Here is a 288,358-nt window from a genome sequence, read left to right as displayed (position 1 = left end):
ACTGACTGTTTCAGTTACTGAAAAAAATGCCAAACATTTGCTGGTGCCAGCTTCTTAAATGTAAGGATTTGTTGCTTTCCAAGTGTCAATTATGAAAATAAATGAAGAGTCTTTGGTTTTCTGATTGCTGGATGGACTAAAGAAGCACTGAGAAACCTGCTTTGGCCTCTGGGAAATTGTGAAGAGCATTTTTTACAATTTGTTTTGGACATTTTATAGACTTAATTATCAATCGCTTAATTGTCAAAATAAAGGGCAGATTAATCAATGATGAAAATAATTGTTAGATGTAGCCTTACATTTGACCACATACAGTATATTTGTATAACTTCACATAAAATGTGGTCTTTTTTCATCACTGTAAAACTTTGTTTTTAGACATAAGGACAACTTGTTGTGCTTCTGGAAATGTTATAAGTCATCAAAAATTGTGTGGACCTAAACGGCGGCACATTATCTCAGCATATTCACTACCTCAGGATGTTTAACAAATGTTTTTTGCATTATGTTTCTGCCACCCATGAGAAAAATTATACATGTAGTGTTGTGGTTCATGTGTGATAGGGGATCAATATTCTATGCATCGGACATTTTACTCCCCCGGTTGACCTAAGTGACGGACCTTTTAAAACAGAGAGAAACCAGCACAGCTGCCCTGCACGGCAACAAAGGGAGACCACATTATTAATTTATCTCAAAGCACAGGTCGATATGAGAGGCCTATTGCTTACATGTTTTCTTTTTTGTTGGCAGTTTGAGTTTCTTATACAGTTGCTTCAAATATCTGGTTTCTTTCTGTGACGTGATAGTTGAAGTCAAACAGCACAGAATAGTTGTGTAATGTTGTATTGTAGTAATATAAAAACAGATATTTCACCAGCATTGAAGAAAGAGAACAGCTTCTGTCTCTTTGTTTCTGTGCAGAGATGTTGAGGAGATATTTACCAAGACGATAGGGAGGGGTGGGGGCTGTAGAGAGGAGGAGAGGCATTAGAAGCGTCCACACATGAGCAATTAGTATTCCAGATCCTGATGGTTCTAAACACAAAAAGGCCTCACCAAATCCCCACGGCGGAGGTGTCAGACGGAAAATGACGAAAATCTGCTCCTTGACAGGGAGTCATTTATATTTTAGCTTCGTTCCATTATCTTAACGAATCCATCATCAGCCAATGCAATATTAACAGCAGAAAATCAACTCATTAGATCCAGGGGGATTTAATCAAGATTGCAATCATGTATGCGGTTCCTGGAGAGTTGGCTTCTTCTTTTTTTTTTCTTTTTGGTCCTTTCCACGTAATTGCCGCATCTCAGATCTTAATAAATTATTCTCGATCTGAGATTGATGCCTTTTTTTTCCCTGCCTCTCACGCCATGCACTCACTGTCTCCAACTATAATATTTACCATAAACATTATTATGTCATGGGCACACAGTTTAAAATGGCCTTTAGCTAACTCGCAGAAGTAATTGGCTTCTCCATTTCTCTCTCGTTTCCTTGCTAATTGCCCAGTGATATTGCTAACAGTTCCCTCACAAAGAAAGAAAAGGCCTTTTTTGCACAGGCTGGGATATGTTGCTAGGAGTTTTCCACCTTTATATGTGAATGTAGAAAGAATATCTTGTGTTTGATACTGCCTAACAAGACAAGCAAGCAGATGAAAGAACATTCCACTTTTGATATGTAAAACTTTATGTGAAACACCGGCTTCAGAGAGAAAATAGAAAGAGCTCAAATTTCAGGTGGGGATATTTTAGTCTTGTTTCTCAGAAAAACGCTTAGCGGAAAAAGAGCTGCAGCAGATAGATAACCACCAGAAATATGTTAGATTTCAGAGTCTCTTGTCTGGATGTTTTACCAGACGAGAGAACAAAGGCTCTGCCCTACCCTGTCACATTGTACATTTACTTGTGTATGCATTTCCGTTGATAACTAACATTTATTATTAACACCTAGTTTACTGTAACAACATATAACTAAGCTCACAATATTTGTATAAAACAAGACTTTGGAGATTACAATCACTTCAGTGTTTCAAAGAGGGAACATACAGTGTGAAAGGTAATTTCTAGTGGATTCCTATTGTGTTGGAATAATTGCAAAAATTTCTCAAAACCCCTCCCCCTCAAGTCAAAACAACAACTCAGAAACTTTGCAAAAACTTTGGTACACGACTTGCCGACTTATATAGAATCCCTTCAGACGAATAATGTTATGCTCATATTAATGTTACAACATCCTTAAAGAGTGACCTTGATAAGCTAGAAAAATTATTTATCATCATTTACTCTGATAACAAGTCAGGGTTACAATTTGAGCTATGTCCCTTCGGTATTTCTATTTTCTGCTACTTTATACTTCCACTCAACTGAATTTATTTGGTAACTTTAGTTACTAGTTATTTTAATTCAGCGTTGATAGGTTATTAGTTGTGACGTGACACTGAGTGAGACTACAGAGCGGTGACTACAGAAAGAGAAAGAATACTGCAGCTGACCCGATTTTCTGCATCATTCCAATAATCTGAAAAATGCTGAATATCTATCCATAATTAGCGATAAACATTAACTGTGCTCTTCTTAAACCACATCAGCTGGAGAGCAGCTAACTGTCCTTAGACCAGACAACCATCTCACTAACCCATTAAAAAAAATCTGTTGTTACTTTTCTCACTTGAAACGGTTACGAAATCAATGTCTGTGAACATGAACAACTTGCCTTGAAACCAGAAAACCAACACTCTTATCAAATCATCTCAGCAAATAGCCTCGAGCTGCTTCATTATCAGTAAATAAGAGACGACGTGCAAACTCAAGTGTCCCTAAATTATCAGCTTCATATCTGATGTGGAGATTCAACATGGGAAAATGTTTCATTAACTGTAAAAAAAAAACAAAATCTTTGGGATTGTGGTGTAATCATCTACTGTTGGAGACAGTTATCTACTATTTTTTTCTAACACAGCCCAAATATAGCAGATTCAGCTTTGATGTCTTACATTTATTTACCCCCATTAACTCTCACTAGCACCCACTGTACTTTGTAAGAAGCTCTTACAACAGTTTGCTGTGGCACGTGCTGGCGCCTTCGCTTCACACATTTATCAATGGGGCAGGGATAATATGGTCACCACTAAAAAGAAAAGCAATAACAAACCCCCCAAACATCATCATTGTCAATTAAGTGAAAATTGTTTAGTTATTTTGTGTGCATTTCTATCGCTTAGACATAGTATGCTCACCATATGCTGCACCTATCTCTCATTTAAGTGGCAACAGGGCTTCTTCCCCTCACAGACAGGATTAACTCCTAACGTGTTCAACATGATCCAAAAGTGTAAAAACTGTCAAAGAGACCTTTAATCTGCCGATTGAACAAAGCCTTTTGTACAAGGACTAACCTGACCTTGTCACTGTGAGTTTAACTTGCTGTCTGTTAGGCAATATAAAGCCCTAGCCAGCCCTTCTCCTCCGCTCCCTCCCTTCTAAATCGCCTTCCCTCCTTCACCACCTCCGCCTCTCTCCCTATGCACAGAATTGGGGGTGTAGCAGCTACAGCACCAAATGCTGTGTTAATCCCTGTTTCTCTGAGATGGCCCATAGTAAATCCGAGCCCTCTGTAAACCAATCTCAGAGTTTTTTATCTTGATTTATTAGATTACAAGTCCTGGGTCCCTGAGCCCATGCTACACATACTAATCCTAATCGGAATAGACAAGTATTAGCCCAGTTCAAGGGGAGCTAAACAGCAGCGGTGGCCAACTTTCAGTAAGAGGGAAACTACAAGCTTAGAGGCTTGATAGGGCTTTTTATCCGTTTTCCTTTTTTCTCCACTTACATTAGTAGAATGAGTGTGTAATTAAATACATAAATCCTGACACACAAACCCTCAAAAGGCCTAAAACCACTGAACCCCGTCCAGTTTGGCTTTCTTTTCCCTGCACAATGAAGTTACTGAGCCAAGCCCAATCATTTGTATTTTCTCAGATTTCTAACAGTGAGCAAGGCAAACATGAAAGTCCCATTGAAAACAACTGCAAGAATTAATTTTACATCTCAGTGAATTCAAGGCAGTGTTGTCAAATTATAAGCAACAGGGCTACGTAACTAATTTCCCTTGGTCCAGAGAGTGTTAAAAAAAAGCAATAAATCACTTTTCATCTATGATAATAAATCGCATATAATTAAAAAGGTGTCTCTACTCTGTTTGCCTTCTGTGGGCTAGCAGAGGCCACCAAAACGTCAGAACTGGTCACATTATTGTTACAAACCTTTAACTAAAATGAAAGGATAGTCTCCAGCATATTGTAAATTGCTGGTCTCGCACCGCTTTTAACCAGTTCAGCCAATGCGGATGGCAACTGGGTTAGGCTGGATGGAGTCCATGTGACACATGAGGCCAGGGCTGGGGAACATTAAGAAGTGTCTGCTCGTACACTAATGCTGGTGGCAGCTGTTAGTCTGCCAAAAACTGCAGCAGCAGCAGCAAGGATATCCTGAAATACTATTGAAAACCGCTAAACCTCCTCCTCGCTGATGTAAAGCTATACAGCTGCTCGGCGCCAGCACAATCACTGATCAATCTGGGAAAGTTAAAAATGGAGCCAGGATCATGGACTTATTCTTCTGCTTTTCAGCTTGGAAGGTCAGATCTCTGGATCTCAAGAGGGATGTTGAGATTTAACAGCAGAGTATTTTTTGGTGTATTTTATAAAAGTTTGCCTAGCAGCCATGGCAGACGCAGGATACACTTGTGCATTTGTGTCTGCGTACTGTAAATGTGTATGTCTGGTCATGTATTTCTGTCCCTGCATGAGTACATTTTCCTGGCATCTCCACAGCGCAGAGGTTGCCCCTGCCCGCTGCCCTCGGGGGTGACAGGGGAGCTAAGGGAGATGTGACAGCCATGTCTGCTCCCTGTATGTGTTTGTTTGCCCCTGAAAATGAGACACCGGTTTCACTCCAGCCCCCTGGGCATGTTTAGCTCTGCCTCTACCGCATCGCCTTCATCTGATACAAAGTGGAAGTCCACCCGATAATAATATGCATGTCCACTGGTGGGGTGAAAGTGGATACATGTACAGTTCAGGGCAATGAAAAAAGTTGATTGATTTACACGTTTCAAACCTAAACTGAACATTAAATAGATTGCAGAATTATTTTTCTACATGTTATTTGGTACTACAACTCATTAAACGATATATGCACGAAAATGTTGGCGAGTCATTGATATCTGCCAGTAAAGGCTTTAAAATGAAATAGCAGCTTTGGCCCAAAATGAACATTTCAGCCCATAAGTTGATGCTTGTATGCAGGTATTTTTTATCTTTTGACCGGTGCTCCAGTATATTTTATCCACTAACAGAAGAGACCTAATGTTCACTACGAATAGGTGAAAAAATATGTCTATCGGTAAAGGGATCGACAGTCGACTAGATTGAGTTGGGAAATATTGGCAAAAATCCAATATCGTCCATCCCTACATAGTACCATAAATTGAGTCAGAACAACAAAGCATATTTCGTAGTAATGTCATCATAAAAAGCCTAATACAGCATGTAAGGTATTATGAGATGAAAAAAGGAAAACTATGATCCAGTGCTTTCGTATGCCAAATAAAAGTGAGGAATGGATTTCCTTTGCTCTTGTGTTTTGTCCTTAGACCTAAGTGTCACCAAGTGTACTTTGCAAGGAATATTCATTTCCTTAGGAAGGCCTCGTCAGCCTTGTGACCCAATCCATATCCATTCTGTCCTGTCTGCCCTCTCTAGTCCCTGCCTCTTTTCTGTAAGTGGCAGATATTTCACCTGCCTATCAGTTTCCCTTTAAACGTGCTGGTATATGCAGGAAAGGCGCCCATATAGGGTCACTGAGTGTCCTCTATGAGGCCCTCTTTGAAGCTACTATCTTGCTGGCCCTACCTCCCCCCCCCTTCCTCTATCACTCAAATTACAGTGTGTAGAGGTCGCTGCTAGAAATGGGTTCAACAGAGCTGATTAACTTTGATCTAGTTTTACATATTATTGGGATGGAAAATGTACAAGACTTGGGTTGCTCACGACTTAAAAAGCGAATCATAAATTTAGGCCTCGCTAATTTATATTTACAACAGGGAAATAGTAGCCTTCGTTAATTTTTCTTCAGTGCCTGGAACCACGCCTGGAAGATGATCGTCAGTGTAGTGCATGCTCGACTAGACTGTATTTGCAAGAGTACGTCTGTGTATGCAGCCCAGAGCGAAACCCAGTTTACTACCAAATAATGGGAATCACATCATTTCCATGCAGAAATGTGCAGCGGGAAGGAAAGCAGCTGCTTCGATGTGAGGAAGGTAGGAGGAGGTTAAAAGGAGTCAATGGAGGCTAAAGAGACAGCAGGTCTACCGATGACAGAAAGAGTGGCCAGGGACTGCAGTTCAGGACTTCTGGAAACCACATCAAACAGACTATGGAGCGCTGCCAAGACGAACACACACCAACTGTTGCAAAAAAAAAGGAGGGGAGAGAGGAAGAGAGGGGAGGAGGGAGGCGAGGGGGGGCAAATGGAAAAAAGGAAGGTTTGGTAACAAAATAGAAATGTATGTTAGAGGATCCCAGGGGCTTTTTGGCCGACTGACAGAGAGTGAGACAAAGAAAAAGAGAACTGGAGGAACCAGTGCTTACAGGAAAAACCCATTGATCTCTAATATTATTGGATCCAGTCTCATCATTATTTTCTGACAACTGTCACTGATGTACCTCGGTGGATGTGCTTTCGCTCAGTTTTCCTCACCTACAGCATTTACCAGTTTCCAAGAGCGCTTCTTTAACAACCCTCCAAGAACAGGTGTGAACTTGTGAGCTGCTTCACGTCAAAAGTGGGGTATGAGCATATAAAACCAGGCAGCATATAGGAATGTAATTCAAGTTTATAATTCAGTGCTCCATAAAGACAGACAATGTGCGTACATAGGGGTTCATGATTTAATCTACTTTTATTTCATATACACATATCAAGATGATCTTTTTTCCTTTGCACACAAAAATAGTAAGTACAACATTGGCGCTAGTGATTTTTGTCTCTTGTCCAGTTTACATCATTTATAAATGTTTGGGGTTTTGGCTAGTTTGGGACTTTTGGTGGGTAAAATTTACAGGGCTGTGATTCCAGTACTTCCAGGCTCGTAATGTCCCAGTCTGGCGTAGAGCGCACCACGTAGGCCCCAAGATGGCACAAAAGTAAAGAGGCACCTCTCTACAAATGCAGAAAACCCAAATAAAAACTGGCCATTTGTTTGAGTGGGAGGCCTGCTGGGGATCAAATCATTGTTGCTGGGATACTGCTGCTGGTTGGTTGGCCTGCTCAGATGGGAGTGTCGTGTCTACTCATAATGAAACATCAGACTCTCCTCGCGAACACTCCTTGCAACACAACCTTATATTATAGTGGCTTATCAATGGGCAACAAGTAGTATTTTTGCATGCAGAGTATGCGAGTTAGAACTACGTACAGCTAGCCTTGTAGTTGTCTTAAAAGGCCTGACGATGTAAGCCAGTTGTCTTACATGAAGATTGAGGGTCTGAGTTTGACAAAAAAGTTGTAAATCAGTAAATCTATCATCTATAAAAAAATAATCTTTAGTTATAGCTCAGACTATACTTCTGCATAATGTCATTATCATGGTTATATCAGGACTGTGGTTACGTCGACCACTGCATTTGTGTTGTCTCTATGCTTGTTTCTGTACAGACAACAATAGAGCAATTCATTGTGAGCCCTCTGTTTTGGCTGAGGCTCCTACATATTTGTGCCAACTCGTACCCAGGAACAAATAGAATAATGACACAGAAAGCAAAACAAAGAATTAACTAATTTACAATGTGTTGGCCTCATATTTTGACACAATGCTATCCAAGCTAATTTGAGATTGATATGGAAAGACTGAGGTATTACAAATATTGTACATGATTTTCTTTAAAAAGAGATAAAACTTGACTTACAACAACAGTCAGTATTTTCTGCAGTGTGTCTTGAAACCCAGCCCCACAGCCTGCAGTCAGGCCCCATTCTCAGGCCTATCAGGAACCAGCCACTTGTTCAGAGGAGCACCTGACTAATACCCACTATAATGTCACTTCTATATTTGTATCCTGCTAATCTGCTCTCAGGCTCCAATCTTTTCCACTTTCTTGCAAATTTATCACTAGACTGAAAGACCGGTGCCAGATCCTAAGTGCCTCACCCTTTTAAATTAAATAGTGGCATTTGTGATAAAGCCACTAAATTCCTTATCTAACTGCCCCGAAGAGTCTTTCAAGGCAAAGTGTCACTTTTCCTAAACTGGAACACTTGTGACGCCATACACCCCACCCTATCCGACTGCCTCACACACAGGCACGCACTCACACAACCACAGACTGTCAGTTTTCTTGTCCTTTTCAAGGACAGAACCAGGTCAAAAATAGAACAAAACACAAGCGAGGCATACAAAGATTGTGTGGTTTTCATTCACAATTGAAGTTAATTTCTGTATTAGCACTTCTGTAGCTGTCTATTATATGAATAGAGAGCAATTCCAAACCATAATATCCTAATTTAAGAGAGATTTGTGGAGGAAAACTTCAATACTGTGCTTCACTACCAATTACACGTGAAGTTATTCAATTACTCAGACAGGTGATGTGTTTCGATAAGCCTGAGGCAATGACATAAGATGTCTGTGTGTCTAACACATTGTGAGCCCCGCATAATTTTACTTAATCTTCTACAGCCTAAAGTGTGTGAAACATTATTTAAAGGTTCTCCAAATACAGTCCAACAACGCTATCTTAGGTTATGCTGTCCTCTGCCTCAACTCAAAGGAACACTGTCCTGTCAATAAATTTTTTTGCTCACTTCCTTCCCATTGTGGATTCATGACCTAATAAGGTACTGTCTGAATTCTGTGGTTATTTTGAGTTTGTGTGATAATGCTCACTCTAACTTTGTCCCTCTTTAGAGATTCTAACAGGAGGCGAGCCAGGAATCTTCAGAGAATGGCAGTTTGATCAGATAAAAGAGAACGCTTATGGACTGAAATACTACCACTACTACAATTACTACCACTTCCACGAGTATTGCTCATTGTATAAGCTGTATACATACCACAATGCACTGTGCTTCAGTCTGTGTAGGACTAATTTAACAATAAATTTGATAAATGTGTTCTAACCTTTATTTACATGATGTTCATTAAAAGCAAATTTTCACATATAGTTAGAAGCACAACTAGTACTAAAACAATTGTTGTCAAACACAAACTGGAAAAAAACATACTGGGTGTGTTGATTTTTGTCATTGCCACTGCTTTTGTCTTCATGTATTCATGTGTTTTGGCCTTTTCTTCAGTTTCTAATCTGTTTTTGATATGGTGAGATGTGACTTCCTACCCCAGCGTGTTCCATTGTTTTCCTGCATTTTTAGAGGAATGAGGTTAAAACAAACTGTTCCGATGTAGAAGGTCAAACAACATTGTTATGAAACTAAGAAAATGAGACTAAAGGTAACAGCATGAGACCAACAGGGTATTCCTGTTCCCGAGCAAGGCCCCCGTAAACACCACTCTGTTGATCTATAATTAAGAGGAAAAATCTTCACTTTGGCACCGTGGGCTCCTTGCAGTGATACTTCCTCTTAATCTCAGTCTCTTGTGTTTATTTATCAGTTTTCACATTTGTACGCTGAAGGACTCCTTGATTATTTAGACAAGACACAGGAGTATTTCCTGGGCCAACAGTGTGAAATCTCTGATGCAGGGATCCAAGCAGGCAGTTTGCTTAATGCTTGACCCTTGACCTCTCCTGGGTAATAATGCCTCCATATCTATCCTCACACACGTAGCAGCACAGTACAATCACATATTCAGGAGCCTTGAGAGGTTTCACAAAGCCGTGAGAAACACTGTCGAATATACGAGGCGTGCTGGAAAAAGTTTCTGCACTGTTGGCTCTAATGTCAAGAACTCTTTGAGAACTGATCCAGCATGTTTAATTTATCAAAATATTTCATTTATACTATGAAAATATGTTGAATCCAACCTGTGAAGAAGTTTGAAACATTTATACATTTCCCATGTCCCAGTCCCTGACCTTTGTAAAATGTTTTGCCCTGACTTCCCTTCTCTTCCAAGAGAGCCAAAGGAAATCAACATTTAGCACTTTGAGCAGCGATTCCAGAGATCCAGATTGCCCTCTGCTTAACATCTCTGGCATTTTCCATTTTCTTCCGTTTTTTCCACGCATTCGCCCTCTCAGCTGTTCCTTCCTTTAGTCATACTCATTTCACACAATTCATAAAATCTGCCGCAAAGTCATGAAAGCAGCAACTGCAAGCTGAGAACTGCTTGCAAAAATAAAGGGCTCTCAGAATAGATAAATAAAATCTCTGTTATCCAGCTGCCCTCCCTAAATCACTCCCAACCCCTTCAACAAGTGGTCACAAGCCGGGGCAAAGCAGACTCTTTCAATAGCACATGACAACCACAAAAGAGGATTCTTTTAGATTCCAAAACTGATTGCTCAAGTTTTACAAGTAAAAACTGGGCTGAATTTGTATCTTTGAACATAATTACAGTATGTCCTTGTATCATCCTTCCTGTTGGTGAAGTAACCGCTCACTGCCCTGCATACATTCCTGGGAATTAAAAGAAAAACATTCTCAAAGAGGGGAAGTGGGAGGTTTTGTCAAGCTTATTTTCAGTCAATATTTCAGGACTTCAGCTTTTCTGGGAGAGGAAACAGACTGGGAGCACACATAAGCACGAAGTCAGACATTCCCCATATTTCACATATTCATCACAGTATGGGGGTTCACATGTGGAAGGAAGTTTCAATAAACCAAGAGGTTAAGCACTGTAAAAATCTGCTTGTTTTCTTTTTCATGTTTTGTTGAGTGAGACTGAATCCCACAACTACACGGCCTGCCAAAGTGATTAAGTTTTTACTGTGTTGGCACTACTGCCTCAGTTTCTGCAGAGCAGTCCCAAACACTTCATCTCTGAAGGCCCGAACATACAATCGCAGCCACAGCGCACGAGCGAGCATAAGTTGCCAGAGTTACTTAACATGTGCTGCTATGAGCCTGCCAGATTTTCAACCAGCTGCTAATATTGGAGCATTTTAGCGTATTTGGAGTTTGATCAAATAAGATCAGAACAGTCCCTGCAGTTAGTTTGAGTGGAATTCAAATGCCTTTCAAATAAGATATGAATTATGGCACAACGGAGGTGATAACATTGTTACGCTCTATTAGTCTTTCAACAAAACAAACAAGGGTAACATTTTCTTCAGGAAGGCTTCTCAAATGCAACTTATATGGCTTAAAAAGTGAGTAAACACTTTTACCAAAACATATTTCTTCTATGTAACATTGTCATCCACAAATAGCCAAAATAGTCTGCTGTTGTTAAGGTGTTTGGGACCAAGCACACAGTACATACAGAAGCCACTGTACACACAGTGGTCCCTTTGCCTTCATGCAGCTAAGAGCGCAGTGGTCAGACTCACCGAGACAATAAATCCACAGCCAGCCCAGGGATGGTCTCTGAAATCCCTACAATCAGGCTGCAGATAAATGGTATTTTGTGCTGACTGCATTGTCTCCTGCCTCTATTCTGGTAATCTAATGTGTGCAACATGCTCTTGGTCACCTTGACTTTGGTTGCCATAGTGCTCAACACAAACATATCCCCACCCAGAAATACACCAAATAAGGCTTGGGGGAAAAATCTCATAATCAGACGGCACAGAGGGAGAGGCAGATATAACCTTAAATATATTGTAAACAGGTCAAAGCTATTCCAGTGTGTACATATACGAGAGGTTACTGGTGACACACACGCGCGCAGTCTGGCTAATTAGTATACAACAATAATTGTCCTAAGCTCAGCTATTGTTGACTCAAAGAAAATGATAATTGCATGGGCATCAACAGAAAATAAATTGAAGTTCTTTAGAATAGAGAGGTCTTTCAGGACAAGTCTGTTTGTACTGAAAATGACCTTTAAACACCTTCCTCCAACACAGAGGAATCAGGCTACAAGAAGGCAGCCGTCCTGTCTAGCTGTCGACCCCGGCAGATGTGAGTTCTGAAGAGTTCAAAAGAATTCTGCATGGGGGCACCGCCATTTACATAATCCTCCAGATATATTCCCCTGCAACCTAATCAAATTATTCACAAGTCTAGCCCCTAACTATGTAGACCCCGCGATACACAGCCTTTCCATTAACCAGCCTGTGAGCCTTAATCGTATCGAACCAACCAATGTGACTTTTCCCTTTAGAATGGCCGACAGACGCGGCAAACAAAGAATGGTAGTGTCTGACACGCAAAGATTTCAGACAAACAACATCTTTCCCCCCTTGTCCACTTTGTTTGGCATTTCTTATTGTCCTGGGATTTTACTTAGTTTTGAAGAACAGAGCGCACTAAAGAGAAAGAGAATTTTATCACTGGAAGTACACAATCTTAAGACAATAGGACCCTATGTTCAAATGATGCTTTCAAGGGAAGTTGGCTGTTGAAGTAATTAGCAGAGAAGAGTCGGAGCTATTGAGAATAACTTTGAAAGACAACTGCAGATGACACAAGGGATTTCGATAATCATGGGGTTGGGTTCCCTCAGGGCCTAATCCGAAAAGAAGATAAACAAAACTGCTGATTCAAATACGATATGATTTATGCAATAACAGAATTTCCAAGCTTGAAAAATATGGCATTTTTATGTTTTGTGAAATTGCTGATGAGTAATATGTGTAATTTGCATTACATTTATTCCTAGGTTGTATTATGCAAAGGTTGTCTATTTAATTCCACTAATAAAGTTTTATTTCTGCTACTTTTTTAACATTTCTCAAGAAATTGCAAGTGCCAAGTGTTACAAATACTGCGCATAAAAGACAAACAACTTCCTTACAATAAGCATTTGATCGCACCGCCGCTTTATTTTCTGCGTCTGACTTAGCGTTGTTTGAGTCTGACAAACATCATCTCATTGTTAATCAGCCTGTTGTTGCTTTGTGTTCAATCTGCTGCCGGGGGGGGTAAAGGGTTAATGGATCAGCCAAAGTTTACATCCCATATGCGGTCAATTTTCAATGACTTCTTTTCCCACATTGAAATAAACTATTTTATGTCTCCAAATATGCAGATCATTTTGTTTAATGAAAGATGCTTGACGTCTCAGATCCAATTAATATGCAAATGCAAGTGAGGATTTATTTGTGACATTCTGTATGGGTGAGAGAAAACAAAAAGGCTTCTTAACAGTAACACTAATTGCTGTGACTGATTGTCACATATCATCATTCACTCTGAATCTTCTAAATACCAAAATTCAGATAAAATATCTCACACGCAGACATGGTTAGATGTATTTATTTTTGTTTGTTTAATAGTTTAATGTGTTGCTGTATAGTGCATCATGTCTTTTTTTTTGGCATGATGCCAGCAGTGAAACCCTCCACAGATTGTCTTGAAAGGTGGATAAAGAAATTCCATCTTTTGCTGTACTTCAATTTAACGTAAAAGAAATAGAAGAACTGCAGTTGGTTGCAGTATGTTCAAATCGTCCATCAGATATTTTCAGTGCATCATACGTTGGAATATTTAATGTATTAAATGTATGAAATTGTGTAAACACTCAGGCTACATATAGTTCCTTCTTCTGATTACCCATTACTGCTTTTTAAAACAATCCCATGAAAAGGCTGCACTCGCGTAGTTGTAATGCCCACATTAAGTGTCACATATACACATTTTATGGCTTTCACATGTCCTATCTGTATTTTAACTCATCAAAGCCAGACTAATGCAATTCATCTTCGACGTGAAAAACCTTCAATCAGTGATGTATTTATCACTGTAAAATAAAATCAATAATGTAACTCTACTATTAAAATCCTTTAATGGATGAAGCAATATACTTAGCTGTTTGCATCATCCTCAAGCTTTAATGCCCAAGGCACTATACAGAATAAGGCTTACATATCAAGAATCGTAAAGCGTGACTGACACATATTGTGACATATCACTTCAACATGCGCTATATATTGAACTGACTTAATTGTCTTAGGCAAGATTCAAAAAGAGCGATCATGGCTCCAGCGCTTCATAATGCGTAATATGTGAAAAGAATTTTCTCTACAATGCTGGAATGACAAAAACTGACACTGTGTTTAAGGTAGGTCAGTATTTAACCTTCAGTGAAAGGAATAGTCAGTGCTTCTGTCCGCACACGGCAGCACACCTACTACATTTTCCCAGTTGGACAACCTTTAGCCACTTTATATAGCATTGAGCTGAGCAATGATTTAGTGCACCCCAATCGAGAAACACTTCCGGGGCTGTAAAAACAACAATCAGCCTCTTTGGATTAAAAGGCCATATGTCCTTTAACAACAACCAAAAAAAAAAAGATGCTGACTAGCAGTAGGGTGGGCAAAATAAAATGATCCACTGACATCGTCTCTAATGCTTTTAATCTTCTTGTGATATCTTTATAGCTTTTAACCTTGCTTTGTAAGGCAGACAAATCTCCCTGCTTGGCTCAATGTTAGCTCAAAGAACAGCATTTGGATCCGGATTTGGAAGTGTCTAAGGAGTTGTTTCACCATGGATATGAAACTGTCAAGATTCTGATTTACAAAGTGTAACTGCAATATCTTTACATTACATGTTATCGACGCCAGACCTGATGGAAACTGCAAGCGCACGGTTTCCTATGAATTTACTGTGAAGTTCATCAAAGATACACTGGCTCCGTGGAAAGGCATACTTAAGTCTCCCTACTTGCTCAAAATCATTAAACAAGCAGTCGGGTTGGTAATTGGTGTTTTGACTGCAATGGCTCACAATAGTAATTTCTGCAAAACGAGTATTCACATTGACATCTGTTATATTTGCTGGATCTTGTGGTCTTGGACAGAATTTGAAACAAATTTTATTCAAAGGTTTAGTTGTTACTGGTACATACATAGAACAAAACATATAAAGAGATACGGCACTTTTTCATACCATTACAATTCATGTATAAAAACATATTTAAGATGTAAAAACATCAACAGGTACATTTCGAAAAGAATCAAAATTATCCACAAAGAAAGAAGAGTGCATGGATATAATATTATGACATGATCCTCACTTTTGATGGCTAGTGTAATTGATTAAATCAGATTGATCACCCCTGAATCTTTGGCAGTTTAGGTATGACGGGGCACAAAACATCTGACTCACATCTGGTGACAATGAAGGAAGCTTGTCAAGTTTCCAGTTTGTTAGTGTCACATGATAAGGGTTATCAATGGAGTCTGATGATTTTTAATCAATTTTCTTTTTTCTTTTTTTTTGTTTGTTTGTTTTTGTTAGTTTTTGATCCAAAATATCGAAGTGTGTAACATCAGGTTTTGTTGCATTCCAGCTTCAAAGAAGAGTCTAAGTATCAGGGTTCAGGTTTCTTACGCTTCTGAATCAGGGGAAGTAAAATTAGATACTCAGACCAACATGTCAGCAAAATGACTACTGCACAGGACATGTGCAACACTAGATAGGCCAAACACATTCATACCCAAAGCTTAACAAGACTCCACAAAGTCTTGAGCAAACGTATTGCTTGTGTCTGAATCTGTCAGTGTTTGTGTGTGTACTTGATGTCTGTTTGCATGCCGACCTAGCCTCAGATTGCTGTTTGAGGATGTAATTGCTCTGCTCCTCTCCTCCTCGGAGTGGCCCAGGATGGATCTGCGCGGGCTGTTTAGCAGTCAATGGCCGGTGCAGATTGTAAACAGATCTCCCATGAATTGCGGGTTTAGCGGTTTTGTGAGTCTCCAAACAAGGTTCTACCGATAACGCCATTCTCTCCCTGACAAAATCAGCCACTTTGCTGCAAGGGTGTGATTTGAGAGGTGCCAGTCAGCGTGATTGACAGTATTAATCCCCCACAGGAGCAAATAGGAGGCAAAAACAAACCGTGCCCTTATAGAAAACATGTCCCTGTTTAAATCCTACTTTGAGTAAATATTTCACCTATCTAACTGCACAGCCAAGAACAGCAGAGGTTATTAAGAACAAAGGCTGCATAATTGACCAAATTAATGTTTAAAAAAAGACACACTTGCTGTCTTGGCATAAATGACAACCACATCTAGGACACACACACACACACACACACACACACACACACACACACAATGCTCTATGAGAAAAAGATGACATCTTTTACATTATATACTTGCAACCAAATGTAGAGCTGTCATTGACAGACTGTACACAACTCATAATGAGAGGTATATCTATGCATACATGTAGATTTTACCTCTTATAAACATAAAGGCTGACACGGTAATTGCCAGTGATGCCATTACTTTCCATTTGCTTTCTAAATTCATCCTTGATTTGTGTGCCGCCATCCTGATTAAGACCTGAGACAGTTGCACAGCTCTGACATACAAAGCACACTGTGACTTTTAAATTAAACATTAAGCTTTTCTGGCCAGTAGGAAAGCAAGTCATCAAGCATTAAGCACACATATTAATTTTCAAAGAACAGGCGGTAATGGGAACATCTTGCAGACAGTGATGCTAACTTACCTGAAGCTGACAGGACATCCATATTTAATACAACACTTAATCAAGGCAAGGAAAAATCCCTTTTTCTAGACACCCTAAAGAAACATACACCTTTTTATACAAAATGTACAGTTTCGCTGAGTGAAATATTTGACATGATGTCACGCGCAAATCCATGTCTAAAGACATAACCACTGACAGAGTATTTCAATTTCATGGGCAACAGTGTGGTAGCTGTGATAAGGCTGATGACACAACCAAGACAAACACTGCAGATTTGTGGAAACTCTATGGTGCGATTCAGTTTCCATAGTCAGTTTGACAAGAGAAAAGTACAAAAAGAAAATTTCAACATAGAAAATTGGAATTACACACTGAAATCTTGTCCCTTTGATACTAAACTATTTGATGCTATTTGGATTGTTTCCAATTTCATAATTATATTTCAGTAATTAAAAAGAGTATCTTTACAAAAGCCAAAGTGGCGGAGGGTTATACTGCTTATAACTAATGCTATGACTGACAATATACAAACAAAATCTATTTGTTTCTGTTCATTATTCAATTAAGCCAATGATTAATTCAGTGAAACTCCAACTGAAACCCTCACAAACAGCTTTAAATTGTTTGCACTGTCTGACCAACAGCTAACACCGTAAAACCTAAACTTACTTACATTTCCTTAATTGGGAAAAACTGTAACTGTAACTGTAACAGAAAACTGTAACGGCGCAAACATTTGGTTATTTAGCGTGACTTAGCAAAATCAATAGTTGTGTTTTCTATCAATTATTCAACAAATTCTTCCACAGCTACTAAAAAATCACTATAACTGGTTTATAACAACCTACTGTAGTTAAAATGTGTGTACTGTGCTATGAAAGATTAAACAGACAATACAGCTGAAATGATACTTTCTCCATCCACAAAGCGGCCTGGGGTCACATGATGTAAATTTCATCAGCAGACTGTGTGCACAAGGGTCTACATAGACTATCCGCATGCAGCCTAAAAGTTATGGCTATGCAGGTTATAAGCACTGACCATACACATGTGAACACGTCCACCTCTACAGACACCCAATGCAGTATATACAGAACCGCATGCAAACTGTGAAACTGTGAAAACAAACTTTTATCACAATAACGATTGCTTGAGGGAAAAAAATCTGCACAATGTATCAAAGGCAACAGTATCTTTCTTCGAAAAAGCTAAAATGTTACTGTAATCTGAATGTTTGCTCATGCAGCTCATGTCCAAGAAACTTTAAGGATAGCCACCTAATGATAGAGTTATCCTTTATTAAACACATACAGTAGTTGCACAATTCTAGTGATCAGTGGGAACCCAGCTGGTACAGAAGCACGTTCTCTATCATTTATTTCTGTACAAATGATGTGAAAATGGCCCATTATGGCAAGGAACAAAGAGGATAGGCCCCATGTTAGAGCCAACCCCTCATTGATGCCCTGGTGACTCGGCCAGCCACTCTCCCAAGGCCTACTCCTTGATTAAATGCATAATCCACTACTCCCCATCCCCAATGATTTAGTGTGCCTTTAAATCAGCTTGCGCACACATAAAAACCTCAAATAAAAATCACCAAGAAAAACCATTGCACTCTAACTGTTCTATTAAAATGATACCCAGCCCAGCCTTTCTTCTCTGCAATACCGTTTATTCCACATGAATGCATATCTTCATTTTTTTCATAGGTATGCATATAAAATATTTAAAGTTTAAAATGTCACCGTTGAAACATCAAATGCAGGAGTCTCTCATTAATCAGCAAGGATGGAGGTTCTCTTTTAAGGTTATAACCCTTTGAAAGAGCAAAAATTACATTTTTGACCTTGAAGATGAGACAAACTCATAAACGTAGAAATAATTTGCAGTTTAAAGGGGAAAGAGATATCGGTTACCTCAGCCAGCAGTGCTCTGGGTTGTCGGGGGGAGACCAAACAAGTCTCATTTTCATATTTACATCCAAGCTGTTGAGATTAATTTGAAATCACATCAAGAAAAAAAAGAAACAAAACTCAGGGAAAACATCAAAAGGGGCAACTGTCAAACTTCCAAATCCATGGGGCCCTAGCTATCTCCCAACGTGTGGAACGCAGACTTTTTTCTTCCAGTTTTATTAAATGGTGCATGACATTTTCATTACTCAAGGAAATTAAATTGACTAATTTTCTTACAAGCCCTGTACGCCTGCTATTTTAGGGAGGTGCACAGAAGAGAGCAATTGTTTCAACACCTACACAAAAGAAATGCAAGCGTGGCTGTGCTCTCAGAAGAAAAGTGATTTCAAAGCCTTATACTGTAGGACATTTTGTTCTTTAACGAGGGAGTTAAGGTCTTGATCTTTTCTTAAAAGTGGCTTCTGATCCTATGCCGAAGTGCTGATTCCTGTTTATTCACACCAATACGACGGAAACATTCATACACAGGATTTACAATAAAAACCTCCTCCATTCTGCAATAGTTTGGAGCATCTGAAACTGATCATGGCAATAAGATGTTGTTCTTACATATACATTTTACCAATGATGTTTAACAGAGACAGCAGGATCTGATGAGACCGAAAGCTCATAATCCAAAAAAAGAAAGCATTTATTTAGTGACAAACTTCAAAGATTATTCAGCTTCAGTTGTGTCATTAATCTTGGGAAAACCTAAGATGACAGTCCAACATTTCTCATCCATATGCTCTTGCATATGAGTCCTAACACATACAAGTATTTCAAAAAGCATCTTGATGCACTAAAGCACAATTAGAAATATGGCCCACATGAGTAAAAAAAAAAAAAAAAAAGAGTGAGTGAGTGAAGCTTTGCTCAGATGCTGTGAGGACAACTGAGGAAAATATGGAGTCAGCCAGGACCTCGACATTGCCCCTCCTCTGGAGATGAAAAGGCTGATTACCTTCACCTCTCAGGGGTGTAAGCCACATGGCTGACAACATCATTGGAAAATAGACTACTGAGCTCCTTTGGGCCCTATAACAGCTTACATTTAATGTGGGGGGAAAATTCACACTAAAAAGGAGGTGACACCACAGCCATACTCTCATACTGTTGAATACATGATGAGGGAAACCACTTATTTTTTGTTGTTGGTTGTGCAGCAGTAATGGGTGAAAAAGGTTTAAGAAAAATAAAAAATAAATAAAAACACTGTGGGAAATGAACTGGCCGGCGTTGTGGGAGTTAAAAAGAAAAGTATGAATAACGCAGATGGCCCTCAGTTACTAATGACAACCTGCATCCCTGTTCCAAAGTGTATCTGGATGAGTTCCCTCTATAGAAAACAAAGCAATACATCACATGCTAGAGGATTTCGGTATTATTTTTGTGAAGCCGCTTTTGTTGACTTACAATTCAATTTAAAACTCCTACAGTGCACTGGAATTACCTGTGTAATGTACCTCTGATAGCCTCATTTAAAAGGACTTTTGTTTAATTCTGAACACAACAGTTGCTTCTCAGAAATGCAAAGTCAAGACAAAAAAGTTGATGAGAAAAAGTTGAAGCAAAAACGCAATCTGAACCAAATAAGTAATTATTTTTAAGTCCTCCACAGTGTATCACTGACAAATTCTGAGTGCCACTGCAAAAAAAAAAAATAGCAGTTCCAAAATGATATCCCACTAATCCTTTGATGAAAAAGCTGGAACCCTCTGTATGACCTCTGTGTTCGTCAACAGCAACCACAATTTACTGGCTGCCTGAACTCTATTTCAAAGGTTACTGAATTAACTTAAAATTACTTACAATGCCATTAAAATGCTGAGCTCTTTTGTTGTGGCTGTAAATTAATTTAAAACCTCAGCGATTTGAAATATTCTGAGACATGTCAAGCAGAGGGGGGTGAAAAGAAAGGCAGAAGTGGGGCTTTCTCAATGCCTTTGGCTTGGCACATGCTCGTCTTGAATGATGAGAAAAAGAAATTGGGCTTAACTAGAAACATATGGTATTCCACTGGAGAGGAAGCCTTCGTAAGAGGATCATGGCTGTGTAATAAACAGAGACAGGAAAAGGGCACGTGTGGCGGTTTGGGTGGATGAGGAGTTTTTCTAAGGCGAGCTTGAGCCAACGTCTTTTTTGAAAAGAAGTAGTGGTGGCTCACTGAACGTCTCTTGATCAGGGCACCGAAAGCCGAAGTAGCAACAGACACAGATAAATGAATACACACACATGCTTGCATAAAAAAAAAGAATTGGAGTGACAAAAGTAAGTTTCTCAAAATGCCATATTTCTTACTCGCCCCTTATGTTTGTAATTAACACTATAAGACTGGCTGCCTGCGTAATTTTGTAATTATAATTAGGATTTTTTTGATCTTGTCTTTATGCAGTTCTTGATATGGTCCTGGTTTCAAATGTGTCAAAGTTTAATAACTAGCAACTTCTGATAAAGCATCACACTGAGCGTTTTTTGTTACGTATATGTTGAGAAGCTTTAATCCTACAAATGATTTTGAAGTAAACAAAGTGTAAGACAGTTTCTCACATTAGATTTTCTTTGAGTATTTTCTCATAAGAATCATGAAACACTATATAACATTGTTTTTACAACAAACTTTCATAGGTGAGGCAGTAACCAGGATCATTTTTGGGCTTTTAAAAAGGCTGGTGTCTAGTTTGTATGTACTCTGCACTGGGGCATATGTCTGTGCTGTAATCATAACAACAATCTTTTACAGATTGCCCATAATTAGAAAAGCTCCTCTCCAAACCAGCTCCATGTTAAGAGCATGATTGCAGCCAAATTGAGCAGTAATTTGTACGATGTGGACGTGGGTGCTGTGTGAGGGGAGAAGTCTGATGGTTTAATGCCACTTTTATCTGGCCTGGTTAGCCCGCCTCACTCAATCTACACACACGGACCCTCGGATCAGGCTGGGAAAAGAGCTTCTGTGTTGCATCATGGTGAAACAGACATCAAGCTGATTTAAAAAAGGGGGGGAAAAGGCTGAACTGGTATACAAATTTTCTGTCCTCAGTAACCCCAGGAGACCCATCATGGATGCTAATGGAATCACTTGCCCTGCTATTATACAAAAACCTAAACATCACCTGGCTTTCTGTGTGTGAAGAACAGATGCACTCATTACTATTCCACAAAGCTTATCAAGGCCATGCTACTGAGAGGTCCAATAAAGGCTGTACTGTACCACAGACACAGCATTTATTCTCTGATGTGATGTTTAAACTTACTAATGTCTTTCTGAACCGGGATAAGAACTATGCAACTTTATTTTGACCTCTGATACAGTTAGATACCATCTTTTCACAGTGGCTCATTAGAAAAGACACTGCATAAAGATTTCTTCAAGTAATTTCTGTTTCTCAAATAATAATCAAATTTGTTTTGAGGCAAGACTAATATTTCTTTCGCACATCTCATAGGGAAACCTTTTTTTTTTAAATAAAACTATTGTCATGCATTGGCAATTCTCCTTGTGTATGTGAGCTTGTTGGGCATAAATAAATAAACCATCAGGTTAAACGGGAGGAATTTCCTGCTCTGACCTGTTTTTATGGCCTTAAAAGCTTCTCAATACCATATTTTGATGATGTTTCAGGTGGTTTTGTACATTTGCGGTTGGGCTGTACATTCCTTATGGCTGAATTAATTGGGGGCGAAATGTAACTGATGTAAAGATGTGCTTTGTGTGTTCACTTCCAGGCTAGGCTACTTAATCTGTTTACTTAAATGATGGGTCGTTACAAATACACTATGTTTTAAAAGTAGAAAGTACTCAGTGAGAACAATTTTAGACAAGTAAAAAATGTTGAGGCATCAAGATGCACTGATATTCCTTTAAATCGCATCATAGCCCTCTGAATCAGAATCGGATGAAATCATGAGGTGCCTAGAGATTCCAACTCCAATTTGTGGTGCTACCCTGCAGTTTGGCTACACAACTTTGTTATTTAGAACTTTTTCTCCTCTTAATCTGATCTAATGAGCCTGACTCTCTTTTTTTGCTGTAAGTACAATGTTCTAGCCTTTATAATCTTAAATCATCACTTTCCCTTTTAACACTTTTTCCACATCCACAGATTTTTCCCCCCAGACTTGTAGTCTTCAGCACCAACCAATGCTGGCTCAAGTGACATCACTTTTTTTTCCAGAGCGAGACTTCCTCTTGAACGAGGCTTTTGTTTCTGGTTACAAAAATGATCTTATCATTTAACAAAAAGGGCTAACATCCCGTAGGAATGTGCAATGCTGTCAGACACTTAGAATAACAACCTCAGCCTGTCAGTGACAAAAACAAGCACCTTCAGTGGACATAACTCTGATTTGCTTTAAAAGGAATACAATGAAGGCATTGCAGCCGTGCCTCAGCTGCCAGCTTTTGGGTGATTTACTGGACTGCTTCCAAAACTTTGGGTAAGAATGAATTATTTACACACCAAAACATGTTAATATAGGGCCCAGGTTAAAAAAGTCCCATTTAATCACACACATTAAATAACTTCATTCAAAACTATGAAGCTCTTAGTGAAATGTCAGCAAATAAAACTAAGAAGCCTTTAAACAGAGTGTAAAGACTGGGCAGTTGCAAGGATGTATCAGCAAAGGTATGACAGAATGTCTCTTTCACCCACCATAATTACTGCTGCCAATCCAGAGTGATTTTATAATTCCAAAATCCTGACACTTCACAAAGACTCTATAATTGCATTAGGATGGCCTTTCACACTTCAAAGGTCTATTAATTATTTTTTTCCTGGGACCTTTCCTGAAATGTATCTCTTTTTTTTCTGAAAGCCACCTCATAAGAAGATGTGGAATTTTTCATGAAAACATGAAAAATGTCCACTCGAGATGACATCTTACTCTCCTCTCTTTTCTGCCCTCAAAAACATCCCAGAATAGAGCAATGATGTGGTGCTAAATACACAGCGAAGCTTAAAGAATTTCAGAAATGGATTGAGAGAGGACAGTTTCAAGTCCAAGAGGCAGATTCAAGAGGAGCGAAGGTCAAAACAATAACTTTCAACTGCAGTATGTAACCTAACAAGCAGGAGAGAAAAACAGATTCGCTGAGCACCAGCTTTAGGTGTCTGTCACTGACAATAATCCTAATGTAAATCTACTCAAAGGTACACTTTCTTTAAAACATATAAGTTAAAGGTTGGCGGGTCGAAATTCAGTCACAGTGCTTGCCAAAGTTCTTGAAGTCATGACAAACCACTGAAGATTTTTGGCTCAGATAAGTTCCTCTGCCAAAAAAGTCTTCTCATCACCCCAGAGCATCACGACAGATCAGAACCACATTTCAGACAAACAAACAAGGTACATGCACTGCATTGGACACGTTGTCAGAGTCAGGGAGTGTATATGGGTCACAATGCACCATTGAGAAACCACAAAACAGCCAGGCAGGCAGATGAGGCAGATAGTGCTGCTTGCACCTTAGCTGTACAACTGGCTAATGGCTAGCCAACAGTGGAAACACTGCTTGCCTCGATAGTAGAAACACCAGCTGCAGGAAAACAACAATAATTTGTTTTTTTTTAATTTGTTGCTGCCACAAAAGGCATGGAGGTGATGTCACTGTGCGTGTTACAATGGGCAGTTTGAAACATTAACCAAAATGGAAAAAATACTTAAAGACAATAAACTGGCCTGGTGTGAGGGTTTCCACTGGAGAGCTCTACATTATGTAGTGTGAGACCTGTAAAACTAATTCTTTGCAAAAAGGGATGACAATTTCTCTTTCAATATGAAAAGCAATGCAGTGGTTATAGTTTTAATATCACCTGAATGTCTATACAATTAGCGGCAAGACTTCTCATGTGTCAGATATCATATTTCAAACATTACCGTCACTTATTTGCTTTGAACAAAACAAACTGAACGGTCTCATAAAATGTCTGAGATGGCAAATAAAAAACTTTATTTTGTTTTTCTAAGGCAGGTGCAACAGGTGTGAATCCTTGCCTTAAAATCAACAGATCAAACACAACAACTCAACCATATCGTAATATAATGCTGCGCGTGCAAACACAGTCTCCCGGCCCCTTACAAAGTAAACTCCATTGTTTATCTCTAGACTGAATCTGTTTGCCTCTTCGGGGTAAAAGGCTCTCCTGTCATGACTTGACTATTTCAGCTCCTGTGGCAACAGTACATAAATGTCACATCATTCACTCCGGGTCATAAATAAAAACTGAAATATTGTTTCATCTATGCTTTTGTGAACTGAGAGTAGTAGTTGAGTAATCTTCATTGACTGTCCAAATCTGTATTTTGCACATTCAGACGTGTGGTCGTATTTGTCACCAGTGTGATGCAAATTCTCTTTTCTGATTCATTTTATCCTTCAGGTGTTTATGAACAACTTACAGCACAGGATCCATTCACAGAACTGGAAGACTAATGACATCATTGTGAAATAAAGTTCGTTAGCATATTGCTTTCTAGCCAAGTGACAGCTTCAGATCTGCTCATTTAAGAAAATTGATGAGATCCACTGCCAAAATGGTGCCCTTGACAGACATTGAAATGATGGCGAGCGTTAAGTTTTATGCGATGTAGTTGACTCCAACATAACCATAACAAGCCCTGATCAACTAGTCAACCCATATGGCATACACAAAAACTGCTGGCATCTTTTTCTCCCTCATACACAAAGACACATTCAGTTTAAAATGTAGGCTCTCTTCATCCCAAAGCACGACTATTGTGGTAAAAGTTAGTTGCCCAAATACAGCCACTAATAGGGCCGCCTCCTAGGCAGCTGAAATGTTAGATAAGAAGATACCCCTTGATTCCTCTGGGCACGTCTTTGTAACCTGGCGTGTGCAATGCCGTTTTGTTCCGTCCTCCACGCGACCTCATATCCCACTGGGAGCCTTGCAGGAGCGGAGCGCCATGCCTCCCAGATGTTGCCTGGCTCAGATTGCGTTTATTTCCCCATTTCTTCTTGATTTTTGTGACTCTATTGTGGTTGAGTAGCCTACGTAGTTAATCATTTCATTATTTGTCGGTTTTAAGTGTGTTTATTGTTAATATATCGGGCTGTTTTATTTTGACAATCTGAAATGTTAAATTAATTGAAAAATAAATTTTGCACAGAAAAAAAATTATACATTACTTCATTACTATGCATCCTGCAAAGAGCTATGTTTGAAACGAAAAATTCAATTTTAAATATGTCGCCTCTTTCTTGTTGTGTTGTGTTGTGTTGTTAGGTTACAAACGAACTACATTGCATCATCACCACTTCCTTCCTATTACACTATACTATACACACTTTCCCATAAATGTATCAATCTATGAGTTGTAAAGTTAAAGTGGTTTGCAACGGAAGTCCACCTGTAAAGATGGACTGATGAGAAGATGAGTCTGTGTGTTTGACATGATGACGTTCCCAGCAGATTCTGTAATGTCATTTAGCCTCTTGTTAGCAACCACCATTATTAAGACACGTAAAGGCTTTATAATTTCAAAAATATTATATTTACTGCTGTGAAAATATTTTAAGCCTGTGTTAACCATGGACCTTATTTCAGGCATTTAACCTAAAAAACCCACTCAAAAAAAACATCGACTTTGAGACGAGGGATCCGGAAGTGCAAAAGGCTAACTTATTTTCCGGTTTTAGGACTCGTTCCTGCAGCACTCTATACTCCCAAGAAGCATCACAAACTCAACAAGAAAGCTAACAGAGAAAACACTTGTTTATTTGGTTCAAAACTTTGGCTGCCTGATTGCTTTAGATACACAAGTGCCACGCATTTAAGACTCAAGAGGAAGAGGGAGTGGCAAAACAGTATTTAGACAAACAGACAAACATGAAATATTTCTGGAAGATGCTAAAATCCCTGCAGAGCACCAAAAGCATGGGGCTTAAAGATTTACTGCAGTCCTCTTATCTGTCATTACTGACGAGTGAGAAAGAGAGGCAGACATATTCTACTTTTTGCATTTCTGTTCTGATCCCAGTCCAACTCTATTAAACATTTGTGTTTCAGAGGATGCGTCAACTTCATTTCTCAGAGCACTGCTTGGATTTGAAGAAAAAAAAAAGAAAGAGGAAAACTCTCTCAGAAATTAAGTTCTTTAAGACCATCTTTCCCCTCTTCTGTTCTTAATAAGAGATCTGTTTCTTTTTGTTGTTTTTTTCCCATAAAGCTGTGCAATGTATGAAAGCCCTGGAATGAAAGCCAGTACAATAGCATTATGGAACAAAGGCAGGAAGGAGATTGAGGGGAAAAACAGGGGGAAAATGGCATCATCTCTAAACTTAATGAAACAGCATCCTTTCATTTTTTCTAGTAATTATAATAAAGATGGAAAAACATAATAAACGTCTCCCTGCCCCCACCTGCTAACAGTAATTATAATAGACTCAACAATAAATGGTAAAGCAGCACAGAGCTGCATCTTGGGAATTCTCAGGAGTCTGTGGATTAGCTTGAAAAGCCTGAATGATTAAAATACACTAATTAAAATTTTGTGTTCCTTGGTAACTCGTCTTCCAGGGGCCCTTGTGCTGGCAAAATGGGAATAAATGCGACAAAAGCAAATAGTCTTTTGGACCTGAATAAATAAACAAGTCTAATCAACTTAGTGTTATTTGAGAGCGAGTTACATAAAAACTTCCTTGATGACCTTTCCTCACACTCGTACTTTGCATCCACCAGGACAATAGCAAGAATATTTGGACTATGTTGTTCTAATCAAGCAAGACTTGCCAGACATACCAGACAGGTTAGATGTCCTATTACACTGCTTGTGATTAGGCAGTTCAGCCTCATTGTGACTTCTAATTGTTATTTAAACAAAGTTTGACATCAGTGGACAAATGACTTTGTTAGTTGCTTTCTGTCTTAGAAAGACATTCAAGCTGCTAACTTTATGTCAAAGTATACTGAGAGCACCGCTGATACTGTCACAAGAAACTGTCTACAAAATGCAGGATATGTAACACATTATTGTTTGAGGTGATGAAATACATTGTAGATTTCAGGAGTTTCTACACAATGCCTTGTGTTTACAATAGGTGTGATCCATAAGGCAAGTGCAAGCTTGTTTTGAACTCTGAGGTGTAGTTAATCTATAGTTAAAAGATCAGACAGGGTGGGATCAAAGCACTGGAGGTTGCAGTTACAATCAAATAGCTGCCATGTAATCTACATGGGAACCAATATGACTCCTTTTGCATGTGTAAGGTAATTCTCTAAAGCAGGCGAAATTATATCAGAAGATGTTTATTTTTTAAATCAAATGTGTTTTCATCTTGTGAGGAACAGGCTTTTTAAAGACTGCCTCCATTGTGGCTCTCCCCATGGCCCCCCTCTGCAGACAGCATACACTGAATCCTCTTACATTATCCTGTCTTTCCAAATAATGTCAAACTGTTGTTTAAAGTCAGCAAGGACAATATCACGAAATGAAAAAGAATTTCCCCAGCTTACAGTAGTCTCCCTCTCTTTTGTGCCACTGTAGCACCACTGAAAATCAAAAAGGCACCAGGCAAAGAATGTATTGACCACTGATTTTGAAGAAGCCAGTGGGTGTCAAACAATATATCAACACATAGTACAAGTACACACACATACACATTAATGTAGAAAACCATTGTTCCGTCTGGCTGTAAGGGCTGCTCTCTGTAATAACAGTAAAGAAGACATCATGGTTCTGGATCTGTCAGTCAGTGAGGGCTTTGGCTGTTATGAACCCTGTCTGGTCACTGAGACTTGGCCCCTTCTTGCCAGGGCGTCAAAATAGAGCTGTGTTCAAAAACGTTGTAATCCCTGCCGGTATTACCGACGAGGCTAAAAAGATTCAAAAAGCCTGCTTACAAATTTAATTACCTTTGCAGTTAACCAGAGCTTAGCAGCCAATGACCTGATATTTCCACTGAAGACTAGCTAAGGGGGGATGGATTGGAGACGGACGCGCCGAGTGGGCCACAGAGACTGGCAAGCGTGGCAATCCAGGGCGGCTCAGAGGCATCCATTGGGCATACTCAGTGCCAGCCAGGGCAACAACAGCACACATGTGGCCCTATCTTCTGCTGGAGTGCAAATTAGATACAGTTGATTAAAATATTGAGTCATTTCACAGTCACTGTTGGGGGAATAAAAGGAGTGCAAGTACTGAAAATGTGCCGTGGTGTGTGTGAGCAGGTTTTGTATGTATGAGACAGAAACTGAGAGAGGAAAGGGAAGGCGCTCTCTTAAATTCCAACAATGCACACATTTCTCATTTATATAGATTCCCTTTGACAAATATGCCCTTTCCCAAAGGACAACTTTGAAACACCTCTACTTGCAATAGCAGAGAATTTCTCAGCAATCAATCAGTTCACAACAACATAACAAGTGCTGGGAAAAGCAGCATGCAGCGTTGTATACTTGTGTTCATGAGCAACATGTCCTGCAGGCACCCGTATAGACATGTCTTCCCCCCCACGTTCTTTTTTTTGGGGGAAAAAATTCAAGTTCATTGTTTGCCAAAAAAAGTGAATATGACTTGTGGTATAAAAACTTCTGCCTCGCTGCAATATAACAAAAGAAAATTAACACTTTGGGGTTGCCCTGGTAACCTAATTGCATCACAACACTGCACACAGGAGCCAAAGTAACTGAATTTTGATGAAAAGGCGGTGATAATTTACGGCATTGAGAAATTAGTTGCCGTGGCGACGCGTTAATTACATCTCAAATTAACAATGCAAGTGTAGTGAAATTAAATATAAATCATATTTTCTGCATAAATTACAGGGGTTGATTAGTGCGGGCGCCAGGAGAGAGAGGTTGAGATTCCAAGGGCCTGTCACATCCCCCTCCCTCCCTCCTTCTCTCTCTCCTTCTCTCTCTCCCTCTCTCTCTCTCTCCATCTTTCCCTCCTCCTATTCCTCAATGCCAGCCCCCACCCCATCCTGACTGGCTCCTTTAAAGACAGGGACTGGATTACACCAGAGGACACAACTCAACCTGAGCATGTTTGCATTTTTACAATAAATTAATCAATGCAGGGTGAGTATGGCTGGCCTGGCATATTGGTTGGATTTGCATGTTTGTGTGTTACGTGTGTCGGCAAACATTTCTGCTTTTGTCAGAACATGTGTTTCTTTGCAGGCATATGTGCACATTTGGTAGATAGGTATGTGTATATGTGGCAACTGGAATGGTGAGTTTTAGATTTGGCAGAGGGGGGATTATTGTGTGTGCGCGCGTGTGTGTGTGTGTGTGTGTGTGTGTGTGTGTGTGTTTGCTTTGGGGGGGGGGGGGGGGGGGGTTCAGTTAGGCAATTCAGCACTTTGAAGGCATTTTAAACTCCCTACACTCACATGAGAGGAACTTTCACCAACTCTGATGCATCTCTGTTAAGTGCTGCATAATGCATTTATAAGTGCCACGTAAAAATCTATTATCGGTCACACCCAGTCTTATTAACGCAATGCTCAGTGCACACTAATGATCGAATTTTAATTATTGAAATCCAAGCCTTTCAAACTTCAAAGGTATGCAAGGTGTACTGTATGTTTAGAACGAGCACATCTACAGTTTCCTCCATCTACAGTGTCAGTTTCGGATGTGCGTGTGTGTATGTCGAGGAGTATGTGCGTCTGTGGGTGTTAAACTGTTTATCTGAGGTTTGTGTAGGTCTAGGAAAGACAGAAGAAGGGAGACAGAAAGCACAGCAGAGAGGGAAAGTGAGTCTCTCCTCCCCACGATTCCTCATGTGGCCCAACTTCCCTTTAAGCATCACAAACAAGCCTCAGGAGTGATGTCAAGGAGGGAGGGAAGGAGGGTGGTGGGGGTTGGGGTGCTGAGCTGAGAGAGAAAGCTGAGCGCAAACACAACAGCAACAGGAACCAACTTGAGCCATCTAAATTATTCATACACCAGATGGATACGTTTCCCCAGGATTTCACACTAAAACGCAGCTATTCAGCTTCCCCAAGCGTTACTCTGTCTATTCAATGGACGGCGCCAGGAATCAAGATAACTATCACTTTAGCTAAATCGTTTCATGTCTGATTCATATCAACTTTGAAGAGTGGAAGCCCCTCGACACCGTGATCTCACGTTTGTTCTATTCCACAGGCACAAAGAAGGGGGAACATGTTCTCTTTCCTCTATCTTCAAAGACGTAGGCACTGTTATGACCTTGTCTGAAGGATATTATACAAATCAGAGGGTCCTTAGAGACGCGTGTCATGTATATCACTGACTACACCTCATCCGCGTGATGTGAGCTTGTAGGCAGCCCAAAGGTGCCGGGATTGAAAAAAAAACATAAGTTTATTACATTGTTAATCTACAATGGCATTTTTTGTTAATAACCGCAACATAACATCTAAAACTTGCACAATTCTTTCAAACACATTAAGTTTACTTGGAAAAGTCATTGGAAGCCACTTGTGTTTTCTGTATTTAATTCTTTTTTCCTGTGTCAATGAAAAGTCAAAGCAGTACATAGACAAATAGAGTACAAAAAGAGTCATTAAGAGTGCAAACTTTACCCTATCAGGACACCAGAACCTCAGAAAAAATGTACATATTAATGTATTTTTAAACTTCTGCTTTTTGGATTTACCATCTAAAATAAAATCATCAATGTAGATATTCATACCACTATCGGACAGAGTTTTTGTGTGTAATTTTGATTTACATGAGTCAGAGAAGAAATTGAATCATTTACAAAAGGTAACAGTGTAGTTGTTCTTACTCTTTTCCATTCATGCCTTAAGACACATTGAGGTTTACAAGACTGTTAACTCATTGCCCAAACAGCCATTGCTATAGTTTTTTACATTTAAGCGTTAATATTTCTGTAATTGTTAAGGGACAATTATGTGTGTTTATTGAACGTAAGAAAGTATTTATATGTTTTTGTGTTGTTTTACTAAAAAGGGCTGCTTTCAATCGTTTTGCTCCCTCAGCTTTAGGTTTTGTCCAAAAACTAAGTTCATTCATGTGACCATGACATAAAGCATAATAGATGGATGTTGATAGTTTAATGACTTAGCTTGCCAATGGAAGGATTATCTTTATGTACACTCCCATGAGAAAAATTCCTTCTTTCACAACACATGCTTAAATTCAGAGAAGCTGTCTTTATAACAAGTTGATGAAACTAACAGTGTCAGGATTTAATATATGAAAACAATCAAACAGCCATTCATAACAAAGATCTCTGGCCTCTGTCAGTTAGAGGTTCAGCTTTGACGTGTAACACATTTATTCAAAAACATAAATATTGTGTCCACAGTGTTTCTCCAGCCACAGCTATTAGTGGGCAGCAAACTAATCACAAATACCTGCCAACTAATCCACCCCCACAATAATTACTATGTGGCATGTGGCATTGCACTCTCCCCACCCCCCTGTCAACAAATTCAACTTTTAATGCAAACTGTCCTGCCTCATTTCATAGAAAGTAACTTCCTGTGCTGGTACAAGAAGGTTGGGATGACCTCAGTCCCTGGGGTGCTCGTCTGCCGTACTCATCCATTTGTGGATGAAGATGATGACTTTTAAAAGGACAAGACATCATTAAGAGAATAAGTAGCCTTTCCAGTGGTCTTTTTGCACCACCCCCCTTCTGGAAGTAATTCCGATGCATTTATACAGAACTGAAAGTGCTTGAGACTGGGAGGGGCTGCAGTTTAATGGTCCAATAATGTCTTAGCCAAAGCATAGTTGTCCTCCCAAGATGGTACAAAAAAGTAACACACTGAGACTGAGCAGTTTGATGATTTAAGAGGCAGTTAAGGAGGAGTGATTAAAAAAAGGATGCTCTGCAAGTGCGTATATTCAGTAAAATGCAGCTCTATATACAGTAAGGTGACGCAATATGACACTGTCCACATGAACAAATGAATTCCATCAAAATACCAGATGTCAATAGGTGATGCTGAAACCAGAGATTGTCAAATGACATTTATTTAAGTGGCATATCTTATACTGTGGATAGATATGGGTGAGAAAAGAGAAAAGGTCAATAAAAACAAGTCAGAGACCTCAGTATCAAGCTGTAAAGGATGCCTCTGTCATCTGTCCTCATTTGTCTTTCTCCTTCCTTCCCTCTCACCTTTCAGGTTACTGTCACTCGCAAAGTGCTAAAAGTCTGGCAAATACAGCAGGTCTCCAAGGCATCTCAGCATCCATCATCCCATCCTCATGCCAAAGGCAGAGGAGCTGCAGGTGTGGGCCACCCAGCACCACACAGGCCATATCAAAAAACCTGCCAAGAAATTGGCACCTATGGTCTTGAGATTTCCTATCGATGAGCCAAATAAAATATGTTTCATATGTAGTAATTTTCTCCTAAATGTCACGTAACCTACTGTATGGAAAAAGGCAAGACCTTCCCAACAAGTTTAAATAAACCCTGCAGGATAATGCTGGCTCTCCTGGGGGAACCAAAAGCTGATGGCTTTGAAACAGGAGGGAGGGTATTTTCAGCGGGGCCGCGCAGCATGAGAGATCCTGTATGTCTCACAGCTGAGCTTGTTTTATTGAAAGGTTGTTGGAAAGGCCCTGAACCCAAGACATCAGTGGTCATGTTTGTTTGGCTTAAAGAGGAGCAACATTCAAAAGCTTCACCAAAAAGAACAGGTCAAATAGTCAGAGTAGAGGAATGAAAATGAGATGGGTTAGTGCCCACAGCAGCTTGGACACATATGCAGGGAAGATTTGTCAAAATTAATAAAATGGCCTCAATATTGCTTCAATTACAGCCTTCAACAAATGTGCACGGCACAAGCATAGCTTTACTGCACTGTGCAAATAGGTGGCAAACCCAGAGCTGTTATCAGGTAATGGAGTCAGAGGAAGAGAAAGGGCCTTTGTGAACTTGACACTCCCATTAGGCCCCTACTGGAAAGTGCAGTATTTGATCAGGAGATGGGAATTGAGCAAAAATGAACTGAAACTAGATCCCACATGACTTATTTTCCTGTCGGCTTTCAGCTTTAGGTGTCACTCAGACTTAATAAAGCTCTCCGATTTTCATTTTATCACAGAAAATAGACTGAGCAAAAATAAAATCAGTCGGTTTTGCCTTAATGGAGCAAAGTAATGGCGAGGTGAAACTGACACAACACACTTTGTCCATAGTAATAATATCAAAATGAAAGCATATTCACTTCTGGAGTTTTCCAGGAATCAATTCAAACTGAATATTGGCCTTTTTCGCAGTCTTTATTTCATAATGGTTCCAACAAATACAGCACTCTGGCAATAGACTGTCACCTCGGGTGATACCAACACAGCTATTTCACCCTATAGAGTTACAGTATTCTCTAGCCCACACTGAGCCGCCTGCACCAACCTATAACTCTTATTTTATTTCCGCACTTTATACATTAGAGGTACATTACATCCATCCCAGTAGATAGGATGAGTCCACTTTTACACCCAGGTGTTACATTGCAAGGTTAGGTCATTTGGATGGCTATGACCTTTGATGGCTCTGTCTTCAATGAAAATGATCTGGTGATCTTCGCATTGACATGCACACAGATGCCCTTGTGCTGTACATTCACACTATGGTGATAAGGCCAGAGCAATTCACCCGGGAGACATTATGGAAATATTCATTTGGGAATTACGAATTCTAATTAGAGCGCAAGACCATATTTCCCAGTGTTTGGTGTGATGGGGATTGCATGGTTTGCCAGTGATGGGGCAAAAAAAGAACATTTTCCTGCATCCTTCCTGGACATTTCTTGGCAGATCATAGGGCTGGTATGTTTATGATCCGAGTCTTCTTAAGAGAATGTTTTCTTTTTTAAAGAAATAATTAGATCAAGTAAAGTGAAAGGAAAAATTCACCACCGAGTCCCAAGTGTTCTGGTACGCGATTAATTATTCTAGGGAAGACAGATGTAAAATTGTGTATGCCCATCAGCGCTAAGACTTTCTGAAGATTTATCATTCATGTAAATCATGAATAAAATATTTCCTTGTTGAGAGAAAATGCTACATCTGTTTGGTGTGTCATTTACTCCAGACTGCAAGAAGTATGCAAACAAATCTGACCTATTAAAGCCGGTTTTCGACACAGAATGGACATACAATGTGAATTTGACAAGCGGGGTGATTAGTATTTAATTGCATACAATCACTTCAGAGAGATTAAGACTTGTTTACAAGGATATATTGTTTCACTATTACAACTTTATACACTTGAATACTATCAGCAATGCTGTATAAGGTTAAAAATAACATCATAGAACTAAATTCGTTCCTTTCAATGGCAAATAAATTAACTGTATTTCATGCATATGAAGCACATGTGTGCTTCTGTTTTCCCCAGATGTATGAATAAATAAGTAAAAACAGTCAAGCGAGTGTGAGAGTGTCATGGGGATCACGAACGAGGCAATGGTGGTGGCGGAGGTCGAGCCACAAGCCACCGGGACGGTAGCGTCTCCAATCGCCCCTGGCGACCATCACGTTGCCATGCTCCGGAACAGACAGGCCTGCTCGCACAACAGATGGAACTAATGATGCGAAACAAAAGAGATCATTTCGCCGTGGTCCTCTAGGAAGCCACAAAGAGAGGCTTGGAAGTTTGAATGATGGGACCAGGGGACTTGCATAGGGTTAGATATGGAGGTGGCTCAGATGAATAGAAAAGAAAGCCTTTGATGTTTCTTACAGAAACAGCAGCACATCAAAATAGGCAAGAACAAAAAATAAGAGAAATGGTAATCAAACTTAAGTTCTGCTGAGGATCCCCACTGGAGTTGGGGTTGTCACTGGTTTAATGGACTTGGAGATTCCTGGTGTATGTACAGTTGTGTACTGGTCATCAGATCTCTGAGGTAAAATTTGCAGGGATAAAAACTATTGATCGAGACAGAACTAACTCCTCGATTCACATCCAAACGTGTTTAATTACTCTATCTACCAATTTGATAAATTACTGCAATTGTACCTAAATACCATACTTACAGTTAATTATTCACTACTATAGTTGGATCATCTCATCGTTTCACTTTGATACTTACCTTACCCCACAGAATCATTAGCTATGAAAAAGATGATCTGGGGCAAATTTATACAAGACTTTAAAATTAAAACAGTCTGGTGGGCATGGTTATAAGGCTACGTATGTGCACCACTGTTTTTTTACAGTCTTGAATAACAGTTGTAAACAAACTGCTGTGTCCTGAACTGACAAAAACAAATCAAATTTGAGCTGAGGACATTTGCATATCCTGGGGGACAGGATTAGATTTAGAGGTCATCTCTTACGCGCCAGTCCTCAGCAGACGCCAACGTAATGTTTCTATGTCAAGTACATTCAATTGCAGCATATGTGAGCCCAGTCTGTTTTTCAAGTCAGACAGCCAGAGTGAGGGAGCACAGCTCTTTAACTACACTATGTGAACTGAGAGAAGCCAAACACCTTGGGATGGGATTTAACCAGGATGGTGCGGAGTGGAGCCCAATCCATGCCCATCCACACATGGAAGGGATCACTGGGAAAAGTTCAGCCCCGACACTGACACAAACAGCGGAGCAAGGCCTGTATTAGAGTCAGGTTAGCAAAGATAACACTATCAGCCTGATCCCCATGGGTACCAAATGCTGGGCCTTGCTGGCAAATAAAGCTACAGTGTCTTGACTCCTTGGCACATTAGCTCTGATTACAATGACCTTCATTATATCAGCTACCCTTATTACAACACGTAGAAGGCGTCTCTCCCCTGGGCAAAGCACAGTGGGGGAAAGCGTAAAGGAAAGCGGTGAGATTCACAAGTAAGGCTCGGGCTGTGAAAAACAGTCCTAAGACCTGTGCTGTGATGTACAGTTAGCACCTGTGAAAACACTCATAACTGCTGACTTGTCACTTGAAGATGGTTGTGGACATCTTGTTGATTTATCTATGTTTGTTTGTTTGTTCTGGGACCATTCAGACTTACCAAAATATTAGCATTTGTTTGGAAATTTGAAAACTGTTCTTTTGATGGCAGTAATAAAGTTGTAATAGTTGTTATACAATGTTAGTAGAATAAAATAATATGTGTTATTTAGAAAAAAAAACTCCACATTGTACTGCAGCAAATATAACCTCACTATAACTTTAATGTCATTTTAATCCGTAGTTGCTTAAACTAGCATATCTAGAGAGAACCACAAATATTTTGATTTAATGATTTTTTTTCATGGATTTGATTACAAAATAACATGCTTGACTATTCAAGGATTCCATATACTATGCGCACAGATGAGTCCTGTTTAATATGTAACAATGTTGTTAACCTCAATTTCCTTCCCAGCCGGCCCCTCCACAGGCCACATTGTTAGCTTGAGCGAGCTCTTGGCAAACGTTTCCGCCGTGGTGGTAGCTCTCATTCAGTCTGACCACCCTGCAGGCAGGGGGATTCTCTCCCACAGCTCTGCTCATCCTTCCTTCAGGCCCCTGCTGCGCCTCTCACCCTCCCTCTTTGCTGGCAGGTGACTCAAAATAACAGACGTTGCCCTGAGAGAGCTGCTTCATCGCATTCACTTAGCACTGCCAACACACCCCAATACGGGATGAGCTGAACTGTGGGGGTACTGCGGACCATCCCTCCGGCCAGCAGGAGGGCGTTATGTTTGTTTTTGTACTGGGGGGGGGGGGTTGCAAATCAGCTTGTTTTGGATTAAGAACAAATCAAGAGATTTAAAGAATTAGGAGATGCAACGCAAGAGCAAGTTGAAAACAAGAGCACCTGTAGGAGGCACAGGATAACAACAAGAGAGTGACACACACAGTATCACTCCAGGCCTCTCATTCACATATTTGTCAAAGTATAGTTCCTGAGGAAGAATAGAGGACACAATAGCAATATAGCCAAGAGTGTACTTAACAGAATCAGAGTTTAAGCCATGTTGATCCCTGATGACAGTATGTTAAAAAAAAGCAAATAAAATTGTAACTTAATTATAGATTTATAATGAGCCACTGCACCACTGCCAAAAACAAGTCCCATACCAAGGCAAACAGGCACCTGTCGAATGCTCCTTGCTCGTGGGTTTTCATAGCTTAATTAATCTAGGCCTTGGGGTATCATGACTCGTGCGTGCTGCTTGTGTGCATGTTTGAGACAATTAAGTTGTTCCTCGAAACAGAGGTGCAAATTCAACATGGAGCAGAGACACCAATACTGCACATTACAAGCTACATTTTGTGTTTTTTGTGAGAGTAGAGTCAATGATCCAATAATTTGTTTCCCACAGACAGAACAGTAAATTAATAAAAATGGTGTTTTCATACAACTGAATTACACATCGCTTAGTTTGATCTCTCATTGACAAACTAGTCCAGTCACAATTTATACATTAAATGTTTTTTACCCATCACTTAGTTACCTAATGCATGTTATTTTATTCATAACAAATATTGGTATACTGTGTGCAAAGAGACACAAATGCAAGTTTAGGACTCACCTTCCTGTTGAACAATCTGCACTGAAGCTGAATCCACTGAGGAGTTATCGCCTCTGGCTGATGCTCACTCTACTGCCATCTGATTTCTGTAGATAAACATAAAACAGCTGTTTTCCATCATATGAAGTTTCTTTGAAATGACAGATTTAAAGCCCTTGATCTTGTGCGGACAATTTACTATGTTTAAAAGCAAACGTTCAGGTGCAAACAGACTGATGTAAAAAAAAAAAAAGGTTAAAGCCTGGCAGGGGAAAGCCAAGAAGTTTTCAGTCAGGTGTGACCAAGGGCACATCTCACATTTTTGGCCGCAGCTGGTTAAAGCAGAAGAAGAAAGGGGGGGCTTGTTCTATGAAGGTCAAGCAAATCAAACATGTCTTCGTTAAAGCTGCTTTTGGTGGCATTTTTTGTTTCTCAAAATTGAAACGACCGCTCCCATTAGCCCAATTCTGCCTATAAACAACTAAAGTTAAAGAAAAGCTGCAAAAATCTAATGGAATAGTGCTTCTGTATTATTTTTTTTAAATAAATAGTGGTAGTTTTTTTACTCTAAAAAATGGACGAGCTCAGTCCATGTGTTTGTATGTTTATTGAGAAATCCTAATGAATGGGTAATGACTTATTGATGAAAAATACAAAAGAAATAATTGGTGACCAGAATGAATTAGGACAAAAGTATGAAATTCTTATGACTGCTAATTACCAGTTTGAATGAGCCTGATAACTAAAGAGAAAAGTATTAAATGCAATAACTATTACTATTGCTAATTACATTTCCAATTATGTCACTAATGAGAACGGCTTAATTATCAGCATAATGGATAAATAAGAGTTTTGCTTTCTACCGTTTGTGATGGAAGTGGTGATGTGGTTACGACATCGAGGCCAAGTCATCTGACCAAACAAGATAAAACTGTAAACTCTCGCACAAATACAGTTTCCTACAATATTGATAGTGTCAAATGTTCGTACAGCAGTACAAATGAATATATTCAATCATGCTCCTTGCCCTGTGTGAAACTTAATCTGTTATCACAGTTATCATAGGGCAGTCATTGGGACTGCCTTAATTATTCAGTGCTTGCTAGTTGTGATGCAATTCTTCAACAAATAAGCCGCCATATTTTTTTTTTGCTAATATTTTTGCCTTACTTGAAATTTTTCATTAAAATACTGTTAGTGTGGAAGCTCAATTTGTTCAACTTGTTGACTTCATCACAAATCTTGGGGTGCACCAATGTAGCAAAAATGATGAGGCAAGTCAACTTATGGGTCTCATTCAAAGTAGGCCAACATGTTTCAGCAAACAAAAATATGAACTGATGAGCTATTCATTGGAAAAACAAAGCATATTTACAACATGCCAGAGACTTAAAGCAGAGCTAATGTGATACTGCAGGTTGGAAGAGAGTTTTATATTTGGAAGTTTGGCAGAGGCCCAACACAAATCTGTACTTATTGCCTGCTTTGGACAGTATTTTATCCACTGATCTGTCTTGTGCATCTGAAACTTTCAACTGGTTCGTAAACTGAAGTGCTAGAGAAACACTACAAGACACTATCACAACACCCCTTCTCACTGACTTCAAACCAGCCCACCTGGAGCCCCACACTGCGTTTCTTCGGATAGTCTCAAAATGCTGTTGGTATTTCTCGTATTCCTTTAGGGCGTTGCTCTACCTTTAGGAGAGCGGAAGTGTTGCAGAGGACCGTGTCTGAGTGCCAAGTAAAGGCACAATGGATTAGAGTCATATCTTCCACATGGCTGCTTCTAATCCTACCATCTGAGGTAAACACACGGCCAGGTGAGGCAACACGCCTGTCTGAGACACCTCTGGAACACTGAGGGATCTTCTCCTCAACACAGCACAGCTACTTACTACTTGCATGAAACTTGTTCACAGGGGATTCCAATAACTGGGACATTATTCTTTTTTTCTGATTCATATAAAAAAGGACTAACTCAGTGTATTCTTTCAAACGCTTTTCATATTAAGTGTTTTTATAAACATTTTTTGAAAGGTAATTCCAGCAAAAAGGGTGGGATTTTTCATTACCAGTCAGAGCAAAAAAAGTTTGGAAATCTGTCATTAACAGCAGAGCTGGGTGGCTGCTGTGATGAGTAATAGTTTGCTCAATACACTTTCATCCTAAAAATAGTCAGCAGTACATCCAATATCCATTGTTGGAGTTGCTACATTTCTCTGAGAAGTGCAGTACAGAAACACAACAGCAATAGCCCCAAAAAGCCCGATTTCATTCTGACAAATAGTTGTGAACATTTTGCCCTCTGCACAGATAGTCCATCCACCTGACAGGTGTGGTATATCACGATGCTGATTAAACAGCATGATTATTGCACAGGTGTGCCTGGCCAGGACACAATAAAAGGCTAACACACATTCAAACAAATTTGTGAACAAAATTAAAAAGAAATAAGCCTTTTGTTTGCTTAAAAAAATAGTCTTTGATCTTTTATTTCAACTCGTGAAAAATGGAAGCAAAAGCTAAAGCAGTGTTTATTTCTATTCAGTGTTTATACTGCATGCTTACGCTTTTCTTGCTTTACACGCAATCTGTTCTCAGATCAGAACTTGAACATCTGGTTCACCTCTTTGTATTTTTCATGTGTTCAAAAAGTGAGCAATAAGGTGATACTTCTGTGTGTGTGTGTGTGTGTGTGTGTGTGTGTGTCACTGCCAAGGAATGTTGCCAACTTCAGTTTCAAAGTCTCCCTTTCTCACCTCAGAGGCAGGACGAGAGGAAGAACAAAAAACAAACAAAACAAGACAGGAACACTCAGTGCATGTTTAAGATGGGCCTGATCTTTTTAAAATATCTACCTCATTACGCAAAAACAGGTTTTGATATGTTATGGCATGACTGTTTTTTTTCAATACATTTTTCATACATGACTTCATAGCTTCAAAAAAATGTACACACCCATGGAACAGGTCGTTGAGGTAAAAAACAAAAGCTACAGGAAGATGGGTATTTCACAAGTAAATGAGGTACAGTATGTACTTTCTGTTTATCACTCTTTCTGTGACAGGAAAGCACACATTAGTAGGCAATGCTACAAAGCAGGTAACAGGATATATTTTCAGTTTCAGTTGTTTTATGTGAAGGAGGGGGGTGAAGTTGAAAGACTATGCCAAAATGTCACAAAGAAACTAATTCAGTTCTCAATAAAGTTGTACACAACTTCATACTGAATAAATGATGTATCAATGTAGAACATAGATTAAATCAAGCTGAATGAATACATATGAAAAAATCTACTTTGTTTACAAATCAGTTTGACATGCATATTATTTCCCTGTAAAGTTAAAACAGTTGTTTTTTGCAGGTGAAAATGTCCCACAATCCCCTTAAAAAACAATGTTTAAATAAACACAAGGTACACTTAAGTACACAGTAATACTATAAACACAACCTAGAGCCAAGCCACTTCTGGAAGCTTTGTCAGAACATGTGAACGAGGGAAGGTTCTGAAAACTGCATATTTTGATTTTAGTGATAAAACAGCAATCACAGGAACTGAAATGTGTTAACTGTATAGTGACTGTGGTGAAGCCGATCAGGTGATGTTTCACTAACATTGGTTAAGTGTTACATTTTTTTTTAAAAACTTCATTAAAAACCAGTTAATTTCTCAAGAAAACTCTACTTAAGAAACAAAGTATTTGCAAAATGTTGAAAGTCTTCTATTATTGTTATAAAGAGAAAGATAAAGTGTTCCTCTGATACACAGCCTCGATAGTCAGTGGCTGTTGTGGTGGTCCGCAGAGTGGAATTTATAGTTTGAAAAGGGGTTAATCAGTATACAAAGACATACAGAAGACATGGTAAAAAGTTATGATCATTGTTTATGAAAACAAACTTAAATCCACCTAAATTAAAACAAACTTTTGTGCTCAAAGTTTTGAGAGCAATGCGAAAGCAAAGTAAGTGCATGACAGAAAGAGAAAATCTGAACCTGAATGGTGAGATTTTCTGAGGTTATGTTACCAACAGTTGCCCTTGGGCAGAGTCTGAGATAAATATACTGTACAATGTACACACCTTTGTCACGCAATGTGACTTGTGCAAAAAGGCATTCAGGTTCATCATCCCTCTTCCTATAAAAATGTCCACCTTACTTTTTTCCTGTATGATTTTTTTTTTCAGTCTTTGCTGACAGAAAAATAGCTGCGTTTGAAGATTGTTACGAATAATGATGCTGTTTATACCAGTTTTAAGTATAGCTTTCTTTCAAGATGACAAAATGGAAATTTGCATGTGTTTTCAGGGTTGTTACAATGGGGATATAGACACTTCATGTCCCTCATATTATTACTCCACATTTTACTGTTTCATTCATGCTTTTATAAATTATTTCAAAGCCTTCCAACCACTGTTGGCTTTCCTCTCTGACATAAAATCCAGCTGCCTCTTTCAGAGATTGTGTGTCTGTGTGTGCGTCTGTGTGACATGACAAAAGAAAAGAAGAATTTACTTTCTATACTCTCAGGCCATTTAGTGCAAACTAGGGCAAATTGTTTCTGTGTTAGATCTACATGTTAGTTTGTTTAAATTCCTCGGACCTCACTGACTGTGCTGTCGCCTGTTAGCTTTTGGCTGCTCACGCTACTGTGTCGGAATTTGGAGCCCAAGTTTTAATGGCTTGACTTTATGTTTCTGAGATTGTCACTGAAGTCCTAGATTATAGTGGCATTAGGATATTAGGAAACATCACTTTTCACATGGGCTGCAAAACTTCTTTGTAAAGAAGAATAGCTTGTAATTCATGTGGACAACTATTGTTTCCAATTTAGACATGGATTTAAGGTTAAAATAAAAAGAGTAACTACTAGTCTACATCTTAACAGTGATCAATCATCCTGTTCTGGGAACTCTTGTAACTGATATGAATACAAACTGACCACCACTGCTTTCTCAGTGTGGATTAAAATTTCTACAGTGACTTTTCAAGCCTACAGAGGGTGGTTATTAAAGATAGATGTGGGGTGGAGTATCACTTCAAGTGCATCTAGGTTCCCAGACAATTTCAAAATGCTATTCTTAACCTGCGTCATTGACTATCCAACAGGGAGTGTCATTTTTATATTCTGCCTCACTCCACCTGTTCCATGTTTCAATTGAGGGTATCACTATAACCACATGGCCAAGAAAACTACGTACATTCACTTGGCCAGCTTCAAATATTTGCTATTTGCCTTCCTAAGGCAAGATTTACAGAAAATGTATAAACTATACCGTCATTCCATTTGGCATCAGAATGACTCCAGATTAATCCCCTTCAAATACAAAAGATCTCATTCAACGAGTGCAATGACAGCATTCTCACACGGCTGGACAAAACAGACTTCTAGGGGAGATTTCTCCAGGGTTCATATTAGTTGCTCTAATTCCATCTTCATACAACACTGAAATATAACCATAGTCATGTTTGTTTGCCTTAGAGAGATATTTTAGGGCCGAAAGCACTGGGTATGATTAGTAGTGGTAAAGCATATAGAAGCAGTTTAGAAATTTCATCAAGTACACCCAATCAACAGATTGGGTGGTGCTTGAATTGGTGTGACTGTTGAGTCCTACCAATTTAAAGAGATTGTGTGAGTGTTGAGTGAGCACCAAGTGTGGACATGTTGATTATGTATGCTAGGAGTGGTTCAGTCTTTTATTGGAAAATTTACACCCGTGCAGTGATTTATATAAATCAGTAGTGCCCACAAAGCAGTAAAACTCTAATTGTTTCTTCCATTTTGAAAGTCTAGCGTCCATTAAGGATGCAGTGAGTAATAAAAAGGACTTTTAATCAATCCTCTCTTGTTGATGAGTTGATGTGTGAATGGGCTATCTTACCTGACATTGCTACCATATGTTGATTTCTTTTTTCTAATAGCTAACAAAGGGATAGAGGGAGCTTCTTTTCCTGTAGGTGGATGTATTTACGATATAACTTGCAAAAAATATTCTAAAGAAAGCGTAATTTATCGAATTTGTTTATGGTCTTTTGACCTGTTTTTTTATGAGTCTAAACACTTGCTGAATGAGGACATTTTCCACGCTATGCTGTAGATTAACACTTTGTAATCATTCACTGAAAAATACTTTACACAGCAATTCTGATTTTCAATCTGATCCAAACCCCAATAAATAAACCAAATGAATACACCCCTCTTGTCTTTTCAATACTAATAACTTTCATGATATGATAAAACAGTGTGCAGTGTACAGCAAGTGCAGTAACACGTCACGTTACTCCCTTTTGCCCACACTGCAGTCTCTGGAGTGACCCTTTCATTGTCAGATTAGACTGGCCGACCCTCCTCGACCGGCTGGCATGGCCACAGTAAATCCTGGAGACTGTTCATGCTAGGGACCTCGGGTAATTAATAAAATCCCCATTACATGCCTTGTGCCCGTTGTTTGCTATTTCAACACCCCATTTGTGCCACGATTACAGTCATTATCAGTCACCGCCATTAATTCTCTACCCGATGCCAGAACTGCATACTAATAAATTGGGCTCTAAAATTTTTTTACCTTTCAAGGAGTTGGTGTTGGAGCTGCGCCAGGAAGTGCCACTCCAGATTAGGAGTCATCTGGTGACTCGGAAAGAGCCCTTTCAATACAAGGCTGCTGCATCTTTGGAGATAGTTCAAATTTCCCCTTTGATTATTTTCCTTTCCCCTCTAAAATGAATCTTTATTAAGCTTAAATCCTGAATAAAATGAAATTAGCAGACTGCAAAACATTGCTTTCTTTTCTGACTCTATTCCCTTGTGTATGCATGCAAATTATAATGCTTATTTATGTAAATGAGGTGTCGTCTTTAATTAGTTTTGCTTGAGGGCATTAAAATACATGTATTCTTTCCCCAAAAATGATTTGTTTTGTTGCTCTGTTCAGTTTAAGTTCAAAATGAATGATTACGCTGACTAAAAAGGTTTATTAACTCCCTGATTTTTTTATCTTCCTCTTTTGGAGAATTATCTTCTCCTCCCACTTCCTGGGAAGAGTGTATTCTCTGTGAAATCGAAAAGCCTCTCCAGGCGTTAGTCTGAGCACTACTCTGACAAGCACTTGTTAAGGTCCCAGGTTGAAAACACATGGTAGAAATGCACTTCCACTTATCAAACCTGAAAGCTTTCCTCCTTAGCAATTCTGTCTATACATATGTGTTTGCCTACATGATTGTTTGTATGTATAATAATACGTTATTGAGCAGGAGATTGGTTCAACTGGAAAGAACATTGTGCTCCAATCATGTGTTAATTCTATTTGCATTGTGTTCATACATCACAGACATATACACTTAGAACATAACCCATCTTGAGAGCGAGAGCTGTGTTATTAATCAAATGTTAATATCAATGTAAATTCCGACAGCCTGTCAGCTACGCCGGCCCAGCTCAAAACTGAAGTGAGCATGACCTGTTAAATGACTTTCTGCCTGATTTGGGTCTTATTTTAATATTTGTTTAAAAGGATTTGCAGTGTTACAATAAATCTTCCACTATGCCCTGTTTTTATGCTTTTACTGTTGATTTACAGTCCTTTGTTGAGTGGCTATCGAACAGAAAACTGCTTTATGTCATTGTGGAAGGTGTTGGGTCAACTTCTGTTAGAAGCAGCGACCCACTGTGTCACGCAGTATTTCAAACCACTTCAGGTTGAAAGTGACCAACTGCGGCTCCGGTTATTGTTCAATATCATATCAGTATTCAGCATCCCTTCGACTGCTCAGATGAGCTGAAGTGGCAAGTTAAGATGCCCCCTCCCCAGCCTGAGAACATGATTTATGGAAAGGAAGCTAAAACCATTATAGCATTTTTATTATTATTGTTCTTTCAAGGCTAATGCAACAATAGATTTTTGCATGATTGATGCGTTACACTAAACATTAGCGGATTACATTAACTTTGCATAGAACAGCTAAATGACATAAGATTACTTATTGTTATTTTTCTTCCACATGATCATACTGTAAACACTGTACATATAGTATTTCTTGGCACATATTGATTGCTCTATACATACAGTATATACACACCAGGTAAACAGCGTACGTTTATGCCGACTGCCTGATACAGTTTTAGTTGTCTGCTTTCAACATTGCTTTTTCGTGAAGGAACTATAAACGGCTCTTTTAGAGAAACCAGAGAATACTCCGATGAAAGAAGCTGTAATCAGAAAATGTTTACTGTTTTCTCATTCGAAAATTACTCAAACTGCTTGATTGTAAAAATAGTCGGTGATTATATTAATAAATGACATCTTATTGATTAAAAGTTCAAGCTCTATATGGCAGTGCTTTAGAGATTAAACGAATGTAAGTGACTTTGATAATCTCTCATCTGCCCCCTTCATTCTGCAAATTATTAAAACTCTGGGCTCTTGTGGAAAGGAATATGGCAGCAATATGCTGATACTTCAATCAGCTGGGAGGAAATTCCACATGTAATAAGGAGGAATCACTGCTCTCTGTCTTGCAGTTCCTACCACAAGCTTCAGCTGTCAGAGCATACAGAAAGTTCTCTTTCATGGCATCTGCGATAGACAAACTCTGCAGACCACATCAAACGTCTCTCATGATTCCTCGTATATCAAGCACAGGCATGGTCCAAACCCCTACTCTGCCTTTCAAAAGGATATCTTTTAAATTCATCATTTACTATACTCCTGTCTATTTTCAGTACATCCATTTAAAAACAGGCAATACAGCCACAAAACTAATGGTCTTGTGGTGGGCTACTGCTGTACGTTTAGTAGTGTGTAAGTTCATTGAGAGAAACACAAAACATTCAAATTACTTGTATACGTTTACATGATTGGCTACTAAAGCTGATTCTGATAGATATAGTTGTAGCCATTGCACTCGAAGAGGTTATTCCTGCAAAGAAGCCACAAATACTCGTCATCAACCCCAAATAAGAAACAACGTTTAGCATCACCAATTCAGTATCCCACGTAATTTGTCTCTGTTCCCAAGTTTTGAGTTTTACAGTTGTAGTTGTGTTTTTGCAACATTACAATGTCACAGGGAAGTTGGCCTTTGAAGTAATGAAAAATTCTGAAAATGTCATCACTTCAACGATTTATCCTATTCAACATTTGTGTGAAATCTTTCCATAATAAGAATATGAAGGAGAATATGAATTCTTCAGTTGTGACCAAAAAAAATGTTTGTAAGGTCACAATGATCTTTGATCTTTGACCACCAAATTCAAGTCAGCTCATTCTTGAGTCCAAGTGGACATCTATGCCAAATGTGAGTATAATTCCCTTAAGTTGTTCATGAGTTATCATTTTCATAAAAATGGGAGAGACGACCAAAAAACATAACGCCTCTGACCACAGCCCTCAACAGCATTGAGGCATAAAAGCAGGTACGCAACTTGAAAAGAAAATTGATCCAAAGGGTTTAGATCAGAACACCCTTCAACATTATCAGTGTTTTGAGATGATTCCCGACAAGGTTTCTGCTCAGTCCTGTCTCACATCTAGTGTATCTGACTAAGACCTTGAAATTGCCGTCATTGTGGCCTGTTTTTACAAACAACTCTCCATGGTCCAACTGTCTGGAAAGCACAACATTACTGAATTGTATTGCATAAAGTCAGAAGAGATCCTCATATAGAGCTGTTCAAGTTTGCAGCAAACACTGTCCTGTAACAGTGCTAAAAGTCTGATAAGTTTATGATTGAGTCTTGAATCAAAGTCAAGCAGTGCCAAGAGAGATCTTTTATTAAAATGTTGACACACACTCTTTGGGTGCCTTTTACAGGCATTTGTGCCCATGTGTTTATCATGTCCAGGCCATACAGGCAATGATGGGCATCCAGCCAACTGATTCTTCCCCCAAAGTGCTAATTTGTGCCACTCTAGTGTGCACAGCGCTATAATTACCTGAAAACGTAAACTGGAAGCTATGCCTGACAAAGACAAGAAACTGTAATAAAATTGAGCTTTTGGTTGCTCAGTTGTGGTGAGTCTTGTAAGACATATTAATGGGATGTTTAAAGGATATGGCACTTTTCCATTTGTCTTGTGGAAAAATCTTGGGCAAAACACCTGGCGCGCTAAGTGTCTGCAGTCTGAACACTGAAGAGCAGCTAGCAGTCATGGTGTTCTTTTGTAAAGCACTGTCACATCTAAAACACTTTCTATTAACTATGCACTGCAGCTTTATACCAGACTTGTCATTTCTTGATTGCCATTATGTGGCAACTTCATAAATTACCAAAGTCAGAGTCAAGTGAATTACCTCAAACAATAAAATAGTCAGCTGTTTAAAAACATATCATTCAAATCAGTGAGCTCTTACTCCCCCGCTGTGCCATGCGGTGCTGTTTAATGCATAAAATGTGTTTTCTGCGACCGAGGACTAGGCTTCAGATGTCTTTAATACAGCTGAAAGAAGGGCTAGACGAGAATGATAAGCTTTTGAGTTATTTTATTTTAACCTACCAATGGCAGATTTTTTTTGTGCCACTAGTCAGCATATTTAGTTGCCCATTTTCATAGCTAATTTATTTCAATATGAAGGGATCTTGCACAGTAGATGGTTTAGTAGCTTACCGAGGGAAAGAGAGGCAGGTTTTGTTGAATGCTTTACATGTCACATCCTTTTAAGTTCCTTAAGTAACAAACTTCCAGACCATATTGGACTTAATTCACTGTCAAGCCATCAGAAATTCAATTGGTATTGATTAAAAACATACAAACATATGTACTGGTTGTGATCAGTGAAAGAGCAAGTGATTCCACAATATACTAAATCAGTCAAACTGTAGTGCACGTACTTTTCACCTATTTGCAGGCTTAAAAAATGTACCCAGTTCACTTCCATCTCCTGTTTTTTGGTGACAGTAGGAACACAATACGACACCCCTGATGTGTGACGCACTATAAATGTAACAATACCACAGTAAAGAGAACATTATGTACACGAGAGCTGATAAAGCATGCTGTAATGGCCCGAAGGGGCGGCTGCATTTCTCTAAAAACTGATTTTGTTTTCTGATGACACATGCCAGTGGCATACTTTTGTATGTCTTCTGCGTCTTCTGAAGAGTAGAGTATGTATGGAATGCTCATTCTTAGACAAGCCTCCACTTTACGTGCCATGTAGAATAAAAAGCCAAACTCTACAGAGTGGGCGAACCTGTTGGCCAAATTCATGTGGGTTAAAGAGCTGTGTGGCACTTCTGCACAGGAAATCATTTCTTTCTCAGATGTCATCACTGAGGACTCTTCCAACCTTTTTACTGATGTATATATATATATATATATATATATATATATATATATATATATATATATATATATATATATATATATATATATATCTATATATCTATATCTATATATATATATATCATATATATATATATATATATATATATATATATATATATATATATATATATATATATATATATATATATATATATATATATATACATATATATATATATATATATATACACATATACATAAAACCTACTTAATATAAAATCTGGACAAAATACTTCAGTCTTAATAGTTGTACAGCTACGTTTATAAGCATTTGCAACATTCTGCTTAACCAGCCACAGCTCAGGATAAAACATGACAGAAGAAAAAAAGGTGTTGCAGTTGAGAAAACTGGCCCTGCAACTCACCCGACTTCAGAAAACAGACCATTTATAAGTTGGAAAACAAAATGTTATCAAGAACACAAAACAGTTTGAACTGTTATTCACCGTAGAGAGATGTAATTACTGTATTCTATAAAAGTGTTTGTCAACAACAGTCGGTGCAGTCCAGTCAAACATAGTAAAATCATAACTAATGCAAAGATTGTGTGCGCGTTCCTCTTCCATCTACAATACATGTTAAAATGTGTAAAAATAATAATAATAATAAATAAATAATAAATAATAAATGAATAAATATGTTTTTGTTTTCATGAACATTGTATTTAATGCCATCTATTAACTTTGGCCCTTGATTCCCTCTTTGCTAACAAGCAACAGAAAATGTGAAACAAAGCGTATGGACATAACTGTTGTATGTCATTCCTCCTGGCCACAAAAAGGCAGTGCCTCAGGACTGAATGACTTATAAAAAATAAAAAGTTCATAAGGAATGCTTGCGCAATTAAAAGCAACAGAAGCTGTTTATTAGATAACTGATGCCACAACATGGGGGTGCGGCAACATTTATGAAGGTGTATGACTCAGGTAACAGCAGCACAAATGTGTAATAAAGGACGATAAAGATTCTCAGTCATGAAGGATATCTAGAAGCACTAAATCAAATGCTAATGGACTTTCTGTTTTTGACTGAAGATGTTCCTTTACCAAAACCAAAACACCAAAAATGCCCAGGCACAGGCAGAAGCCTTGAGCCTTCTAATAACAACTAACCACATCATTTCCATTCCAAGATTGATCTGAGAAGTTTCTATGGACATTTTAATATTTTAAATTACCATTAAAAATCTTCCTCATCATTCCTTCAAAAGTTTAAGATTTTAAAAATGTTGATTCTACCAATGTTTAAAACTCATTTTTATTCTGTATTCAGGATGATCTGACTTAAAGTGGAAAAGATAATCAAAGTGATATAACTTTTTTTTTTTTTTCTCGGTCTAGGTATCACATAAGCCACAAGAATTCAAGAGAAAACAAAATGCCTGTCAGGGCGAGCATATAAGAGGCAAAGGGGGGAATCTGGCATGGCCTAAGCAAAGTCATAAAAATATTTTCCCTTTTATTTAATGTTGTCCATAATTCATTGCCAGGAAAAGCTAATCAATAGCACCTTAATGAAAACTTGAGCCATATTTTATTTTGCCGCAGAGAAGTCCCAGATCAGCATTTGTTGCCTTGTATGTGCTGGTTTTCACCCTTGGGCTGTTTGACAGATGTGCATCACATTTGCAGATACCTTAAATATTTGCTCTCTTAAACCACATTTGCCTTATCAAAACACCACAGAGAAGGAGGAAATTTCTGATGATGACAGCAATGATGATCCAAAAGACGAAAAGTGATCCAAAACGTTTACATATCTCAATGTTTTGTCCCAGCTATAACCTCATATAGCAACATACTGTAAACTGTCAAACTAAGCATGTACATAAATATTGACTAACACATTTTTGATGCTTTCCACAAGTCTCATAAATATACTGTACTCCGCTGAGAGTCTAGGTTCATATTAATGTCAAATTGAGAACAGCGTGTTGAAAAGACATGCATGCATTCATTAAATATTGTATATCTCTTTCAATATGCTTGATAACCATAACCAAGTACATTTGAGGTCTCAGCAGCTATATGCCAGATGTAAATTTAAAATGAAGATGACCAAGAAACTTAAACTAATCTTAACATTGTATCTGTGGTGCATTTTTTGACAAATGGAAAATGTGTTACAACATGCCGTTATGAACGTAGAAAAATACAGCAATTTGCACCAGATTACTTGAATAGCTCAATAGAGGCATACACATGACGTCATAGTAGGCAAAAGTCACTGTGGTTACAACTACTGAGTGGCAGAAATGTGACTGAGTGGGAACATTGTTGATAATTATCAAGCACTATGATCTTAACATTCAGCTTGTGTTGTCGATGGTGAAACAACATATTGCGCTGCCCTATTGGTATCGTGACGTTGTCTGTCAAAATAATCACAATGTGTTTTTTTTTCCTTTCATAATTTTATCATATACAATGTGGAACTGTGTAATTTGAGCACAAAAATTTGAGGTACAGTGTGTTAGATCATGACAAGACGATGTACTGTGTATGTGTTTTGTATGTATACTGTATGTATATTTATTTTCTACAGAAGGAAACACACATTTAGCAGTATTCAAAAACCTCCATTGTTTACAATCAGTTGATTAGTTTTCATTCACTATATGCATTACATTATATAGTAAATTGTTATCTATGTAGCATTCCCATATCAACAACACATAGTGTATTTCCCATAAATAAACTTACAGTGCAGAATGGTGCTATAGTGTGTGACAAAACACTGAAGACTGTTTGCCCTTTTTTAATACATACTATAATACAAAAGTATTCGATGGATGATGTACCTGATAAATTAAATAAGACACGTCGATTTTATTTATATAGCACAATATCGCAAATTACAGTTTGCCTCAAGGGCCTTTAATGTATTTTCCTATTTGTGTAGCTTAACTGTCACATATAATCAAATCAAACTGGCATTTAAGCAAGAAGGTGTAAAAAACTGGTAACTGAGAACTGCTTGCAGCCTGACTGGTGAGATGCAATGCTAATTGTTTTCAGTGATCCTTGTCAACGTACAGTATGCTCTGGTTCCAGTCAACTATCTATGAACTCAGACTACAATTACAAGGGAAAAGGTCATTTTTCATGCTCTGAAAGGCATCCTAATGAACTGGTTGCCACCTATTTAACACTTCTCTCCAGTCCACTAAAACAGACTTCTCATATCCAGTGAGAACACGCTTCAGTTTGCCACTGAACAGGATGAGATGTTTTTGTTTTGCCATTTGTGTCAGGGGCAATGACTGCAAACCTTGAGGAAACTTGTTTAATGCCTGCATTCAGAGTAAACAGTTATTCATCAAAAAAATAATAATGTCTCAAAGGTCAGGCCATAAAATACAATATCTGCCCTCTTTCCATTGCCGAGTGCATTAGTTACTGTTAATGCCATGCAGAGTGTTTTGATGGCAGGGGGCTGCATACTGGGAGGAACCTGAGAGTATGGACTACTTTATGACTTAAAATGAAGAACTGATGCCATTGTCAAAACAGCAAACGATCATTTTGAAAATGGCTATCATTTTGATGATAAACGTACGCCAGACTCAAGTTTTCTTTTCCATATGGAAATGCATGAGTGTATACAGAGCTGTCCAGCGGCTACACATCGTTTGCCTGTATTTGCATTGTCAGCCGGGGGTGAGAGGGTGGAGACCTGCCAAGTGTAAGGCTCTGGGCCAGTGCCATGATGGCTGACAACTCGTGCAGGCCATGTGTGCAGCGTTGCATTTCTAACAGCCAAGATCCCAGATCAAGTAAATCCTAATCAGAGAGTTAGTATGCCTCTAATGTGAAAATTCATATTTCTACTCTGAGTGTTTCATGTTCAAAAGGGAGCACATGTCATTTGGCATGCCTTCATGAAACACTAGGGCTTCCATCAGTCACTGATTATTGCAATGAGGAATTAAAATCCCTAAACACAAAGGAACCAACACCACATTGCTTTGCTTGTCAGAATTAACTAGTGAAAGTGACCTCAGCCTATACACGCAGAAGGAGGAGGAATCATATTCAATTAGTTAAATAGAAATATTCTATCAGACATGCATTCACTGTTGATTACTAAAGATACAGATGAGCATATTCAATTTTATCAAACCCCGACCCTGTCCTGACAGCCTCTATATACATAGATATCTACTAAACTAAGATTTTTGTATACTTGGGGCGACATTGATAACCACACCATACTGCTCGGTTAAGCTTATGCCAAGCTGCAGAGGGGCTGTCTAGTTTGTCAGTGAAGACTGGCTGAGGAAGGCAGTGCTGAACTGTTAGTCTTCTCCCCCTTATGGCACGCTGTGTTTACGCCAATCCCTCAGGCCATTTGTTTGCAGCACTTCTTTGCCCCACAGCACCATGCATAATGCAGGAATGAAAATGTTAACAGTGGCAAATAAAATCGGCAAGGTGCCCCCACAAATCAGGGCAGTTTAGGAGCACATTTAATCATCCATGCATTGGGGACAACGCATACCAATTAATTGTGGCATTTCAAAGAAGATCAGGACCCCATTTTTCCAGGGCCCTTCAAGCTTCTTGTTCAGTTGCCCCATCAACTGCAGACCAACGGCGGCTGTCTCTGAGCATCTCTGTGAACACATCTCCACATTTTGGCCCAATTATGTTTATTATCTCTTTGCTCTGAAGTAGATGAGAAGAGAACTCAAGAAGAGAGTTGCGCAGAATTGCATCAACAGAGCCCACCCAGCAAAAGAAATAACAAAAAACAGGCATTGTTTGATGAGCGTCTCTCATGTATACACACAAGAAGTAATCCAGTGTAGATCTTGCATTTCTCCAGTATGCTCCAAGACAAACAAGTTACAGCACCATATGGTTGTGTCAGGAAAATAAATAATTTAGAAAAATTCATGTGCGCTGCGCAGATGAGCAACCGCAGAAATACCAACACAGGCATCCTCATACTTAACCCTTCTAATAAGAACCCTCAGCAGGAGGGCCACAAAGAGACAACCACAATATTGGGCTTTAACTGGATTGAGAACTACTTTGGAATTTCAAAGACTGGGACTGGCAACTGTCTCTGGACGTAAGGACAGGATTTTGTGCAGATACAATCTGCAGTGCCTTTCAGCGCTTCCTGAACACGAGACAGCCTAATCTAATGAACTGGGGGGCAGAATCTGCTCAGGCTTTTAGCCCAGTGCCAGCGTGCCTCTTCTCACATCTGACTGCAGTCAAAAATCCACTTGTTATTTTTATTTCCACTGTATTTTCCCTGAGGTGTACTCTGCGTGGCTTGAGTCATTATTGTTCAAGTCTTTAGAGTTGGAAAAAAATACACACACGCACACACAAGCTGGTGGCAAGGTTATAGCCAGTCAAACAAGGGGGCACTCGTATTCTGCCAACCCCAGGGAAAACTCACAGAGGGCTCCAGAGAGGGAGAACAGAGATGTGCCATGTTGCTGACATGGCAGCCATCACGTCACACTAACCAGTTAGAGTGATGTGCAAAGACAGCGCTGAGATTTGTAGAATACTGTAGTGGCTGCTTCTAACCGAAACAGAGAGAGGCTTGTGGATTACATGACCCGCAATTGACTTCTTTATAGCTAAATATCTAAAAAGGTGCATTAAGGAACAAAGGCAGCAGGACACAAAATGATAATGAACATTAAACAAACATAACCACTGAAAGATTAAGATGTCTAGAAAGCCAGACGGATGGCTTATCTTAACAATCATGTTCATCAGATCCCAGAACAAAAATATAATTATAAATAAAGAATAAAAGGAAATTCTAAATAGGGCATACTCACTAAACATAATTCTTATTAATAAAAAAATGATTTGATCACTGGCACACTGAGGACAAGTGGCAGCTTCTTACACATGCAAGGTTGGTCAGGTCTTCAGAGAATGTGTAAAAAACGTAGATGTGTAGGTTTTTTGATAGCTCTTTCTTTGCGGTGACTACATAATAAAGCCACTGAGGTAAATGCACAATCAGCATTTTTCAACATGATGGTGTTTTTTCTTTTTCGAAATTTTTGCGTCTTGTTATTTTGTGCCAAGTCATGAATTTCTGCTCTTTCCTTTTTTCCTCTTTGCGGGTGCTGGCCGACATCATTTCCGCTCTTAGAGTTAAGGGAAGAGTTAATAAAGGACATGAAGTTGAACTTAATCGTAATTGAAGTGCAATAAATTAAGAAACCACTTTAAGTCACAAAATGATAGCCTAGTCAGGAAAAAAAGTTGACTTCTGAATTTAAAAGCTGGAATGTGGCTGATGAAGGAATCTGCACATTGGCAGTGTAAAACATAAATCCTCTGGAGCACAGTCTTGTTACTCTAAATGACCCCGATTTGATGCTAAATTCCCAACCCTAACCAGCGGAAAGGTGCACCACAAACCACAAGACTGTGTCACATCTCACACTATTTTTAGACAGTTCAGCTCCTCTTTGCAGCTTGACTTTGTAATTAAAGAGATCTGAGACTTCACATCCAATCTGCAGCATTGCCAGAGAAAACTATTGATTTTCATACATCTAAAAGTAACATAACAGACAGATTTGTATTTCGATTTATATAAAATTGACACCATCGTTATCATGGATGGTAATACAGCAGCGCACAAGCTATCTGCTGATCAGTGTCACTAAATAGAGGCATTACAGTGTGACAGATAATCTAACAGGCAGTGACAGAGTTTGGTTTTGCACGAAATCTGCTTCGGCCATAAGAACAGTCAGATTTCACCATGAACCTTGAAAACTATGTAAATTAAATATGGCTTTGTGAGTTAACTACCGTTTCACCTCAGATATATATTAAAAAAAAATCTGTACGACATCAAATCAACTGAGTTCTTTGATAAACACGCTCTGCTACAGCCAGTGATATCACAAACTGTAAATAGGTACGAGAAGCCTTAAAACTTTTAAGTGCTGTTGCCATACAGCGCTCTGTCTTTCAAGGACCACAGGTACAACAATATCTGCTGCTAACATTTTCATGACTTGCGAAACTGCAGGCTTTTAACATGATGTCTTCCTCTTTAATGGGTACATCGGGACAAAGCAAGCACACAGAATAAGCAAAACAAAAAAAAGATGGCCTGAGTTGCTCCACACAGAGATAAATCACTGCCACTTTTATAGCCTCTAATAAGTTGATGCAAAGCCATTTTTCTTCCTGCCCATCGTTCAAACATTTAAGGCATATTTACAAGGAACTTGTTAAAATATTTAATAATATTTAGTGGCAATTTCGGAGCAGCCTGTCACGGTGAAATTTATTGCCTTTAAGTGTTTAAAAAGGCGATGACATGAATAACAAACTGTCAAAATTTCCAAATTTGCATAGACAGGCTATAACTCCTGATACCTTGCATTAAAAAAAGAGGTTTTTAACAAAACGAGTCATAAAAGAAGCATTCAAAGTGAGTGATGGCAAAGACTCTTCCACAAAGTCGCACCACAGAGACAGCTTCCCCCTACTACAGATGCTTCCGAGATCAAGTCAGCCAATAAAAGGACATATATCCTGCTGCTTTGACTTATTTATCCTGTGTGGATGAGCTCAAGATGGAACATCTCCTATAGGCAAGCTTAATTAATTGTGATAAAAGGGCTAATTCAGAGGCTGCACAAGAAAAGTGAGCCAAACAATAATATTCCCCACAAATCATCTCTGCCCGTCAAATATTTCCTCCATAACTTTCTAATTCAAAGTCCTTCGGACGTGAGGCTTTTGTTAAGGAACCACATGGAGCCAAACAACCTCCCACACATCTCTGCCATTCTGTCTTCACTCCCGACTAAAATCATCAGATGAAATTGCAGCTGTGCGACGTTAAACTGCCTTGTCCTTTGTTTGACTCAACAAGATGGTGGCCATGTTTGATGCTGCCTCTTCCACCAGATTCAACAGTTTTCATGATAAGACTCGGTGACCTGGGCCTGCCCTGGCTGTCCTAGTCAGAAAAGGGCCCCCGTTGACACTGATTGCAAGGCTATGAGTAGTCTCTCCCCTGTGCCCTCTCAGTGCAACTCTAATTAATAGCCAATTCATCTTCTCTGATCTGAGCCAGCACATGGAGTAATATATCGTTAGTTTGGCAAGCGAGCTATTAAAGTGTAATAACCAAGTACCAGCACTCGATTTGGAAGAGTAGCACATACTTAACCATGAAGTGGAAACAATTAATTTATTGGAGGATCTCCTGTAACCAATCATTTACTAGCACTCACACTGAGATGCAGAAGCCATCTCCTGTTGTGTGTGACACAAGTCAATGACATATTTTGGGCTCCACGCCTGAAACCTCTTGCACTATGTCCAGTTATGTAAGACTCTTCTAAGCACCACTGTCACACTTTCTACCCCACATAAAAAACCATTCACATGGCCATCTGCAACTGAGGAAGTTTATTACAAAAAGGAACCTGCTCATTTACAGTTTACCTTTTCACATTTACAAAGTATTTCCTCAAGGTGAAATACGTGCTCTAAATATCCTAACACAGTAACGACACTATGCCTTGGACCAGTTTTATGTGAATGAGATGTACCGCTGACAGGAATTATGATTCATGGTTCAACACTATAAGTCTTTATGAATATATGTCCAAAAAACACTCACAATAATCATGGGGAATTGTCATTATAGGGATAATTGTGAATTGAGATAATCTTGAGTATCCTCACAATAATGACTTGGAAAAAAGGCTAGCTCACTGACATACAGTCCTATGCTGGTTTCTTGCTTTATTTTAAATTGCCTAAGCCTGCCAACAGGAAGTCAAGGCTTGCTAATTGTAACCTCCACAAAAACTAAGTAAAGCAGATGTGTGTGAATACTACAGATTATAAACGAAAGAAAAACAGGGAGAAATGTATATATAAATATACATATATGTATATTGATAGTTATCCGTATAATGTCTTGAAACGCTATTATGGTGGACAGGGAAATCTCGACATGAAATTTCAATAATCCCATGCTTAATCTAAAGTTATCAAAAACTTAAATAGAACTGTGAAAAATGTTTAGCAAAGCAGATTCATGACATTCAACCAAACTTATTTAACTTGCTGAACGCTGATATGATCACGTGAGAAAAAGCAGCATCTTAGACATGCAATAAATCAATCAACAGAACTCAATAAAAGGCATAACTTGGTGTGGTTAAAGTTAAAGGCAAAGGGGTTAGCACATTAAGCAAAGTCAAGAAGTTGCTTGACATGAAAGTGGAGTAGGTGATTCTGGAAAAATATATTTTATTGTTGAGTCTCATTCTGGGCAAATAACAACCCAGAGTGTCTGTATTTGAAGACTATTGACCATCTTTCTCTAGAATCACCTACACCTCCAGTATCCAATCAAAGCCACCTCTGAAACAATACAATATTAATAGTTTTCTTAGTTAAGTCAATATGTAAAAATTCACAAATCATCTATAAAACTTCACCTGTTGCTGAGGGATGAAAAATGACAAACAATCTGACTGTCTGGTCCTGTACAACAATACTATTAACACAATGAACGACGGCAAATCGAAAGTAAAGAAACAGAGGGGAGGCCTGATGGCAAAACTACCAAACCAGGTAATAATTCTTATTTTTAATTCACAATTGAGAGCCTCGTAGCAGTCATATATAGAGGTGCCTTGAAATAAGACAACTACTGCATAAGGAACCGCCGTAAACACACACGTACAATAACATTTACTGTACGCAGAGATATCTAATCGTGGTCCAGAAGCGTAGCCAACATCATCAACAACAACTTTGTTGCTCACAAATAAGGAAACTGTGAAAATTAAAAAATAATACACTCTACACAGTATGATTCACACCACCAAATACAACTAATTTTATTTGTCTTATCTCAAACAATTATGGTAGACAGTTCCTTAGAAAGTCTGCTTCCTCATTCATGCACCTTAGAACAATGAAGCCTTCCCCCAAACTTTGATAATTGGAGGAAATAAATGAAAATACATAAGACTCACTCTTGTGCTTTTGGCCTGCCACTAAAGCAAAACCTTTAAAACCCATTATTCTTTTTGCAAGAACTAATGACGTTTTTTGTCTCTTCAGCTTAACACACTAATTGACAGTTTTTTTGGAGGATAGCCCAGATGGAAAAATAAGTACCCCCTTAAAGACCCAACTCCCTTGCTCATTCCCCTAGCTTTAAGTCCCTTATTAATTAAACTTTCACCAAGTCAGGATTTTTTATTAAAAAGATAAAGTCTGCTGTACCGTAAAAAAGAGCTAGCCTATTGTCTCTGAAGCTAAAATTTTATTTCTATAAATAAAAGAGACTTTTTAATACCATCATTTGCAGCAGAGGGACTGGGACCAGAGGATCCACACAGTCCAGTAATTAGAGGGAGATTTTCATCCCAACTACTCTAAAATTGGTCAGCTTTAACCAATACCCTTTGCTCCAACTGAATAAATACTCTAAGACTGTTCATTTTTGCATCATGGGATATTATTTTCTGTATGACAAACAGAGGCAGCATCATCCTGCTCAGAGAGACTGAAGTGTAAATATGTGTTTTGCCATTGCTGTGTGTCTAGCCATACATCTCAGACATCCTGGCACACTGTTGTTCAGAGGGGAAATAAAGCTACAGCCAAATATTGACTGCAGTTTTATGATCAGTCACCCACTTGATCAATCAAATCCCTCTTGTGTCATTAACTTTGCAACAATATTTGTCATTCAGCATCATAAGACAGGGACTGTGTTGTTCCAATTAGGATGCCTTCCCTTTTCTGCTGCTTTTCGCAAAAGGCTAAAAGTCTATTTTGTGCTTATTAATAAAATAATAAGATAAATATGCAGACTTGTAGATTACAGATGAGTTTTGTAAATATACAAATTAAAGACATTTTACAGCTTTCTAATGCAGCGCTATTAGAAATGGACTTTATGTTACTGCAGTTCTCAGACAGTTAAAATGCATAGTCCATACAGTTATTCATTTCATAATTGAAATATTTGGTCAAAAAAAGGCAGTTTAAAAGAGTTCATGATAATAATCCATCCTTAACCAAAATTAACATGGTTAGTCAAACTCAAAAGGTTATATTATAAAAACAGAAAAGATAATTATAATTTTGTTTCATTCAAACACTCTTTATTTGAGAAACATGTCCTATAAGAAAGTCTACAAAAAAACTTTCTTTTTTGTTTGTTTTTTTTCATCAACTTTACTGATAAATTCTTCAGTGATGAGCATCAAATACTGGAAGGCAGAGCTGCTTTGGAGCTTCATACTTCTATAAATGTATTCAGCTGCTTTCAACCACAAATCTAAAGTGAAAACAGGGAAACTGCCTTGGGGGATCATTGTAAAAGATCTCAAGGGACGTTTGTCTGGATGTGGATATCTGTACAGAAGGTGAAGGAGGTTAACATTACATCTACTCATGTGTAACCTGTAGTGTGCAGGTCGAGACCATTCTCATGTCAGCCTGTTATGATGCTGAGATGAAGGCAACCCTTAACCAGAGGACAGATACATGCAGCGTTAAGGTGCGTTAAGTTGCCAGAAAAGCAATGCATCATCCGAGGAGGATCATTATGCCCCTTCCACTGTCACTGCTGTACAGCCAGCAAATCACAGCCAATTAAGAACCCTTTAAACTTACAAGTCAAGCATCACTTGTTGTGCTGTCCATAATGGGGTTTTATGGATATGAAGCCGTTCTGATGGCTGTATTGGTCTTGTGATGAATGTTAAACTTTACAGGAAATGTGGCTTGCATAAGAATGTTGTTAAAAACTGAATAGATCACTTGGTGCATTCACTTTTCAGGGAGACTAAGTGAGAGGATAAAAGAGGCTTTGAGAGCTGCACGTTTGATCTAATTCTATCATTTCATGAGAATCACACTTTCTACTTATTCTAAGAGATAAACAATTCAGGCCCATTTCCCAAATTTTTTGTGTCAGTTTTCTGTTTTCTGCTAACGAGATGTCACTAATATGTACTGGAATGCTGTGTGAATAGACAATTTGATGGGCCACGAAGAACTTAATGATGTATACCAAATGTGGGGGGACAGCTTCTAAGCGCAGATTTTTGTAGACAAACATAGCTGTTGACAACATTTTCCACCCAGTTTGCTTTTTCTGTCAGGCTGAAAGTCTAAAATTAAGAACAAAATGTTTCCAAGGTACCCGAACTGTTAACAAATCATGTCTAATTAGCATTTTGCCTCAACTGGTCAAATTGTAAGGACACATTATGAAAAAAATGCCACTTAGCAAGAGGGAAATCATAATTAAAAGAAAAACAGAATTCCTGCATGCATGCATTTGGAGAAAACAAGTCTGACTGTGTACCTGAGTTCCTTTTAACTAATTTAAAAAAATATAAATCAAACATTGAATGTTGGCCATTTACATAAATGCAGCCTCCTATTGTGATGTGAATTTTGTTGTATTGTTCCCCCCTGCACATGGCAGCTTATTCGAGCTTAATTTGTGCCACTGTGTCTTCCTGTGAGCAGACCCCAGTCATCTTTAAACGGCTCCATTTAAAATGCAATTTGATTATCTGCCAAATTGCTACCAAGTCTTCCCTCTGCAGCTTGGGGATGGGGGGTAAAAATTTTAATTAGCATTTGTGCATAAAAGAGAGGTCTTTGTTGCATTTTGAACACGGCATCCCGGAATGACCACCACTTTCAAAGAGTCATCACCCAAACGATTTCAAACTAATAGATCCAAAGGGAGAGGAGCAGTCCTGGCACGGAGGGGTGGTGGGAATCACAGAGGTCTTCAGTGGCACTGAAAAAAAACCCACAGGACCTGGCATGTTTAAATAATCCAAAACTTTTCTTTAATCATAGTTTAGAAAATTGGCTGGGACCTTCAGCAGGAGACAGCTGCTCTGCCCCATAGCCATTTAATGAGATTCACTGAGGGTTTCCCTTAAAATATTTACGCTGTCCCATGGCACGGCAATATTGTCCTAGAATGGGGAGATAAGAGCCAAGGAGGTGTGTTCAAGTTCTCCTAATCAATTTGCTAATTACTGGAGCAGCTATAGGAGAGGAGAGAGGAGTCCCTTCTGGCAAGCTGTATTCTAATAAACGCTGAAAAATTTATTTACTCCCTTAGCCAAGAGGAATTCTGAAGTGGGATTACAGCAGAGAGCTGATTGAGACGGAGCTGTGTTGTGGCTAAGGTCGCAGTCAAAGGAGCAAGGAGAGGTCTCCAAACATAAAAGGATCTCTCAGGACCTGCACCTTTGCATCTGCTCTGGGAGCAGAGATGGCAGCCTCTTCCAGACTTGGCACAAAAAGACCTGACTGCTATAGCTACATATCAACAAATATTAATGAGACTTCTGGTTCTTGCATAATAAAACAGGCTATTGTGGGAGTTAACGCATATGTATGCAGTACACACACCTCATAACTGACTCCAAACAAAAAATAAATAAATGTGTAGGTTTACTGAGATAAGACAAGACAATCACTTTAATACTTATCATAGGGGGATATCATGAGAGCTATGGGTTGGTATCCTATTCGGAGCAGAGGGCCGGAGGCCCAGACATTATTCCAGACGTTAGGGTGTTATGTTAGAAGCTATCCTTCTGCCCTTTGGCACAGTCTGACCCTCCATCCCAACCTCTGGGACTGAGGGCAACTCTGGGCCTGTCAGAGGACACAGCCCACATCTTCTTCAGGGTTGGGAGCAAAATCTGCTCCACCTCTTCAATGCCACTTTATCTACAAGCCAGCTTCCGTCTCCTAGGCCTGTAGTCAATAGCATGTTGCCTGGATCAAGGCAGTTCAAAGGTCAGTATAAACTGCGAGCATGAGGGCATTACCAGAAGCTAATCATGAGCCACTATAGAGAAAGTACAGTGAAGTGTTGAGCAAGTTAGACCTTGGAAGTATAATGGGGCCTTTCTGGTGACCGATATCATCTGCTACCAGCAACACAACAACAATTGTTATTAATGTTATTCATTATTATGTATTCAGATGTAATAATTCTGCTCTATACTGTCTGATAGCGGTTCAGAGACTTCTTATTTTCTATTTTTGTTTAAACACCTCAATCTAACCAGTTTCTTGTATTGGGTTTGGGTACGATAGAGGGGGACCGAAAACAAAAACATTTTTCCAGACTGCATAAATTATTGCCCAAATTAAACTACTTATTATTATAAAATATCTTGCAATTTGCATTAATTACTATTGCAATACTAATAAATGACTAAATTAATACTGTGTGATTCAAACCATAAAAGTGTAAAAAGGCAATAAATTACTGAAAAAAAACCTGCCGGTTTTGTTTAACTTTGGGCTATGCTTATTTGGAGAATTTACAAACACTTTTAATCAGATAATAAGAATAACTCCCTCATGACTTTGGTGCTTGCCCTGATGATAAACACAGAAAAAAATAAAACAAAAGCACAGACTTATTAGTATTTACGGGCAATTTCCATGCCACTCTATTCATTTCTCAAATCAAAATGTTTCCCTAACTCCAGCAGTCTCTCCAGCAGTCCCTCCAGTGAAACTGAGCGCATGGATCTGAGCACAATCCCGCCGAGAATTGATGCAAAAACAAAAACACAAAAAAACCTGTTGCTGTGACATTTTGTTCCCTCTCACCTCAACGCACGCCAGTCACAATGGACCGGTGTGTGGGGGATCTGTGTTCAGATCACCATGGTGATGGCTCTCTGCCTCCCAAGGCTCCCTGGAGGGGGTTGGAGGGTTGGGTGCGGAGAGGAGGGGAGGGGGGCAGTAATGGAGCAGGTTGCCAACCAAGTCTTAACCAAAACGCAGTTATGAGATCTGTGAAGAAGAGATGTTCCTTAAAGCCATGAGAAACATGGCAATGTTTTCAGCCCAGTCAGAGTAAAGTCAAGTAAAAACTCTGGAATCAATATACAACAGCAGCTGACACCACAGCAATCAAAAGAGGTTGACATGTTGCTGTGAACGCCTTTCAGTCCTTAACCTTTAAAAGGGCAAAAAATAGAACAAAATGGTGCAGGTTCATGAGCTAAGGTCTGAGAACATCTGTCTCTGGGTAAATCATCCCTAGATGACAGAAAGGCACAGAGATGGCATTACACTGAGCAAGACAAAAGGGCACCCCCACTCTACATCATCAGCTCCAATTTCATTTGCTTATTTTACTGTTGTCCCCTTCTTGGACAATTAAGCAAACATATTCCCAAGAGGATCTACATCAGCAGGATTCAAAGGCATCAGCAATATAAAGTTGGGGACTAGGCCAGGGAACACATTTTCTCCTCGACGAATTTGGTTGGTGGGTCCCAAAATTTAAAAACTACATCTTATATTTCAGCAAACAATTTATGTAAAGATAATTACAGCCTGAACTGCTGCTACCGTTTTTTCTGAAAAAAACATTTCATCATATGACACACAAACTCTTAACTGGGATTCTGGTCAAACTAGAATCTATAAAGATGTTTAGAGAAACGTCTGGCACATAGTTGTCAGGAAACCCTATGGTACACTACACTGGTCTACCTTACAAACATTTCCCATAAGAATCACAATTCTTATCTTCTACAATTCTGAATCAATTTGCAGATTCCAAAAATCAATTTTTGTGCTCCTGAACATTATGCTGACGGAAAGAAAAACACACATAGACTCCTACCATGTGGACACAGTGCAGCACCCAGACAATGTACAGTGCGCACACGTCAGAGTTATCTAGTAGTTCCTCAATGAAGTGTTTGCGCTCAGTTTGAATTTAATAACTTCATAATTAACTTTGCCAAGAGGAGCACCAAACTCCAGCGTGAGCAAATGAGCTGGCTAAGCTGCACTCACCACAAAAAAAAAAAAAATCTTGATCGATAGTCTGTTTCATTTCAAAGACCTGTGCCTGTACACAGGGTTGGGCAATATGACGGTATATAACGTGCAAAGGTAGAAATGTATCCACCAGTAGCAATTTGTAATACCATTTTCAATACGGGAGCTATCCCTAATTGTTAGGGGGAGGCTATGTAGCATATGAGGGCTGAATTCTCCAGGGGTGCACCTATATATTAGCCAAACATGAGTTTTGTCAAATAACTGCCTTGTTATCGGCCCATTGGCCGATAACTTGACATTCACTGATGGCAGAGGCCGATGTTAATCTATTGTGTCACATCAATGTTGCATTGCTGTATTCAAATGCTATCGGCTTGTGACATCCCTGCCATCAGTTTGTAATATACTATAAATACTAAAAACTTCTTATCATTGAATGCGTAGTAGTACAGCAGGCTAAAAAGACTTTCGCTCCTACATGTGAAAGAAGGTTATAATAAAGATTTGTTTCATACATGTCTATGATCCACTTTGTGCTCAAATAAGTAAGCAGATAGTGTAATGAAGGGCTGAATGACTTTAAAAACAGTACAGTTATTTATCATAGTGTTTTATTTGTAACAACAAAAACAAAAAAAACATCTGTATTTGTATCGACTACCAGCCAAATTTTATTGAAACAATGTATATGTGTGTGTTTTTTTTCACTTATTTAGTTGTGAATCAATTTTAATATCAAAAATCAATTCTGAATCCAGCTTTAACAACAAGATTTGGACTCCTAAATCAAATCACGAGATTTGAGATAAAACAATTTTCACCTCTTTGTTCCGACTGTCTTATATACTCTGCTTGTGGGACAGGGCAGAATTTTTATCACATTTTCAACTCGACAGGGCTCTAGTATTCTATATTTTAGAAGAAAACAAAAATCTGACTCTTAATTGAGTTAATTAATTGATTAACAGAGATGCTTCTTTACTATGAGATTCACATATATCAAACATTTATTCAGTTTTACACAAGTATCATAGCTGCTTAGACTGTAATGAGTACATTTTAAAAGAAGGCTTAAAAGGTGACTGACAATGTAAAAGCAGAATCCACTGAATGTACTAATTACTGGAAGTATAAAAATCACCTGCTACTCTGACTTCACTCACTGTGGCCTAAGATTAATGTACCAGACATGTCTCACATCTGATTTGATTAATGAACAGGAATACTGTAATATAACTAACACCGTCGAATGCATCGAGTGATACGACATTGGACTTAGTACAGTATAAATACATACTGCATTGAATTTCCATTAAAGCAACATGGTTGATCAACCACTACAAGTGGCTGGCAATTTGTCAAATGAGTTAATTGGTCACCAGTTCATCCAATTCATCTTAATGCTTGTTTTTGGACCACACCCAAAGAACAGTGAATTAGGCATGCTCTGCAGCCAACAGTTACTTTGAGTACAAGACTGAATCCCTTGTGGTGAATGGTGCCAAAGTCAAAACTGCCCTATTTAGATTTTTAATCAAGCCTTGTGCTCTTCACCTGTCTATTCTTAGTCCCTCTTCTGAATTATTACTGCCTACATCAGGTCCTATGGAGAAATACAACAGTTTTTAGTCTGATGCAGAGCTGTTTACTCACTAAATGCCAGGTGGCGCAGGCACTGAAAAGCTACAGGCTGGGGGAAAGGGCCTAACCTTTATACAGTGTCTAAACGTCCTCACTTTCTCCTTGAACATCTATCCTTAACTGTGCTCCTCTGGTCGCCTCCCTGTCCCAAAGTGGCCAGCTGGGAACGGTGCGCATGTGCTGACGTCCCTACTAACCTTGGCCAGTGTAAGGATTACCATGCATTTACACTCAATGCTCCTTCTTTCCTTAAGACTTATTAAGAATGATAATGAGCTCGGAAAGGGGCAGCATGTCCCTTTCTCAACTCTGTGAAAGCTCTTCTCTGTCGTTCTCGCTGTGTTCACTTGTCTTACTCCTCTCTCTAGTCTTCCTATCTACCTTTTCTGCAGTCTCTCTCTCTCTCTCCCCAGTCCATGCCCCCCTCTCTCTCTCTCTCTCTCTCTCTCTCTGTCTCTCTCTCTCCCTTCCTTTCCCTCTCTCTTTTTCTCTCCAGCGTATTGAAAGGACCCAGGACAAATTACCAAAAAGGCCATTTTCATCTATGAACTGCAGGATTTAATCGATACTTATTTCATGCCTTCAAAATCAACCCTATATTACTGTTGTCTGTGTGATTTGTTTATTTTGCTCTGGAATATTCCTTCAGTGGAAGGGGGGAAATGCACGGGATGCAATTCACCTTGAACCTCCATTATATTGGATTTCTCTACTGGCTGATCAAGCATGCAAAAAGGACATTTCCTTAGCACTAAAATAAAAACAATAATGATGATTAAAAAAACATGTGTGCTATTTGTGCTGGTATAACAGGACGTGTTGAAGGCAGTATATTTTTACAAGGCAAAACACTATGGTTGTGGTAGTGTAAATTTGTATACAAAATCATTACGCCGAGGGCAATTGATAAAGCTCATGCGCTGGGAAACAAAAGTAATGGCTCCTGAAGCCTGTCAAATGCCGCCTGGGATTACTGACGCTTATTTGACATCAAAGACCTCAGGTCCACAGCCAAGGTCAAACAGAAGAGGAATACACATGGGTTTAATTCTACACACCCCTTGACAGATGCAGATGGGTACTTATGAGACATGAGGCATTTCACTGACTGATAGGACTGCAGGAAATAAGAACGTTGGAGGCATTGCACACTGATTAACCAATGAGATTTTCCACTAGTAGAATGAACCAGGAGCACAGCACTACAGGCAACACTTCAAGTGCCATTTTAGAGAGACACAATCAAAAGGCCTAGAGGGCCACAACATTAAACACTGAACAAAGCACACACACCAAATCATAATTAAAACAGCACAAATGAACAAATAACATCTCTGCTTTCTCAGCTCAGGGGATTTACCCAGCTGCACTTTCACCTATGGTGAAACTAAGAAAGAGGGAAGGCAGAGAGTGAGCAAAAGAGAGGTAGGGAAAGAAGGGCAGTATGTTTGACAGATGGATATTGCAGTGTCTCATCAATGCTGAAGAGAGATGAGAACCTGCACCACAAGTCTGACAGTGAAGGCTGGCTGGTGTCCAGCTGGAGATGGACCTCCGGACAGCAGACACATGTTTCAGGGATACACTCAGGGAGCACACAGGATGAAGAGCTGGAAACTGCATCATCTGATCACTTTACACCTCTCTTTGGACAGACTGTATGAAAGTTAAGGAAACAAAAACACCCCAGCAATGCACTGAGGTGAACTATTGTACCCCGTAGTGTCACCTGCTGCTGGTTATTATTTTTAGTGACCTCATGGAATAGACACGCCACTAATGTAAACTTACCTTTAGTCTGGCTAACGCTTGCTATTCAAATCACATAAAAAGGAAGCTGATTTCATGTCTAAACATGTGTTTTTAAGCTCGCCTGTTTAAGTGTCAAGTGTGTGCTTGCTTTGCATGCATGAATACATCTGCAACAGTTAGGCTGCACAGCTGCTGCATTATGAGGGTATTATGGAAAATACCTCAAAAGCACACACTGTGCGCAGAATGCATCTATTTACATTATAAAATTATTTCATCTATGACTGATTTGTATGACAAAGAAACCAAAGCACATAAAAAGGACATCAAACCTGTAAAATTGAAAGAAAAACTTTTATGTTTACCTTTTGTTGTACTAGCAGTGGCATTTTTAATATAGAAGATGGCTTTCCATGAATGATCTGTTTAACCAAAGACAGGAGAGAGGGAGAGAGAAAAAAAGGATAATTAATTACTTTTGTGAGCTATTGCACGGGAGAGACAATAAACCTGCCTGGTCGCCATGGATATGACATATTTGCTCTGAAAACAACACAATAATTAGCAAAGGAGAAAGATCCGGCGAGAATATGAGAACTCCGGGCTTAAAGTGCCAGTGATCTATTCCTGTCCTCATCTTCATCCCTGACAATAATAACAAACACAGTGGCAAGCACACAGCACAGACATCTATAAACACACAAGACATGAAACAGTGACCCTTCACAAAACCATGTTAAATTAAATCTCACATCACAGTGGTGTTCTGTAGCGATCACAGCTAACCAAACAGGCAGAATATGAACAGAGTTTTGGAACAGATTCTACAGTAGTAGGAAGTCAGAAAACCTGCCTTACAGCCACTGAGAGAAGGAACTGCAGAAAAATCAGATTTACCATAGCAAATAGCAAAGTGTGTGTGTGTGTGTGTGTGTGTGTGTGTGTGTGTGTGTGTCAGAGAGGTGTATAACCTGCCAATAGTCGACACAACACTTTGGATAAACGGTAAGGTTTTCAAAACGGTTCAATGATGGTGTAATATTTGTGATGATATTTATAAATGGCATTTTGCACAATAGCTTGTTAATTCTTTTTTTTTTTTTTTACAATAATAATAACAATTGGTAGAGATTTTTTGATGGATGCATTTAGCATGTGACACCACCACAGGCCTTATGGACCGAGTATATACAAACAAATATTTTTCAAAAGTCATTTACAATCTCTAACAGCAGAACTTCCGCATTTCAGGCTTATAATATTGATTGCATTTATAGTAGTTCCTCTATTTTCGGTAAATGATACTGAATGAGGGCTACTACCTGTTTAGTGGCAACTAAAGGAGTTTCACTAAGTTTTTCTAGTCAAAAGCCGGGGCGATGGGCGACGCACCCAAAAGTCGCTCAATTGTGTCGTGTGTTTTTTTGGTTTTGTTTTTTTTATTGCTGTTTTGGAGAAGTGTCAGTAATAACCTTTAGCCTACTGTAGGTCAGAGCTGCTGAATAAAGAATAAAACATCTCATATCATCCCTGTTTTCACGCTGTCGCGTCTGTGTTGTATATTGCGGAGACATTTCAGCTCGCCTTGACAGAGCAAAAAGTACGAACTGAGGGGGAAAGTTGCACCTATCTGTCTCAACTTTGCAACGGGACTGGCGTCTTTTCGCCTGGGGCTTCACAGCCGGTCTCCGACAGCTCTGAATTTGGCTGTTGTGTGAATTATCAAAGTTTCAGTAAAGACCGGTTCCTCTCCACGGCATTGTCAGAGGTACAGTAAGCTCCCTAACAGGCTGTGAGAGTCGCTCCGGACCTGCTGCTGTCGGCGCTGCTGCTGCCGCTGCATCGAGGCGGAGAGTCACACCGTGTTTACCGACAAGTCCTCACATCAAGTCTCTATCCTCCACTGTCATTTCTTAACTGCTTTAAACTGCTGAATGACGCCAGTTTTCAGTGTCAGCGCTGTGGCGATGGACACTTTGGTGTCGCTTTTTGCGGAGGATGATGTGTTTGGAAATGAGATGAGCATGCACAGTAGTTGAGAGAAAAAGGAAAAGTCTTACCTGTGGTACTTCGCTGTCTTTCGCTGACTTCCGACTACAGGGACGTGTGTGTTTACGCTGGGTAGCGTTGGAGCCTTCATTATTAAAGTTGCCACATTTCTTTTTTCTTCAGTTTTTCGGGTTTTATTGTAGCATTTTCTAATTTCTTACAGGGCGAGTCGCCCGGAAGATCTGCCCTGGAGACCGGCTCCAAGTGGGAAGAGGAGTCCTTAATTGAATTTCTCGGTTAGCAGGTGTTGCTTGGAAAACCTGGACTGGAGTTCAATTGTGCGTCCCCAATGAGTTGACAGCTCGTCAAAACAGTCTTTTACTAACTTTTATTTCTGAAACTGTATTGTAGGTGTATTCATTTGCTAAATTAAGCAAAGCCAGATTTTTTTTAAAATATATCACCTTTAGTCACTTGCTATGTAGATAGCTAGGAGTGTGCATAAAAACCTTTAAAATGGTTAAAACACCCCTATATTGTCGAGGTTTTAAAAATATAATATATTGTGAGAGGTGTGGACACTTGTCTCAGCGGCATTGACTAAACTTTTATCACTATGGGACAAACATGAGAGACAGCGAGATCCTCCCAGTGGCACTGGCAGGTAGTAGCATGTCCGTGGCATCTCCTGGAACCTGCTCGGCATAAAATATTAAATATAAGAACAGAATAGTACAATATGTACAATATTTTATGTTCACATTTACGCTATGGAACAGATATGAATATATATTTAGATAATATTAAGAAGTGCAAAACAAAGAGAAATTGTGCAAAACTTTGTACATTCAAATGTGTAAACAAGAAGCTGATTTTTCCCTTATAGGTTTATTTTGTATTCATCATGACTCTATGGCGGAAGTGGTTAAGTAAATAGAAAATAGCACTAAAAATTAGAACTGCTAAACAATCACCTGAAAGCAGAGTGACTGTCCTAACAACAAACATGCACCAGTGGAATCTGCCAGGAAATGTGGCCCCGCCCTTATTGGCAGCGAGTCAAGGGAGGCATTTCTGAGCTGGAGCAGGTGCCAGGAGATGCCACGGACATGCCACAGTTTGCCGCAGACTGCCAGAGACTGCCACTGTGATGCCACTACCTGCCAGTGCCACTGGGAGGATCTCGGTGCTGGTGACAAACACAGTCACAGTAATTCCTCCACCTGCCCTATGTAGCCTTCAGTAACGTGTTAGCAAATGACCGCCTCAGCTAGCTTCCAAGACATAAAGTCTAGAAAGCACTGGGTATCTTAATGTCTCCTATTTCTGACCACCGTCTAAATGTTTATTTTCTCCATAAGTCAGGCAGTTACTCTGCCGCTACTCAGCCACTACGCATTTCATGTAATGGTTGCCATGAAGCAATGCCCCGCCCCTTTTCGTGGCAGGCCTCTGTTTATTCAACAGCTGGATTGTCAGTCATCACCATCATTATGTTTCTTTCTCACAACCTGACAAAACATCACTGGGTTTTGTTTTTGTTTTTTTGGTACATACACTTGCTACCATGGTAGATCGTAAAATATGATGTATCATTTTATCCTTATAAAACTTCTTACCTGTTGTCATTGCCTAATGGGAGTTGTGAAAAAAGAATAAGAAAAGAACAATTACTATCAACTTCTCGATTACTAGTGAAAAGGCAACCAGATAAACTCCTAGACAAAAGACACACACGGCCTTACATCTTCACTGGATTATTCAGACGATATTATCATGAGTAATATTAGCACGATATCAATACTTCAGTTCTCAAATTGTGCAGGAAACCCCAAGGAATATGTTTCAACGTTTCATGTAAATAAGAAAATTCAATTGAATATATGACAAAAAACACAAAATAAATTATCTGAACAAAATAAATCAGTCATGTTTTTCAGTGGGGTAAACAAAAGTTTGACCCCCTCAACCTAATTTTTATTAGATTCTGATATAGAGTTACGCAACATACAGTTTCATCCTAAATGCATTATTTGGCAGAAAAAGTGAAAAGCAGCTGTAGGCAGCCCACTGTCCACAGATAGCTGGATACACGTTAGTCACACAAACAGTTTCATATGAACCTATTTCCCCATTTACTGTCCATAAGAAACATAACTGCAGGCATAATTCAATGGCTGTGATTTAGGGGAACGTACTACCGAAAGCATGAATATTCATGCGAGCCAAACTGCAATAATTCTGTAATAATGCCAAGTGTGTTGGATTACGTGGGGGGAGGCTCTCCTTTTAGCTCTGTTTTGGTCTCCACCAGCTCCTGGGGGAAATGTGTGTGCACCAGCCAGTCACTAACCCTGTCTGTCTGCTGCTTGGTGATGGGCATAACTGGGGTCTGGAGTGACAACGGTGAGACCGAATCAAAACAGTGAGGTTAAAAGCCGATAAAAAGAGCCGAAAGGTGCTAAAATGTTCCAAACTGAGAGGAGCTGCAACGACCAACAGTAATGATTCGCTGTGGGTTCATTATTACACTTAGTGCAGCTTTAAAAATGTAATGAACGATTTGTTATTTGCACCTATCATGATCATTTCAGTGGCATACTTGCGTATTGTTTCACTTTAAATATAAATCTAAAACAGATTGTCCTCAGAGGGGAGGACATATAACTAATATGATATAATTTCACAAGGCTTTCACTTCTTTTATGCGTGGTGGCTTCAGTTTCACAATTAGTCAACCCGTATTTACAGTGTTTTCCACAGTCCATTTAAAGTTTACCTTCCTATTGGCAGAACCCTAATGTCACCTCCCATCTTTGTTTTCCTTCTCTCTCATCTTTCCTGCCACCGACCATACATCAATAATTTACTGTAAAATATTCTGAGCATGAGACTCCTTGAAGGTATCCCAGGAGCAAAGCCCATAGGAATAACAGGGATGTGATAATGTATTTTAAACTTGAACGTTCCTTATCTAAATTCTGCAGTCTTCTGAACTATTGACAAACAGATTATTGCCAATTAGCAGTTTTGTGATGTGTCCTGTTGTACATAATAAAGAATCGAGAGGATCGATAGCAAAGTCAACTAACAAGGTAGATAGTGCTTTAATCTCTTCCATGTGTGGTTAAGGATTCAAGGCTTGTGGCCTGCTGCCTGGTATACCTCCGATACATTGAGGATATTTGTTAATTGATTTGTCATATTGTAATCACACTGCCATCCTATATAAACTTTTGCACGCCCAAAGATGTCCAGTTCACAGAAATTCTAATTTAAGCTGCAGTACTGTCTTGAATGGGTTGCATTTAACACCTGCAACTATTAGATTTGAATACATTCAGCAAGAAAAGTCTGTTTTTATAAATATTATAGGGCTTGTTCACAGTTCAGACCCACCTTTAATCATTTCTTCTCATCATAGTCACACCAATTCTTCTGCTGCTTAAAACACGGACATGTTGACTCGTGCAAAAACAGTACATTTAAAAAAGCACACCTTATGAGGCATAAATCTGCATGTCATTGTATATATTTTATGCCCAGGAACCTGGAATGTGTTATATATGCTACATTCCTAAGCGAACCCCCACGGTCACTGCAGAGGTCCAAGCATCCCATCCATCAGTGGGTTCCTCCTGATGTTGCAATACTGTGATACAGAATAATAAAGAAGTAAGAAAGACCAGAAAATCAATAGATTATTCTGCAGATCACTTGATTCAGTAATGATCCAGTCCATTTATCGCCAGCCGTTGATTCATAAGGCCTGCTCTCAAGGGCGTAACCAGCCCACCTCTGCCCTGCTGACTCCTTTGCCATTGATACTACTAATTATAAAACATTAAAAGCTAATCACAAGGCAGTCCAAGGTTAGAAAAGACATACAGTTTGGTTAAACTAAAGGGTTCATTTCATCCTGAGAGAATCAAATCTAATATATAGCTGTGCTTCACTGATGCAGTCAGATTCATACAGAAGTTTATAATAGCATTAGGTGTAATTAAATCAAAACGATATAATAGAAATATTTTGGATAAAACAGAAGGAACTGATTATACTGTTAATTAGCTCTGTTGCTCAAAGGAACGCTCCTTTTTGAGAAGTGTATATTAATACAGCCTATAAATAGACTGTATATATAGATTGGAAAATAGTCAAATTAGAAGGTCGATATCAGTTTCAGTGCAGACTGGGGGGGATAAAACTAATTGCCCAGTGTCATCAAAATAAAAAATAAAACTTGCTAGCTGTTTTATTTATGTGATTTCTCTTGTTACTATGTAAGCTTCTCACCAATAATATCAAGATAACCCCACGATGAGGACAGGATTTTTGAGATGTTGTGTGCGGTCATAACTCCCAGCACCTGTCGGTCAAGAAATAGCTCCAACACGCAACTGCTCATAAAGCCCAATGCCTCGATTTTCTATTTCTACACCTTTAAAGGGGCTCTATGTAACAAGTGGGTGGCAATTCACATGTATTTATCACTTTTATATTGGCCGTATTTGAGCTGATTGTAACATGAAGTGAAAACGGAGATTGACTGACTGTGGATTTTATTGTGAAGGACTCTAGTCAGATTTTCCTTGTCAGTCAAAGGATCTCACTTACCGTCACCTCTGTCCGATCACTCTTAACAAACATAAAGTCGTAGCATAAAGTAACATTCATTTTGAACTTGTCTGTGGTTTGCAGAAACTTACTTAGCTTTATCGGGTTTATTTTGGCGACTGGGTTGCTCCAGCACAGCACACAAGTTCCACACAGCTCTATTTAAAAAAAGAGTTTCAACATATAGCTTCTGAGTTTTTTTAGATTTTCTTTTTTTTTTCCTACTGGGGTAGCTGTTACCCCCTGCAGCTGGTCTGAACATGTCCTGGCCTGACCTTGCTGGACACCCTGTGATGAAACTGATATCGAATATGACATCTGATTTCAGATTACGCATTTACGTATATATGTCAGACTGTTCCTTTAAAAGCCTTGCCAAACATCCAGTGTGATTGATTTCCAACCAGTGTGGCTTAAGAGATGCCCAGGTGTGCTGTGAAAACTACGAGCACAAACAGATAAAGTAAATTAGTACAAGTAGAGCATTTTTAGTAGCCCAAAATGATCCGTCACTGCCACTGCTCACACTCTTGCCAGTATTTCTTTGCACAGTTTTTGACAACTGTAGCAGCAGCTCCAGAATTACAGTGGTTTGAAGTAAAAAATGTGCAATCTATCTCGCTTTCAACACCCAATTAGACAAAACAAAAGCAGAAAAAGACAGTTAGCCAAGAGCTCTGTGTGTGCTTGTCATACCCGCCCTGAATTGTAACACCCACTGCAGTGCTACCTGCAGGTTCTCAATTGACCAAAATACCTGTTTTATGTTCATCAAAACAAACTCAGGTTTCACACAGAAAGCAAGTGATACTGTGTTTTTGTCAGACACAAGAGCAGTTAAACGGGGTGGTGACATTTTGTAATGATCTAATGTGGATTTTCTTCTTTTTCACACTTTATTTCAATCTTTAATCCAATGTACGCTGTAAGCATTTTGAACGTGATCTATTTTGGTCGCAAAAGTGACAAAATAAGTGAAGAAGACATGTACCCTCCACAAGCCTCCGAAGAGCCCACTGGAAGGAGCCTTATCAAGGTTGACATATTTTCAGTCACATTGCGTGAGGGGGGCCGATGAACTGGCATTCACCTTAATTAAATAAAGACATGTACAAATGTCCTTTAGCAGGTGGCTGTCTTATGGAAGTTAACGGTGGTGGCAGCTGCCTATGTATGGTAAACAGGGAGCTTTTTGAAAAGTGATGGTGGCTGGCGAGCGAGGGAGGAGGGGAAGATTGGACAGCTGTCGCCATACCCACCTCACTGTGCTGACTTAGAGCTAATGCTCGATCAAGCCTTTGTATATATTTTTCCAGTGCATTTCAACACTGTGTACACCTAGTGTTTGAGGCCGCGCAGAGACACATTTGGTGTGACAGATGTACGTAGCACATGAGCAGCAAAGGGCAAGAGCTGAAATGCCTCGGCGAGTGAGTTAGTCTTTCTGTCAAACTTCAGGGATAAACAAGAATTCCGGGACTTCACTGAAGATGGCACAGAAGATAATTCTCTCGTACCATTATGTCTATCTCTTGACCAAATCAAACACAGAAAAAATGTTGTTTGAAGTCCTTTGTCTTTTCATTTCAGGGCAATATGTTTTCTTCATCTGAGCTATTTACATGTTTAGGCGGGGGACAATAAGAGGTAGGTGGCTACTTCCTCAATCACTTCCAACAGGAAATTGAGGTGTGGATACTTCATTAAAACCACAGTATCGCACCAATCGGAACTTTTCTTTAAACAAATCACATATTCAGAGGTAATCCAAAATACTCACTGGAAATAGGTCCATGGATTTGCTTTAAAATTCATCACACAAGCTGTATTCACATGTCCAAACTGAAAACAAAGCGGTCACCACGCCATATGGCGACGATAAGATGCCCAGGTAAAATCTAATTTTAATAAGTTCCTAATCAGCTTGGAGGGACACTGAAACAGCACAGTTAATAGAAATGTGTGGAGTCAGCAAGGTCTTTCACAGCTGTGGTCTTTAATAAGATTTGAGAGGCATACAACAACATTGCAGTCAATGTCATGTTGAGCTGCTCCCTCTGTCTGTAACTCCAGCAGAGGGAAAAAAGAACAGCAAATACGGGAGGAAAATATGGTCATCTGTTTCAAAAGAGCTGAAATCTGATCTCTGGGGGGAGAGGCATAGTCAGAGGCACCGTATAGTACATATCATCTCCCTCTGATCATTCATGCTTTCTAATTACAGAAGGTGAGGAGGGCCATAATTTTATCGTATTTGTTTTGCATCACTGCAAAAATAGAAAATGAGGGCTCGCCAAGCTGCACCAATTTACTTCATTTCGACCTTGATTAAAAGAAAATTAATTGCCACATCTCTCATTATGTTGCAGGCAGCATTTGATGACGCGAATGGAAAAACTCAAAAAAATAAGATGCAAAGGCTCAGAGGGAGTGTGCGCTCGACCTGGATGTTCAGGAGACGGCACGGTCCTCTAATGATGAAAATAAACAGGCTCGGTCGCACACAAAGCCGTCTCGGGAAAATGTCGAAGATGTTACAATACTGTAATTGAAGATTCCAGATAAAGGACATTGTGAAGCTTTGATATTTTGTGTTTTGCACACTAATTCTCCGTGTTTGTACTACAGCTAGTTTACACTAATCTATCTTGTTTTTAGATTTATTGTAAAACGATTCATGTTTAAGACAAACAAACGTGTGATTTCATTTTGTGTAACTGTTACTTTTTAAGACCTGGATAATGAAACAGCAAAAAACAGGTCATTTCATGCAGTTTGTTACAGAAATGTGCCCATTGCAAATGATCACAAACCAAACATTTAAATCCTATTTATGTCCCTGAAGCCCCTGCGGCTCCTCCCCTCGCTAAGACACCATATGTCTCAGTGGATCAACTTGAGAAGTTTTCAGTAACCATGGTGTATGATTACATGAGAATTTCTCTCAGAGAAGGCCTCCAGGAGGGGTAAAATGCTAAATGCTATTTTTGAAATGAAATTCTCCTTCATGTGGCTGCACCTGTTTCCCTGGGAGAGTAAACAGAGCAGATGCCTGATAGAGTGGGCCTGCCCCTGACACACACCTAATTCTAAAATATTTATTAGCTTTTGACACTCTTTAAAGCCACAGTCTGGGACAAAGGGTACCCTGTTCCTCTTGCACTTGTTTGACTATACTTATTCCTCTCTCCTCCTCGACCGTGCTGCTTCAGCTGCTTATCTGTGACTACGGTGACAGAGACATTAAATGCAACTAGCTCCAGTGCGCACTGGTGCTGACCTCACACGGGTCGACCTGACACAGACATCTTTCCACAGTTGGGCCCAATCACCAGGACTGAAATTACCGTTTTGCCGCAGCTGTGAGCGTGTGCATGTGAATTTTTCATGCTCTGCCGAGTATCTGTAAGTGAGCATTTAGGTAAGCATTGGTCCTTACCTGCGAGCATATGCGTGTGGGGAGGGATCATTATTTGGCATGCCTCGTCAAGCCATCATGAAGGCAATGGGGACATTTGAATAATTGATTGAAATAATGTAAAGTAATCCAGCCAGCTTTCATTCTTGGCTCACCTGGTCCCAATTCTAAGACTGTTCTCAGTTGACAGGGGACGGGGAGGGACATTTAAGGACATGGGAGTGACATGGAGGAGAACGTTTTACCCACCATTACCCGTCGTCTCCTGTTTCTCCACTGCTCCTACCAGCGATGTTGTGGTAAATAAAATGGTGTGTTAAACCCCCCCCCGACTGCAATCACCATGAGGCATGCGATCACCAATAGAAAACAAAAAGGAAGCTCTATCTGAGGTGTTCAGTGAATTCACGGCCGAGCTTCTTTTAAACTTAGTGAAGTGTTTCAGGGGTAAAATTGTTGGTAAAATGGTTTTTGGGTAGGTTCTCCACAACTATTGTACTGTTTATGCAGCAGATCCCACTTATTCTTACAGCACAACAAGCTTGAATGTAAATCTTTTAACTTTATATACATATAAAGGTGCTTTATATTCACGGAGACTAGATGGGGAATTTAAACTCATGATCGGAAAGTGTGTAAGTGACAACCTGAAGAGGTTTGAGGAGTAAAGCACATCAGTCACGCATGACGGAGCGTCTTTGTTTAGACTGTATTTGAGCAATCAGCTCCGACTCTGTCACTCTATTTGTCTCACACTGTGATAAAGTTTTATGATTGTCCATAATTATTCCCTCGAGATCTGAAGGCTCCTTCAAATTCTATTTTTCAACTTCTTGCTTACAAGCACAAGAATAACCCTAACCACAGGCACAAAAAATGAACGGACTGCTTTACAGTTGATGTTTTTAAAGAAATAAAATAATTTCGTCTGTATTTCATCACAGACAGAAAAGAGGAAGCAACCGTATCTGCTGTAACTCCTTTTGTCATTAACAGAGGAAATACTCACGCACCTGCGCGCCCCCTACACCTCGCAACCGTGCAGTTCTCTTCAATCCAACTGCAGGTTAAATATTTTTCAACAGCAGTTATTGTTTCTGTCATGCCATATCGTGTCAGATTACATGGATATGTATGAACTTTCATGTAGGAAGAGGAAGGGATGGTGGTGGCATGACAGCTAGGCAAGAGGTCTTTATGAGATGGCCAACCCAACCGCCAGAACAAATTAACAAGTTCATGTGTCTGTAAACCCCGGATCTTCTTTTTAGATTCAGTTTTCTACTTGATGTCTTAACAACATACGCTTATGGTCTGGTTTAAGCACAAAAAGCACTTGGGCAGGGTTGGAAAAAGATCATTTTTAAATGTCTTAGCTCCTCGTCAGAAATCTCCAGTGGTTCACACTTAAAATGTTGCTGTCGAACCGCAGTCACTAGCTTGGCAGCCTTCTCACCTGTACTGTGAGCAGCAACATCAACATTTGTAAACATGTTACCACTTCATATTTTTAATGAGACATCAGGGCATTTTCCAGAGATGGCAGCGAAGTGAGAAATCACTGTTAAAGATGATGTATCAACATTTGTAAGAGTGAAACCATTGGATATTTTTACCCAGACTTTGGGACATTGTACAGAGATAGCAGCAAAGTGAGAGACCGCTGTTTGCGAAGTTGTTCCAAATCTTCTGCAGTATGATATCAATGGATATTTTTCGACGGAGACATTTTCCAGACACGGCTGTGAAACAAGAGATCTCTGTTGAAGATGGCATTTCTAACGTTTGTTAGTGTGAAACCACTGAAAATCTTGTTGGGACAAAGTTGTTGGGACATTTTCCAGAGATGGCTGTAAAGCAAGAGATCGCTGTTTGAGACTTTGTTAGCGTGAAGCCACCAGAAATGTTTGATGAGATGTTGGGACATTTTCGAGCAGCAAAGCGAGAGGCTATTCAAGATGGAAATTTCAACATTCGTAGGTGTGAAACCAGTGGATATTTCTCCAGGGACATCTGGAAATATTTAAGCGGCGACTGCCGAGCGAGAAACCACTGTTCAAGATTGTAAGCATGAAACCAGTATGTATCTTTAAGGCAATGTCAGGTCGTTTTTTTGCTGTGTTTGAGGCAACAGAACCCGTTTACCACTAGACCATAAGCTCAGTGTTTTCATAACATAAAACATAAAACTGAATATAAAGAAATGTAAAGTTTCAACATATCAAATGTACATTTTTGTTGTAGCTGTAGTTTGCAGAAATGTTCATTGCCAACATTTATTCTGGCAACAGTGTCTGTTGTCTGCTCTGCATTATGGTACTAATATTGTCATATTTCATGCGCATAATTGTAATTCTTGCAAAAATGCCTCTATATTCTACATTTGAATTAAATTGAAAAATGAAAATGTTGTTAGACTGTCATTTAGTTTTTTCCTTGCCTGTTTAGACCTTGAATACTGGGATCTGTGGCAAGATTAAATAGGGGCTTACATAACCCAGACGCGACGTGTTGAAAAGAAGTTGGTCCTTCACAACTTCCCTGGCAAGCTCAGCAATCCCCCTCCAACTGAATTTTGTTGAAACACCATAGGGACAAGCTGCGTTCCTCTCAGTGTGTCATACAGAGTGCTCCTGGGTACACTCTATATCACCTGATATGGCGTTTATCCTTGAAAGCTTCATTGAATACCTCAAACTCCCCTGGCAGGGACAGAACATGACATGTCTGTCCTCACTACAGCTGCTATTGTTAAAATGGCCTCGTCGAACACTTTGTCATAATTTAGAAAGGCTGTAAAAAAGGAAAACATGTGTTTTTGGAATAACTTATCACATGCAGAGGCCAGGTCTTGTATATGTTAAGGCAGCTGAAGCAGTTTGTCCTCCACTGCTCACTTACAAAACAGCTCCCACTGAAAGTGTTCAGTTTTAGGACACAGGGGTCACACCTGTTGTGGAACTTGATAGAAGGCTTATTTATAAACTTTCTGAGCTCTAAATTCCTCCTTCAGAGAAAACGCTGACACACAAAGCGTGAGAGGAGGGGGTCAGCTGAAATGCTTGTTTATGAACACAGCAGCAACTGGAAAATCCATATAACTCTGAAATGACCAAATTAACAAGCCATCTGATCGGGGGACTTGCAGTCAGAAAAAACCCATATTCATGCAGAGGGAAAGCTAGGGGTGCCATTTATGTTGTCATTATCATGACATTATTGAGATCTACAATGCAAACAACACGTTTTTATCGGTGAACTTCAGTAATAGTTCTGTATTTTGTCTTTCTGAAGCTTTAACACTGTATGGGTCAACTATGTTTTCTGGCAGCGGTGTGCTCTCAACTGCTACCGTCATGAAAACACTCTTTAAATCACGTCACATTGTGTATTCAGACTGACCTTCAGCGAGTCTTTGCGGTAATTTGAAAAGCTAAACACTACACAAGGACAGCCTCTGTTAAACGCTACGCTTTGCTCCCAAAAAAAGGCAAAAGCCACCATCGAGTGCAAGAGGAGAGCGTCTTAATATATTGCCTAAATTTAGGTGCTGAGTTATAGCCGGAGAGATATCTGGGTGGGCTCATGTGACGTATGAAAAAGTTCTGGAAATGCTGAGTGGATTTGAAGTTTAGGGGGGAATAACATTAGGGCTGTGGGGGAGAGCGCCGAAGTGACTGACTGCATGACAGGTGCTGCTTGTGTCAGATATGCCCTTTGGAAATGTGAAAGTGGACACCATTTTTTTAGTGCTTTGCTAGAAATGAAGTGACGGGTCTAAATGATTATTCTTCACCTTGAAATTAAAATCCTGGAATTTATATTTCACTTGTCTTGATGTCATGATGACTTCAGTCAAAGGTTTTCTTATAACAAAGCAGATTAGTGCAAGTATCAGAGATGTAACTATCCAGCACAACTTCCAGAATTATGTCTTAAGTCCTTAAGCAGGAGGGCACTAATAGAAGGATCATCATATTCTGCTGAGCCCCTCTCTCCATCCCCCTCGCTGTGCCATGTAATGTAATGTTGTTCCTTTAACATTTAGCAGGGTTCAAGTCATTCTGCACTGGTCAGGAAGTTGTAGGACCAGATTGCGCACAAGTAAGCAGATACTCCACACTTTATTATAGACATCTGGGTTTAATATTAGTCGTCTCTGCCAATACCGGCAAACCTAACAGGCGAACCATGTGACAAGGCGCAACACCAGACAAATCGATGGCACAAAACAGATTGCATTGCAGAGATTCCCTTTGCTGACAGGCCACGGGATAGTTTTGGCTTTTAAAAAATAGCGACATCTTTTAAGGTGACCCCTGGAGTGCTTCTTATGAAATTACAAGAGACAGAAATCCATTTGCAACTGTGCTATAACACTGAGATTACATTGTTACTTTAGAGCCTCGGTGCAAATTAATTTGAGGTTCATTTCATGTATTATATAAATGGATGGTGGTGGGAAAATTAAATCCCTGTATTGCACATTTCTATATATTGTTTTATTTCTGCAGAGGCTGTTTTGGATCACTGTGTGTGCCATTCAATTGGCCAGCAGGGCAAGGTTCCAGCAGATTTAACTCTTTTATAGCTATGGCTGTCAACAGAGGAGAAGGACGAAAACAACCCTAGATACATCAGTCATGTAAATAAAGGACTTTAACATATACATATCTAGAAGTCAGGGGCTGATAGGTGTCACAAATATAAATAAATTAAGGCTGTAGTTGTGATAATAATTGGATTACCCTTGATTGAATCTGGTTTTTTTTCTTGAGCCACAGATTTTCCAATACTCATGTGAAGGTGACAAAATAAATTTTTCCCCCTGTACTGCAGGTGTTAAATCTGCCTTTTAAATGCACAACCCCACCTGGCAGTGAGGTTCAATGGACACTCCATATGATTTAAGATCCATGTACTCAGACTGGACTGCAGCATTGTAAAAGAAAAGTTGGATTATTGCATTACTTTGTTTGCTTTGGACTTTTATTACCAGCTGTTAATCATGTTGTAAATGTAGGTTGTCAAAATGGATATAGTTACAGTCTTTTAAAAGCACAGCACGGGAAGCTACTGTAGAGTTTGTTGCAATTTAATTACAGCTGAAAAGTGTGACAACTGTAAACAACCTCTCAGGACTGTTTTAGGCAAAGCAGTGAAAAGAAGCCGTTGATTAAAAAAGCGCACTAGAACTTTACGTCTCTTTATATTGCAGAGATACATTTCTCAGGGCTCAGTTCTGATGTCACGAGGCGTGGTGCTTATGATCATGTTAGGTTTATGTGAGGAAGATCACATTTTGCCTTATCCGGTACTGTCACCATAAAAACAGCAGGAAAACGTCCCGATGTCTCATTGCAAGAAAATTAAGTGGTTTCATGCTTATTTCTAACAGTGTTCGAAACTGTTCATGATCATGTGATCATGTTTTAGCTTACTTGTGTTGCTCACAACACGGCTGGAGATGCCCTGTTGTGAATTGAAAATTGGTTCTGTCTCCACAAACACAGCTGAAAAATGTCCCAACGTCACGTTAAAAATATCAAGTGGTTTCACATTCAAATATTGAAACAGCAACTCGAACAGTGGTCTCTTGCTTGGCACTTGTCTGAAAATTTCCCCCTGTCTCATTTAGAATATCCAGTGGTTTCACATTTACAAATGTTGAAACCTCTGGTCAAATGGTCTCTCTTTTCACTGCCATCTCTAGATAATCTAATGTCTCTTTAAAAACATCCACTGGTTTGACATTTACAAATATTGAAACAGAGTTTCGAACAGTGGTCTCTTGCTTGGCAGTAGTTTGGGAGATGTCCCCATGTTTCATTAAACAATCCAGTGTTTGCGCGTTAACAAATGTTAAAATGTCTTCTCAAACAGCGGTCTCTCTTTTCGCAGCCATCTGTAGACAATCTCCTGACATCTCATTAAAATATCCAGTGGTTTCAGGTTTACAAATATTGATGTGATTTCTCGAACAGTGATGTCTCTCAATGGCAGCAGTCTCTGGAAAATGTCCCTATGTCTCATTAAAAATATCCAGCAGTTTCACATTTACAAATGTTGAAACCTCTGGTCAAACGGTCTCTCTTTTCACTGCCATCTCTAGATAATCTAATGTCTCTTTAAAAACATCCACTGGTTTGACATTTACAAATATTGAAACAGAGTTTCGAACAGTGGTCTCTTGCTTGGCAGTAGTTTGGGAAATGTCCCCATGTTTCATTAAACAATCCAGTGTTTGCACGTTAACAAATGTTAAAATGTCTTCTCAAACAGCGGTCTCTCTTTTCGCAGCCATCTCTAGACAATCTCCTGACGTCTCATTAAAATATCCAGTGGTTTCAGGTTTACAAATATTGATGTGATTTCTCGAACAGTGATGTCTCTCAATGGCAGCAGTCTCTGGAAAATGTCCCTATGTCTCATTAAAAATATCCAGCGGTTTCACATTTACAAATGTTGAAACCTCTGGTCAAACGGTCTCTCTTTTCACTGCCATCTCTAGATAATCTAATGTCTCTTTAAAAACATCCACTGATTTGACATTTACAAATATTGAAACAGAGTTTCGATCAGTGGTCTCTTGCTTGGCAGTAGTTTGGGAAATGTCCCCATGTTTCATTAAACAATCCAGTGTTTGTGAGTTAACAAATGTTAAAATGTCTTCTCAAACAGTGGTCTCTCTTTTCGCAGCCATCTCTAGACAATCTCCTGACGTCTCATTAAAATATCCAGTGGTTTCAGGTTTACAAATATTGATGTGATTTCTCGAACAGTGATGTCTCTCAATGGCAGCAGTTTCTGGAAAATGTCCCTATGTCTCATTAAAAATATCCAGCGGTTTCACATTTACAAATGTTGAAACCTCTGGTCAAACGGTCTCTCTTTTCACTGCCATCTCTAGATAATCTAATGTCTCTTTAAAAACATCCACTGGTTTGACATTTACAAATATTGAAACAGAGTTTCGAACAGTGGTCTCTTGCTTGGCAGTAGTTTGGGAAATGTCCCCATGTTTCATTAAACAATCCAGTGTTTGCGCGTTAACAAATGTTAAAATGTCTTCTAAAACAGCGGTCTCTCTTTTCGCAGCCATCTCTAGACAATCTCCTGACGTCTCATTAAAATATCCAGTGGTTTCAGGTTTACAAATATTGATGTGATTTCTCGAACAGTGATGTCTCTCAATGGCAGCAGTCTCTGGAAAATGTCCCTATGTCTCATTAAAAATATCCAGCGGTTTCACATTTACAAATGTTGAAACCTCTGGTCAAACGGTCTCTCTTTTCACTGCCATCTCTAGATAATCTAATGTCTCTTTTAAAACATCCACTGGTTTGACATTTACAAATATTGAAACAGCATCTCAAACAGCGGTCTCTCGCTTTGCTGCCAGCTCTGGAATATCTCCCGAGATGTCCAGTGGTTGCCTGGTTCAAATGTTGAAACGTTATCTTGGACACGGTCTCTCGCTTGGCACCTGTCTGGAAAATGCCCCCACATCTCATTAAAAACATCCGTCGGTTTCACTCTTACAAATATTGGAACACTGCCTCTGCCTGGCTGGAAAATCTGCCACATATCATTAAAATTATTCAGTGGTTTCTCACTTACAAATATTGAAACAGACTGAATCCTCTTCAGATGAAAGTCTGCTCATACTCAAGTCATCTGAATGAAATACACATACAACATACAAATTTAACATATGTATGGTGCGCAGAAATGTGAAATTCCATCATTTTATAGTAGGGACAGGGTTGCCATGATGTACATATATTAAAGTGTTTTCTAAAACACAGGAAAAGCCATGTTTTTGCATATTTGAGGTTAGTTCGGGTACATTTTCCACTCTGTAATTTCATTCACTTTGAAGTTTGTTGACAAAATGGCTTTAGTTTACCTTTGCCAGACTTCTCTGAGAATTCCTGTATTTAAGCCTTCAGGCCTGAAAGAGTTACAGCTGTACAGTTACAAACTGTCTGGCTGGGCTCAGCACCCTTTCACCCAGCACCAGCCACACATATGGAAAAAGTGCATAGCGTGTCAATGGGGCAGCCCTGTCAGGGATGAATATCGGAGCATCTCCTACCCTATCTGGGGACCTTGGAGCCATGTGTCGACATGCATCGCACTGTTAGCTACATCGCCTGGTCATATTGGGGACAGGAAAGAAGTGGCGGAACAGAAGCACTCCAGATGTTCTTCATCAGTGGGCCACAGGGGAAGTCTGTTACCACAACACCTGGCTCATTCTGCTGTGAGCTCCGAGGCAGAGCGGTGATGCTCTGCCACAGTCTGGCTATCTGACTGAAAATCACACACTGCTCAAGGATAGCACCGGATCCACTGTACGCATGGACTGTGTCATGTAGGCTGCTGTATGGAAACTTCTGCAACAATCTGTTGTATTAATAATAAATGCATTTACTGTATAGGTCTGAACACACACAGACACGCAGCTTTGAAGTCATAGAAAGCCTCTCTTACGCTATATCTGCATTCACAATTACTCCAATTTGTTTAATCGAGTAACCTGTAACTTATGGAGTATATATCTTTAAAAAAAATATCAAAAGCAAACAGCCTGCATGACACTTGATGATTGATTAATGACTGATTTAATTAATGAACAAATGTCTTACAGCACCAAATCACACGGATGCAGTTTAATCCAACTTGTCATATCAATGTCCCACTAAGGTGGAAAGTTGAAAATTAACTGAGCTTCTTTCTTGAGCGTATTTTGCAGATTTGCAGCTACAGCTCTCACCGTGCGGGTGCAACATTTAGAGCTTTCATACCGAAGAATAAAGGCATTTGTTTTCATTCTAGCGGTGGCGAGCAGAGAAAGTGAAGAGGGCAGCGGCCCAGGTGAAAAACGACAGATGCCACGCTCAATAATACCAATGTTAAAATCTCCTTGACCTGCAGGTCATGAAATAACAACCCCAATTCGTTTCATATTTTCCTCGCCGGATCAATGGTGGCATAAATTTGGGGCTCAATGACAAGAATGATTTAAAAAAGATCTATAAACGATAGAATGCTATTCCCTGTGGTCACAGATGCATAACAATTTTCTGGATTGACAGGATGGATCTCCTCAAGCTCTGCTCAGGACTCGTGTGCATGTGAAACACACGCGACAATATCAAGCATGTGTGTGCATAAACACACCCTGCCCTGTTTGGTGGCTCTGCGCCTTTATCTGGGTGAGTTCAAGTACATATTGAGAAATCGATCTTCGCTGAATTTCTTAGGCTTTTCTGCTCTGATCAGCAAAGATAGGAAGGACAAATTGTTTAACATGCCTGAATAAATAATCATATCAATGCTGCACCCCCTCACCCCCTCCCCTCACTTAAATCAAATGAGTCTGACTTTCAGCACCTCCAGGGAATAAAGGAAAAGCAATAAATGTACGTGAAATGTAAATATGTATTAATGAGCCACAGAATATGTGCTGTTGTTAAAAAAAATCCAGAGAACTGCTTTATTATTATCATTGTCGTCACTTTTTGCAATTTATCTGAAAGAAGACCAAAAAGAGAGACATCTGGTCAGCTTATCAAACCCCAAAACCTGCCTGTTCCTGCCTGTGTACAGATACCAATTCCCCGCTTAGAAGACAAGATTATTGGAGTTCACGCTAATACTGTTTTGCAAAGCATAAAAGCCTCTCGCTGATAAATATTAATTTGAGCCTTCATGATGTATTTGAAAATTCCGGCTAAAATGTCACCACATGGAACATTAATGTAATATTTCAAGGCCTGAGAGCAATGCTCATATTGATTGCATTTATTTGACTCTGGGGAGGAGAAATAATTCTTCAATGTGGAGACACATCTGGTAGCCAAAGATGCGAAGCAGGGAATGAGAAAATGCAAAATAACAATAAAAAATAATAGGACTTGTATTTAAATGCATTATCCCGGCATTGTTTGGATACCAATGCCTTATTATGGAGGGAGAAAAAGACAGATGCACCCGGGTCTTTTACTGCTATCTCTGAAAGGTTTAATTTTCTATAAAGTGTTTAATACCCAACAAGAAGAAGAAGAGAGCAGCAGATCGTTTGCATTCGGCTATTTTCTCCTCCTGCAGCAGGTCCCCTGTGATGAAGCTAAACAGCTAAATGACAAGAGTCCTGGGAGAGAGAGAGGCTGCTTTTGGTGCTAACACTCCCTTTTTTTTTCCTTTGCACTGCAGGGCTGCACTTTGTGTGCGTGCGTGCGTGCAAGTGTGTGTGCATGTGTGTGTTTATCCGGTGGAATATCCAAGTTGAAGGCGTCGTCACACGAGGATCCTGTCCTTTGTTATGAACGATATTGACTCTGCAGTGTGTCGAAGGCGCCTGATTGTCTTCGTGCAAATGAAGTGAAATCTGAGAAACAGCACCTTGACCCATCGGCCCATCCGTCCCCAGCCCGGCGGACTTTATTAATTGGATAAACAATATTTGGGCGTTCGGCTCCTAAATCATGCGACTGAAGCCAGGGTGATCAAACTTGCACGCTTAAGGGAAAAATGTTATATATAATTGTATATTTTAAAAAAAAGAGAAAAAAGGAACTTTATTTGTAGTTTTAAGTATAAAATAAAAAGCACACGCCTCTGTTTAGATCGCCGAATTGTTAGGCGATCGTGTTCCTCTGTGTCAAACAAACAATAATAATAATAAACGTGTCGCAAAGTGTCCGTAAAAAAAAAAAAAAAAAATCTCCTTTTCCTCTGCGCTGATCCCAATCTTAAATAATGAGGCCGCGTTTATTAATGAAAGCAGACGGTGTTGTCGAGTGCGCAGTGTAAAAAAAGAAAGAACATTTCAGAAAAAGTTTTCTCACTTTGGAGGAGAAATCGTCTCCATCCAGCACACACACAATCACACACACACACACAATCACACACACGCGCAGAGAGAGAGAGAGAGAGCCGGTTCAAATACAACACGGCTAAAGCGCCTCCCACTGGCGCATCTCAGTACCAGAGCTCCCCTGCACGGCTCAGCACACACCTGACCAACTTCTGCTCTCATTATCAGACAAAGACAGGATGGTGGAGGCTGTGGGATCGGTGCGTTTTGGTTTGAAAGAAGAAAAAGAACACCGTAGGGATGAGACGGGGGTGACTAAAGAGCGGACAGAAGGGACAAGTGATTCTGAGCGTCCTCTTAAGTGTCACATAAGTTAAGTGCGCCACATTAAAATAAATTCTGGGGGGGGGGGGGGTGTCTGGCGGAGCGGACACGTGCCAAGGAAATCATGTTAAAAGACACGTTCTGTAAATATTTAATGAAATGTCCCTTTAATTTCATTTCATGTGAAAAATCAGCGCTCAGAAAGGTAGCCAGTATAATCTGTGACTGGTTAAATTATCCACTAAAGGCACATTTTTCTGACAGTCAGTCCTTAATGGGTGTTGAATTCAGACTTTGGTTAAAGGCCTTATCCACTAAATAAAGGCCTTATTGGCCCCGCTTGGCCACTCTGTCTGTGTGGCCCCCTGTTAACAGAGGCCTTTACCAAGAAAATCTGTTTTGCAGCGTGAGTGTCTTGTTTATCTAATTGTATTTAAACGCATTTAGGGCGCATTTCTGTTTTATTGGCGACTTTACAGTCGAGAGAGGGAGAGCTAGAGAGGAAATATGGGAGACAGATGATGTGTGAAAGGTCACATCTGAATTCAAACTGCATGGTGAGTTTGCCAAATAAGCCACCAGGACAAATTTATCCTAGTTACATCTGTGTGTCAGCAATGTGCCGCTGTGTCTGTGAGTTTATATTCCAGCCAGAGCCCAGATGATTTCACCAGAAATTCCCTCTCTTTGGTTATAGTGTGTCAATCAGCTAAATAAGCAGCAGCAGCAGGCAGGGCCTGGAGAACCGCAGGTCTACTGCAAATAAACTGCTCTCATTCTTGTCTCACTTTTCATTAAAACTTTTGAATTTGCACAGTCGCTCAGATTAAATATCTGGGGGAGGGGGGGGCCCTCCCTTCACACGTCACGCCGCCAGGAACCAGGAAGTTTTCTCAAAAATTCACAACAATAAACATCCAACCAAGGATATCCTTAATAATGGATTTACACAAAAACCCAAGACAACACCTTCAAAAAGCAAATACCTTTTATCGCCATCTGTAGCGGGCACCTGGGAAGGTGGGCTTTGTGTGTGGCAGAGTGAGGAGGGAAATCACGGTTTTGGCGCAGACAATGTGAGCATTTAAATAAGAAATGGAAATCCGAGCCCAACTGTTTACTTTATTTCACAATTCCCACACCAGTTCATGAAAGAAAAACAAAAATTGAAACAGTCAAGATTTTTTTTAGGGGGGGAAAAGACAGAAAAAAAAACTTTGAGAACAGCGGCACAATGTGGAACCCTGGGAAGGTAAAATGATATGTGATAATTATGAACGATCTCTGGTGAACTCTTCCGATCCATCTTTGTATTCACAAGTCATTTACACTTTTCTGTTTCCTGCACGGACTGCAGGTTAAATGATAAAGAATTAAATCCTCCCTCCAGTCAAAATGTGTGTTGAATGTTTGTCACCAGACGGCTGTTTTCACATTCATTGCTTCACATGTAAATTTCCTGTGCTTATTAAAAAATCTGATTTTGAGGTGTGTGTGATTTGTGAAATTACTAGTTTGGAAGCAAAATTCTGGTCCAATATTCAGTGTAGGTTACACAAGTGTGATGCAGATATTTGCAACTGATGAACTTGAACAGTAAAGTCGGAGACATTTTGCATTCAGCAGCAAACTTAAAAACATTTGCATGTTTTATATGTTTTTGAATTTTTAATGAGGGAGGAGGAATAGGTGCCATTTTAAGGATTTAAAGTGGTTATTATACCAAAAACCATGTCAGACATGTTCTGGAGTTGTTTGGTTGCTTTAAAGTTGCACTATGTAAGAATTTTATTTCAAAACAATCCAAAAAAGAGATTGTAGTTTTCATATCACCACTGGGTCCCTCTTTCCTGGGCCTGAAAGCCTCCTCCTCTGGGCTCCAAAACATCTGTTCCCCAGTGCCCCAGTCTGGACCACTGGATGTACTGCTAACTGAGCTAACTAGCCAGTGGCGGCTACGGTTAGAAGCAGTTAGTGGTTCCTCTGTGGAGATGCTGCGCCCTATTTATTTGTAGTATGAATTGAACATGAGGCCATTTCTGACATATTGCACCTTTAATACATGTTTGGAGGGGATCTTTAAATTTAACAACAACAGTCACAAAGCCAGGCTTGTCGTTCGTGAACTACGCATGACACAATACAGAAGTATGTACTGTTGGGGGCTCAGACGGGTCGGCCAGCCATCAACAGCGGCATCAGTAAAGCGGCTGCACTGTGGCAGGTGATTTAATGGTTGTCACAGCAGCAATAGACGTGTACAGAGACAGGATTCCAGTCAAAGCTAATATTTGTGATGAATCACTGTCACGCCAGAGGTAAATGTAACACTAATAGACATGGGGAGATCTACTGTTAGCTGCTTTTGCTAATGAGCATATTCTCTCAGAGAGGTGGTGTCACTTCTGCGTGCTGGTTCCATATAGTAAGGAGAGAAATGACGGGGGCTTATATTGGATTGGGTGTAATGAGAGTGTCATAGCCACACTGCTGTGAGGAGCTCAGTGGAGGAGCTCAGACGTGCAGTACAGCGAGGCCCCGCGATGTGGAGATTGTTGTTGTTGGAGTACGGTCCTTATAAATATTTATTGTAGGTTATATCTGGTTGAACTGTGTTCGACATGAAGGGCAGCACGCTGGTTACTTGAGCAGAGGAGGCTGACAGTGGTACTGGAGCAAGGTTTTGAGTCGCTGTCACTTAACTTGAGTTGATTTCTTTATCTGCACCACATTTACCTTTATATGGCTTAGTTTAGTGTATTAGACACGGATGTAGCAGTAACAAGCCCTGGATGCTTTTCAGCAAGGTGCTAAATTACGACACCTGTCCACAGGAGGCTTTTTATAAAATAATAGCTAAAAAGAAGGATGGAAAAGCACAACAAGATGAACAAAGTTCAAATCAGTTGCAAGTACACAACAATTACAAATGCAATGCAAAAGTAGGATTCCAAGTGCTGTACAGTTAGAATTACCATGACATGGATGACTGAGAACCCTCGACAACAAATGCAAATACACAAATTCAGCTCTATTTAAGAACAGACATGTGTGCGTTTGTATTGAAGTTGTTTTAGGTGCAAACATTTATGCACTTAGCTGATTCAGATTTTACATTCACTAAGAGTACTACATAAAATACTAATGTGGTCAACTTTTCAGAAATCATATTAATAAAACACTAGAAACAATGCTATTTAAAAAATATATGTGAAGGGGTAGCTCATTTGGTAGAGTGTCCTCACTGCAGGATTCAAATTCAGAACTGTGGCCCTTTACTTCATGTTGTCCCCTTTCACACCCTCCTTTCCTGTCTCCCTAATAAAGGCCAAATCAAATCAGTTTTATGGCTTGTAATAAGTAAAATATATCTACCAAAAGAACAAGTGAAACTGTCTTTAGAAAGTCACTATATAACTCTGAAATGTTACTTTCAAGGGACTTGTATCTTTTATGATGTGTAATGAGATATTTTGACCAGAAATTAGAGTAATTAGACTAGGATTCTGAGTTTTTACGGCCAACAGACATTTTTCATGCATGTCAGACATTTAAAAAATATGTATATGTGTCTGACTCAAACCATGGGTTTAAGTTTGAGCTGTGGCCCTTTCCTGTCACTCTTACACTCTCACTCTCTCCTTGACATATCTTTTAAAGAAAGGGATTTTTTTTCCACCTACAACAGCCTTCCAACATGCTGCATTAACAAATCCCCAGTTTAGAGATACAACCTCTAGTTTTGATTACCTCTGATTCAGGATTTACCTTATTGATTACAGCTACAGTAACATGGACCACACGTTAATGCATGTGGTAGGCCTATAATATAACACTTGAGACCCTTCATAGCAATTGACCTCCTTACTTTTTAAATTGTTTCCCACTGGGGTGTATTTGCTTTGGTTAAGGAATTAATGCAGAAATGGTGAGTCGATTAATCAAATTATTGGTCTGTTGACAATTGACAGCTATTTTCATAATCGATCAATAATCATGATATGTAAATTCCAGCTTCTCAAATGTTTCAGTTGAATATCACTGTAACGTGAATATCTTTGTTCACCATCACCAAATGTTCAGCCTCCTGATAGTTTATAAGCCAATTTTAGGGTGACACTGGAGTGTGTGTGTGTGTGTTGTGTGTGTGTGTGTGCGTGTGTGTGTGTGTGTGTGTGTGTGTGTGTGTGTGTGTGTGTGTGTGTGTGTGTGTGTGTGTGTGCGTGCGTGTGTGTGTGTGTGTGTCTGCAGAGAGGTTGGATTTTGTTTTTTGCTGAATGGCAAGTGTTTGGTTTCCTGTTCAGATCAGCCAGCTTTACATCAGGTGCTGTGATACTCATCGTGTGTGTGCGGAGAGTTTTCCTCATGTTGGAAGGTCACGGGGAAGTAAGAGCGACAGAGTGGCTGCAGAAGACTTTCTCAGGCAGGTGAGATGATGCTTCAGCTGACGTGTTGGTTTTTAGTTTTCCCTCCGCGGACTCAAATCCGGCCTGTCGTATACGCCGACAAAGACAGCAGCACCTACAGAAAGGATCACAGTGCTGACAGACTGCATTATTTAACATTTCACACATTCCTGTTTGTTTGTGAGTTGACAGGAAAATGTCTCAAAAAGTTGACAGCAGATTTAGATGAAGTAAGGCCCAGGGTCAAGGAGCGTGTGAGTGATTTTTGGTGCAGGAACCAGGAATTTGAAAAAAAAAAACGTTTTAATCCTTTTATGTATTTTATTTTACTTTATTATGTTCTTCTCAGCAGAGGTGGTTTTTTACCAGTGGGGGATTTTTTTGTGATATCAGATATATACAATGCTTTCCAACTCATTTTGACTGATTGCCAATGTCAATACCGATATTTGCACATTGGGTTTTTTTTTCATCAAACCTCTTCCGTGGTGGAATGAACACATCATTATGCCTACTCTTATCGTGATTTCCCGCTGGCAGTTGCAGATATGCAACATTTCTCAGAATCTACACTTTCAGTGGGCAAAAGAAGAACGGGGTGCATTGGCCACATATAAATAGGCATCCTCCTATCGATTTGTCATCAGCAGAAATGTTCATTTCAGGCCAATATTTCATTCTGGAGCCTTTTATCAGCCAATGTCGATGACGTGTTGATATCATTGTGCATCTCGACTGAGGAAAGATGTGAATTCGATTGCTGTTTTCACTCTGTTCAGTGTGGTAGATTTCATTTTCCGAACCTTTTTTAACGCTTCTTTCAAATAATAATAATTGTCCTTTCAAGGGGCCACTGAAGCACATTGGATCCAGGTGTGCATGAAAAAATTCTAACCGTTCCTTCAAATTTAGAGGATTTGTGCAGCCACAACAGGAGTGCGACTGCTTTCTGCTCGTGCTTGAGGTGACACGAATTGAGAAAAAAGAAACTCGTAAATTCTGAAGTCATTTCTCAATCTAGATTTCCACCCTTTCCAGCAGCTTTAGTTGAACCATGAAGTCAGACGGCGATCATATTTCATTTTCAGGCACCGATGCCAATGTAGATTTACAAATGCGCCTATATAAATGAGGAACCACAAAAAAGCACAAGTCACTGATCTCACAGTTACTTAGTCCCGCTGGCCGTCCACCCAGCCTTTGAACCCCATCTTGTGAACCGAGAACGCCGTCCTCCACTGGAACGAGACGTGGCAATACCACATGATATCGCTCAATCCACTGAGTATCCAAAATTACAACACGGTCTGTTGCGTTTGCGGGAGCCAAAAAAATATCCCAAAGCCCATCAAAGTCTGATGGCCTAATTTGTCTTGTTGGGGGTCTCACTCAATCCCCTGCATCCAACTAACACACCGTGCTCTTTCGCTTAGTACTCCCTCCCAACACATTCAGCCCGAGCCCTCAATTGCTTGTTTAACTTGACACATAATTACTGTGGAAATATTTGTGTATTTTGTACGAGTGCCACAGTCTGCATTGCAACCGACTGCCAAGTCCTCACAGCTCCCACTGCAGCTATCGCAGCCAGAATCCCTGATTAAAACAAGATGCTTTCATTTGGGCCAGCTTTGGAAGAAATCACTCCCAGAGATGGGCCTCTCCCTGCCAAGCCCTACTACTGCGGCAGGGTTTGCCATGTGTGGCAAAGCTGACATGCTCATTGTACCAAGAGAGGCTTTTTTTCTCTACTTTTTTTTTCTTTCTTTTTGGTTTAAACCCAAATGTGCTACTGAATCAAGCCCGCTCCATCAAAGTGGCGCTCTGAAAGACCACAGTGTAACTCAGTCAGTGCCACTCGGGTCAACATGAAACATCACCGTTAAAGCTGAGCGAGTTGTTATTAAAACCCCATGCAGTCTGAGGTCATCGCTGTAATTTTTCACACAGAACCCTTTAATTCAATACTGATTTACTAACTTTTTATGCTGAGATGAAGGCAAAATGTGGATGAAATAAGCACTTTCAAGCAAAGACGAAATGATTTGATTTTTTTCAATAAGCCAAAGTAAAGCCCTCAATGTCGCTGATGGCCCTCGGCCTCCTCTTAATGACTAAGAGTAATACAGATTTAAGGCTTTGAGTTATTGAACATTAAGTTGTATTGGGGAGTAACAAACTCTATGTAATTAAAATAGTACTTTCTTAGTAGTTCAGCTACGTTCATGTTTCCATTGTGATTCATGGAGCTAAACTGGTTTTTGCCATTTTTGTGGTTAAAGCTGTTGCATGATTACTTTCTTTTCTTTCTTTAATTTAAAGGCAGCTCTCTTTGCCTCTTTCTTTCCTTTAAGCATTTCTCTTCACTTAGCCTGTTTGGGAGAATAAATCGTCACTGGGAGCACTGGAATTAGTTGCTTTTCCTGTCCCGTCATTGCCGGCAAACAGGAGGATTGAAGAAACTGGCGTCTACGAGGTCATGAGCAGACAGGATCGCCTCTTCCTGGAGTTCTCTGTCCTGATTGGATAAAGAGGGCAGACATACCAAGAAATGTCTTTTCCCTTTTACTAAATGATTAGGACGAGGAGAGGCACGGGTAAACATTGATTAATAACAGTGACTACTGCTGGAATACAGGGCTATTTAACACTTATTTCAACGAAAATATATCACTTACAGCAGCTTTAACCGCAGAGACAACAAACCGTTTTTGGCCACATTAGGAAAGTTTTGATTTTGAACCTCAGCCCAGCAAATGGATTTGTCATTTGAATACATTGGGTTTCAATTACTCACAAGTGTTGATTACACCTCTACCTTTCTGATTGATGGACAGTGAATACAGAACCAAAGCTTGCACTTCTTGCACTTTGTCTCAAATAGTGGAGAATTGTATTTCTTGGTTTATGTATGCAGTACCTGTTGCCATATCACCAGACTACAGATCTTGTTTCCTCAGACTGCTTAATTCATCATCTACACGCACCTGTATGAAATTCAAGTAGCATAAATGGACTTAAACTCAGTTTAGTTTTACAACCTGCCCCTTCTAAAATGACAAATGACCATTTAACCTTCGGTCTGTTGTCAAATGTACACTGTTTGTACACTGATTTTTACTATTTCTAAGCAGCTTATGGGTCACATCCAGTAAGTAAAAACCTGCAGACAAAGCTTTAAAGATATTTTAGTATTTGTTTAAAGTCTGTGCCTGTTGAACATATTCACACTTTTGATTCATTGCAATTTGCCATCAAATAATATTCAAAACACACCTGATGTGTGTGATACAAGGTTATACAGAAATGCAAACCTGATTCTCCCAATAAAAGAAATAGCTGTGATTTAATTGACTATTAAAGGTTTGAACCTCCACTTGTGGCCGGTTCTGTCCACTTATTGCACCATTTTATGTGCGATTATTAATTCATAAATGTCATGAGAATACGCTGTTTATGACAGCTGTGTCCGCAGAAGGTTAAGGAGAAAAAAAAAGTTGGGCGAAGATGTCCTCTGACAGGCCGTGAAGTCACTCTCATGCGGCGGTGACTGGTGACCGAGGAGTCTGGCTGCTGTGCCGGGTCGAGCCGTCAGCTTTGACTCACCGGGAGCTCAAATCAGCAAAGTGAAGAGTCATTTTTCCCCCCCCCCCCCCCCTCCTGACACCTGTCATGCAACTTGAGATCCTAATTTGTTTGTTTGAAACTGTTCATTTGAAGCGCCGGGTGGATCTCCGCTCCAAACAGAAAAACTCACATTCAGCGGTGATGTTTCCCACTGTATCGCTGCGAAATACAGTAACACATTCTGAGCAGCAAAATAAGTAAAACGCACCACTTCAATCAATGTTGGGGGCCACTTTCATGTAAATTGGGACCTCATTCACAATATCCAAAGCAAATTATCTTCATTAGATTTCCAAAACCATGCCACTGATTTGTCAAGCTGTGAATGATAATGAAGTTGTCTGGTTAATGAAGGGCTGAAGATGCAGGCTTTCACAATCATGATCATCTTCTATATAGCCCTTATGAATATTTAAGGATCTTAATTTTGTATATAATTGCGCACCAAAGCTTGGCATCTCTATAGACTTCACAAATACAGTATGTAATGGAGGAGACAGACCTAGCTATATTTCATTAATCATTGACATTAATTAACTGGTGATAATATAGGATGTTACACTTCACGTGCGACCCGAGGGGGAACTGTGACGAAGGAACTGTGCAGAAGGTGCATTCTGTGAAATTTTTACGCGTGTAATTATTCACAGAAACATGCACTTACACTTTAAGAGTTTGCTCGTGTCGCCCGGTGTTCGTATCCTGAGGCAAAAAAAGGTAGACTTTAAATTGTTTTTTGCTCCAATGGGAGAAAAACACGAGTTTTGAACTTGCGTGACATGTTGTGTTTTGCATATGGAAAGCTGTGAATGTATTTTTAGGCAACAGCTTTCGAAATAGCATAATAAGTTTCATTTTCATTTAAGGGAAATGAATTACCTTTTGTCTGCATAACAGTACTGCAGAAGTGCACGTGTAACTCAGAGTGCAGGGTGGAAAAACAGGAAGTAAATAAGCTGGGTCGTATTGTGATCCTACCTGCTGCCTGTTCCCAGAACAGCTTTGGGAGTAAACCGGAGTGGATTTGAGTGTCATGGTGGAAATCCTCAGTCAAATAAAACAAAGTGGGGCTGCATCGATGCTCTGTCTTGTTTTATATGATGGCTTGAAATAAATGAACTTTAAATGGAACCTTGGCAGGGACGCGAGCTATTGATCGATTGAAGCAGGAGCTGAAGTTTAAGGGCACAGCTTTCCCGGGGCTGGGGCTGTAACTGGAGTAATGAAATTGATTAGGCCAAGGGAGGGTGACAAGCCAGTAGAGTCAAGCCCTTGATGTAAGGAAACAAGAGTGCCATCTAATTGGGGTGTAATATGGGTCTTTAGAGGACATTAAGCACACAAGTGGCGGAAGGGAAGCCACTCTACTGGATGGAGCCAAGATGATGTTGCACCGGTGTTATTATTTTGTAATTATTCACCCAGCTGATTGGATTATGGGAGTCAAAACTGAGAGTCCAGCCAAGGGTCAGCGTATACCCAAACCGAAGCAGCATTCAAAGCATCTTCCACTCTCTCTCTCTCTCTCTCTCTCTCTCTCTCTCTCTCTCTCTCTCTCTCTCTGCCTCCTGATATTTCTGTGAGTTCTGAGAATGTGCTGCTCAAAAGGACCAGAAAAAAATGTGTTTTCTTGTGTGGTGAAAACATTTAATCCACCGCAAAGTGTGTTTTTCTTACCAATACTTCCCTCGGATGATGCTTGGCTTTTCACTGTGTAGATTGATGAAGTGTTTGTCAACCAAAGGCTGCTTTCACAGTTCTGAGCTGAAGTTTGAAATGATCAAAATTATGGTCCAGGATTAATTCATCATTCTATTTTCTTTTTTTTTTTTTTAAAGCTTTATCTTTGTCATTTTCAATACTTGTTGATGCTGTTTCATTGTCTGTCTTCGGTTATTGTCTTGTGATGTTTTAATTCTTTGTGGTGAAGCCAAAGACAATTTTGCACATTTTGTTCAATATAAGTTCTGAACAATGCTGCAATCTCCAGGGCCGAGAAATGAAGCCAACACGGAGACGACAAAAACTGCAGTTCCCCAACTGTTTTTGTCTTCAGTTAATTTTGTTCATTTAAGGGGGTGAACCTTTATATTACTCTCACGTTTCAATTATGTTGAGGCTTAGATTTAAGCATAACTCGGGGGCGTGGCTTCTGTAAGTGACAGCTAGCTGTCTAGCCAGCTGACAGCAACCCAGCTTCATTCAGCCTGCCTCAGCTCCACACACCTTTCATCTCTTCAACAATCTTTGGATTAGCCAGAAGTCAAACGTCATCGGACACTGCCGAGATGGCAACATCTGGCGGCACCGAGCTTCATAATTGCTCTGGAGAAATCCATTTTCTTGTCCCAGAACTACATCCATGTTTTTTATGCAGTCTATGTCCCTGATGAGTTTGAACCTCTCTGTTTGCAGCCCAGTTGCTCGGACAAAACGTTTCAGCAAGCCACAGATAATTTCACATTAGTACAAATGTGTCATATCCCACTCACGTGACATGTGTATTACCTGACTTTCATATCTGGAGATGGAGGGGACGTTTTGACAGGACATAATTAGAAAAAATTAAGCAAAAGAAACATAAAGTTTTAACTTACCAGTGCTTTTGCACTTACTTTGCTGACATGTATTCTGGTGATTGTGTTGGTGCTTGATGAAAATGTCAACAGCTGCAGTAAATAAACTTCTGAAGCAAAACATTTTTTGCTGATTTATGGCTCATAATTTTTTACGGTCCTTAAAGTGTTTATTGAACTTTTTAAGGATAAACTGGGACAAATATTTGATTAAGAGAGGATTCTCACAAGTCTTGTGTCTTTAAATCAGAGCCAAATGTCAGTTTCCATGAAAAGTCACTGTGACCTCCAGCGTAAAAAAATGGAGCCAAAATTTTTGTAGGAACGTGCACAAAGTTTTGTTTTATAATCCTTCGATCAACAAAATGTCCCAAGTATTATAAAGATATATAAAGAAAGATTTACTTTTTCCATTTATTTCAGCCCTGTTTTATTAAGAAGTCTTGGACATCTTTGACCTGCACGTAGCTACAAATCAGTGCTTACTGCCCTGTCGCCGTCTTGAACTGCAGACTAACTCTGGCTGGGATCACAGGGAGTGCAGTGTCCTCCTGCCAGCAGAGGCCCTGTCCAGTACAGGGGCATTTATCTCCTGGCCTGAACTGTCTCACTCAACAGGATGGCCAGAAGTTACGGTGCATTACAAGCACTTAGCGCAGTGATATCAAGGTTCACCTCCGATTTCCAATCTCAGGCCAGAATAGTGGGCTGGGAGGCCGTCATTAAAAAGCCATTACATGCCCATATTTCATATACCAGTCTCTCCTATGTTTCAAGGTGTTAAAAGCTCAATGTATATTTCCTCTATATTTAAGCGGCAGGACAACGGAGCAGCACATAGCATCTCACTAGCAGCCATTGACCTTGGCCTAGCCAGCCTTCATTAGCTTTTAGACACTTATCAGTCATAACTGGGTTTGTCCTCTCCGCAACGTTTCCTCCTTCACTTCACTTAGGCTGGAAAATAATGGCTGAAATCCATTTATCTGCCATTTCCAACAAGTGCGTGACATTAACAAATTATCTACTTTTCCCTAAGTATGGCCAAGGTACCCTCTAAAGGATTCCTCCACTCTGCCGGCCAAGGTCAGACCTTTTTAGAAACTGACTTTTTTTTTCTTCCACCTGAGCTATTTTCTTCCCTTCCCATCTTTAAATATTCATTCTGCTTTTTGCATGCCGGGCTGAGATTTTATGAGCACTATCAGCCGTATTTCTCCAAACACACATCTTTATTTGTTTTTGATTATTTATGCTCCACTCTGACTTTATAACTCACATCCCTAGGAAAACATTGATCCAAGAGGCAAATGAATCTAATTAGGACCTCTTTCTTCTGTGCTGAATATTGACTTGTTTTGAAAGGTGCCTCTCCATTTCGAGCGAATGTCTCTGGAATGCTCCGTCCCAATCTCTTTAAGGAAAACGTCTAAATGCTGATGAGATATTTTAGTGCATAAATGCAATCCTGTACAGATCTATAGTGGCGCCTAGTCGTTCATAATGTATTACATTAATTGCAGGATGTCATCAGTGCACTAATTTCCAGCTCTCAGGAACTTAAAGGCACCAGTTGTTTTTCTTTTTTTTTATCTTATGACCTAATCTTCAATTTCTCAAGCATCCATTGTGAATGGAGAGACATGCAATCTCTGCACTTCACTCAGGGCTCCTGGGCGCAACCTGTCAATCTGGTCAACAAGGACAGTGGAGCAGGAAGTGATGATGTACCATTAGTCAAGAGTGATCTCAGCTAAGAAGAATCTTTGTTCTTGACACAGAAAACTTGTGTTCCATCTCGATCAGTGAGGAAATGGGGCCTGGCGAGGCGTGCGTCGTCTCGCATTTGTCTTGAGTCGCTGTCCCAGAGGCACCGGCGCTTGTTCACAGCATTACGCCGCCGGCTTTTGATGTAAAGCCCCTGCATTTTTTGCCTTTTCGCACAAACCCGATTCTTAAATATTCCGTCGCATTCCGTGTAGTTGATTTCTATTTAAAATGGTCATGATTATTTTATTTTGTAACATTAATGGAAGTACGCGGCGGGCGGGGGGAGGCAAGGGGGGGAGGGAAGGGGGGGGTTGGTTGTTGAGGCATTTGCAATTCATATTTCCCCCCTGCATGATTACATTAAGAGTATGTAGTGTCATATTTGATTAATGTATCGTGTTTTCCTTAAAACAGGATTAAAATATGAAAACCAACAGAAATGAAGCTATTACAAAGAATGATCAATTTTTAATAATCTACTCGGGGAGGGGGGAAAAAATGGAGTGCTGCTCAGAAATGCACAGATCAGGATTCTGCAACATTTTGTAATCAGTGTTAGGCTGCGAGAACAGGCTTTGTTTTAAGGCACAGACACAATTAACATGAAAGGCTGCCAGGCTGAGCTTTTATGGCTTTTATGTTATGAAGCTTGAATTAGAGATATTACTTACCATGGCTGCCAGGTGTACATGTTGTACCACAATGCACGGCACATTTACGTTGAACAGATTCTGCTTTTTTATTAGCATGATTTTGTCTGGAAAAACTGTCAAAAAAAACAAACGTTTTTCTCCAACTCTCTTTTCGTATTTACACATATCTTTTCAATCTCCCTATAATTTACACAAGCAATCATAAAGTTTAATGCACAGTCTTTAATTTGAACGGGTGAGCGCAAATAAAAACATAAATAACGGAGAAACGCAAGCTTAAATACTGATACTGCTGAGACTGTTGCGAAAAAGTACTTTAACTGTCAGTTTCTTACGAGCATGTAGTCCATCATCACTTGTACCTTTAGATGTGCTCTTTGTTGTGTACTCTAAAATATATTTTCAGGAAGTGTTCTCTATTAATCTCTCAAAGTGAGACATATTTCATACACAGGCAGAAAACACTGCGCCCAGTCAGATATTTAACCTTGTAGAAACAGTGCAGAAACAGCAGCTCGAGCTCCTTAGTCAACGTCAGTAGCCATTTTTGAAACAAAATGCGTGTGTACTGGAATAAATGTGGGCCTCCAATTCCACTGTCAGCCATTTAGCCTGACCATGGGTGACTGTGAATTAAAAAGAGGGGCCTTTATGTGCGACCCTGCAGCACAAAAGGCTACATCCATAACTTATAGAGACAGGGAGGCCATTAGCCGCCACTGCCGGGCCACCTTTACATAATACGGTGTGTGTGGACTAATCACTGAGCTGAGGAGTCAAACTGCTTTAAGTCCACACTGTATATACACTCTGTGCACACGAAAGGAAAACAAGGTGGGATCTCGGAATGATAGCAGGGTCATTAAATGGAAACTGTTCAGACTGGACCTTGGCATTTTAAGATTTTAATCACGACGAAACATAGAATTTCATATTTCATGGGATGAGAACATGTCAGACCTGCAATAAAAACATATTTTTGTTTGCACATTTGGTCGCATTGAAGGTGCATGTAATTTTTGTGCACAGATTTTAATCCGCTAATAGTAAATTAATTGATTTTCACAACTAAATTAACTGAATAAACAAACTGTCATCACAGTTTCATACTGTTTTACTTTGTTTACATTTGGAGGACCCTTTTAAGTAGCTTCCGCTCGAGCTTCAAACAGCGTTACGGGGAACTTATCACACTCTGAGGACAGCTTGTTTATCTAATTATGGAATTACTGCACAGTATTGCAAATAAATATGTCCAAGTTTGTATTACAACCTTATTTATTTTGTAAATGTTGTGTAAATTTATTTTTAAAAAACTACATAGTGCCTCTTTAAGTTCCTGTGCCTAAAGTTCTTCTCTGTGGTCAAACACTTATCATGCAGCTAAATAAAAGTATGAGTATAACTATAAAAGTTGTAGACGAATAAATTTTGAAAAATGGCAACACTTTGTAATACCCATCATTAACACATGGTTAGTTAATAGGTAATTAAACTAAGTTAATAGTTATTTCACTGTTAGTTAACAATGACATGTTTAGTAAGCAACAGTGAAGGTTTACAAACATCAATTGCAACTTTATAATAAACAATTCCTTAATAAATGGTTTAATTGTTTGTTGTCAGTGAGATAACTATTAACTCATGCTTAATTACCTATTAATTTACCATTCACTAATGATGAGTATTAAATGTCATAAAAACATTGTGTTCTGATGAAGTTCTGCTCGACAAAGTAGGTTTTGAAAGAAAAATGTACCATAAAATGTTCTAAAAGAAAATCGTACCTGAACAGTATTTGAATTTTCCTTCTTCAAACTCTTAAATTATGTAATTTCCCCTTAGTGATGTCACTTTGAGGAAGAGTACAGTATTTTATACATTGGTGTGGAATAAGAGACTTGTGGCTATTTCAACCAAAATATGCTTTTCTTTGAGTTGATTAAGACATTTCCTATGAGGAGGAAAGCATTTGTGCTCCTAAATCTAAAAATGTCTCAGATTCACAAAAATATGTATTGAGCGTTACCTCACATAAATTTGAGAAATGGTCATGATAAATAAAACGTTTGTTTTATTCAATTGTGTTTACTTCATGCTAATAAATACACTTGAGTTAGTGTCTTCAGCGTTTATGAAACAATAGTGACAGTTTTATACAACATAGTTTTCTCCTTTAAATGTTCTGAAGATGATTATTTCCCAACATGTCCTCATGTGTCGCAGAGGTTTTCTGTGCTGACACCACTTGGTAAAGCGTTTTCAGGAAAAAAAATCCCTCTGCTCAGCTCACGATTAAAGTCTGCTAATCCTCAGTGAACTTTTATCATGTGAGATCAATTGACCGTTTGTGTGTGAATGGAAGCCTGTTTCTCCAAACAAATCACATCCATATGCTCCTTCCAAGTGCGGGGACAAATCAAAATGTCTCTGAAAAGCCAATTATTAATGCTGAAGCAGTGCTTTTTCTGGGGGCGAGCAAAGACAACAAAGTGCGATGGAGGAACCAGAACCACATGGGCCAGCCAGGGCGATGATGCTTACAGAGGAAGTTCCAACAACAAACTATTAGCAGCTGTCAATATGGCAGAGTGTGAAGCCCATATGAGCGATGTTTTCTTTCTCTTTTTTTAAATTCAATGTGTGCTGCTGCAAGTAGGTATTTACTTGAAACGGCACTTTTAATAATTTCATCACATTACACGGATAAAAAAGAGGCAAGCGATATGACCCAAATTGTTTTGACGCAACTCATCCGGTCTCTAATCCCTCAAATAAAGTGAAACACAAGTGTCTCTGACTGTGCTTATCTGAAACAGTTAGACTCACTATAAAGTTGCTACTTGTGCAGAAATCAGGTAAATGATACCGTGTACGCTGCTTAAAAAGGATTTGCAAAACCATTTGGCCTGACTGCTCTTCATATTACCTTAATGTCTCCCAAAAGGCCAAAGCCAAGAATGAATTATTGATAGCCATCATATGGATCGCACGCTGTGGCTCCACATGCCTATTAGAGGGTTTTGTTCATTCATTTACGCTGCCTTGGACGGCTGCCTTGAACGACGCATCACTCTTCTTCTTTTACTTTTATCCATTAGCTGTTAACAATAACTGACTTTATGCAGGTTGCCGAGTTTCCAGCAAACAGTGAAAACAAAGTAACGTTGTGGGGATCATTTGCATGCTTTGTGGTGCACTTCACTGCCTCTAATTTGACCTTTGACGTCTCTGGTTAGCCGGCAGTCCATTTAGGCTTCCTCCCATTTCTGCATGGAAATTGGAAAAGGGGAGACAACACTTTCTGGTGAATGATAATTGCCAAGTTTAAAAAACAGAAATCTAATTGTGCGGCTCCCCCCAGAGACTAATATTGGACTATCTTATAAAAGGCGCGCAGTATCCCCGCCATGATTTATTGCAGAATTCCAGTCATTTTCAATACATTATAGTTTCCAAATTGTGTTTAAATTGAGTGTAGAGGAGAAAAGGCCATTAGGAGATGCAGAAATGAAGATTATATTTAAATATTCATGCACTCGGTACCTTATTATTGAATCTGTACACTAACAAAATCAATATTAAGTGCAGTTTGACATAAATTTATTTATGAATTTCGACTTTCTAAGTACTCACGTTTTTTCGCTCAAAAAAAGGATGAGTATAATGCTGTAATGATATCAAAACAGCGTGTCAGGGTGCATTAGTCTGGGAGTTTATGAACCCGCACATAAAAACTCAGGAGCGTCCCTGCGGAAGTGCTTACTAGGCAGAAATGTCGCTTTTTACAAACATCAGTCATTTTACAGGCCTGTATCACAAGGCGCTCCTCGGCTGTGGGTGATAGTTAGAGAAAGATGCAGTCATCTTGTTTGTCCTAAATGAGATCTTTGCAGTAAGCCTACTTGTATTAAGGCCTGCGAGTGGGACTGTGTAACATTTAATTAAAATGGATGTCTCTCGTTGTGCCTAACCTGTCCCCCTAACTCCTTCTTGTTTCCAGGCCATGTCTTTGTTTAGACAACAGCCCAATGTGACACTTATGACATGAGGACGCCATGGTTCAGAGGATTTTCTAGTTGCATGAGTCTTAATACAGCGGCACACCATAACATGTGATTGGCTGTCCCTCGCTGAAAGCCTCAAGGAGAATTATAAATATACTGCCAGTAATAAAATATCAATGTCCTTTCTTTTTTTTTTATATATTGTATTGTGTTACGGAGAGCGTAGGAATTGCAAAGTTTCTCATTCATATCACACATGCTCTGTGCACACGTGTTAAAATATAATGAATTTCCATACGTTTCCAAGGCAGTTTCTCATCCCTTTTGTTTTTTCTTTTTATAGAAATGTGAGCAAAGTTAAAAGGCTCTTTATTGGAGGAGCCACATCTCTGGACACAAGATGATGCCATAAAAGCAGGAAGGCATGGAAAAGCAAAACATCAATCTGAACTAAGAGGGGGGAAGCAATAAATCAGAGAATCATAGCCTTCTGCCCCGCCTTTAAAATCATTTAAACAGATTCAAAAAGCCTGATTCTGCTCGAGTCTGTCTGTAAGCACCCTTATAAAGCCTTTATGTGCCTTAGACACAGAGGATAAAAACCACAAAACCTTATTGAGAGACAGAAAAATGATGCCCTGTTCCCGGGAAGTGGATGCTTTAAACGCTAGTATCGGTATCGGGATCACAGAGCGGAGATGAGTAAGTAAGGATCAAGGAAGTCGTCCATCCAAAGCATTCCTCTAATATGTTTTACAAACCTTTTCAGGTCTCTGTTTCAGCATTGAGGTCCGCTCACGTCGAGAATTAAAGGATTTATGTGAGTTTATCAGATGCTGAGTACATCTACAAAATTACAATTTGCCTTATTTCCCTATTTAGAAACATATCAGCTGCTCTGCTTCCACTCAGTGCCAGCGGATAAAGATGTAAGTGTATATCAATCAGAGCGCAGTCATCACAAGATCTGATTCCTGAGCCACGTCATGCATCCGTATGAGATAATAATGTAAGTTTGTTTCGCCAGCCTGTAATACTGAGATAAGATAGACATTACTTTTGAATTTAGGAGAACATTTCTTTAGATCTTATATATTCGAGGCAGAAATAAGCCAACTGAAGAACAAAAGCATCAGAAGTTCATGTTTTGAGCTTGTAAGAATGATTTTAAGAACTTATATGACAATTTAAATACAAGTGTCATTATTCTTCAGGTCCAGTGCACAGGATTGAGTTGGATTTATAGAAGAACACAATTCAGAATTGAGTTTTCATTATTGTACCATCACCCAAATCTAAGAATCGCTTTGATTTTGTTACCTTAGAATTAACCTACAGAGGGAGCAGGTCCTTTTCCACGGAGTCCGCCATGTAGCACGGCCACCTTTCTACAGTAGCCCAGAATGGACAAACCAAACACTGACTTTCAAGAAGGCCTCTGAAGCCAATTTTTCCCATGAGATTACACTGTGAAAAAATCAGCTGTAAAATGTTGGATACATTTTTATTTTTTTGAAAAAACTTCTCATTTCATAATTTGATCCATTCAGTCTGATAGCATTTTGAAACTCTAGACACATTTTATCCACATTCAAGTTCGCCAGTCACTAAACAGGAAGTTAGCCAAAGTCTCAAGAGTGCACGCTCTATCAGCCCCATAAGCAGAAGATCAGGGTAAATCCAAACACAGGAAGTTAGCACCACTGAACAGTCTTCACAGGAATGAACAGCGTTCCGCATCTGTATCCAGATTTCACTTATTTGATCCACGGCTTTCAACCATGTTGCATTTTTACTCAAAGGCAGCATGAGAGGAGGGCTATTTAGTTGGTCGCAGTCTACAACTTTAAAGCTTAATGCCCCTAAATCCTACATACTGGACCTTCAAGTAACCTTTTTTCTGCTCTACTTCACCAAATCATTTTTTGTCTGTATCATTTGGTCCTGAAAATCTAACTCTCTTAAAATACGTGAAAAAAATCTGCCATTGTGGTGAGATTTGTTCGGCAAGTTTTACAGAATTAACAATCTGAAATAAAGTTCTTATTTATACTTTTACTTAAGTAACTGAAGTAAATGATCTGAATTCTTCTTCCTCCTCCACTGAAAATCATTCCTACAGGGTTTTACTGTATTAAACCTTTACGCTCTTTTGTTTTACTTGCTTACAAAGACAACAACGTATCGTTCCAACACTAATAGAATGTAATACCATAAAATACAAAGACAACACTGTGTCCCCTCAACACTAATATAGGCCATGGGAAAATATCTGCATACACTGGATATAAGTTCAGGCATGGATGGTGTCCAAGAGTTGGTGATGAATTAAAAAAACATAAAAGATAATGACCCTCCTGCTGCTGTATGTGAAAATATAAAGGATACAGGTTCAGAGATATAGTTCAGGTTAGTGTGGCTGGAAAACAGCCCGAGATTGCATCTCCTGTTTTTTTGGTGTTTATTGAAGTGACGGAGAGGGGAGGATTTATATTAGACGGGGTTGGAAACATGCATTATGTGACTCCGACTTTATACTGTACCTTCAAATGTTGTGAAATCCATGAAGACATACCGAACCTGACGGAATTTTCAGTAAGAATAAGAAAAGAGAAAAACAGTGCTAAATACTGTGAAAGCGAGCTCAGTGTGAGAAATTAAACGCTTTGACAAATTTTTTTTTTTTTTTTCCCCGGCAAATAAAATCTGATAACAAGGTAATAAATGTGTAGCTTAGCCAAAATGTGCAAATTGTTAATGAGGGGTGAACGAATACAGCTGGCAGCTTATTACCAGCCAGCTTGTAAGAAGGGAAGCTGTTTGGAGGCAAACACACGCTGTTAGCAGCCAAATTCATTCACATTTTTGCCTGAATATCATTTTGAGGTGCTCAGTGATTGAGGATAGGCATGAGTGGAAAGGTTTTTATGGCGTTGCCAGCGGAGGCAGCAAAGTTTTTCCCTTGTGCCGATGTGTCCTCTGTCTGTTTCAACCCCTCAGTTCTCTTTCATCCCTGTTCACCCAAGAAATGGAATCATAAAAACCATTCATGCTAAATGAAAAAGGGCATCATAAAGCTGCATTACACTGGAGTACACTCCTCTGCACCTTCCATCCTTATCAATATCACCCTTCGTCTCCTCATGCATCTCTCGTCACCCCTCCTTCCCCGGGCCTCTTGAAACAAAGCATAAAAGCCTGAGAAAGAGGCACAATCTGTCATTCCTGTAATATAAGATAAAAGTCTAAAAGGTAAAGGTCCCGGTTGTTTCTTCTTTCTCTGCCTCGAGCCGACAGTCTTTAAGACTCCTCTTCAGGATTAGCAGCATGAAGAACTATATATTATTTGCAGAAGAGCTTAGTGGGCAGAGTCTCGGCCTATACATATAAGTCAATTTATATTAGAATTTCCATACGTGCATTTTCTTGTTACCGTCAGTATGCAAAAATGGTACTTACTAACAAATAATGCATAATGTACTCGAGGCAGCGCATCAATAACTGCATTTGAGCCTTAAAAGAAAATGCAAGGAGGCAGAGCATAAAGATGGGCCGCGCAAGATATACAACGCATTAAACAGGAAAACGTCAAAAATATAAAGATGGCTCTTTGCTCTGGAGACAGCAAGTCATTTATCTATAAAGAGGAGGAGGAAATAAAACGCTCCCATCCCCGAGCCCCTTTTGTATTTCATTTACTAACAAAGTCAGGTTATCTGCTTACAGACAACTCTCTTCCTCCTGCCTTCTCCACCCTCCATCAGAGAGGAGGAGACTGGAAGGAAAATGTGACAGACGGAAGACATTTACATCTCTAAATATCCTTTTTCAGCCGATTTAATCGCCTGTTAAGGGAAAAACACATGATTTGCACCTGGTTTGGCCCTAAAATAGGAGGCTTTTTTTCGATTTAAGAACGGCAGCAGTAGTTACCTAAAGATCAGCAGTTTGGGGAAAGCACTCCTGAATACAAAACCTGTCAATGTACACCTCCTTCGGGCACTTTGGTACACCACATAACACATGTTCCTCTCTGCTGGCTGGCTCGGAGTGGAGAGGATGCTGTGTAGCTTTGTGGTGAGGTGTACTGTTGCTTCTGTTGCATTTTCTCCCACTGGTTTGACATTCAAGATCGCTCAATTATGTATGAACGGCAAGCAATATCCTTTACCATCAGGCCCCAATGTAACATATTTCATTTTCAAGGGCTGCAGAGCACAATCAGACCCTCTGTGTAATTACGACTTATTAAAAATGATTCCAAATTATCAGCGGATCTGTGGGCTGGTGTCTAGGTCCAAACTGAGAGCTGCTGTTGCAACGTATTACTCGCAGAATAACTTCCCATGGGTGGAGGGTCTGTCAACAAAGATCCCTGTCCTTAGATCACTGAGCACTACAAATTAATTAAAGGAAAATCACAACCATCATTGAATTTGTTCCCGTACATATAATGCGACAAGGAGCACCTATGGAAGCTTTTTGTTGCTCTTCAGAAGTGAGCCGCATTTGGGAATAGGCATTATTGGAAAGGCACCCTCAATGACTTGTTGCAACACACTTCAAGCACTTTCGTGACTACTTTTTGCTCCCTATACACAGGCTCATAATGAGAAAACACAGTTCAGAAGAGAAAAGACATCTCAAACAGCATGTTTACCCTTCACACAACATGGAGGAATTAAAAATGGATGAGCGCCCCATCCATTATTTCAACCTCCAAATGGCAAAATCTGTATAAAGCTCTGAGTATCCGTCTGGGTGAAAATAAATAAATCAAATATGCACTTCAGCGTTTCCTGCCTTTTTCTGCGTAGGATACAGTGTCGTGTTTGCAGAGGGCACATCCTGCTCTTGAAAGCATGATGAGCTTTCTAAACGTATATAAATAAACCAAGAGTTTTCAATTAGCTTTCTCATCTTTTCTGTTAATTCAAATGATTTTGTCACTTTTTCCGGGACGGCGCATATAATATTTAGGCTTCTCTCATGCTTCTCCCGGCTCCGCTCTCCCAGCTGAATTTCCCCCTATCTGAAGTATTCTAATTTGCAAACACAGTGGTGTCAGAAGTGATTTTGCTGTAAAGTCACTAATTATATGCAACATCAATGCGATGTGGGGAAAACGTTAAAAATTTAGCATCACAAGACAAATGGAAAAATGCGTGCTGAAACAAGGAAAAGCAGCACTAACATTCACAGTTTTTCAATGAATAATACATGCTTTTTTTCTCCCTGCTTCACCAGGACTCGCCCAGACCAGCTTCAGCTCCACTCTCATCTTTGCCCTAAAAAAATATATATATATATATATATACGTGTTTATGACTTTTCACATGCAGCACCGCTGTTTACATTACATCGGCTCGTTAAAGGGATTGTTGACTATATGAAGCATTGTTCTATGAGCTGATTTCATTAGCAGCCAAGTGGAGAAACAATGGCAGGGGGGAAAAAAAGACTTGAGCAAGACACGAACAATTGAAACTCATTTCTATGTGTGAACATCTGCATTTAGATTTCTTCCTCGGCATGAAAACACACATTTAAAACAAGTTTTCAGGATGAAGTGATGTTTACATGTAGTTTGGGGAAGATATTTTAATCAGCAGAGAAAGATTTTTTTTAATGACTAAACAAACTAATTAAACAAACTCTCTTCATTCTCATGACTGAATAAACAAACTGACCTTAAAGGACAACACAATTTCATGCTGTTCTACCTTGTTTATATTTGGCGGACCCCGCCACCTTTCTGTTCTGTGGACCTAATTTTCCCTCTGAAAAGGCTTGTTTATTCAATTATGAAAAAAATCATATTTCTAACTTTGCATTATTATTCATTTGGTATTGTAAATAGTAAAATAGTTTGAATTTCTTCAAGAAAACTACAGAGAGCATCTTTGTTTTTGTTTTTTTGCGTTTTCTCTTGGCAGAAAAACAATACTATAGATAATATTAACTAGCTTGTAATTACCTCACCTGTTTTGCAACAAGGCTGAACAAAAGTACCGCCGCCTGTGGTTTATTGTGGCTCCCCAGGCACTAACCAAACGGCAGCCGTGTGTACTGTATAAAGGTGGAGAGGGGGTTGATAAACTGCTGGTGCATCAAGCTGATCGCAGCTAACACGACCTGCCCTCTGAACTCTGTTAACCAAGACTGACACGGCGGGTCATTGTCGGGCCGACAAACAACTTTGCTTTATTTTGAAGGTATTTTCATGGCTCCCTTTACGCGGTAATTATATTCCAAATCATTATGTGTTGTAAAGTCTATTGACCCCTAGTAAACTTATATTTACCAAGCTGGAACAGTTAATGAAATAGTCTTTTAATTAGCACTCCTCTTAAGGGTGGAACATCTGAAAGGGGTCCCTGTTTTGTTTTGACTTTGTGGTTGACTGAAAGGTGCAGATCCACTGCTCTGAGATAAAACAGTAATATCTTAATTAAGACGTGCCGTTTAACTGTTTACAGTCAAAGTCAGCACCACTGCCTCTGTGCCAGGGGCGGCACCTGCAGTACAGGAATATTCACCGCACTATGAATCAATAAAACAATATCATAATTTCTTCTTTTGTTGTTTTGTTTTTTTTAGGGCCGGGTCGTTTTTCAAGCTTGACTGATTGAAAGTGGTCTTGGACTACTCAAGGTAACAACTGGAGGGGGGGGTGGTGGTGGTGGGGGGGTTCTTTGCTGCTTGTATAATGCAGTCTTTGGCAGGCTCTCTCTTTGTATTAGATACATTAGCACGGAAATGTGCACTAACTTAAAAATGCTCATGTGAAAAAACATGGAATGTATTAAATTAATGGTCTCTTTTGCCTCAGGGCAGTAATGAAAAGGGACCCCCAATGAGTTCATTTTTCACGGCTTTGGTTATGCATTCAACACTCTAATTGAATTTCAATGTAAGTTTTACAAAGTCTTTATTACAGTGACTCTTGATGTAAATTACATGTGATCTATCGTGGGACTTTCACCCATTAAGTAATTTAATTGTGACATGCACTTTCTACGCACCTCATGCTTTCATGCCTATTCCACCTCATCTAAATTGTCAGTTTCTTCTATTATCTGTGCTGTTTATGTGGATTGAGGAAAGTAGTCTGCGTAGACTCTCAGCAACTTCCATGAGAACAGCTCCTTAAAAGGAGTAATTGCTCATCTCCCCCATGCTAAGAAGGGGACAGCACCCGACAGCTAGAGTATACTGGAGTATACACAAGTCACAAGGATTTGCAAGACGTTCGCAGATGACTGCACAGAGCACATTTTATCTGCGAAAAGTGTATTATTAGATTTATCCTGTGAGGAGGAAAAATACAGCACTCAGACCAAGTAAAATTCATTAAGATCTCCAAATTTCTGCACACAATGAGTCATCTGCTTAACACCAAATGCATGTTTGAGCGTCCATTGAAACAGGGACAATACCTTCAATGCTTTTCTTCGTGAGCGTATTCGTCCGAGAGCTGTATTCTCAGACCTGATGTCTGAAATACAACCTGGGAGTCAGTTTTCTCTGTCTCCATCTAGTGTTTCTGCCTTGAGCCTTCCTACAACCTGAACATAAATAGAAAAACCATCACCTCCCTTTTCCTTTACCATTATAAAACAAGTCTAAAAAAAAAAAAAGAAACAAACACACGGCGACAAAACGGAAATCTTATTCATAAACTGAACGTTTCTCATCAATAGCGCGGCTGCGTGTGGGCAGACATGTGACTGTGCATGAGCTGTCTGAGATACTGAGGCCGAATTGACCTGATCATTAGAAGGGGGAAGAGGCTTGACCTGATATTTCCTCTGTTGTTTGGTCAGGAAAGGGACGTTATTGTAAAAGGGCTGTAAAGATAAATAACCCTGCCGTTTCCATGGCAAAGGCGCAAACAGTGGCCACTGAAGACAAAAGAGCTGAAGACAATAAATCCAGCACTGTCAATTTTGTTTAGTTTTCAGAGTGTTTTTGAGGGAAATATGGTTTCAAAACAAGAGGCCACGTCCATTTTTCCACAGAGAAAGGGAAATCGGATCAGTTTTTTCTGCCTTTTCTGAACAGGCATGCAGATTCATCTTCTACATTACTTTCCAAGCCACGCCATCCTGATTTGTAATAGGAATATCTGACACCATATTTTGCCTTTGGATCAGGAAACTCCTTGTACAGCTGTATACATGTTTTTATAGCCTTTGAAAGAAAGGGTATTGTCTTTAAATTCCTAAGAATACTTGGTCCAGCCCTCAATTTTAAGTGGAAAACCATCCCAGGCCCCCTTTTTTTTCCACAAGCTGAACAATCAAGACTGTACATGCACATTTGCCTCACGCTTGAGGTCAGCTGGAGTTCATCGCAATACAACAAATGCAGGTTCAAAATGTAATAAACTTTACTTAGTCATACACATGTACATTAAAGAGGAAAAGAGTTTGCCTTTTGACAGAGTCTGTTTTACAGGATGTGTGGTACTGCATAGGTGAACAAGTACAGTATAAAGTCTGTGGTGCCCCCAGAGAGAGAGTCAGAGAGCCGACTGTCATGAGGAAATGGAAGTGGCAAGGTGAGATGACTGCAAGGAAGCTGCACAGCAAGAGACCACTGTTTCAACTTTTGTAAGTGTGAAATCACTGTATACTTTTAAAGAAACATCAAAAGCTTTTCCAACCATGTTAGCTGCAAACAAAAGCTCATATTCTTTACTCCACAGCTCAGTGAGACAGCAGCTAAAAGAGAGAGCACTGTTTGAAATGGTGTTTCAACATTTGTAAGCAGTAAGCCGCTGGATATTTTTTTACGAGAGACCACTGTTAAAGACGGAATTTTATCCTTTGGAAGTGTTTGAAGAGTCATAATTTGTAAGCATGAAACCACTGAATGGGGTGAAACCATCGGACATTTCTAACAAGAGACCACTGTTTGAGATGTTGTTTCAACATTTTATCAAGAAATCAAGGGATATTTTATATAAGGGGCCACTGCTTGAGTGAGTGTTTTTTCAACAATTGTAAGGCTGAAACCACTGGATATTTTTGAGGAGAGACTACTGTTAAAACATGGCATTTTATCATTTGGAAGCTTTAAAACACTGGATATTTTTGATGAGAGACCACTGTCCAACCTGTTTTTCAACATTTGTAAGCACGAAACCACTGAATAATTTTAACAAAAGACCACTGTGCAAGACGGTGTATAAAGATTTGTAAGGGTGAAACCATTGAACATTCTTAACGAGAGACCGCTGTTTGAAATGGTGTTTCAACATTTGTAAGCATGAAACCACTGGATTTTTCCGCAAGAGACTACTGGGTGAGTGTGGGTTTTTTTTCAACAATTGCAAATGTGAAACCGCTAAATATTTTGAGCAAGAGACCACTGTTCGAGCATTTAGACAATCCTAACTTTGACAACACTGGGTATGTTTGAGATTGAGATTTCAACATCTGCAAACATAAAACCACTGGATATTTTAAATGAGACATCTGGATCTTTTCTGGCTGTGTTACCATATGTTTTTGAGTACAAATCTAGGCAAGACTGCTGCCGAGCTTGAGACCACTGTTTGAGACGATTTTTCAACATTTGTAATCATGAAACCACTAGATACATTTTTATATTTCCAGCTTTTTTTGTGGCAACAGAACAAGGTAAGCTAAAACATCGTCTTTTTAGAACCCTAATAAAGTATTTAATTCTGGCCTAACCTAACCAGACCAAAAGAACGACAGAAAACTGTTTATTGTGAAGACTACAAGTTTGAAAATAAAACAGAAAAATAAATGGAGGTGTGGAGTTACAAAGACTTGAGCTTCCAGTCACACTACTGTTACTAGCAAACCACAACTAAATCTTTAACCAAAGTGTGAGCAATCAAGCTACATTATGGGTAATAATTGCCAAGGAAGAATCTTTTAGAAAAAACTGTCCATCGTGACTCTGAGATGCTAAAGGAGTGAAATGATAAATTAGCAGAGTCATTTGTAATTCAATATGTGTTTTAAGATAACAGAAAAAAGCTTCAAGTTCAACTTTCATTTGGCACTTTCTTTTTCTGCCCTTTTTCTGTCATCGCCAGATAATCTATTCTACTGTGTAAAAGAAAAAACCCTCCACGGCTGCCCTCTCTGCCCCCGCGAACACCGCCCCATCTTCTCATCGCCAGGGGAGATGAGACTCGTCAGAAGCGAGGCGTGATGAGGAGCGGCCTTATCACTCCAATACAAGAGCAAACACAGGAGTCTTTACAGCACGTCGTCTCAGAAAGCAGCACGCGGCAAAGATTACTGCCCTTTAAGAAGCCCTAAGACACGACCAATCCCAAGTAGTGTTTTATCTTGACAGTTTGCAGCGCTTTGTTTGCCTTTTCTGTGAAGCCTGGGGATAAAAGAGCAGCCTCTGTGAGCTGTGTCTGATTAGGATCTAATTGTTAACATTCACTGTGCCTTTTTTATTATCTAGCCTGGTGTTGCTGTACATGCAGCAGGTAGAGGCCTATTCGGTGTTATGAAGGACTCTCCCCTCGCTGCTCTGGTGTGTTACTCAAGTACTAGTTAGCACTAAGGTGGCAGGAGAGGAGCCCCCAGCTCGTCGACATCAACAACAACAACAACAACAACATCAACAAACAGGAATTGATGGCGAGTGTTTATTATCTGGTTTAATTGCTCCTCATCTGGAGGATCTGACAGTTGCGGTTAATGAGAGAGGGAGAGGAGGCACGCACTGTTGGCAGCGAGCTTCATAGTGTAAGACGTGCGTGTGTGTGTGTGTTTAAAACACGTACAGCTCAACAGACACAACACTAACGTCAAACTGTTCATCGAATGATTACAAAAGGCCACGAAATCAGGAATTTCAAGTCCGACCTGAGGCCTCCTTTAACTGCAAACCTGTGAGTCAAAACCACACACACTCTGCAGTAAAGACACCTGTGAACCTGCAGACACACACATACAATCACACGCCACTACACCATATCTCACCCAAGCAAAGACAGGATATCACTGAAATCAAGCCTCTTCCTCAATTTTTCATCTGGCCTCCAGCAGCTCTGGCTCAGGTCCAACTAGGGACCTCCCTTACATTGTGTAGTGTCACGCACACAAATCGAAAAACGGTTGGACAAGGAAACCATAAAGATCGTTGGGCCTTTAAAGGATCAGTTCACCCAAAAAATGCTATTTTGGTCATAATCATCATCATCACCTGCGTGCCAAAGAAAAGCTAGGTGAAGTTTTGTAGTCCACAAAACATTTCTGGAGCTTTACAGCAAAACAGCATTGCAGCATTCTCTGGAACAATCTATGTAGATCGGGGCTTGTTTAAATATGTTTTTTTTTTAAACAATTGGAAAGAGAGACAATTTACTCTTTTTTTTAAAACTGAAAGCTTCACTGTACTTGCTAATCGAGGGGGTAAATAACATCTTTTAAAATCCGTTTTTCCTTCTTCATCTACTTCAGCTGTTTTGTTGTGAAGCTCCAGAAGTGTTTTGTGGACGATAGAACTTTACCCGAATTTCCATCGGCATTTCATTTTTGGGTGAAATTGTCCTTTGAGACTGAGGGGTGAAGGCTTTGAGGACAGGAGTGATGTTTTCTCCTCAGAGGAAAGGCGAAAACAATGAGAGAATGAGGGAAACTGAACTTCTACAGAAGATATTTGCCCCTCCACTGGATGCCAGATACACACATAAACACACATATAAAACACACACCACCACAACCACCATCAGAGGCTGGTTGTCCCATTCATAAATTTCTCCCGTTGAGAAACACGGGCATATCTTAAACAGGGCATACCCGCCCCCTTTTACTACTCCAGCTCAGCAGGCCCACATGGGAACAATTAGGGGTATACGCAAGTTTGGCGAAGGTCCGTAGCAACCAGCTGCATCTGTTTTTATTTACCTTTTGCTCCGGCGCTGGATAATGTCATGAGCACATCTGCTACTGTGCAACGCAACCGTGGTTACATGCGTGGTTGACCCATGATTCTGTAATTACCCGCCGAGCGAGATGAAGAGGCCCTGCAAACCACTCAAAGCCACACAAAGCCTTCCTCCCTCCCCCTCTTCCTCCCCTGCGTCTCTCCAGTGGCATGAAATCCCGTCTGCCTCGCCAAAACATGGTGCTGAGAGCCGGGAGCCGGAGAGCAGAGGATGCTGAAGTGGCATTTAATGACCCAAAGTTGTCCACAATAGTAATTTTGACTTCATTTCGGTGTCATTAAATCGCCAGTCAGTTAATGACACTCTCCTTCTATTACATTGGATCAAATGTGGTTATTCTCAGACGAGTTGAGATGAGATGCACTTATCAAATTTCCTGATCTGATCTGATTGCTTGTTTGCGGTCACATGGCACTAAGCTGCTCAGATTGTCGGAAGGCCTCGTTGTCTGACCACTTCGGCACTGAACAAAAAGTAGAAATGTTTCATTTTTGCAGCATCACGGTGGTTTCTGCAGGGAGATCTAATCAGGAGTCCCCGAGAGAACTTACAGTAAATGTCTCCGCAGATGGTTCCTTGTTCAAAAAATGATGTCAACCTCACACAACGGCGCCTGTCAGGCAACAGGGATTAGTCACAGGTGGTAAATTCAGTTGCAGGTGACAGTTAAGAAAAATACTTCTAGTATGATTCTGAGTCATTTCTCCAAAGCTCTTGTGTTTGTTTGAAATCCTGGAAGTCCACATTATTTCCTTTTCACAGCAAACTCAAAGCGGCCAATCAAGACAGGACTTGTTTATAATAATCATGAGTGATTATGAGCAATAACAATGAAGACCATATATGGATCACTTCACAGAAGCAGTGTGTGTGTGGGTGGGGGGTGTAGGGGGGGTTGGGTGCCACCATGCTTAGCATCTCCCAGATGTGCAAACCATATGCTCTGACTGAAATTAAAACAAAAAAGAAACAGTGAAACATGAAAGGGATTTTTAACTTTGTAAAGACAGTTAACAGTCGGTACAGATAGGGTAATGACCGACAGAGGCCACATGAAAGAGCCGGGGATGTTGGCGTGCTTTTTGCACCACTTATTCCATTTCCTGCTCATAAGTTCACTGAGCAGATGGGGACCAAAGGCACAAGGAAGTTTAGATTTTCTGCCCCACAGCCCATTGTATATGATGCATGTAACTGCGTAACACTGCGCTGTTATCATTTACAGACGCTTTGGTGCATACCAGGAGGTCACAATAACAGAGGTGAAAAAAAAGGGGGGGGGGGGGGGGGGGGGGGCGAGGGGACAAAACTGAAACATCTTCAGTCATTTTAGTCAAAAAGATCTGAGTCATATCTGCGATTCTTTATGGAATACAGTTAATAATTTCATTTTCAAAGATGTTGATTAACTATACTAGCAAAAATGACAGTCCCAAACTTCTCTTTCTGGCTAATTTTTCATTGCTCATTGCATTGCAGTTTATGATCACATTCTGTCCACATGACGAACTATGACAAAAAAAAATAAACAATAAAAAGCTAAGAAAATAAAAAACAACAAAAAAAAAAAAATGTTACTACAGCAAAAATGTGTAAGAGTGGTTAATTTGAGCATCTGCAGACAGGCTGCCGACCCATCTCGAGGGTTTGCTGAAAACACATTCAACAGTGCCCTCTCTTGCTGGTTCAGTGTACTGCAGTAAAGTGGCACCACAACAGCTCAAATGAGGTTCAGAGTCAGAAAATGAATTTATGTTTTAAACAGAAGAAGGAAAATGCATTTGTCCAGCCTCAGTCTCCACCTTAGAAGCATAAAACTCTTAAAAGTCTCAAATTCCTCACTGACAAGCAGACAGTCACTGAAACTCAGGTTTCTTTGGACGGTGGCATCGGCTGTAACAACTGCAGGCTCTTCTCTACGTCAGCCTGTTGTGCCGCTCGGATGGAGACGTGTTTATTTAACGCCTGCCTAGTCTGTGTCTGGATAATGTCCGCCCCGAGGCACCGGCTGGCAGAGGTCTGGCTGTATTTCTGCTTGTATTATCAACCTTCACAGCGCTGACTGCCCACAGCATCACCTTTAAAGACTGCAAACAGACACTGATGCAACACGCGACACCAAAAGAAGTGAATCAAAAGGCCTTACAGCATTGTGCTGTCACTACACCAAAACTGCATTTGAAGTCTAGTGTGACTTTTAAAAGACAAAACGAAGAAAATTACCTTTAATGATCATATATTTTTATCATATGTTTTTGTCAGCTTTCTATTTGCCCCACATCCACTTCAGTCCCTTCAGCTCCTCTTTATCCATTGTGTTGAATTGTTGATACTCTTGATCAGGTGGATCCGCTCTGAGGAAAGATGCCTCTGATGACTCATTGAATCCTCGCTCTGAGGAAGCATCTGTGGTTTCATTTAGAAAATCAGAAAAGCTTGTGTCGGTTGTATTAATGAAAGTAATGTTGTTGGAAGACAAATTTCCACTTTGACTCTTTGACGTCTCATCAGTGTGGAGATCAAAACTGTGAGTCTCCATTTGTGTGGGAGATGATTTAGTTGTGGAAAACTCTGCAGTCCTCTCTTTGAGTGGAGCCGTCTCGTTTAGTTTCCCTGCAGGTGCCGTGGCGCGGTCCAACGTCAGCTGTTCTGTAGTTAAATTCTCATGGTTAGAGTTTAGCGTGGACAGGACTGTGGTGTTTGGACCAGGAGAGGATGTGATGTGTGGCGCAGCGGGCCTGGCTGTAGAGGTACGAATGCATGATTTTAGTGAAGGTGACATTAGTAACATCCGAAAGCAATACTTATATTCTAACATTTTTATTTAGATATTTGATTTGATGATAATAATGTGGATTTTGTGCACAATTTAACAAACTACCTCCATAACAACACTTAAGAATTTAGTGTTGTTAACCTCCGCACTACGTCACACATTTCCGTGCAGTAACACCATAAGCTAGTACATTCTTTTGTTACTGTGCAGGATGAAGTGTGTGCAGAGTTTGACACTAGAAGGCTGTTTTCACGTTCATGTGATGAAGGGGGAAAAGCTTGTTTCATTTTACCTTCAGCCCCTGGCAGACTGCTCAAACAAATCCAAACAAAACAGTTGAGCACACTAAACAGGTCAAAGAGTTGACTTCAAATGACCTCAAGTTGAGAATGAAGTGAATATCTAGCAAGATATAGAGACACTCCTTGTACTATTGTGTTTAAAAATGGCAAGATGTGGCACTGTTTAGCTTGGTTGGTACAGAGTACAAGTACATGTACAGAGGCTTTGTCCTCGCTGTGGGGTTTGAGTCCCAGCCTGGGGTCCTTTGCTGGATGTCACTCCCACACTCTCTCATCCCGTTTCCTGTCATCTCTTGAGCTGAACTATCAATAAAGCCATATAAAGGCCAAAAAATACTTAGAAAAAAAGGGGGGGGCAAGACATCTTCAAATGTGAAATATCTTTATCTATCTATCGTTTTTTATATTTGTCGTGAGAAGACAGATCTGGTTTTGTATCTTCTCTAAAAGTAGTATGGTACAGCAGGCTGTCTGAAGAGGTGACACCACCTATAAGGTGTCAAAATTGACTGCATCTCTCAAGGTAAGCGACTGATGGTCACTTTAAGGGTTTTGGCAACAGGTGAGTGCAAATTAGGCTGGCTTAATTAGATCTAGGGGTCCATATGGTAAAAAAGGTCACATTTCAATTATTTTGATAGATATTACAATGCAATATGATTCAAGATTCCTGGGAATCACAATTTGTCTTAAAAGTAATCATTAAATATCTTAAAAACTCACAATACACATGTTCAATATGCTATTATTCATTCTAATATAGTCTTATTAATGTTAATAGTTATCTTATTAGGACTTAGACACTCAAGGCACACCAAACAAACATCTGTGTTTGTAAGAGAATGTTTGATGGATGTGCCATGACTAAATAACTAACTAAGTTCCATACGAGCTGACTTTGTGACACCACAACTAGCTTGGAAGCCAGTCTTGATCCAGTATGTAACTTACACACATACTTACAAGTGAAATGTGGAAACCTCCAGTGCACAGACACTGAGAATGGGCTCTACAGGGAAGTAGGAAACATCTTATGTCCAGCAGTTAAACTTCCGAAATGGACAAATGTTTTCATATGCGTGGATTCTGTATTTTTTTATTTTCTATTTCTTTTGTTTATTTATTTTTTTAATAATGGGATGGGGTAGATGTTATTTTAAGAATCCTAAAATACCATAACTTTTTAATGGAAAAGCCATATCAGACCCAAATAATTATTTAATTCAGAGTATTTTCAGGTGTCTGTTGGGGATGCATAACACAAAAATGTGAACATGTATATATTATTGTGACTAAGAATTGTAATTGCAAGCAAAATGTTTTTGATGGTATAGTTGATAATGAGATAAAGAATAGAGATAAAGAAGAGATAAGATAAGAAGAAAAGTCAATAATAATAGATACAAGCTGATCAAGTTACTGTTCAAATGCAAATATATTAGCATCTTAAGATTCAGTCTTGTTCTACTCTATTTTAGGTTTTAGTCTTTCACTACTTATGAATCATATGTATATTTTGTATGTAATAAAGTAGTAGCAGTAGTTTGTAGCAGCTCTTTTTGACAATTTTAACAGAAAAACATACCAATGAGACATTACATCAAATGGAAAACAAAAGAAAGACAAAAAAAGAGAAAAATTAACAAATAAAATGAATAAATGTGTATACATATGAATATGTTGTCATTTTACTTTAGTGTTATTTCTGTTGCCTTTCTTTTATTTGATCTTATTCTGTTTTCTTCTCCTGAGTCACTTTTGTCTGAACTTTTATCTCACTTTAAATTGTCAGAGAGGTGCCACATAAAGTTAAATGATTGGTTGACTGAGCAGCAAACAGAAGTGCCCGGTGTGACTACAGTAAAAGCCTCTCAATGGCTAGTGGTCAAAATATCCTCCAATAATTAATCACCACTTTAGTTTTACTGTGTTCATCAGCAACACACTCACCTGTGCATGGCAGTGTGTTCTCCATGGTCCAGTGCATTTTGTGATTTGTCTCTTTGAAGGTGAGCACAACATCCACCCTGTAGAACGGCTGCAGGAGTTGTTTGCTGTCTGCGCAGGCCTGTAAAACAAACCCGGCTTAGACATCCGACGCTGTAATGACTCCTTATAGGAAGAGTCAGCCAGTACATACATTTACTGTAAGACCTGTTGTTTCAGCACTAACCTTGGTCTGGAGTATCTGGGCTGTGGGGATGATCAGTGTCACAAACTCACTGGTCTCGTGCACAGTGAGGTCATCTGTCTGTTTGACCGACACGTTACTGACTGTCAGTGCATCGTTGTCGTGGCTGCCTCGTTTGGTCAGACCCATGTGTCGTTTGAAAATGTGCAGCACCGTCTCCTCTGCTGTGGACGTGCTCACTGAAATTTACATCAGGGATTAAATGTGTTATCAGTTGTGAGAACGCTTACTTACAATGTTGATGATTTTTAATGAAGTGGTCTTTATTTGACAAATCAAGTTATTTGCTACTTTTCAGATTAGATTAGATGGTCTGTATTGCCCATAAATTCAGGTCAGCACGATACTAATAGACACAACAATAAATAACACGACCATAAATGATTAGGTTAAGCGTTTATATCATAAAACATATGACCATCGTGTAAAATACGATTTTCATCTTCAGTGCATAATAAACGATCTAACGACCCTAACAAGGCTTTGCTCTCTCTTTAGGTCCAGTAGCTGCTGACATCATAATTCATTGTTAATAAACGCTAATAATAAGATATGTATTCATTCTAATAAAGCAACAAAAATGTTAATCAGAAGAGAAATGTCTTCATTGACTGAATTTTTAATGTCTAAACAAACTAAATAAACAAACTCTATTTGTTTTCATGACTGAATAAGATGAATATAAAAACCTTCTTGTTTATATTTAGCGGACCCCGCCATTAGCTGTCTAGCTTCAAGCCTTATTTAATTTTTGTTGAGTTTGAATTTCTTTTTAAAGTAATGTAATTTGATTACTTTTTATTACTTTTGGATTACCTCAATACCGAACATATGCAAATGACATAATACAAAAGTGTGTATTTGGTTTCGCTCAAAGCCAGAGTGTGTGCGTAGTTATGGACTGGTGTGTCATTCATTATTCCTAAATTGTATTCCTGTGAGTAATCCTCTTTTTATTGAATGTATCTATAATCTAACTACATCTGTTTTTTCTGTACCTTCACCGAAATACACTTTTATATATATATATATATATATAGTATTTATTTATCAATCATTATTATCGTTATCAAAGTAATCTCTTCTTGGCACCCACCTTTTGGACATGTGGCTTCCATACTGTAGGCATACTGACCGCTGACCAGCTTCAAGGCCAAGAATTCCCCTTCAGTTTCCATCACCTGCGTCAACCAAAGACATTGAGTATTTGCTGTAATGCTCCTGTAGATCACTAGGTGGCAGTGTGCTGCGTGAGCTGTGAGGCCTCTTACTTTGACGGGGCTCAAGACCTCCCTCCTCCTGCCTTGAACTGTGATGTCTGGTCCCCTCATGTCAGTGTTCATCTGGATCAGGCTGGCATCCTCCAGAGCTACAATGAGGTGATCGCTCAGAGACAGAGACCAATGCAACTGTAACACACAACCAAACGTGCATCAACGGACAGATTCACCTCTTCTGGTTCTATCTCTTGGCCAAACATATGCACAAAGATATTGGTTTAGATTTAAAGTGCAATCACATTTTGAAAGGCTGATTTTAGGATTGATTTCAATCAGTACCTCATTATCCCAGCTGTCATAGGGAACTGGTCTGGTCACCTACAGATGCACACAAATCTTATCAGAATAAGCAAAATACTTGGCTAAAACAATTAAAAAAAAAAAACACCTACAGTACACATGATGAAGTCAGCTGTTACCTGGATATAGTCTGGGTCGCAATGAATCTGCTCTCTGCTGAGCAGCACAGGAACCATGGGACACGTCATCAATAAAGTGCGAGGTCTGCCTCCAAATCGGTTAATCCTCCTCACCAGATTCAGTGGCAGGACATGGTAGCCATGCTGAACAATCAATGTACAACCAAGGGGTTATCACCACCAAGCTCAGCTACAAAAGTCAGTATGAATGGATAGTTCTTGAGTGATGTACCTGTTGCTGAACAAAACATCCAGTGTAGCTGACTCTAAAAATAAAGTTTTCGTCAGGGTCTTTGTGCAGTGAGAATCCACAGGCAGTCAGCTGGAGGTTTAGGTGATCCAGAGATGCAAGGTTGGCTTTTAGAAATCAAAGGGCGAATTCAGAAGACACATACTTACATATTTAATCTCAATATTGTTCCTCTTTGGTGTCATGAATAATTACCTTGGATCTGCAAGGCCCCAGACAGCCAGATTCCCAACCCTTCAATCCTCGCGCTGTGGATCCACATCTCCATGTATTCAGTAAAACATGTCACATCTCCTTCTGAAAATGCAAACGTATTCTCAAATTACGTGACTCTACCCTTAACAATTGCATACCATTAGAAAATTAAGGTTTACCTGATAATTTTGCAGTATGGGTATCAGTCCATTCTCGTTTCTGAATGGAAAACACATCCCTTAAGACTAAACCCTGTAAAACACTGTAGAACAGAGATAGAACTGAGCTTATATTTTGAAGAAAGTACTATTCAGCCTATGTACAACATTATGGTACTCACATAGTTTTAAGCAGGATGCCAAATCTTATCTTCTCCATGCCACTTCCGCTGAAACACCCACTAGCAGTCGAACCCCAGCCTATTTGTAGATGAGTGGGCAGATGTCACGGGGGAGGGAAAATAAAACAGGTGCGTTTGCTTTGACATGTGAAAGGCAAGTGACAAAAAAAACACAAAGAATGGTCACTGTCTTCAGCATGTGTGAAAAACAGGTTCTAAGTCAGTTGTAGAGAGAGCGTATTATGAATGAAAAAACAAACTGAATAAAGAAGCTGTTCTCAGAGGAAAATAAGGTCCCTAGAACAATGTTTGAAGTAAGGAAGGTGGCGGCCGGGGTCACATATAAACAAGTGAAAAAGTATGAAATTGTGTTCTCCTTTAAGCTCAATTTGTGTATTCAGTCATGTTCATTTAGTTTGTTTGGGTATACAATTCTGTTAGTGCCATTAAAATCTAACTTTTGACACAGAGTTGAATCTATACGTCTTGTTATAAGGTTGATAACAAAACCAGGTTATCTCTAAGCATTAATACAGTTTAATCTAGTAAAGGCAGGAAAGTTTATGTGGGATACAAGTCACTGCTAATATCATAACATTGTTCTGGGCTTGAAGTATCTTTGGCTACACAGACTGGCCTCTTAATACTGGTGAGTCAGGTTTTACACTTTTACAAAGATGATTTTAAACCTATTACACATATCACCATCATATTGCATCATAATATGCTTTTGTATGTTGTCTGAACATGTAAAGCCATTTTTGAACCAAAAAGCCACAAAGATAAAACAAAACATGTTTTTTCACATGACACTGATCGCAACGCGTTAAATATGTGATATTTTTCAATAGAATTTCTCAGTGCGCACCTTTTGTTTGGGCTTTTAAGGTGATTCTTTATGGTTCGAATTCAAAGGGTGAATCACAAGCTTTTAACTTTGCCCCTGACAAGTTATAAAACGCGGCAAGGTCAATACGCTTCACCACGTAGCGTTTAAACCATGTGTATAACGATTTAAAACGACAACTGGTGATCTGAAGTCAAACTATTCACTGAATGTTGTTATTTTTAACTTTGGCATCCCTACAAAAATGAACAGTGTGCCCTCCCAACCAGATGATGTCATCTCTCCAAGATCCGCAGCCATTTTGTTAGCTAGCCTGAGGTTACAGAGGTTAGCCGCGTACCGCTGCAAGTATTCACTGTGGGCTGACCATTTCGTACTTTAATTTCATCGAATAAGATACCTTGTCGATGTTGTCATTTGCGAGCAGTTTTCGCACATACGCACGTAGACAAAGGGAAGACTCGTGTTTTTGTTGACAGTAAACGCAGCGGGAAACTGGATGGTCATTCATTTTTCAAGCGGTCTGGAGTTTGCTAGCTTGTTAGCTAGCTAGCTGGCTAACTTGTTTACGCGTGCTGTCCGCGTAGAAGAACATTCAACTTAGAGTATTAATGGCCGCAAGCTATTAAATGATAGAGAGTTGTGGAGTGAGCGTTAGCCCTTCGCACAGTGTGTCTATCTGCGTTTGACTGCTATTGCATTTCAGTCGCGTCACTAAGCTAACAGAAGTAAACTTCGGCAGAGATCGACGCCGCGAACCCGTGTGCATCACAAAGGTGTTTAGTGGGAACTTGAGCTCCATCAGCTGATTCCACTTGGCCCAGAGCTCAGCCATTCGGACACCATGTCGGAGTTGTACATTCGTGTGGCTGAGGATGAAAACGAGGAGCCCATGGAAATCCCATCTGAGGACGACGGCACTGTTTTGCTGTCATCAGTAGCGGCTCAGTTTCCAGGGGCGTGCGGGCTGCGGTACAGGAACCCAGAGTCCCAGTGCATGAGGGGGGTCCGGCTTCTGGAGGGGGTCCTGCATGCACCCGAGAACGACTGGGGAAACTTGGTCTATGTTGTCAATTACCCCAAAGGTGAGGCAGGTGATTGTGTCGTTCAGATGTCCCTCTTATCTTCACTGTGTGTTATATGATCAGAAGTATGTGGTAACCTGTAAAGCTAATGCTACCTGATACAAAAGCCCTGCAATACATCCGACCTACATCAATGTTGTAATGTCAGGTTTTTCCCTTTGTTTTGTCTTTAGGTGTTGATTTAGCCTATTATTCTGTCATTATGTTCCTCCTGTAGAACACAGGAGTGTTTGTAATAGTACAGTACTCAGAATTAGTCATGAATATTGGGATATTTAAGTGTTTTTTTGTGTGACATATTTGAATATTGATTTTGTGTTTTGGGAATGTTTTTGGTCCCTAAAAATAATGCAACATATTTCACGTGACTTTTCATCCATGCACATGCATATATGCACCCATATCCCAATATCCCTAACTAATTGTGAGTAGTTGTAACTCTACAAGTTAGTAGTAAACTCACTGTTACTATCAATGTGGTCAAATTATTTAGAACATCTCTGTGTGGTGTAATGCAATTCAATAGAACCACAAACTACAGCAACTACTGATTATTGTCTTTCTGCACATTAGTTTTTGGATTCATCGTTTGGTCTATCAAATTTCAGAAAATTGTGAGAAATATCCTTCCCAGTTTCTCAAAGACCAAGGAGGTTAAATGTCTTTGTTTTGAGTCCAAAACAGGAAGAATCCATAGTGAACATGATATAAAACAGAATCAGGAGGTCTTCAACAGTATTTTATAACATATTTTTCAGGGGAAAATTACTTTACAATTAATTGATTATCAAATTAGTTACTTTTCTGGTGATTAACTAAACAATAAGTCAATTCATTGTTGCAGCCCTACTACCTACTAAGTTCCTCGTTGTATTGGACTGCCATCATTTTACTGGATGTACCTAACATATTGGCGACAGAATCTGGCTCGATAGTTCAAACTTAGAGAAGTTTTAATGTGCCATCATGCAGTGATTCTTTGACAGTTACCATACAGTCTTCCTTGTGGTGACAGTAAAGGCCCTCCGCTGCTTTAATCTGACAATGCCCCTGTGTGTAAGTCAGGGTCTGCAAAAAGAAATGTTTTTTAAGTTTGGTATGAAAGATCTCGACTGGCCTGCACAGAGCCTTGACTCAAAAACTTTCGTGATGAGCAAGGCTTTATCCTCCAACATCAATGACTGTCTTCTCTAATGGTCTCATGGCTGGACGGGAGCAAATCCCTGTAGCCGAGTAGGAAGCTGTTATAGCCACATAGTAATGCACATGATTTTGGAGGGAGACAGCGTGATGTGAATTTGATGTTGTGTTCACACACTTTTGACTATTTATTGAATCATCACCAACAAACCCTAAGGAGTTCAGAGGGTCTGTGTTCATCTGTGCCTCTTTTTCCTGATGTAGCTCAATTCTATTTATTCTTCACAGATAACAAAAGGAAGATGGAGGAAATAGACGCTGCCTCAGCTGTGAAAATAAAAAGGGGCTTTCAGAAGACATCAGATCTCATTGTCCTCGGCCTGCCGTGGAAAACAACCGAACAAGACCTTAAAGATTATTTCACTACATTTGGGGAAGTCATCATGGTGCAGGTAGTAACCTCTCGTCTAGCTCTGAATATTTCTTTGTTGTTGTGTAAATAAGGATTTCTTGTTATGTTTCTGGTTTAGTTGAATGTATTGTTCATACATTTCATCCGTGTCCACTCCAGGTCAAGAGAGATGCAAAGACTGGCAACTCAAAAGGTTTTGGGTTTGTCCGGTTCACAGACTATGAGACGCAAACCAAAGTGATCGCTCAGAGACACATGATAGATGGACGATGGTGTGACTGCAAACTTCCCAACTCAAAGGTATTTTGGGCTGGGGTATCAAACTCACAATATATTATTTTTTTTATTTTACATATTCACAATAAGTGAAATATCAAAATCGCAGGAGCGGTAAAGGTAAAATGTGTTACAGCATACTGTTATGAATTAAGAATTGTTCTGCTGACATTTTTGTTTGGTCTTGATCATAAATACTCAATTTCTTATTGAAAAAGGGAAAAAAAACTTGTTGATGTCACAAATGTTTATGTGAAGTTGGATAACTGTGTCTGAATTAATCAGAAACATTACTGAAACCTCATGTAGATTGTCTCATTTATTGCTGTGCCTCTTTGTCCTCTCAGGCGTGTCCTGATGAGCCCATGCGAAGCCGTAAAATCTTTGTTGGCCGCTGCACAGAGGACATGACAACTGATGAACTGAGGCAGTACTTCATGCAGTATGGCGAAGTCACTGATGTCTTTATCCCAAAACCTTTCCGGGCGTTTGCTTTTGTCACGTTTGCTGATGACCAGGTGAGAGTCACCATCAATAGTTTATTATTGATATTGTGATAATGAATGTAGTGATAATCTCCTCAATTCTTTTTCAGGTTGCCCAGGCCCTGTGTGGAGAGGACTTGATCATCAAGGGCGTCAGCGTGCACATCTCCAATGCTGAGCCCAAACACAATAATAGTAGGCAAATGATGGATCGTGGGCGGTTTGGGGCTGGTGGGTTCAGTCAGGGATATGGCAGTAATCGCGGAGGGCTAGGCAGTGGTAGCGGTGGGGTTAACTTTGGGGCTCTCGGCCTTAACCCGGCAATGGTGGCTGCTGCCCAGGCAGCACTGCAGAGCAGTTGGGGAATGATGGGCATGCTGGCTAACCAGCAGGGCCTGACCACGACGGCAGGCACAGCCACCACGACCCGAGACCAGACCTATAGCTCTGCCAGCACTAGTTACAGCAGCCCCAGTTCAGCTAGCCTCGGCTGGGCTGCAGGCACTAATACCGCCCCCAGCAGCGGCTTCAGCTCTGGCTTTGGCAACTCTATGGAGTCTAAATCTTCTAGTTGGGGAATGTAGATAGCTTTGGGTTGACCTTTTTTTTTGTTGCTAATAGGTTAATCTGGTAAGTATACCTACAGGGGGAACTGCTTATATCTTACGTTCCTATTATTTAAAGATACACTGCCTTTTATTTTGTTAAAGAGAAAATTTATACTTGCGTGTGACTGATTATGTAGTCATGCATTGAATGGGTGAAAAGTTTGTAAGTGGAAACTGCCACACTCCCTTGTTTTGTTTTGAGAAAATGTTACACTGTGCATGCAAGATAAATATTTATAAACATGCACGAGTATGTCGAGAGCCCCTTCAGCCACCTGTAAACTGGGCTTGATATAAGTATAGTATATGTGTATGCAGTTGATTGCATCTTTTTGTTTGTTTTTTGTTTGACGTCTTTTGGAAACGCCTTCATGAAAATCTCTTCTGCAGTTCACCAACTCTTTCCCCAATTCCCGGGAGGAAGCGCCTCATTGGCAGCAATGTTCGCCAGATCTCAGTATCAATTCCCCTCTTCCCATGTGTAAATGCTTTGTCATCAAAGAACACAGCTTCACTCTTCATATACTGTGTTAGACGGTGGGTGTTGTCTTTTTTTCCTCTCCCCTTTTTTTATGGATATAGAAATCGTGTCTGCTCTTGTTCGTTTTTTTTCGAGATCAATGAGTGGGATTGATGTTGGACCGAGTGAGAGTGAGCGAACGGGAGAGCAAGAAAGCACGTGTGAGAAGGACTGACTGTGCACATTTCTTTAAAACAGACAAATGCCTGCAAGAGTTGAGAAGAACTTGGCTTTTGTGCGAGTGTGAGAGGAAGAAGCAAGTACGAGTGTGTTCCTAATGGCCATCACAAGGACTCTTAATTGCTACTCGAGATCCCTATGGTCTCTGCTTTCACTCATCGTTTTCTATCAACTTTAATTCCTTAAAAACACAGTGAAATGTCAAGTGCTATGAGTATTTGTATTCTTTCGTAGCTTCTTCTTGCTGTCTGATTTGATGTGAATGCTTTGATGTGTCTGACTGTGTGCTTTATTTTTTCTCCTTGTTATCACCCTCTGTGTGTGAAAATGTGACTATGTGCTGAGGTCTGTCTGGGGGAAAACACTGAAAGTGTGTTGAAGTTTGCAAGTGAGCTCAGAGGTTGAAAGTTTGTGTTTGAAGTGGTTATGAATGCATTTTCTATGTTTTGTGAATCAAAGGGAAGTCTGAAATAAAACTGAATTTGACTAGGTATGATACACTCTTGACAGTGACTTTATTTTTGTCTTTACATTAATTGAACTGCCAACACTTTAATTCACATGTATAGGGACTTCGGACACGGACAGCCCAGGTTTTCGTCTGAATCCAGGTTGGAGTCAGTTACGGAGAAGCTGAAGACTTTGTTGGTGGGCCGGCACAAACCACAAACCAACAATGGAATTGCTGCGCGACTGCCTTAAATCCTGAAAAGGATCTTCGTCACCTCACTAGCAAGAAACCTCGGACCATCCCTTATTGAAATTTAGAGCGGACCGTACTAAATTGGGCTGAGGTATTTATTCATACCTACAAATGTCACAAATAGGACCAAAGTCTCACCTGCAGTTAGACACTGATCATACTTCTTTAAAAAAACAACTTGTGAAACAGAGCCTGCCTTAAATCTGAAACATGCATTTCTGTCAGTAACTGCTATATATTTTGTCCTCCATAAGTCAATGGAAGTATTCACTGGTCGGTTTCTTTTCAATGTGATCCATCAACTAGAATCAATAAGGCAGTGTGTGTTCTTGTAATTTTGTTTACTTTGACTGTAAAGTGGTTGGAATGTATAAGCTGAGTGGTTTTCAAAGGGACTTCAACGACTGAACATGCCAGCAGGAATTCACTTTTCTGTATTGAAATATTTTAGTATTGCAGTGTAAAATAAAAGTTTTGAGTTTTTCATCACCTGTTGTCTCTCTATGTAGATGAAATGTAGACTAAGTATTTCTCTGACTGGGCTCCACTTCTAGCGCTTATTACAGTTTTACCAACTACAATATTGTAATTTGAATCTCTGATTTGGTCTTTGGTCTAAAATGTGTTGATGCTTTTTGTGTCGATCCTGGCAGGTGTAATGTTTTGCCTGAGGGAGGTGCTAATGTGCCGTTTTGTAAGAAGCTGTGGGTAAGACTCCCAAGTTGTCTTTTATTTATAGACGTGTACCTAATAATAGTGGTTGTTTCCTCTGTGCTCGGGGAGATTTGCTTGCACACCAGTTGAGGACATCTGAGAATGTAAACGAAACCAGTTTATGGTAAGAACAGTCTTCCTGCAGAGACACCCTTGGGATGCCCAGTCAAAGGTTAAAGATGCTTGCAGAACATTTGCTTACAATGCAAACATGTAATCCATTCCTGCTGGATGTTATCAACCTAAGATTTAAAAAGTGTTTCAAAAAACACATCTTGAAAACTAACAAAGTAAGTCAGAAAACGTGATTTGAGTTCCTTGACCTTCTAGCAGAAGAGGTTTTCAGAATAGAGAAGTTTTTTAATCTTTGTTAATTGGAAAAAATTGGAAAATCTTTTTTTAATATGAAAAAGTAAAAAAGTAGTAATACTTCAAAACATCTGTACATTATTTTCTATTTTCAATCCTGTACTAAAGGGCCTCTGCTCTCCGTGTTTTAGATGTCTTCCTGCTCCAACACACCTGATTCATGATCAGCTCATTGAGTTCTGCTGAAGCCTTATAGGAGCCTTTCATTTGAATCTGGTTTGTCGGAGCAGCGGGCTGCAGGAACAAGACTACACCAAAATTAGACAAAACTTTGAAAATCTTGTGGTAAATTTGGTTATAACCTAATTTTTTTTATCTGAGTGGTGTAAGACAAGTCCTGTTAGTTTAATTTATTTGAAAATGAAATGTCATTTTAGTGAAAGAAAAGATTGTGCATATTTCTAAAATTATCAAAAATCTAATGGTCCTGAAAATTAATTCAAGGCTGTGACAGCCATTAAGATCACAGTTAGAACACAGACAGTGATGGGCCTCAAATGTGTCTTTTATAGCTGCTGTTTAATTGAGTCTCCCTGTTGTTAACATGGAGACACAGAGTGAACTGATGAGCTTTGTCATGTTGCTGCAAGCGGGTTGAGAAGGTCCTCCAGGAGAAGTGCTTGCAGGGTGGTCTGTCCCTGGAGGTGATGCTGTTTCTGAGGGTCCTCTCTGCCACCTTTTCACCGAGGTACTGCCGGGATCCATTTACCCAAACTAGAGCTCGGTCACATATAGGCGCATCTGCAGCAAGTTCCTCTTGTCCTGCAGTTTGTAGTGAGTCCAACAGGTTCAACTTTTGTCTTTAAACTTCACGATCAAATTGTAAATATAGAATACAAGTAGAGCAGAATCTCTAATAATACTAAAAAAACTAGATCGGTCTCAGAAACCACCAGATTAAGCATTAATTTCACTATCAACTGATGTGTTTGTTTTACAACACTTGGTTGTCATGATAGTGACAGTTTTACCGTATTCATATTTATCCTCCTATCCTGTATTTGTTATGTACTGTCCAGGTAGAGTCATCATTTAAAGGGGCACTATGTAGTTTTGTAGAAGAAATTCCCCAAATTTTTTTTACATTCTCCTGGTAATAATACACAATCAGAAATATTTATTTTTTTCATAACTGAATAAACAAGCTGTTCTCAGAGGAAAATAAGGTCCCCAGTACTGGAAGCTGGAAAGGTGGCAGGGTCCACCAAATATAAACAAAGTAAAATGGGGGAAACAAAGAGAGTTGGTCTAGGCATAAAAAGTCAATGAAGACCTTTCTCTTCTATAACTACATAGTGCACCTTTCATGATGTATATAAGTAAGGTAGTGTTATACTTAATTTTATTCTGATTTACCACAACTACAAGCAGACCACCCTTAAAAAAGCAACTCACTCGAGGATTGTTAATTTAGGATCTGTTTGAAATGAGCACAACCAGCTGTAACTAAAGCCTACTATAGACTTTCATAAACACATCAATTAGCCACGCTGTTACACTGGGGGCCACGCCCCTTCATAATGACTATCAATAGATGATCAGCCTAACATACACTGTCCTGCTGCCAGATAGACTGTGGCTGAATAGTCCCCAACAAATGCAGAATATTTGCGCCTGTTTCAGTGTATCAACGAGTTCAGTGCCCGGCTGTTTAAGAACACTTAAGCCTTTTTTTTTCTTTTCTTTTCTTTTCTTTTTTAATAAAAGTTTTTAAAAATATATCGATGGCCTATAATTTAGGTCTTTTCATTCATGCTGATCTTCACCATGTGGTCATTTAATTGGATGATGTTCCTTTCAGAAATCCAGGAAGGAGAGAGTGTTTGATCTCAATGAAATCCATTTACATCTGTTTTCCAGTCCTCCTTGTCCTCCTCCTGCTTCATTATGCATCATCATCACACTGTGTTGTCTGGTGTCGGCTTGCCGCCCGCTCGGTCTGCAGATGACTCAGCAGCTTCATCGTCCACCTGCACGGCCTCCTCAGAGCTCTAATTCAGCCTCTGCTTGACATCAGGCTTCATAAAGAATACAAGGCCTCTGTTCTGTCCTTTGGATTAATTAAGCAGGAGAGATAAAGAATAGGAACACAGACTTTCATTTTCATCAACTGGTGGAATTGATCCAAATAACAGAGTGGCCAGTATTTGGTAGATTCTCCTCTCTGAGATGAACCTCAGTCTGATAAATAAAGCAGTCTGTTTATGGCATTTGAAGTGTATTGTAGTCGAATGTGTTTATATAGTTTGTTCTGCTGTTTTCTCCCCCAGGATCAAAGCTTTGACATGAGGCGTCGAATGGGGGGGGAGGTGTCTGGAGCGTCCCAGGACGGCTGAATAGAAGACGTAAACATCAACCCGGCAATCACCGAAGCCACGGCAGCACAGGTGCACTGAGGTGAGGCTTTGTTTACTGTAAAACAGCAGGTGCAACAGCAGCTGTGACACACTAATGTCAGATACAACATCCCTCACTGACTGTGGGGGTGAGAGCAGCGCTGTGTAACTCTGCAGCTGAGAATCCCCAGAGCACAGCAGGAGGCAGAGTGCTAAATGTGTAAATGTTATTAGATTCTTATCTTGTATCTTAAAGGACAATTCACCTTTATCAATGTGAGGAAGTTATCCCAACACCACGCACAAAGACATTTATTTACCTTTCCATCCAAAATATTGTAGTTTCTTTTCTTTTTTTTGTCTTCTAACTTTTTTGGCTGGTAACTAAATAAAATGAACTTTTCGGGGGCCAATATTATTATTATTATGCCTCTGTTGGACCGCTAAGAGTAGAGAGATGACAGGACATCAGAAATGGGGACTGACATGCAACAGAGGTCTTAACCTGGGAACTTCAAGGATCACCGTCAGCACCTTAAACCATTTGCCACCAGAGCATCTCCATGCAGAAGATTTTAATTTCGACGCCTCATCACAGGTTGAACGTGTCAGTGAGTTTACAAGCATTTTACCCACACTGATTTCCTCCTCCAAACCTCTCAGGTTGTTTCATCTGAATTAAATACATGCTGACTACTAAACTATTCACCATTTAACTTGCAATAAAAGCTTAGAGTGTAGAAATGTGGGATAAAATTGCAAGTTTGTCCTGCCCTAATTTAGACAACAACTTCTGTTTCTACATTCAGAAAGAATCAAAATCAAGGTAGAAGATATTATATATGACATGTCACAGTAATCTAGTTTGATAACAGTAAATCTATAACAGGTTAAGAGAGGAGATATAGTATGAAAATAGCTTATTTGACTTCAAGGGACTTGAGATGTAAGAATATAAATAAGAAAGAATATAAACAATGTAAACACAATGTTGTCCTGTGATAATAATTATATATATATACAAAGAACCTTACAACTACATACTGTAAAACCTTTCTTTCAATAGAGTATACACACAGATCACCACAGTAGTCTAGCACTGAACCAAGCTGAGGAGTACACAGTGACACCTGGTGGCTTTGAGCAGGCAGACAGCTGATCACCGACCACAACAACACTTAATTAACAACTCTTCATCTGTTACAGACTGAACATGAGCTGATATAACAACATGCTTTATGCAATCTAATTCACACGACAAAAGGTCAGGGGGAAACTAATATCAGTCAACAGTCTCAGTCAAACAGCATCATAATGAGCATATTAGCATGGCACAGACTTTCCCTGGTAAATAAATAAATACAAAAGAAGGGAAGGGAAGATGTTGACTGTTCCTAAATATAGATCAAAGGACAACAAGATCTGCTTACTGTAGGTCATGAACCGGCCGCAGCCCAGGATTTTAGAGATACTGAGCTCCTGCCCCCCCAGCCGCCCCCACCCATACATGGAGAACATTTTGAAGACTGTAGTATAAATCTGTACATTTCTCTGCATTTTGACAGGGCCAATAAAAGCTTAGGAAATAATGTCAGTGCCAGCACGTGGAAGAAAACTGGACTCAAACTCCAACAGAAGAAGAAGAAGATAAGGGACAGATATGGCCAATTTTGACTTCAATTGATCAAACTTATTTATGTGCTAAAAAGAACGCATTAAAACAGATGCAACCCTGACTAGGACCAGGCAGGAGGATGCAGAAAGAGGACATATGGTCAGTTTAATCCTTATTTCACTAACCCTTCTTTATAGACAATGTTATTCATATTGTTACATTCTTTAAAAAAAAAAAAAAAACACGTCCCTGGCACCATTTTAAGAAATTACTACAAAAGCAGTATTAATTGCAGAGCTGCTGTACTGAATTAATGTTTTTCTTTGTGTTATTGAGTCGAACTTGTGTTCACATGACTTGAATGGTTTGCTGTTGGATTAACTGTAGTTTGTAGTTTCATTCTACTAAACTACTGTTTATAGAAACATGTGTCAGGGTGTTAGGGCCACCTGCTGGACAACCAGTGAAATGACAACATGTGAAATCGTTCAGGATCCATTTCATGATTAGAACCAGTTCTCACCAACCAAATGTATCATGCCTGATGTCAGCTGGATGTATCAAAAAAATTGTTTTACAATTTTCAGTGAAATTTAATGGGCAGTTTGAGTAAGAGGAAGTTTATTTTTAACAACAGGATTTCCTAATTTTGCGACAATTTTATGAGAAACCACAGTACATACTCTTAATGGAAAATAAAACATCTGGCACAAATTCGTCATGATTATGACCAATTTAGATAAAAGATAAAGATAGATAGATATAAAGATGTAAGTCGGGGTACAGATTAATCTTTTTTTTTTTTTACTATTTCCTATCAATTAAATGTTGAATTTATTTGTTTTTTTAGTCTTATTGAAGTTTAACACCTTATATCTTGAATAATAATAGTGTATATTGATATTCAGTGTTTTTATTAATATTAATACACCCTGAATAGCCGGGTCTCTGTCTGAGGCATTTTTAACTGAATATCTTATTTACATATCAGGCAACTTATGTCACTTGTTGCCTAATTTAGTGCTACACACAAACACATCTCAATCCTGTTTACAGCAGCTAGAGAGTAACAACCACACAAGCTAATTATAAAGGGATTGAAATCTTTATTTAGCCTAATACAGTACAGTGCAACTGTTCACCTTAATCCAGTGTTAACACAGTGAACCCTGGGCCCAACGTGACAGGTGAACCTTAGCCTGATAGCCAGCATCATATCAATAGCTTCCAGATGGAGTCAACTCTTTGCTGCTCCACCACTTGTGATAAAAGTCGATACAAGAAAACACAGAGGGTGTAGAGTTTACAACACACGTAATCTATGATTCCATTTCTTGATAAATAAAACTGCATGAACACGTCTTTGAGGGGAGAAAAAGTTGGATAAATGGAAATTGTTGTGGTGGGTGGCTCCTAAATATTCAGGCAAAGATGGAATGTGTAACATTTTGTCTCAGATCATTTCCTCTCATCTTCGTCCTGTCATCTGGTTTTGTGGTTTTCAGTGATGTGAAGATGATCTTTAAGCATTGTAGGACGAAGAGGAGACGTTTCCTCCGTGGCCCGTCCAGTTGGTGTGGATGAAATGACCGGGGTTTGACAGCAGTTCGTACGTGTGGGCTCCAAAGTAGTCCCTCTGGGCCTAAAATAACAAAACACAACGTTAACAACATCTGACACATGCACAGAGACAAATTTAATCTCCAAATAGGAATGCAACTAATTGTCTACCAACTTTAAAGACAGTTCACCCCAAAATCAAAATTGCATATTTTACCATTACTGCTATACATCTATCTATATTGTTTTGGTGTAAATTTGCTGAGGTTTGGAGATACTGATTGTAGATATGTCTGCCCTTTATTGAATACAATTAAACTATATGGCACTGCTGCTCAAGGCACCATATATTACATATAAAAAACCTCAAAAGTCATGTCTCTTTCCAGAAATCATGACCTAGTTTCTCAAGATAATCCACAGCACTTGTGAGCAGTTTCATGCAGGAAATATTCTTTTTATCGCACTACACCCGCCAACCATATCATGCCGTAGAAGGAAACGTGCATCTACTCATGGATGACAGGCTTGATAAACGCTTCCGTCTGCTAGTGATGCATGTTATTTGATAGAAAGACAAGGTTTGTGGATTATCTTGTAAACCCGGTCGTGATTTCTGCAAAGAAACATTACTGTTGAGTTTTTTTTTGACATGTAATTGTGGTGCCATCCACTTCCATTATATTCCAGAGATGGCAGACATCTCTATGGCCAATATCTCCAAAACTCAGCAAATCAAAGCAAAACAATCTAGATGAATGAACAGGACTGCAGTTATACAATGATATAAGGGGAAAGCAGCAAATCATCAAATCTAAAGACAGTTATATTTGACATTTTAATAATGTGATTAGAAATGTACAAATTGTTCCAGCTCAATATTCATATACTGAGCAGAGTCCAAACATAGATGACTAAAGGAGTAACAAAACACGCACTGTATCCTGTCGGGGTCTTAAAGCTTTTAGATCCCAACACAAACACAACAGCTCCACGTGACCTTTTTAATCTGGTACATACTCATGAGCCATATGCTCAGTGGGCTCTGCTCTGCAGCATCATTACTGTCTCACCTGGAGGAGGTTTGCTGGCAGCTTTTCATGTCTGTAACCATCATAGAAGGACAGAGCTGTGGTGAAGCAGGGCATAGGGATGCCATGCTGGACTCCAGTGCTGACTGCTCTGCGCCATGACTCCTAAACAAAGAGATTGAACAGGTTAAAAATGGTTTTGCTCATGGAGCTCTGAGTCATTTGGTGTTAATTTAGTCATGTTACCAAGAAGCCAACAACAAGAGGTCTTCACAAGGCCAATCTGTTCCTAGAAACCAAAACCTGATTTGAGCTTGGTCCAAATTATATCAGGTCGAGCAGAGTGATGTTCAATTGGACAATATCTTTAGTAACAGCTGAATCTGGGGGGACTCGCTATGAGCTTTTGTTTTTTGAGAAGATGGAAAGAGTGTAGAGAAAATGCTTTCTCTGTATTTGGTTTGACTGATTCAGGCAGGTGTTCCACATCTCCAATGACAGAAGATCTCAACTGAGAAATCAGGAAATAATCTTAGTGAATGAACCCACTGTGTCCTTTCTTGTTCAACAATACAGTGTAAAAGGAAATACCCAGACTCTTATCTGTAGAGAACTCCTTTTCCTTGTGAAAGAGGAAATAACTTGTTTTTGTGTGTATTTGTCAATTCAGGTATTGCAGGTGGGTCTTTGGACACTTCCTCCTTCCTCCTTCCTCATACCTGACAGTCCTGCACAGCATTACTGAAGAAAGTGTCCAGCAGCAGGTTCTGCAGCTCTGCGTCCCGGTCGAACGCCTCTTTGATTTTACCCAGGAAGACACTGGTTGGGAGGGGAGAGGGCAATGTTAGCCAACAGAGACAAGCTTCAGAATAATTCATCCTTTATCTGTAAAATGTATTTAACAAATACCACAACTATGTTTCCAGTCAAATAAAAACAACACCCTTCCCATAATGCACATTTTGAGTGATGGCTACACACTGCTAGTCATACAAAAAGCCGTATTTGATTTAGGTTTATGCAACGTCTGTGGCAGATTACACAAAGCCAACCGTGTGTCACAACCCTAGTTTCCTCATTCTACTGTCACAGATTTTACAGGAAGGGTGACATAATCCTCCATCTAGATTTCTCACTCCAATATTTCACAAGAGTTAATAACTTCCTTTATGTCACTATAATACATTTGTTAAAAAGCCTTTTGAAACATCTTATATCAACACAAAAACTATCCATTTTTATTCTTGTCTGTTACTAAAGCTCTGCGACACCTCCACCACCACAGTTTTCAACATCAGTGTGAAACATGCCTGATGACATTTTAGTTGCACAATGTGGCACAGAGGCGAACTTGCAATATTAGTACGTGTGAAGTTAAATGTACCTTCGGATGATGCAGCCTCCTCTCCACATCAGAGCGATGGCGCCGTAGTTGAGGGACCAGCCGAACTCTTTGGCTGCCTGCCGCAGCAGCATGAAGCCCTGCGCGTAGGAAATGATCTTGGAGGCGTAGAGGGCCTGCAGAGAAAAAAAAACAAGGAATTAATGGTTGCTGTAATAGTAACACAATTTGAAATGAGTCACTGTTAAAAAATATATGTATTCCATTAATTAATTTATTAATTACACTAATAAATTGAGCATCATCACCATCCTGAATGTAGATTTTTTTTTGAAAGACTAAATGAGTTTTGACAAGATGCATCTATTAAACTGGCAACTGACTGTGTGCTATGCTGTGTGTGCTACCTTTCTGATGTCTTCCAGGAAGGCTTCCTTGTCACCGCTGAATTTGACCCCCTGCGGCCCTGAAAGGCTGCGGCTGGCCTCAACTCTCTCATCCTTGAGTGAGGACAGGCATCTGGCAAAGACGGCCTCCCCTGAGACACAGAGGGGGAGAGAGGGAGAGTCGAGCAGACAGACAAACAGAGAGGGACAACAAGGTTAGCTCTCTGCTCACGTCACATAAATACATAGAGTCGGCTAACAATAGTTTAGATATCCCGAACCCTCTCACAACAAATGATTACATTGTTTATGCTAGCCAGTGCTGCAGCGCAGAAACACCTTGATAACATGAAGACAATCTCACACATCAGCATGACTCAGCAGTAATAACAATACTGTTGTAACAGCAGGGCTTGTCCCCATCATAAAAAAAACAAAAAAAGGTTGGGATTGCCAGTTACCACATTAACAGGTTTTCCACAACTTCTTAAAGATCAAGTCCAAAGACTTTTTCAGGACATTACAGGCACATTTCTCTCAAATTTAAGGACCCAACACAGCATAGATTGAGACACAGATCGAGGTTAGGTGCTACAATCAATCATGCATGCATGTGAGTGACCATCACACTTTCTTGAGGAAGGTGGTGTGTACAAGAGGCAGATGCAGATAGCGGTACATTTACTTGCATTAAGTAAAACAAAAAAAAGCTTTAGTTTCACAAACACAATTTGTGTCTTTAGTGACACAAATTGCACAATTTTAAGGACCAGTACAAGCCTTCATTAAACATTATAATTACTTTGCCACGGTATCAAGATGAGAGAATTTCTGTTTGGTAAGCATGACTTGCTAAAAACAGAACAGCTAGGTGGAGCAACCAAAGGGCAGAGAGACAGGCAGAAATGTGTCCAGTGAGTATATTATTATGATGAGGAATGTGCTTCCTATTCGAGGCAGAAATCCAGCCATGCACACTGTAGTGGCCTGTCAGCCTGCTCCACACAGACTGGCTCAGCTCAACACAATGAGGCCTTTTGTACTGCCTCTATCACAACATCTACAGCACTGACAGGGATGGAGCAAACAACTACTTTCTTCAAAACCATCTGAACAACAGTTATTGACCTTTGATTCAAAGTTTTTCATCTCTTTAACCTAAACCACACGCTCTTAAAAGGGTGGCGGATCATATAACACCTCCTGACCTCCATGTTGTCCCTGGCTGTTTCTGAAACAGACTATCAAACAGTCAGGGCAAAGCTCAAAGCTGCAGAGAGTTTAACAAATCCCGCTTATGTCACTTGAGATGAGCAGGCCACTAGAAAAGCCTTCAATCTTCTTAGTGGCAGCCACATATTCATCATGCCCCCTAAAAGAAGTTCACTGGCCAGGCTGTGTGTCAGCTAACAGGCAAAGCTAATCATTAGCCCAAAAACTCTGATTATGAGGCCTGCTGCACTTTAATTTGTTAAAGTCATGTTGAAATCTTAACAAGTGTGACGTAATGATGTTTGCCATGTCATCGTGGCAAACACGATTACTGAAAGGAAGCAGAGAGAAGGAAACCAGATACTTCCTCGTCTGGAGCCTCCTTTTTCCTCTTACCAATCAAAGTGACAGGTGTGCCGTACTCCAGGGCTGAAATGGCCGTCCACTTCCCTGTGCCTTTCTGTCCGGCGCTGTCGCGGATCTTGGGCAGCAGATGTGTCCCATCAGAGTCCCTGTATTTGAAGATGTTAGCCGTGATCTCGATGAGGAAGGAGTCCAGCTCTGTCTTGTTCCACTTGTCGAAGGCCTGTTTCATTGTGATGAAATATAATCAGCCACATTGTTAAGTTTTTTTCCCCCAAATTGATGGCACAAAAAATACAAATAAAGTTGATGTGTAGCTCACCTGTGCCATCTCATCGTGGTCCATACCCAGAACATCTTTCATCAGGTGATAGGCCTCACAAATCAGCTGCATGTCGCCATACTCAATGCCATTATGGACCATTTTCACAAAATGACCTGCACCCTCATCTCCCACCTGCGAAGCAAAGTCAGATTATAGATTAACGACTCAGTTCGCACACAGTTAACATTATGTACACAACACATATAAAATAATAGCACTCACCCAGTCACAACAAGGTTCTCCTGTTCCAACCTTGGCAGCGATGCTCTGGAAGATGTCTTTTATGTGTGGCCTTCAAAATAAAGCCACAAGAGTTTGAATACATTAGCTTCCACACTAAATCCTCTGATGTCCTAAGTCCCAAATATGTCCAACTGTATCATAATTGCAGGACACAGACATGCTAAAACAAATACAGACACTAGCATTTAGAGATTGTGAGGACTCACCAGGCCTCTATATGTCCTCCTGGCATGAGTGAGGGTCCATAACGTGCCCCTTCCTCTCCACCACTGACTCCACTGCCAACAAACAGCAAGCCCTTCGCTTTCAGACTCTGGCACCGCCGCTGTATGACAGAAACACATGAGTACTGAGAGAACATCCTCAATAATATACAAAGATTTACTACTACGCAGGGATTTTCTGTCACTTACTGTTGTGTCTCTGTACTCAGAGTTGCCACCATCAATGATGATATCCCCAGCTTCAAGAAGAGGAACCTGAAGAAGAAGAAGAAGAAGAAGAAGAGCTGATTTAACAAGCTGTAACTCCTTTTTTTCACAATTGATCTCATTCCATTCAGCACAAACTACCAACCAGTTTATCAATGAAGTCATCTACAGCCTGTCCGGCCTTCACCAGCAGGATGATCCTCCTGGGCTTCTTCAGCTTGGACACCATGTCCTCCAGAGACTCTGCTCCGACCACCTTGGAGCCCTTCGCCTCATTCTTCAGGAAGTCGTGCACCTTGGACACGGTTCGGTTGTAGGCGCAGACCTGTTGGAGAGGTAAGGTGATTACTGGTTGAAGGAAAGAGGAACAAGTTTTGCTGCCAAGTATTGCGGAAAGAAATAGGAGAAGGATCATCTTACCACGAAGCCATGGTCATTCATGTTCATGATGAGGTTTTGGCCCATGACAGCCAAACCAATCAGTGCAATGTCTGCTCTGTGAGGAGGAAGAGGGATAATCACATTTACTGAAGGGCTCTGCATCTGGTTACAGATTGAACACCAACAACAAGGACTTATAAAATTGTCCACTATTATTTTCATCATAAAACCTTTCATTGTATCCTTTTTATATCGTTTATGTTTCACTTAAAGGAAATGAAAGCAGGTTTAAAAGTGACACAGACGTGACACTACTTGTGATTTCAAAGCTAAGTGTCACTACCCAGAATCCATTGCAACTAAATCGTCTAACGTTATATCGTTCAATTTTCACCGTAAATGTCACATTAACTTCTACTAAACACTAACAGATAAAGCGGGTTAGCTAACAAGCTAACAATTCCGTTTAAAACCAAGTGCTCAAGAAGATTACACTCAACAAATTAGACAAAACGACAACAAAGTCTACAATAACGTAACTCATCGTATCAGCCGCTAGCCCTCCATGTTACCGACTATCTAATTAAGTAAATAAACTTATTCGGGAACTTACTCTGCCATGGTGCTCAGAGGGTACAGTAACAGTGAAGTAACAGTGATGAAATGACAGTCGAGCTCTCACACCAGTCCACTTCACTTCAGGTTTCTTCCTCGCTCGCTTATTTCACTTCCTTGTTCCCTTCCCAGCGTGACGAGGACGAGGAGACGTTCACGTACGCCCCCATGAGTATCCGCCAATCAGATGACGTGTAGTGAGCTGAAGCGATGTCGTTCGCGATGACTCATTGGTCCAGAAACCTGAGCAGAGGTATCCGTTGTCCTATTGGCTACACAGGCTGTCAGTCATGATACGTAAGTGCACACCCCCACAAGTGAATGGCTGCCGTTTATTTTAGGACGCATCGATACATAAATTAATACATTTGACATTGGTTTCAAGTAGTTACTCAAGTACCATAACATTTTAGGCTTATTTTCCATGAGCTGCTACTTTGTAAATTATGTTTCACTACATGTAAGAGCGATATAGTTTACTATTGACTACATTTTTGACAGATACCCTCTAAATTACTTATCAGATATGAATTTTACAATTTTTTTTAAATGTGAGCATATAGAATATGATGCATTGTAAAAGATTAAACCAGTGGCTTTTTGTCTTGTGATCCCTCACATTAAGCAGTTCATAGTTCCACTCTATACATACATGTTAATATGACACTTTATTAGATATGTATTTTTTGTACTTATGTAATGTATTACCAGCATATTACTTTTGATACTGAAATACATTTCAAATCAGAGACTTTTACTCAAGAACTCTTTGAATTTTCACATTTACCAAGATAATAGTTTAACATTTTTACTTTTATTAAAGTATGTCTGTGGGTTTTGTGTTGTATTGGTACTTTCAGTTACATAAAGAATCTGAATACTTCTACCACTACTGAATTTTACAAATTAGTATTTACCGGAATTATATGAATTCAATATAGCCCATGGGTTTATTGAAGAAAAGGTGTTGATTGAGACTTTCTGAAGTGCAAGAACAACAACAACAACAATAAAAACTAAAACTACTAAAATAGACTGTATAATATACAAACAAGTGCACAGTCCATCGTTGTGATTGACACTTGATTATGAGACAGGAAAAGTGAGCGACTGCCTCAAGACTACAGGACACAAAATGCCATGATTTGTGTTAAGCTTCTTGTCAACTTGTGTCTTATTAAATTGTTAGCAATTCTGAAAATATACACAGCTTATATTGCAGTATTAGCCCGGTGGCTAGAAATATTTCTATATTTCCTTATTTCTGCCCTTTAAGGTGTATAATATGTCATAAATTCTCTTCCCCAGGATTGGTCAGGAGTCGCAGTCTTCTTTCCATGCAGAATGGGATTTAACACAGATAACAAACCATGCCTGATTTCTTCCTCTAATTACTGGAAATCTGTGACAGATCACAGGAAAATTACCCTGCACTAAACCAGTTTAACGTCAGAACGTCTTTACAAGCCTGGGAGGCAGAGAGGAGGAGGAGGAGGAGGAGGAGGAGGTGGTGCTCAGGAAAAGAATCCTGATTTAAAGTAGTGTGTGTTTTTTTTTCCTTTCTGTGAAATATTAAATAGCAAATATTTGATATATTATTTAATTAAAAAGTGCCTGTAAATTTAGTTCCGGTTTCACTCTAGGAAATTGTTTAAAGAAGTACTTCGAAGTGTATTCTGCCAGCGCCTGTAAAGTTATGAGATACTAAGTCAATATTTTGACTTGCAGAGAAATGCAAAAGCATAGTTAAGTAAAAATGTTCACATTATTGGTAAGTAAATATTCTTTACATTAAAAACTGAGAAAGTATCTCATAAGCAGGACTCACTATGTTTGAATTGAGTTTCAACTTTCTGTCAGTATTTTTATTCTTGTAGTATCCTTTTATTCCTGGCAGCGACGAACTTTCGTAGACAAAAAGGAGGGACACAAACAGGAAGGACAAGGAAGTTGAAAACATGTATAAACAGGTAACGCTGGGATTTAGACTATACAAAGGAGATGACAAACAGGCGACACTTGTTCTGCTAATGCACAGTTTGCACTTTTATTGTTGCCTCATTCACTAAACAGTTCAATGGTGCAAGATTACCATACACAGAATTAGGATATCTGCATGACACATCTATGCTATACAGCGAATGGATTATAATTATTACAAATACAGTAAACATATTTACATTTTAATTCAAGCTCCATACAACACAGATATTTACAAAATAAGTATGAAAATGAAACCAGTCTGACAAATAATGTACAGTGTTAATGTCATGGTTCGGTCTTTTTTTTCTTTTGGTGTAAGATTCCAAAGGGGACGCCGTTAACTGATATTAATTGTCAGAGGGGGAAGATGGAAAATATCATGGCTAGTTTTGTTTGAAAGGCATCAACGGAAAAAAAATAAAAAAGTGTTGAGGTGAGGAAAGACACCAGCACAACAATAGTATACTGTCATTTTAGATGTCACTAGCTACTTTGTATTATATTCCCTGATATTAGACAAAATAAAATAAGTTCAAAACCACCTTCACTTTGTGAGAATTCAAGTGGCTCGCTAGCGTGAGGAGTAAATATTCTTCAAATCATAATCAGACTTCCACTCAAACCACTTTTCTACTAAAGAGGAAGCACTAATGTAACTCACCTCCCCTGAAAAGACGTAGCGAGTTACATTTCAGTTCTCTTTTAAAAGATGGAAAAACACACGTCGTCTTCATAGTACATTCAACGCTCTCCAGGTTTCGGACCAGAGAGAGGCTGCCACACCATCATTTGGTTCACTCTGAGTAGAACAACTAAACCGCACAGACTTTATTTGATCAGTTAGTTGAACCTTTTATTGATATGTGCAAAGAGCTGCAAACTAATATATACATTGCAAACAATAAATACACAATCCAAAACAATATACCTCTGCAAATGAGTCGGGTGAAAATGTTTGCTCTGACAGGTCGATACGCAACTCACACTCGTGGAGAACATTGAGTTTGATGTGAGGTACGTTGCACTTTAAAGCCTTGATCAGTGCATAGATGGATGTCTGTTTTCATCCTTATTGTTATTTTTTTTTTTCTTAACATGTGTTGGTTTGTTTAAAAGGTGCAATTATGTAGTTTTGGGTGAAGAAATTGAAAGATCTTCATTAACAGCTTTTTGTTTTGCCAAAATAAACCACGTGAACTAACTCTCTCTGTTTTACTTTGACTATGTGTAGCGGACACACAAAGTGCCCCTTTAAAGACAAAACATTTTCTCAGAACAAGCTCAGCAGGTTTTCGTTTCTCTGACCAGCAGGTTTTCTGACCTGTGGACAGTGACACTTTCAATTCAACCTTTTCTGATGCAAATGTTTTATGTCTTTACATGAGCAAACAGTTAAGACATGTCACCAACAATGCCACTAATGCTTGTAACCGGCTGCCTCTTATCTCCACCGTCCCTTTCATACGATACAACAGGCATACTGCTGGTTGGTTGGCCAGAGTATTTAATGCCCGTCTGCACTCATCACATTAGTACCATTTGTAGAGACAGGGGCACCAAAAAAGGTCAGAATTTACCCGGAGCCAAATGTAGCAGCTGTAGCATGACGTACAGAGCAAATATTTTCATAAATAAGATCAGGAATAAAACCTTTGAGTATATGTCGTCCCTTTCGTATCACATCTTTCTTTCTTGTAAATCCTTTTAGAGGAACAGCTATCCAGTGTAGCCTTGATATGTGCTCTTCTCAGTGCTCCTGAAATAATCTTGGACTGTGTGATTTGCCCTCGTCTTGCTATAGATACGTGTTAATGTGCAAAAAAATAAGGTTGAACACCAGTAACGTTGGTTAGTAATCAAGAAATAAATGCCCTTGGTTATATTTCATATAAAACTTCCCTATGGAATGATTAAAAGCATAATAGAAAAAAAACAACAATGTTAATAATAATAATAAAAAAAAGAAAAGTCAACCCAGTGAGAGTAAGATGAGTTAAGAGGTTTGAATTTAAATAGAAAATGAACACGTGTTAACCTGCGGTGCTGCTTAACAGTAAGTACTTCACTGAGGGGGAGTCATGTGGTAGACCATCATCTGTCCTGCAGGCTATGTGCTAGCAGCGTCATCCATTAACTACTGGCGTCAAGGCTAAAGCGATGCAACTTCATTCTCTTTCCTTCTCCTTCCTCACTTTTCACCATCTTTTTTTTTCTATTTTTCTTCATTATCACACGTATGTGATTTTTAAACAAACATCAGCGAATGTCGAGGTCTGAGGCTCAACACTTTTGTTTGAGGAAAAACTGCGGTAGAGCAAGAGGAGCTGAGAGGAATGTCTTAAATGAGAGTTAACTACTACACTGATCCCACAACAGACCTTGTACAAATCACGTCTGTTTTCCTCCTCATCATCATTTTTCTTGAGATGAAATAGCACAAAAATTATCCACTCCTGTAGGGACAATCCATCATCATGTTTTTCACTGCTGAGATATGAAATAATCATTTATTTTTGCATGTTTCTTCAGTTAACATGTGTTTTTGACGTTGACACAAATGCATGATCACTCACTGACTGACTGACGGCACTATTGGGGGAGTTGGAGTGGGTGTATGTACACGGGCTGAGGAGTGGGATCTTAATATCACACGGATGACAGTGTAGACCCTTGTGTCTGGCTGAGCTGGGACAAATTTCTCAGACTTTTCTTTCTAAAGGCCGTTTAGGAGACGGTGGGGGAGCTGGAGGCAGCGGCCTGATGCAAATCTCATAGAGAGAAGAAAAGCCTATGAATTCATTAGCAGCAATAGATCTTGAAGTAGCCTTGCTTTGTGTAGCACAACGTAAACCGATGTCTATTTTCCCTTCATGGTTTTTCAACTGTAGCTTATCTGATTTGTTTCTTTTTTTTTCGGTAAGCAAATCTGGTCTTCTCCTGAGGACTGCTGCAGTTATCATGCGGGCATATAAAAAAGAAAATAAAACTCTTCTCTGGAGACAAATAACACTGATAGAGACAATATTTTTTACAGATGATTGGCAAACTGAAAATTAGTGGCCTGAAAGAACAGTTTTTGAAGAATCGTGCACACACAAGTAGACTATTACAACATGCTACTTAGTTAGGGAGTTAGGGGAATGACAACAAAGCGGAACAAAAAGACCCAAACATTTTCATAAAAACAAAAACACAATAAGCGGAGGAGGAGGAGGAGGAGGAGGAGGAGGAGGAGGAGGAAGAAGGGAAGAGGAATAGAGAGGAGGGATGTGAAGTTGGCTGAGGGTTTTTGGAGGGAGAGGGAGGGGAGGCAAATTCCTCTGGAACTGAAACTTTTAGTCGCATGAAAGGAGACTTAAGCCACAAGTCTACTTACAAGAGAAAACTGTCAAGAATCACAATGATTAATAAGTGTTAACACTTGGTATGTTCAAAGGCTTTCCACAAAGACTGGAAGCCGTGGGTTCCTGCGCGCTGCTCGACTCACTCAGTTCTTTATCAGACCGCTGCGCCTCCTTGCCAGCTTAGATCTGTGGGAACAGGAGTTTTATGTTGTGATGAGTTGGAATGTCATTTCTTAAGAACGCAAAGCTGCTCTCAGTGTAATGTCCTGTGTCCATATAACATTTTTGGTTTCTGAGAAGGGCCGGGTTTTGACAAATTGCTGAACCCAGCATGGTTTTTCGGAACACTTCCACTTTTTTTGTGTGGTTGTATTTTAAAATATTTGATCTTTGCAGAAAGGCCCGGGTCTCATTACTGTCGCTCCTTTTCAGGCAACCAATCATTTATTATATTAACCCAGGGTGCATCACCTGTCGCCCTGGCAACAAAGAAAATTAAGGAGAGAGCTTGTTCTGGCCATGTCTGTGTATCCTGAGCTTTACCCTACACAAGATTAACCATAAGAGAGACAGAAAAGTAAATGCGGCTGTGTGTTGATGGTGAATGTTGTGTTTTTATCACCCCACACATTGTGAGCTTGTTGTTAACTGTGTAGTGAAACCTCTGTTAACGTTGTGTGAGTGTGAGTGAGAGTTACCTTATCGTTCCTGCTAGCAGAGGGTTAAACGCATACAGCCAGTCATTCATGTCTTTCTCGTTGTTGGCCTGGAGGAGGATTCCTCGATGTTTTGTGCACACAGCAAACGTGTTTGGAGTCTGAAAAGATAACATCACGTATTTGTCAAAGTTTCTTTGGGGTTTCTTTTTATTGCATACAGTAAACACACAAACTTTTAGGTTCCCTAAAGGAGAAATGGCATTTTTGTTGTTGTTTGTTGTCAATGAGTTGAGGCATGACACTGAACATGTGCTGTGGGTCTTGTGGATGTGCTGATAAGCCTGATGCAGTGTTGTAGTTTACAGTGTGAATGTTACTGAATATTACTTCAAACTATAGGTTTTTTTTTTGTTTTTTTTTAAAGATTTTTTCGGCATAGACACATTTATTAAGCAGTAGACAGATAGGAAATATGGGAGAGAGAGGGGGATGTGACATGCAGCAAAGGACCTCCGGCTGGAATCGAACCGGGGTCGGCTGCGTATATGGCATGCACTCTAACCACTCGACCAGCTGCGCGCCTCAAACTATAGGTTTAGATGCAGGAATGTGTTTGATGACTTGAAACTCTACCTTGAGCATGGCCTGCTGGTCTTCACTGTACTCCACCTGCGCCGTGGAGAGATTGAGGACGCCCCGCTCCACCGGGTCCTTGTCACTGTTGTAGATAAATACGTAGGGCCGGCGCACAACGACAAAGTGCTTCACCCATGAGTTGGAACGTGGCTCCATGAAGCTTAGGAAACCTTTCTTAGACACTACCGATCTGAAAAAGTAAAAAAAAAAACAACAGAGAAATCAGTTAAAAATCTTGTTATTCTGCAGAAGAAAATCAAGTTCTATTCCGCTTGAAACCACCCAGGCTTGGCTGTTCAGATCAATTCCAATAATTTCTGCTCGAATGAGAAAACAGGGCTAGTTGTTTGTGTTTCGGCTGAGAGAGGCATCTCATATTGACTTTGAGCACTCACCCTGGCCGCATTTCTTCAATATCAGGCACCAAGTTGAGGAACTCGTTCTTTCCAGCCCGCGCTAGGTAGGATGTCTCCAGAGTGGGAACCATTGGGAAGTTCTCATAGTCTGAGCAGGAGGGACTGGAGGCACGGGAGCTGTTCTCTGGGGTCCTGAGGAACAACGTACACAGAGTAAGCATCATGGTGACAACCTGAAACTGAATTCAATCAGATATTTAGACAAAATATATGAATTTATATGAAGTTTTACTTCTGGTCCAGGGAACCACAGCGGGAGTCAGACAGAGAAGGGCAGGTGGAGGAGGGAGTGAGGGTGGCGCTGCTGAAGCTTGTCACAGATGGGTCACGTCCCATTGGTGAGATGTCAGATAGCTGAGGAAAAAGAACAAGAAAGATTTGTTAAACACAGGTATAAATCCAGATTATTGGAGAGTGCACTGCTGATACGAAACTAACAATCACTTCTTACTACATCTTTACAGACTATGAACACTGAGATTTATGTTTGGGCTTTATAATGAGGGAATGTGCGATATAAAGGTAAGATATAAAGTTCACAGTATTTTTAGTTTTGTTACTCACCTTGCAGTCACTGATACTGTTGACCACTTGGTTATATTCACTGTTGAAGGTGTGTGTGAGGAGGCGCAGGCACTACAAGAAAACAAATATGAGACTGTTCAGAGCAGAAGAGGAGAGAAAGCAACAAGGCAGCAAACACTTAATCAGCACCATCAGCAACCCATAACACTGAATTTGCTCTGTCACCTTAGTAGCCAGCTCCTTCTCCCGATCCACCAGGCTCTCGATGTCAGCGGAGTCATAGCCGCTGCTCTCACTGGGCGTGATGGCGCTCTCAAACGTGGTGCTGGAGATCTGTGAGGAGATGGAGGTGGATGTGGACAGGGTGTCCGAGCTCATGCTGGGGGACAGGGACTCACTCAGGGACTTGGTGGTGGGTGCTGGTCCCACTGGAGCGGCATCGCCAAGCTTCTCCCTCAGCAGCAGCAGGTGACGGGTTTTCTCCACCTGGAGGAACGACATGGGCAGGATTAGACGGACGTTTTTAAACATTAGAAGAAACTTTTTAAAAGAAAAGACTGAAATTGCAGATGACCCACCTCATGCAGCTGCTCCATTTTCTCAAGCTCCCATTGGTGCTCTAGGATGAGACTGTCTCCTCTGGGCCTCCAGCCGGCCAGGTTCTCCTCTCCACGCACGTAAGCCACTGATGTGTCCAGGACCTTCCTCCTCCTCCGCTGCATCCCTGCTCAGGACAAAATCTCTCATTAGGACAGCGCCCTTAGAGGCGATAAACTGCTAGCTTCTCCTAAAGGAAAAGTTCACCCAGGTTTCTTTTCATTTGTTTTTATGTTTTAAAACAAGTTCCCATCTATTTCAGTTGTTTAGGAGAGGGTTGCAGCACTGTTTTGCTGTGAACCTCCCCTGACTTTTCCATCAACACGGGGTTGATTAGATCATGACAAACCTTTCATTTCTGGGTGAAATTATCCTTTAAAACAACATTTTTGATTTGCTCACCTGGGCTTCCAGTGTCGGACATCTTACACAAGCTCAGCTCATAGATGCCAGTGACCCGATTGCTGTAATGAAGAAGAGCCCATTCAATTTATGTAAACTTTGTCCATAAAACATGATCCAACTGTCGTAAAAAAATGTATTGTTAGAAGTCTCACCAGTCTGGAGTTTTGGAGTATCCGCTCCCAAAGAGGTTCCTGAGGGAACGGGGAGGGGAAATCTTTGCATCTCGGGAGTAGAAGACCATGCAGATGTCTTTGGTAATAATAGCAGGCTGGATGCAATGGTCCAGCTGTCGAGAGGAGACAGCAAGTGTGTTAGCTGTGTTGACATCACAGGGGATATAAGATCTGAGCTGAACAGCACGGGGGAGCAATGACTGACCTCCAGATACGCAGACAGGGTCATGTAGATCTTCTCTCCATATGGAGTGACTCGATTGAGCAGAAGGGAGTTGTGCAGAGAGCTGTCCCACACCGCCTCAAAGCGATAGAAAGTCCTGAAGGAGAAAACCAGAGTCTTCAGTTAATCGACTCATGTTGTTTTCTCTTCTTTAAAGTGAGTGCTTTACAAACAACAGAGTTTGTAGGATCCTTGTAAAACAGGAGCAGTGATTGAACTTTAAGGAGACACTGTGCAGTGACTGAAGTGGCCCTCACACTCATCCCTAATCATGACAAGATGTGAGGAGGCACACCGAAGTGAGAGCTCGACAATAGACATGAAGTGATCAGGAGCACCACTAGTTAACAGGAGTGTCGGGAATGTGCCAAGTGCAGCGAGCTGTGTGTGCGACAGCTGCTACGAGCCCAACGGTGGCAAGCAGAATATACGATTGATAGATTGATTGATTATAGATAATACATAAATAAAAGGAATTTATTCAGTTTGCAGCCCATTGTTTGCTATGTCTGATTATGTCTGTGCTCTAAAATGACTGCTTGTGAGGCTTTCAGCAGGGGGCGCTCTCACCCACAGACTGAGAGCCAGAACTGCCCTATTGGTGCCTCAGTGGCCTTGGTTGTTATTGACTCACACAGTGAATAACAGCTGAGAGGAAAGCATTCATTTGGAAATCGGGGTACCAAAGACGATCAACATAACATGACACAAACTAATACAAATTAAAGAGATTGCAATTGCATGGAGGATTGCCTTTATTTGTCCATAAAATAATTAAGAATAATTTTTCAGAGGCTTAAAATTGATGCAAATAAAGGCAGGCCGAATGCAACATGGCAACAAAAACAAACACAAAGTGTGAAAAACTCATTTCTATGAATCTATCAGACTAAAGAGAAGCATGAAGTTCTTTCACAGAAGGAACGTTATGTTCTCTGGTCACTGGTACCTATCAATATCCTTATCAATAGAAAGCCTGAGCGCATTCCAGCCGCAGCAGGAGAAAGAAGAGAGTGCACAGACAAAAAGAGAGAAGCACAGAGAGTCAGGCTACAGAAACAATGGTGCAAATTAACAGGAAAATTAACTGCAGTGAAAATGGAAATGGTCATGCAATGATTCCAACTTTGCTAGAAACAAAAAAATAAAGACAAGAGCACAAAAACAGATGCTGCCCGATATAATTTAATTTAAAAGTATGATATGTAGCAATAATTAAATCAAAATGATGCAGAATGTCGGCAACAAACCTTCACGTAGTACCAACAAATCAATGGATTTACACCTCGAAATGTTCTGTTAATCAAGAACAACTGGGTTTAAAATGCTCAGAGACTCAAAAGTTTTTGGCTATTTACAGATACCTGTTGGAGTTGTGGGACGACTTGATGTTCTTGGCAGAAATTATGTTGAGGGACAGGACCGCATCGGCAGCGCTATCGTCCACTTCAGCCTTGTTCCTGATGCGTCCTGGCGGGACACAGAGCGGCACATCAACATCTTGTCATCACAAGAGATCAAACAACTTCTTCTAATGGAATATAAATCCCTAATACATGATCTTGGTTACACAGCATTATGGTCACTTTGTCCCACAGCAAGACTCCAAGCACATGTCTGCTCACTCTGGATAAAAAAAAATCAGCAGCTTAAATGTGAAATGTAATTAATTCACCCATCAGCCACAGCTACAGTATAATAAGCTTAAACAAAGAGGCAGATTGAGCCGAAACTGACAACTCAGATTGAAATCAGGACTGAGAAACCAGTGCTGCCTCAGAAACTGAGCTTCCTTTGAGACAATAAAAGGTGTTGTATCACACTGTCAGGGTATCCCACTGACTCCGCTGTGTGAATGAGGAAGCAAGCATGCAGCAACACCCTGCATTTTTTCTTTTCTCTGGCGCCTGTAGAGAGGTAGAACTACTGAGGGGAGACTGCTCACCAACGACCAGCTCACGAACGTCCTTCCAGTGGAGCTCGCTTCCCTTCTCGTGGATGAGAGTCACCGTGATCCTCCGCTGGATCCCCTGTAGCAAACATGACAGGAGCTTAGGATCATTTTAGACACGGATGAGGCAAAAGTAAACATCTGAATGTTTCTTATAAAAAAAGAGTTATTATTTACTGGTTTACAAGAAAGAAAATATAACTTGACTAAGAACCGTGCAGATCTCCAGTACCTGGTGCAGGAGGTAGGTGCCATGGCAGGGCAGACCTCCACTGTGATCCACTACAGCTGGGATGTACCTGTGGAGAGGCAGAGGTCACACTTAGCCTGGATGCTTAAGACAACACATCTCAAGACAGTTTTATTGAATATTTGATGAACTGCACTCAAATTTCTACAATTTGAAAAATTGCACACAGAAGGAGGGACCCTTCTGGTTCCAACTCAAACCTTTCAAATCTTTTCATGGAGTTTGCACTTCTTACTTCTTATCATAGATATGCTGCAGAAATGCAACTCAGATTTCTGATTTGCCTGTGTTTGTGGCCATGGTTTATATTCAGTAGTTAATGAAATGTTCTGATGTCAAAAGGGAAATATTTTACTCCCCTGTTTTTACTAAACATGTAAACATGTACATCTGTAATGTTTTAAGCTATATATTTCATTGTCTTTTCACGGTTCTTTATACATTCCTTTATAGTACTGTAAACCTTTAGTTTTGAAGCCTATGAACAGCCTATGCTGTATGTGAATATAAGGTGAAAGTGTAGACACTCACTCTCCAGTCGGCTCCAGCTCGCTGATCTCAAACCAGACCAGTAGGTCGTACTTGCTGACGCACTGACCCAGGTTGGACTTTGTGATAGTGTTCAACTTGGTGGCTGGAACTAAAACACAAATGCACAAAGAATAGGAAATGGAATTTTTCTTTTTTTTCTTAAATTCATTTGGAATTCATGAAACTAACAGAGATATCAACAGTATACATTGGATTGACAAATGGAGGCTGAATATGTGATGTGAACTCACTGCTGACCCCGGACAATGTGCCTACACACATACCGTAATACCAATTTTTAATGGATATGTTTATACAGTTAATTCTTCCTGAAATAAGCTGGACACAAAACGGGCTATGACACACTGAATTCAACTTCCTGGGATTCTATGAGGAGCTAAATCAAAGATTACACCACCACTGACAGCACCCTGCTGTCGGACACACATCAGTATTACGTTCCTATTTAACAAGCTAATCTCTGAGGCACACAGCGACATTCATTGGTGTTGAAATGAACATTATTCCACATGAAAACTACCGTAATTGGCCTGCAGCTGAAGCTAAAAAGACTTAAGCCTCTGGATTGTGAGTTATGCCGTGAAAGCCAGTCAGTGTCAGTGATCTCCTATGATTACGATAAATACTCATTTCATTATTTGGTTTAAGCGTAAGCAGCAGATTTACCTGAAGGTGTCAGCTCAGGCCAGTTTGTAAGCGACATGTGGAGAGTTGGACTGAGCTGACTGGACCTAAATAGACCTGCAGCGAGGTGCAGCACACAGAAGCACTGCAGAGCTATATTGTGCTTCTGCCTGCAGTCACAGAGCACCAGAGGAGCAAAGCACAGCACCAGACTAATAATCACTACAACAAGGTGAATCTAACACCGGGGTCTGTTAGCTACTACCAACCATGGTGCCTGGGCACAATAAAGACAGGGTCACTGGGCATCGTGAGGAAGGGGAAGTGGGAAAGCTGGTCAGCCTCGTCCTCCAAACTGGCAACGGCGGAGGAGGCCAGGGCGTTGGCGTGCTCGGACAGCGTGTCCAGCACTTTGACGTTCACATAACCACTCATCAGGTAGCGGACCAACTCTATCTTACGGGTGTGGTCTGGGGTTTCAGTGTGTGATATTGTACGAACGGTGAGAAAGATTGGATGGGATGTGTGCAGGAGGAGATGTGGATGAGTGAGGACAGAGTTGGGTAAGAGGATTATGGATGGTGGGAGAATAATTAAATAAGAGACAAAAATACAAATCCAGAGGAAGCGAGAAATGAAAGAAAAGTGGAAGGAAATATGAGGCATGCTGATATAACCAGAACGAACAGAAGAAATATGCTGAAATGAGGGTGACAGGTGCAGAACATATTGCTGTTACGATGAAATCCTTACCTGGTTTAGACAGAGGCATGGGGATCGGATAGTACTTCCTTGACGGTGTTGGAGGACTGTGAAAAATAAATGGATGATTAAGTTAAATGGAAAAATTCTAACAAAATCTATCTGATGTACCAAATATGAATTATTAATGCTTTAGAAAACATTCTTTGAAGCGATCTCCACTGATGAATTTTCATATTAACTCCACCAACCTGATCAGTTCCTGGCCGTGAAGATGCAGCGGGTGTTGCTGGTAGTGGCCAAACACTTCAAACACGATGGGCTTGCTCTTGATGTACTCGATGAAGGACTCTGTGACCTCGACTGAAATCTGTTCCAACAGAGGAAAAAAGAAGGGTTGCCAAAATTAATTAACTAGAAATTATTAAAATACAGTTTGTGTGTGTGTGTGTGTGTTTTTAAGTGTGCACTCACGTTCTGGACATGGTAGAAGCCCAGAGGAGATCCTTTGCCAGTGTTTTTCAGAGGCTCAGTGGAAAAAGCCTCATCATGGCGATGCAGGAAGCTGAAGAAAAAAAAACATAAATGAGTGTCAGCGTCATATTTATATTTAAACAAGGTGAAGGTGTTTCCTCAAAATCTGCATATTCTCTCATCATACAACAGACAGCCGAATGTCATCATCAGCTTTTTGAATTTACTACTAGAACGTCTCTGCTACTACTCATAAAAGTAACCAAAAAATGACATGATTACAGTAAGTGGCTGTAATTAGTTACTTCCACCCCTGATATTTGATGCGGAACAGCTTGATTGATTTTAACAAAATTAAATCAAAAGAGGGATGAATAAAAAATTATATATATTGGTGTCAATTAAGACTTCACATATTCAAATTTAAGACCGTTTAGTGATATTGAATGTCTATTATTTATATTATATTTCATCATAATTATTTTAAGACATTTTAGGACTTTGAAGACCTGCAGACACCCTGTACAAACGTTGTTGTTCTTTTACGATTTACAATCACAAAATGTCTAATGCTATATATTAATCACCATTTCTCTGATATCTTAACAGTATGACATAAAGACGCCTCATGGGGCACATAAAACTGTACAGCTGAGTTACCGCATGCTCCAGAGTTGACTCACTTGAACTGGCAGAAGATATCTGCGTACTCCGGCAGGATGCCACTGGCCTGCAGCACCGTAACACGGAAGGTAAAGATGCTGCCAACCTCCAGCTGACCTGCCAGGTCGTCACCAAGACTCAGCTTGGTCTCTGCGACATTACCCAGCTTGAGGTCTGCAGAAAGCCACAGGGGAGGGTTAGGAGGAGCACTGAGATTCATTCAAAGTGACCTGCGATTGTGCGCAGTATCAATCTGCATATGAATTCTAAGCTCTAGACTGGTTCCTGAACATTACAGAAGCTTGTGATTTGTAGGAAAACTGTGTTCATCAAAGCCTTTGTACACATTCCTTTACAAACTAAGAAAAACCTGCACCAGCCTCATTTCCATAACTATACATTCAAAGTGCATTCAGCGGGACCATCTGCCAAGTCTGTTTCCCACTGGGAGGAGAGGTCGTAATTTACGAGTGGCGAGGTGAAGTCCTGGCAGCCGTACCCATGTCATTGATTCTGTTGAGCTCCTCTGAGGGTGTGATGACCTCTGAACTCTGACCCTGACCCTCTACGATGCGCAGCTCTTCCAGGGACAAGCCGGAGCGGGTCATAACGGTGGAGGGAAAGTCATTCTGAGTAGATAAAAGGAGAGAAGGAGGATGACATTAGCATAAAGCTGGTGGAGAGAAAATGAACAAACAAACCTCCACCTGTGTGGATGCAGGTCTATTTCATTGTTCAATATTGGATAAAACAGGAAAAGAAAAAAAACTGCAAGAAAACACAACTTCCTCTGCTGACTTCATGTTTTCACCCAAATATTACAAATCCACTCACACACTGAAGAAAAGTGTGTTTCCAAGTTTGAAATGACTTTAATCTGACTCAGGGCTTACCTTTTTGAAGTACTCATCATCAAAGGAGATCTTAGCAGTTCCCGACTGTCTAACTCCTGACCCGTAGTCTGGAGCCTCCTCGTCAGCTACAAAGAGACAAACCAGCGTCTTATCAGGACTGATCACAGACATCGCAGCTGACTAAAACTGTCAAAGCACCTAAAAAGGAACACAGAGAGATTCCAAAGTGGAATTTCTCTTCGGGGGCCCCTTCAAAATATTTTCACTCTTATATCAAAGTCAGACATATGCATTTATTTAGTGATTTGGTTTGAGTAAAACATAATAATAAAATGCCACAGCATATGGCACGAATACAAGTGGCAATAAGTATGTTTTTAAGTGCTCAGCTACACATAACAACCACATGACTCCACTATAGGTTTGACAAATATAAGATAAACAGTCACACAAACGAGTGATTAGCAGTTAAAACCCCTGCATGGGGATCCTGACAGTGTTGCTCATTAGAGAATCTCATTAATTACTCACCAGCTATAGCCTGAACCCCCACACGCAGGAAACCACGCACCTCGCCCTTCTCTGTTACTATGGCAACACGGTGCACCAGCGGCACAGGGTATAGCAGGTTGCTCAGGTACACGAAGGCTCTGAGAGGTTAGAAAAAAAAGGAGGAGAGAGGTGTGAGAAAAGCTGATTCTGGTGCAGCGTGGAAACAACCAGATAACATGCATGTGTCTCTGTAATAAAACTGACATTTTATTTATTTAATTAAACCTTTGAGAAATTGAGAAATAAACATTTTTATCTACAGATGGTTGAAACATCTTATACTGTGCACAGTGTTTAGCATATATTAATGTCAACGATAACATACAATAATATATTAGTGACAATTATGTTAAGAAACGTGGAAAAAAAAACAAACAAAGAAGAAAGAAAAAAAAACAAATTAAAAATAAAATCATAAATGCTCCAGGGATCTGAAATCAGCAGCAGCTTCAACTTTAATTTGAACTTGTATGACGGACAGGGTGATGACAGGTTGCCTGGGCTACAGCAGTAGAGGACTGGGTATATCGTGGTGTGACGGTGTTAGTCTCTCACTCACACACTCGTTGACATTTTGTTTTGGAGGACTTGATTTGTTTTGCTGCACCCACGGTGACACACTCTTTTCTCTGACTCCCCTCCCCTCCTCCTCCTCTCTGCCTCTGTTCGTGGACTCAAGGCCAAGGCGGAGGGGGGGGATCAATCTCTGAAGTCATAGTGACGGCAGTAGCTGAGTTACGGCTGTTGGTGAGTCTGGTTGGCTTAGATCTTGCATCGATCTGTCGCTTGCTCTGATTTTGGCACACACTGTTCATTAGTAAGATATGATGACGTGTGCTGTGATTTCAAATGCTGCTGTAGCTCATCATTTAATCTCGACAATGAATTTGATACAAGTAAGCGTGATTATGTGACTGTCAACTACCAGTGAGTTATATTCACTACAGTACATTCAAAGAGCAGTGTTAAAACAAACAAGGTTATAAAGCAAATGCTTTTATGTAATGAAATAAATAAAACAAAACAAAACAAGAAAATAAAACAAATGACAGACAGCTAATCGACTTGGACACAGCAGATACATGTACGTCACACACAGATGGGAGTTAATAGTCAGCGCAGTGACGGTGGTGGGGGATGAGGTATCACGCTGGGAAGATGTGGAGAGAAAAGGATGGTGGCTTTTCAATTTTTGGGAACTGAGTCTAAATTAAAAGAAACTCGTACAAAGCAGGCCTGTGAGCACAGAAGTATGACTAATCACATTAAATCCAAAACCAGTCCAATTTATCTCTGCAGAGCTGCTTTGAATACATGATCTGATTCTTAAATTATCCTTTCACCAGGGAGGGATTTACCGATAATTAATAAGCTTACAGTATGTGCACACATTTTAAAGGCGTTGGTTTGCAAGAAACCAAAATATATAATGATTAAAATTCGTAAAATTATGTCTCATATCCTGTACACTGCTGATCGTGTTTTCTCACCTGTACAGTCCCCTCCCTCGGTTTCCCTTTGCTCCACATCTTTAAATAAACTACACTAAACCAAGCCATCCTCCACCCAAAACTCCTGTCCCAGCCCGTGTGTGGAGGACGTGGAGATGGAGAACACCACCAACCTTCCCACCAGGATGAACCAGGGGGAGCGGTCGTAGAACGGGTCCTGGCCGTCGCTGAAGATGTCTGAGCCCTCCTCGGTGCCGGCATCCGAGCTGGTGTCGTCCACAAACGCCTCATCGTCGATCAAGTCGGACATCTCGCTCTGGCGCTCATCGGCTAGCTCTGTGATCTCCGAGTCGGTGGTGGAGAAGGTAGGCGAGGGCGTGCGATCAGCAAGGCGCTCGTTGACGCAACCGTGGAAGATGGGGGTGCTGAGAGTGTTGGTTGTTTGGGAACAGTGGCGAGAACCAAGGAAAGGTGACAGTAAGGTGACAGAAGAGTTAAACAGGCCACTGCAGCTTGTTAGGGATGGCTTCAATGTGACATTTTACTTTGTTTTCTACAATAAATAACATCATGTACCAATATAAAAAAGATATAAAATAAAAGTTAGAAAACAAAATTCATTGGTTAATATGGTACATGCTTATTTCTTTCTACCTAATGACATAAAAGAATCAGAAAAGTATTTTTCCCAAAACTTTGAAGCTGTAACAGAATGCAACAGAAGGAAACATTTTATAAAGAGCAGGTACGACAAGAAGCTGCCAAGTCTCGGAGCGGTTTATAGAAACCTGACTACTTGTGAAAATTGACAATGAAATGCCACTTTAAAAGGATTAACGTATAAATCTTCTAATGTTTGCTGGCTGGAAGAGGATAAAATACAAAATTCCGCAAATTTCTACTTTATCCAAATCCACTATGTTGTTGACAAGCTTTTGTATGCATGGGAGCATGGGAGGAATATTGACATGAGAATGGCAACAGACACAAGGGATACATGAAAATGACATAGTCCATGATAAGAAAAAAACACAAGTCAAAATGTGATGTGAAAAAAAACAAAACATAAATAAACAAGAGAATACTGATAAGTGACATGAAAACAAATCCAATAAACCAAATAAAATCATAAATGTAACATCGAATCATGAAAGTGACATAAACAAAAAAAAACAAAACAGATTTATGATGAGAAACAAAATAACACCACATATAAATGATAACCGAAGGTGTGAACACTGATACACGTGACTGTAATGACACAAACTTAATCGGTGCAACAAACCCATTTTAAATAAATGGATCACAAAAGCTGCAAACAAAACAACCAGCATAACAAACAGTGTAAATCATCTCTATATCCTATTCGAATACTAACATATGCAGTATTGTCTACATTTTTTCTGTAGTTGTGATACATACCTCCCCACAAGTTTGAACCAATGGAAGCGGTCGTAGAAGGGGTCATTTCCTGTCAGTGTGCCCTCCCCGTCCTCCTGGTTAGCGGAAGCCATTTCTCCAGCGCGGTCATACATCTCTCTCATCTGGTCCAGCCTCTGCCTGCAAATGACGACAGAGTGCACTCAACATTAATGAGAAGCAGAGAGCGAATATCCGGCTCACTTAACAGCTGGAAGGAAGAGATGCTGATAGAGGTAGATGTCTTATTATTATATCTTTGTCTATTTGACAACAGCCTAATTGAACGAACGGAGATCTTAACAACAATTCTCATTAATACTAGGACTAGTTTAAGATAATTACTTGAGTTTATCCAGGGACCAGTAGTGCGTGGCCCCGTTCTTCAGGTCTTGAACCTCGACGGCCACCACAGTGCGGGGGAAAGGCCTAGCGTCGTGCTCTTTCTCTGGTTCTGGTGACAGGAGTTCAGGAGGCAGTGGAGAGTAAAGCGTGTCTGTTAGCAGGACAAATTGGAACTGGACCTGGAAAAATGGGAGACGGAAGAATAGATTAAAAAAAAAAGCTAATTCAAGAAAAACAAGCATGTGAATCGGCTCTGACTTGAGGGATTCAGCCTTAAAGCTCTGAACCTTTATACATGAGATGTTGCGTCACTACCTCCTCTAGCGTGGCTCTATTTTACTGCAGCTAAATCAAGGTTGATAAGCCAAGGTTGAAAGGTTAAGCAAAGCCTCCATTTTGTGGCCTCTCTCTTCCCAGCATTCTCTGAGGGCAAAATGCTAAATCATTTAACAACATTGGACATAAAATACAGACAGAAACCTGAAGATAAATAAAATCTGAAAAACATCTTGGTGACAGACTACCCATCTCAAGTATCAATCATGAAGCGCCTCGAACTGGACAGGAATATAAATCACACTGATTGGGAAGGTGGTCCACAGCAGAGCAGTTTTGATTCATAACAAATTTAATTTCTCTATGTGTCAATGAGTCAAACCCCCCCACTTTAGATGACTTGAAGGATTGCCACCTGCATTATCTAAGACCATAGGAGTCAGGTGACCACTTAAATGAATCACAAGTCCTTTACTCTCTAAATGTTTTGTTTACCGTCCGTTTAGAAATTAATGATTTTTTCTATCAAAATATACAGAGATATACAGTATATATTTTTTACTTACTTTCTTCTTAAGCTCCACACTGATAGCATTGGCCTCCTTTAGGTAGACGGCATTTCCCCAGAGCTGGTCACGGAGGGAGGTGAACTGATGGTACCTCCACTTCCTGAAGGCCCACTGAGCCAACTCAAACTCATGCTGAGTCCACGGCACTGCAGGGAGTTGGGACATGGAGATGATGTTAACACACATGTACACACAAACACAATGTGAAGGCAAAAAAAAGGACCATACCAGTTTTACTTTTTGTTTTGGCCCAACCTCAAATCTAGTGCATTTTATTTATCGCAAGCAGTGACTGTGCAGAAAACCCTTTTGGCTGGGATGTGTTCAGGGATCCCCAACATTACAATTTACAATCAGCTACTGAAAAATGTTAGGACTCAGAAGACAAACAGAGAATAAATGAGCAAAACGTCTTCTTTCTTGTATGCGCCCAACATTAACAGCTTTATTGCACTGAGTAGTTATATTTCGACTGGACATCAAGTTACCAGGATGGAGGATATGACTCTGAATGCATAATGCAAGTTGAGTTTAGCTTTTTAAGAGTACAATTCAAGCACTTTCAACCCTAACAACAAATTTTCAGCCTTTTGAAGCCTTTACCATCACATCTTAAGTGTAACTATAAATGCAATTGCGAAACATTTTGTTTACAACATTTATTTATACCCACAGCAATCAATTTATATTGTCACTGTTGATTGTATCAGCCGTATTCATACTGATAATATTGATGATTATCTAATTCTTTCTAAACTCGATGGTAGATGACAGACAAATGTGAAGAAATCATTATATTTTTAAATACTAAAACATATTGTGGTTTCAGAGGAATACACAGAAATTCGAGCATATTCCTAATCTATAATTAACCACTATTTGGAAAGAAGGGAAATACCTGCTAGTAATTTATAGCCAATTTGAAGTTGACGGACTAAAACATGTAAAACTGTAAGTATGGTCCATAACACTTCCAAGTTAAATGGTCTTTATTATAAGTAGTGTGTTTTAATGTCAAAGAATTAGAGGACATATGACATATGGAGTATTTGGAACCTGAATGAGTAATTAGTATGGGAATATTAAACATTTGAATTAATCTGAATGAAGTTGACGTCATGTTCTTAATATTATAGAATCAGAAATACGCACATCCCAGTAGTTTAGGCTCTGGACAGGAAACGCAGAAGAAAACACACAGTGCATTTTTATATATATATTTTTTGTTTTGTTTTTCTTAAATACAGGAGGTACAGAAATAACCGCAGGACTGACTGATTTTTATAGTACACACCTTCCTCTTCCTCCTCCTCTTCCAACTCTTCTTCATCAGGCGTCTCAGCTACCAGAGAAATAGTCTCCACCTGTTTCTGAAGTTCCTGTAATTTGCTCTCGTACACCTGGACACCGACACACAAGGAAGAGACAGAACATGGAGAACTGTCCATCAGCTGGTACAAGAGATGAGCTTAGCCAGCCTTCCGCACCACATCTCAATTCAACAAAAGTTCTTGTCACTTTTCATGTTGCAGGCACCAAATTCAGAATGAGTGCCACCAAAAACATAAAGTTTACCAGTCTGAACGTTAAATGTTTTGTTTTCGTAATGTTTTTGATTGAATAGAAATTTGATTGAACATCATTTGCAAAATCACTGCATTCCGTTTTAGTCATGTTTTAACCAGTGTGCTAGTATTTTTAGGTTGTATGGTAACTGGAATCTGTGAAAATAAAATATTAGTGATCAATAATCACATGTCTGCCCTCAAAACAAAAATATAGGACATAATCCAAAACTACATAGATAAAATGTGAATTTGTTGGGTACGAATAAAGGCAAAAATGTGGATGAAAGGCAAAAAATAAAAATGTATCATAATTACTACTTTCTATGAACTATAATTAATTGGTAGCTCATTTTGAAGCCAATGCAATGAATGAAAAACTTCTGAAAGTAAACGTTATGAAACACTGTATATTCTGAGACAAAATGGCAGAGTGGAAGATGAGAGGTGCTGGCACAAGCTGAGTCATCTGTAATCCGATGAGGGGCGCCATCATCATCATCATCATCATCACCAGAGCAGGACAGGGCTGTGGTCCCGATGACCTCATCCTATTTGTTCAGTGTCTTCTGGGAGGACAATACAGCCTTTTCATTTGTCGTTAACCTCCTCCCTGCTGAATTCCTAACAACATGCTAAAAACCAAATGCTCTCCAGTCAGACAACCTTTTAAAATATGGAGGTTTTTCTGAATGTAGTGATCTGCATGGAGCTTCTATTGAAAAACAATGAGTAGTGAACAATGTAAATAGTATTTGGAGCAGTTCCAAACATTTAAACTCTCATATAAATTTGATGGCAAGTGTGATGGCTACAGTAATGTTAATGAAAAAGGTAATGTCAATAAATCCATCTCATATATGTAGTGTTAGATGATTGCAGTATAACAAATGTAAAAACATGAGTTAGATTTCTGTAGTTAATTTGAATAATAATGTGCATGACTTCATCTGTATGTACTGTGCCTATTTAAGATCTTACATTCAGCGATGGAATGTAACTAAGTACAGTTATTTAAGTACTGTAATTGAATACAATTTGGAGGTACTTGAGCTTCTTGAGCATTTCCATTTTCTGCTTTACTTCCACCCCACTACATTTTGGAGGCAAACATAGTACTTTTTAGTCCACTACATTTAATTGATAACTTAAATTTCTTTGCAGTCTGCACGTTGAATCAGAGCCAAAGAAACCCATTTGAAAATCAATTCATTTTATCTGAAATCAGATCAAATACACACACACAAAAAAAAAAAATAAATAAATACTTTCATTCAATAATTATGGAGAAAAAAAAAGATCTGATCTGATAATCGGCTAGGAAGACATTCAATTAGTTGTTGACAGACACCCGAAGGTCAGCCAAGTGAGTCGTGACTGTAATTGCCTAGCAACAAAATTCTGCCCCAGTAAGTAAAAAATGTAATCACTGAGGCTTAGAAAACTACTGTACACAGACCTCAGTACTGCAAATTTTTCGCATGACTTAAGTTGAATTCAGTAAACTAGCAGCACAAGGCCTTCTGTGTGGACGGATACTTGACAGCAGCACAATGAAGAATGATCCATCAATACACAGTATATACATACATGTAAATATGTAGAATTTAAGTTTATGAAAGTGAAACTATCTGGTACTGAATATACTTAAAACTTTCTAGACTTACTAATCTCACTAAAAGTACTATTGATATGAGTGACTTTCACTTTTACAATACTGCATAAGGATTTTAACAAGTTATCTTTCTTGGGTACAGTAACTTCTACAACACTGCTTACATTACCTTAAACCTGATCTACACAGCATCTCATATGCTCTTTCCTGTGAAGTGCGGACATGCAGGGACCTGTCCCTGAACTGGTTTGTTGGCAGTGGACAAAACAAATACCACCCATATATAACAATAACTGCATTTAGAGCATGTCATTTTATTTCAGTCATACTTTGAAAATAAACCTCCAGCAACACAGGGATTCAGTATATGCTTCTTTCTTTTTTTATCTATGAAAACATTTGTTCACATATTTACTGTATGTTTGCACAAAGTGCTTGATTAAGCAACACAACTTGGTACACAGCCACAATGCGGCACTTGATATTGCAGATTCAAAAAGCAAGACGTACAACACTCAACGGACAATTTGAATTTAGACCAATACTGGCATATATGAATATTTCAAACAAACAGACTGTACATCGTCCATCTGATGATGGATTCTTTCTAGCTTACCCAGTCGCCAGCAGCACTACCAGTGCATACGTTAAATAACATTTGTTAATTGAGCACTGATTAGGCATGAAGAAATGTAAGGTATTGCATGCAAAGATAGTCAAAGACATGAGGTGTAGGGTGGAGAGACTAGACTTGCATCTGTCATTATATCATTTGGTTTTTTGTTACAGCATAGTAAGGCAGAAGATATATGGCATAAAACACAGAAAATAATTTCATCATTCAGTTTTTGATAGTCCTTAAAGGTCTCTCCCATGCTGCGGAGTGTCACTGTTCCGCTAAAATAATTTGAAGGCCATCTGGTATTGAAATGTAATAACTAATCGCTTATATTATAGCTATGAATGCAGCAAGGAAAATGCAGATTGACAGGGAGACTTGCTGCTACATCAAATAAGCATCAGCTAAAGCACAGAAGAAAAAAAAACTGACAAAAACAACTATGTTCATGGAGCATCCCTCTGATATACCTATCCAGGTTGTGTGAATTTGTGGCGTTTGATGCAGCTTAAACGAGGCAGTCCTCAGAATCTCATTTGACATGGATACTTACCCAGAATAACATTATGCAAACACTTCAAGTCTTTGTCCTTCCTCCAACATTTTTAAGGCAAGTCTTTGGGAACCATGACAACACTCAGTTGGACATTCAGCAGAAACACGCTGAACTCTGTGCTTACTCAATGAACCACAAACCGCAAAATTTTATTTTAAGACTGAGACAGAGCTCAGTATGTGATGTGTGGTGGTATTTTGAACATCCTGGACTGGTTGTGTAGGCCTATCTCCAAACATTTCAGCATTGTGATTTTATATATGATAGGGTTAAGTAAACTCCAGGATTCAGGACAATTATTAATTCAATCATCCTGGAGAGGAATATACCAATATATAAAATGTGACTAGTTTGTAACAGATGTTTTAGAAATATATTTTTAAGTGTAGGGTAACTTGTTACTTATCATTAAAAAGGGGCAATATGTTGGAACTGGGGGCAGCATATCACCAGATTAACTTTAAACTGCTGCTAACAGTAGCTGTCTTAGCAATTTAGCTCAGTTAGCAGTTCTGATTGGGAGGTCCAGGACCAGGGTAGTGTCAGTGTTTACACCACTAGCAGAGGAGCCTTGGACCAAAATGGACTGGGGCTAGCTGGTTAGCGTGCTAACTTCAGTAGACATCTCTGGGACACAACAATTTGGAAAAATTATTACACCAAAAATGCTATCCATTCACATTCTGTTGATAATTTAAGTTAATTTGAAAGTAATTACATATTGCCCCTTTAACACTAACTGTCCTAAGTATTCAATTTATTCATGTCATTTATTCATTAATCATACAGCATATGTGACTTATAGAAGTGCAAAACACTGTAATAACAGTAAGTGGCAGTTACATATTAGAAATTAATAAAAAATAAAAAAGTTAAAAGTTTGGGATTAAGCGCTTAAGTGGCTTACTAAGAACTTGAATGACTCAGTATATCATCACCAAAAAGTTAGTTTGGTTAGGAAAGTTGTGAAGCTTTCATTGCAAATGTTAGCTGACCCGTTGTGCATGAGCACTGAATTAAAAAGGAAGAAAAAAAAACGTTTAAATGCACTGCAGGATTAATGTTGTTAGTCCATGAAAAGGCACTTTTTGAATACCACTTTCTTCGAGCACTATTTCAGTCTATTTAAAAGGCAGTCACACAGTCGAATAGTGCATCACGCTTTTCCATAATCGATCATACTGGTCTTTTGATTCCAGATCATGATTTATGAGGTACAACTCAAAGTGTAAAATTGCAAAGAGCAAAACTGATTCTTCCATCCTAACATTCAGTCACATGGTACATTAGAAGAAATAAATATAGGGTGTTTTTTCAGGTTCCTAATTTGGGCTACAACAACAAAAGTCCTAATGAAAATGACCTCAATGTGTTCACACTGTAGTGGCTAAAAACATTCAATCAATACTAAAATGGCAAAGATGTAAACTCAAATTCAACCATGAAGATAATTTTGGCAAATCAAAGCATGATTGATGAATTGTCACACATGCTAAAAAATGGTAGGCATGGCATGTCTCTTCAGAGAAAAAGAAGAAAAACAGTCCCTTTATCATCTGTTGGCTTCAATTCCTTATGACAGCTCTCCCAATGCTAGTGATGACCGTGCACACGATGCAGCAAAAACTGATAAAACGGCATATATCATAATGATGATGACGATTAAATGTCTTTTCTAAAATACATACAATACTTTTGGGTCAACCAATGACACACTGATCAAGTGCAAAAGTCTCAGTCAGTTTTAGCTGATGGCTCTGAGCTGTTGTGATCTGTAATGTGTTTGCCTACTAAAAGTATATCAAACTAGTTCCTCGTTCTACGAGTCTCTCTCAGACTGTCGTCTCTCTGCTGGCTTTTAGATTGGGAGCAGACATTTGCCTGCGCATTCGTGGAGGGGCCTGAAAGTTGATTGGATAGTTAGCATGGTCAGTGTGATGGTACTGCTGGTAGCCATTGAATCTGCCATCCGTATACATCATGCTGTTATTATAGTGGCAGGGCTGTTGTTGGTGGTGTGGCTGGGGATGTGTTGGCTGGTTCTGATTGGGGCGGGGCTGGTAGAAAGACTGTGTGTGCCTCCTGTTGCTTTCAGACTGCTGCAGTGACTCCATGGAGCCAGACGGCCGCTGGCGGTGATTAAAGGAGTTGCTGCGACCTCGTTCATGGGGCAGCTGATGTTGGTTGTTCCTAAAGTTATGTCTGTGACCCTGGCTTAAACCTTGCTCCAAGTCTTTGCTCCTGTGCTGGACTGATGGGCTTGGCAATGGGGGAGTAACTTGGATGACTGAAGCAGCCATCTGTTCTCTAAGCTGTCCTCCCTCTTCAGCCTGGCTCTCTCCCTCCTCTTCCTCTACAGCTTCTTTAGGCACCTTTAACTCAATGACCTGCTCATCTGTAATTATGATATGAGTACCAGGGCTCCATGAGTTGCGGTGCTTAGGGTTACTTTTGAAGGGGAAGCGTAGCTTGCGGTCTTCTGGGGGTATAAAGCGGTGTGGTCCGGTATTCCTGCGGAGCTGCTTGGAGATTTCTTGTTGCTGAAGGTTCTTGAGGCGTAACTGCTCTTGACGCATCCAGCGCATGTGGCCACCTCGCTTTAGGGTCGAGTCGTCTCCTGCACTTTGGCCTGTTTGAGATTCCACATCCTCTACATCAGGTTTTGTGGGAACAGGGGGTTTTGCTTCTAGAGGGCTTGGAGTTACTGCAGTGGTTGGGGAAGGGGCTACACTGGGAGGCTTTTCTTGGCTCTCTGGGGTGATGAGTGGAAGGACCTTTTCCATTTTGACCATTTTGTTCCTGAGAGCACGGATCTCCTCATCCTTCATGTTATTCTGTTTCTTCACCTCCTGCAAGATATCCTCCAGTTTATCAATGTGCACCTTAAGGTCATCCATGACAGCCCCTCCTGGTCGAGTCCCATTGGTAATGACATCCTCAATGCGCTCGTCGCCAACACCGACAGTGTCCCAAACATCCCGAGCCACCGCCCTCCACGAGTCCCGCTCGTTGGGGTCCTTCTTGCTGTAGCTTGCACAAAGCTCCTTCATCTTTACAATGGCCAGGGCTTCAATTTCCTGCCGTGTGTGGCGGAAGTCATTGAGCGCCACTTCATAACAGATTTCCTTGACCGCCTGGATCTTAAGGTCTGAGATGGTCACCCACTTGGAGTCCTTGGTGATGCGGCGCCGCTGAGGGATCTGGTACATTTTAACTGGCTCTCTTCGCTTGCCACTGCTGGGTAATCCACACTTTTTCACTATGGTTTGTAGCTTGCTGGGTGGCAGCTTTTCCCTCAAGGAAGTGATCAGCCTCCAGCTCTCTTCACAAGACCTCTTATCAGAGTCATCCCCACTATCAGAGTCTCCATCCTTGAGAAAACAACAAAGGAAACAAACCAAATGGTTCCCAAAAAAAGGAGAAATTAAAATGGGAAATCAAAGAGAGGATGATAGGATGGCTTTTTTAAAAAAGGAATGAATAAAGTATAAATATGCAACATGGGAACCTTCAACCACAAGTAAAGTTGACTTTAAATCAGAATATAATACTTCATCTCAGACAATTTTGAGATTTAGGAAATTTACCAAGGACATTAGCGAAATATTTTGCATACATCATTACTGTACAAGATGTATGGCCACATGCACTTCCCAGAATTATGCACATTCCCAGAAGTATATTCAAAATAAATACTTAAAAACAAATGAAAATCCAACAAACAGTGGCTTCCATTGACTTTCTTGTCAGATGTCATTCTCATATCTTCTCTACGAAATTGTGATATTGATCACAATATTGATATTGATTAAATTAAATTCATGTTAAAATGTTCAGTTGTAAAAAAGAAGGATTTTTACATCTCAGAGATGAGGTTATCAGCTTGTTCCCAATGTTGCATATTGATATTAAAAGTAAAGGTAAAGCATGTCTATTATGATAAGAAAAGAAATATCAATAGAGGATAGTCGCTGATTGGAGCACTTCTGTATTGTTTTGTCATATTCCTCTTCTTAATTGAAAATTTTGTGATTTTTTTTTTTTTTCAAAGACGGATCCCAACACATGCTACAGTGGCATGCATGTTGATGGATTTTTGGAGCTTTCCCCCTTTAGTCCAGAAGGTTTGAGTGGCTTTAGTATTAGCGGTGAGTTAGAAGACAGAGTGTTCTTGCAGTTGATCAGAAAGCCAGTAGAGAGAGAGAGGCAGAAGTGAGGGTAAGTGTTAATCCACTACAAGAAAGATGTTAGTCGGAAAAAAAAAAAAATGCAGTTTCTCATTTTTTGTAGACAAAGTACATTACAGATCACAACCATTTGGTACAGATGATTCAGGTCTTGTGTATGATCTATGGCTAGAATTGGACATGTTGGGAGCCTGAACGCTATGCCTGTAGCTATGCACATAAAACCACCAGAGTATGGAAGAGGTCTGTGATTCACTGATTCGACTGTAAGCATAGATAACTCTGTTGTCGAGCCGTGCCCTCAGTGTGCTACACAGGTGCCAGGTAAGGCTAGCAAACAGAGGTAGCCAAAGAAGTCAATGAGAAACCACATTGTCGCTATCTGTCAAAAAACTACAGCAGGACTTTTTTTTTGTTATCACAATGCATTGTACATGTCAGCAACTGCATTGAAGAGATGAAACTCAGGACAAAACAGAGCAAGGAAACTAGAGTAGAAACCTAATCCAAGCAAATCAACAGCCACTTCAAAGGTTGACCAGCTCAACAGCAAACACTGCAACTTAGTGCAGAACCAGTACTGAAGGAGTTAAAAGAACATGCTATTAACATGAACCATGCAAAAGCAGCATTGCAGTATTAAAATAAGGCAAAGAATATCAATACTGACAGATATTTTATCAGTTTTAAATCAATTTTGATCTTAATATCAACTTTAGCTTTAAATAGCTGTTTTGCAAGATTCAGATCGACTATAGAAGACACAAGAAAAGTGAAAACAGGGATTTGGATAGGGGAAAGCTTTACAATCTAATTCTCACTCAATTAAATAGCTACAGAAAAATCTGTTAAAACTCAAGAGGAAGGCGAGTCAAAGATCATCCTTCTCAAACCAGAAAAAACTTCCATGCAAGAAAAACAGACATGCTCTAAGACAAGTGTGATTCTCTCTCTCACACACACACGCAAAACACACACATCCAAAAAGTGTCAGAGCTCAGAGTGAGAATTAGTACTAGTCAGATTTAAAAAAAAAAAAAAAATAGCTTTCCAATTGAATTGACCATTAAACCATGCTTTAACTTTAAATTCCACTTGTGACAGATATCCTTAGGTACACTTCAAAATCTCACAAACTAGCTGAATCACTCAAGAAGCTGCCTTTAATAATAGAATCCAATACGTTTAGTTTAATTTCTATTAAACCCACTCTGCAGTTACTACCAACTTGTCTACAACTTCTAACAGACTGAGGCCATTACATTAACAAAGTGGGTTTGATTAAATTCCATCCATCAAATTCCATTTTAACTCACCAATCGCTGTTGCTCCAGAAGTTGGTCTGCTTCTTCCTTCTCTTTTTTGTACAAGATTTCCATCTCAGTGAGCCTACATTAATGAGTAAAATACATTGTGAAATACATCAAATCAGACCACTACAGGCTCTTAGAAATTAGTTTACATAGAGTTAATAGGATGGATTACACACCGTTTCTCCATCTCCTGCTTCATGTCAATGCCCTGCTTCTCCAGAAGCTCTCTCTGTGCGAAGGTCCAATCCACCGGCTCCACAGGGGTTTCAGCAGACGGCGTCTTCTCTCTTTCAGCTCGGGCCTGTTCTGGGTGGTTGAACCGGAACACGTGGTTCTTTCCCATAATGATGCGGTTACCTGAAAGAAGACGGGGCACACAGGTGGGAGAAGTAAGCATGGTTATCATGAAATTAGCATTGCTCTAGAACAATGTACATGTGACATCTCCAACTTTTGTTTTCACCATGTTTGTTTCATTTACATTGATTCGTCTATTTATTAGAAATCTGTGCCTACAGAGACAATAACAACATCACATTTACTGATTATTTACCAAAATGAGATATGTACCTGAACGAAGCTGGATTGCATCCTCCACACGCTTGCCGTTGACGTAGGTTTCTGATCTCTCGCAAGGCACCAGCATGACAATAACTTCACCAAAAAGAGACCAACCAGTCATCAGTGTCTCATTCTGAGAGGCTCATCATCATTTTTTTATTTTAATGGTAAAGGACAAATATCTCATTTAGTCTATATAGTGATTAATGACATTTAGGGCATAAGGTTTCCATTAGCAAGAGAAGATGAAATCTGAGTCTATGTTTATGCACTAATTATGCCTCAAGTTTCTGCTGATATCCAGGGGTTATAAGTAGCAGTCTTTAAATTAGACCAGGAAAAAAAACAACTCCTTTCTTCTCCATTAACTGCCAAATTAAAATTAATCCATATATTCAGCATACATCATTCTACATACCAAAGCAAACACAAGCAAACTAACTCATAAGGTTGCCTCACCATCTCCGTTGGCATTCCTCTCGCTGCGGAAGATGCAGTGCTCTTCCCTGATATGAGCGCCACTTAAAACAATGTCCTGTCGTCTTTCAGCATCAGCCTGACCCACCCTGGAACAATCACAGAAGCCATTTTGAGAGAATGAACACTACCCTGTCTTTTTATGGGCAGCCATTTTGACAAAAAGTCAGCAACAGAAGTTAAATGGAACCTTTAGACCATTATTTTTTTAAGGTAGCACTTCCAAAGCACTATATTTCCTTTTATCTGGGATTTCAACATCAATTATTGCCCTCCTGGAGCATGATTGTAACAAAATACTCAGCAGGAATCCTGTAGTCCACCGAGGGGGCCAGAAGGACAAAGAGGGGAGGACAGTAACTTTAGACAGTCTAACTTTTTGCTATCAGTGGCAGTTTCTAAAGCCAGTTTCCTCTGACTCTGAAAGTTCATCTTGCTTCACATCAAAAGAGAAGTAAATTAAATACAGAGTAGTTCCTCTGAGACCCTGCCGGCAAGAAACTTTTCCACATCGGCTGCGGCATTTCAGTGTCATCATTCAGGATTTGGTTACCTTGTAATTCCGTCTTTGATGTAGTAAAGCAGACACTCTGACATGAGAGGATCCTCATTCAGGTTAACCAGGTGTGGAGTCTACAGATGAAACATAAGATAAGGAGCGTTTAAAACGAGAACATTACTAGGGTTTTAAAATTTGGACAAAGTTTCCTATCAAATAGAGCCCAACAAGTACTGGAATTTTCTGGCTGGTTCCTCTATGAATGTTAACAAGTAAAACATTTGGATATCAATATATTGGCTGAAATACCCATTTTCTTTTTAAATGTATAGAAAATGACATTGGTGTACTGAAAGATTAAACCTAGTGGGAATTCAATAATTAGAAATTATCCCAAATATCATTTTCAGCATTATATTCTCCAAAATAAAAAATAAATGAAAAGATACATCTTTTATCATATCGGCACACAACGATACTGATATCTGTGACTGACTAATTTTGGTTGATACTATAGGCTAAACCAATATATCGGTCCGGCTCTAAAATCAAACTGCTAATGATCTGTGAGTGATACAGTATACAGTGCATATACATGGACAGAAATGATCAGACTGACACAATGCTGACACCTCTAGGGTCTGATACATCACAGTAAAGCTACAAACAATGCTAGGAGCTACTCTGCCAAAGCACCAACCTTTTTCGGGGAAAACACCCCATTAAAGTCTGTATACAGATCACAAGGCTTCTAAATGAAGCGGCAGTGAGCAGAAAAGAGAGAAAACATGAATGGAAGACAAATGAATGTGAACAAAAGGAAAAAAAAATAAAATGCATGAATTAGCAGCAGAGGAGGGGAGTCAAAACATGCCTAAAGGATTAATTTCAAAGAGGGGAATCTGAAACCACCACCGAGTGACAGCTGGCGCTGAACAGTCAGATTAAAAGATAAAAAAGCTCTTTCTATGTCACAATCAAACTAGTACATCTACTGGTCTTCATGTTGCTACTGCTACACGCCACTTCCTCTACTGGAAGATGCTGGAGAGGTACGTGGAGTTAAGGGAATGTACTATTGCATGTAATTTAATAAGCCTCATGACAGCGCTAATAGCTCTAAGCAGCTAAAGGAAATGTTTGAATAATCTACTCAGAGCCGAGTATTACATTCAAACATAACTTTAACTTCAAAGAAGCTTAAATTCAAAATCGCTGTCAAATCTTAGTCTAATATAATGATCATCTTTAAAAGGATGAGATCATACTATCAATCAGACATAGAGCAGAAAAGAGAACCATCCTATATGCCCTACACAGTTATTAATGTAAATATTTAACCAAAAGTACATTAAATGCAGAAAAAAAAACACATTGATGATGTTAAATCACTACGAAATACTTGAATAAACACAGTTACGGGGCTATATCTAGTGCAGGAAATGACTGCTACTTCAGTTAAACAAACCTTTGGGGTGGGAAAACAATCAAACTGCTCCTCAAATCTTATTTCATGGCTAAGCTGAGTATGTGAAGGAAGCACATAAAGAATGGAAAGAGGACAGAATGATAAAGTATACAGATGAGAGAAAACAGTTCTCATGGAAAAAGATAACATGGGAAACAGAAGTGTAGATGTGATGGTGGAAGAGTATGCTTCACCACCCATGGGAAATATGACACACTCCCCCGCCATCACAGTGTGCTTGTGTCTCATGTCCGTTTTACCTTTTTAGGAGAGAAGACCCCCAAAGTGCCTCCATCTTCACGGATTGCCACACCCATCTCTGCAAGCAAGGCCTCCCTGTAGTGAAGGAAAAAAGATAAAACACATAAGATGTAACACAGCATATTGGAAAGAGATACATGCTAAAACCCTGCATATTTATTCTCAGCAAAGAGCCTTTGTGTTAAGAACAGACAGAGGACAGGAAGTGATGGTGTACAACATTACAGAAAGTGATCTGTGCTATGACAACAGGCAGAGATTGGCACCAGTGAGACAGTGACATGGTTGATGACTGCAGCCACAGATGAGTGGGTAAAGGGGGAGAAAGGGTGTTTGAGAGATGTTTGTGCAGCAGAGTGTGACGACAGATAGGGGAAGGTGAAAAAGACAGAATGAGTGCAGTTGAAATAAGACAGATAGGTGAAGAAATTTAGACAGACAGCACAGTGGGGAGAAAAACAAGAGATGAAGCTACAGGGGGTTGTATCACACTGACAGGACACAGCAGAACTGAGGGAAGGGGTGGAGGCACACGTGGGACACACATACAGAGACCGGAAAGAGACAATACTGACCTCTCCATGCGGATTGCCTCCGTCTTTCGCAGTTTCTCTTCCCAGGTTTCATTGAGTTCTGCAATGATCTTTTCTGATTCCTAAACACCAAGTGAGAGAGGAAAACACAATCAGTGTAGTGCAAATTTAAGTATTAGCACTGCAGTGGTAACAGTCTTTAGCTCAGAAACAACAAACTGGATACATGAGATTCAAATTGTGGTAACAAATATGCTGTATTATATTGCAAATATGCTATATTCTTGCCAAGTCCACATCGTGCATGCTACAAGAAACATTATTCTTGTTGATTCCAACAGCCCCAGTGGATAAAAGTGGTATGAGCACCGATGCCTTGTGTTGTCACCAAGTTTTCCAGGAAGGACAATGGGGAGGTTACTGGGGAAACGGTTATGGGATTTTGTTCTGGTGCTCAGTGGAGCTATAAGGATCAAGTGGGCTAAGCAATAATAAAAACTACCAATAAGTTTGATAAATTTCATAAACTCTTCATCCAGCTACTGTGTGCATTTGTTCTGTAAATAGTGAAAGAAAGATGTATCATATTTTTAATATTGCATCTCCTTTTAAAACACAGGACACAGTGACGAGGTAATACATCTATCTTTGGCTATGTACGATTAAGTAACTGTAATAAAAAATAATGGATTTGGTTGCCAAGTAATGGTTATTTGTTGAGAAAGCTACAGTTTTCAACATCCCCAAGAGGAGCAGGGTCATGTAATGCTGTATATCAAGGCAATTCTACACTAACTTATGAGTTTCCCCTCTGTCATGTTGCTTAAAGCACTAGTAAATCAACGAGTGCAGCCACTTCACCTGTTCTTCATCTTCTAAAGCCAGTTAGGTGCATAGATATCTGAGTATCTTCCAGGTATTTGTATATTCCATGTGACATTTGTCACATTAAAGGTTAAATAACGCAGCAAAAAGTCAGCTAGCTTGGCATCAACAGAAATAATTATGTTGGGCAACACTGACACTGTGATGTTAGTTATAACAAATAAAAAAGGAGCCTTCACTGTAGTCTTTGTTTCTGGATCACTAAAATAGCCGCAACATGTTTAATGAACTCAGAATGTGAATATTATGTGCCTCACTATTTAAGCTCTGCGCCAGTAAGACACAATCTATTTTAGTCCAGTTGACTCTCTATCTGCGTTGGCACTTGACGTCACTCGATGACAGAGAGACTGGGCACCATGGTTACCATGGAAACTGCAGCTCCTCACATTCGGTTGTTGCCATCCTATGTGCTCCCTTATCAACAGAGTGAGAGGACTACTGCGAGCCTGAGAGATAGAAACTCAGAGGCCACACAAGGTCTGACGAGCTGTATGTGTTTCGTTTGAAGGCCATGTGTGGGCTAAAATTAAACAACAGCTATCTTGACATTAAATTAACTTGTAATTACTGAATAAATATTACATTTTGTAAGATCTTATTTTCCCCCCAAGGTTTACCAATCTTTTCAATGATGTTCTTTTCACAGTTTTGTAAAAATGCAACATCTGTAGTCACTGTGATACATAACTCTAAAATACTGCAGCTTTATCCAGTGAGTTTTCCTTTTCAAATATTAAATAAAAGGGACATTTTCTGATGCTAGTTAAACTCAAACAACGTTCCAATAATTGTCATTTGATTATCAATTATAGAATGCTTATATTACACAACACGCGGCCAGCTTTCAACTCTAAGGAGGGCATGTTTAAATGCCTAAAAAGTACTGAGGGTCAAAGAGGGCAGATGTCTGTGTGACGTTGATGATTGTCTACACAGCCCAAACTTTACCTTGAGTCTTTCGATAGCCTCCTCTCCTCCAGGGGTTGACATGATGCGCTCCTGGATGCTGGTGACTGACTGAAGGCCCACCTGGCTGCACAGCGAGCCAGAGGACGGAGAGGCTGTCAGGGAACCAATAGGGGCTGTGGAGAAATGGCCAGGGCGTTGGTTCTCTGAGGCTATCAAGTATCTATGCTTATTGTTCTGAATGTCTTTGAGGTCTGAGCCAACAGCAGGAGAGAAAGAAGGAGAGAGAAAAAAGAGTGCAACACAGAGAGAGGTGGGATAGGCCCAGGACAGGATAGGGGGAATAAACCATGTAAAATGGAGGAACCAAATATCAAAAAAGAGAGAGGAGAGAAAGAGATGGGGAAGAGAAAAGGACAAAGGGGAGGGGAGACCAATGTAAGACACGCATCGTACATCAAAGGGTTAAGACAGCATAATGGTCAGCTACAGGGAGCAGCAGTTTTCACTCCAGGTAGTTTAATGCTTGCAGCAGCTCTTCAACTCCCAGAGAAATGTATTACATTTCAGCTTGTAGTCTAATAGAGTTTTCAGAAGGCTGTTTTTATGTGGGCCAGATTACAGTGCAGAGCAATTAACTTTGAGCACTTAATTTCTAGTCTGTGCATTTCTGAGGAACAAGGCTGATGTTACTTTGTCTCGAACTCTTAATATGAATGAGAACACACTGTGTGAAAACTGCTATCAGCAAATCAACTACAGGATGGGAGGCTGGACGGAGAGTGCAAGGTCCAGAGGGAGGACAGATGAGAGTCGCTGACACATGCTGCCAGAGTTCAGCCCGCGATCGAGTAGTTTAATTCCACTCACACACATTCACACGCACGCGCATTCACCAAAACGGAGCCACAGCAGCCTCACTAAAGGTCAGGACCTCAAGGACCTCAAAGGTAACGTAGACTATGCCCTCAAAGAACCAAATTAGAAAAGAAACAACAAATGGCCAACCGGGTTCAACATAAAGGTCATCTTCCACTTGCCGAGTCAGGCAAGTGCGTCACAAATCTACTAAAACCAAAGTCAATTTTTCAGGCAGTTGTACATACTATTTTATGCACAATACCTAGTTAGAGTTTCACCGACATCATGTAACACAACCCAACAAAACTTCTGTTTCCAGGATGAATAAAAAAGTCTGCTTGCAATTCAGCTCATAGATGTCTTTACCCACACCACCGTTTTCACATGGAAGCCTAATTGGTACTGTAACTTTCAAAAGTGATGAAAAAGACGCAAAATTGCTTACTCTGAAACTACTTCAGTTATTATGTTTACTTATTTTTTTTACTTCTTCCCATTTACCACTTATTTACTAGATGTCCCGATGTGGCATTTCACCAGCCTTGGGCAAACAGACATTCCCTATTGTTAAAACCTGGGCCAATTAAAGTAGAATGTACATTGCAAGACACTGGCAATATGGGACCTTTCCAGCAAAAAAGGTAAAGCAAAATTTTAACTGATTATTAGTTCAAAAGTGCAGGAGGGGACAGGTACTGAGGATTTAAGAAAACACAGCAAAGGAAAAACTAACTATTCAATACAAACTATCATAACACACCAAGTTAGTTAAGTCTACAGACATAGACTTCTACTATGTAGTCACTACTTAGAAATTCAAAATCATGCACCTTTCCGTCGGAAGCTGATTCTAAGGCTTTGAGCACTGTCAGCTGCAGCAGTTTGTTAGTAACAGAAACAAAATAAAAAGCAGAAAGAGCATTGTCAAGAGAAATAGCATGAGGACGCGAGTCAAGAAAATGATGCAGGTGTGCTGGGGGTGGGAAAGACAGACGAGCTATTCTAAATATAATGTTTCTAGAAAGGGATATTCCAAAAGTAACTAATGATTCGGTTGGATTTGAGCCTGCAAATAGCTCCCTCACCCCCATCATTCTGTTAAAATAACAGACACAAGCGCAAAGCATGCTAACCTAGTGGCATGCTAACCCTTGCCAGATCAGCAGAAGCCTTGCACATCTGAGTATCCTTCTATTAAGCTTTAGCTGTTTCAGCATTTACATGCAAAGCTGGTAGCAGTTTTTATATAAAATGTTATAGGGGCATAAGCAATAGCTTATTAATAAGGCAAATAGCGATAAGACAATTCATGACTACCACACATATACACACATTTGATTCCACTTCCTGGGCAATCATCCCCCATAGGATCAACTGAGGGGAAGCAGGAAGAGATGAGAAGGATCAGAGGTCAGCATCAGTAAGAATGGGAGGAAAAGGTTACAGACATTTCTTAGTGAGCTGGATGAGAATGATAACGAGGGTGAGAAGAAACAGCATGGAATGACTTGTCATTAGGCATGATCTAAGCAGGCATTAGCAAGTAGGCAGGTTATTAATCAGTTCAGATATTAGAAGTTATTAATGGGTGTATTATGTCTCTAATTAACTCTGCTATGAGCCATTACTCTTGTGTACAGCTAATGAAGTGTAATATTTGAATGTTGCTTTAAACTGCCATTTGTGTAGTCAGTCACAGTCAGCCACAGGAGACCATATCAATTTTCATAAATGATTGTATGGTATACAACCTTAATTTTACTATAAATTTAGTGTTCTGTAGTATATATGATACACGGTACAAAACAACATACATTTCACTCTGTAAGGAGTCATAATACTTCAGTATCTTAGTTAAAAAAAAAAAAGGTTTCTATAAGCTGTTTTTAGACTTTATAGGCACAGGTACAAGGACTTGATGAAGACAAAGGTGGATGGTTGAAAGCAATGAGACAGTGAAGGAGAAAGAGGGTGTTGCCAGCTTGCGGTAGACCCTGAGAGAGAAGGGAGATGCTGCACTGCTGTTAGAGCATAAAACTCACTGTCCAGAATGTCTCCCAGGCCCTGGGCACGGAGCAGCTCCTTCAGTCGAGACACCTCATCCTTCAGGTCACGCACCAGCTTGTTGTTGGGATCCTCATTGATGACAGCATTGCATTTGATGTTCTTAGCTCGGTCGGCGTAGCTAAACATCATAAAGATAGTAGTTGAGGATCAAATCCAAACAATTAGCAGGAATCATTATGTGTGTATCTGAGCCTTGGATGGAGAGCTTACCGGAGTGTGCTGAGAGTTTCATCATAGTTGATATCTGCAGGACTTAGAGCAGCTACCATGGCTGTTCTTGAGTTTCCACCTGTTAACAGAAGATCAGTAAATGATGTAGCAATGTAGATAAAAAGGGCATCTTTCTGACACACTGAATGTAGGCCTAAACAAGACATATTAAAATTCGTTTTCCACTTGTTTTCTAAACTGGACTGCTGAAAACCAATTACGCTAATGTGAGACTTCTATCTTAATATACTACTATGTACACCCTCTCCTCCATACATGCACCAAGGAGATGGGTGTGCTTGTCTTGTTGTCCAGGTTGAAATACAGTCTGCTGACAGTGTTCTTCTTAAATTGGAAGAGAGTAATATACAGTAGCTCCAGTCATTTCCTCACCCTCACTTCGTATTATTTACAGTACATGTAAAGTTAAGTTACATTAAAAAAATTATAATTCTTTAATGCATACATTACACCTTGTTCCACCGATAAATTATGTTTATCAGGTAATATCAATGTTCGTACCAAGGTTCTCCCTCAGTAGCCATGTCAGAACAGAGTCTCTGTACGGGATGAAGTCAGTCTTCTTCTTCTTCTTGCTCTGCAGTTAAAAAAAACAAAACATTAATTCAGCAGACAGAAAACACTGACAACCGATGCAGGGCTTTCTAAAAATTAGGCATGACAGTTAATAGTGAACAGTATTATGATGCACCATGAAAAACACCTTATATTAAATGGACAAGGGGTCAAATGAGTAGCGGCCTGATTTGATTAACTTTTGCTCTGGTGACTGTGGATTTTACTGGTTCCTAAAACAACAACACATAGGTGATAAAAATGGTAGTGACAGAACACTTTAGCATTGCATATGGCAAAAGCCAGTCAAATCTGCCTCATGGAAGGGAATCGGAGGTTAGGTTAACTGTCTGAGGGTTTACCTTGCTGGTACAGTTATCCTGTGTAAGCAGGCATTACAAGGACAAGAGAAGAGAAAACAGAAGGGCAGAGATTACAGCATGCCAGGCTACAAACATTAATTCCTTGGCAAGACAGGGTCAAGTTGTAGAAGGTGGGAGAAAAGGCTGAAAAGGAGGAGAAGGAGAGACAAAAGGAAATACATTTTAAAACGAAACTCACCACTTCAGCTAAGGCAGAGATAACTTTTCCTAATGTGGTGAGAGATTTGTTGATGTTTGCTCCCTCCTGCAAGCAGAGAAATTATTATTTAAGAGCCATTAAGATAATAATAGTCAACAGTCTGTTAATGCTGGGTGTGTGTGATGGAGGGAGTCTTACCTTTAGCCTGGTACCTTTAGCTCCAGTGGAATCTGCACGTTCACTCCCTGCCAAGTCTACCAGGCTAATTTTACTGACCTGAGGAGGGAGTAATTGCATTTTATATGCATCAAGTTTAAGCATAATTTACATTTAACAGATATGAGTCTGAGAAAAGATCAGAATATCACTGAAAGAACAGTACTGACTAACAAATACAAAGTGTATAATGTTTTCAATAAACGTTGAAAGACTACTAATAAGTAAAAAAATGTGTAAGTGTAAACCATTCTACAAATTTAGAAATTACTGTCAAGTGAGATGCAGCTAGGCAGTACAATCTGATAGAGTGGCTAAATACAATGGGCATTGTGTTTACAATAACACAGCAGCCTTTGTGTCTACACAGTCAGAGGAAATGCTGAAAGTCAAATCTAAAATGGCTCTCTTTCTTTTACCTTCTCCGATCACCACCAGCTAAGAGGACCTTAGAAGACATCTTGACCAAAATGAAAAGGATCAAACTCAATAAGTAGTGTGTGTGTATGTATGTATGTATGCATGTATGTATGTATGGGAATCAAAAGTGGGCCATCTGTGTTGTCTCCTCTGACCTTTTCTGTGGAGAGGTCTGTTTCGCTGTCATGTTTCTTTTGTGTGAAGACGATGGTGAAAACAGCGTGGGACCTGCTGCTGGTCTCATTCATGTTGGTGGCAGCTACAGTTCTGTAGGGTAGCACATGTGTACATAGTCAGAAAACAAAAAAACAATATGGACGTAACAAATCCTTCCCAGCGATTTCCTTTAAAATAATTCCGTCTTATAAATGCTAAATTCATGGTCCTGGCTATTACTGCAGCTATCATCACTAGGTTCTTATGCTTATTACAGTGAATTGACTGTCAGGGATTACTTTGTGCGGCGGAGGTGGATAATACTGTGAGGACACCAAACACAAATACACAAGACGCACAGTCACAGGGGAGATACGGGCTGTTCACGGCATGTTCTAGAAATAAGCCCTCTGAGTCAGCACGGGAAGATTAAGGCAGGGTTCACTCCTCCCCACAGGAGCTCTCGTGACACACACACCCATTCAAACAGCAAAACTAACACACATCACTTGAACTAACTTAAATGAGAAACATTCACTCTACTTGCAATTTCAGAAGGGTTCCAAGTTAAGATGTACTTGCCGTTTCACTAAAAAGTTTATGGTGTCCTTGATATAACCAGCCGCTTCTCAAACAACACTGACAATCAAGCTATGAAAACTGTGTGACACGCCATGTGACAAGAACTTTTCCTGATTCCAAATTATTGTTATCTTGCCAGCAATTTTCTGTCTACATTGTATCATTCTACTGAGTATGTGGGCTATCACATCATCGCTGCTATCAATACCACTATCACTCCCCCGTCCTTCCCATGACCTCAGCGTGAACCCAGGGCTTGGCTCACCTAGCTTTGTTGCCTGCGTCCATTAGGTCAGCGATGTCTGTGTAGGAGGTGACAGCTAGCTTGGACAGGTCCTCCACATAGGGACCCATTAGCGGGTGTTCTCGCACTCGTAGGTTTCCTTTGTTTTTAGGGTTGAGCAGATCTCGCACCCGCTCACAGTAAATCTCCATGTAACTGACCTAGAAACATTGTAAAGGTAACAGTATAAGTCCAGGTGCCCCAGTGCAACAGCATTAAAGTGAAGCTGAATGTACACTTTATAACAGAGGTATAAACAATGTATACATTTATTATTCAGAGACTTTTATTTGTTTTCCAATTTAAACAAAACTGTACAATTTAATTAACAACTTAATTATCTGAGCTAATATGTTGAGGAAACCTAACATCTTTGAAGGTTCAGCCAAAATGTGATTGATGTCTGACTATTACCAGGTACCCTTAAAAGGTGGCCAGGAATGGTTCATTAAGGACGAGCCAACAGCAACAGTCAGAGGCAGTGGCTGTGAATAGGGATTACAGCTGCCAAAGAGGTGCGAGACTCACCTCTACTGAGTAGGAGAGCTCCTCTTTGTTGCTGTCTTCATTGATTTTCTCAAATAGATCTTCACAGAGCTGAGAGGCAGAGAAAGAAGAGGTTTAATGCAAATTAACAGCTTGTGGAGAAGTTAAGGGAGAATGAAGAGGAAGACAAATGGTAAATAAAATACTAACAGAGCATATCTACATAGATATACAGTTATTTAGCAAAAGAAAAAAAACAGCATCAGAGGATGATATTGTGACAAATATCTGACAAGATATTTCAGACAAGGCATTGCACTCTAGTTTCCATGTGGACAGAATCTTAGCTATGATGGAGGAGGCTCCAGGGAAGCAGGGTCAATGTTTTTGCAAACAAGTAGGTGTAGTGACAATACAGCTAGTAGTAAAGCATATATTCTTCATTCTTTCAGGAATTCCAGGTGGTGGCTACAAGGGTAAGCAAGGATGGACTCAGGTGGCTGATTATGTTGAAAACTGAACTAAGATACATGAGATAAAGATGATAGGCAGGCAAACATTTGAAAAGACCAAGTTATCTCATTATTAGAAATGTAGGAAAGGTTAAGTTGCAGTTTCAGTGAAAGTATGGATATGGATTAGAATTTTGACACTTTGTTGTATAATAGAAAGTGACCAAGGTCGTGATTCAGAGGTTCAACTGTCTAAATAAACAGGTTGCATTAGACAGAGATAAATGTTTGTCGTAATGTCTGCTATGTAATATAGTAAAATCAGTAGAACAAACCATGGGAATGATTCCTTCTTGCCCCTCCTCCTGCTTGCCCATCATGGTATAGGATTTGCCAGCACCTGTCTGGCCATAAGCAAAGATGCACACATTGTAGCCCTCAAAAGCATGGGCCAGCATTTCCTTGCCAATATCATTGTACACAAGGTTCTGTGATGCAAAGCTGGGGTCGTCCGGCTGTGGGAAAGACAGAGAAATTACATTTATTGTAATGCATTACAATCAATGTAAAATGTCCCTTGTGATTGTCATTACAATACACTATGGAAAATGTATAAACTCACCGAAGTGTGTGACCAGTAGGAGTAATCAAAACTGAAGGTCTTTGCTGGTTCCTTTGGGGCTTTTGGGTTGGCTATAGCTGTGGAAGAAGTGCAAAATTAGTAATGTGGTTGAAAACATCTGGTTTGCTGTATCCAACTAGTTGCTTCAACATCATTAACATCTCGCCAAACTCCCATCCCTCACTTAAAGAGATTATTCATGTATTTCTTCTGGTATTTTTATCCTGGTTGGCAGATAGTGGGTCTCCAAAGATCCTGTTCCTCAATCAGAGCTCTTACAGCGATATATTTGGAACTGAAAGTCACATGAGCCAGTGAGTGATTATGGGCCATTGGCTTTTTTGAGAACTGGAACTGTTGTGTCAAGTTTTTCCAAACACACCATCTTTCATCAGTGTCTTAATGCATGGTATTCATCTATAACAACTCGGTAAAGAATACATAATTTCATTATTTAATTAATAAAGGTATGTAACCTACTCCAACTTTACCTCCTTCATATATTGCATTTGCAAAAGGCATGATGACACAATATTTCCACACTACCCAGGCATTCCCTGTGTCCACAGAGACATTTCTTAATGAACAAGAATCTGCAGCCATGCCTGGCATGTCATCCCTCTCAACCATGTTTACTCTGACCTCTGGGACTAGTATTCAAGCTTTCCACACTGTGCACTGGTTGTGTGACAGAGAGGGAGGAGTGGACCAAGAATTTACTGTAGGATATTTGTAGATATCTGGACTCCAGTTGTTGTTGTAAATCCCCCTCTTCAACAAACTGCAGGTTTATTGACTAAAGCTTTGTGTCAGAGAGTTCACTCAGGCTAGAAAGCAGAAATGCATATGTTCACCATTAGGACTGAGGGAAGATGTAAGGAAGAGGGAAGAGGACAGTTTTTTAAAAAAAAAAGAAGATTTGTGAGACTTTAAGTAATGGCTGTGCTCAAGGGTATAGCAACAATCCAAACACACCAACAATAGAAACCAAAGGCAGGAAGAATGGAAAAACTGTACATCTTAGTAAGCACAATATAACCTGTGTGTATAAGGATTTTCACTCTTTCCAAGCAAATTTCCAGTGTGAACCGCTAAGCAGCAATTAGCCTAGTTTAATGCAAATTCTGTGCTTTGCTAATGGGCAAATTAAAGCTGAGCCTGGCTCCTTGACATGAGGGTGCTTGAGCAGCTTTTGCATCAAGATGTCCCAGGCAGAGTGCCTCATGTGTTCAGGAGATTGCAGTACACTTATCAATAATGCAGGAGATGTGGAGAGACAGGGATTGCATATCGCCCTCCACAGGTCACATGCTGACAGAAAAAGCACAGCGTGTCCTAAGAAACCAGAACACTAACTGCTTCATGCTAAATATGTGATGATTGTAGCAGCTGGAATTGCACTGAAACTCAGGTTGCTACAATCTATAACAGGTGAAAACAATGCATCCGTTTATACCCTCTACATCTTCAAGCAGGTTAAGGTGCACAGGCGGAGTAGCAGCTTCCATATTGGGAACTGGAAGAGGATACAGCAAGACAGGTGGCTATATAAAACCAAATTTCACCTTTGACCTGCCTCCAAAGAGAAATTGGAGCCAGGGCATGAAGAAACGAAGGGGGATTTACGTTACCAGTGCCCCTATTACCCTTTCCTGGAACAATCTACAGTGGCTATTAATGAAGCAGCAGCTAATTCAGAGTCATTCAGTGTCAGCCAAATACAGTGTCAATGAGGCAACTCAGAAGTTAGAAAGATGATGAGACAGTGCCACATGTGGGGCACTCAGACAGCAAGATTCCCATGATGAGCTAGGGGACTGACGGTGACAAACTAACCTTTACTGGGAATCACAGCTGTGCTCTAGCAAGAAATATTGGGAGCTTTTTAATCTCCAAGTCTGTCCCCGGTTTGGCCATGGCCTAAGTCAGAGGCAAGGGTGGATGTGCCTGGTGAAAAAATTTATTTTAGGACAGCAGTTAGTGGGAGACTGCTCAAATCCTAAAGGTGAATCATGCTCACGATGTGGCATTAACATCTCTTTCAATTGCCCACTCCATTGCTCACAGAACAGATAGCTGCATCGCCCATGTGGTTCTTTCAGTGCGTCATAAGGCTGGGTCTCTCATGCTCTCAAGAGTCTACGAAGAGTATTCAAAGCAAGGATGGGAAGGGAAGGGACGGGGCCAGCACTGGTTACATGTATCTGTAGTCCAAGTTCTTATTACTTGTACATTGTGGTAAAAGAATGGCATATTATCTCTCAAGGTATATCCAGCTATTACATCCAAGTGTTACAATGTGATAATATGAAATCGTCTATCGTTTCATATTGTGTTTTATCATTTATTGTATTGCCTCACTAAAGGAACTCTTCGCGGCAATACTTTTCGTAATTTGGACGATGTTTCGTGTTCTGCCATACAGGATGGATTCAGGCAGGCAATCTGCATGAAGGAAACATAAATAAACATGTTGGGGGTGAAAGTGACACAGAAGAGGGAAATTCTGAGCAAGAGTACTCTGACCAGCCAGGACATGCAAGACAAAGACAAAGACAAAGATCAGAATACTGATAATTTACAATTCATGCTGCAGATATACCAAATTAAAAAGAAGGTACTCACTGTATGAAACTAGTTTCGTTTTATTTATAGCAATACAATATTGAGAGATAAAGAGGCCTTTCCATAACGTAAACTTACATAAGATATTAATTAATTGAATTTACAGAAATTTTAATTGTATGGTGATATCTATTGTTAACTGGGTATGAATTGACCTGTATCAGGATGTCAGATTTTGGTGAGATCACAAAGCCTTACATCTTTTGCAACTAAAGGCAAAATAAAGGTAAATTTTATCCTCGCCATCTGAGATTAAGTACAGACAGGAGTGCCCCATATCCCCCAGCATGACTCACCTACTTTGCCTCAGCTGAATATCTGTCACTCAGCTCACTTCTACACTTGCACATCACGCTTACCAACAGAATCAAGCAAGCAGGGCAAGCACAGATGTATAGATAGAATTAGTCACACGATAACACGTCAATGAGGAATTCCACTGCTTTCCATTTATAGTAAATATTCTCACCAGAGTCACATCCTGAACTTAAAATGGCAGACACATTCTGCTGCCTGATAAACGTCATCACTCCGTCTTTCTCAACCATGGCAACAGGTATAGGACCAGATTGTGGTTGCCATAACAACCTTAACTTGGCACAGAAGGGGAGGATGCGGCACATTGAGTTCTGTTTTCTCTCACTCAAGCTTTCCCTTTCACTGTTCTGCAGAAATTACATAGAAAATGTATCAAACAGTGATTTCAGCATTGTGATCCTTAAAAAGACCCCAAGACATTCAGAAGGCATGGTGAGAAAAGCTTTAGGATTTGTAACTAAGACATTAAGCTACTTATCAGGTCAGACTCTATAAGCAATACCAAAAGCAACTTTTACTGAACAAAAAAACCTGTTTAATACCTTGTAAATGGAACATGTCAGAAATATAGCAATGAAGCACAAAAGACAAACATGAGATCGTTTAAACTTCAAATGAACCCTTTGAGCACTGTGACGCTACTCATGGTGGCACAGATGGTACAGTATTGATTGGCAACACTAAGCTAAATAGCATTACATTATCGGTAAAGGAGCAACATAGAGGACTGTTTTATCATTACTGTGCCATCAAACAATACTCAACTTTCATTACATAATCAGATAGCTTACAGATCTGTGTGGGAGGCTAATAGGACCGTTGATTCTCTCAAGACAGAGAAATTTTGACAGAGCTCTGTGTGCAGTGCACCAACAAAAGCTACTTGGTGGCCTTTGTTGGCAGTTCAAATGTTTATTTGTCCAAAATGCTATTGCTCTGCATTTTACTCAGAACATGAGACTGATAGGATGTTGGTACTCCACAGGAGAGCTCAATTTCAAGGCAGGGTGGGGACCAGTTAACTAACCACATCCTGCTATCTAAAGCACATCACTCAGCTGGTTGTAGCCGGCAGACATTTTGTGCTCCAGTGTTCAACATGGGGCCTATAATCCGGCCAGGAAAGCACAGACACCCCTCAGTAATTAGGTTGTTAGGAGGTCTCTGAGCACCAGATGGGGACTAAAAGCTAGCCCCATTCACCTGTGATGAGCAGGGTCTAAAATGGCTGAACCAATCTGACTCTCTTCCAGTAACCCTCTAAGGACATGGCTGTTAGTTTGTGCTGATCGATGTCTGTCTGAGATCATAGGAAGGGAATATATAGGGAAGAAAATATAAAAGGAAAGCAAACGGATGAGCTGCTGAGGGAATTCGGGCATTCAGAGAAATAATGTCTTTACAGAATTGTTATTACCACGTGGGCTTCTTTCAGCAAGAGCGAGAAATTTTAATAGCATCCCCAGGGTCTGTGCGCATATAGGCAGCAGTGTTATGTAACCGTTCACTTCTGAGGAATTTAATCTCACTATCTTACCACACAACATTTAATTCACTCACAGGATAACACAAAATCAGTAGCATGAAACAAATCATGTGCCCTTAACTCATTACATTACAGGATGTTATCTAAATAGAGTATAATTTACTATCACTTTTTCACAATTTGTGTTGATTACATATGAGGTAACAAAGAAATGCAGCAAAATCAAAACACAGTTTTCTGCCTAGACTGATATAGGCCAGGGGTTATCAAACTCCTTCTCTGTGAAGTTCTTTGGTGGAAATACACAAATAGGATGATTTTGAGTCAGAAAGTTCTCTATTGGCTACAACTTGAGCCTGATTGTTAATTTTTTTTTATTGGCCTATATTTGTTTACATTTTGGCAGACTGGCACCAATAAAACTATGCCGTATAAGCTATCAGCAGCACTTACTTGCAAAGTACTCCTGGATGCACAGACAGATTTGAATGGCTCACTTTCATGTTAAAGAAAACGTAAAGACGTCAGCACTCTTAGGTAAGTTCTGCAACATAGGAATGGTCTTTTCTTAGATCATCTTAAAGTGTGTTCATTGGGTGTTTATGAATTTGTGGTGGACACTGGATATGATAATCATTGGACAATCTTTATTGATGCTTTTCATGTCTGTATATTAACATTTGACTTATGAGTGTGACCCTTCTCAATAAATTTTATGGTGAGGAAAGACCAATGTGTATCCCTCAAACAGTTTGAAAATATTGTGATCACTCTCTTCAGAGGAGCAAGAAAAGGCCACTCAGAGTGGGGTTCACCTAGTTCAGCTACCCTGAAATGGAATAATACAACTATGGCAACAACTATGGCCATTCCATATGTGTGGTGTTGATTGAGAAATATTTAGTGTACATGTATACTGTATATGCAGGTCTTAAATGTTGACTAATCCTCTAACCATATGTGTTCTCACCATTTCAAAAGAGAAATCAATACCATCACAGCTCTGATGCTGTGTATCGCCACACAACATTTTAAATGCACACCTGTGTCACAGTTTAGGCATGACTGGTGAAGAGAAGCAGCTGCTGACATGAGTCGATGGTTTGAGCAGTGCCACAGAAACGCTAATATGGTTGTTCAGTCTTAAATAGGATGCATAACGACAGCATGGAGCACAGTGTGAGGTAGCCACAGAAACGCTCTGTGTGTTGTATCCAGTGCCTTTGGAAGAGAGTGTGTGATGGCTCGGTTGCCGGGGCTGCGGCACAGGTGACAGAGTTGTCACTGGATGCAGCTCAAAGCTGAGGGCTAAAAGTAGTGTCTGAGCACTGCTGTGCACATTTGAAAAACAGCTGAGCTTGTCGCAGCCACAACATAGGACATACAAACATCTCCAAAACAGAAACTACACTAACATGTGGTATCTTGATTACCCCCTTTGGATGCAGAGCACTTTCACGTCTGGTCAGGGAGATGCCTCACTGCCTTTAATTAAAAAATATCCACAGGGCAACTTGATACTCGTCTGTTGAGCACTCCTGCCAAAAAAACCCTGGAACTTTCCGGGCAGGCAGATGAGTTCGTCTAGCCAGGAGACGTGACCCTTCACATCAGAATCACAGTCACTGAATCAGACAAACAAATGGCAACAAACTTTCTATTAACGATTGTCAATTTCTTAGATGAGTCACTACATCAGAGTAATTAGTTTAACTGTAAAGGAAGGCACTAAGCTCCTGAGGACGAATCCTGTGTTTCTGCTCAGAAGGCTGATCACGTATTTTTCTCTTCCTACTGGGAGAGAGGAGAGGGAAAAAAAGGCACAGGAAGACACCAGAACAATGCACTGAATGCAGGGTATTGCAATTGACAACAGAGCCTGCAAAACACATTAGGTAATCTGTTATGACAAGGCTTTATGTGCCCAGTCCCCTCCATCACAATGACCCTTTTCACACTGCCTCAACCCCCCTGTCCTTTATAGAAAAACTGATCGCCACATTTAGAAAAGAGAAACTTTCAATGTTTTCATTGGGAAGTGACTAATGTCAGCTAAATGTAAACTACACATAAAAAGCAAAAATTGGTAGCATTGAAAAACATATTCATTTTATTACTATTGGAAAAACAAACACCTTTAAAATATTAATTAATGGTTAATTCAGTGAGTGTGTTGACTTGCACCCAAGATTCCAGGCTATTTGAAGAAATCTGGTTTAGCCAGATTATCAGAGTATGGGTTTAAATGATCGCTTTACATGCAGCTGGTCAGAAATTAGATTTAATCCCTAGTAACTATCATACTATTGAAATGTTTCTTTCCATCTTATTCCAGAACATTTGGAGTGACTCTGCAGTAACAAGAAGCATGTCGTGGGGAAGCATGCCGTTAATTTTTTTTCTCAGGATATCTCTCAAACTTTTACCCAAATAAAAAATTGTGTGTTTCTTATCACCTTGACATGTAAGAAATCAGAGAGGATCAGGTAGCTGAAATTAAATAATGTAAACACAGAAAATTCTGAGTTTTTTTCTGAATATTTCTGTGTTTTGTTTTGTTTTTTTGTTTGTCCATGCCAAAAAGTACAGAAAAAAACCCCATTACACTAAATTGGCTTTAGGTGGGGTTACCACTCAAGCTAGAAAGCAGTAGGAAAGGGCGCAGTCCTGGCCTATGTGCCAGCTGTTCTAGCTCTGACTTCTGTCTATTTATACAGCAGCAGATGGCAGCTAGTGCTCCGCATGCCGACAGACTGTCAGTGACAGGAAGGAATGGACAGATTTCAGCCGCCCAACCTTTCCACCGAACTCATAGCCAAACCATACATTGCTCCGAGCCCACAGAAACCGATAGCTAGCTGGGGCAGTGAGTGCCTTTTGATATTAGCAGCTCGCGCAGACTCACTGAGTCCAGGATAACAGAGACTAAAGAGAGGCTTCTAGAAGCCACCAGACAGAGAAAACATGCTAAGCCAGCAGGACTCCATTCAGAAGCTAAACAAACACAGAACTACAACAAAGAGAGAGGGATATCAGGCAGCCTCACAGGTGATGACATGGGGGGTTAAACCCACAAGGCACACAGACCTGGAACAAAAAGCAAAGTTGAAAAGTTGTCTAATTGAAATCTGCCATCCTGTCTAATGAACAAATGTGTTGTTTGCACCTCAATGTTAACATTAACTAAATGAAAATGGATCCTTAGTCAGGGTTTTCAGCTGTTTCCAAAGGTCAAAGAGAGGCAATGCTTCTCATGGACTAGGTCCAAGGAGGATGTTCTCCTCCTTGCAGGTGCTGCCTCAAAAGGTCAGAGGTCTTTCCAAACACATCCTGTGTCATGGAAAACTATAGGAATACACCCACAGCTTATAATCAGCCTGGTATGTTCCAGTTTAAAATTGGCACTTCATTTATTGACAACTTGCATGTGTCCACCTTTTACCAATGAACTGGTAAGTGGGTCTTTGTGTCCTGCAAGAAACACAAACTGAAAAGGATTCACGATAAAGTATTCCATCCCCAGGTTTTTATCTTGGATTTGTGTAAACATAGGGTATAGAATGGCAACCTACTTTTTCTTCTCAGCTCAAATTTGGTGATCAACATTTTAGGGATTATTACAAAATAAATTGATGCCATAAAATATCAGTTGGAACAGTAATAAAACATTTCTGTCACAAGGGAGATGCTGGTTTAAACTCTCATAATCTCAGGCTAAAAAAATGTGTGCCTTGTCCCTGAATGCTTTACAAATATTGGCCCTCGGATGCTAAACTGCAAATTCATAGAGAAGTGAAAGTCATGAAGAGAAATAAAACATAACATTTTAACCTGTTCATTTGAAACAGCTGATAATTTGTTTCAAAGCCTAAAATCACGATTAAAGGGCATCTAAAATTTGTCTCAAAACAACATACAGTTGATCATATGATCCAGGCAGAACGGCTGAATGGGGGCAACAGTGTGGGCAGGCTGTTCAGACAAGGGAAATACAGAGCCCCTTACAATCGCTGCTCACAACAGGCACCCATTTTACAGAGCAGTGACCTGGATTTCTCAACTAGCCTCCACTCAGAGACTGAGGTCTCGCTTTAAATGCTTTCTGCCTTTATGTAAGCATCATGACATCATGAACTCAACTCTGGCACATGGATCTGGGAGATGATCATTAAATGATTAAAACAAAGAGGCTGCATAACTTGTATGTCATGTTTTGTGAGGAAGCCAGAAAACATTTAGAATAGGCACTGACTGATGCCTCAAGCTAATGTCAGATGACTAACACCTTTTATCCAGCGATTTCTCTGGAGGACAGAAATGACGCGTGAAACTGTGTATCTGTGTGTGCACATATTTGTGTCTGTGTGTAAACCATTAAACTCAATTAAGTGCAAGTATTCAAAGTGCAGCTATGAGAGCAGAGGACCAACCAGCTTGAGGGTCAGCTCTCCAATCTTATTAATTAAGGCTTCAAAAATAAAATATTGCCAATCCCTCCCGACTTCCTACTCATGAATAATACAAAATGAGCATCATGCCCACCACCAAGCTACCGTGCCTGGACTGCAAAGCTCTCCAGTTTGCCTCTGAATTCAGCCTTCAGACTGTGGGAGGAAACCAGACAATACAGTCTGGAAAGAGCTGTGTCGGTCAGGGCACAAAAACTAAAAAAACACATTCACTCTCTTCTTAAATGTGGGAAAGTCCAGCCATTTCACCCAACTTAGGCAATGGACCAAAGAGTAGGTAAGAGAGGAGCAAGCCAGGAGGAGTGCCATAACTTTCAAACAAAACACACCATTATCCGTGTTTTAGCCCCTGTTTGCATCACCAAGTCAGGGATGAATGGTGATGGATGTGGGCTGCTGTTAAGCACAATCTCATTTTCATAGACAAATGAGTAGGGCCTCAGTTAGCAAGTCAGATTTAACTGAGCGGCTGCATAGGACCCCTCTCTGAAAAGGAAATAAGGCAAAATATAGCAACCAAATTTGTGCCCGGTGCATCTTTCAACAAGAGCAATGCATTTTGTGGCCTGACTACATCCTTTATTTCCTCACTTATTATCCTGTACACATAGACCAAAAAAGAAGCACAGTCACACAAATATTCCTAATTCTTTATGCCCCAAAAAATCAGCTGGTGACCCCTTTGTTATACAGGCAATCTCATTAACCCTTGAACTGACTGGGTGTTGCTGTAAAACTGGGACACATTTCAGGATTTGGCTGAACTGCGTTCACCAGACTAATTCATCATTGTTTTATGAGGATGGCCTTTTATCTCTTTTAATAATACTAACATTAAAGGATTTTTGTGGTCTGGACGCCAGAAGTCGATCATAGCAGAGCCCTCTAGGAACGACTCCCTATGAGCGTCAATATTTTGTTGTTTTTCAGAAGGGGCCCATTCAGCAAAAAATATCAGCAGAAACAGCATTGTAAATATACAAAATCATCTTATGCTGTTGGTGGATGTTTTCATAAAAAATAAACTGTAAATAGGCCAGATATCTTTTGCAGTGTAGGCACAAACTGCAGTATAATAACACAATGACTGATGCAAATATAAAAGCTTTGCCTTTTCTTTTGTTTTAGCTAAACTGCATGAATACCATTTTCTGCCTTCACCAATATGACTGAAAGCCCATCATTCCAAGCTGGGCAACTGTATGTGATGCTGCCTCACGCTGTCCAACACGTGAATAGTGCTCATGCACGACTTTCACTATCTCTGCCGCTGCTGCTGTGGCTGCGTTTACATCTCCCCTCCCCCTCCCGAGTCAGCTCCGATCCCATCCTCTCCTCCAATATGCCACATTTTCTGCAAAAGGCTTCCACAGTTCTCTCTCAGCCTGATCACAGGCCAGAATGAAGAGGGTGCTAAAACAAGCTGATGTGAACAAAGCTAAGCAAAGCTGATGAATGTATAAATGAGAAAAAAAAATACATAAAAAATAAATCACTGATATAATGGTTAGATTGCTGAAATACAACTGCACATTCATCCTTTACAAAGAAACCCTTTGGGGCACAGATCTGACAGAAGGTCAGTTTATCCTATGGAAGCATGTGATGTGAAAAACCAAACTTTGTGAGATCATATATATACACTGACTTTTATCATTGCACATATACACAATACATGCAAGTCTTGAGATGATCCACACGCCCTATGACATTAATAGTGTAAAGAGGCCAACAAATTAATCAGTTTCACATCCCGTGGGTGACATCATCACAGTGTCAACTATTAAGTTTCTTTCATCGCAGATTTTTTAATATCTGCAAAAAGTTTACTTCTATCGACTTAATTGTGCACATTGTGCAATGTGACAATAGCCTGATTATATATTATTAAAACATGTAACAACAAGCATGCTAATGCAGAATTGTTCCTGCAGTTTACCAAGTTAAAGATACTGGTTATTGCTTAAGTAAATCACCATTGTACTTAAGCAAATAAATGTCAGGACTCTGAGCTGTGGAGTGAAAACCACAAGTGGTCAACTACAAAGCCTAAACCGCATTTTAGTAGAAGGCATTTATCACTTTCCCCCTCTGACCTCTGCCACAGCAAGTACATTCCAACATTAAGCCAATCCCTTAATATGCAATGGCATGATGTGGTTTTTTATTCATTTCAAAACAATTATTAATTAAGAAAAGGTTTCAGTACCAATGGGAAAGGCCAACATGGCTCAGTGCCACATTTCAGTTTGCAATGTAAATAGTAATGCCCTTGATTTCAAAGCTTAATAAACCCAATACTGAGGGACTTGACTGCATGAACAGAATTTCAGCAAAACAAGCTGTAAATCTTAATCGCATGTCTGATTTTCAGAGATCTTAATAATGGATAAAACTCTACCACAGGATCTGGTCATCGGAGAAAATCTGATATTAAACCATTAATAGCTCAGCATTCATCCTGACACGCAACTTGACTAAAACTGTCTACATGAACACCTGTCTAGTAACTAGTAGGGGTGGGTGAACTGGAAAAAAATATGCAATAAGGGCAGCAACTAATTTATTTGTATTATTGCTTAACCTGCTGATAATTTTCTCAATTAATCGTTTCTCAAAGTCGAAAGGAGATGATAAAGATACTCAGTTTGATATATCAAACACAGTAAAGCAGGACATCTCAATATTTGAGAAGATGAAAACAGCATTTTCTACCATTTCTGCAATCTGCAAGAAAAATTGCATCAGTCATTTATCAAAATAGTTGGCGATTACTTTTCTGTTGATTGACTAATCAGTTCGTCGAGTAATTATGGCAGCTCTGATCACAATCTATTGAATCGCAATCAGGATCCACAATCTCAATTTCATTTGAGATTTTCCCTTGCAATCTTTCTTTCAATTTTCCCAATTTGACATTAAAGTTATTTTCTTTCCTTTTTTAAGTTATTCAACCAATCAGCATGTCCATCTAATTGGCTTTATCACTCTACAAGTATGTCCAAACAGCATGGATCAATTAGTGAATGAGGTCATGTAAAGTTTGGAAACAGAAGATAGAGAACATTAAATACCACAATCTCTACAGTTCACCTAAAATATAGATTGTGTATGCCTTCCAGATCGATCGTGATCTAAAATCATCAGCTGGCTGACCCCTACATTTTAGCTCAGTTACTGCCAAAACTCAGCATCACACAAATTACACAACTTACACAACTGAAAAGAAAACCTTAAGGGCAAAAACACAAGGTCAGTCATGTGCCAGAGTCGAGAACAGCACATGATGTTATGAAAAAGAAAAGTAAGAAAGACAAGTGAGAAGCTTTTATTCATTCATTCAAGATGTTTTTGCAGCTTAAACACATAGTTGCCTTGACTACACAGCATACGTAAAAGACGGCCACAGAAAATATAACAGTAATGAGATGCAATTCGTCACGCTCTGACTCATAAGATTATTGTGTCTTCCTGGTTATTATCATGAAAAAGTTTCACAGATCTTGTGCATGCTCTCAGTGTCAATGACATTAAAGAAGTTGCACATTTGCAACACAATGCAAGTCCTTTTCTGTAATACAGCCGTTACAGGTATTGCAACTGGCAGGGCTGTATGATAAAGTCCCACAACACAGCATGTGCAGACACAGACATCTGCCCGTCCTCCCCTCCTCGTTAGGAGCTCAGTCTGGAATGTGAGAGTCCACTCTGCAACTAGCGCATGCAGGCAAATGTGTGTGGCTCCAAAACAATTTCAGCATGGGGCGACGAGGAATGTAACACCCTGAGTGGGTCTGCGAACACCTACGAGGGTCATGAGGATTACAGCAGCAGGGCGTGGCAACCTGAGGCAAGCCTGTGGATTACAGGTCCTAATCAGGTCAATCGGCCCTGTCTGCATATGGTTCAGCAGTGAGATGACCATCTCTCAACCAAACACATGCTCCCCATCTTACCCTCTTAGATGAACAGCATTCATTCATATGAGATGGCTTCATTGCCATTTCCTCTCATGTGTAACTGACACTAGAGCTGAGCTAGTTCCTCCCTGTAGGGTTTCTGTAAGGTCACCGTCCACTTAGCTCGTACTGAGAGGACACTCAGCAAAATTGTATCTGAACGACGAAGGTTTAATTGACATGGTGACCTTCTGTTTGTTCTATCAACTTGTCAATTTATTTACCCAAAAGCAACATCCATCCATGTCTTGACAACATGGATAATAGGGCTGCAACTAAAAACACATTTTATTGTTGACTTATCTGTCGATTACTTTCTTAATTAATCGATCAGTTGTTTAGTCTGAAAATGGTGAAAGAAATGTTGATCATAGCACAAGATTACGTCCTCAAATGTCTTGTTTGGTCCACAACCCAAAGATATTCAGTTTATGCCAGAAAGGAGTAAAGAAACCATAAAGTATTTAAAATATTTGACATTATCAAGCAAGCAACATTTAACAAGTATTTTGACTGCATTTCCTTTAAAAAAATCAGTCAAACTGATCAATCGATTATCAAAACAGTTGGCAAATAATATAATAGTTGACAACCAATTGGACTCTACACTGATATCTTTTCATAAAGCAATGTGACAACCATTCCCAACGCTGGACATCTCCCATAATGGCAAAGATTTATATCATGTGGTGAAATTATCTGTCTGAACGCAGGTTTGTTCCACTAAAGTCAAGATATCGCTCTAACATCACTGTGTGAGATGTATCAACCATCTTTGGCCAAACTTACATGAGTGGCTGCTCACTGGCTGAGAAGGAGCACAACACATGGGTTACATAACAAGACGGAGAACACATCAGGGTCCTAATGAAGGCAGGCTTTTGGTGTCCTGCAGTTATTCAACATTTGGAGCACCAACACTAACTAATGTAATAGCCCATAGCGTCACCCCTTTATAATTACATTAGCTCTGGTATGTTTAAGAGTTTCAACTGAAAGAGGCCTTCACTTGTTTCCAGCCTGCCTGCAGAGGCTTTGGACACATTTCCTGCACACGGGATAATCAATTTGCTGCCCCTCTGCCTGCAGACTATCCTTGACAACACTCCATGCATGGTGAGAGTGGATGAGAGAGACAGAGGGAGAGGGAGACTGCATATCCTGCCCTTGCCCCCAAGCTCTCTCCTTCTCTGTACTGCTGACACACACGCATAGACACATATGCCCTTGAGTGAGTCACAACAATAAGGGGAGTGTCACGGCCTCATCCACACATCTGCTGAACACCTACAGCTGACCAAGCAACTACAGACAACATCCCACTTCTGTGAGGCAGCTCTCAGTCCCATTTAAGTGTTCTGCCATCAGCAAAGACAACATTAAAAAAATTATAGAAATACACAGGTACCTCAGGATTCAACTTTTTTTTTTTTTTTTTTTGAAACAAATAAATATTGATTTGCCCCTATACAAATTGCTTTATTTGTTAGTGGAATAACAAATAACATGAGTAAGGTTAGTTAATTGTCGTATATTAACTTTATTTAGATTAGACTTCAATCAGTAGCCCAAGAACAAACAGTGTTTTTAATTGTTTGTTTTATTTTGTTTTTTTGTTTTTTACTAGAGACCACTGTATCGATGTTGGCCTATCACAAATATCATGGCATTGATGTAAATATTGACCAGCATGTGTTAGTATCAAATATTTTTTGTCCACATAACATAATGTAGAAAGAGATACCTGGGGTCATATTAAATTATTAAATTCCTAGTAAAGTTTTCCTTTCCAATGGAATGAAAGTTGTTAATGTATATAATCTGTATATCCAAGTGTAATGGCTAGCAAGTATATACCGGTACTTAAATTTTTTAAATCCCTAATATCATTACCTGCCCGAAAAATTCTGTTTCAGTCAAGGTCTATTTTTTTCACAACCAACCCTTTCGGGCAAGTGAGTTGCTAAACTTACAGGCCTGACTTCATATTTCACTTGCCCCGAGCAATAGGGCTTGCTTAGTTGTGGAGTCCTGCACTGCGTTATGCAAACAGTTCACCTGAATTTAGAAGGAGATTATATTGCAGTACTGGTTTTAGAAGTTTTTATGGATGCTCAATAAATTTTGAGCTAAGTGAAAATAAAGCATCAACTACAGGTCTTTTACAGGCACCTTTCAAGCCGACGGAGGGGATTTGATACTCAGAAAACAGATTTTTGTGGATACAACATAAGATAGTTTGATAGAGGAGAATATCCATAAGGTTCAAAAGGTTTGGTTTGAACTTTAATAGATTTAATGAATGACATGCATCTGTTTGTGAATACCAATCATATGTGAAAGAAAACCCAAACTAGTCATAATAAGAGAAACATGCTTCACACAATCATGGAGAAATGTTATCAAATCTACATAAGGTCAATTGTTACCTTTACATAATGTAATCAATCATACAAATCATGTCTGGCCATCCATTCAAAAAATGTGAAAATCTTGATCATCTCTTCCTATGAAAGGTGGCTGACTTTGGTAGACAGTGATAGACAGAAACAGTGAGGTGAGACTTTCACTCTGCATGAGAAATAAGCTCAACTGCATAGTATGAACCTGTGTGTGGCTGAGCCACTAGGTACTGTTAAACTCCTCTGCATCCAAATAAGACAGCATTCTCAGCATACCATCTGCAATGAAGTCCTGATGAAGAGAGAGTATGGCCGCCTGCCAGCCTCCCTCTCTGCTCTGCAATCTGCCCATGTGATAGGAGGTAGAGTAGGCAGCACTGCAGCCTCCTCCTCTCCCTCGCTGCTCACACACTCACTCACCCCCCAAAACACTGCATATTCCACTGCAGTTCTGCTACAAACCACGAGTCACCCTCCAGCACCTCAGAGTGACATTGGCATAATGAAAACCCAAGGATATGGAGTAAAAGAACTGGGGATTTGACACAAAGCTTCTCTTTGGTAAAGTCTGAGAGATAAAGGGCAAGTGAGCCATAACTAGCAGGGGCACTTGATCTTATGGAAGATTCATACAGGCTTAGTCTAATGAGCAGGAAAAGACTGACAGACAAAACTCCAGGCAAATAAGTGAGCCTGCTGGAAGGACAGGTTTCTGCTGTCACATGCTGTCTTGTTGCCGGGCCATTAAATGTTTCCATGCTAAAGTCAGGGGGGAGATCGTGTTAGTCTGCCAGCTGAAATGGGCAATATAACACAAAGCCATGAGTAAAGGGGCAACTAGCAGTTCACAGTACTGGATGACTCACAGTCACAAGTACGCAGGTTGAATCACAAGACTATCAAACACATTCTGGTCTTCTCCTTGTGCTCTGCTATTTCATGTCCTTTCATATAGAACATTACAGTAGTGAAGCATGGCATTATCACAGATTTAAAACAAGTTAAGTATTATAATTTGAAGCTATGCAATGGTGCATTCAATGTGTAAAACAACACGTTTTACAAATACACATATTCAGACTAGTAGAGTGACTTTTATCTTAAATTCAAAGTCATTTTGCAGCCCATTATTCACACATAATGCACATGTGTGAAAACAAAAAATGGTTAAAACATGAAGCTGCTAAGCCTCCATATAAAAGTAAAGCATCTTTAAATGCATCTATACAACATCGATCATCTTCTGACACTGTATTATATGAGGCAAGCTTATTTTTAATGTCAGTCCTTTGCAACTTGAACGAAAAGTTAACAGCAAAATAAAAAGCTTGCAAGCCGTGTCTTGTAAATGATTCGCTTCTTGTAATAACACTACCATATGAAGTTCTTTACACACTGTTTGTGTACACTAACAGATAACATAATCATACACTACAAAGTAACACACACATCCATTCCAAAACACTGAGCATGCGATAAAGCCTTGATGAATTGGGGGCATTAGCAGGCCAGGCTGTGTCGCGACCCCTGGGTCTCCCAGTATGATCCAACTCAGCGTTTCTCACACAGAGACTCCTAAGGCATGCAGGCCCCTTCAGAGGAGGAGGAGGAATTTCATTCTGTAAGCCTTTTATTCTCTTTCAGGCTGTTTGTCCCCAACCGTCAACCATTCAGTTTGCTCATTCTACTGTTCTCAGCTAAGACCCCTGAAGGAAGACCAAGCGGATGAATGTGTGGGATACCAAAAACTCCATTAGGACACACACCAGAACAGATTCATGTGCATGTGTTTTTCAAGACATGGTGTGTGGTTTTGTGCGTGTCATTTGCGTGCATGCATGTGTGCTACTTACTTGTGGTGTTGCCTTGCATCTGAATGATACATTTTGAGTCCTTGCTCATCTCCCTGGAGTTGAAGGGCCGAACTCGAACAGCGACTTTTACAGACGCCCCAGACATGATTGCGGTTTTAGGACTCTGTCTCTGTAAGATACCTTGTATATCCCTCCTAAAGGAAACACAAAAAAAGAGATGTTTGAGTCTGCTTTTGTAAAAAAAAATAATAAAAAAAGGGTGTTAAATGACTGAAGCAAGACCTTGTTTGTCTCCCGTATTAAATGCCTGAGTGCAATAATGCAGAACCCTAGACACAAAATGTCAAACACAATGAAAGTGCACCCCCTCCCAATTTCAAGTCATAGCAGCCTACAACAAATATGGCCGACCCAAACCAATGAAGCGTTTGTGTTATGTAAACAGCTGCCAGTCAGATATCAAACACTCAAATGAAGGATGCAAGGTGATGCATTTCATACATTTTCTACAATATATGCGAGATTAACTTTTGATTAATACAAGATGTGAAAACTGCAAGCAGTAACTGCCCTGCATAAACAACATTATCTATATTTTTTAAATCAGAAACACAACTTTCCAAAGTATAGCACAAATATAATGCTATATATCCCGCAGCCGCTGACTACCTATGCCAAGTATCTCATGTTTTCCATGTCCTTGCAGTCAGCCATACTTGTTAAAGCATACGCCCATGAAATTCTATCTACCCCTATTTGGTGAGGGCTACAGTGGGGCTGCGAGCAGGGCCTGTGTGCCTCATCAACACAGACAGACAGCTTAAACATTCATTTTTTTAAAATTCAATTCGCCGATGTAAGGAAGTAGGCTAATCCTCGGCGGCTGTGTGTTTAGGAGTAATGCAGGGAGGAGTTGCATGCTTATTTTAGCAGCACAGCCTGGACGCATTGTTCCCGGTTTACAATGCATGGCAAGGTTTAATGGATTTAATAATAAATCCTGATGTGTGCATCGTTTAGCTAGCTAGCTGGCGAACTGTTATATGTTTAATGTAAGCTAGCGTTGAGGCATGAGACGTTAAGTGCTGTGTCTTCAAGTCCATGGCACGAAACGGAACTAACTAACCTCCGGTATCTCTGACGGATATAGAAACCCAACCGCAGACAGAAACTGTGGTCGACAAACAAGTAACATTATATGTTTTGTAAATTAAATAGGAATATGAAGCTGTTGTCGCGACCAGAGCTACTAACGTTAGCAAATACAGATAACTCATCATCAGCCACCAACAACTGCCTGGAATAAATCAGTAATATCAACCCCGTGCACGACAAACACTCAAATTAAAATAAAGACATTTTATTTCAACCTTTTATACTCACGTTAGTAGACTCTCACCAGGACAACACCATAGGACAGCGGCGAGAACTAACGTTGGCTAACGGGCGTCAAGGTGTGTTGTGTTTTTTTTTTCCCTATCTGAATCCGCGAGCACGAAAACTGTTATTAAGTCCACTTTGGTGAAAAACACCCATTATAGCGGTATCCTCCGCCGCATGGACCTGTGGCTGCAACCGGTGCCTCCCAGACGACTTTATTTTCCAGTAGAGACACAGACGGACGTCTATCGGCACACAAGCGAAAAGAAGAATTGATAGATTGCCTTGATTTACCGAAGAGATTACGTCAACTCCCTCTCGGCCGCGCTGACTGACAGCCCGACGGGCAAATGAGCGAAGAGACATCGGTGACTAATGTGTCGTAGAGCCTATGGTGCTGCCCTAAATCGGAAGTGGGCGGGGTTTGTTATTTTTTTCGACCGTGACGCCACACTGCAGGATTTCTACCCACCGCTCCCCGCACCGCTGTCACCGCAACACCCAGGGTCACCGCAAAGAGCGCCGTCTAGTGAGGGATGGAAGCATGTCATATCCTCGTGGCTCAAAAAAACGTAATAAACTCAATGAACTTTACGTTATCCTTTATTCTAAATGTCAAAAATGTATATGCCATAAGTGTCATGAATGCAGGCATATTTTACCTTCATTAAGAAAAACGCTTATTTTGAAAAGCCTCATTGATAACCACATATCTAAGCTACTGCTTTTGTTCCTCAGGATCGACAGCGTCAGGCTACCCTTAGTATCTTGCCAATAAAATTGGGACACTTGCCAACATTAATCCATTAGTTTTATAACAGTTACAGTACAAGAATGACTAAGCTTATACATTTGGGAACAAACCACATTTCAAAATACTGATGTTGCCTTGCAAAGTGGAACAAGTCACCTAGGCACATTATAAACGAATGCAGTTAGTTTTAAAAGGTAAAATTGTTGATTTATGAGAAACCATAAACCATAAGTGTAAAGCCTACCCTCAATTATTATTTTATTTTGCCATTTCACTGATTTGACAATGTGGGCATTTGTATTCAAAAGTCACCTACTCACCTGAAGTGCTGCATGTCCATTAACTGTATAAAAAGGAATCTTACAGGATTACATTTTATCGTCGTTTTGTTGTCAATTCCTAATATTTAATAGTCAAAAAGGCTTTGTCCAAAAAATGACCAAATAAGACCACTGCAGCATCAATCTGAGGAAAAAACAGCGACGAGTTCTGAAATAATGTGCATCATCATTTATTTCAGTTCAAAATCCTAGCTTCCAAAACAGGTATGTGGTTAAAGGAAATCATTTCCTGTACAGTTAAGGTCAGCAAGGTCAAGTTAGGTACAGTGCCATTTGAAAGAGACCATCTGGAGGTGAGATGTCAGTGGTTCTGAAGAGCAGACTTTTTAAATGGTGTGCTCCCTAAAATGGTGTTTCTGGTGCTCATGCTACATTCTCTCATTTTCCTTCCACTTCGCCTAAAAAGAGGGTTATTTGTCCATGAGGCGCTTAGGAGGTTCTGGACTTGAGGCCATGCACACACAAGAAGTAAATTCAGTCTATCGAAGTCAGCAGGGAAAATGTGACTAAAAAAAGGAACAACTGAACATACTGTATTTTGGTAAACCACTGCCTATCTTCCTACGGTACTCAAAAAGGAAGCTGACATTATGGATCAGTTTACGTTAAGCTACATCCTTAATGGATATTCCCAGTTCTGAACTTCGTCTACAAGCACAAACTGTGCGTCTGTTAGCTCTGGGAAACCAGCATACATTATGTGGACTCAAGTTCATAATCGTCACAGTCTTGATAATGAAAACTCAAAGCTAGTCATTTTATCAGAACCCACCCACACTCTCCCAAATGTAATGCCCATCCCTCTCCCTCAAATCACATCTTTAATGAAGCCACCATACAGAGTATTACAAAACAAAATGAGAACTATAAAGGAAAAATGATCAATGAAGTGACTGTATGCACCTCGCTGGTAAACGTGTCGGTGGTGGAAACGTATTCTTGCAGCATTATAATGCATTAACTAACTCTTGTTAAATATATGTATATATTTTGATATATATATACACAAACTCATGAGAAAAAACTTAAAAGTCTTAACTTTATTATATTTCGTTTTTAGGAACCATGGTAATGGTTTGAGACAAAAAGGGTAAATGCGAATAAAAATCAAATCAGGTCTCCATTTTTTTCCATTCAAAATGTTTTTTTTTTGTTGTTGTCATTGGTAGCAGTGACACTGAATTCAGACGATTTGGACAGATCCCTTGATGATGGTTAGCAGGCCAGATGATGTCGACATGTGGTCCTTAGACAGGCCGTCCGCCCTGTTTTTCCCTCATCCAGGTGTGGATCCTCTCCTTCAGTTCAGGGACTGTAAAATAATTTAAAAAAAAAAAGACAAGGATTGTGAACAGCAGCTAAGAAACTGACAGGCTGTAATTTTTTGACATTTAGGTGTCCTGAAATCACATGCCTTGAACCTAGAACTCAGCAAATGCTTTGATGCTATGAGGACGAACTGTACTTTCTCTTGCCTACACAATCACTGGTGGAAAACCATTGTGGTGGGTTTACCTGATTCCAGCATGCTCTCTGTGAGCGGCTGCCTGTTGAAGGGGTCAGTGGGGGAGTTGAGCAGATGCCGCAGGATGATGGATCGGTCCATGATGTTCCCCGAGGGCAGAATCACGGGGTCGGTCATGAGTGTGTCCATCAGAGGGTCTGTAACAAAGTCATGCCAACTTTAAGATTCAGACCCAAACACACTCAAAACAACAACAACAAACAAGCTTGAACTGATGACCTTGATTTTATGCTTATGAGCTGCAGAGAAGGGAAGTTCCGCAGCAGCAGAACTGGCACTGTTCTTTCATCACATTGACAGCTATTGTCATCATATCCCTTTGAACATTTTCCTTTTATTCAAAGAGGCTCAACAAACATCACAGTTTGCTCAACAGGCTGCTCCTTGTGTTTGAAGAAAGGTTGGTACTCAAATGTTTTGCTTTCATCTGAACACGGGAATGCTGCTAGCTTGCAAATCCACACTCTGGATGTTGCAGGATTTTTTGAATTAAGCAGAAATGTATTAATATTAGGGATGTCCCGATTCGATCTGCAGGATCGTGGCCAATATGTGCATTTTTCCACTGATGGGGGATCGGCAATTTTGAACGTGGACCCAAGGCCGTTTTTTTACGTCAGAGCACAATTTGTGGCAGAGCGCAGACACGCACGTAACATTACTCTGGCAAACCTGTGGATAAAATGTCTGCAGTGTGGAAATAACTTCAATCAGAAAGCAAAAGCAGTCCAATGGCGACATCTGCAATATGACCGTTAACAAAAGACCTGCAATACTATACATATGATATGATAAAATATTACAGAGAAGGCATATAAATTAATTGCTCTGGATAACCAGCTCTCCATGGTAGAGGATCAGGGTTTTCTTTGTCAGCTGGAGTTTTTGAATCCCCGGTATGCCCTACCATCTCAGAATTTCATTACACTTATTCCAATTTCGGGTTACAATTTGCAGGTATGCGCACAAGTTTTGCGGGTCTCATACAGCAGAGCATGTAAAACAGGCAATCAAGGAGATGCATCCAAGTCTTTTCAAGTGACAACGTAAGGAATATGAAAAAAAAAGCAGTGGCTGATATAGAGGTACCAAGCGTGAGCTGCGTCTTGCACGCACTTCAGCTGGCTGTACATGAGGGTCTGCTGTCACAGCGCAGAATCACAGACTCGCCTGCTAACGCAAGGAAGGTGGTAAGCCAATGTTTCAATAGCATATGCAGAATAAGAAAGCCATATGAAAGTATATATTTTCAACACAATAAAAAACCTATTAAGAATCAGCTTGGATGCAGCTACTTTTTTTCCTTATGCGGTTGTATTATCCAGGAAAATATTAGTTAAGACTAAGTATCGGATCGGGACTCGGTATCGGCATTTACTAAATATTAAAGACTCTGATCGGGATCGGGGTAAAAAGAACTTGATCAGGACATCCACAATTAATATCATAATTTCCTTTCGTATTCCGATACCTGAACTTAAGAATTTAGACACACACAGAAACACACGCGTACCGTTTTTAACAGCTGTATACAACTAACCCAGTGAGAACGTTAAAATTAAGAAAATAAAACAAACTAAAACAAGTTTTTTTTTTAAGATCAAGCAAAAAAGACAATTAAATAATACAAAGAGGCAAAGCATGGCTTCCAACATTTGTCACATACTGAACCTCAACTGCTGAAAAACTAAAAATGTGTTATATACACTGTATGACAGCAATATTGGTGCACCTATCAAAACACCAGTAAAAAAAATATCCAATAAATCCTCATTAAGTGCTTTCCATAAAGTGTGCTCTATATTGAAATGTCACAGGGTTGTTGCTGTAGGACTTGTAAGATACAAAAATAAAACCTGGCATGGGAGATTTTAACCACATGGAAAGCTGATACTCCAACCTGCTGTACGGCACACTCCCATCAACTGTGGTGGGTTGGTTGGCATAACTGGGAATCAAAGGAGGTATGTGGGCCACGTTCTTGTTCTATATTATATTAAGTCTGTGGTTATAGGATAGCCTTGCTCTAAGCTGTCTATACGACCTCTATGATCTGCAAAATCCCCGGCAAATGTCTGGAATTCAACAGCAACAGAGGCTGCTGAAGATCCTGTCCGTCTGCGCCGACTGGCCCGAGGTCACACCAGTTTTCTATGCAAGTCACTTTTTTTGCTCGGGACCAAAGAGCTAGTAGGTTACTAGACGTGGGTAAGGTAACCACAAAAACAACAATTTATGTTTATGTTCACTGTAATGTTAGAAGCAGTGCAAGATGAGGTACTTTTTCTTTATTAATATGGATATTATTCATAACTAATACATCATGGGAAATAATGGTGGATCTTAATAGGACATTGTTTATTGGGACCTTAATAACTTGATTGAACTAGATTTGACAAAATGTCTAAACAGGCTTCAGGTATTCTAGACAGACTTCAGAGCTTCTAAAGTCATGAGATTGATAGTAAAACACATACAAAAGAAAGTACTTGTTACCTTTAGTGGATACACAGATGTAAAAGTTAAACCTATGCTGCCTAAACACACAGTAGACAAAGACAGACACACAGACACACAGACACACACCCACCCACCCACACACCTTTGAACTCGTCAGGTGCGTCGCTGTAGTCCATCTCAGACTGGGAGTTCTTGGCGACTATTTCCTCCACCTTTTCCAATAGCAGCTTAAATTTTTCAATGGCGATGGAGGACTTGATACCAGCTTTCCTCATCTTTGAGATCACCTCCTCAAAGAGCTCGCGGCTGTATGACCGCTGCACATGGAAGGGAAGAAGGTAAAATTATCGGTGAGCTGTGACAGAAACTTTGAGATGATGCAAGTATTAAATGCATTTACTGTGTTTCTGTTGTTATAATTATGACTGGTAACAGTTATTCGCCAACTTCTTCAAAGGTTGTGACACCGTATTCACAGCTGGTTTCCCTGATGTGTAACTTCGGATACACGCTCCCAAAGTTACATTATGAACAACAATGCTGGAAATGTAGATTAACTGGTACTACAGGTATTCTCCATAAACAAACCACGCACTGTCAAGTGCTTACAGTCAAGACTTTGCTCTTACTTTGCCAAAGCACTGTTCCAATAACATCAAAATAGAAGGAAAAAAATATTTCCTTGTGTTAAGTTAATTACAAGAAGCACTAAAAAAATCCAACATGAGGACTGGTGTCTTATTAAAAATTCTATCATCAGTAGTCAAGAAGGCATTCACAAGTTAATGGGGCAAAGACCCCACTACTCTGGCTGGACATTGTTGAAGAAATATAAGATGCAGAAAGACAATTCAACATTTCAGCCTAAAGCTTGTAAAACCTATTACAGGGACACCACTATAGTTCTAGCAACATGTAAAGTACCTCGCTGACACTTCTACTTCTGGAACAACAGAGTAGAAAGCAATCAAGCACTTGAAAATGTTCACTTTACACATTAAAATCAACTAATCACAGTGTCCCTAACTGCTTCTTGCTTGCATCATCTGGGGATCAGTGGGTATTCATGATTAATGGGGTGTATTGGGTTGGGTGAAATCTGGATAAAACACTGCATTACATTCACAAAGTACAACAGAGAATTCATGTCTTGTGTCTTAAAGGCAATACGACCAGGACTGTGATGATCTACCACAATGACCTGGAGCCTTTTCTCATGACCATTTTTCAATACAACAAACTCTTTTTCTTTTTTTTAAATTAGAGTCAGGAAGTATTTTTAACACAACGAAATGCCTGAAATTCGACATAAAAAAAACAAAAAAAAAAACAGTATTTGTGATCAACTGTGCCAACCTGGTCATCTGCAATTGCTTTAGCAAAGCGGGCACAGTCTAGCTGCAGGTAGATGTCGGTCAGCTGGTCTAAGAGCTTCTTGGGCTCAAAACCGTACTTCTCAGGGTTCTCCACCTTCAGGTCCCGACATTTGGGCCCACAGAGCTGCTGGAGGTTAAAGTTCAGCATGGCAGCTAAACGAGGCCCCAGCTCCTGTATGAGAAAGATGGTGCCGCTCAGAAAAGCTTGAAAGGCTTAGAATGCCCAGTTTAGACAGATGATGTTGCCTAATTAAGAATTTATGTCCACCAATAAAGAAGAATTTATAGAATATATCAACTTAAAATATGACATCTTTGTGTGGAGCAGCAATACTCACAGGCCTGAGGAAAGGCTTCTGGACCTGCTTGGTGAGTATGTGGAACATTTCAACCGTCTCTGTGGCCAGGGCCAGATAAGAGCGAGACACCCGCTCATCCTGAGTCAGCTGGGACTGGCGGCTCTGCTGCTGTTCCTGAAAGTTTGCAGGAAAAGAAACAAAACAATACTATTCTGAAATATTCTTCAACAGATACCGTCTTCCAGCACAATTACGAGTGTGAGCACCAGACCACATAATAACCACTATGTTAACATTTTGTCTCTCCTGCCTCAATTTTTATCCCTTCCTTTTGGAAGTTTTTTTCAATCCGGTATTATTTCCGCAATACTTTTATCATAACCATCTGTATGTAATGTATGCACTACAATGCAATGTATGTAACACCTGGTAAATAATAAAAAGACCCAATAGGTAATGTATGAGCACTGACCCTAGGCAGCTGCTCCCACTGCTCCTTATTCTTCATCTCTTCTTGAACCTCGTGGATACGCTTCAGGGACTCGAGGCTCTCGTCTAACAAGAAGGTGGTGTCATTAATCAGCATGTTGATGTAGCGTACAAACTGCTTGCCAGAGCTAGAGGGGAGAAGGCATGAAAGAAGATGGAGGAGCAGGTCAGCTTGGAATCGATCAAAGTCAGACAGCCACTGACTCAAACTTAAATTGTGTCGTTTTTTTCTTACATGACAAAAAACGTTTGTCAAAACCAAACTCACTTGAACTCCTCCATGAAGGTGCCATGATGGGCAAGGTTCTGCCAGAGACTCTTGAAGATAGTGCTGATATGGTACCGTATAGTGAACTTATCATAGAACTCGCTGGTGGCGCCTGTATGCTCGACATCTGACCAGAGGACATAGTTGGTAAGTCAAAATGGGGACAAAGACCTTACAGCCAAGAAGAATATTAGTATACTTAGAACTCACCAGTGTAGAACTTCATAAGGGCGGGGACCAGCTGCTTGACAGACAGCGGGTGGTTCTCCATCATTTCAGAGAATCGCTGAGTACGAGGCTGCACAGCAGGGTTGGTGACAAACAGCACCTCCACCAACTTGGCGATAAGGTATGGGTTCCTGATATAGTTCTGGCTGCAGATGAACACCACCAAGAAGGTAACGATGTCCTGGACACACGGCTCGTATAAAACCTGGGGAGAATACCTGGGAAAATGGAGGGAGGATGAGGTGAGGAAACAAACAGGACTGAAAACAGCTTATACATCACTTTCAGCTTCAGCTAAGGTGTGCGTGTCAACACTTGACAGTGACTATAGCACAAAGAATTATCAAATAGTGTAATGATTCATGTATGGCTTACGTTTAATTTAATCTACATTTTAATTTCTTTTATGGAGACATTTTTCTGACATGGCTGACTAAGTCAGACAAATTTGCAAGACTATAAACTTACTGCACGACAAAAAGCAGAAACTCTGCCACATCCTCAATGTAGAACTCAGGCAGAGCAGCAAAGCTTTTGGGAATCTCAGGGTTCAGTGGCAGGGTGATGCTGTGCAAGGAATGAAGAAACAAATATGAAACTTGGATCTTAATTTGTAATACACTCTAAAGTCAAATACAGTGTGACAAAAAATAAGCACTTCTGTTCCTTTTACATCATTATCACAACAAAAAGTAACATGGTGTGTCAGTTGCAGGGTGACTTACTTGGGATAGGCAGGGTCCACCATGCGAAGAATGAGCTGAATTACTGTGCTGTAGAACTGCAGGCATCTGCGGAGCAGGTTCTCGTCCAGAAGGCCCACGTCAGCACAAGCTTTGGCTCGCACCAGTTTCTGACAGGACACACAGTAAGGAGCACGTCTGTCTAAATATGCTTTGTCATAGAATCCTGCATAGTTCAGCATTTAAGGCGAGTTCAGTAATGTGACAGAAGGGGATTTGCATGTCTGTACCTTTAAATCAGTGTTCTAGGATTAATCAATCAATGAAGGGAAGAGTGTGGATGTTAAACTGACCTTGAGCTGGGTTTTGCATCGTTTGAGCATCTCTCTGTGTCGACTTGCCAGGGGAGAATCTTTCCATTGGCTTTCACTGTTCTTCAGCTCCTCTACAGTCCTAACATGAGAGGAAAAGAACACCATTAGAAACACATCTACTGAGCATGCTATGAATACCTCTGTGTGTGCGTTCGTGTGTGTGTGCGTGCGTGTACGTACCTGTTCAGTTCGCGGATGGCTCGCAACCTGCGGATGTAGCGCCTGCAGCTAGGCAGGATGGACAAATGGTGGGTGTGCAGCGTCAGGAAGAAACACTCGGTGGGGAACTTGGGTTCTGAGAACTTAGTGGGATCTTCATCTATCCATGTAAACAAATACAATCCATTATTTAAAATTATAGAAACACACTAGTATCTTTCCAGTTAAATATCAGCTTTTCTGCCTCAATACAAACTTAGCAGTACTATTTCAGGACTTTAATCCATTATTTCAAGTTGTAATGTATGAAATTTTTTTTAGACAGGACTACAATTAAAGCAGAGGCAGAGGGATTATGGAGACAGTAACAACAACGATTCATCTCAGATTAATTGGAAGACATCCAAGAAAAAAAAAAGAAGATCTCATAGATTGGAATTCATCAAGTTAATGAGTAACTTGCAATATAAGTTAGTGACAACTTACGCAGTTCAGTGAGCCAGCTCTTGAGCTCCTCCATGGTGGCTTTCAGACGCGTCTCCTCCAGGCTGACAGCAAGGCGACACCGTGGATGGAAAATGTAGTAGGGGTCCACCGTCTCCAGCTTGATCTTCATGCTCAGCTGTTGCAGCACCCATAAGAAGTTCAGCATGAAGCCGTCTGCAGACACTAGCTTGTCATCAGTCTAGGAAAAGAGAAAAGGGGGTCAATTCAGAACAGTTGCAAATTAATGTGAATGCTGAACCTACAACCTGAATATGAAAACAAGCAAAAAAATCTTTCATTTGGCTGTTTACAGTGAGAGAATAGGGAATTTTGTATACTCCATTTCTCAACATTTTAAATATAATAAAAATCAACAATTCAATTAGGTGCAGACAATTAAACATATCAAACTGAATGAATTAATTGAATTTTTTGAGCTAGTTGGGTAAATCAAATGACTTTTTGTTCATTATGTTCGACTGAATTACTTTTGCAACTTACCTGCATCTGGGCTTTCTTCACATTGTAGTTGACTAGAGCTGCCATGTAATTAAGAGCTGATTCGCGCGTTTCTCCATTTAGTAGGATGTTATGGAGAACTTTGAAAAGGTCACCCTAAAAAAAGATGACATGTCACTTTAACAAATTTCTCCATACACCAAAAAGACAGATTTTGTATACATGCATGATAAAGACGACACGGACCCTTGCTGACTCCAGGTAGTGCTGCAATGATTGACTGACGACCCGCGTGTTCTCCATGGTGATGGCTGGGCCAGAGAAATACTTGTCTCCTACTTTGGTCTTAAGAAAAGAAAAGTGTTTTGTTAAAGATTAATTAAAGAACTTGCAGTGTTTCTCTGTTGACGTATTATTGGATTCAGTCTGCTCTCCTTCCTAAGACATTTCTCAGCTTTTGGCAGGACGTTAAGGCACAAGAATATATTGCAAGTTGGCGAAAATCTGGTGCTACGGATTTATGGTAATTATTTAAGTGATTAGACAACTCACATCATCTTCAGCAAATACAGAGAGGCTGAAGAAGGCTCCCAGGTAGGACAGTCTCTGGATCTCTCTCCCACAACCAGGGCTCAGAGGTTTGGGACACCATAGAGGCAGTGATGTTGCCTGCAGAAAAGAGCCAGGACAGACACATATTACATAGGGGTAACACAAACTATTGATTTATCAGCCACTGAGTTGTATCTATGCATCTGTGAACATCTGTGGACAACAATATAAGCACAATGTACTAACAACTCATTCAGTTTAAGTCGTTTATAAAAGCTAAATGTGTCTTAAAAATTAAGTAGTGCTTAAGATATAAACATATAATTAATTACCATACAGAGAACAAGCAGCCAAGTAATATAACCTCAAAGAACAACAAAGACAATAACCAGACCTGAGAATAAAAAAATAAAAAATAAATTTTCGAGTAAAATAAAAAGGCCTAAAATAATCTGAGCCATGACGAAATAATGATGAACCCCTCAAGTACCAAAATGACGCTTTGGACATCCAAATGTAAACTCACCAAACTGCACACTGGGTGACTCTTTCCAAACTTGATTTCACAAAGCTCAGCTAATGCCTGTAAAAAATAAAAAGAAAGTACATGGAGTACATGGCACAAACAGCAAACTTTCATAACATTAGCAATTGACTGATGATTTAAGTCATTATTTTACTTGTTAAGAGATCTTGTTGGTTTTGATTTCCTTTTTTTTTTTTTACAAGTAACAAGCAACACTCCAATGAAAAAGGTTGTTGAAAATCAACTACTCAGCCAAAATTGAGAGTCTCAAAATCATATTATGGCTCTTTATTATGTGTATGACAGCGTGATTGTCAAGTGGCAGAAAGCACTTGACTCAGGATTTCTAGAAAATTAGCAAGAAAAGCATCACCATGGTAGGGTTCATATACTGAACATCTGGAGCCATCTATCCACTGGGCAGACAGGTTGTCTGACAGGCTGTCAGGACCTCTTTAAGCTGCTCTAATGTACACCCCATCATGTAATTGTAGCTACGTTAGGGATCACTTCCTGCCTTGTGCTACATAACAGGTCAGACCAGGACAACATCTCCTTACCATGAGTGGGAATTTAAAGTTGTCGCTGTCGAAGGAACATTCTTTCACTGCAAGAGCCAGCCCATGGAGGATAGGAATGAAGATCTGAAAAACAAGGTAGTAAACATCAGGGCTAGTAAACAGTTAAAATAAATAATTTTGCAATTATTTTTCACAACTATTGCAATAGTTTCATGATTGGTGGAAATGATCACTTTTGCATTGCATTTTTCATTTTCTCAAGAATAAGAAAAAAAATCTTGAGGAGGATTTGTAGCAGATGACATCCATGTAGCATGACAGTACTTCACTGCGATGCTGTTTTCTCGATACATTTTACCTTTAAATTACAGTAAAATTGCAGTTTAAATAGTGGGGAAGTGCATGTTTATTTTGTCTTGTACCCCTGGCAAAGAGAAAGGTCTACTAGTGTACTTTTATCCCAAATGCAATTAATGTTGTCAACAAACTAAAGTAAACTTAAAGAAATTGTAAGCTGGAAACTAAAGGTGTGCACAATGCACTACTGAGAGATCCTTGTTTTGTTAATGTGATAGGGGTCTTTTTTATTTATTTATTTCTATCTTTAAACTATTTTCCTGCTTTAGCTGGACTGAAGTTCTTCTATTCCATCATAATTTTTTCTTCATAACTGTGAAGGTGCTTTAGAGACCTAAACATGCCATCACTTGAATTACATTCATGTGAATGGCTGACTCACAGGTTCATTTCTGACTTGTAGAGACAGAGTCAGTTTTAGTTTTTTATCAAAGTTAAAGTCAGCAAGGTGTAGCTCCATCAGCCCACAGGAATGCGTATGCGTATCTTACATTTCATCCTGCCCTCACGGTATGCTGGGATAGGTTTCAGCCTAAGTGAGTAAGTCTGAAGATGTATTACAAAATGGACGGATATGCTTCCCACCTGTTTGAACACCTCGTCCTCCTGATGGGTTATGCGCACAAGCTCCTGAATAAAGCCATACGGAAGGTTCCGACACAGCATGTAAGGTACCAGCAAAGACGGCTGGAGAGGGCTCCTACATGTAGAAAACAGACAAGCATTGCGTTGAAATTAAACAAATAAATAATGTGTCGAGGGGTGAAGAGCAGTTGCCATGGAGACTTGAACTGAAAAGGGAACAAGCATAACACAAATATAATGCCAGATAAGAAGAAAATAACCCCAAATTGTCAGTGTGTGGCTGACTTTTCTCACCGAGGCTGGGTCAGGGTGCCTTGCAGGACCAGGGCAACGTTGGAAATACACTGAGAGCGAATGTTGCTGAGAAGCTGGCTGACATTTGGTTGGCTACACATCTGAGAGAAAAATGGACGGGATAAAGAAAGAGGGAAAATGGTTAGAGGTGCAATAAAAATGTCTGCTGTCAATTTCACAGAAGCTCTCTCCAGACTGTTGAATCACAGTGTTCTTTGACGAGCTAAACCTTCACTCATTGGCAGACCATCTGGCCTGCAGCTAGTCTCTGAAGTACAGGCTGTTCTTCTGTCCTCAAGACATTCTGCAACCAATTCAGACACTGAACAAGCTAAAAAGAACTTTTCAGGTGCAAGTATAGTAAGGATCACTATAATATTATAATACATTTCAGTCAAACAGACTTTTTCAGTAAAAGGCCAGAGAACACTGCATTAATCACCTGAATATGATCTAGTTGATTTCTCCCTTTTTTGTCTAACAGGCAGCCAGTTACCTTGGGAGCTTTCCTCTCCTCCATGCCAACACTGTCGAAACGCTCAATGAGGTAGTTCAGCATCTCTGTCTCTTTGCATGTTTCAATGGTGAAGCGGTCGCTGGCTGAATCACAGGACAACCCCCCTCCACATGCACCAAGACTACAAGCAAAAAGGGAAACACAAAAACAAGGACAGAGAGGGGTTTATTAAATAACAGAAAACATCACTGAGAGATATACCATTGGCATCCAACATAATCACGTATGTATGGTTAACAAAGCCACTCTCAAGGGTCCTGAAAGAAACAAACTATAGGGCATTAGTAATGGCACTGCAGCACCATCTCAGTACTGGGCTCTTAAATAAGGGGGAGAAAAAAATCATTATTAAATATTCAAACGCTGCAAGTCTTTGAAGCTGATATTAGGATTCAGCTTGCCACATTCAACTGACATATACGGTAAGAAGACTTTAAATTGCTGTTAGTGGTCAGCTGTAATCACAAAACCCATTTGTGGAGTTGCTTCACAGCACAACAAACATTATGACGTAATAATCTTTATCTTTTTGGTCATAAAACACAGGCAGTACAGGAATATCAACTCTACTGTGGGTTACAAATTGTTCTTGAAGCTACAAATCAAACTGACACAACAGGTTATGTTGTTAAAGAATGTAACTTCATTTACCATGCATGATTTTTCTTGAATAAATATGAGATGAAAGTTTAACAAAACTTCAAATTTGAGCATTTGTTTTTTCCGTTGTCAAGATGGACTCCACTTATACACTTCAGTAGCAAACAAATACCTATGGAGCAGGTAATCAGACTCCCTTTTCTCACCAAACGATTTCACACATGCGTTTAATTAATAACATACAGTTCCAGTCATCAAAGTGCCCTACAAAGCCAAGCACAGTAACAAATCAGAATCAAAATACGACTGAAATTGAATTCTTAAATGTCAGTTTTATGTTGTGACAACGTTTCCAAGTTCAGTCTTGCTCCATCTTAGAGCAAAGGCGATGTAAAACTGCACTGACTACAAAATCCAACCAAAAACCAAGGCAGTACAGCCCTAAGTGTAGTTGCTTCACTCTGCCGTGGTTTTTCTGAACTTTGTATTACCTGAAAAAACGGTATAGAGAGTGCAATGGCAAAGAGAGTGAAGTATCTGCATTATTAGTGATTAAGACATGAAAATTATTGGAATAATACATATTTAATAAGAACATAGATGCTCTTCTACCTATAATGCATTTGGCTGGAGAGTCGATAAACTTTTAAACCATTTGTCTCAGTTTCATAGCTAGCATAGTAACTGCAGTTAGCCTTTATAGGGCAGTATAGGAATAATAGTCTGATGCTGTACTATAGGGGTTAAATGATATAGAACATTTCTCATGTTTAAGTTTACATGCTCTTTCACAGTTGAAGATCCTTGCTTTGGATTTGTGTGATTACATAAAATACACTCACACATCTGTAAAAATGGAATCCAAAATAGACTTTACCCAATAACATAAGGGATCGCTAGGCCTGAAAGGGTATTGATAAAATTTGTTTTTTATCAGTTTTCAGTTATTCTGGCACACCTAAACCACATTGAAAGCCGATATATCATTTGGAGCTTTACTGCGCTGAGGGGAACTGTATTTTATACTTACCGCCACATTTTATCCTAAAAGTTACAGCTATGCCACCTTATGTCAACACCTCTGATGACGAAAACACATAGCACAAAGTTAGAGCGCTCTTTAAGCTTAAGATACATCTGTTTATTTTTCACGACTCTAACCTGGTGTGTTTGAGCACAGTTAGTGTTAAGCCTCCTGGGTCATCTGGAACATGCAGTGGACAAGTAACTGAGCAAGCACACACTAACACGCACACACCGTGCAGCAGTGTACCTGGACCCAAACTGAACTCTTGAAAAATCCTCCTCCTCCTCAGAATCTTCATCACTGCTGTCCTGAGACATGTCAGAGAGGGCATAGAACAGGAACGACAAGGGGCTAACATGACATGGAAGAGACAGGAGGAGTGAGGGAAAAGATTGAAAGAGAAGAGGATGTTGTGCAAACAGAGGTGAAGTGAAAAAACAGGAAGACAAATGTGGAATGGTGAAAAGTCACAAGAAAAAAGGACAAGGAAGAACGGAGCACTAAGGAAAGGATGCTGGAGGGTTGCATGCTTGCTTCAGGACTACTTCTTGTGCTACTTCTTTTTAAAATATTCATTAATGCCATTTTGTCTGCAGCTTTAACACACTGTCAGAACATTTTTTCAACCGATAACTGAACTGAATGTCACAATCACTCACACAACTTGTCTTGAGCAAGCCAATGCAAAGAGGCGTAAGCCACATCTTATTTGCTCGAGAATTTCATTGCGAAGTAGCAGCGTGGGAGCTATAAAACATGTTTGTTAAACTATATCCAGTGTTAGTTATTTTGCAAAGGGGTTAGATCAGGGCCATTCAGCTGCTAATTCAATCAAGTCAGATTTTACAAATAGAAAATGATACATGTAAACAGCCTGAGACTTCAATTAATGAGACTGGAATTCCTGTTTATAGTCTGAACATGCCATATATTAGCATCTTTGTTTGACTCTCAAATCATGAATTAAAATGATATAGAGCTTGAAATGTTAATTGTGATAATATAGTCTTTAATAGGCAATTTTCTGTATCTAAATTGCCACTGGGAGTATCTGTAACTGATGGCAGAGTATACTTTTAGAATAGCAGTCTAAATCATACCCAGCTGAGATAATTATAAGCTTGGTTAAATGAGAACTGAATGCAAGAAACTTCAAAATACAACAAAAGGGATCTGGCCAAAGATTTAGTCAACTCTCAAATATGGGTCTTTAAAAGTTAAGGGTTTAGTATGTCTGCTTTGCTTCCACCACAAACTGACGTGCACATGAGATACCTAGAATGCGGGATCCTTGAAGCAAAGGCAGCCTGTCGGGCATTCGTTCTGGGTGAATGGGGCACCACCACAGCTGGTGTGGACGAGGGTTGGTTGCGAGCCCTGGGTGAGCTCAAAGAGCGGGACACAGGGCTAGGTGGTGGGACAGGAACTGGGGTGTTGGGAGGAACAGAGGGCCCAGCAGGGCTAGGAGAGGGTCCAAAGAAACTGAATCCTCTGGGACCCGGACTAACCGGGGAAGGAGCTCCCCAGGGAGAAGTGACGGAGTAAGGCCGGTAGCGCTGGGAGATGGGCATGGGGGCAGAGGGAGGGTTGAGAATGTGTCTTGGGGTGGTAGTATTAGCGGGTGGGCTAGGGGGAACAACGAACTGCGGGGTAGAGGGTGTGGAAGGTACAGAGGGTGTGGTAGGAGAGAGGAGAGATGGGGAGGTCCTCTTGGCTGCATCCAAAGCCACTGAGTGAGGAATACTACACCCATACAGACTGTGGACAACATTGATGAGACGATGATTGGTAAAACTCATCTAGCAACAAATTCTTACAAAATAGAAATTATCAAATCCAAATCAAAAAATAACAAATGGCAATGGTTTCCGATCACATGATACCAATTAAATATCAATAAAGCACACTTTTCAAGCAGGAGTGCGGTGGCCTATTTAGAGCCTTGGTACGTCTCGGAGTGAGAACTCATGAGTCAAGGTACTTGCCTGGACAGAGAGCTGGCTCCAAAGGACCCTGCACTGGGGCCCATGGGGCTGCCACCTTGACTGGAGGGCTGCACCAATGTCAGACGGTGGTCAGGTGATTTGGCTGCTGCAATTGGCTGAGAGGTGGCGGTTAAGCTGGCGAAGGGGTTGTGGACACGTGACTGGGTGGACATCATTAAGACTTCCATCAGGATCTGACCAATCAGGTCTTTGAAGTCAGAGTACACTACAGGAGAGGGACAAAATAATAACAGTCAAATTATGAAATGCAGCTCGTTATGGTGACTGAGATAAAGACAGCTTGCAATGACATACCATCTTTAGGGTTCTGGTGGAACTCTGCAGCCAGTGAAGGGAGAAAGATGACATCTCTATCCTGCTCCTTCCACGATACGCGGAGGATCTTACAAATGAGCTGCAGAGCCTGTTCTTCTGAGACATCTGAGTTTGCAGAGGTTTCCTGAGGTGCAGAAAAGAAAAACATTAAAGTGACAGCTTAATCAGAATATAAAGCTATTGCAAAGTTAATGCCAAATGGATGATCTTTAGTCAGCATTATCTCGTGATCACTCCGGTCTGTCAAGAGTCAGGTATGCATCAATAAACAGAAATAAATGAAAATGAAACCAAGAATAGCGTCAATGGAAAGTCCCCGAAACCCTTCCCGTCAACAGCTAAAGACTGTTTTTATGTTCGCCCATTTAAAGACTCCATTGATCTCAAAAATGGCACGATCAAAGTCAAATAGGCCAAGAAATACAGGATAAAACTGCCTCTCTTTTGCATAATATTCACTGGTGCCATTTACCTTTTCGGTCAAGTTCCTCTTCTCCCTGCGATCGCTGTCCTCCACCTCCATGTTCTCTATCCCTGAGTCCACATCCACCTGGGACATGCTGGAAAACGATGGAGGTGCAGTTAATAAGCATCTTCATCCCAAAGCAGACTATGCAAACACTCGAACCACGATGTCTGTATCGTCTCATCTCTTTGAACTAACTTCATAAGCGGATAATGTGGCCAATTTTTGGTACAAACACACAAAGACAAATTAAACTCTCTGAAGTGACATCAAAAAGGAATAAGTTGCTCTTGAATTTGTTTTGTTTTACAGACTCCTTTCAAGCCCAGAGGAGAGGACTATTTGAGACCCCCCAAAACTTAGATTTCGGTAGAGTTTTAGCTGCATTTCCATGAGTTTATTAAAACCTTTGTACTGGACAGTTAAATATGCAATGAGAAAGTTCTTACCTCTTTTCACAGGAGGCAGTGTCAATGTCCATGCTCTGCGATCGGGACAAACTCTGGGACTGAGTCTCAAGGCTGTTGGAGGGAGAGCTGGACAGGGAGCTCACACCCTCACTGCTCTGACTTCCGTACGCCACCCCTGCAAAAGAGGAAAAAAAAACACCACAACTGAGCAATTTTTAAGTGCAAAGTGGATAAATAAAAAAATCTTTGATCAAAGCATTTTTCTTATTGGTTCTGAAATGGGCGTTAAATTGTGGGCCCAGCTTCCAGTTAGATTGCAAGTGTCATGTCTTTAAGTTTACTTGCTTATCCTGTGTTTTTTTTTCTTTTCTTTTTAATAAAAGTTTAGACTGCTGGAGTCTCAGTTACTGAAGCACACAAGTTTCCTCTAAACACTCCTCTCTCATGGTTCTTATATTTTTGTACTTGCAGCCTGTCCAGCCTTGAATTTTAGTCTGACACGTCCTTTCTCGTTTTTGATTCATTTCTATTTTACATTCTTAATGCTTTGTTCCCATATTTTCTGTCCATTTCCAATGAACTTAGCTAGAGAGATTAGACATGATTAAGCTACCATTTTGGTCATACATTTTATGTCAATACTATGTTTAGCAAAGGAGCAGATTATTGTTTTTAAGAACAACAGCCCTGATAAACCGCAAACGGGTAGAGAGAAAGCTGATTAGTGTGGATGAAGAGCTGGAATTAACTTCTTCATGGTTGCACAACAATGATTACCAACAGTACAAATATACACTGTTTACACTGTCTCCATCAAAGTAAATATGCAATGCATTAACATGCAATCAAGGCATCTGTAACTGCTGTGAAGAAAATCATAAATTTCAACAATTTCTTGGAAGAAGCCCGAGCCCTAAGGTGGCTTTTCTGTAGCAACATTACCAAGTACCAAGAAAGAATCCCTGGAAATTGTCACTGTGTGCATACAAGGCTCATTAATGTGTTTTCTAGAGCAGCACAAGAAAGCTTCAAATCACTCTGTGCAGCAGGCCCACGACAATGTCACCCAACGGCGACATTGTTGATCACAACACGCTGCTGCCGATTGTGTGGTCGTCACTCAGTGTGTATGATTGGTTCTTCCTGCTCAAATATCAAGGTCATAAATACAAAGAGGTCCCTTTCAGTGTGGTTGTTGTTTATCTTCAGAGTCTCAACGACAATATGTCACAGACTCATTTGAGTAGGATGACGGGTTCAGAATACAGATTATGAAAGAGGTTGACAACAATAACTCTATGTAGACAGTCGGGGAAAAAAAGCAGACTGGATCCTGACCTGCTGTTAACATCAAACCTAAAGTTAAGATGTACCTTAAATGGTTGCCTGCAATAACGGCACCGCAAAAAAAGGCTTAATATATACTGAAACCTGTAGATGTATTTGGTTCTTACCAGAGGTTCCCATAGGGGATGTGGCAGGGGTACCACTGTGGACATTGAGCCCCAATGATTGAGAGGCAGCTGGTGGCAGGGGCTGGGGTCCGGCACCTGAGGGTCCTGGGAGCGGCCCAGGGGGAGTCTCTCTCTGTGGGGATGTCAGGGGTGTGCTGAGGGGGGTGCTGGGCTGTGACGTCTGTCCACCTGCAAGTCGTGCCAGTCGCCTTCTGCGAATCTTGAATAAATATACCAGCATATTTTACATTTACACTGAAAGTACAATGAAATCTCACTGAAAAGTAAGCGTGTATAATGACAATTCAAAATGTTTATAGACCATTAAATGATTAGCCATACACTGTTTTTAATCTCTGATTAAGTGACTGGCACAGTCTGCCTGGACAATATAAGAAATGTCAGGGATAAGTTTATTTTTAAATCCCTTTATTGGATCATTAACCCCAGACAATATACACGTCTGAATAAACGATCGATTTTCATTCATCGTTTTTGTAGAAACATAGTCTAAATTTAACACGGGCCTCGCCGAGTACAAACAATGTAACCTACATTAAGAACTAAGTCAGATGTGAGCACTAATGGAGCTCATACGTGAGGACATCAACGGTAGTAAATCTGCACACTCGGTTGCGAGTTTATCAAGTAGCTTAATACGGGTACATGGTGACGAAATACTATTAATAAAATGTAGTGTATGGTTCAAGAGGAACAGCTCAGTGGCCACATAGTCGGCCCACAGTTCATTGCACAATGGTGGCCCGGTGTGTTTTTTATGCTGAGTCGTCTCACAGGCTAATTTTTGTGTTAGCAAAACAACGTTAGCAACTGACAGCTAGCTCACAGCAACGATATGGCAAATCAGCTCAGTAAACACAATTCAACGTTATCCGTCAGAACATAAAGTGTATGGGACACCTGCCAGTTAAAAACAAGCCGACGTGATCATTTGTATTGTGTTGTTTTACATGAAAACAGTGTTGTCTACGGGCCAGCTTGTGCACAGCCTCTAGCATTACGTTAGCAGGTTAGCATTGTGCCCCGGCTAAATTAAATTAAGGTCCTGACAGCGGTGACAGAAACACACGACCCACATCCAACTTCTAGTCGGTTCACTCGGCTACATTAAATGGCTCCATTAAATAAATACAAAGTGGCTCACGTTGGATAACACGCATTTATGTACGCGGGTGTTGAGCTAAATGTTGGATTTTATCGCGAATGCTTTTCTTCAGTTTAGACTATGCTAGCCTCTGGGCTAGGTTAGCTTCAGTAGCAAGTCGGCTAGTAGCAAGACCATTTGAACTAAGGTACGAAGGAAAGAAAGACATTCCCAAACGGAAGTCTAAATTTTAGCAAAACGCAGCTACGGCAATTCTCGCCACTCATTTTGACCTTTATTCCATTGTCACCTTACCTCATCTGCGCTCAACTCCTCCATCGCAGCTAAGTTAGCTAGCTATTTCACTTTCAACTGCTTTAATGTGTGCCAGCCAGAGCCAGCTAGCTAGCCTGTATTAGAACTAAATATGCATAGTCTAACTCCTTCAACAAATACGTGTCAGTCCTGATTGTCTTCAAGATAAAAACTAGGACACCGGTTTGCGGAGGGTGGCGAGATAAAGATCCTCCGCAAAGTCTCTCGTTTGCTAGTTTTCTACCAAGATTGAAACAAAAAGAAAAGTAGCTGGCTATTATACGTCAAAATACAACCGCGGCCATTTTGGTTCTACACAGTGTCACGTGACTTAAAGCCTGCTGGAGGAGGTGAGAGGCTTCATATCATATATATGTATATATATATATATATATATATATATATATATATATATATATATATATATATATATATATATATGTATATGTATATATATATATATATGTATATATATATATATATATATATATATATATATATATATATATACATATATATATATATATATATATATATATATATATATATATATATATATATATATATACATGTTTATGTGTTAATCTAACGGTTTGCTAATTGACAGCCATCTGCTCTGATTTAATCAGATTCATGTTTATGGTTCATTTTCAATCTTAAAAAATAAACACCACACTCTGGAGTTATTCGTTAAGCTCAGTGTGCATGAGCAGTGAGAGGGGCACAAGGTCACTACAAACAGGTTTATAATTGTACACTTCAGTTGTGGGATGTTCGTGCCAGTTAAGGCAATATAGATAGCTAAATTGCACAGTGAAAGACCCATTGTATTGTATCTCAGATTTTTATATCCCACCACTTCCTCATCATCACCTTTGGAATGATTGCTGACACAGGCCAGATTAATAAGTGAGCATACAATCAGATAAATAAGAGAGGGAATGACACAAAGGAAAGATGAAATAACAAAACGATGCCGCTTCAGATTTCTTTCAAAACCAATTTTATTGCACAAAATCCACATTAAACTGAATTCCAAAGCATCCTACACCTCACTTTCTGTTGTCCAGATGTATAAATGTATCTACACGATTGAGGCAATTTTATTATTGTAACAAATAGCCAAATGTCAGCTCAAATTTGTCCAAGCAAGCATTAGAGATCTGTAGGAAACAAAAAGTCTTCACCAAACCACTGACAAATGTTTTTTCAGCCAGCTGAAAGGAGCCCAAAAAAAAAAGGCTAGATTTTGTCTGAGGCCAAGTACCATCAAGCTCCCCAAAACAGTGTAGACCAGTATTTGACAAAAGTTATGCACTAATGCCATCTAGTGGTGTTAATCCAAACCCTGACAGGGAAAATGCCACCAACATTTAGTGTGGTTTCGTTCATCAGGGTTTAGAGTGCTTGATCTATCACATGATGTCTTTATTCACAGAGTAACTTCTCCAGAAAAACAAATGTTCATTCCTCTTCACTCGTTCGATTTCTTCTTAAAAACCTGTTTGCAGATTTCTCCTTCGCAGTGCAGCTCCTGAAGGGTAACAAGTCACAGAAATATTAATCTAACATGTTCAATAAAAATGTAATTTAAAAAGTATACTCGTGTAAATGAAGGACAGTTAATTTATTTAGTTTTGTGCATCAAAAATGTGATGAAATTGTACATATTCATATCCCTACCAGGTGTAGCTTGTCTTCTTCAATCCAGTGAACCCAGCCTCGGTTCTTCTTCTCTCCCTCCTGTTCACACACCAGGTTATTCCCCTTCCATGTCACCAGTGACTGCACAGATGGCAGAGAAGAAGAGACGATGGGGGGGGGGGGGGACATTAAGAATAGTTTTAGCGGCCCAAACAAATCTCATGATTTACAAAACTTGTGCTATTATGCTTATTATCCCATTAAACAAACAATCCCCTGCCATCAAACATTCATTTTCACCCTGAGATGTCTGTTGTCCAGTCCCTGGGTAAACTCCTTAAAGTCCTGACCGACTCTGAAGGAGATGGTGTAGTTTCGGAAGGTGCTGAGAGTTTTGATGATGTACTGGTCCCCCTGCTGCTCGATCACCTTCTTCAGCTTCAGCTTCAGGGCGATCTTTCGTAAAGGAGGGCTGACACCTGGAAACAGGGCTCAGAATTAGCACCAGCCAACAGCCAAATGCAGGTAAAATATGCAAGTTCCTGGTAGATGTGCTTTACTCAACAGCTGAAGGCAGCAACAATAATAATCTGGTCACATCAGAACATTCACCAGACATTTGACTGGTGGACAAAAAACGTCGATTTTGCACTTTGCCGGGAAAAGTGAAAATGAAAGCTGAACTTACAGAGTACAAACTGGGGGACAAGCATTCTGTCCCTAATACAGTCCCATGCATACCATAAATAACACTGCCACAAAATCCTCCAATGTGGCAATGACTCTATCACTCTATTTAACACTGTATCATTTGAATAAAATTTCCCCGTCTGCGGGACATTAAAGGATTTCTGATTCTGATTCCGATTTGAATGTATTTTAGAGCACAATTACAGTCAGAGCAATAGAATGCAGACGTCCCCAATCATTCAGCGGAGATTAACGTCTGAGAACATCAAAACGTGAATAAAGACTCACCCAGCGTGATCATGTAGCCCTCAAAGTTGACATTGCTGATCATTTCCCATGTACCACAAAGGCTGGCTGGCATTTTGACGTCTGTTTTTTTCCCCTTTTCTTCTGAGAAATGTGTGCGTGTGTGAGAAACATGCGATCGTCAAACTGCTGGGCTGATGTGGAGTTGAGAAAAGAGGCTGCGGTTTTGTGAGAAATCTGGAGGTATAAAGGTGGGTGTGCCTTTCCCTCATTCACTGTCACCTGAAGACCTGTGAGGGAGGTGCTCTCATCAGCGCTGCCGTGCAGGAGGGAAGCCAGACGGGTCAGACTGGTCTCGCACTTTAGGGACTAATAAATAAACCCTTCAGAAATGTTCCTCCGGAGTCACACATTAATTGCACATGCATGCATGCATGTCGAAACATGAAGGAAAAATATGCTGACATTTAATGCGCTGACCTTAATGTTTGGGGGAATGCTTTTTAAGATAGGGTTAATTCATTTGCAAGATTTGCATTTAAACAGTGTTAATATATCGTATCTCAAATGTTTTCTGTATTAAACTTTATCCTGAAGAAATTCAAGTGATTTCCTAAATAGTTATCTTCATTCTGCCAAGGAAGTTGGTTTGTCAGCTGGATTACACAAAAATTACTGAATGGATTTCCATGAAACTTGGATGGAGGATGGGTCTCGGCCCAGATTAGACTCCATTAACTTTTGGTGCGGATCTGGATAAAGGGACAGTTCCAGGATCTTTTGTCTGACTTGCTTTAACACGGAGCGATAAGGTTTCCCCCCTGACATTTTTGTTAAACATGGATAGTATATGGATTCTGATGAAAAAAACTGCTGTATTTAGGTGGCTGGTATCTGGCTGGTTAAGTACAACTTGATGTCGATGGAGGGGACTATTGGCCTTGGCAGAGGTATGCGCTCTACTGAATGCAATTCTAGCTAATTGAGGTTGATTTATCTGTTAAAAAACATCTTATTTTTCATCTAACAACAGAATAAACCTCATAGCAAACTGGAAAGAAGGCCTGCTGCTTTCATGAAGATGACCTGTGTTACAATGACACACCTATCTGGGCAGGAAACATAATAATGACATTGTTGTTTAGACTGGCATGTAGCACGGTGGGAATTTGATGCAACTCCAGTTTGAAAGCAAACAAAACAAATGAAGTGTGTCGAAAGCCTGAGGTAGTTTTAGTCCTCGTGACGTCATCTGCACAGCCAGCAGGTCAGCTGCTGCAGAAACAACCTTGTCGGGGCTGTTTTTTTCCATCCAAGACTGTAAATAAAATGTGTCATGAGCATCTGAGGCAGAGATTAAACTAATGTTTCCTTCGTAAGTCTGACTTTGTGATGTAACAAACTGCATCCTTAACCCAATGACCTCTCAGTGAGCCTTTAAGGTTTGGGTGACATCAACTCACATTTTATTATACAAGATAAGTTCACCCAAGAATTAAAATTGTATCCAGTCGGTACAGTGCCAACGGAAAGTTGAGTGAAATTTCATAGTCCATTAAACATTTAAACAAGTCCCCATCTACTTCACTTGTTTAGGTAAAAGCTGCAACACTGTTTTTGCTGTGAGGCCCCCGAAAACTTTTGTGGAATAAGGAACTTTACCTGATTTACCATCGGTACGGTGGTGAGTAGACAATGCCTGAATTACCATTTTTGGGTGAACTTCTCCATTAAAGTAAATGCTAAGGCCCTAACTCTGATACTTGTGTGATGTAATCAATTACACTTCCATTGTAACACAGTCTTCAGTTATCTGCACTTTGTGATTTCAACCCTTATTTTCTCTCAGGGATGATAGACGTAAAAAGAGGTCTCCCCCCCCCGACAGACAGACAAGCATTTTAATCATGAGAAGGGTGTCGATTTGGCACTTCCTCAACTGAAGATGTCACTAGTCTCTTTTCCATGAGACAATAGCTTCCTCGCAGCAATGAAGAGCTCTCGAAGTGGAAAACAAAGAGGTGTGTTTATTTTGTTTCCAGTGAATACACGTCACACTTTGAGTATCAAATCTGCAACACTAAGTAAACATGTTTCAAAGCATATTGCCGGAGGGAGTGTGTGGAAGCTATAGGTACAAAATATGTGATGAGATGAGAGGAGTTTACTGAAGCAGGTGGGGTACAATGGTGGTAAAGCTAAGAAAGACAATTTGTCCCTGATCATGTTTCAAGCAATACTACACACAGTGTATGCTGGCTACTTCACACTAAACTGTAAATCCACTGTAAATCCCTAGTTGCCACATTTATTTGATCTTGATGACCTCCATGCCGGTGAACTGCTGCTCAGTTATTTTGTTTTCTGACTATGGTATGTTGGGCACACACACACTTAGTAAAACGATCTCTAAAATGACTTCACTTAAAAAAGCCTGTGCAGGTTTATCTCCTTAAAAACACACACACCAATGACTAAAAAGACTCTTCTGTAAAGTAGGCACTGGTAGAAGCTTAAATAAACTGTCTAATTTGTTTTAAATTCACAGTAAATCCACAGCACTTAGTGTCAAAACAGCTTCTGTTTTTGCCGCTGCAGCAGTAACGTCCCTCAGCTCGAGGAAGCTCCCGTGTATCTCTGAAGGGGCGCCAACACCACGTCTGCATTTTTCTGCTCGCTCTCGGCACTGTAGAGGTCGTGCTCCTGTATGTAGTGAACCACGCTCTCCGGCAGCAGGTACCTGACGCTCCGACCGCGGCGCAGCGCCCGCCGCACGTGAGTGGCTGAGATCTCGTTGGTCACCCATTCGCGGACCACGTGGATGTTCTTGCGATACTTCCACAGCATGTCTGACTGGTGGATGAACTTGTGGGGGTCGTTGCCACTGCGGGTGATGCAAACCAAACCAAAACGGCCCACGATCTCAGCAATGTCTTCCTGCTTCCACATATTGGGGATCCCAAAGGACTCCAGCACATCGGCTCCACACAGCAACATCAGCTGAGGGAGATCTGGACGTGAAGAGAGAAGAGTTTATCATAACGCATCCCACTTGTACTTTGTGTTTCGTTTTAATAAGGTTACAAAGTGCGTGAAAGGGAAACAAAAAAGAACCAACAATAAAAGACAGACAATAAGATATTAAGAGAAGATTAAGAGATTCCCACACTTTACACTTTTTCTCTCACGAGTGTCGAGAATGTTGAGGGATACTTGGCCGCTATGTTCAGAGTTTGTGTCACTGATACCCTGAGGCTTACGAAATGCTGTCTGACATGTGTTTTTAATGTAAGTGGTGTGATGGTGTGTCACACGCCACACCATCACACCACACCTTCAAACCATTGTCTCCTGTTCCGAGTTAAGTTGAATACAGTAAATGATGAATACAGTGAGCAGGATGAGACTTGCTGCCCGTCTGAAATCAGGGACTGGAAGAGGGAGGAGTTGACTTTCATGGAGAGAACAATACTTAAGTTTCACAACTGTGCACATGCGTTAATGACCCACCTGTCCTTTTGTGATGAGATGAACCCTCAAAATTATTCTCTTCTATACGTCTCTTTTTTGCGTACTTGACCGTGTCCACATCATCGTTGTTCTCCTCTGCTGCAAGAAGGTCCTCATAATGATGCCTAAACGGATATAGACATTTATTATTACAGTATCAAAATACCTGATTTCTTTTCCTGATTTCTTTTTTTTTTACGTATCAGACTTTCTTCATTTTTCTCATTCAAATTAAACCTTACAGTGCAGATCAGAAAAAAAAATGTTGCAGTTGTCTCAGCATAGCACAGGATAAAGACAAGTATTTTATATAAAAATAAATAAGTAAAATGTGTAAACAAAAAATAATATATAGAATATTAAATATATTGCACATGTGTAATATAATATTATATTGCACTGTCCAGTGAAGCACCCCTGAGTGGGTGTGTCACCTAACTGCACACAGTTTCCCATACAGGAAACATTAGTCACAGTGGCAAAATATCAGTCAGTATCCAGCCAACACACTTCTTCACACTGTGATACTGTAGATTTGTCCTTCAGGAAATCAAACAATATAAAATAAAAATATAAACCCTCTAACTTTCCTTGCGATTGTGTTTTGCACAACGTGTTACTTATTTACTGTCGGAAAATGTATTTAGTCTTTGTGCAAAGTACAATTAATTTAATCAAAATTATGCCTTAAGTTTAGCTTAATATTTTCCTTTGTTTATTTTCAGATTCAGATTAATATTGTTTATTAAATTAAAATCCACAGTTCAAACAGGTTTTCTCTTCTTTGCCAGCAATAGTCTCAGTCTGTTGGTCTGAAATAGTCTAATTCTTTTACAATATAGTTTCTTTTTTAAACCACAAAACTGTTTTTCCACATTGTGGTTGAAAACAGTCAACATTCCTTTAGCTCTGGCATTTGTTTTTAGTGACAGAAGTTTTTTTTTTTTTTTTTAACAAAAGCTATTTCAAAAATGATGCAGTAATGTCACATATCAAAATGCATGTGTGATAATTCAATTAATTCAATTTCTATTGTTGTAAAATACCAATTTTCTACTGCAGAGTAATAAAAAAGCTACTTGAGTGATGTATATGGAGTGAGGTGACACCCTGTATGATCCTGAGCATAACTGCAAGGGTATTAATGCATGGTATGTATGAACAGCATAGTGGACACAAGAGTTCCGCTAGCATCTGTAGGACACAATCATTTGTTAACATCTGTTCCAACTTAACAGCACCAATCGTCACATGCATTTAAGCACCGCGTCTAATCTTAAACTGCTAGAGGGGCTGCTTGTAAATAATTACTTTAACAGTCCATACTTCTGTCTTCAGTTATGTCAGGAGAGTTGATGAATGGGCTGCCTGAGGTGTAGCCACTGGGGAAGAATTAGAGGAAAACAGAACACAGCGAGCTAGGAAAATCTGATACAGAACTGACAGGAAGTCTATTAGATTCCATGGCAGATCTCCTTGAGCCTATGCTATCATAGCAACTGAAGACAAAACACACTCCTAGCCTTGAAGGTAGCAAAGCACAGGCACAGAACTGTCCACTTACCGAACAACTTTTGCTGTCTCCAGCCACTCTGACTGAAAGCTCTCCCAGGAATCCACTGTGATCCAGTCTGAGTACTCTGTGGCCAATCTAGCCATCTCCAGACGGTGGCAAGCCTCTATCAATCCTTTCTTCTTGTAGGCATCACCCACCGGAGAGATGATGCCTCTCACCACCCTGTACTGGCCTTAGAATAACACATTTATATTTCAGTAATAATAATCTGATACTGTGCGGAATGAGTGCTTTTACTTAAGTACATGTTGCTGCTAATAATGGCCCTGTTTACATAATTACAGGTGGCTGCTGAATCTTTCTAATTCTATTTCTTTAAATATGTGTATGGCTGGATACTAAAGCTACATTTAAGACATGTTTTTGCTAATTAAGGTGAGCCAACCACTTTAAAGCAACATTATGCAACTTTCCCCCTAAAAACACCAGCTTCAGAATCATTTTGATGATACAGTGTCTTGTAACGGGTTGAATTATGACTTATTTATGCACTATGCAACTTCAGTGAGAGGGTAGGATCACAGCTTTACATGCACGTTTACTTTAACATACAAGTTTTCGACACATCACATTGTTATGACATAATGACTTTTGTTTGTAGTTAGCACCTACATTATTACCTGGCTAACAGTTACAGACCTGGGATTTGTATTCACAGCACCCAGAAACTGTGGGGGGCATCACATCTCACAAGATGACAATTCCTACATAATGGTGCTTTTAAAACAATAGAAACATCACTGCAACGGGTCTTATTCCCATTTCACTCCACCTGTTTCCTCCAGATGATCTCGAGCCAGTTCAAACATCCTCAGGTGCATGTTGGTGATGGGGTTGAAGGACCCGCAGCACAGAAGGACCACTTTGGTTACATTGTGATCCTCCATGCCTCATTCTGGGGCTAGGTTAGCACTACAGCAGCACATATGGAGAGGAAAACAAAGACTGCAGTTAGTTGTTGTGGCTAACATGTAAAAACATTGCCATTGAGGGGAAGCTCTGTCCGATATACCAGAGTGACTGACTATGTGTTCACAGTCACTAATCGAAACTGGAAGAAGTGTTAGCCGAATCCAACGTTAGCGCCATCATCGCATCATAAACAGTAGCTAACGTTAGCTTTCTCTGTAACCAGGCAACGCGAGTTTGCCACCGAAATGATCATACAGGTTGTTCAAACACACAAAACATGTTCACGACAGGCTACTACAACTGAGGCGTAAAGTATTGTAAATATTCATTGTACTACCAGGAGACACAGCGACAGTCAGGTGCTCTGGAATGGGACGCCGGCTTCCGGTACTGACGTGTTAAAATGAAGGAATCTGATTGGGCAGGAGATCGACCAGGAAGCAGACAGCCGCACCCGCAGTCCTGAGCTACGTTCACAATCACAAATACCCAAATCCGTAAACGCCTCAAGAAACGCTGAAGATTTTGTAACCATATTTAAAAGTGGTTTTTCAACGAATCACAGTTTGGGGATTTAGATTAGATTCTCATGTGCATTCGCCAAGCGTGTGTTATTATTTCAAATATCGGACGACTGCTTTAAAACTATTTGCAAAGTGAGACCTGGTGAGATGTTTTCTTTTAGCATGCAAGCTAGCTAGCTAGCTAACTACACAACTTTCAGTCATGTAACGCTGTGTGAGCATCCAGTAAATAGCTTAATCCACAGTTTGTCAATAAACTTGGTGTCTCGCTACCTGTTGAACACTGTTGAACAGCGTTGCTGTATTGACAGCTCCGACAACGCCACCCTATCCTACGCTGTCATGCTAGGTTGACGTTTGTTGTTCGTGGCATACAACATACTGCTGCATATTTGTCATTGTGTATTCTGTGTTGTGTCCTTCATAGGCGTTATATACGACTTGAACTAAGGATGGCATCTCGCGGGAAATCAGAGACTGGAAAATTGAGGCAAAACATGGAAGAGCAGCTTGACAGACTGATGCAGCAGCTTCAGGATCTGGAGGAATGCAGGTGCACTGTAGAGAAATGCATTGAATCCATGTGATGTAGAGGGTCTTTACCAAATCAGTAAACATGACTGCTTTAGCTTAATGATGATCTAGTCTATGTCAGTTAGTATTTATATTAGGGGACGACTGATTGGGCTTTTTCAGGGCCAATACTGATTGTTAAAAATCAAGGAGACTGAAAAATTGATATTTGGGGTCGATGTTCATTTGCTGTAAAAATTCAACTCTGTCAAGATTTCAAACAATCAACGATGGAATAAACCCTAGTACAATTTTAAGGTACTTTGCTTTAGTGGTTCAATTTTCTGCTACTTTATACCTCCTCTCCACTACATGTATTTGATAGATTTAGTGTCTAGTTACATTATTTGAGTGTGTATAGGCTATTAGTTGTGAAGTGTTATCAATCAGATGTTATTGTGGGCAGAACAACGTGTGAGACGATGTTGCACATCAGACAATAATCTGACAGAAAAATCACAGATAACGATAACAGGAAAATGCTGAATAATGGCATTGATAATCGGCCAGGACAGATAATCGGTCTACCCATAATTTCTATATATTTTCCTGGCAGGTTCTCATCCTTTATTTTTTTTATTCCAGGGAAGAGCTGGATGAGGAGGAGTACGAGGAGACAAAGAAGGAAACCTTGGAACAGTTGAGTGAATTCAATGACTCCCTGAACAAGATCATGACGGGAGACATGACACTTGTAGATGAACTCAGTGGAATGCAGCTGGTACGGACAATCATTGGATGGATAATGCAGTTCATGTGGATTATTCCAGTGTGAGCAATGGTTTTCAAAACGTTGCTAATTTTCCAATATGTGTGTGTCTTCTTCAGGCGATCCAGGCTGCCATCAGCCAAGCGTTCAAGACCCCAGAGGTGATCCGACTTTTTGCTAAGAAGCAGCCAGGACAGCTGAGAACCAGACTAGCAGAGGTTTGCATTTCACAGACAGTTGTAGAGTGTGTATTTGATGCAGCTGCTTAGTCACTCCACACTGTTGGTATCTGTGTGTTGCTTGGCCTGAAAATTATCCAACTAGTGTGCGACATTCTGTGCAGATGGACCGAGATGTCATGGTGGGGAAACTGTCAAGGGATGTGTACACGCAGCAGAAAATGGAAATCCTCACAGCCTTGAGAAAACTTGGAGAGAAGGTGAGGAACGCTCACTGCAGAGACGTGATGTTTTTTTTTCTCGGCAGATTCATGGATGATTCAGAGGCTTGTGCTCATGAATCCTCCTGAAGCAGCTCTATTTTTGTCATGTAGCCGTCACTAAGCTGACAGACCAGATGCTACAGCAGGCCTAAATCTCACTTCAGACGGAGCTGTAACAATGAAAACGCATTATGATTGTCGGATCAAAGCTCGAATTAACAATGCCCTATCATTTGTTTCTGGCTGGTCTGACAGCTCACTTCGGAGGATGAGACTTTCCTCGCTGAAAATGCCACAGCAACTCTGAGCCAGTTTGAGAAAGTGACTGCAAACTTAGGTGAGAATAAAGATGGAATTTCGGTCAGATGTTTGATCATACAAGTTAACATATAAACATTTGTATTTATCTTGCTTTGCCTTCTCTTTCAGGCTCCGAAGACAAAATTCTGGCCTTAGCTAGCTCTGGTGTGAAAACCAAGGCGTAGTGAATCTCCAAAATGCAAATTTTATCTCTGTCTTTGTTATTATCAAGAAAGAAATGTGCCAATTGATTTTGTAAATAATCAACGCACCTATAGGTGCTGCTGTAGATGCTAACACTTTTTAACAGTATTGTTTTATACATGGCAACTTTTGTAAATGTCTTTTATGTGTCCAGTTTGGTGTAAAATTGTATTAATAGATACGAGCATGTGATTTGTTAAATATAAAAATATGTACATGAATGTGAAGGATAGTCACGGCAGTTCAAGAGAAATGTTCTGTTGTGATTTGGTTGGATTGCCGTTTCTATCAGTCTTAAAACCTGATTATTCAACATGAATGTTTTTAAAATGTTGTTTTCCTGTACGAATGCTGCAAATATTCGAGCTGTAACTTTATTTTAACCAAAGTGTCTACCGGAATTTGGACAAAATAACAGATCTACCAACCGAAAAAGAACTTTTAAGTAACTAAATTACACTACAGTTAGTATACAGAATGCATGCATTGGTGGTGTTAGGATACTGGAATTTATTTCTCTGATACAGTACCTTTAAAAAATATGGATATTTGATACCACGTGGAAAAAATTACACAGAAAAATGACTGTCTCACTCTTTAGATCAGTTCTTTAATGTGTGTCAACTTGCTGTCCAAGATATATCATGTATTATTGTTGCAGTAAACGACCATTGAAACTGTTTCAAATATTCAGCATCAGCATGTATTGGAAAAATCTGCATTTTTGACACCGCGTGCACATGTTATATGCAGTATGCATTGATCATACAGCAAAACATTAAACAGGTGAACAACAACAGGTGAAGTGAAAAACATTGATCATCTCGTTACAATGCAGTGCCTCCATGTAATTGGTCTTTCTGTACACAGTTCTGGTTACAGAATCTCTCCACAAATTTTTTTCTGTTCAAAAAAGAGACAAAAGACAGCAAACAAACTTAAAGATAAACTTGTCGATATTGCAGTAATATCATTAGTGTGAATTGTTTGGCCACACTTATCGTGTAATGAAGATCTGACATTGTGACAACCTCAGCCTCTTCACAGGCTTACGGCTACCATTGAAGATCATGCCATGATGGTTTTTTTCGAGCCATTGTGAATTTTTTTGCTAAACATTTTAATATTGTTAAATCAAAGTGAGGAAAATGTCTAAATCAATGTAGCTACTCAGGGTGTGTTTTGAATGTTTTGAACAACAGTTGGCCACATCATATTAGGAAATCGGCCATATTTTCATCTATGCGTTGGCACTGACATCCCTTCTGCATATTGTGGCTGAAAATATCTGACAATTACTTCTTTCAAAGCAGCCTAAACCATTGGTATGTCTGCCACAAAGGGCTTATAGCTGTTGAGTTACACAAATGAATTGATAACACAGGCAAAATACGACATTGACAGAGAGTGACAGCAGTAACAAGTCACAGCTCTGACTCAGTGTCAGAATACTGAACACAACCCACAGCTTCTACTTCATATTCAAATCTGTCTCTCAAAAATGTACGCTTTATTAGCTACAGCTCACATTTACAAGCTGACTGCATTTACCCAGTGCAAATCTAGCATTATGATGCATAACGAGGTGAAATGGGCACCAATCTGCACTGAGAAAAACCCCGAACAGAGAAGTCTTTGACCAGTTTGCCAGCAATGTGATTAGAAACCCACTGCATGGATTAGATGCCATCTGGTGAACATTGCGGAGGGTCTTGTGACGGTTTCTGCAGCCGTCTCATGAGAGCGATTCAGTTTGATTATCAGTCTGTGTGAACAGAACACAAGGTCACTCTACAGTGCCAGGTGCAGCCTGGGCTGTTGTTCATGGCGTCCTTGCTGCAGAGCCACAAACACAAAAAGATGAACTGGATGAAATAAAAGCACCTGCCTCTTCAACCACCACGCATGAGAGCGATTGGGCTGCTTTATACTGGAAGGGAAAATGTGAAATGACTTTCATCCTCTTAAACACTAACAGAACTATAGCAACATGGTGAAAATGGAGTGTTTAAGCATGTTCAGGGCACACATCAAACGACACCTTTATTAGCATTTGAACATTTACCTTTTTTCCCCCATTATTTAGGCCACCCACAACATATTCATTAACTATCAAGCATTTCAAACTGTGCAAGATCAATATCCAACCACATTTAATCTGCAAGTCTGACCAGATAAAACTTTATTTTATCATATTTATACTCGGCTTTAAAACCATGTTTCTTTTGATATTGTGAGTGAAAAAAATAAATCCGTTTCTTTTATGTATCCGTTTTCTTTTTAACCTGACCTTTACCTCCCCTTTTGGGCTTTACAATTATATTATTCTCACCACCAGAGGGCACTAATGCTCTAGATTAAACCCTTTCAGCAGCACCACCCAGGGCGTGTTCTACACACCACCAAGGTTATATGAGCCCAGAGTTCAAAGGTATGCGATACAGACAAAGGTGGGAAGTTTTTACTTTTACTGCCTTAACTATAATACAAATATGTGAACTCTCTCCTCCTTACAGAGTCAGAACGTGCTTGTTACTCTAGTTTTAATGCATCTGAAGTGAAAAATCGATTACGGACACCAACACAAAATGTCAGTAAATGTCAGTCAGATGCCTGGAAATGAGACTCAGTCAACTATCTCTCTGGTGTGTTAAACATCTCAGACAAATCCTACTGACTCTACCTTTAAATTTAACAGGTTTAGTTTTCGTTGTATTAATATGATGTGAGGTTCAGCTAGCTTTGCACAGAAATTTCTTTCAGATGGATACTTTTCTTCTTTTTAAACCCGAGTACTTTTCATATCCAGTACTTTCTTACGTTTACTTCTACTTTTACCAGTCTTTTTTTGACACACGTATCTGTACTTCTACTCGAGCAAAGGAGGTGTTTACTTTTGCCACCTCTGGATAAACACTGAAAGCATCGGTATCATGCTAATGTCAAGTGAAGAAAAACAAGAGCAGCCAGAAGTTATACCCCATCTCATCATCCTTTATTTTGTTACGAGCAAGCATCAACTTCACTTCACGTTGCCTTCCAATTGGTAGAAAAGTGAGAGCAGCTCCAACAAGAACAAAGGAAGCATTCAACCGTTCTGAAAACATTGTCACCTTCGATTTTGAGCAAATTTTCAAAATAAAACAAAAAACAAAACAAAACAAAAAAAAAAACCCAAAATATATCCGGACGTGTGAAACATGACAATCTGAGAATCAGTAGTGTATCACGTCTTCTTTCTCGCTCCATTCTGACAAACCCCACATGGAACGTACACAGAGTTGTGGTTCATGCAAAGTAAATTCCCCTTACGTCTTAGTGTTATTACAGTATGGCTGCGTTTCAGTTTGTTAGGCAGTGACATTCAATTCAACCAACTTACACTTCGCTCAGGGGCTGACCGGAAAGCGTTAAACCCAGAAAACTGGAGATGGTGGAGTCACTGTGGAGACCAGACTCGAGAGTCAGTGTGCACGTATCAGTGACCCATGGTACTGTACTTTTTCAATCGTAGATGAAACGTGGACATCAAGTGTTTGACATAATGAAACCGAGAGGCTTCGAACTGCTTCTTGTGAATTTCATGCTGCCCTCCAAATCATTTCTCAACAACTCAGGCGATAGGATACAGTTCAAAATTACCTTCCACTATACACAAATAAGTGAATTAACAGTATACACATGTATGCTGCCAAAGCAATTTCATAATGTACTGTACATCTTTTTAAAGGTGGATTCCGTCAATGATTTAGTACAATATCTATAGAAGATACAATATGGATCTACTTCCTCTACACATCAACATGGACACATGACATCTATGTAAAACGTTTTTTTTTTCACTTTTAATAAAACTAGCGGTGGACTATTTGTACAACAAACTGAAAGAAAATAGAATCCCCCAGCGGTGTAAGAAAATCTGGCGTTAATAAAACAAATACAAATAAAAAAACAAAACAATTGCCACAAATAAAAAGAGCACGGATGAGTGTTTTTGTTAGACCTGCTAAACTGCGCTATGATCGGAAAAAGGCACTCCCATCTCAGCCGGCTCAGACCTGGCCCCCTTTTTTAAAAAAGTCCAAGTCATCATAGAGGGGAGACTCTCACTACATTTCCACCACAGACCTCTTAAAAAAATTATAAATTAAACGAACCTAGGAGACACAACTGTGTGTCTCAAACCCTCGAAAGTAGCCTGGAAACTGCCTCCAAAAAGAGCCTTGAATGTGTTTTCTGAATTTTGGCCTCTGAAAATCACCTCGCATGCGAGAACACCAACATTTCTAATCCTGAGACATTCTGTTCAAGCCCCCTAAATCTGATCTGCTTTCGTTAATGCAGGTTTGGGAAATGTTTAACCGAAAACATGAGATAGAGAAAACACTACATAGTTAAGTGTGAAGGTACGTTTTGTGTCTGGTTTTTGTGAAAGATATATACAACAGCGATGGACAACAGGTGTCTGAGAGAAGATAAGAGGTTGGACACATTTTCCCAATCAAATGTATAAGCTTTATACTAACACCAGAAGGAAAATAAGTTTACCAAATGTAAACAAATATCTTAGAACAACTCTACAGTATAGTTCCATGTACAATAAAATCTAGTGGTCTACTGCAAAAAAATATTTCATTTTTAAGATTCAAACAAGAAGAAGATTCATTTTCAAAGTGTTTTCATATGGTAAAGTCTACAGTAAAGACGCTGCTTATTTCGCAATAGGAAACCAGTTTAAAAATGCATCTAATATATGCTTTTTCATTTCAGGTTAAATAGCTGTGCCACTGTAAATAAACTTGCAACAAAGCAATCCTGAAAAAGTACTTTCATTTCACTTCCCTCCCCCAAAACAATGCTGGAAACTGCACTATTCAACCAGGCCTCGCTAAAGCTCTGTCTGTCATAAATCTGCTCTTGCAGTAGTCTGAATGGTTGTTTACCTTCCTACCTCTGTCAGCACAGCAGGACCAGGATACGAACGAAAGGCTTTTAAAGCTGCTGAGGAAAATCTCTCGACTTGTCCAAACACACTGGCAGAAATGTTAGTACCCATATTTCCAGATCGACAGCACTACAGTACCTGCTGGCCTGGTTTTTGTACCGTTCCACGCGTATTTGTACATTAGCGTTTCTCTGAGTATGATTACCCTGAACAAAAAGAAAATCCCCTCTGTACAACAGTGAGATCTATTGGGAATGAAATACACTGACGCCTGGAGTAGAGCGTTGCCACCTGTGCAAGCAAAGCAAAGCATGTATGAAGCTGAAACCATCGACCAGTCCTGCCTACGAGAAAGCAACAGAAATGATTTTCTTCTTTGCGAAAAAAAAAAAAAAAAAAAGACAAAATGGACACCATTTTGTTGTGGAAACCTCCGCGTAACAGTCCTGGGTTTCTCTTCGTGAAGCAGACATTTTTGTACAAGCATGATGGAACAGCTTTTTGCTGAGATTTTAGCGACATGCTACAGCCTCTGTGACACAAATATTCTACATTACATACTGCGTCGTTTTTAGATATTGGACCCCGTTGAGTAGGCCTTCACTAACACATCGACTAATTACATGGTTTCTTTATATTTACAAAATCTTTAAAAAGCAATTTATTTCTCTACACATATGACTTCTCAAATATCCTCATGCACTAAAAGAAGGAGGAAAAAAAAGAAAACGCGGTCTACTTGTTTAAAGCATCGTTTCGTTTCACTGTGGACTACAAGTCAAGAGAACTCAAGTCAAAGCTATACGTGTGTTTAGCGGCAAACAAATCTAAAAGCGTTACGCAAAGAAGAATATACATTAGGGGAAACAAAGTTCTCTGTTTGAAAGCCTTACGTCTGAGAGAAAACAAAAAGTGCAGGGTTGGCTTCCTCACACAATTCAAAACAAAATGTAGGCCAAGTTTTCCTAGGAATTAAAATAAATAAAAAAATAAACAGTAAAAATCAGCAATCCGGTGATGACTACACTACACTGAGTACCACCACTAAGATAACAACAGGAAAACCTTGACCATATATACGCTGAAGGGAATTTTTTCTTTTTTGTATTTTTTTCTTTTTTACATCATGGCTCCTTGGACATGAAACTGAAGGGGGTGGGAGTGTGTGGAACAGTGAGTGTCAGTCGGTGATGTGTGTGCGTGAGCTTGTGTTGTTATGCCTGTGTTTCTCTGTGTGTGTGGTGTTCTAGTAGGTGAGGGTGGAGTCGTCCCACTCCAGCTGCTGCTGTCTGCTGGCCCCCTGCTGGTCCTCTGGCTCGCCGGCCTCCTCGTCTTCGCTGCTCTCTGACTCAGCGCTCGTGATGTCGTCCTCCTCCTCTCCGTCCTCGCTCTCCTCCTCCTCTTCCTCCTCCTCCTCACTGCTGTGCTGGTCCTCGTAAGTCTGCGTTCAGAGACAGAGGTTGGGGTTGTTTGTGAAGAGCCACTTTCTTTCACATATCCTGTCATCTCTCTACTATCAGCTGTCTAATAAAGGCTCAAATGTCCTAAATATAACAAAGAAAACATTCTTGATCTCACTGAATGCAAAACTATTGAACATAATCCACTGCTTAGATTAGTACATGTGATTCTTCATAATTTTGCCTTCAAGTTTATTTATTTTGCAGGTTTAAAAACAACAAGAGTTGACCAAATAGTGCCAATTAGTTGATAGCAAAAAGGCACAAATTGTGGTTCAACGACAGAATAAGAGACAGTAGTGCAATAAAATAATGCATCCAATTTTAAAAAATATGTGCAGAAAACTAAATAAAGCTTGTAAGAACAGTTTATAAGAAGGTAATGTTATAAATACTAAAACCAATAAGAGCATCAAATACTTTTGAATCAATTGTTATCTTTAATTGAAAGCTAAAGGCTACATTTTCACTGCAAAAGCACAATCCCCCTTACTCACTAGCCTTAACGTGGATCAGTTATCATGATGTGAACTGATATCAGAAAATATCTCTATCAATACTGTGCCGCAGGTTTAAACTATATAGGCCAGCCTAATTGGTAGGACCTCAGCCCAACTCCAATACTGGAAAATCATGTAACATGATGACAGTGAAGTGCACACATCACACTCATTTTAACCACCCCGACTGGTTTGTGATGCTGAAGGGTTTTCTTTGTATTTCACTTCTTATTATCTACTGTGGTTGAACAATATTCCCCACACCAGAATTTCATTTGGACCAGTCGATGTGATGCTCTTTTCTGCTGCAAAGCATGGCGTGATTTAGGCAGACAGTTTAAACACTGCAGCAGCAGGACCTTCAGCAATTATCTGCATTCAAAGATGGTAGTCAAAAAAGTCACTTGACAATATATCTGCTTTTTAGTGACCACTCACCTTGCTGCAGTCACTTCAGGACACTGTGACATCACTGTTGGGTGTGGTTACAGGTGCAACTGAGCACACTTCAGACCCGACAGAGATGAAACAGACCTGAAACTTTGAACTAGAGGGGGAGGTAGAACACTGTCTTTCAACCTGGTGTTAAGTTACTCTTTAATTTAAGATGCTGGTTGCTGGGCTTTTGTGATCATCAGCTATGAGCAAAGTAACTCGAAATGGCTCAACTTCTTTGTACATATATTTATAAGCCTGCCTACAAGCTGACTCATTAATTATAAAATGCCACTTTGGAGTTTTGGAAGACAAAAGATGTTGTTGACTAAAAAACAAAAACATCCTTTAAATCTGCACGAGACCACCTGGTTGCAAAAAACATAATCTAAATATATTGTTCTAATTAGGGAGGCAACGCATCTCCCTAACATCTTCATCTACAACAAAGTCTCTCCTCTGTCCCCACAGTGCTGTCAATCATCAGCGCTCAGATAAAACTAGGCCACAGTCACATCACACAGTATTAGCAGGTAAAAATCTGTCAAAGCTGCAACTCGGCCACATTTTGTCGAGAAGTGGAAATTCTGCTTGTCAGCTTTTTACCAGCTAATCATGAGAAAAAACAATTTTGTCTCTTCCTCGCGTGTGTTTTTACCTCCATGGGGTTTACGGTGATGGTGAGTGCTGAGTCATCCCAGTCCATCTCGTTCTCCTTGCCGCTCTCCTGGTCTCTCATGGTGCGCTGGTGTGCAGCCCGGATGCGGAACACGCCCAGGATGATCATAAACACCAGGAAGCTGACACACACCACGATGACGATGGTAGCTGCGCTGGGAACCACTGCCAGGAAACCAACACACAAATTAATCAATAAACATAAAATGACAGCTCAGACGTAAACTATGTTCAATTTTGCATGTTTGCCCAGAGGCACATAAGAACTGCTGCAGCTTTATGTGGTGAGACACGGCCTCCCATGTCTGAGGGCATTTCAAGGACTTCATTCTTAGGATGTGCCGGCGCTGATGTTAATGTCTTCTTCGTAAACTGCAGATGAATGCTTACAGAAGCTCTAGGTGTGTGTCTTTCTTTAAATAGCTTCGCCTGTCTCCCGCAAACCTGCTCTACTTTACCCCATATTAGCAGCATAGGGCTTCTCTTGTGCGGTGGCAGGCTTAGTGAGCCTGACAGCCCAGAGGATTACTGAAGCTGGGAAATAAAAGGTTGTGCGCAGACCACCGCCTGTACAGATGTCACAGACAGCACTCAAGTGTAATCCCTAAACTTGAGCCATTAAAAAAAAAAAAGGGCAAACAACCAGTGGTTCATATATGGCCTAATTCTGGACTGTAATAGACTGTAATCCATGCCCAGCATTGCTTGCAGTATTTTTTCTACAGCAGTAACAATCTAGCAGATTACTGGTTTGATTATGATGTTTGATATTAATTTAAATGTATAAGTAAAATCCTGCAATTACAGGCGGTTTCAGTAAGTGCTTATTCATCATGTGATTGAAAAGTATTTATCATGATGGCTGATATTTTGAGTTTATGCAAGCTGGAAATGATCTCTACATGCCAGTGTTTCACCAGAATGAGTTTGTAACTGAAATGCAATTTTCATTTTTGTGTCTAACATGCTAAAAATGACTTACTTTGACATCTTTCTGTAAAAATGTCTGAGCTATACAGCCTGTCTTTGCATAATGCAAAAAACAAAAGAAGAAAACATTCTAAGCTGTTTTTAATCACATGTTGCCGTACCTGAGGCCTGGTGTGCATTGACCAGGTTGTGACCGGATAGATCCACAGAGGCATGATGCACGGGGTTAATGAAGTTGGGCTGCACCATTGCATTATTGGCATGCTCCACAGGATTGGCTGTGTGGATTACATTCACCTAAAGAGAATGAAACCAGAAACACACGTTTACAGTCACAAAATTCTTCCCATTTTATACACACAAATGCTTCAGTAACTTTAGGGCACTTCGTGAACTCCTTGTCGTGAATGTGTCACTGTAAGTGCTCAGTCATACCTCGACCTTGAAGTCATTGCTGATGTAGCGACCGTTGAGTTCAGAGCAGACCAGTTTGAATTTCCTGTCAAAGAGAGCCTCTGTGTGCCAGTTCTTGTAACGGATAAGATGCAGGACCTGCTCGTAGTTGGCCATGGTGTTCACACCTGGAACATACAGAGGGGGGCTCGTGTCAACATCTGATGAACAATCAGATGCGTTAAAAAGCAAAACAGAAATGTTGTGGAACAAAATGTTTGTACAAATTTGTTTTAGGATGACTCGGAACTCCTAAAAACCTATTTTAACCTCAGAGATTTGTTAACTCTTGATTTCATATCACTCTGTTGTATATGTGCAACATCAAATGTCTCCAACCAGAAACCACTGCTATGTGCTGGACATTTCAGTGAGCCGTACCGCTGATGACGAGGCCCAGGTTGGAGGAGCTCATCTCGAGGCCGTGCTGTTGCAGCTGGGTCATGTCCACCTCCAGACTCTCGTGCTCCCCGTCCAGCTCGTCGCCCACCACAGTCACTTCACATGTGTCCAGGTTGTGCATGATCTCTTCTGACACCACTGTCTCTTGGACTGAATGAACAATAAACAAAAAGATTTAGAATAAAGAAATGAAGGGATCGCTTCTAGTGTGAGATCCAATATTGGGCCTGAAATATAAGAATACAGCTCAGGAACTCATGTACAACTAAATGTATTTTTATTAACTAATTATGTTAATTGACTATATTTCACTAACCCAGCTGAGGCAGCATGTCTTCCATTTTGCTTATGAAACAAATTAATATTTCGTGCACACTCAGTTGCCCCTCCTGACCCTGTAAGAGCTGTTATAAAGTGATCCTTAGTCATCTGCTCTGACATCTCATTTATTGATAGTGGAAGGTGGGGCAAGACAATGCAGGTAATAGCAACAGATCTCTGAAAGCCCTTTTGTTCCATATGGCCAGCTGCTCACCACAGGACATCGAATCTTCCTGTATCTGTGTCAACCTCAGTGCTCGACTATTGTCTCTCGTCGTCTTAGCTCGTATACAAGCGTAACAGATGGCACGGCTGGTCACTGACCCCTCCCATAAAGTAGTAAACAACTTATCTCTGTTCTCCCTCCCTCTCTGTCCAATCCTGTCGGCCTCCGGGCGTAATCCTCACCATCAACAGCTACAGTACATCTACACAGCTATTAACTGTTCATCACGGTGCCTGCAGATCCAGGCAGTGGCTAAGGTAATTCAACCAAGGCAACGTGTGGAGCGTCACTCTGTGTCACACTGCCTCAGGAAGCACAGGTCTAAGATTAAGTATGTGGCAGCATTAAAGGAGAAATTCAATGTGTGTTACTCAGAGGATGAGCAGACTGTAAATCAGGCAACAAAAATAATCCTCTGAAAAATAGGTTAGCAATATCTACAAAATTCCCTATGATATAATCTGGGGTTAACGCCGGGGTCAAATATGCATGTCTCTTACCCGTGGGGTCATCGTCAGCTCCCTCTGCAGCTTCAGACTCAGTGTCTGCCTCCACCTCGCGGGTGATGGTGCTCACAATGCGCAGCTCGGGGAACAGCGTCACACCTTCCTGGCTCTCGAACTCGGCGGCACTGCGGGCAAAGTGGTCGATGCCGCTCAGGCTGATCTTGGGCTCCTCAGGCTGCAGCACCATCACGTAACCTTCAGCATCAGGCACCGTAACGCAGGACTCCTCGTTGAAGCATCTAGAAAAATGGAAAATTCTTTTCATCATCTTTTGATGCAGGTTCTTCCTCTACTTTTAAAGACACAAGTGGCACTTTGAATTCCCCCTGCTTCCTTAATTTAGAGGCAGGGTGATGGGAAAAGATGACAAATCAAAGTGAAAAGATTCGAGCCACTTGGACATCAACAATGTTACGAAAGGGAAAAGAAACATGGGAATTAAGGAGTCGACACCCAAATATTCAAACTACATTCAGGAGTAATTTTGTGCAGTTTGATGTGTTCCATTTTGTGTTCATTACAGAACGATTTTGGCTTCCGAACAAGTATGAAAACAAGATAATTGAGATAGAATTATTATTGTGCCACATTTCCATTTGATGCTCTCATTTTGTCTCTTCTAATAAATCCAGTGCACCCCTTTCCTTTCCCGCAGTGCACTTTTACTCCCTTCCAAGAAAGCCTTAAACCTTAAGAGTTGGTTAGGTTGAGCGCACTGTGGCCAAGTGAGCTGTCTTTAGCGTTTACACCGTCTGTGGCGATAAACCCAGTCAAAATGTCTATCCGTGCTGTTATGTACTGGTGTTTGAACATATTACAGCAATCTTTTCTAACGTTTTGTATACAAAGTAAAAACAACATTGAAATAACATTATATACATTAATTATGGCTTTATAAATATTGTATCATACATTATATTACTATTACTATTAAATGTGTTTTTCTGTTGAATAAGATTTAAAGTTCAAATAATCCATTGCTGAGTTCTTTTTAAGTTCAATAAAGGCATAACATTCCGAAGTCAATGAGTAATCATGTTGAGTAATCTTGATCTCTGTATTTACCCAAATAATTGCCATCATGATTTGTAAACAAACTGACTTCATGATGGGGAGGATAATCTTACATATAAAATACTACATATAAAATACTATTACAGTGCTTCCTTCTACATTTAATCTGAGGGAAAAATAATGAAACGGCACCAAAAGCAGAAGAGCTGCCTTCGTATGTAGAAAGTGGTTGTATAAGGAAAATTCATTTATATGGTCTACCCAATAAAACTCAGTGTTTATGTGGATTTGTACAAATGCATATGAAAGCACAAATGTTAAACTGCAACACTAACTGCAACTGATCTTAGAGAAGGCTCAGCAGAAACTGGAGTATTAATATATTCTTTTCATACATCATGTGCAAATGTAATTCTCTTTTGCTCTTCTCATTTCGGTATCTGAATACATCGCTGTTATATAAAAAAAAATCTACATCAAAGAGAACTTAAAAACAGAATTCAGAACCTTACAGCTCCTCTGCCTCAGTCATTCTCCAACCCCAAAACCTTTCATGTTTACTCTCTTTGTTATGGAAATCAGGTACGATTACTGACCTCAACAAACCTTCCTCACACTTCACGTAGAAAGACGAAACCTCTCTGAGTGTTTAATAGGCATAGAAAGGTGGCTGATGACTGACAGATGAGGTTATAGGACAGAGACAGAGGGGTATTTTTGGCTTCTGTTACTTACTTGACGGTGGTGGAGATGCGAAGGTGCCTGATGCCAGGGGTGGGGAACTGGCGGGAGTTCAAGTAGGAGATGTGCTGCATGACCTTATCAAAGGCGTCAATGTCGTCACCCTCCACAGTCAGAGAGGACTGGTTGGGATTGAACTCCACCTGAAGAGAGAAATCAAGGAGACACTGTGAAATGTGTTTCTGTCAGACTGATATTAAGCTGTTGATTAAATGCATGACAAGCTAGATTAGGTTTGTATGGGTCACATTGGTAGATAGATTTACTGCAGGTCAGGATGTCTCCGAACACTTACATTTAATACTTTTAATGACAGTTTTAACCAAATTAAGACCAATTTTGCAACAAATCTCTTTCATACTGAAACAGTGCAAGTAGTATAAAGGTAAGTAGCATGTATGTTGTCCCGAGGAGAGGCAGGTTTAATGTATGAATATGGTAATGACTAATCTTATTCCACATTTTTCCAACAGGTCAGTGCAGATATAAAGTAAAAAGACAGTATTAGTTTTAAAAAATGTGTAACTTCAGCAATGAGGACTTCCACTAAAGAAAGCTTGAAACACCTTGACAAAAATACATTTAAGGATCGATGAAGGAAATTACCAGTAGATCAAGTGTTTTGTGGATATTAAGAGCTCACAAATGAAGCTGATTTAAGACACTTAAAGACTGAGAGGACAATTTACTTCCTCCTATCATGATCATAAATGATTAGAAATCTTTGTTCGACCGTGTTCTTGATACACAAATATACTCCAGCATGACTCAGCTTGAGTGTGTTTTGTGTCTCTCAAACATTTTGTCTCCTCACCTTGACAGCTGAAGCTACCTCCTCCGGCAGCTGCACGTCCAGGCCTTCCTTGCAGGTGTACAAACAGTCGATCACCTTCTTGTTCTCCAGCTTGCCTGAGCGGATCATCAGCCCTGCAAGGTTCCCCCGGAAAAACTGAGCCATTCGAGCATTTCCGCCTGGGTGCGTCAGGATGAAGATGAGGGGGAGAAAACAACAACACACACACACACACACACACACACACACACACATAAGAAAAGCATTTACTCAAGAGTACATTCCACAGACTTCACCTTTTCTGGGCTGGAGATTAAAGCATGCCGTCTCAATTTGCAAAGCTGGCGTGAATGGCGTTCATGCAAGTTAGTATGTATGCCCTTACAAGGCCCGAGGCCCAGTGCGGGAGACGGGAGGATGATGGATGAGCTTACAGACGCCTTAGAAACATGCAACATCTGCATTAACAAAGTGAATCACGTATGCGAAATTTGCCTTGAAATGTCAATACAACTGAGTATTTCAGTATTGCTGTGAGGTGAATCAATCCTGCCTAAGGGGAAGGGAAACTTCATGCTTTGTCTTCCTGCTGAACCATAATGAGCATTCGTCTGTGCTGCTGCAGAGTCAGACACAAACCTGGACCTGCACATCTGAAGGTCCTATGCTCATCCAGTGGTGTGTGTGTGTGTGTGTGTGTGTGTGTGTGTGTGTGTGTGTGCTGCTGTAGCTTTGTTATCTGATCTGGAGGAGCTACTGCTTCTGACCCAAAGGTCATGGTCTGAAAGAAGAGCTTCCACGGCCATAATGCTGCAGCCACGTCTAGAGTTTGTGCTCATTATATGTCTATTTCTTGTGTGAAAAACAACTGCCTGGCCACTGCAGTGAGAGGTGTGTATATATGGAGAATGAGGAAAACACAGAAAATAATGCAAAATCACACCAGTCTCACCCAAACTGCATCATGCTCCAAACAGTAATGACAAAAATAAATCTTTCTGCATCTAGAATGTATCTGAATCATTCTAGTCGAAATGGTATGAGGATGCAGTTAGCATGGTGGGACAGTGTGGACACACGGACATATCTGAGGAGTAAGGGAAAGATTTGAGCAACCTGAGGTGGGCTCAGAGACTGACTCAGTGTCATTGTCATGTCCTGAGTTGTCTGTAGAGGACAGAAACAAGAGAGCAGGGAGAGACAGGGAGGAAGGTTGAGGATCTGCAGTAGAGATTCAGAGGCTACATACGAGGACTTGGTGCATCATTTCAGAATCTAAGAAAGAGTTAATAAAATAGCGTGCACCCTATAATTATCAGGTAGCATCAGAGTATCTTTTTAATATTTATCAAGAAGAATAGCTAGATATTTATAGCAGAGACATTTGAAGAGATTTTTTCTTTACCATATATCCGTGCTTCAGACTTATTACTAAATCAACACATTTGGTCACACAAGAGAATTGTGGTTCCTTTAATGTATTGAAGAGTTTACCTTGCCAGCAGGCTCCGATGGTGAGCTGAGTTTCAATCTTGGAGGAGTGCAGTGGGTAGTCCTCTGTGACCAGGAAGGGCTCGAAGGTAGTGCCATCGACAAACAGAGACACGCTGGGGAACTCCACATTCAGCACATAGTGATGCCATTCTTTGTCACACGCCTGCAAAGAATAAAATAGAAGGGATGAAAGGCTGGAAATGAGCCTGGGAAAATCACATAGTACCACTGTAACCAACTTTACTCTTATATCATTCTCTAAAGTTGCACAAAGCCCGGCAGCTGACCTGGTCGAGTTTCCAGTGAAACTCGGCTGGTTTGTAGTTCTCTGCCTCAGACGGATCCTGGCGGAGAAGAAGGATCAGCCTGCAGTTGTGGACGTAGAGCGAGTAGTGGTGTCTGTTCATCTCTGCAGAACAGAACAGAGCAGAGATTTATATATATATATTTTCTAAGGAGCCGTTGAGAAGCAAAACAATCTTGTGTAGCCTCTAGTATTATTACTTTATTATATCTAAAACTGACAACTACACAACAGAGGGCAGTAAAAAAAACTAGTAAACACTGTACACTTCGGGTACAAGCCTGCAGCCATGTGCTTAATGATTACACAGATAACATCTCTGAAATATATCACCACCAGGATTTGATGACCATTTCATCCATGGAATTTCTTGTTCTTATTATTTACAATCATGCCTTAACAGGTTCTCACAGCGTCAGAAAAGAACCGTTTAAAACCAGTTTCACAACCGATTCCTTTTAACACATGTATTGTTCTCTAAACTAGAAATACAACTGTAACTTATTTACTTTGGAGTAAGCTGTCAAAAAGGGTTAGGGTTATCAAATCAAAAAATCAGTCTGCACATGTAATCTCTGTACCAAACACCAACTGGCTGCCAATACTTGGAAAGATTCAAAAATTTTGAGGGAGATTTTCTCAAAATGTACTTATAGACTCGGCCTGTATCAATATATAACAATAATCTACCATATGATTTGATGAGCTATAAGTAGAGAACATCAGGTTAAAGGTTTAGATCATCTGAATAGACTGTAAAGAAATCCCTGAACAGACATTAACGATTCATCTTCCTCCTATTAAATTAACAACAAAATCAACAGGCCAGCCTTTAAAGAACATAAATAGGATCCTTAACTCTGGTCTGGTTATAATTTGGGAAACTCTAAGACTTAAATGTAGAAGAAAATTAACCAAATGTGAGACATGAATCTGTGCTGAATGGAGGTCATGACTGGAGCTGAGATCACGGGTATGGGAGCTTCCTGTCCAGGCCACAGCCGTTCTGATGTAATCCTTCTTATATAAGCAGTCAGACAGAAGCTGATGAGCTGCCTCTCGCTGGCCATGGCAGAGACTTTACAGTCAATAAGATCAAGGAGCTTGTGACCACATGCAAAATCATAAAAATAGTGACAAAAATAGAAATGTCAGCGAGCACACTGTAGATACTGTTTTTTAATGTAATATAAGGCACTGACATTTTCAAATAACTGAGTGTGTATTTGGTCCAAGGTTAATAAAAGGGTTTTTTGTGCTGCTTCAGTGTGTTTTCCAGCATCAATGTCCAACAGCTCAGTCATTGTTTTCATATATGTGTTAAGTCGCCTGTGATTTACTCACACTAAACTGTACAGGCCTTTTGTTCCGCAGATTTCTACAAACATGACTGATGTAAACAACATCCGAAACATTACAATTGACTACAGAGCTTTAAGTTAATGTTGCTGTGATACAGCAGTCTCCGTTACTAGAAGAATATCTATATTATGGAGGTTTGGATTGGATTATAATAATGTTTGTTTAGTGTATGTTTTTATACACAGCTACTCACAAATCAATTAAGCTGATAAAACAAACTAAAAGTGAAACTGTCCTTGGGATACGTTACCTGTCTTGTCAGAGTTGCACAGGATGGTCTCCTTCTCATGGGCCCCGGGGCCATGTCTCATCCACACAGAGATGGTGAAGGGCTCCTTCAGGCTGGTGCTCACCATGCCATCAGGAACCTTGATGGCCTGGGTGCCATTGAACTCAAACACCTGGTCGCTGTCATGTCCATTGTCAGTGGGCAGTCCGACTGTCCAGTTGGCGGAGCTGCTGGGTGCAGGCAGGAGCTCCACGGTGCCGGAGCTAGCTCCTAAATAAACAATCCAAGTGGATAAAGCCAATTTTAATGGGCACTTCATTAAATTTCTCTCCAAACAATGCACTACTGACAATAACCATTTAGTGGAGCAGTTACTTACCACACAGCTTGTGCAGAGACTTCTCCGAGTAGGTATCACGGTCGCACCCCTTCCCAATATGGTTGGTTTCCAGCTCAACATTGGCGCGGATGGATGTGATTGGCTCATCGCAGGTCTCCAAGTGCATGCTGGGGAAAAGGGCCAGGCTACCTGTGCCAGGCTCGTATTCAATCCGCTTATTGAATCCTGAAAGACGAAGCGAGAGGGAGGGAGGAAAGAGTGAAAAGATGTCCTTCAGCACAGCAGAGATAACATGTGAGCAGTCAATACAGGGGCTTTCATTAGTAATTACTCATTAAGAATTACTTCAGTTCTTTCAAGCACAATAAAAGGCCTTGTAGCTTAAAGGAGTTAAATAACCTTATTTCACAATGGCAGCCTGTGTGTACTGTGCGTCGGTGGGCCGCTTTTGTTCAACACAGAGGCACACCTGTATGGTGCTGGTTGGCGAGCTACAGCTAGTAGAGGAGAGCTTTGATACCTTGCCAGCTGGGTTTGCAGGTGGGCTTGACGCTGATCTTGACTAGAACATCCTCAGAGGCGCGGTTTTTTCCACAGTCATAGGCGGTCACAGTCAGCTTGTACATGCGCTCTTTGCCATAGCTCAGCTTCTCCGTGTTCTTGATGAAACCTAAGCGAAGAAAGGAAAAAGAAAAAGAAAAGTGGGTGCCATGGCAGCTCTTTGTTCAATTTCAAAGCAGCAGATGTGCTTGGAAATAAATAAAAAAACATTTGACTATTTTGAAATATTAAAAGAAGTTGCCAAATAGAAATCTTTGCCTGAAAGTGCTTCACTGTCGCGCTGAACAAAAAAAACATAATTTATTGATTGATGTCTGTTCGGGCCAAATCATAATATTGTGATTTATTTTTGCTCAAGATGCTACAAGAGTTGATTACAAAGCTAATATTTATATAAAGTTTAATTAGCATGCAATGATAAAATGAAAGTGATGGAGTTTGTTTGATCAGATGGTTAGTGGTCACAGTTGTGCACCTTCACCAACCATAATTTATCCTCAGACTGATGTCTTTTTTACTTGATCTTTAATTCTGCTTTGCAAGACACAAAGATAATAATCCCCACAGTCCAACACAAATGACCAACTTGGGTGACATTTGAAGGAGACCGCCATCCCCCTCAAGGCAATAACCTGTGGTGAATTCTAAATAAGGCGTCTTCCTGCATCGTTGTTTACACAGATCAATAGACAATGTGATGTGAGTCAATAAATGTGTGAGTCTTGGCATGTGTTGCGGCTTTTGCCCCCCCGGCAGGCACCAAGACGTGGCTGCTTAGAGTCGATCCTTACCATCTTTGTCAACGGTGAAGGGCACATCAGGGGTGACGATCTCGTAGTTGCAGATTTGGCTGAACTGGAAGGAGCAGTCAGCATCCACCGCCTCCACCTTCAAGATGCTGTCATACTTCTTTCCCTCGATGACGGTGGCTTTGTAGGACTTCTCCTTGAAGACTGGTGAATACTCATTGATGTCGTTCACCTGGATGTGCACAGTGGCCCTGACAAAGACAAAATATACTATTGTCACACAAATATATGACAGAATTTTGTTCATTTGAGCCAGAACAAGGAAAAAATCCTTCAAAAGCTTTTGATTTCTGGTCCGTTTCATGTTCACACTGACCTATTACAAATAATCAGTGGAGTAAACAAGTCATAATGACTGACAGGTAACTCATTAATTTGGCAGTTTTGGTGACTTTTCTCCTGCATCATCAGTGCTTCTTGGATCAACCTGAGGTAATCATATTCTGGTGACTGGAAACAAATCTAGTGATGCTTCCCTGTGCTCATAGGTTTATTTTTCCTCTCTGGTGTTGACAAACTGCTCACAAAGAAACAATTGATTATTAGCATTCTTAGTCCAGATGACAACTGGACCTTATTAGCGCTGTGTCTAACAAATCTTTTCATTATGAAGTATTCTACCAATTATTTTCAAAATTAATCATTTTGTCTATGAAGTGTCTGAAAATAGTGAAAGTTCACATGATGTTTTTAAATTTCTGGTTTTGTGCAACATTCGAGAGGCTAGAAACAGCTCGTGTTATTCCATTTTTGCTTTAAAAAAATGACAATCGACAATCATCAGTTGCTGATCAATCTTGATTTGATTTAACTGTTCTAGCCATTTATCTCATAAGATAATGGACAAAAAAGTAGCAATGAATGCCATGATACTACAGGGATTAGTAACTGTGTGGCCACTATATCAGTGTCAAAACTCAAACTCATCACACCTCTGTTCGAATGCCTTTTCTTTCATGTCCTGATACAAATAAATTATAATTAATATTTGCATAGTTTTGACATCCCCACCTGACAGTTCCCACAACCAGTATGAGGCTATAATAATAGTCTATTGCTTGAATTCCTGGTAAAATCTCATATCTACCATCACACAGTCCTGTGACTACTGTGGTTGGTCAGGCAAATGCTACAGAGCTCATATGAACCACAGTAAACAAGAGTGAACGCAACATAAATTAATTTACATAAATATACATAAATATGAGGACAGGCTTCAATCTTATGTTAATGAACATGCAGTATTCATTTCTTTATCATTTGCTGTGATGTGAATATATGGATGCAATACTTTTTGAACCAAACGGACTCAACTATGATTGCAGTCAAACTAAACAGAATCTGAATTCAAAATACAAAAAACACACTTCTGAGTCTGACTCACTTGTGGGATTTCTTCATGTTGGCACCATCGGGACCCTCACCACAGTCATATGCTTGGATTGTGAAGGTGTGCTCCTTCTGCAGCTCACAGTCCAGCTTGTCCTTAGCCCGGATGACCCCCTCGCCAGTGGACTTGTCCAGGACCACTGCCTCGAAGGGGACATTCTGCCCATGGATCCTGAAGCCGCAAATCTCACCTGAACATGTCAAGAGCCAAAAGAGAGTTTGCTCAGAATAACTGTCAACAGGCATGATATTTCTAATTGTAAAAAATAAATAAAAATGTTAACAACAAAACCATAAATTCACGCAAAAAAATGTAAAATAAATAAATAAATAAATAAATAAATGAAGATCAGCCACAGGTTTTGGGTGCCAGGGAGTTGTAGTAGATTAGGGTGGGTGGTGGCTGTGGAGGAAGCCCAAAAAAAGCACTGTCATATGGGTGAGTATTTGGGGGAAGGGGGGAGTTGGGAGAGGGTGTGGGACATTTAGTATCATAGAAGACGGAGTGTCTTTTCCAAGCCACTTGAAAACATTGCATCCAGTCATGCAGGCAGAAACCGAAAAGATGTGGACAGGCATTTCACAGGAGTACTTAAAGTATCATAAATCAAAGTCACGAAACCAAGCCCATAAATACAAAGAGAACAGGATTTAAAGTGAAGATCATTTATCTTTGTGATAAGTAAAAACTGCCGCCTATCTTAAAAAAGAAACAATATTTAACAGAAATCAAAGAAATTAAAGCAAAATTTAATAGAGCATTATAGCATTGTGATGAGTTGATCCAGCACCAATTCAGTCATCAAAACCCCAAAAAGTCAGTGAAAGAAAAGAAACCCTCTCGACACCTCAGATAATGGGTTTTTATCAATTATAGGAAGTCTTCCTGTGTAATTTTGCCTCTCGCACAAAACTACTGCAAAATGAATCCAAACAAAATGAAATCATAGAGAGCTACAATAACAGTATTCAAACAAAACAAAACAAAGTACTGGATGAGAACTGGGGTTAGAAATATCAACTTGCTTGACATCCACATCAAATGACAACTGCAGCCATGCTAATGGTGGAGATTAGTGGTGGAGAATTAACTCAACAGATCCACTGAGGCAAAGATGCAACAACAGAAACTTTGCAGCAGAGAGAGTTTGCATTAGTTAACAATCTCAGCAGCTTTCAGTTGAGACTTAAATGTCAGAAAAGTCCACAGGAGTCACTGTACCTGCACAGAGAGGCACCACCAACATGGATGATGCCTTTAATATAACATTTTCTTAAGTTTTATCCTCTTTAAAGACCAATTCAAGTGTCAATTTCTGCTCCAATTTCCATGAGGAGTTGTGAAATCATCTTATGTTTCTTTTCGGTTTGTCAAAAATTGTCTTCTCCTATTTTTTAACTTGAAATATCTGGATTGAGCAAAATGGCAGCCAAGTGATTTAAAACTCCTGTTTTTAAAGCAGCTTTCTCTTTCCTGGTGACAGCTGAAAAACTGTTAGGGTCTGCAAACTGCAATGGATGTCTCATGCACAGATATTTCTAAGTACAGTCAGCCCCACATCACACTTTTCATCCAGCTGTTGGAACTCCAAAGAATTCAGGGTGAGAAGAACATAAAGTCGAGAAAACCGAATGGGGAGATTACAGAGCATGGCAGGAGTTTCTGTGTCAAAGTGTGGATGTTGTTTGTTGCGTTAGTGGGGTTAATAGAAACAACTAAGCACAAGGCAGAAGAAAGAGCCCAAGATCACCTTCTTCAGTGAGGGTCACCTCAAAACTCTCTACAAGGAAGGGAGAAAAGATAAACCCAGATCAGTTAGAAGAAAAGTTAGAGAATCTCAGAGAAAACACAGAGAGGACAGGAAGGAAACATACTGTCGCTATAAGCTTACAGAATAACCGTCAGAGAAGCTCAGATTCAGTTTCTCATAAGTACAAAGTCTTCTGCCAGTTGAAAGAAAAGAAGGATTAAAACATTTATGAAAAGCCGGTTATTTTGAAGTGTTTGCAGTTTTATTAATGCCTCAGCAAATCCTTTTAGAAGAAACAGCTTGTGAAAATGACAGAATATCAAATGACAACCAACTGAAATCTCACTTTTTAATATCAGCGTGTTTTGGAGGATTCTGGAGAGTCAACATGTTTATCTAACTTCTCCAGACACTGCACAAATATTCTCCCAATTCATTAATTCACTCTGACGATAAGATAAAAGGATACCTTGGGTGAACAAATTAATTAAACGATGAAGTCCTTTTCTGTTGGCTGTTTGTTTTAAAAGCCCCGTCAGGGCCTCCAGTGGGTTGGACCTGGTCATTTTGTTTTCACCTACTAAATAATTAGAAATGGATTTCACATTAGGAGCTGCTGTTTAGAGCCAGTCATGCAGTGGGAGTTGTGGGCCTCCGTGTTTACCACAGCACTAATGACCAGCTCACACCAGGAATTCCTCAGCTTTTCACACATCATGCAGGCCTCTAAGCACGGCTCGGGTCAGCCATCAAAAAGATTGTTACATATATTGATTTTACAGTCTTGACCTGCAGCGCTCATTTAACGTGTACATAAATTACCATGATTTATAATATGACAACATTACTTGGCTACTGGGGAAATATGCTGTAAATATACACTGTGTTGCAGCGAGGGCCGCACAATAAGTTAAAAAATAATAATAATAAAAAATCATACTGTGATTAATTTAACTGATAACACAACTGTGATATAAGAATTATCAGGTTTCAAATTCCTACTGCAAACCAATAGGGGGCAGTATGTCACAAGACTAAACGTAAACAGCTGCTAAGTGTAACTGCCATTAGCTAGCTAGCTCTGTTAGTCATGTAGCTGGTGGTTCGGACTAGGGGGGTTTTAGTGTTTACACTGCTAGTTAAGGAGCTTTGGACTGTGATGGGCTGGGGCTAGCTGGTTAGCATGCTAATTTCAGAAAAATATCTCTGTGACAAAAAACACTGACATCAAAACGTCAAAACTGTTATTTCTCCACTTTGTTGATAATGCTAATTCATTTTGTTTTCAACTAAAATTCTTACATACTGCACCTTACAAATTGTGATGGTGTGACGTGTTGGAGTCAGTACCAAACAAACGTGTTTTCCTACATCTGGATATCAAGATTTGTAGAACAAGATGGTTCTTTACTATGATGCTGTTTTGTCCCTTTCACTTTAATCACAAAAATAAAACAGCTTCCTTTGGAAATTGCACTTGGCCAAATCTTCAGCCCTGGTGGAAGCCACTGTCTAATCTAATGAATCAAACAACCCAGATCTGGAGGGCAAACGCTCCCTGCTTTGTGTTCCTCATTTGTTTTAGGGCACAGTCATCCATGAACACAGTGCTCATTTTCAAGTTTGAACGGGCTTTGGTTGAAACTATCTCAGCTCCATTCAGCCTGACTGAACTCACACAGACATGTGCAAACACACAAAAAGACACACTGAAAGCCAGTCATTCTAACACACACACACACACACACACACACACACACACACACACACACACACACACACACACACACACACACACACACACACACACACACACACACACACACACACACACACACACTCATTCAGTGGCTCCTCACACATGCTAAATATTCACCTAATCACGCTGATCTGACTTGCAATTGGGCCTCTTTTGCCTGTGGGTCAGCTTTACAGTGAACGTTGTTTGTTGGCACAGATGAGCCTGCTATAAGGAGGCTGGCACGACAGAACTGGTCACCCCTGCTGCCACGTGAAGCCAGGCTGCTTGCTCTGTTCTGCCTCTCGAGAGCTAGTTCACAGGGACATGCAGTCCATTCGCAAAATCAAAAAAGGGAGCCCCAGCCGAAAGGAGTGGGAGCACTGAGCTACGCATTCAACGCTAATTTACTGTGAAAGGAGGCAAACGCCATACAGAGGATGGGCATGTTACCCCTCGGAAATGATGGGCCTCTCGCTGAAGTAGTCAACCTTGAAATCTGTGTGCTGCAAGGCCGATCAGCTCTTGAGAAAAAGCAAATGTAACGCAAGTTTATGCAGAAAATTTAATCTGATATCCCCTCTGACAGGCACGTGGACGTTAAAGCCTCACTTGCTAAATCAGGAGATGTAATCTGAGATAAAAATGGCCATATCAAGTGGAGTGAGAGCATCGAGAGAGTGTGTGAAGGGAGCAGCAGACAAAAGATCACACAGCTCATGTGATGTGAAAATGTGGGAAATCATTTCCAGTGCGGTGGTGCTTTGAATCCTGGCCAAAGTCAATCCTGGTGTGATTATAAAAAAAAAAAAAAAAAAATTCCCCAGAGCTAATGCTGCCTTGGTACATAAAGCTCAATAATTATGCCTTTCCAGGGGGAGGGGGCAAAAAACATGAAAGAGTATTTTGATCTGAATATCAAAAAAGTCAATCTGGAGGATATGGTATCCAGCTGCATGTCAGTGTTACAGCCATGTCATAAAAATCAAATGAGCTACATAGTACAAAGTTATCTCGTCCTTCACTACAGTCAGTGAACATTTGGTTTGTATAAGCGCACATATAATCTCAAATACAATCCCCATCACAGAGAGTGTTGTAGATAATAAAGCACAAAGCAGAAAGAGGAACTTCATGTATTTAACATGAGATGATGAGCTCAACGTTTATAAATAATCCATTAGCAAACTGATGTGCGTACGTTTAAAGACATGTAATCAATGCCCTTGAAATGTCTAAAAAAAGTTGCATTATACATGCATGAACATCTGCATTCAACACCTGTAACACAATCTCAAAAGCTTTACTGGTGAGTAATAAAAATGTTTTCTCTTTTATTTAGTGTAAAATGAGAGGAGGGCAGAGTGAAGCTGAGGGATTAAAGGAATAGCAGCAGCATCATTAAATCTCCTCTCTCACCTGCGTAGCGTAGGGGAGCATCCTTGTCCAGCGCAATTAGAGGGGGGTCCAGAAGTACTTTGTCATCATTTTCCGTTATGATCCCGTGGTACGTCGTCTCGATCCAGGGTTTGTGCTTATTGACTGTGAGAAACACAGAGAGGAAATGTCAGCGTCTACAAAAACACAAATCATTTATATTCCGAGGTGAGATTTCTTGATAGGCATCTTGTTTTTCTCTCACTGGCACTAATTAGCAATTCACAACCTTTTTTTCTTTGTTTTTAATAATCAGATTTAATCTGTGTTTTCTCGAATCGCCAGTTTGACTTTTATCTTTCCTCCCACTGCAGTTTAAGTAAATATTTAATGAGGTTTTGGGTGCTTTAAATATTTTTAGAAGCACTACACATAATGAAGGCTTCATCTACAACATGAACCACGAGCCAAGGAGGACCAAGAACATGCAGGGTCTGGTGGTAATGTTTAGGGTCCTCTAGATCCTCTGCTGCACATAATTTTCCATCCTAAATGCAGTGTGATAATGCTATATTGTTTGATTTTCTTTTAAGATGATTTTATGACACACACCAGAACCTGGTTTACACCAGAACCACAATCCATAAGTTTATGAGTGTATATCACCGGTATGATAAAGGCTCCGTTGATTACTTTCGGGCCAGTTTGTGGAGTAGTAGTTGGGCAGTTAAAAGCTTTGTGTGCTAGTCGGCCTGGGAAGCATCCCAGCTACTACAGACAGGACTGTGTTGTAGCTGGTGGCTGCAGAAAAAAGCTGCAGTGAGTGACATATTTGGGCTACTTTAGAAAACAGCATTGACGCAGGGGAGATGCAGCTCTCTTACAGCCAATATGTGCTCGCTCCAGAGCACGAGGGAGAGGATGGCAGTCTGTGCTACTGATCTGCAAAGGTGATGCTAACTCTGGATGACAGGGCACTGTCAGGGACAGAAGCTATGGGAGAGGTAACCAGACCAGGCACATTTTCTACAACCGTTATATATTCTTTTTAGTCAAATCTATAAATGTTTTAATTATTTTCTTAAAGAATAAAGAGACTTGTTTTGTTGTTTTTCAAAGCTACTAACTAATGTAGTAAATCCTCTCTGCCCTCACATGAACCCCACTGTCCTTATCCAGAGGGTAACCTTCAATGTTAATGGTCTGATAAGTTCACTGTGAACAGGCTAATCCACACTAACGACTCACTGCTGCGCCAGCCTAAACAATCAACTGCAGCAAATCATCAGCCACAGCATTATACACTTGTAGCCCAACTGTAATGTAGGAAACTGTGCTGGTTATATAATAATTCAACTGGGGTATACAATAATCTCTTAAATAATTTGTAATGCATCAGAAATTGCCAGTGGTTATATGGGAATTCATGTGGATTCACAGAGGAATATTTCTTGATATAAATGCAAGATTTGATTTGTCAGCAGCAACAACGCACACGTGAAAGATGTGAACGGGCCTTTTCTATAATATCCAACTGTCCGAGATATGACATTAAATAAAAGGTAATGACGCTACCACAGCAAATGATAGCTAAAGTCCCGAGAGTCTGTGCTGCACGATAATGAAAAAAAAAGTATTTGCAATATTCACGTTTTTCTGTTATAAATATTACAATATGGAAAATAAAGGAATTTCCACCAGATAACTTGAATAGCTCAACAGAGGTGCATGTAGTGTCACAGTAGGAGGAAGTCACCATGGTTACAACCACCAAGTGGCGGAAAGAAAGTGGAAGCACTGTTCATTACATATTTATGCAGTGCTGCAATCTCTCACATTCGTTCACGCTGAGCTCATTTGCCTTAATTTACACTGCATATGCTGCAATGTCACTATTGTGCATGCACAAGCTTCAATGTCGATGCTGAAACAATATATTGTGCAGCTCTAGCAACGATCCACTTGCTATCAATTCAGTTTTAGATTCCTGAATTAGGATATCTGCTGATATCCATGCTGATACCAATACCAGAGCTCTTTTTTGAAAAACATTGCACACTTGCACAAATAAAGTGCTCAACAAGGTCCAAACGAAAATTTCAAAGAGTGCAATGGGAAAATGTGCAACCAATCAATCACACCATGTAATCAGGATTGGGCCGTGGATCAGTGACATCAATCTGATATCTAAATCAGTGAATAACGTCGGTATTGACAGAAAAATACATGACTATAGCAAACAAGTTTAACATCAATAACATGCCCGATGAGCACTTAATTCTAACACCACAGGGAAAAGTTTCTAAAATAAAGGAGACACCAATAACTTATTATAATGCACTCATGCACAAATTATATCTACAATGTATTCAATTTACTTTTTAATATAAACTTAGAAGGGGCCCATTTGTTGCTGCTAAGAGCACAACACTTTATCCAGCACACGCACACAGATACGTTTATTAAGATACAAAAAAGGCTGTTCCATAAAAACTACAATTACTGTCAGATTCTAGTCTTGTGAGACAGGGTAGTGAATTAATCTGTAATGAAAAACAGGAAGTTACTCAAATATGTATTCTGCCTATATGTATAATACTATAATCATTTCATTTGACAAACTCCAACATAGAAACTGTGGTGAGACAGTCTTTTGACCGTTTTAGCTCACTGGCACTAATGACAAATTCAAAAGCAGGTAAAAAGGTGTTTGAAAGGCAATGCTCACTACTGCCAGCCTCATTACGAACTAAAGCACATCCTCCGGCCCACATTCATCCAATTATCGCTACACAGTGACACATTCCGAGCAAAACATTCAGCTCAACAAGCAACATTATCTAAATAGACAGTGGATTAATTACCGTGTTTCTGTTCAAAATAATGTTACATTTGTTGAGGCTGCCAGACACAAAAGGTTTTTTACACGTTTTGCTTGACATTTTGTGCATTTTAACATCTGAAAAGAAAAGTACTATACTCAAGTTACACAGCATGTCCAGAATTAATAAGAATTAAATATTTTTTCCTCCATGAGCCTTTACAGTTAAATCCTAACTGCAATATGTTTTGAATGCTGAAATTTAATCCACAGCTGTGTCATGTTGCAGAAAGCCTCAACGTCAAACATTCATCGCCTGATAAACAGGAAGACGCCTGATGTTCAATATCGTCGTCCCTGCTACAATTATATAATGAGGTTCAAACAGTAAACAGATAAAACGAAAACCTACAAAAGCATAAATAAATGATGAGGATGTTTTCAGACGACTTTCAATGTCAGTCTGCCAAATCCAATTTCAGCGATTCAAATGACTTCTGTCGTATGTCTTAATTCAGTCACCAATTAGTTTATGTCATAATTTGGTATAATTCTAAGCGATAACATGATCAGTAAAAATTAAGCTTGCAGGGGATTGGTATGATGTAGGCACCACGATGAATGAAGAATTAACCCCCCAAAGTCATTTTTTTTTCCAATGAGAAAAGAACAAAAAATGAAGCAGACTTGTTAGTTAGCGCAAAGTTAACATGTTCTCATTGCTTTATGGCTTAACAAACTACATTAATTGTGCTGGCTGAAGTATTGAATTGTGAATTTATTTTACCATCTCTAGTTGCTTTTCCAAAAACATGTCTCAGCAGGAACTAGATATGGATATAGATATACCTTTATTAAATATTTGACAGAAGAAATAATCCAGGACTTGAGGGTTGATATTTAACAATGACAAAACTACAGCATGACAAAGCATGTGCAGCTATAGTAAGCTGCGTAAAAATCAATAAGTATTACTAAAGACAAGAGGTGTCACAAATCTCCAAGTCCATTATTCAACACTGAAGATCGTGCCATTGGTGGACTATTGCATCTGATTTGTAAAGGCAGATAGACAGCTGGTTTTATGTCCTTACAAGTGTGAAACTATTTGAGAGATTGTGGTATTATTTAAAATAAATATTTTTGGAATTCATCTTGATTAAGATTTAATTTCACCTAACATTTTTGGTTAAATGACAACACAAGCAGCGCTTAATGAGCTGCTTTGTAAGGACAACTTGCTGCGTTTGCCACTAATGTGGAATTGATCGAGCCTAATACATGGTCTTAGCAGAGCATCTCGTGACCTGAAGTGAAATGGATGTCTTTAGACAGACTGCCAGACCAGACTACTACTATAATCTGCTTTAGCTTCCACAGAGCCACAGTTAATGTTAGCCAGGTCACATGTAGACCTCACATTTGTCACTTACTCGTGGCCTACAGCACTGGGGTGCACTGAACCAGGACCAACACAGTATGGAACAACATCAAGCTGCATTCTCAAAGTGCCTGTTCAGTGCCTGTTCAGCCTTATCCTGACCAACAACAACAGATGAACTAACCAGGAGGGCTGTCTGCTTTAACCTAAAAAGCACTTAGTCCATTTTCATAGCATGAATCTTTACTTTGACTCACGAGCCAGTTGAAAAAGAGTGCTACTTAATAAATTGCATTTAATCCTCTGTAAACAGGCACACCAGCTAAAGGCCTGCTGGCACAGGTAAAACAAAGTGTGGCAGTCAGACAGCTCTATCACAGCCAATCAACTTTGTGCTGTGAAGTCAAGCAAACTGACCAAACAATTCCCAACAAACTGCCAGGATGCCTCTGATAAATTCAAAAGCAAGCTGCGTTATGGCTGTGCTGCATCACCGCCCCTTTCACTTACCAGTCTCTTCTATGAAATGAAATCTAAAGCACAATTACACTGACAGCGTTAAATTCTCACTACATTGCGTGAAATTGCCAACAAGGCCCTTTTGACAAGATAGCTTCATCATCCCACAGCAAGCCTGCAGTGAAAGGGCAGAACATTTGCAGGGCTGCTGCTAGTTAGACAGACAACATTTCATACAGAGCAACTTGGACATGATTTGCATAAACACAGACACCATTATTCTTGGAAAATGAATTATCGTAACATATTTTATACTGTAAATGAGACCTATAAGATATAAGACTCTGCATAGAAAGGGAGGGACTAGTTTGTTTGTCTTTTTTTCAAGAGGGGAGGCTTTAGGATTTAGGATAGAATGAGATTAGGGAAAGGGGCTTTAAAATGTTGGAGTCAGTCTGAGAGTGGCTCGCTGTTTCAGCACTGAGGATGTTAAGTGTGGAAGACTGCCATTTTCTTCATTAAACTTAGTAAGGAAACCAATTCATCTAATGCAATACGTACTCACAACTGGCCCAATTACAACCTTTGTGTGTTTTTCAATTAAATAAAGGAAGACGATTGAAGAGGAAACTCTTGTCTCCTTCCACAGAAACAAAATCAACATTGAGCTGAACCCTCTGCAGAAGAAGCATGTAGAAACACTAATGTCTTGATAATTCTCTTGTAAAATAGGCCCAAATCATACGTGTGTCACATGTTACTTTATCCCCTGTAGAGCTGCAACTGACAATGACACTCATTATAAAACAATCCAATCTTAGCTAACGATGCTCATTTTCAGGTTCATAGTTTTATTTTGAGTTACTACTAGATTAGATTCACATGCTTAACTGCTCAAAAGACACACCAGCCTTCTCATACTGTCCAGTGATGCAGCACTGTAGTCCCCCTCTGACTGAAGCAATCCGTTTTAAGCTCCTGTATCTTTTAAGACTGAATACCCAGTCTCCTCTGATTGGTCAGCTCACACACACCTGAGCCAGCACCGCTAACAACAATAGAGCAGCTGTGCTAAATCAATTCTTCCTAGCCAAACTAGCTGCTAGGCATAAATTATGCAAATTTGTGACTTTGTGTTTTCTGTGGTAGAGAGGAGCCTCTGTTGGTGCGGACTTTGACCTTTTTAACTATCAAGATGTTTTACATGCATAAGAACCTATATAAAACAGTGAAGGAAAGGAACAAAAAGAAAAGAAAACAAAATAGGTCTCCTTTAATTTATAAAATATAACAAAACCGTAACAAATACTAATCTCAAGCTCCTGATGTGATGTCTTCAAATTACTTATTTTGTCTGCCCAACAGCCAAAGTCTCAAAGATAATCAGTTTAAAATGATATCAAATAGTAAAAAGTCACAAATCCTAAAATCTTACAAACTGAAAATGACTTGAACAACTAATTATCAAAATTGTTGGAGCATAATTATCCGTTTATCAACAATGTAGAACATGATGACATCATCGTCCCAAATCCTCACATGTTGAAGCAAAGGTAGTCACAACAATTTTGGTCGAATGTTATACCAAGTAAAAAGAAAGGTTAAACCGTATATGTATATATAGAACCGCTAAAAAGAAAATAAGACAATGCTGCAACATTTCCCGTTTTCAAGTAACTTAATCATTACAAGATGTCATGAGGAGCAGACAATAAGGACGGCACATCATAAATGTCATTTGTCATGTGTCTTTTCCTGTCAGAGTGTGGACTGACTGAAGGCAAAGACAAAGCGGCAAAAGAAGAAAAAAGACAGAAGGCGGTAAATTGGGGGTCTGTTTTGGTCCGCCAATTTGCCACCTCGGAGGGTACACCTTTTTCTGCCTCCGTTGCTATGTAAATCCAAGCCGTCAATGTGCTGGCAATTTCGTGAGATGGGTGGATGTGTCGATGACGTGCACTGTTGTGCGAACCACAGCCAGGGACTTTTAAAACCAGGAAACCACAGCAGTCAGTCCATCACTTCATCCACGGACGTCAAGATGAGCAACTGGAGATGCTAGCATCTCCTCGGTCTCTGTATCTGTCTTCATTGTCCGCTTGTTGTTGTAGCGGAAAGCTACTAACGGTTGCTACTTTCAAATTAAAAGCCCCCCCGCGAAGAACCCAGTTCTAAACTCCAATGGGGTGCAATATAAGGCTCTTATTTTGAAGACAACTTCGACCTCCTTCACTCTCCATGCCGGACTTCGTGCTTGACATCACATCACATGTATACGCCTACCGCAGTGGCGGCCAAGTGGCGGCTTTTTGGAAAAGAACGAATATTACACCTCCCTTTTAGACAGAGAAGGCGGCACATTGCAGCCTTTACCTTGCTGCAAATGTGCCAACTTTTCTATCTAAAAGGGGCTACTCAGAGAAAAAGATTACAGTGACCCACCATCCTATTTTCTGGCTAAAAGAAACCATTGGCCTCAATATAAATTTTAGATGGAGGGTTGGGATATAAATACATAGATATGAAGGGCTGATATTTGCCTCTTGCTGAATAATAGATATCAACCATGCAGCGTCATCCAATGCTGACAGAAGCAACCACAACCAACAAAGAAAGAGTTTATAAACATGCAAAGAAGATTAAAATATCTTTCTAAAAAATCCAACCAACAATGAACCCAGCAGTATCCATGATCATACAAATTAAGCCCCAATCTGGCAGAAAAATCCTTTAAGAAGCCTTTTAGAGATGGAGATGTGCCTGAAACTTGAGACAAACACAAATATCACTATTACGATATATGGACAGAAGGCAAGCTACTAGGCCCATTTACAGCCCAGCAACACAGTACCTGGTATGCAATCCTGTTACAAATAAAGCCAATGACATTTAATCCCTTAATGGGATGCGGCCATTTCATTCACTGACAAGGTCAAGAGACAAGCAAGATATCAAACAGAGCAGGTAAGGCTGCCAAAAACAAGCAGCTGCCAAGTCTTTATTATGTGTCTAAAGATGAGTATGACACAATGAATTGAGAACAATCTCCTACCAACACCTGGAATCCACTTTGAAGATGTACAAATGATAAATAGAGAGAGACCTCAGGGGAACAAGAACTTTTCAGAGAGGGAGAGAGAGAGAGCAGCGTTGAAACATGGATGCTATCTGACGCAGGTGGACAAGGATAAAGTGCTTGGTGTGGCTGTGTGTGCCAAGCTGGGCTGTGCCGAGCCATCTACTCATCAGCATTATGTCTCTGCCACCTGCACTGCCAGCCAGTGTGGGCATTTTGAGAGACCATTAATGCTTTAAAATAAATTGCTTCCTGAAATGATGCAACCTATGTCACGTATAGACATTTGTAAGGGCTGGTTTCTCCTTGAAAAGTTGCAGTCAGGGTGTGTGTGGGAAAATATATAATGTATGCACTGACTTTTTAGGTTCGTCTGCAGTGTCACACCATTTTTACACCAAAATAAGTGTGCACATGCAGGTTTTTTAAAACGTGGATAAACCCACAAAAAAGAGGCAGTTGACGGCTTTGTCTTTGTCAGTAGACATGTTTGCCGTTCTGTTCTTTTGTCACATTCAATGTCACAAAAAAGCTTGTGTAATATGTGTATTTATTTTTGGCTGAGTGGTCTTTGTACAGGCAGATTGAATGTCAATGGCTCATTTTTAAATTGGGTATTAAAAACATGCAGTCCTTAAATCATGATCAATAATTGTGACTTCAGTATCCATTCCAAAGTCAGAATAAACATGGCTGCAAATAATTGCAGTACTAATGATGAGACAATATAGCTTGTAGCTACATCTACTACAGGCACGTGCCAAAACTTTAAGAAGGTAGACAATGCATGAAGATGAGTCAGCTACAAGAAACTCTTTAGTATAACACCATTTGTTTTCCAGAGAGACCAGCGCTGCCACTTTTGTGCTTGTCTTGCAACTGATTTACCCAAAGGACAATAAATCGTCTCTCAACTGGCCTCACCTCTCTTTGCATCGAAACACTTTTTTTTTCTGTTAATCTATCTCAAATGAGAACAACAATCCATTAACAGCACCAACAATCAACAATATAAAACACCAAAGCAAACTTTCAGGATTAATACATTTTCTGTGGTGGCACATATTCAGCCATGTGATGTCATCACTGACTTCTTTCATGACCCCCCCAAAGAACAGGGTAACATACTGACCATTCACACTGACACAAAGACAAAACCCCTTTATGGATGCCTCCCTCTTTTATTGGAGCCTAACCTTTACAGTTTGACCTATTAACCGTGATGAAATACTTCCTGCGAGAATGTTAGGGCCACAATAGGTCCTGCTAATCCTGAGATTCAAAAGGATGCATACACTCACTCTCTCCCTCCATGCCACTGCTGTGATGTCTCGTCCTCATGGACGGGGGAATAAAATCATTCGGCCTCCCTGATGCTTGCCAAAAGCTCTGCACGTGTCCGGCTGCTGTATAACCCTCACTACTGCTGTAGACTAAACCAAACACAATGATATTAGACTGGTCACAGGCTACTGGTAACCCTGGGGAAACCAGATAAATACAGCACAGCTGTCCAGATTGTAGCAGCATCATTTCAGCAGATGATCAGTCTGTAATTATCAGATGAAGCCTGATAATGCCTGGGAACCTCTGAGGCCATGTTGTGTAATGATGATGATGCAGCCAACTGTCAGGCCCCTGACGCGCTGTGGAGCTCTGCGCAATCGATTTAGCTCATATTTTACATTTGATGTCCGACAGCCTGCAAGCCTTCACCGTCAAATTTAAAGCTTTACTACAGCCTGCTACAGAGCAGATCAACTGCTCAGCAATGCTTTAGTGCAGAGGTCTTCAATGTTTTTCAAGCCAAGGATCCATTAGCTGATAGAGAGACGGAGAAGGGCACCCGCTATTGATATGATGTTGCATATCAAACTGAGCCATGTGTGGCGGTTTACAGGGCTATGTGAAAACATGCTTTGTCTGTGTTTCCTGTGAAATGAGACATTTGTTGTGGGGAAAATGCTCTGGTGAGAGAAAAAAAAGGGGAACTAAATGTGTACTAAACTGTGTACTAAATACTGCTTTAAAAGTTGTTTTCCATGACTTACAGTACTGAAAAAAATCCTACTATTGTTTAAGCACATACTAGACACTGGAAGTCAGGGTGCCATCAACTGAGGGTAATTTGATTGAAGAATTTTTTCTTTTATGATATTTGTTGTTGGTGGTGTTTGACTGAAACACAGCATTGTTATTGTGAATACAATAACAAGCCATTAAAATATTTTTTTTCAGATTCAATGCATTAATTCTTTTACATTTGTGTGGAATGGATGTCTCAAGGTGATGCTGCAGTTTTTATGGCATCATAGATTCGGCAGCACAACAGAGACACACTGGCAATTAAATCAAAGGTAAATACAAACTTGAGAAATATCTCTAAAATTCGAGTCGTCTGCCCTATAACATATTTTGATATTCTATCATAATACATACTTAAACCCCACAGTCTACTTAACTATCATACCGACTGTAAACAGTGTCCATAAATGTTAGCATCTTTACATATTAAACAATTTAGCGATTGGCTGTTTAACTTGAATTTTAAACTGCTGTAGTTCGTACCAGTCAATGCTGTGGTGTTAGTGTTTGAAAACCCAGCGTTATGAATCAATCTAAATTAGAAGCAAAACCTGTCACTCAAAGGCAACACAAATGGCAGCATGGTCTTTAAGCAGAGTGTGCAGGCTGTCTAATTGCTGTTGTCAGAGACTAAATAAAGCCTCTCTGTTGCCAGGTTGTTATCTGCATTTGTTTCATTAGCTGCAGCAGAATACTGAAGACAGGAGAGAGGGCTTTCTGTGCTCAGGTGACAGTCAGACCTTGGGGTGTTTCCAGGGAGACGGTTAAAAGAAAAACATGAGTTTGGAAAATATGAACAGCTTAAACTGTGAAGACAGAAACACGTATACCGACTGTGTAAAAGTATGTGGGCAGTATGCAATTCCAGCGTTGGATACATATTCTAACTCTTCAAAATCTCTGGGCTTGCCAGTGGCCAAGTTTTCCTGGTGGACAGGAGCAGTTTGAAAAACCACCAGAGCCACTTGTGGCAGTTTTGAAGGCAGCTTCAGGCTCTATTGCTGTCAGACGTTATATCCAACAAACAGAAATTGTATCCAAATAGGTGATGTGAATGCAAATCTCACTCATTGACTTGAATTATGCTGCAAGTGGCTCTCTTAAATCCATGGACCAGGAACAATCAATGAACAATCTGGTCACGGTCTGAAACATTGAACACACTTCTCTGTTTGTCTTGCCTTATAAACACCTCTGCTTTTTGACGCAAGCCGTCTCCATCACAGACTGGGGACTGTTCCAGGAAGCCTTGAAGACACTTAAAGGAAACACAGACCTTAGGGCCCCTCGCTCCCCAAATACCCTGCTCGCACAGGAGAACCTCTCAGTTGCTCTGCCAGGCAACAACATTTGTTTGTCCTACGCAGTCTTAACCGCCCGACAGAAAGAACACACCCTCGACAACCGTAGTGCTACTCTGAAGAGGGGGTTGGGAGCCACAGAGCCTCAACTCAATCACTTCTCTGTGTGAGGGGCACAAAAGAGCCAGTGAGAGTGCAGAAGTGAGAGTGAGACGGCTAGAGCTCAGTGAGGAACTCGGGTGTAGCAAACCTGCGACAGGTAATGTGGTCTCTGGTTAGCTGTTTCCCATGCAGCCTGAATCTTAATGTTGACACACGCAAATGTGAATAGTTCTGCAGTGCCAATATTTGTCCTGGACGTGCTGGTTTTATTACTTTCTCTTAATCAAAATAACACAATGAGATGTACACCATTGGCTATCATTTTCAGAGTGATGGCACTTTGCGTCATTACTGACATTTTAGTGAAGATGCCATTACAGTTTTTGTGGAGTTGGATGGTCTCATGCAATATTATCCACGCAAGAAGCGTCTGTAAAAAAAATTTAATTGATGCAACATTTCAACTGATTTTTTACTTATTCGTAACATTATACCAGAAACCAATTGAATTCCTAGATATTCCGGTACATTCTAAGATTGCTGTTTTCATTTTGCAATATTACTTTTAACATCAAAACAAAGGGCTCATGTGAATTTAAAGTCTGTTCTTGGTGGCCGACATAACTTCCCAGTCATCCGGCACAACTTAATATTCACAACTGAATGACCCATTCTTGACAGATCACTGACTCCATTCAGCCCGCCAAGGCACCAATGAGAGGAAAGTCACCACCGACCCAAATTGAGTCCAGTATTCTCATGGCCCATCTTTTGCAGCACTAAGTGGCAAATTACCAAATCGAAATGCTTCAACAACTTAGCACTTTTCAGAGGATTATCTCATATACACATTCTTGAGGGGCTTGAGTCGCAATCCTTCGAACAGTGACCGCATTGTGGCATGCTTAGTCAAGATCCTGACCCTGAAGTCTGGGCCTAAAAGCCCTTTGTTCCTCTGAGAAATCTCTGAATAAGAGATACTAAAAAAATTTAAGAGTTAACTTGTAGGAACAGGGCCTCTGTGTAGGGCAAGTAAACAGTTATTCAGGACAATGGAGGGGAAAATGTTTGGTTCTGATTGTATGTTTGTCAGCATAAAGTATCTTGACAAACAAACAGTCTTCAATGGATTTTGGAGCAAAAGTAGGCCATGACCCTAAGAGCAAGTGATTAGGTTGGACTGTGAATAGCACCACCATACAGCCAGTCACAAGGCACTTTGTGGATCATAAATCCTGTACCATGAGGTGCAGATTCATTTTTTTCACCCAGATTCTCTTCATTGTGCCACATCTGGTTGTTGGTCTTGCCTTTCTCTGTCTAAACACAGGGATACAGACAAACTCTTTCAACTAGTAATCTTCCCCAAATCTGATACACTGACAGGGGTTCCAACTATTTAGTTGCACTTAAAATTCGGAGCATGTGCGACCAAATCATTTTCACTGGTCACACCATTGCACCTGATATTCAGCAGGTCAGATTAATATTGTATAAAAAGGTATTCCTGTTTACAACTCTGTACATAATATGTTAACAAATTATGTTAAAATGTAATATTTGGATGCACCTAAATGAAAAGGTTAGGCGCACCAGTGTTAAAAGTTAGTCTGGAGCATAGTTTGAATAAATTGTGAAACTGCAATCGAATTTTGATGACTTCTGCATAAACCAGGTACAGTAGTCTGATGATTAATGACCAGAACCACACACTTCTTCATCAATATTCATCATTATTATACAAAGCCCTCAATTTCCTGGACAGACTGGACAAGTAGTCATGGCTGCAGTTGACAAATTAAAACTTTAACAGCACAGGATTATGCACTCACAGCAAAGGTACGTGCTCTCTGAGTCATCATTTAAGTTGCATCTGTGTTCAACGACTGATGTTCAATGACCGATGTGTCTTGCAGTGACAAGTCACAGTGGAATATGTGGAGCAGAACACTAAACATCAAATGAAATGGGTCCTATCAATCAAAACCACATCAAGACTGACATCTTCTTTTTGATTTATGAGCTGATAAAGCTCTGATATTTTCAAAGAGAAACATCTGAAACTGAAGTGGTTCATGTCTTTCACAATATCATCACGTTAGCCAGTAGCCATCACCCAGACGATTTCTAATGATGGTATTTCTGAAGTTAAACAAGTCTGTGAACTGACTCTGAATGATGGCATACAACAGTGTTATGAGAGCTGCATGGAAGAGGCAAACAATGAAGTCATTGTCAGCTGTGTGCATCCACATAGTTTCTGTTTGCCATAACATAGCAAGATGCCATACGTCACAGATTGTTGGAAGCTCAAAGGTTTAAAACCCATTTTAAACCTTTGAGCTTCCAACAATCTTGTGTGACTGAGTCTCTGTTAAAAAAAAAGGGAAAAAAAGAAAAGGGAAATGCAACCATATTCATTTCCCAAGGGTCAACCAGGTCACTGATGGTGGTGAGCCTTTGTTTGGTTTCTGGGATCCTGTAATCAATAAAACCTATTTGCGATGAGTTTCATAAGCAAGGGCAAAAGGTTTCAACCATAATGGTTTGTGAAGGCCGATATCAATAATGATGACGACATGCAAGTAAATGAATAAGCATTTAGACTAAACCTGAAATTATTAGTAAATTAACCAATTAATTGATAACAAAATTTTAAATGTTTTTTGAAAATTCATAATCATTCAAATAATTTTCAAAGTAAAAACCCAAACAACTTAGTAATTTTTCATACAAATAAAGAAAATGTGTTAAATATATTTCCTGCATGTCTTCTTCATGTAAACAAATAATTATATAATAAAACACATTTTTAATAAGGCTGTGGTCAGGGAGGAACCACAGAGGTGAGCCACATCACTAAACATTAAACTACATTATACTGATCCGATACATTGCTCTAACCGTAACTGACAAGCAATGTTTTCCAGTGGATCAATATCCGGTTTCTCCAATGACTGTAAGACAAGAAAGACTGGGCAAGAACACCTGCATCTAACCTCTAATATGTACTTCTTTACAGCCATGTGAGGAGAGCGCATATGTTAACTCAGCAGCACACAAAGCACGGCATCCAATTTGTTCAACTTCAATTACTTAATTCAATGACGAATGAGCCAAGAAACTTCCCAGCAGCCAGCCTTTCCTTTGTCTGGCTGTGTGTGCACAGAGGAAGCTCATGCATCTCAGCAGACCTAATGTTTCACTCGAGAACATGAAGCCACCCAGCAGCTGCTCATGGCAACAGAAAGAGAAACAGATTACATGGGTGAGACCTTGAAAACAAGTGATACAATTCCATCATGGATAAGATAAGAAACTCAGAAGTGTGTATTATCATGGCTTACAATGCTTTGAAGCTTCCTGCCACAGACGATGTGAGTTTGCACCAGTTTTACACACACTGACATTTCCTTGCTGGCGGTGTAATGAATCATATAGACTCGGTAGGTAAGTGCTTTTTTGTATCAAAAACATATTTTTATCAACAGCTCTTTCAAGGTTTGTTGTAGCTATGTCATCAGTGATTAATGTTTGCGTAGGCGAATAGCTGAGGACCACGACATCCAGTGCCAATGCTGCTGAGTTCAGCTGAATGAGCTGAAGCTCCGTTTCACTCACACAAATCAGTTGTCGACATAAACTCAAGATTTCTGGAACAAGAACGACTTGGGGGAAAGAAATGAGGGGTATCTGCTTCTTCATCCGCTGCAACATGGCTCAATTATAAACAATTAGTTGTTAACTCATAAATCACCACCTAACTACGTTGATAATTGACTCAAAATTGTCGATTCTAGCTTCTTAAAAATATGAATACCTTGAGAACATCATCTTGGGCTTCTGGAACCACTGATTGACATTTTCACTATTTTCTGACAATTAACATACGCAGCAACTAATTGATTAATAGAAAAATAATCAACAGATTAGTTGCAGCAAGGGATGTGCGGATAAAAGATATTAACGCAGATTGCGATAAAAAACTAAGAATAAGTTGATCATGGTGAATTTTCCTTATCGGGATAATCTTGATATCCTTACATGAATGACTTGGAAAAGCTGTCTCGCTAAGTGATTTAACAATAAACTAGTAAAAAAAAATTGTGTGTGACCTTATGATTAATGACAAATTACTAAAGATTCTTTGATTGTTTGTTTTTCACAACAGAATAATGTGTGTCTTATCTGTGATACAATAAAATCTGAAGGAAAATGCCAGGTTAAAGTGGTTTCAGTGTGTTTAGGTGCAACTTTAATATATTTTTTAAGATAATTGGGATTTTATTGTGAATCTCAATTATGCTGGACCTGGTAATCATGTCAAGACTTTTTTATATTGTCCAGTGCCTATTTGCAGCCCTACTGGAAGTAGAAAAAAAAGAATCAACAACAAGCCATGAAAACTCAAAGCTTTAGGCTGCAGGTGACAAGAGGCAGCGCACAAAATGAACGAATGACCTTTGGTTAGTAAAAGATAAGCCCTCACCAAGATGGTGATTTCACAGGCCTCCTTCAATGATAAGGGCAGGAACGCCTGCAGGTGCACTTCACAAACACACACTTGGTCGCAACATAAGAGAGGCCAGACTCACACAGTATACCCTGGACTTACTTCCTCTTGATTAATGCAAAAAGAAATTAAGTTACTGCTTTACAAATGGTAGTCTCCCGCCTGCTGTGCATTCTCAGCTGCTTGACATGGCAACAGGAAAAAATATAGCTCGATCAGAAAGCCCCTGTGCAGACTTTTATGGCCGTCTATATCCCTTTCATGGTCTTTATTCTGTTCATGGGGCGTAAGATGGGTGTAGCATTTAAAAGAAAACAACACACAAACTGGCCTCCAGCATTGGCGGCTGCCTGGGCACGCTGATGTGGCGGCTGACTAAGACGCACCTGCCTTTACACACCCTGAAACGTGAAGCTCACACTGGGGAGACAGCGGAATGGGTTTGAGGCTAAAACACAGCCTGTAAATTCATGCAAGGAGGGTGTTTAATGTGTGAGCAGTGAGCTTCCACTGTGAGGAGGGAGGTGGACCGCCCTGCAGCAAATAAAGGCATGTCTCTCTCCTCCTCAGTGTGTGTGATGGTGTCCATCGGTGACATTGCACATGAAGAGGGCAGTTGCACTTTCAGCTCGAGTTATGTAGTAACAGAAGGCCCAGACCTCCTATTGAGGGGCTTTTTTTTTTTTTTTTTAAACCAGTGATTGCAGCACATGCATTTTATTAAATCCACCGACAAAAACAAGGGCTTGTGAAGGGGATCTGCAATGCGTAGCCAACCCAAGCTCCATCCTGGTGCGACCACGGCGATGCCAAAGCGAGCAATAGGCCCACTGATGGCAGAATAAACATGCTGGTGGTTTAACAACACTTAACGTATCAAATAATAATAATTAAAAAATATATAAATAGTAAAAATGGTAAATAAACGTATAGTCGCACATGTTAATTCAGATTTAATCAAATATCTGTTCAAAGCAAGATAAGAACAGCGCGTACCAGACACGGCCGACTTTAAAAAAGAAACCTCACAAACTCTGCCGAAGGTGAGAAATGTGTTGAATCCTAAATCAGACTGCGACTACAAGAGGCAAGTGCCCCAGAAATAGACTGAATTCAGATGACAGAAGGGGGTCGTTACGTGGCCTTGATATCATCTCCAAAGTCGCCTACTCCGGTGGGATGAAAATATATATAAAATATCAGACACATATAATAGCTGCAGTTGGCATATAATGTGTCAATTCAGGGGGTTGTTTGCGGTTAAAATGGACACAGTATCGCGGGGGATGCACTTGCTGCCGGCGGGATACTTCGCGACATCCACCCGCTGCGGCTCCGGAGCTGACCATCCCTGAACAGGTTCCTGAACACGCATCCCTCCAGAGGACCAGAGTCAACGTCTCATTTTAAACCGTCAACGTCTGAAAAACGACCGGAGAGCGACCGTTCACTTCAGAACCCTTCAGGTAGACAGAGAGCAGTATGACACGGAGAGGAGAGACAAAACACAACGGGACATAAATCCCAGCTTAGTTACCTTTAGCTGCCTCCACCGCACATAATAGTCCGAGGACCAGTCCGACAGCGGATGCAAATTGTGTATTCCCTCGGAACCGCATCCCGACTTCGAGTTCAACCGCGGCGAAGTGAAACACAACCTTCTTCTTCTCTGGTCAGTCAGCCGGGAGAGTTTCTCTTAACAAGAAAAATAAAATCCAGGAGATGAGTGTTGGTTACCACGGTAGCTCTAAGATGGCCGTCGTCGCCGCCGCCGCTCTGCTCTCTCCCCTTCAATCACCGCTTCTCTCGCAGTTTTGCAGCTTGGTGCGTTCACGGGCTGTCGGACGTTGGGCTGACACGTTCCCAGCGCGCGGAGTTAACTCTTTCTTGTTAAGCGTTCCTGCGTCCACCATCCATTACAAGTTTCTATAATGTCTAACCACCGGGTCTCAGAATAAACACAAGTGAAGCCGAGTGTGAAAGTTTATTTAGCTAACTCGAGGGCAGGATGTATCAGATGGGGCTCTGACCTGCAAAATCATGATGGAAGAGGGGGTTTTATCTGGTCTTTGATCATTAAGCCTAATACATTCTAATCAATCAATCAATCAATCAATCTGTATTTGTATGCTTACAACAAACACTTTCCAACTGAAGCAGGTCTAGACCATACGCTTTAGTTAATCTATATACAGGGAACCAACATTTCCCCCATGAGCAAGCACTTAGTGACTGTGGTGAGAGAAAAAAACGGATTCTTGCATGGGAGCAAGGCTGGAATAAATGGCTGTTTTGATCTATCACACAACATAGGCTTTGGTTTAAAGACCCCATTTATGGGGCTTTAGGAGAATCTATTGCAAAAATACAATCTAATACTAATAGTAATACTCTAATACTACTTTTATCAGTATATAATCACCTATTTACACACTGTAACTTGTGTACAGTAAGTCAGTCTATTCACATAAGGATGCAATAAGAATGATTATGAACTTGACCTTAAAATGTTGCATATCTCAAAATGTATGTGTTTCATCAAATTACCACGCAACAAACCTGGTAACTAAGTCGGAGGAATAGTGGGTTGATAGCAGACCACCATGCATGGGAGGTCAGTTTTGTTTTCTCACGTGCTAGCTGTCAATATGAAATAAACTTTGCTGCCAAAAATAGGAACAAGAAAAAAGCCTAGAGTTAGAAGATTACATAGTTTATAACATTTAACATTTTTGCCTAATGAACTAATCATCAATCAAACCAATAAATTGATGGCTGTTTCTTGACCTGTAAAACTGAAAGTTTCGGGTGTTTATGAGCAATTAAAAACCACTTGTACTCCACTTCCCACCTCAGACTAAACTAATCTGGGTTACACAGTAAAACTGACACGTTCCCTCAGCAGGTGTCTGCTGACACAGCTGAGAAAAACGAACATCTGTTTTCTGATGGCGTGAAGCAAACAGTTCAACTTCTGTGCTTATGAGAAAAAAACCCTGAGGCAACTTGAGTAGGAAAGTCTACAAACATGCTAACTAATATCAGCAATATCACCCTATGCCAGTCTCTTAAGTGATGGTTCAGACACAAACCCTTTGGGACAGCTTGAGACCAAAAGAACACCCATTCTTTAAGAAAAGGACACTTAATCTTCTGTCTAATACGTATTTGCATTTTGTGTTTAGAATCAGTGACATATATCACACAAGTGTTGCTGTGTTTTGTTTATGTTGTCCATACATGGCAAAAGCCTTCACATTGAAATGAATAATTATAGGCCCATTTGTAGACTGAAAACACTGTTATGTTACTATTATGACAATAAGTCTCAGACTCTCTTGTTACATCCCTGACAAAGTCTGATGGGTTGTATTCAAATACATGAAAATGTCATTTAAACCAAACAACCTTAACAAAAAGTCAGACACATACATGAATTATAAAGATATTGGATAATTTGGGGGTTTTTTTGTTCAGCTTTCCTTCTACTTTCTGCTGTCTCTTCTTATCTCTCAGACAAATGTCAACTAAAAATACTCACTTTGGTTCTGCCTGTATCTTTCCAGCTATCTTAAGTCAGATCTTCAATACAAGTTTTCAGAAATCAGAGCTCAGGAGGAGAACCTGAAGGCAGCACGTGTCCAACGATGGCCAGTGACGTCAATACCTTTATTGTGGGAGCTTGCAGCTAGTTTAGCACAGACGGCTAAACTGAGACTGAGGGCAGGGGCCAAATGGCTTCTGGTGCTACCCAGTGGCACCCGGTGATCATCATAATGTGAAGTGCATGACAACAGTCACAGCTGAAGCTCGGGGCCAACAAGGAGCCTCCAAGGTTTCAGTGTGTCTGAGGACAAAGACATTGCAGTTCAATTGTGGTCACACAGGCTGTTTTGAATTGTTGCAGAAATGAGACCTTTGAGGCATCAGTCCCCTCAGTTATCTCCAAGTGTTGGACATACGCTCAGGGTAGAGGGTACTACTGGCAGAGTGTGGACCCATACAGTGTGCTGCCTTCAGGGCCCTGGCTTGATAATCCAGGCATGGTCAAATGGATATTTCCACAACATGACACTACCATAATGTGACACACTAAAATGCGTGAAAATGCTTATGTGCCTCTGAAGCCGAAGAGTAATTTAATCCTTAAGTCCCAACAGGCGAGATGTGAATTGTACATTTGAAGTACATCCATGCTTTAATTTCGCCCCGAGTTTATTCCACAGAGCGACTTTCATCGAGAGAGGCTACAACGTTCAATGAAAATGAGCATCATATTGGTCATTTAAGAGTTAAATACTATCCTCACCCCGCAGAGCAACCACACAACAACATGTGCATGGCAATGTGAGAATAGCAAGGCCTCGACTTGCAAATGTGGGTGGGGGCTGCTATCTAATCAACACCCTCCGATATGGATAGCACCCCTAAGGAGAAGAGGGTGCAACGCAATCAGAGGAATGCTCACAAACATCCACATCACCTTTTTACTCACCATACTTTGCAACCTTGATATGGCTGCTACTCATGCAAATTTGGACTCGTGTGAATTTCATTTAGCAAGAGGTGCTCATGAAAAGGTCAACAGTTCGTAATGGAGAGTCGTGCTGTGAGTTTGTTGAAAGAAAGTTAAACATTGGTTCATTGTGTCTGGTACAACTGCAGTGTTATACATCTCCCAATTCATGTCTTCCCAGATAAAAAAGTGTGAATGTCAAAAAAAGAGAGTTAAATAAAAGTTAAATAAATGTTGTGAGAATAATGGTCAGTCATTAGACCTCAGCATGGCCTCAATAGTAGCAATTATTCCTGGAGGAACAGCAGAGAATGGACATAGCTGTGTGAGGCCACAATTAAGTGATGGGTCTATAAACAAGGGCAGTCCATGGGCAGCAGCGAAGCTGAAGCACAATGCCTGTTTGTTTCTCGTTTGGCAACACATGAAGTGGACAAGAGAAAGTGGAAGCCTCCCCTCCCCTCCTCCCTCACAGCCCAGATGTCCCGCACTCATGGGGAGGAGACACAGTGGCCATTATCATTCCTATGGGGGACAATGGGCAGCAATAAGATGGCTTGGTGATTGAGACATCAACGAATGATCCGAAAGGTGTTACTTCCTCCGGAACGACTCACCCACTGCTGTGAGTGACTGCTGTTCTTTAGGGATTTCCATCAGGGTTGTCTGCTGTGTATTCAGACTTTACAGTATACTTAATCTTTTGTAAATTGTAGTGAGGTTTTTATAGAGTGTTTTTTTCTCAACAATCTGCTACTACGCTTTGAATGCTACACATTAAAGGGTTGATTAACCCCAATTTTACCAGTAAAGTAAGGCCAAGCAGTGTTTAGAGAGGAACTTAATTTCAGCTTTTGTTCCCCAGGTCTTGAAATATCTGTCTTCGAGATGTTTGTCCCCAGACTAGTACATTTTCAAAATGCAGCATCAACACCTGTAAGCTTTGGAGGTTGATTTTACCTTTAAAAAGTCAGGAAACCGATTACTACAGGCTACTAGACTATTGAATTCAATTTTTACAAGATAAAAGGTTGAACAATTTAAGAGTAGTAGTGTACTTCACTTAGTAATTTTGAAATAATCCGTATCCTTTTAAAGTCACTTTTACAGTGAACCTGTGTGCAAAAATGAGTCTAAATAGTAGAATAGATCTGACTGTTGAAACTTCCATTTTAACTATATTAGTTTTGGAAGTAAGTAGACGAAATAGATAGATAGATAGATAGATAGATAGATAGATAGATAGATAGATAGATAGATAGATAGATAGATAGATAGAACACTATTTTGCCACAATGTTTTCCTCCCTGGCTGCTCAGCTTAAAAAAAGAACCTGACATGCCGTCACTCCGTCTCACAGACTGAGCTCACTTCTCTCCTCAAGCCTCCAGACAAGGATTTGGGGATTAGATACACTGCATTATTTGGATGGTCGAAGGTCACGAGTGCCTCATGGCTGCTCACATTATTCAAACTCCTTCCACCTCAGTTTCCATCTTTCTGCTTCAGTTATGCACTGTGCCACTGCGGACAGTCACCGGGGGTTGAACATGTTCAGTCACTGGTCGCATCAATCACGTGGGCTGCAGTCATGGTCGGCGGTTGGCAGTAGATGGAGCATGAAAAGAGACTTTGCTATCATGCGAATCAAAGTGGTCGTGACCATTAAGCGCCACAGCTTCTCAATATTCTGTTTCCTGTCTCTTGTCTAGACTAGTGTCATTAACTACTGTTTTCTTTTAGCTTCCAGGCCACCAGGAGATCTACAAATCCCATTATCCCTTCCGCTTTTCTTACAATAACTGCTCACAATCTAATTGTTTGGAGGGCCCAAAGCTTTTCACAATAACCTCCTTGCATTTGTTTTATATCAATGATGTGTACAGATACAGTTATATGTTTGTGGAGTCTTTTTTTTTTTTTTTTTTTTACAAAGGAGCATGGTACTTCTTCTGTGAAAATGTCCCAGGGTTTAATTTGCAGAAAGGGTGGACCTCAGAAAAGTTATTACCGAGGGGATTATAGCTCTGCATGCCAGTCCGCCTTCATCTTTATTCACCTTCTATTTCTTCATCTGATAATCAAAGATATATGGCGAGGAACTTGAATGTGTGTCGCCTCATAAATTTATAACCTTCAATTTTCAGTGAACATTTATGTTGAAGGATTAATTTCATATACAGCGAGGCTTCAATCTTTTTTTTCTGCTTCAGCAGGGATGTCTCCCAGACTTTGCTCATGAATACATTTTTAAAATCCTCGGCTGGGGGGAAATTAAATCTCACTTTAGAAGTTCCGGATGTTATCAGGTTCTTTCATGGTAAAATTCTAATGCCAGCGGGTCTGTACGTGCAGCAGTCTGGCAACAAATCACACAGGCAGCTGAAGCCGTGCACCTTTAAGCTGCCTTTAATTCATACATTCTCCGCAGGGAACATTTCAAACTCACTGTGATTGATTTCCTTCCACTTAAGTTCCTCTCATTTATCTTACAGCTTGGGCTGTCGCTCACAGTCATTTATTAACTGGCTTCCTCCTCCATGTGTACACACTCTCACTATGAATGTCCTGAAAACGCACTGTTTTACTTTTTATTTTTCGAGAAGTAATCTCACCGTTATTCATCAGGGGCCTTATTATAATTCCTGTCAGTACTACAGGCAAGTTTTTGAAGTGGAGACATGAAATCTATTTATTTCCCTTGTTTGTTTTTCATTTCTACATCGATTGCCATGCAGAATTCTGTTTGTCTGTTTTGGTTTATGAACAAAGAAGCTGTTGGGAGAAAAGCTTTTTGGTGCAGTCTCACAGCTGTGATCTTTACTCCATACCTTTATCAAGCCCTTATTTGAAACATATACTATGTCCCCTAAAGGCCTGCTATTATGTTATCACACTTTTGCTTGTGATTGAGCCTCTGGATATGCTACGCGCCTCTTGATTGTCAAAAGCCATCAGTTTCAGCTGTCGCTCAGGCCCCATTGTTACTGATATAAGGCCAGGGCGCTAAAAACACGTGACAGGAGTGAGTGGGAATCTGACAGATGGAGGCTTGATAACCTCACAGAATACTTCAGTCCTCTCTAAAGGGCTCAAGGACCCTGCAGATTTAGCTTTCAGACGGCGCCTTCAGCCACATCCATAGTCATGAGAGCCATATTTTAGTTTGATCAGATGTCAAACATGTTTGATTTCCATTTGCATTCATTATATAAATCTGAAGCTGCGTATAAAATTAGAACTCACTAATGAAAATGTCTCTGTTTGACACAAGTGCGCGTCGAATTCCTCCAGATGGGCATCAGGTTGCTCAGAGAAGTGTGGGTGCCAGGTTTTTGATGTTCTTGTTTTAAGAACTTGACCCTTGACCCCCACAGAAGGTCACCTCTGACATGCCACAGGGAGGGTTCATACTGTGGGTCATGCTGGTGTCAAACTCTCACCTCCTTGGCTTTATTGCCTTGGAGAGTTTAGGGAGGGGGCACTGACATGGCTGTCACAACGAGTCCAATCAGTCATCTGTGATTGGCAGGGTCCTTCAGCTTCCCAGAGACCAGCGCTCTGAAGCCTGACAATCAGGGCCTTGGGGATTGCAGCTGATGTATATAAACATGCTGGTCATGGTAAAGCAGTTGCATTGAAATGTAAATAATATAGTAACAAGAAAAGTGTGTATACGTACGGTACTGTAGTCCAGTGATTGCGAGGGCTTGTACGCAGGGTATATGGACCTGTTGCCTATGTTTGCCAGGGGTTACCCATATTTGAAAGACTATGGAGTAGTTCAACTGTTTTCACAAACTAGAAATTACAATTTTATTTTAAAAATAGTCTCTTATATTCAGTTGTAACACCTAAACACTAGACCTAGCCTATGTAACAGAGCAAAGTTGTGAGAAAACTTGGCTAAACGTAATGTGTAGCATTGGCCTAAATTCAAAAAGATGGCTAAAAGTAAGAATAAATGGTTGACAGTAGGCTAATGGTTGATAGCTAGTTAAAATGGACAGAGAGCTACAATAGTTAGCTAAAGTAATGAATAAATGGTTGAGATGTTGAGATATATGGCCTAGTTAGAGTAGCCTAGCTAATGGATAGATGGCTGAAGAAACATGAAAATAATGGATGCATCATTGCGAATAGTTAGCATAAAGTCAGACAACGAAGCTTAGGAACCACTGCCGTACATGAGATATCTCAGAAAATCTGTCTCTGATTTTTGATCCACATACATATTACTTGACACACACACACACGCAAATAAAAAACTTGCATGTGTGCACCCACGCACCGGATAAAGCTAATGACACAGACGCAGACCCGAGACACATCGCCCACCCATTGTAACAAACCCCAAGTTGAGACATGTCTGTGATTAAAATCTGCGTCCCTGCGTGTGCGTATGGGAAAACCTGCTGTCCAGA

At 40.1% G+C, this 288,358-nt stretch overlaps 9 protein-coding genes and 2 long non-coding RNA genes across 35 annotated transcripts; 3 read left to right on the top strand and 8 right to left on the bottom strand.

Moving 5' to 3' along the window:
- Positions 1–37,186: 37,186 nt before the first annotated feature.
- Positions 37,187–70,805, bottom strand: LOC115585069 (uncharacterized). Its single transcript, XR_003984659.1, has 4 exons — positions 70,611–70,805; positions 68,916–68,972; positions 38,006–38,091; positions 37,187–37,207 (listed from the first exon to the last, which is right to left on the bottom strand). It is a non-coding gene; the product is annotated as an uncharacterized LOC115585069 (long non-coding RNA).
- A 49,555-nt stretch (positions 70,806–120,360) lies between these two features.
- ciroz (ciliated left-right organizer protein containing ZP-N domains) lies at positions 120,361–126,669 on the bottom strand. The gene is made up of 11 exons (XM_030423241.1): positions 126,466–126,669; positions 126,305–126,387; positions 126,126–126,227; positions 125,913–126,037; positions 125,681–125,824; positions 125,541–125,579; positions 125,253–125,390; positions 125,078–125,162; positions 123,964–124,160; positions 123,741–123,858; positions 120,361–121,454 (listed from the first exon to the last, which is right to left on the bottom strand). Exons 1-11 carry the CDS (start codon positions 126,501–126,503, stop codon positions 120,979–120,981), a joined length of 1,545 nt encoding a protein of 514 aa, XP_030279101.1. The 5' UTR covers positions 126,504–126,669; the 3' UTR covers positions 120,361–120,978.
- Positions 126,670–127,604: 935 nt separating this feature from the next.
- tardbpa (TAR DNA binding protein a) lies at positions 127,605–133,210 on the top strand. 6 transcript variants are annotated; one of them, XM_030423248.1, is made up of 7 exons: positions 127,605–128,397; positions 129,826–129,989; positions 130,109–130,249; positions 130,573–130,743; positions 130,821–130,905; positions 131,709–131,855; positions 132,588–133,210. In XM_030423248.1, the coding sequence occupies exons 1-6, from the start codon at positions 128,157–128,159 to the stop codon at positions 131,801–131,803; spliced, it is 897 nt and encodes a 298-aa protein (XP_030279108.1). In that variant the 5' UTR covers positions 127,605–128,156; the 3' UTR covers positions 131,804–131,855; positions 132,588–133,210. The 6 variants fall into 6 exon arrangements, with proteins under 6 accessions (XP_030279108.1, XP_030279106.1, XP_030279104.1 ...); XM_030423246.1 differs by having other exon boundaries at positions 127,605–128,406; XM_030423244.1 differs by having other exon boundaries at positions 130,821–131,855.
- A 1,196-nt stretch (positions 133,211–134,406) lies between these two features.
- Positions 134,407–141,132, top strand: LOC115585085 (uncharacterized). The gene is made up of 3 exons (XR_003984662.1): positions 134,407–134,492; positions 136,075–136,201; positions 141,017–141,132. It is a non-coding gene; the product is annotated as an uncharacterized LOC115585085 (long non-coding RNA).
- pgd (phosphogluconate dehydrogenase) lies at positions 138,842–145,798 on the bottom strand. Its single transcript, XM_030423178.1, has 13 exons — positions 145,643–145,798; positions 145,069–145,144; positions 144,794–144,973; positions 144,631–144,696; positions 144,424–144,542; positions 144,197–144,266; positions 143,972–144,106; positions 143,683–143,872; positions 142,096–142,226; positions 141,731–141,864; positions 141,066–141,165; positions 140,389–140,511; positions 138,842–139,397 (listed from the first exon to the last, which is right to left on the bottom strand). Exons 1-13 carry the CDS (start codon positions 145,648–145,650, stop codon positions 139,278–139,280), a joined length of 1,452 nt encoding a protein of 483 aa, XP_030279038.1. The 5' UTR covers positions 145,651–145,798; the 3' UTR covers positions 138,842–139,277.
- A 1,865-nt stretch (positions 145,799–147,663) lies between these two features.
- kif1b (kinesin family member 1B) lies at positions 147,664–206,983 on the bottom strand. 14 transcript variants are annotated; one of them, XM_030423163.1, is made up of 50 exons: positions 206,645–206,974; positions 205,301–205,455; positions 188,189–188,265; positions 187,902–188,081; positions 187,157–187,225; positions 186,611–186,789; positions 185,763–185,874; positions 185,170–185,247; positions 185,011–185,076; positions 184,812–184,829; positions 184,396–184,471; positions 183,874–183,952; positions 183,639–183,781; positions 182,929–182,970; positions 180,778–180,989; positions 178,984–179,063; positions 178,408–178,483; positions 176,734–176,813; positions 176,163–176,269; positions 175,713–175,796; positions 175,319–175,499; positions 175,146–175,218; positions 166,582–166,687; positions 166,440–166,457; positions 165,285–165,433; positions 164,443–164,621; positions 164,101–164,238; positions 162,852–163,103; positions 161,207–161,325; positions 160,715–160,800; positions 160,321–160,450; positions 159,842–159,995; positions 159,159–159,249; positions 158,936–159,054; positions 158,736–158,791; positions 157,338–157,446; positions 156,789–156,855; positions 156,551–156,635; positions 155,970–156,075; positions 154,588–154,702; positions 154,362–154,495; positions 154,207–154,268; positions 153,786–153,931; positions 153,433–153,693; positions 153,247–153,318; positions 152,915–153,036; positions 152,662–152,814; positions 152,264–152,456; positions 151,670–151,788; positions 147,664–151,157 (listed from the first exon to the last, which is right to left on the bottom strand). In XM_030423163.1, the coding sequence occupies exons 2-50, from the start codon at positions 205,404–205,406 to the stop codon at positions 151,115–151,117; spliced, it is 5,502 nt and encodes a 1,833-aa protein (XP_030279023.1). In that variant the 5' UTR covers positions 205,407–205,455; positions 206,645–206,974; the 3' UTR covers positions 147,664–151,114. The 14 variants fall into 14 exon arrangements, with proteins under 14 accessions (XP_030279023.1, XP_030279028.1, XP_030279031.1 ...); XM_030423168.1 differs by having other exon boundaries at positions 180,778–180,911; XM_030423171.1 differs by lacking the exon at positions 162,852–163,103.
- A 907-nt stretch (positions 206,984–207,890) lies between these two features.
- ube4b (ubiquitination factor E4B, UFD2 homolog (S. cerevisiae)) lies at positions 207,891–227,932 on the bottom strand. 2 transcript variants are annotated; one of them, XM_030423086.1, is made up of 29 exons: positions 227,593–227,932; positions 226,173–226,392; positions 224,758–224,893; positions 224,315–224,402; positions 223,822–223,966; positions 223,507–223,732; positions 222,797–223,279; positions 221,768–221,872; positions 219,874–220,015; positions 219,378–219,478; positions 219,084–219,198; positions 218,181–218,264; positions 217,621–217,677; positions 217,095–217,211; positions 216,789–216,887; positions 216,585–216,698; positions 216,084–216,282; positions 215,619–215,757; positions 215,418–215,517; positions 215,107–215,234; positions 214,850–214,948; positions 214,364–214,599; positions 214,154–214,280; positions 213,869–214,013; positions 213,436–213,570; positions 213,078–213,269; positions 211,864–212,038; positions 209,252–209,398; positions 207,891–209,048 (listed from the first exon to the last, which is right to left on the bottom strand). In XM_030423086.1, the coding sequence occupies exons 1-29, from the start codon at positions 227,614–227,616 to the stop codon at positions 208,984–208,986; spliced, it is 4,143 nt and encodes a 1,380-aa protein (XP_030278946.1). In that variant the 5' UTR covers positions 227,617–227,932; the 3' UTR covers positions 207,891–208,983. The 2 variants fall into 2 exon arrangements, with proteins under 2 accessions (XP_030278946.1, XP_030278947.1); XM_030423087.1 differs by lacking the exons at positions 221,768–221,872; positions 222,797–223,279 and having other exon boundaries at positions 227,593–227,931.
- Positions 227,933–228,578: 646 nt separating this feature from the next.
- rbp7a (retinol binding protein 7a, cellular) lies at positions 228,579–230,386 on the bottom strand. Its single transcript, XM_030423981.1, has 4 exons — positions 230,215–230,386; positions 229,537–229,715; positions 229,276–229,377; positions 228,579–229,126 (listed from the first exon to the last, which is right to left on the bottom strand). The coding sequence occupies exons 1-4, from the start codon at positions 230,285–230,287 to the stop codon at positions 229,067–229,069; spliced, it is 414 nt and encodes a 137-aa protein (XP_030279841.1). The 5' UTR covers positions 230,288–230,386; the 3' UTR covers positions 228,579–229,066.
- A 1,793-nt stretch (positions 230,387–232,179) lies between these two features.
- On the bottom strand, positions 232,180–236,656 carry nmnat1 (nicotinamide nucleotide adenylyltransferase 1). Of its 2 annotated transcripts, none has more exons than XM_030423977.1 (5): positions 236,508–236,656; positions 236,031–236,170; positions 235,247–235,430; positions 233,683–233,807; positions 232,180–233,183 (listed from the first exon to the last, which is right to left on the bottom strand). In XM_030423977.1, exons 2-5 carry the CDS (start codon positions 236,143–236,145, stop codon positions 232,783–232,785), a joined length of 825 nt encoding a protein of 274 aa, XP_030279837.1. In that variant the 5' UTR covers positions 236,146–236,170; positions 236,508–236,656; the 3' UTR covers positions 232,180–232,782. The 2 variants fall into 2 exon arrangements, with proteins under 2 accessions (XP_030279837.1, XP_030279838.1); XM_030423978.1 differs by lacking the exon at positions 236,508–236,656 and adding an exon at positions 236,271–236,501.
- lzic (leucine zipper and CTNNBIP1 domain containing) lies at positions 236,610–239,719 on the top strand. Of its 2 annotated transcripts, none has more exons than XM_030423979.1 (7): positions 236,610–236,836; positions 237,122–237,247; positions 237,853–237,988; positions 238,096–238,194; positions 238,320–238,415; positions 238,674–238,755; positions 238,848–239,719. In XM_030423979.1, exons 2-7 carry the CDS (start codon positions 237,147–237,149, stop codon positions 238,901–238,903), a joined length of 570 nt encoding a protein of 189 aa, XP_030279839.1. In that variant the 5' UTR covers positions 236,610–236,836; positions 237,122–237,146; the 3' UTR covers positions 238,904–239,719. The 2 variants fall into 2 exon arrangements, with proteins under 2 accessions (XP_030279839.1, XP_030279840.1); XM_030423980.1 differs by having other exon boundaries at positions 236,613–236,826.
- Positions 239,720–241,895: 2,176 nt separating this feature from the next.
- On the bottom strand, positions 241,896–281,238 carry clstn1 (calsyntenin 1). 4 transcript variants are annotated; one of them, XM_030423973.1, is made up of 19 exons: positions 280,956–281,237; positions 263,723–263,845; positions 260,566–260,595; positions 258,810–259,005; positions 257,408–257,616; positions 256,576–256,725; positions 256,095–256,280; positions 255,737–255,985; positions 254,108–254,229; positions 253,821–253,983; positions 253,443–253,493; positions 252,348–252,505; positions 251,528–251,676; positions 249,773–250,017; positions 248,705–248,875; positions 248,306–248,451; positions 248,032–248,167; positions 246,921–247,105; positions 241,896–245,308 (listed from the first exon to the last, which is right to left on the bottom strand). In XM_030423973.1, exons 1-19 carry the CDS (start codon positions 281,035–281,037, stop codon positions 245,114–245,116), a joined length of 2,946 nt encoding a protein of 981 aa, XP_030279833.1. In that variant the 5' UTR covers positions 281,038–281,237; the 3' UTR covers positions 241,896–245,113. The 4 variants fall into 4 exon arrangements, with proteins under 4 accessions (XP_030279833.1, XP_030279835.1, XP_030279834.1 ...); XM_030423975.1 differs by lacking the exon at positions 253,443–253,493 and having other exon boundaries at positions 280,956–281,238; XM_030423974.1 differs by lacking the exon at positions 260,566–260,595.
- Between the last annotated feature and the right edge of the window lie 7,120 nt (positions 281,239–288,358).

The sequence above is a fragment of the Sparus aurata genome, chromosome 7, assembly GCF_900880675.1.
Source record: "Sparus aurata chromosome 7, fSpaAur1.1, whole genome shotgun sequence".
NCBI lineage: Eukaryota > Metazoa > Chordata > Actinopteri > Spariformes > Sparidae > Sparus > Sparus aurata.
The sequence above is the reverse complement of the archived record's forward strand: the minus strand, read 5'-3'. Positions and strand labels throughout refer to the sequence as shown.

Bases quoted from the DNA above. Each gene is read 5' to 3' on its own strand.
- ciroz (XM_030423241.1), bottom strand. From the start codon at position 126,503: ATGGAGAAGATAAGATTTGGCATCCTGCTTAAAACTAT. The intron at 126,228-126,304 runs GTAAACCTTAAT...TTGCATTTTCAG, and splicing joins CCATACTGCAAAATTATCAG to AAGGAGATGTGACATGTTTT. The intron at 121,455-123,740 runs GTGAGTGTGTTG...GTACCTCTACAG, and splicing joins GAACACACTGCCATGCACAG to CCAGGCCCGCTGCGCCACAC.
- tardbpa (XM_030423242.1), top strand. From the start codon at position 128,157: ATGTCGGAGTTGTACATTCGTGTGGCTGAGGATGAAAACGAGGAGCCC. The intron at 128,407-129,825 runs GTGATTGTGTCG...TATTCTTCACAG, and splicing joins TTACCCCAAAGGTGAGGCAG to ATAACAAAAGGAAGATGGAG. The intron at 129,990-130,108 runs GTAGTAACCTCT...TGTCCACTCCAG, and splicing joins GGGAAGTCATCATGGTGCAG to GTCAAGAGAGATGCAAAGAC.
- pgd (XM_030423178.1), bottom strand. The intron at 143,873-143,971 runs GTGAGCTACACA...ACAATGAAACAG, and splicing joins ACCACGATGAGATGGCACAG to GCCTTCGACAAGTGGAACAA. The intron at 139,398-140,388 runs GTGAGACAGTAA...TTGTTATTTTAG, and splicing joins TGCCAGCAAACCTCCTCCAG to GCCCAGAGGGACTACTTTGG.
- kif1b (XM_030423163.1), bottom strand. From the start codon at position 205,406: ATGTCTGGGGCGTCTGTAAAAGTCGCTGTTCGAGTTCGGCCCTTCAAC. The intron at 164,622-165,284 runs GTAAGTAAAAAA...CCATTTTTCCAG, and splicing joins GTGTGGAGCTTAAGAAGAAA to GTCCAGTTCCAATTTGTCCT. The intron at 163,104-164,100 runs GTATGTATCACA...CAACACTCTCAG, and splicing joins TGGTTCAAACTTGTGGGGAG to CACCCCCATCTTCCACGGTT.
- ube4b (XM_030423086.1), bottom strand. From the start codon at position 227,616: ATGGAGGAGTTGAGCGCAGATGAG. The intron at 226,393-227,592 runs GTAAGGTGACAA...TATTTATTCAAG, and splicing joins AGGAGTTGAGCGCAGATGAG to ATTCGCAGAAGGCGACTGGC. The intron at 217,212-217,620 runs GTGAGTTTACAT...TCTTTTCTGCAG, and splicing joins GTCACCCAGTGTGCAGTTTG to GCAACATCACTGCCTCTATG.
- rbp7a (XM_030423981.1), bottom strand. From the start codon at position 230,287: ATGCCAGCCAGCCTTTGTGGTACATGGGAAATGATCAGCAATGTCAAC. The intron at 229,716-230,214 runs GTGAGTCTTTAT...CCCTGTTTCCAG, and splicing joins GGGCTACATGATCACGCTGG to GTGTCAGCCCTCCTTTACGA. The intron at 229,378-229,536 runs GTGAAAATGAAT...CCATCTGTGCAG, and splicing joins TGGACAACAGACATCTCAGG to TCACTGGTGACATGGAAGGG.
- nmnat1 (XM_030423977.1), bottom strand. From the start codon at position 236,145: ATGGAGGATCACAATGTAACCAAAGTGGTCCTTCTGTGCTGCGGGTCC. The intron at 235,431-236,030 runs GTGGAGTGAAAT...TGTTATTCTAAG, and splicing joins AGATCATCTGGAGGAAACAG to GCCAGTACAGGGTGGTGAGA. The intron at 233,184-233,682 runs GTGGGTCATTAA...CTTCACGTCCAG, and splicing joins ATCTCATCACAAAAGGACAG to ATCTCCCTCAGCTGATGTTG.
- lzic (XM_030423979.1), top strand. From the start codon at position 237,147: ATGGCATCTCGCGGGAAATCAGAGACTGGAAAATTGAGGCAAAACATG. The intron at 237,989-238,095 runs GTACGGACAATC...TGTCTTCTTCAG, and splicing joins AACTCAGTGGAATGCAGCTG to GCGATCCAGGCTGCCATCAG. The intron at 238,195-238,319 runs GTTTGCATTTCA...CATTCTGTGCAG, and splicing joins TGAGAACCAGACTAGCAGAG to ATGGACCGAGATGTCATGGT.
- clstn1 (XM_030423973.1), bottom strand. From the start codon at position 281,037: ATGCGGTTCCGAGGGAATACACAATTTGCATCCGCTGTCGGACTGGTC. The intron at 259,006-260,565 runs GTGATCTTGGGC...TGACATGTTCAG, and splicing joins GGTGACCCTCACTGAAGAAG to GTGAGATTTGCGGCTTCAGG. The intron at 251,677-252,347 runs GTGAGGAGACAA...TTCTCTCTTCAG, and splicing joins AGGTAGCTTCAGCTGTCAAG to GTGGAGTTCAATCCCAACCA.